The 205,678-nt window shown below is 49.6% G+C and overlaps 9 protein-coding genes, 2 long non-coding RNA genes and 1 other non-coding gene across 41 annotated transcripts; 4 read left to right on the top strand and 8 right to left on the bottom strand.

Moving 5' to 3' along the window:
• The first annotated feature begins 4,523 nt into the window (after positions 1-4,523).
• Trabd (TraB domain containing) lies at positions 4,524-15,408 on the top strand. Of its 3 annotated transcripts, none has more exons than XM_005067078.4 (10): positions 4,524-4,613; positions 9,705-9,769; positions 10,063-10,141; positions 10,625-10,791; positions 11,085-11,225; positions 13,104-13,214; positions 13,297-13,436; positions 13,591-13,763; positions 13,843-13,954; positions 14,076-15,408. In XM_005067078.4, the coding sequence occupies exons 2-10, from the start codon at positions 9,740-9,742 to the stop codon at positions 14,251-14,253; spliced, it is 1,131 nt and encodes a 376-aa protein (XP_005067135.1). In that variant the 5' UTR covers positions 4,524-4,613; positions 9,705-9,739; the 3' UTR covers positions 14,254-15,408. The 3 variants fall into 3 exon arrangements, with proteins under 3 accessions (XP_005067135.1, XP_040609928.1, XP_012966618.1); XM_040753994.1 differs by lacking the exon at positions 4,524-4,613 and adding an exon at positions 4,678-4,696; XM_013111164.3 differs by lacking the exon at positions 4,524-4,613 and adding an exon at positions 4,726-4,897.
• LOC106020881 lies at positions 14,919-17,045 on the bottom strand. The gene is made up of 3 exons (XR_005880062.1): positions 16,868-17,045; positions 16,283-16,328; positions 14,919-15,377 (listed from the first exon to the last, which is right to left on the bottom strand). It is a non-coding gene; the product is annotated as an uncharacterized LOC106020881 (long non-coding RNA).
• A 25-nt stretch (positions 17,046-17,070) lies between these two features.
• Selenoo (selenoprotein O) lies at positions 17,071-27,693 on the top strand. 2 transcript variants are annotated; one of them, XM_005067082.4, is made up of 9 exons: positions 17,073-17,671; positions 20,496-20,699; positions 21,814-22,000; positions 23,340-23,470; positions 24,145-24,425; positions 25,925-26,069; positions 26,624-26,809; positions 26,945-27,101; positions 27,196-27,693. In XM_005067082.4, exons 1-9 carry the CDS (start codon positions 17,088-17,090, stop codon positions 27,358-27,360), a joined length of 2,040 nt encoding a protein of 679 aa, XP_005067139.3. In that variant the 5' UTR covers positions 17,073-17,087; the 3' UTR covers positions 27,361-27,693. The 2 variants fall into 2 exon arrangements, with proteins under 2 accessions (XP_021081109.1, XP_005067139.3); XM_021225450.2 differs by lacking the exon at positions 26,945-27,101 and having other exon boundaries at positions 17,071-17,671; positions 27,196-27,335.
• On the bottom strand, positions 26,383-44,549 carry Tubgcp6 (tubulin gamma complex associated protein 6). Of its 3 annotated transcripts, XM_040753993.1 has the most exons (25): positions 43,492-44,549; positions 42,281-42,444; positions 38,967-39,177; positions 38,533-38,706; positions 37,464-37,585; positions 36,584-36,659; positions 36,343-36,452; positions 35,950-36,041; positions 35,717-35,856; positions 35,044-35,193; positions 34,125-34,206; positions 33,948-34,036; positions 33,753-33,868; positions 32,164-32,302; positions 31,850-31,921; positions 30,027-31,680; positions 29,790-29,845; positions 29,520-29,673; positions 29,261-29,429; positions 29,032-29,173; positions 28,703-28,897; positions 28,492-28,624; positions 28,210-28,423; positions 27,936-28,135; positions 26,383-27,855 (listed from the first exon to the last, which is right to left on the bottom strand). In XM_040753993.1, the coding sequence occupies exons 1-25, from the start codon at positions 44,230-44,232 to the stop codon at positions 27,764-27,766; spliced, it is 5,487 nt and encodes a 1,828-aa protein (XP_040609927.1). In that variant the 5' UTR covers positions 44,233-44,549; the 3' UTR covers positions 26,383-27,763. The 3 variants fall into 3 exon arrangements, 1 of the variants encoding a protein (XP_040609927.1); XR_005880060.1 differs by lacking the exons at positions 26,383-27,855; positions 27,936-28,135 and having other exon boundaries at positions 28,283-28,423; positions 28,710-28,897; XR_005880061.1 differs by lacking the exons at positions 26,383-27,855; positions 27,936-28,135; positions 28,210-28,423; positions 28,492-28,624; positions 28,703-28,897 and having other exon boundaries at positions 29,261-29,385.
• A 135-nt stretch (positions 44,550-44,684) lies between these two features.
• Positions 44,685-50,147, bottom strand: Hdac10 (histone deacetylase 10). Of its 4 annotated transcripts, none has more exons than XM_013111163.3 (20): positions 49,594-50,130; positions 49,388-49,522; positions 49,117-49,213; positions 48,812-48,909; positions 48,602-48,706; positions 48,383-48,451; positions 48,133-48,259; positions 47,917-47,982; positions 47,627-47,686; positions 47,458-47,547; positions 47,226-47,332; positions 47,090-47,154; positions 46,761-47,001; positions 46,576-46,663; positions 46,042-46,133; positions 45,871-45,927; positions 45,514-45,592; positions 45,170-45,352; positions 44,918-45,077; positions 44,685-44,835 (listed from the first exon to the last, which is right to left on the bottom strand). In XM_013111163.3, exons 1-20 carry the CDS (start codon positions 49,650-49,652, stop codon positions 44,801-44,803), a joined length of 2,013 nt encoding a protein of 670 aa, XP_012966617.1. In that variant the 5' UTR covers positions 49,653-50,130; the 3' UTR covers positions 44,685-44,800. The 4 variants fall into 4 exon arrangements, 3 of the variants coding, with proteins under 3 accessions (XP_012966617.1, XP_012966616.1, XP_012966615.1); XM_013111162.3 differs by having other exon boundaries at positions 46,761-47,013; positions 49,594-50,128; XM_013111161.3 differs by having other exon boundaries at positions 46,761-47,332; positions 49,594-50,133.
• A 1,482-nt stretch (positions 50,148-51,629) lies between these two features.
• Positions 51,630-62,929, bottom strand: Mapk12 (mitogen-activated protein kinase 12). Its single transcript, XM_040753992.1, has 12 exons — positions 62,561-62,929; positions 62,334-62,463; positions 59,448-59,506; positions 56,925-57,036; positions 56,782-56,811; positions 56,254-56,301; positions 55,419-55,533; positions 54,450-54,521; positions 54,272-54,351; positions 54,118-54,196; positions 53,864-54,037; positions 51,630-52,190 (listed from the first exon to the last, which is right to left on the bottom strand). Exons 1-12 carry the CDS (start codon positions 62,683-62,685, stop codon positions 52,111-52,113), a joined length of 1,104 nt encoding a protein of 367 aa, XP_040609926.1. The 5' UTR covers positions 62,686-62,929; the 3' UTR covers positions 51,630-52,110.
• Positions 62,930-64,630: 1,701 nt separating this feature from the next.
• Mapk11 (mitogen-activated protein kinase 11) lies at positions 64,631-71,920 on the bottom strand. Of its 3 annotated transcripts, XM_040753990.1 has the most exons (12): positions 71,693-71,920; positions 68,922-69,051; positions 68,689-68,747; positions 68,485-68,596; positions 68,361-68,390; positions 68,228-68,275; positions 68,023-68,137; positions 67,612-67,683; positions 67,378-67,457; positions 66,605-66,683; positions 66,357-66,530; positions 64,631-65,918 (listed from the first exon to the last, which is right to left on the bottom strand). In XM_040753990.1, exons 1-12 carry the CDS (start codon positions 71,806-71,808, stop codon positions 65,839-65,841), a joined length of 1,095 nt encoding a protein of 364 aa, XP_040609924.1. In that variant the 5' UTR covers positions 71,809-71,920; the 3' UTR covers positions 64,631-65,838. The 3 variants fall into 3 exon arrangements, with proteins under 3 accessions (XP_040609924.1, XP_040609923.1, XP_040609925.1); XM_040753989.1 differs by having other exon boundaries at positions 68,689-69,051; XM_040753991.1 differs by lacking the exon at positions 66,357-66,530 and having other exon boundaries at positions 68,689-69,051.
• Positions 71,921-76,959: 5,039 nt separating this feature from the next.
• On the bottom strand, positions 76,960-102,946 carry Plxnb2 (plexin B2). Its single transcript, XM_021225453.2, has 38 exons — positions 102,802-102,946; positions 92,936-92,985; positions 92,164-92,218; positions 88,217-89,303; positions 87,882-88,064; positions 87,669-87,797; positions 87,178-87,278; positions 86,796-86,922; positions 86,469-86,622; positions 85,633-85,747; positions 85,432-85,540; positions 85,246-85,347; positions 84,878-84,970; positions 84,521-84,602; positions 84,294-84,454; positions 84,057-84,205; positions 83,858-83,966; positions 83,616-83,752; positions 83,335-83,505; positions 82,979-83,108; positions 82,630-82,857; positions 82,365-82,541; positions 82,126-82,265; positions 81,932-82,032; positions 81,537-81,766; positions 81,258-81,439; positions 80,956-81,022; positions 80,673-80,819; positions 80,187-80,343; positions 79,986-80,086; positions 79,814-79,898; positions 79,497-79,651; positions 79,245-79,405; positions 79,022-79,169; positions 78,598-78,662; positions 78,395-78,470; positions 77,905-77,979; positions 76,960-77,797 (listed from the first exon to the last, which is right to left on the bottom strand). The coding sequence occupies exons 4-38, from the start codon at positions 89,288-89,290 to the stop codon at positions 77,693-77,695; spliced, it is 5,526 nt and encodes a 1,841-aa protein (XP_021081112.1). The 5' UTR covers positions 89,291-89,303; positions 92,164-92,218; positions 92,936-92,985; positions 102,802-102,946; the 3' UTR covers positions 76,960-77,692.
• A 3,035-nt stretch (positions 102,947-105,981) lies between these two features.
• Dennd6b (DENN domain containing 6B) lies at positions 105,982-116,542 on the bottom strand. Of its 12 annotated transcripts, none has more exons than XR_001196295.3 (20): positions 115,453-116,536; positions 113,045-113,083; positions 112,929-112,971; positions 112,187-112,299; positions 111,293-111,373; positions 110,609-110,714; positions 110,446-110,525; positions 110,294-110,356; positions 109,986-110,041; positions 109,254-109,376; positions 109,072-109,167; positions 108,897-108,991; positions 108,699-108,764; positions 108,324-108,388; positions 108,124-108,213; positions 107,949-108,002; positions 107,463-107,619; positions 107,281-107,383; positions 107,121-107,195; positions 105,982-107,045 (listed from the first exon to the last, which is right to left on the bottom strand). XR_001196295.3 is itself a non-coding variant. In XM_013111313.3 (20 exons), exons 1-20 carry the CDS (start codon positions 115,627-115,629, stop codon positions 106,923-106,925), a joined length of 1,797 nt encoding a protein of 598 aa, XP_012966767.1. In that variant the 5' UTR covers positions 115,630-116,536; the 3' UTR covers positions 105,982-106,922. The 12 variants fall into 12 exon arrangements, 7 of the variants coding, with proteins under 7 accessions (XP_012966767.1, XP_040609919.1, XP_005067144.1 ...); XR_005880057.1 differs by having other exon boundaries at positions 107,281-107,415; positions 107,510-107,619; positions 115,453-116,535; XM_013111313.3 differs by having other exon boundaries at positions 107,289-107,383.
• LOC110340407 lies at positions 115,354-117,636 on the top strand. The gene is made up of 2 exons (XR_002382217.2): positions 115,354-115,483; positions 117,368-117,636. It is a non-coding gene; the product is annotated as an uncharacterized LOC110340407 (long non-coding RNA).
• An 8,647-nt stretch (positions 117,637-126,283) lies between these two features.
• Ppp6r2 (protein phosphatase 6 regulatory subunit 2) lies at positions 126,284-204,896 on the top strand. Of its 9 annotated transcripts, XM_040753977.1 has the most exons (25): positions 126,286-126,498; positions 142,936-143,063; positions 147,053-147,135; positions 154,910-155,152; positions 160,331-160,517; positions 167,584-167,721; positions 170,943-171,008; positions 174,326-174,438; positions 174,764-174,877; positions 178,708-178,834; positions 180,072-180,224; positions 190,640-190,855; positions 192,582-192,646; positions 194,480-194,595; positions 196,498-196,583; positions 197,066-197,146; positions 197,516-197,613; positions 197,797-197,854; positions 198,165-198,289; positions 198,570-198,733; positions 199,684-199,840; positions 199,934-200,016; positions 200,675-200,870; positions 203,687-203,914; positions 204,003-204,896. In XM_040753977.1, the coding sequence occupies exons 4-25, from the start codon at positions 154,926-154,928 to the stop codon at positions 204,049-204,051; spliced, it is 2,847 nt and encodes a 948-aa protein (XP_040609911.1). In that variant the 5' UTR covers positions 126,286-126,498; positions 142,936-143,063; positions 147,053-147,135; positions 154,910-154,925; the 3' UTR covers positions 204,052-204,896. The 9 variants fall into 9 exon arrangements, with proteins under 9 accessions (XP_040609915.1, XP_040609911.1, XP_040609913.1 ...); XM_040753979.1 differs by lacking the exon at positions 147,053-147,135 and having other exon boundaries at positions 154,910-155,141; positions 160,377-160,517; XM_040753976.1 differs by lacking the exon at positions 147,053-147,135.
• On the bottom strand, positions 165,203-165,309 carry LOC121143029. Its single transcript, XR_005880166.1, has one exon. It is a non-coding gene; the product is annotated as a U6 spliceosomal RNA (small nuclear RNA).
• Positions 204,897-205,678: the final 782 nt, after the last annotated feature.

Here is a 205,678-nt window from a genome sequence, read left to right as displayed (position 1 = left end):
TTCTATTGCTGTGGAGAGGCGCCGTGACAAAGGTAACTTAAAGAAGAGCGCATTCAATCGGGGGGTTGATTATAGTTTCAGAGGGTTAGGCTGTAACATGGCGGGGAGCACAGCCGCAGTCGGCACGGCACAGGAGCAGTAGTAAGAGCTACATCCTCATCTGCAGGCAGGAAGCAGAGAGAGTGGGGTCTGTCTTTTGAAACCTCAAAGCCCACCCCAGTGACACACCTTCTCCAAAAAAGCCACGAGTCCAAATCCTTCCTCAACAATCCACCAGCTGGATATATGAGGGTACAGGGGCCACTCTTCTTCAGACCATCACATACAGCCTGAAGTATTACCAGGGACACAGCCAGCAGGATCCAGGAAGGGTTCTTGGTCGGTAGGTCCTGGCTGTGGTCAGGTGCACTTATCGTGTTCATCAGAAGCTCCACAAAAGGACTTCAACCTCAGGCCCAGGGTTCAGTGAGACAAAGCTGGTCCTATAGAGCCACATGCCCTGCAGGCCAGGGAAGGTGACCCCGTGGGTCTGAACAAGAGACTCCTTGAAGACAACAGGTGGCTGAGAAAGCTAGGCCAGCAATTCATGGACATTCAGGGGCATAGGCTGTATACCAAGACAGGGCCTCAGCCGAGATCAGAACAGCCACCTCTGCCTGGCTTGTGCCTCCTAAAAGCCCCTTAACTAGCCATGGGACAACCCTGAGGTGGGCAGAGCAAAGTGTTCCCATGTCACCTACTGCAGCAGCCGCTACCACAGCAAAGCCAAGCATGCTGACCATGCAGAGATCACATTGTGGGTTGTTTTTAAATGTTTTGTTAGTATCTACTTATGGCCAAAATAGATCACAGGACCCTGCCACTGGTTTAGTTGGGGGATGCTGGAGGCCAATCCCAGGGCTTGAATAGGCTAGGCAAGTGTTCTGTCGCTGAGTCACACCTCCAGCTCAGATACCTGCCATAGGAAAGGTGTTTCTTACTCACAGACAATAGAGGGGACATCCCACATCACACAGGGCCACACCAGGGAGCATCGGGATGAGGCACTGGCAGAGGGGGTGAGCGGGAAACAAGTCTATGGGCATCCATAGGAAGGAACAGGTCAGGCGAGAGAAAGACGAGAGCTCTGTGGCTGCTGGACGCACGGCTGTGCCTCACTCCTGCCTTGGAGTGACTGGGACAGGTGGACAGTGGCCCAGACTATGGGGAAGGGGTAGTGATGGGCATTGCACATGGTGTCACATGCCAGCTCTGGGGAGTGGCCTGCCTTAAAAGACAGGCACCTGTTCAGAGCCAGCAAAGCTCCCAGGTCAGCAGATCAGAATATGGAAGACAGCCAGGTGTGGCACCACAGCATACAACCCCAGCATTTGGGGCGCAGAGACAGGCATATCTCTCAGAGCTTGAGGCCAGCCAGGACTACAGAGTGTGACCCTGTCTCAAAGTCAAACCCAAACCACGAACAATACAACATAGGAAATGTACCCTGTCCTCAGAAAGCCCACCCTAAGCTGATGCTGGACACTCACTGTCCCTGGCATTCCAGAGCAGTACTCAGCATTCCCAGACATTCTAAGAAGGGGCTGCTGAGACCCAAAGGAACCCTGGGAGATCAGCTGGCTGCCTCCAGCCTGCTTGCTTCCCTGGAGAAGACAAGCCCTGATGCCATGGCCCACGTCTACAAATTGGCCCCTTCACAGTGTCCAGCAGGCATGGCCGCTAAAGCAACAAAAGAAAACTCGGGGTGCTGCTGGCCTCTTTCCTGCTCCCTGGTCCTCTCTGCTCACAATATCCATCCACTTCCTGCACGTGGTATGTCGTCCACCCTGCATGTATTAGTCCCACTCCCCACAACCTCAGCTCGGGGGCTTGGCTCGGAGCGGGAGATGCTCAGACTCTAGAAAGGCACTGGTCTGTGTGGTACCAAGTCCAGCCGCTATGCTTTCCTCGTAGGCCCTGTTCCCTGCTCATGAAGGCAGGTGCCACTGACATACACGGTCCGGACAGTGCTGGGCATGCTGTTCCGGAGCTCTTACAGGGTAGGGTAGACATGGGAGAGGCTGGGCCTATTGGAGCCTGTGGCTGGCTCTTTGGGAGAACCGAGATCAATAAAGCAGCCACTTCTCACCTCCACTCTTGGATTGAGCCTAGAGGGACCTCTCAGAACAGTCCCGTCTGGAAGGGGCTGGTGCCATGAGGAGACAAGGCTGTGTGGAGCTGACCCTCAAGGGGCTCAGATCAGTGTCTGAAGAAGCTGACGACATGGTGGGTAATGGGCATACTGTCACCCTCCTCCTCCAAAGTGTCCTCTGGCTCCATGTTCCCATTAGCTGTCCTACCTTCCCATGAGCAGATAGATGGCCAGGGACCTGAAGGAACAATAGTGATCCCTGGAGTCACACAAGGCTGAGCCCCTTGCCAACTCAGGGCTCCCTTCCTAACCTCTAGCCCCGCTCTCCTCCTGTGGGACCTGTCTGGTTCAGGTTGTGTATGCTGCTCTCAAACCTGACCTTTCCTTACCGCACCCCTCAAAGCTAACCGGGGACCAGGAAGGCCTTTCACTCTGTGTACTCACAGTGGCTTCAGAAAGCTGCCTATCTCTTCATAAGGGTTCTGGGCCCCTCTGGCCATGGCGAACCCTTTCACTGCAAGCCTTACCTGCATTGGCTCCCTTCATGGCTCACCTCACAAAGCCCCTCCCATGGCTGCTCTGCTGAACAAAGGGACCTTCCATTTGGCAAACTCTGTGATAAGTCACCCACTCACCTTGTGGCAGAACAGAGCCTGCTTGAACAAAAAGCATGCTTGGGAGCAGCTGTTGGAAGGCAGAACTCAAGCTAGTATGCTGTTCTTCTAAACAAAGCCTAAGATAATAGGAGAGACCTGGGCTCTACCAGCTGAGGATCTACTATAGTTTCCCTGCCAGTATGGCTGGACATGTCCCCCAGAAACCATTTCCTATTTCTGGTCCCTGCAGACACAAGCAGGTTAGAGGGCAACTCTGGTTTTCATCATCCTCACCCAACAGTCACTTAGCCAAAATAGAATTATGGCACTTCAGGGTCAGCAACTATTCAAATGTCACCCCAGTCTCTGCCTTCTTTGCTCTTTCCCCAGGAAGGGCAAACGGGAGGTGACACCATGGTCTGCCCATAGAAGAGGACAGCTGTCGCTCAGGGAGAACTATCCCAGTCAACCAGGACTGGAGTCCAGGCCCCTTTCTGACACTAGCCCAGCACTGACATTTTCAAACAAACAGTACAGGTACAGGGAGAGTAATCTCACTGAGCTTTGTGAGCAAGTGGAGAGGGGCTGGCAGTCTCGACTCTAAGTCCATCCCTGCCTTCTGTTGAGTCTTGGGAATGTGGCTGAGGAGGCCAGAAGAGGAGGAAACCACGGAGCTCAGGCATAAAAGATGTGAGCAACAGGGACAAGTCCGAGTCGCCCAGAACAGAGACGTGTGTCACAAAGGAGCAAGGAAGGCAGGGGCTACCTGGAAGCCAGGACCTTTAGGGGACCAAGAAGCTGTATAGAGGAGACGGTGACCAGTGGGGCAGCAAACAGCTGCCGGTTGTCACCATGTGGACCTCTTGGGTAATGCCTGCTGGCGGCAACCCTGCCTTGTGCAGAGTTTTAACTCCCCCACAATAGCCAGATTCCAAAAGGACCAGTATCAAAGGCAGGGTCTCCAAACCCAGGGCCAGGGCTGTATCCTCTCCGCGCTTGGCATCTGAAAGGGCTGAATGGGGCAGCTGAGAACTGGGCAGAGCTTGACCCACCTTTAGGGGGTCTGTGTCAGGGCCTGCTCCGGGTCGTCCCTTTCTGACCCCCATAGTAGCTTATCTTGTGGGACTCAAATGGAGAAATGTCCACTCTGGGCCCACCTGGCCCCTCCCATGCATTCACCAACCTTGGGCAAGAGGACCAGCAACCCTCTACAGCTTGGAGACCTGGCCTGAGTGGGCCAACTTTCCCCATCCCTGCCTTGTTCCAAGGTGCAGCTGGAGACTGGCTTCCCTGAGGCCTGGGTTACCATACTGGGCACTGGTGAGGCTATCACTGGAACCCCGCCCACCCAGGGACCCCACAGTTTCCAAACTCGGTCACATGCAGCAAACACTCAGACTTGCGAGGGCCTGAATGGCCTAGGTGGCTGACTAGGCCAGCTTCTTGATCCTTAGTCCTGCTCTTGAGCCTCTCCAGATGGCATGGGATCCTCCTAGGAAGCCATAAGGGCACGTCATACGATCCCTAGTTTCTGTCCCCTTCCAGTGCTGCTGACTGCTCCCTGGACGCTAGGCCATTGTGTGGACGCCTAAAGAACGCAGCCCCATTGCACACACTTGGCTGTGGGAGCAGCACCCCGCAGCGTGCTCCGGGTTGCTCTCTAGGACCTGGGGGCGTCGGGCCGGTAGGCGGAGCCCTGCGCTTAGACCCCGGCGAGGGCGGGGTCTCGCGCGCGCGCGGCCCTGGGAGGCGTTTCCCGGCATGCCGTGCGGCCCGCACCCTCGGCCCGTCCGGCCCGTCCGGCCGCCCCGCCCCGCCCCGCCCCACCCCGTCAGCCTGGCGACGCGCGCATGGAGGCCGGCTGAGGAGCGCCGCCGCCTCGCTCGGTACGCCGTGGCCTGGCCGGGCGGGCGGGCGGGCGGAGACTCCTCGCACCTCGACGGCGCGTGCGGGAGGGCGCGGGCTGCAGGTGGGGACTGCGGAGACACGCAGGGACACGCACCCTACCGGGGTCAAGCTGACCCGGGACGGTGTAGATTTTCTTGGGCTCGCGAGTCCCAGAAACAACCCGGACGCTCAGAGGCGCTCTGCTGGCTTTGGGACGTCAAGAGCCTCTTTAGAAGTGGAGTAGTCTCCAAGCGTTCGTGCTCCCCAAGCGGAGGGACTGCAGGTTCGCTAGACTTGTGAGATGCTGCTGTCCCTGGGCCTCCCTCTCTTGCCTCTGAGAAGGCTCGCCTTGCGGCAGCCGGGATGCTGTGGACAGGGTGCCAGCAGAGCGCTGGCAGAGGGTCGGCTACCAGGAGCCAGCAGGCCCTACAGGGCATTTCCAGGTGGATAGAAACTAGGTCCCGGGAGGACTGGCCAAGGCGTCTTCACCTCCGCTGTGGTTCCTCTTCCGGCCCTCAGCTCTGCCACGCTTGGGTAAAATATGTCTTGCTGGAGCAGGTTTTCTTGGGTCTGGCAGTGCCCAGGCTTCAGACACGGCCAAGCTCGGAGGCCAGGGCTTTTGCACACCCTGTTATTTCTTCCTTGGTTTTCTGAGTGGTCCGTGAAGGCTTGTCTAGATATTCCTTCCATCTGGTCGCGGTCAGCTTTTGACCAGTGGTAGGAAGCCAAGCTGCCATCTGAGAAGCAGTTTTTCAAGATTGAAGGTCTTGATGGGTGTGTCAGCCCGGGGCAGTAACAGGGTTTTGTGGCTTGAGAAATTTAGCAAACGTCTATTTCTCATACTTTAGAGGCCGGGAGTCCAAGGTCGCATGCTAGTCTTTTGGGTTGCTGATGAAGACTCTGCCTGTCTTGTAGAGGCCCCTTGTCATTGTGTTCTCATAGCTCCTCAGTGTCTCTTACAAGGACACCAGTCCCATCCTGGGATCTGCCTTACGGCCTCATCTGCATCCAGTCGCCTCTTAAAACCCCTGACAACTGATGTGTGATTGCTTTGAGGCTTAGATTTTCAGTCTGTGAATTTGGGTAGGACAAATTTAGTTCACATTAATAGACTCCAGAAGAGAGACAGCTGTGGGGCTGGGCAGGTGGGGAGCATGTCTGAAATGGCTCTGGATCCAACGCAAGAACCTCTCTGATTACTTTGACCTAGAATGCCAGGGCAATACCTCTCTGTGAGCCCTGCCTGACATGAATGGGCCTTTCCTGCCTTTCGAGCCAGCCTTTTCTCTCTTAAAGCCACAGACTGCTGGGGATTTTCAAAGGTCTGAGCCTAGTTCTCCTAGAAATTTAGCAGATGCTAAAAGTTCTGGTGTTTAGCATGTAGAAGCCTCTTGCCTGCTTGGTAGCAGACTTGGAAGGATGTCTCGCACAGGGAGAGCTGGTCGGAGGCCTATTTGACAGAAATCTCAGCTCTCTGACTTTACCCTGTAAAAGTTTACAGTGTGGTCTTGGCCAGGAACAGGTCTGGAAACTGTTTGCCAACGACTGGGGATTTATGAAGAGATTTGTTCCCTGTGGAGGCTGGGCAGTGTAAGGTCACTGCTTGTGGTTTGAATGTGTCTGAAGGGGACAGATGGCAAGTGTGGTGCAGGCATAGTGACTGGATGGAAGTGGGCATCTGTCTCACCCTGCCAGTAATAATGAGCAGGGTGAGGAGGTACTAGTAACCCAGTGCACTTGAGAAGCAGCAAACCAAAGGATGGAGAAATGCGTAGATTTATAGTGACGGACTCAGAATCACAGGGTTCTGACGGGCAGGGGTGGGGAGGGGGCTGTCAGTCGCCTTGCCTGACCTCCCCTCCCTACTGGAACTGCTCTTCGTGAGAGGCTGTGTCCCAGGCCTGGGAGCCACAAGGGTTCTGATGCTGTGTTTGGTGTCTGACCATCAAAGCTTGACTCCTGAGCAGCCTGTGGGCTCCTCCACCTACCACACGACTGGAGGTGAAGCCAGTCCTGCCGGGGACTCTCCACAGCTAGGCAAGCTTTGGTGGCCTCTGTACCCCTCAAAGACTCAGAGGCACCCTGGGCAAGCTTTGAAGGATAGATTTACCCAGCTAACAGCAAAGCTGCAGTCGCCCCACCTCTTAAAGGGCAGGGCAGGCAGAGATGATGTGGTCCTTTCCCATTTGCTGCAGCCTCTGGCTGGCCCGCCCACTTATACAGGATGTTTAAAGTTTTCATCTCATGCTTTGGCAGCCTGGTGCCACTGTTTGTACTACTGGTTTGCTTCCACGTGATTCTCTCCTTTTTCACTGTTGGTCACTGTTTGAGCTACACTCCCCACCCCTGACTGGGGTTCCATGGAGTCGGAAAGACAGTTCCTACACTGTCCTGAAAGGCAGGTTCTCCCGAGCTGTCCTGGCACATCTCCCTGTTACTGTTTCTTTGAAGCATTTGATTCTGTTAATGAAAGGAGACCCCTAGGGTTAAACTATAGCAGATGCCATGGGGTTTAGTGTAGACCTGGCTATGCACAGACCCTGAGCCAGCAATGGCATTTTCCTGATGTGCTGACCTTTATATAAAATGTCCAGGGTGCATTTTAGGACAGGTTCCAGACTAGGGAGAAGGGATATCCTAGGGCAGAGCAGTATGGTAAGCGCTGCTTGCCCCTATAAGAGCCAGAAGCTCCATAAGGCCAGGAGCACATGGTTTCAGGGGCTATCTCAGGGTCTCTGCTGCCCTCTAACCCTATAACCCTGCTGGCCCTGCTCTAGCTCTTCTTTCAGAAGGCTCCTGGTGCTTAGAATTGCCTGCCTCCATTTTAATATTGACCACAGCATTAGAAGTTTAATTGCACCCAGAGAAGTCCCTGGATCACATTTATACCATAGGACCAGAGGAGATGCGGGGCTGGGGGTGGGGGCTGAAAGTTCTGTGATGTGTACAGACAAAAGTGGTGGGTCAGAGTGGTGCCCCAGGGTCTGGGGGTACTGCTGCTGTCTTACCATACCCCCATTCTGACATAGCTCTTTCCAGGGCACATTTCCCTCTGTATACATTGCTGAGGTACTCAAACACATCAAAACAGAATCACCCTTTCTTGCTATAGCTGAAGGAAATGTTTTGACATTTCAAAACCCAGGGGTTAAGAATATGTACTACTATTTTATTTTCGAGACAGGGTTTCTCTGTGGAGCACTAGCTGTCCAGAACTCACTTTGTAGACCAGGCTGGTCTCAAAGCGAGAGTTCTGCCTGCCTTTGCCTCCTGAGTTCTGGGATTAAAGGCATGCACCACCACTCCCCCTAAGTACTGCTCTTAGGCGAACTGGTGTTTCATCTCTGGTAGCTTACATCCACATGTAACTCTGGTTTCTGGGTATGTCTCCCCTGTGGGTACTGTACTTGTGTGCACAAAACACACAGAGACACATAAATATATTTATTTGATAGTAATAAAAATTCTTAAAAACATTACTATGCCCAGGGGTCAGATTTTTCCAATAAACTTGTCGGGGTTTTTTTTGTGTGTGTTTTTTTTTTTTTTTTTTTTTTTTTTTTGGTTTTTACCAGACAGGGTTTCTCTGTATTGTTTCGGAGGCTATCGGTCCAGCCCGGCCTCGAACTCACAGAGATCCGCCTGCCTCTGCCTCCCGAGTGCTGGGATTAAAGGCGTGCGCCACCAAACTTGTCGTTTTTAAAGAGTCTTCTCCACCCAGGACCGTTGTGTCTGCTAAGCCTGGCTTGACTGCCTCAGCTCCTGTGGGCTGAGTGATGTTTACATATTTGGGTTCTCACACACACACACACACCTTGCTTTTTTTTTTTTTTTTTTTTTTTTTTTGGTTTTTATGAGACAGGGTTTCTCTGTATTGTTTTGGAGGCTGTCGGTTCAGCCCGGCCTCGAACTCACAGAGATCCGCCTGCCTCTGCCTCCCGAGTGCTGGAATTAAAGGCGTGCGCCACCACCGCCCGGCCACACATACCTTTCTTAAAGCAACATATATAAAACAAATATAACATTGTTTATAAGTAATCTGTACATTATGATTGATGATTTTATTTTGTTTGAGGAAATAACTTCTATAATTCGTGAAACCCACCAGCATGGAATTGAAATATCTTTACATGTTGGGGGACGGGGGTGGGCAGGCTGGAGAGATGGCTCAGCAGGTAAGAGTGCCATACTGCCCTTGCAGAGGACCTGAGTCCAGTTCCCAACACTTATATCAGGTGCCTCATAACTCCAGCTCCAGGGTAATCTGTCTCTTCTGGCCTCCACAGACACCCAAACACATGTGCACAAACAGGCAAACATATAAAGACCATATATGTGTGGCTGCCAGGTAGGAGGTTTCTGACCAGTGGCAGATACATAAAATCTGTTGACCTCGCTGGGCCATAGTTTGAAGCTGCCTTTGTCTCCCTTGGACAGTGTGTTACTCTTCCCTGTACCGTCTGGCACTCTGGGCCTCCAACCCTGGGGCTCCCAGTGACACAGTAAGGAAGCACAATGCCATGGACTGGCTACCAGGGTATTAGTTTCTTCTATGTTAGGCTTCTTTGTCTTTTAAACTAGAAAAATTGTCTTGGCTCCTCAGGATGCTGTCTTCTTGCTTAGTCTTCTTCCATCTGGCTGATAGCCAAACAGTTGTGGCCATCATTATAAAAAGAATGGAGGATTTCCTTGAGGTGGCTTTTTTCACAAACCTCTGGGGTTCCTACTGTAAGGTCAACAACCACAGCACTGTGTCCTACAATAACCCCAGACGAGTAGTACAACTCAGAGAGATGCAGGTTAGTTTCACTATGTTTGCAACTGTTGTGGGTCGAAGCCCCTGTGTTACTGAGATGGAGCCATCTAGATGTTGCTCAAGGAACCTGCTGGCCTCTAACCTGTCTTGCACATTCCAAAAGCAGCCTAGACCTCAGATAGCATGTTCCTAGCAGGAAGCAGCCAACAGTATAGACCAGGAAAGCCAAGGTCGTGTCCTGAGGGTCATTCAAGATTGACCCAGTCCTGTTGCCACAATGATCCCTGATCCTGTCTCTGGGGCCCTGGGGTAAGAACTGTATCTGTCTCCTCAGGCATCCTACATCAATCAGGAAGCTGCCGCCCAATCATGGAGGGAGAGGAGAAGCCAACTCAAGAGGTAAGGAAAGCTGTGGCTAATGGAACATCTTCCTAAGCAACCCTTTTCCCAACCCAGCAGCTTCTTTTTGCTGCTGTACACAGCTGGGTAAGGGTCCTGGTGTGGCTACCTTGGGTCCCTTTTTAGCTGCTTCTCTACAGACCTAACTTGATAACTAGGGTTTTTAGAATTCAACAAGAAGTATCTCCATGGAGAAGGCCTAAGACAAATGGTCGCTCTTGGGCTTGCTAAGGAGGTACAACAGTCTGGAGTGTACCTGACCTATGGGGTGGGGCCTAATTCTTCCTCTGCAGGCTGATATGGAACCCGTGGTAACATCAGGGGCCTCAGAAGCAGTGCCAAGGGTGCCTTCTGGAGATCCTCAAAACATCTGTATGTTTTCCTTCAGGACTTGGTATAGACCCAGTGCTGGGCCCTAGGGAGGGGGTGGGACAGTCAGGCCCTGCCCAGCTGTGGGGAGGGAGTAAAGGCAGCAGGAACCCCTCACTGCACTCAGGTGCCCTGTACTATCCTGAAATTAGCTGCCAGTGTATACCTGCACAGAGTCTCTGCTTCCCAAGTCAGCCATATCCATGACGGAGACACCTCCAGGACACCTGGTCACCCCTCTTCCCCATCCACAGTTTGGACCTAGTTGAGGGTGGGGAGAGAGTCATGCCCAGGCCCCTCAGATAGTGCTCTGCTCACAGATGTGGTCAGGTGGCTCGTCTAGTCATCTGGGTAAGCCAGTTGTGTGGGGTGCACTGCCTGCCAGAGACTGTGTCCAATGGGAGTCAGAAGAGTCTGCAACCACTGGTAGGCAGCTGTGCCCTGGCGTCAGGCCCCAGCCCACCACGGCTCTTGCTGTTGTTGCAGCTGATGTGGACGCCTTCAACTTGCTGCTGGAGATGAAACTGAAGCGACGGCGTGAGCGGCCCAACCTTCCACGTACTGTGACCCAGCTGGTGGCTGAGGATGGCAGCAGGGTGTATGTGGTGGGCACTGCTCACTTCAGCGATGACAGCAAGCGGGATGTAGTGAAGGTGAGCACTTTTGTTACTACCATCTGCCGGTCTGTACTCCAGGGACACAGGCCGGGGCAACCAGGCATTTCTAACTCTGGAGTCCCCCAGGAATGATGGTGGGGCTATTTATTAGAGCCATATGTGTAACCAATAAAGCTGTCCCATGGCTTTCTTTGGTTGCCTTTTCTCTAGAATTTGACACTGAAGCCACATAAGCTGTTAGCACTGACTACCCCCTGGGGTGGGGCTCCTTGTCCAGTGTAGAGCATCCAATAGGATGGGTCTATTGGAGTGTGGCCCTTGCTTTACAGACTATCCGAGAAGTGCAGCCCGATGTGGTCGTTGTGGAACTCTGTCAGTACCGCGTGTCCATGCTGAAGATGGACGAGAGAACACTGCTCCGAGAGGCCAAGGAGGTCAGCCTGGAGAAGCTGCAGCAGGCTGTCAAGCAGGTACACATATGAGTGACCCATGGGCTCTGGGTGCCCAGGTCCACATAGAGACCTAAAGCTGCTGCCCTGTAAAGAAGGGGCCAAGACTAAGAGCCCAGAGTCTCCTTTGAGCTAATGACAGGCAGGCTCCTCCCAGGGCCAACCTCTGGTTATTGCCATAGTATGCATCCTGGTTGCAAGCCCACTTTCTCACTCAGGAGAGGGTAGCGGCTGGAAGAGGAGGCGAGGACGGCTCCTCCTCCACAAGGCAGGAGCAGGACAGAACTGAAGCCTGGTTTGCTGAGCTGCAGTGGTGGCTCTGAGCATTGCTGTGTGACCCTTGTCTTCCACGTTGCCCAGGCCCTCAGGGCTAGGAGAAGCAGCTCTTAGTAGCGCCTCCTTGTCATCTTGGTTTTCAGAGGGCACCAGGCATGCCTGCCCCAGCTGCAGCGTATCTCCTCTTGTTTGAAGGAAATGAGTTAAAGTCTCATGTGAGTGTCCCCAGACATACTGAGCACTTTTCACCCTGGAATCTCCCACATAAGGGATATCACCATAAACCTTTTCTGGAAACTTTTAAAAGAAGTCGCCATTCAGTCAGGTGTCCCTAACCCCCATGCACCCTCCTCACAGCAGAGGGTTTATACTGCACTGGAAGAAGAGCCATGCAACTGACTGGGGCCTAGCTAAAGGGCAGGAAAGGGACACGGCTGGCTCCAGCCGCTCCTCATCCCCAAGGAGTCTCAGGCAGCACTTAGTCTTCCAGCTGCAGTGTGTGACAACATACACAGGTGCTGTCCGCCAGGAGGCTACTGTCCTGGTCAGCTTTTATTGTGGGTTGACTTTGTGGGCACAACTGACCATATCAGCTCTAGTTCCTCCAGTACTCAGTTGCTACTTCCTGACCCATGACCCCACAAGGTGAGCGTAGTAGCGCACAGCTTTAATCCCAGCACTTGGGAGGCAAATGGATTTAGATGGATTTCTGTGAGTTCAAGTATAGTCTGGTACACAAAGCAAGTTCCAAGCCAGCCAGGGCTACATTTTAAAAAACAGACCAAAAAAAAAAAAAAAACCCAAGACCCTCCAGCCCCATCTAAATCTCATGGTCAGCCTAGACTTTGCAGTCTGTCCCCTAGGTCAGATAAATAAGGACACTCCTATTGGATAAATTATGACCAGAACTCAGGGCTAGCTGTTGTGGTATACACCTTTAATCCTAGCACTTGGGAGGTGGGAGGCAGAGGCAGGTGGATCTATGTGAGCTCAAGGCCAGCCTGGTCTACAGAGCAAGTTCCAGGAAAGGCTCCAAAGCTACACAGCGAAACCCTGTCTCAGGAAAAAAAAAATTATCACCAGGTCTCACAGTGCATTCTCCTGAATCAAGGGCCATATCTTCCTGGGGACAGTACAAAATCTGTGCGGCAGCTCACAGGGTAACCTTTCCTAAGGAAGGGCCAGCTGTCTCAGCCATGCGGGGAGTGGAGGGGAGTCTCAGCATACTGACCCACCTCAGCCCAGCCAGCCTGGCCAGACCAGAGGCAGCCACTGGCCCCTGTGGATGCTAGGCATCCCTGTTAGGTGCCGGACTCCAGCCTGGGTCAGCCTGTGCCTCAGACACCTGGTCAGGTAGTTCCTGACAGTAGCCTCTTCTCAGCATCTTTGGTCATCCTATAAAGAAAACTTTTCCAGAAGAAACGCATTTGAATGATTCTTGAAGCGAAGGCGACCTGCTGTTGTCTGACCCTCCTCATGTACTAGGTTTGCCTGCCCCTGGCCACTGGAAAGGGCCTGAGAACAGTCATGGGTTGAGGCCTAGCTCAAGGGCATGCTGATGTCTTCACACTGCTTTGCCTTGCACATTCTGCAATGTAGCTGACATGGTTCCTCTTCCTGCAGAATGGGCTCATGTCCGGACTCATGCAGATGTTGCTACTGAAGGTGTCTGCCCACATCACTGAGCAGCTAGGCATGGCCCCTGGTGGTGAATTCAGGGAAGCCTTCAAGGAGGTGAGTGCTAGGCTAGGGGATATATGGACTGGTGGCAGCTACCCATGGCATCCCAAGTCCTAACATCCAGTCTCTACCTCAGGCCAGCAAGGTACCATTCTGCAAATTTCACCTGGGTGACCGGCCCATCCCGGTCACCTTTAAGAGGGCCATTGCTGCACTCTCCTTCTGGCAGAAGGTCAAGCTGGCCTGGGGCCTATGCTTCCTGTCAGACCCAATCAGGTAGGACAGCCTCCCTGACCTATTCGTGGCACATTCCATACCTGCTGTGGTCCCTACCCTGAGTCAGCAAGAGACTTCCCATGTGTCCATCACCACGGTCTGCCAGCAAATCCCTGTTCATCCCCTGAGCTAGCAGCTTGCCCTCTGCCCTCAGCAAAGATGATGTGGAGCGCTGCAAGCAGAAGGACCTGTTGGAGCAGATGATGGCAGAGATGATTGGGGAGTTTCCTGACTTGCACCGAACCATTGTCTCAGAACGTGATGTGTATTTGACCTATATGCTGCGTCAGGCTGCACGGCGCCTTGAGCTTCCCCGCGCCTCTGATGGTGATGGACAGGCCAGGGTGGGAACTCCCCAAGATACTAGTTCCTGTGCCTGTCACTGACTTTCGCCCTCCCCTGACAGCTGAGCCCAGGAAGTGCGTCCCATCTGTGGTTGTGGGTGTCGTTGGCATGGGTCATGTGCCTGGCATTGAGAAGAACTGGAGCACCGACCTCAACATCCAGGAGATCATGACGTGAGTGCCTTCCCCACCTCTCCCGGCAATCCCTGCACCTGCACATGGTGGTGACCCACACATGGGAAGACCTGGGGAGTGCATGTTCCAGCCAAGCCTACCACACCTGTCCTTCCTATAGAGTTCCCCCTCCGTCCATCTCGGGCAGAGTGTCCCGGGTGGCCGTGAAGGCTGCCTTCTTTGGCCTGCTGGGCTACAGTCTGTACTGGATGGGCCGTCGAACCGTGAACCTGGTCCTATCACTGCCTGCTGCACGGTTTTGCCTCCAGAGAGTAAGCGAGGCCAGGACAGGCCGGTAGGAGGACCATGGAAAGAAGAGACCACACCCAGGGGCTCTACTCCTCTGCATCGCATCTGGTGCTCCCGAGGAACTGGCACCACCTGTCCAGGGATGTCCCTGGGTGCAGATGCATCCAAGCCACCCCCTATGGGGGCCTAGGCTAGGCTTACCCTACCTTCCCTATGCCCAGCCCACCCAAATAAAGAATATTTAACTGTCTGAGCTCAGGCTTCCCAGCAGCCCCCCACACACACTGTAGGGGCCACCCTTGAGCATCAGAGCCGTCCACAGTGTCAGGACCCAGCAGCCTATTTCCAAAAGGGCCAGAGCTGAGGGGAGGCACTGAAGTGCCCCAGGCCTGCCCCAGGGTGGGCTGGCAAGCTGTTGCTCTACCTACCTCTCTGTGCCTTGTGCTCTGGCTGGCAGGAGCATCTGGCCCCGAGTGCATCTCACTGTGGGTTTGGAGCTGGCAACTTTGAGGAGCGGCTGTCCATGTAGCTCCTTCCTGCGGGTGTGTAGGGCCTGGACGTGCATGTGGCGTTGCCAGCTGCACCTCTGCCTGCAGAGAGTCTGTGGTTTGGTTTTTTTTTTTTTAATGTCAAAAAGTTTTTTACTCAGGTAATTTTGACGTCAAAGAAAAAACAAACTAAAGCAAATACCAGGAAATACAAGCCTTAACTCCAGTGAGGACAAAGAAGTCTTTTTATTTGTATTTGTGCGCCCCAAGTGGGCAGTGTATGTTAGAGTCAGCTTGCCGAAGGGTCCATGCCAACCCCTGCTAGACTCCACAACAGCTCAGTGTGGTGTGGGGCTGCGTCAGGTATCAGCCTGCTTCCCTGGCTGCCCTTGGCGCTGGGAGGGGCTTGACCTGATTCCTGTGGATTAGGTGGGATGCCCAAACTGCAGTGTGGACAGTAGTGGACCCACCATGGGCCACAGACCTAGGGCCATGGTTGTCTTGGGCATGCCCAGCCATTTGTGTGTACAGGCTGTGGTCCCTGGCGTATGATACAGCCTGGCAAGACCAAGACCACTCTGATTATCCTTATGTTGACTGCCAAATCAGGTGAAACACTGAACTGGCCAGGGGGTACGGGGCTGGTTGGGCTGTGTACTTCCGTCTCACACTCGTGGATTCATTCCCTAGAAAGAAAAATAAATTTTAATTTTGGAAGCTCCCGTTTTGTGAAGTGTATGGAAATGGGACTCAGGTGATGGGGACTGGCTTCCTCTTTTGTCGTCTGCCCCCAGGTCTGTAGAATGCTAGAGGTACTCCTGCATCCCAGGGTACATGCTATCCAACTCAGCAGAGTGTATAGGCTTTAGCCCCTAGTGCTCACTGTTATCTAGCAAGGTTATCTGTGTGCCGGCCATATAGTCAGCACCTGTATACCCTCTGGTTTGCACTTCACTGCCTGGCAAATGTGGGAGAGGGAGTATGTCATTTCCAGGCCAGAGCAAGACAGACCCTGAAGATAGTGAAGTTCCTATTAGTGACAGCAGTAAGAACACATGGTCTGGCCAAGGCTGAGGTGCTACAACCTACTGTTACAGAAAAAAAAAGGTGTACATATAAAACATCCCACCTCCAATGTAGGAGGTAGGGGGATTCTCTAGTGTAATCAGACAGCTCTAGGGGCAGAGCTAGGTACATTGCAATTTTAGAAGCCCACTGTGGCCCCAGGAAAATTTCCAGATGTGGATTCTTGAGGTGTAGAACTGAAGGCAGAGGCTGAAATGAAGAGACAGCCAGGAAGGAATGTGTGCATTTGCCCGTGCTCAAAGGACTAATAGGCTTCCCTGAGCACTGGATGCTGTCCACCTCCCCATCAAGGCTCATATCCACCTAGACTGCAAGTGACAGATACGAAATGGGGAGAAATGGAAATGTGATCACTTCGGAGAGAAATTCTGGATGTAGAACCAAGGTCCCAGGTAAGCTCAGAGCTCTGCCCTGACCCATTGTCCAATCTCTGCTTCCGCCTTGCCCTGGTACAATTGATAACCCGAATTACCCCTGTATTAAGTCTTAGGTGGCCAGCTCCTACCTGTCCCACAGATCCCAGGAACACTGACAAGACTTCTGGTCCATCTCTGATAAAACAGATGAGAAAAAAAATTGTCCTAATGGAAGGGCACTGCATATTCTACATTTTAAGAACATATTTGTACTTGGTTGTAGAAGGGAACCTACATACACACATTGATAGTGTGCTCTGAGTTAAGCATAGACATTATCCAAACAGCTGACTCAGGAAGAACGAAAGACTCGGCCCTTGTTTGCAAACCCTCCTGCTGCAGGGAGGGGATGATGGAGAGAAAAGGACCAACACCATAAATCTGAAACAAGATTAACCAGAGGGGCAACACTAAACTTTGGAATGGCTGACTGCCTTTGTTTACTGGCTGGCTGGCTAAAGATGAGATGAAAAATACATCTTTAGGATGTTAAACTACTGTCTTAAATTGTTGGGGCTATCCGAATAAAACAGTTAAAAGATTCAGTTTCTGGTTTTTTGGGTGTGATGGACAGAACCGGTCAAACCTAAAGCACCCAGTGGGGCTTGGCTCCCCATCAGTCGGGGGCGGCCCCTCGTGGTCTTTTAGGGACGTCACTCAGAATGTAAACCCACTTGGAGTAGTCCAGTCTGTCACATGTCACTCGGGTGGGAGCTTCGGAACTCTGCTGGCCCGGTGCACTTGTGCCAAAGTTTACAGAACGTCTCAAACCCACTCTAAAGTGCAACTACTCGAAGCCCGGAAGTGGAGAAACAAGACAGAGACCCAATCAGAGCTAAGCTTCTGGGCGTGCCCCCTACCAAGCCAAAATTGGGCCGGGAAGAACTTCCGGTCATGGCGAGCGAGCTTCCGGCGGTGAGGCGAATGGCCTCTCTCAGGGCCGCGTTCGGTGCTTCGCTGGTTGCCCGAACCCGACCGCAGTCCGTCGGCCTAGCGCTTCCGTCGCCCGCTCCCCGGTCCGCCTGGGCTGCTGCCATGGAGCCCACGCCGCGCTGGCTGGCGGGGCTGCGCTTCGACAACCGCGCCCTGCGCGCGCTGCCCGTAGAGACGCCGCCGCCCGGGCCAGACGACGTCCTGTCCACCCCGCGGCCGGTGCCCGGAGCCTGCTTCAGCCGTGCACGGCCCGCCCCACTGCAGCGGCCGCGCCTCGTGGCGCTGTCGATGCCCGCGCTGGCGCTGCTGGGGCTCGAGGCGAGCGAGGAGGCCGAGGTCGAGGCCGAAGCCGCGCTCTTCTTCAGCGGCAATGCCCTGCTGCCGGGCGCCGAGCCCGCCGCGCACTGCTACTGTGGACACCAGTTCGGCCAGTTCGCTGGGCAGCTGGGCGACGGCGCCGCCATGTACCTGGGCGAGGTGTGCACTGCGGCCGGCGAGCGCTGGGAGCTGCAGCTCAAGGGCGCCGGCCCCACGCCCTTCTCCAGGTGCGGAACCCGCGCGCGCGCTTGGGTGAAACGGGAAGGTGCTCGGTGGCGCTTTTCGCCCCGGGTGGACAGCTGTGCGCCCAGAAAAGCTCCGTGGAGGGGGTAGGAGGTAGAAGGTGGAGCGTCTTTGCAAAGGGTTTTGTGGAGGAAGGCAAAGAGGCCTGGCTGGGAGGTGCCGGGTGGCAAAACGGAGAACAGAAAGTTAGGGGCTGTGCCCCCTTCTGGCTGACACACTGTAGAAGTCTCTCGCCAGCTGCTTGTTCTGTCACGTGAAGTAGAAGGAACACGCCTCTAATGGCTGTCAGTTGTGTTGTCAGAAAGACACCCAGGACTTTGGAGCCAGTTCCAGGAATGATACTGTTTGCTGTATCTTGTCCAGAGACCAGTGAAAGTGCTGGCCTGGTGTCCAGGCACTTGTTTTCCCATGCTACTTAGCAATCTGCTTCCCCAACTTGCCCAGACTCTAGCAGGCCTCTTTGCACCGTCTGAGCACTGGAGGGACAGTCTTTTCTCATACCCACCCCCTCTGTCACCATTTCCCAAGCTCTACACACCAAAAGGTGGGTAGTTCTTGGATTCCTGTGGGGAGTACACGGGCAGTCCAAGGCAGGCCTGTCCAAATCCAGACAAGCCCAAAGAAGCTTCTAGCCAAGTCCTGCCACCCAGGTCCAGACAGCACTTGGGGCTCTGTCCCTGTTTGTCACTACATGATTGGTACGGATGCTTGTTAAGTGACTAAAAGATAGTAAGTTGGGATTTTGTGGTTTAGCACTCCTGCCTTTCTTCCTCCAGCCACTAACCTGCCAACCATCCCCCACCAAGCTGTGTCTGTCTCAGACTAGAAAGCCTTTTGATCTGTGCTCCATGCCTATGGTCTTACACTCTACTGCTGGCCTGGAACAACCTTCTCAGAGGTGTCTGCTCCTGGGAAGAAAGGCAGATGCCACATTCCAGAGCCCCGCTCATTCTGCGAGCAGCCTTAAACGTCTTCATTTTGATAATTTTTGTTCACCAGTTACCAAAAAAAGGAAAAAAATTAACCTTTTGTCAGGATAATTTGATGCTGAAAGGCTTTGCTATATCCCATCATGGTGCCAAGAACCAATCTCACGTTCTAGACTACTGCTGAGCCACATGTCCTGTCATGAAAGATGCTTTTTATACTTATTTTTAGTTGATGCTTCCACACCTGAGGCCAGCTAAAATCAGGGATCCCTGTGACCCTTGCTTAGGTCTCATACTTGTCTGTCAGGGTCCCTGACCTCAATGCTTTGCCAAGACCTCAGGCTGAGGGTGGAGACAGTTGTGAGATCACGGTTTCTGGAGTCCTGAGATGGAGGCCTGGCCTCCTTGCCCTGCCTCCCCACTACTTTGGATGTAGGGCTTCAAGACAAGCCCCTGTGGTAAGCTCAAGAACTCTACTCAAGAACTCAGTCCTGTGCAAAGCAGCCTACCTTCCTGCCCAGGATTAGGGTCACTACAGAGAAGCCAGAATTGCCACATGGTCACAGAGCAATGATGGGAGGGGGTAACTGCCAGAAGAGAGCTCACAGGACATCTGACTTGTTTCTAAGATCACATTTACTAGACTTCAACTGTGTTAGCATGGACTATGTTGTGGGGCTTCTTTGTTTTTGTTTTGTCTTTTGGGGTTTTTTTTTTAGACAGGGTCTCACTACATAGCCCTGGCTGTCCTCAAACTTGCTTCATAAACTACACTGTCCTTGAACTCCCAGAGATCCATTTACCTCTGTTTCTCAAGTCCTGGGATTAAAATAAAAGCATGTGCCTCCACACCAAGTTTGATCTTAAACTTCTGATTCTTCTGTCTTCCATGTCCTGAGATTGCAGGGCTGCACATAATATTGGTTTGATTGGTTCCGGGTAGCGCATCCAAGGCATCCCTCATTCAAGGAGGGGCTATGGATGTAACCTGTCCAGGTTGCTGGTGTGCTGGGCTCCCAATATTGTACTATGTTATGCTAAGAACAAAACGGGCCCAGGGTGTAGAGAGAGTTCAAGGTACACAACTACCCATAGAATGCAGTTTTCTTGTCCCATCTTATTCTTTAGATCCCTGTAGCCCCTGCTGAGTCATGTAGACTTGTAGCCATGCAGTTCTGTTTCCTTTAGGGGTGTGGCACATGCCACATGTCCAACAGTGGTTTGTTGCAGCACTACCTACTATGCTACAGTTGCAACAGTTTCTGCTTGCCCTTTGGGCTTGGAGCAGAGCCGGTGTCCTTCTCTGAGTGACAGCTTACTAGTGTGTGTTAGCATTTTTATTGCTGTGAAGAGACACCATAACCACGGCAACACTTGTAAAGTAAAACATTGAATTGAAGGGACTCGCTTATAGTTTCAGAGGCTCAGTCTGTTATGACGGGGAGCGCATTGGTGTGCAGGCAGATATGGTGCTGGAGCTGAGAGTGCCACATTTTGCAGGCAACAGGAAGTCAACTGACTGTCACACCAAGGGAAGCTTGAGCAAGAGAGACCTCAAAGCCCACTCTCACAATGACTCACTTCCTCCAACAAGACCACACCTCCTAATAGTGCCACTCCCTTTGGGAGCCGTTTTCTTTCAAACCACCACACAGTGATTTTCCATATTTTCATTGCTGCAGATAGTGCTGGTGTCTGTGTGTATACACTGATTATTGGAAGAGTTTTTTTTGTAAAATACTCCTGAAGACAAACTACAGATTTGAAGTGTATCTCTTCACCTAGCCTTAGTCATATGATTGCCACACCAAAGCTCTTGGGAAACATGGTCCGGAATAACCTTTGCCTGACTGACTCCCTGGCCTGTGTTTGATTTCAGACAGGCTGATGGTCGCAAAGTCCTGCGGTCAAGCATCCGTGAGTTCCTGTGCAGTGAAGCTATGTTTCACCTGGGGATCCCCACCACGAGGGCCGGGGCCTGCGTCACATCTCAGTCCACAGTGATTCGCGACGTGTTCTATGATGGTAATCCAAAATATGAAAAGTGCACGGTTGTGTTGCGTATAGCTCCCACTTTTATAAGGTAATGCCGGGGTCCATTAGGCCTGTCTACGCACACTTGCTCATAGCTCATAGAAGATCCATGCTTATGCAGCCAGAATCTTGAACCCAGCTCATGAACCAGCAACAGCACTTGGCTGTGGTCAGGATTTAGCCCCAGATGCCTCTTGATACCCCTTGACCAAGAACTATATAGAATTTTCACAAGGAAATGGCCTCATTTAGTGCCACCATAAGTGGGCTCCTGTAGCTTTTTTTCCTTACTCTTCCAGTGACTCATTAGCCTACACCCTCCTGGCAGACTCCTTTTTCCCCCGCTTTAGCTTGGCGTCCCCCACTTCAGGGGCTGTCTGAATGAGGGATTGCCAGGAGGTGGCTAATGTGTTCGCATGGCTCTCCATCCTGTCATGGCCAGGCTAGTTAGTCATCTGATACTCACCACACCCTCACACAAGGCACACTGTTGGTCTCTGGCTTTTTCTGACCTCTGGGAAGATGATAACTACTGCACCCTAGAGGCCCTTGTACAATGTTGACAGCACCACTGGTCTCTGCCCACCAGTTGCCAGTAGCAACACAGTTACAATAAAAAAAAGTCAGCTGGGCATGGTGGTGCACGCCTTTAAATCCCAGCACTCGGGAGGCAGAGGCAGCTGGATCTCTTGAATTCAAGGCCAGCCTGGTCTGCAGAGCGAGTTTGAGAACAGCCAGGGCTACACAGAGAAACCCTGTCTCCATACATGACTAATGATGTCCTTTGTGGGACAGTCACCCTGCTAAGACACTGCACTCGTACATTGTCTGTGGTAGAGTCAACCCTGCTTGTCCTCACAGTATGTGGGGTATACAGAAAACCCTGTGTGGAGTTAGATCTGGCAAAGTAGACAGCAATGGCAGTGTCTGGGCCTAATGGGCCTCCCAGGATATGGGAACCAGAGGTTAACTGGCTGGCCGTTGACTAAACTAAGTCATGTCTGTCACTCAGAGGTCTGGCTATGCTCTGGCTGGGTGTTGCTTTGTCTGTTCAGTGTGCTCTTCATTGTAGGGCTAAAAGGCCTTGTAACCATGCTGGAGTTTCTTTTCCTCATAAAGGGATGGGGTCTCTGACCTACTGAACACTGGGGTCTTTCCTGCAGATTTGGCTCCTTTGAAATTTTTAAGTCCCCTGATGAGCACACAGGGCGTGCAGGCCCTAGCATGGGACGAAATGATATCCGAGTGCAGATGCTCGACTACGTCATCAGCTCTTTCTACCCTGAAATCCAGGCTGCCCACACCTGCGACAGTGACAACATACAGAGGAACGCTGCCTTTTTCAGAGAGGTAGGCAGAAGGTTTCCCACTGGCCCTCCCCATTGGCCTTGGGTTGAGTACTTCTTGTTGCCAAATATGGTCATTGTGGCCAGAGACAGACTTTTATCTGGTATCCCTGTCCTTTTCTGTTCCTTGCTGCTGCCCTCAGGTCCCATCATCTCCCTCAACCTCATGAACCAGGGCTTTTGTTATTTTAAGACAGTTTTACTAAGTAGCACTGGCTAGGCTGGAATTTGCTACATGTAGACCAGGCTGACCTCAGACTCAAAGATCCACTTGCCTCTACTCCTGAGTGTTGGGATTAAAGGCTTGTGTCACCACACTGGGACATTTTGATGCTTTGGCATTAAGACACCTGGTGCTGAATACACCTACAAGAACCAGGAGGCTCAGCTAGTCTTGGGAGGAAGGACACATGGACAGAATCACCATTGAGTGCTGGACCTACTGCGTGGGTCTATGAGCCCAACCCAGTATCTCAACTTGGGGAGAAGAGACATGAACTCCCCCAGCAAGGGCCAAGTACAGTCCTGTTTCTGTGTGGCTTGGGCTAGGATACTACAAGTCATTGCTGCTGGTCAGCAGAATAATACTCCCAAGCATGAGTCCACAGGGCTTTGTCCCACACCAGATCACTCCTATTTCCCACCTCTGGCACAGTTGCTGGGGATGTGGTGTGACAGCCACAGAGCACCAGGAGGAGCTATGAGGCTCACCTTTATGCTCTCCCACAGAAACAGGTGGGTGATCTGGTCAGCTTACACTGTTGCTTTAAGTTTCTGTCCTTGTCGTGAAACTGGAAGGCCAGTACAACTGGTTCCCTCCCAGGATCTTCTGTGCTTCTTAACAAAGGCTTGCTTGGGCAGTGGGGCTGCGGTGCAGTCTTGCTCTTGAGCTCCTGTTCTCCCAGCCACCCTGGAACGTTATGTTCAGGGGCTGTCTCTGATTGGGTCACTAGGTGAGCAGTTGGTGGCATGGCCATATAGCACCCAGTATGAAGATAGGATAGCAACATCTAGGAAATAGCAACCCAGATTGGTCTACCTGACAGTATGGTATTTTCCTGGGACTCAGTGTGTGTTGCTGATTTTTGTGGTTTATCCTAAATGGGTAGCAGATAAAAGAATAGGTGGTGGAAACAGAACTTAGGCCCATATAAAGCAACTCACCCAAAACATACTTCTGAAACCCTGAGTGGTAAAGGGGCTGTAGAGGACCCTGGACTGAGAACCACTTAAAGAAGTCCACTGGCATCCAGGAGATGCACTGGGTGTTCTGGCACGAGTAAGGGCAGATGGGCTTGGAGGGGACCACACGGATGGAGCAACCAGAGCCTGTCCTACTCTAGGTGACACGACGAACAGCACGGATGGTGGCTGAATGGCAGTGTGTTGGCTTTTGCCATGGGGTGCTCAATACGGACAACATGAGCATCGTGGGGCTCACTATTGACTATGGACCCTTTGGCTTCCTGGACAGGTAATACTCCTAAGGTTGCAGGTGATAGACTTTCTGCCTGTTGGCCTGTAGGAACTGTCCCTCACAGGGAGGGATGGACACCAACAGCACAGGGACCATGGGTATGGGAGAGGAGCAGGGATCAGTGGGGCCTACGTGCTGCTCATGTGCCTTTTTTCAGTGTTTCATTCCCAGCAGTGTCTGGTCAGCCATTCCTACAAGCAGAAACCAAGGAGGTGTTTTGGAACTCACTATGTAATCCAGGCTGGCCTTGAACTTGTGATCCTCCTTTGTTAGGATCCTGAATGATAGGATTAGAGGAGTATGCCATCATACTTGGCCTCCCTGTAGTGTTTTGAACAAACAAGGATGACGTCTTAGCATGTTAGAACAAGTCACTCTACTGCCAGGCTGTAAGTGGATCAAAGGAGTAGGGGTATAGGGAGGGGTGGAGCAGGATGAGCTATACCTGGTGGCCTAAGTCTTTCCGAGCCTCAAGGAGCTTTCTCCGGGGCCTTGAGGCCAACTGGTTCTGTATAGGCAGAAGAAAGTACAGGCATTCTAGAGAGTTCTTGGCCTGGGCCCACAGGGCCTGACAGCAGCAAGAGTGGTGTCACCATAGGCGTGGTCATGAGTCTTCCTCGGGAGCCTGCCATTACGCATGTCCCCTCTGATGGCACTTTCTTGTGTGGCAGATATGACCCTGATCATGTGTGCAACGCCTCAGACAGCGCTGGCCGCTACACATACAGCAAGCAGCCCCAGGTGTGCAAGTGGAATCTGCAGAAGCTGGCGGAAGCGCTGGAGCCTGAGCTGCCACTGGCACTGGCGGAGACCATCCTAGCTGAGGAGTTTGACAGCGAATTCCAAAGACACTATCTGCAGAAGATGCGTAAGAAGCTGGGCCTTATTCGAGTGGAGCTGGAAGGGGATGTGACACTTGTGGCCAAGCTTCTGGAGACCATGCATCTGACTGGTGAGCCGCAGAGCCCTGCCATGTTCCCGTTTACATGACTCTTTCCCAAACTGACACTGTCTCTTTAAATATTCTCCATCTACCTACCCCAACAGCTCTATTCTTGAAACCTCAGTAGGATCTGTCTGGTTGGCTTATTCTACTACACAGAAGATCCCTAAGTTCTTCTGTGTTGTAGCATGTGACAGAATGTAACTCTGTTTTTAATGCAGAATATCCAGTGTCTGGGGCAATGATCCCCTTGGGTTTTCTTAGGAGCTGTTGCATATAGTGCTACTTTCAAAATGTATGCAGTTACTGGTTTGAATCCCTGCTTCAGTAGTTCGCCCAATTTTTCTGGATACAGCATACAGTATATAGTAGAAGTGACTATAGAGTAGGCATTTTTGGTTTGTTCCTGGTCTTTTTTGTTTGTTTGTTTGTTTGTTTGTTTGTTTTGTTTGTTTGGTTTTTTTTTGTTTTTGTTTTTGTTTTTCGAGACAGGGTTTCTCTGTGGTTTTGGAGGCTGTCCTGGAACTCGCTTGGTAGTCCAGGCTGGTCTCGAACTCACAGAGATCTGCCTGCCTCTGCCTCCCGAGTGCTGGGATTAAAGGCGTGCGCCACCAACGCCCGGCTTGTTCCTGGTCTTAGAACTGTAGACTTTTTGTCTGGAGACTCTAGCCTAGGCTGGCCTTGAACTTGTGCTCCTCCTACATCAGCCTCCTAAATGCTGGAATTACACGCCCAGCTTGTTTTTGCCTGTGTTAGTATGATCACTCCAGCCTCTTTTTATTTTGTGATAGGGTCTCTATATAGCTTTGGTTGTTTTAGAACAGAGTGCACTAGGCTGGACTTGAACACAGAGATCTGCCTGCTGCGGTATTAGAGGCATATGCTGCTACCTCAGCCTCTGTAGATCCTGTTTGCATGGATTGCTTTCATCATTTTCAACACTTTGAGTCTAAAGCAGGCATTATAGACAGGCTGAATCACATCTTTTCCTCCATCCTGTCAACCTGCCTCTCCATTGCAGGGATGGTTAACTGTGTAGCCCTGTAACTTGCTTTGTAGACCAAGCTAGCCTCATACTTGAGAGGCTACACAGGTCCCTGGAGTGCTAAGATGAAAGATGTGTGCCATCACAGTGCCTGGCCTTTTTAATTACTCTGTATGTGAGGTGAGTATGCGTATGGCCCCACAAGCACCACTGTCCGTGGAGCAATCTTACCAGCCCTCATTTTGCATTTATTTTTTATATGTTGCTCAGGAATTGCATAGTTCCTAGTGACAATGGTTGCCAGGTCAGGCTGACAGCTACAGTATATCAGGTGTGTCAAGATGCCTTAGGCAGGCACTGTGACTGGGGGTCCCATTCTAGCCTTAGTTCTTGTCAATGTCAATCCATTTTTCAGGTGGCCTACAAAGGATTTGTAACAGATGTCTGGCGGCTAAGGAAATGGGCTGGGAGGAATTAAGGAGTCAGCATCTGCCTCCCAGCACCTGAGCAGCTCGTTTTTCAGGTGCTGACTTCACAAACACCTTCTATCTGCTGAGCTCCTTCCCAGCTGAACCATCAGAGTCAGCAGAGTTCCTATCCAGGCTGATCTCCCAGTGTGCCTCTCTGGAAGAGCTGCGGCTTGCCTTCCGACCCCAGATGGATCCCCGGTGAGTACACCCTTGGAATTTGTTTTCAGAAAGGGAGCAGCAGGGAGGGTGGAGGCTGCCAATGAGAGTCCTTCACAGGTACACTGGGGGCATGGCAGCTGCCCCATCCCTGGGCATGAAACAGTAAGGTCACATTTCTATATCATCAAGGACCAGGGCACTAGCATGAAGAAGGCAGGACACAGATGGACTGGGATGGAGATGACAAGCAGACTATGCCTTTCCCATTCCATCTCCTACAGGGTGTGCCCGTGTCCAGAGACGTGGGAAATGATGGTAGTAGCATACAGGTTTCAAATAACAACCCAGAGGCTGGTCATGCAAAAGGAATTTAGTGGAGAATGGAGCAGTAGCCATTAAGAGGAAATGACACTTGAGATTTGGTGGAAACACCTGGGTTAGATGGTCCCTGACCATCCTCAGCTAACTGCAATTTGGAAGCTGGCTCAGTACCTGAGTCTTGTGGCTACCTACAAAGCAGCCAGCCTCACAGCAAGACAAAATCTGCTTACTGCCCCTAGCTGAGATACTTCCCATGCCACCCCTCCCTGCAGGCAGCTCTCTATGATGCTGATGCTTGCACAGTCGAACCCACAGCTCTTTGCACTCATTGGCACTCAAGCAAATGTCACAAAGGAGCTAGAGCGTGTAGAACAGCAGTCACGGCTGGAACAGCTGAGCCCCGCTGCACTGCAGAGCAGGAACACAGACCACTGGGAAACCTGGCTTCAGGAGTACAGGTAGGCAGCTTCTAGGGACACCTGTCCTGGCTCGTTGGCCAGTGGCACAAGGGAGTGGCTACAGATGGCGCTGAATTGGGGTTCACGGAGCAAGCTGTTCTTGTTGGAAAATCCCAGCTAGGGCTATGATTCCAGAGCTCGTCTGGACAAGGAGAAGGAGGGTGTCGGAGACACTGCTGCCTGGCAGGCAGAACGTGTGCGCATCATGCATGCCAACAACCCCAAGTACGTCCTAAGGAACTACATTGCACAGAATGCCATTGAAGCTGCTGAAAACGGAGACTTTGCTGAGGCAAGCACACACCTGTGCCAATTGTGTCCCTGGGAGAAAGAGCTGTCTGTCATTAAATATGCCGCTCACCCAATTCCTCTCATTTGTTCTCTAGGTGCGACGTGTCCTGAAGCTGCTGGAGTCTCCTTACTACAGTGAAGGAGCGGCAACTGAGGCCACAGGCCTGGAAGCAGCGGCAAGGACCACTGATGAGCAGTGTTCCTACAGCAGCAGGCCACCCCTCTGGGCAGCAGAACTCTGTGTAACCTGATCCTCATAAAGGCCTTGGTGTCCTCCTCACCTGGAGTCCGCTGAGGCATCCCCAGTGCTGCCGAGTTGCTGAGACCTCATGGTCTCTCCATGATGGCAGAGATCTCTAGTCAAAACCTGACCCGTCTCTGTCTGACTCCACCTTGGCAGTATTGCTCTGGCCTAGCACTCAACATACCCCCAGCCAGTGTTTCATGCCAGTATAGGATTGCAGTCTCATGCTTGTAAGTGATGCAAACGGCTAAATAAGCCTTGTAGCCTGTTGGTGCATCTTGCCCCAAAGGGCTGGGCCTGACACCTGCTAAATCTCTCAAGCCTCTAAATAAAGCAGCTTTTTCTGGTCTGTCTGTGCTTCCTGCCCAAGAGCCCCAGCCAGGTCAAAGGAGGATGCAGCACCATGATCCTGTCTGTCCTCAGGAGTCCTGGTAGTAGTTGTTGAAGTTGATGCGAAGCAGGAAGTCTTCCAGGTGAGGCTGGTAGCCACGATTCACAAGCTTGGTCACTACTGGAGAGGTATCCAAGTCTCAGGTTCCTGCCCACCCGGTGCCTTGCCACCCCAGCAGCCCGCCCAGCAGGAGGGCTCACCTTTGAAGAGGAAGTGGGAATAGTACTTGAAGGTGCTGTAGGACTGCTGCATGAGTGGGAAGTTGGGGTGCTCAGCACCACGGGGGCCAGTAGCTGGGCCCCAGGTCTGAGAGATGAGCTGGCTTCGGAACTTGAGCACCAGGCTGAAGATGCTATGGATGATGTTCATGACTGGTGCTGCCTTCTCTGTCAGTAGACCCCTAGAGGAGGGTAGAGCTGCTGGTGGTGTGCCCAGCATGACCTGGGCACACCCAAGTCCAGGTGCCTGTCTCACCTGAAAACAGCCCTGTGCAGATACTCGGCATGGGCCCGCTGGATCTCCTCCAGGTCACTCACTACAGCTAGGCGGGCTCTGAACTCGCACCAGCTGACATGCAGGATCTGATTAGCGATGTAACCCTGGATGACCTTCACAAAATGCTGCATCTCGTGCTTAAACAGCTGCAGCTGGCGGAACTGCACTGAGCCAGCTGTGTGGCTCACTAGGGCTGTTGGAGAACAGAGGGTGAGCATCAACTTGAAGACACACATGGAATGGACTTAGGCCAGGCCTCACCTGTGCGCTTGAGGTGGAAGCAGATGTCTTTGAGTGTCCACACCATGAGCTTCAACTGCAACAGGAAGGAGAAGATGCCACTGTACTTGTTCAGGCAGCTCTCGGTGATGACGATGTTGAGGGGCCAGTCAACCTGTTAGGAAGCTCTACTTAGCACCTGCAGCTGCAGGCCACACCTCCCCGTATCCACCCACAGCAGGACACTGCTGACCTTGTACCTGAGCTCCAGGCAGCTTAGCACATCCGGGGCATTAGGAGCAAACACCTCAGGCAGGTACTTGAGGGCAAAAGACAGATTGGTGGCGTGTGGGGTGTCCCCATGGAGGCTATACTGCAGTGCCTTGCTCAGGATGCTGTTAAGGACCAATGGGTTGAGCAGCTCCCCGGGTGTCTGTCCAGCCCCAAGCTAAGTAAAGAGACAATGTGTCAAGGAGTCCCAGGTTTGTGCCCTGTCCAGCAACCCAAGTTCTGCACAAGCAGCACTGTCACCATGGTGCTAGGGTCAGCAGCCACCCACATCCAGCCTGATTCTAGAGTTACCTTCTCAAAGAGCAAGTCACTAAGAGACTGAGCGAACTCTCCATCTTCCATCAGCAGGAAATGCCGCAGCGCTTCAAAATGTGTCTCCAGGTGCAGCTCCACAAAGAAATAGTCAACTGCAGCTTTGTTCACCAAGGAGACACTGGGGGGGGGGGGGGGAGAAGCTGGAAGTTAGGGTGGCAGGCAGGAAAGGGCAGGTGGCTACAGCTGGGCAGGTGGCAGCACTCACTGGGCAGCCAGAGGTGCTGTGAGGGAGCGCTTCATGAGCACAGGCAACGTCAGCAGCTCACTTAGCTGCACCGCAGTCTCGTCTACTGCTGACTGAACTTGAGGGTCCACAGGGAAAGCAAAGGCCTGGGGAAGCATGTGGTGTACCAGGTGAGCAACAGGAGGCTCTGCTGTGGGAAACAAAAGACTCACTGAAACTTAGGATACGCTAGCCTAGAGCACCCCAGCCTCTATCAGCCCACTGTAGCTGGCCCACTCACACATGGATTCGTAGCTGTCCGGGTACTGCTCCAGACGGTAGAGCTTTGTGAGGTCTGCCAAATAGGTTTGCTCCTTGCTCCAGCGTCTGGCCTCAGCCTCTATGTCTGATACCTCCTCACTAGAGCCTGGGCTGCTTGGGACAGCTGCGTCTTCCTAAAAAGAGGTCAAGCTCAAAGAACTGCATCCCGACCCAGGACACTAAGCCCTGTCCCCCGACTTCGCTTGTGCTGAAATGGGCATGTGGGACATTCCCTACATGCTCCCCTGACCTGTGAGCTTGGTGGCCACGGAGAGAGGTCTTGAGCATCCCTACTCCTCCCTGGACCTGAAAAGACACAAAATAGGCAGGAGGGCCATCAGTGCCCAGTACTTGTTGAGGGGACAGTGAGGCTAATCCGGAGAACGCCTCCAGAACCCCAACAGCAACAACTCAGTCCTGGCTGACGAACCACGATCACAGAAGACTCTGCCTTCCAGTGTGCCCTGACCACCACTGCCGCTCTCACCTGTCTCTTCAGGGATGCCATTTCCCAGTGTGCTAGGCTCAGCCACAGCAGGGGGCTTGGTCTCTAGGCTACCTTCCTCTGTGCTGCCACGGCTAGAGCAGATGGTAGGCTTTCTTTCTCCAGGAAGTTGTGCCCCACACTCCAGAGCAGGGCTCTGTGCTTCCGCACCAAGGCCTGACTGGAACACATGGGCAGGAGAACCCTGATGCGGCTTGAGTAGGTCGGGCTCAGCTTCTGGCAAGGGCTCCTCCAAAATCAAGGGAGGCTGAGTACATCCATCTGGTTGAAGAGCCTCATCTGACACACTCTCCCCAATCCTGATGCTGGCATCTGACACATGTCCATGGACGTTCCACCGTGGCCTAGAAGGAGCCACATCTGACACATTCTCCCCCACCTTGATGCTGGCATCTGACACATGTCCATGGACGTTCCACCGTGGCCTAGAAGGAGTCTCTTCTGACACACTCTCCCCAATCCTGATGCTGGCATCTGACACATGTCCATGGACATTCCACCGTGGCCTAGAAGGAGTCTCTTCTGACACATTCTCCCCAATCCTGATGCTGGCATCTGACACATGTCCATGGACGTTCCACCGTGGCCTAGAAGGAGCCACTTCCGACACATTCTCCCCCACCTTGATGCTGGCATCTGACACATGTCCATGGACGTTCCACCGTGGCCTAGAAGAAGCCACATCTGACACATTCTCCCCCACCTTGATGCTGGCATCTGACACATGTCCATGGACGTTCCACCGTGGCCTAGAAGAAGCCACATCTGACACATTCTCCCCTACCTTGATGCTGGCATCTGACACATGTCCATGGACGTTCCACCGTGGCCTAGAAGAAGCCACTTCTGACACATTCTCCCCAACTCCAATGCTGGCCTCTGACACATGTCCACGGATGCTCCACTGTGGCTGAGGAAGAGCCACGTCTGACATGTTGTCCCCCTGCTGGATGCTGGCATCTGACACACATCTGGAAATGCTCCTAAGTTGCTGGCAAGGAGCCATTCCAGAAGCAAGACTCTCTGTAGGGACAACAATCCCTGACATGTGTTCAATGAGCTCCCCTACAGGCTGGACGCTCCCCTCCTCAGGAGTGACATGCTTGAGTGGATGTGAGCCAGGCAAAGTCTCTTGCATGTCATGGACACATGCATTCAGTTTTGTGGGCATGTCCCCCAGTACATGCTTCTTTTCACTGTCCAAACCATTCTGGACATCTTGGAAAGATCCTGGTGAAGAGGAAGCAGCCAGAGCTGGCCTCAGGATGGTATTGAAATCATACTCTGACTGGGTAGGCTGGGGGCCAGCTGCTGTGAGTGCTGGCCCAGGAGTTATAGGGGGTAGGTCTGAGCAGATAGTCTGCAGTGCCGCCTCTAAGAAGGGAGCTCCAGTGTTGTCCATAGGCTGTTCAGTCCCAGGGCCCGTGGGCAGAAAGTCTGTGATGCTGAGACCACTAGAGAATGGCCCGACTTCCTCTGCCTGTGCAGCCCCAGAGTCATCAGCTCCCTCTGCTGCAGACTTGAGGGCCGACGGTGTTGATATGCCGGGTGGACTTAGACAATCCCACTGCAGTTCTGTGGACCCCAGATCACAGCTGCGACCTTCAGCTGCATGCTCAGGACATGGAGATGTGATCTGAAACACAGTACATACTGAGTCCCTCCAATTTAATCTCGCCTCCCCAAGGTGAGCTCAGCAACAGTGACCAACACCTACTAAGTGCTGAGGGATATAAGACAACCAAGCCAGAGCATCTACCTCACAGTCCCAGTAGGGCTCCCAAGATCCTGCTAGAGCCCATTACCTGAGAGCATGTGCTTGGGAACACTCTAGGTGGCTCCTGGGACTGGTGAGCCTCCATGTCTCTCAGCATCTCCTGAAAGTCAAGCCAACAGGAAAAGAGACAGCAGCTCTGAGTGACCAGCAAAGCTGGTACACACCACAGCCTTCACACAGTATCTTTCCCCATCAGAGATGCCATTGGCCCTGCTGCCCACTCACTGTCCCCGTTTGGCTGGAAGCCTGAGCCTCAGCCAGTACCATCTGCACCCTTACACAACAGGCTGACATAAGCACGTAACCGTGTGCAAGAGCTGGAAGCCAACCCCACTGCCATACCTGAATGCGCTTCTGGTCTTCTAGGAGAAACCGAAGCCTAGCGCTTTCTAGTCGATGCCTCTGGATTCTCCACAGAGCTTTCTGCTCTCGGCGAGCTGCCTCTGCAGACAACTTGCTGTAATGGTCAACCAGCGCCTGCCTGAAGCCACATACAGAGAGGACATGGTCACCACAGCCACTCAGCACCATCTGGTGGGCATACGCAGCATAAGATGATTCTCCATCCAGGCTCTCTCCCCAGACTCCTGCTCTCCATCTTCACCACCACAGACGGCTCTCGGAGGACCTTGCTGCCCACCACACTGAAAGGCTCCAATGGACAGAAGCCCCCATGGTACTTGGCAAATGCTGTTAAGACAAATTACCAGAAGGAAAATGTACATGGCCAGAGACAAGAGAATAACCAGGTGGCTGATGACCAGTCCAATGGAGCCTGGCCACATTTTCTTTACTACATAGTAGACATAGTAGATATCTGTAAGTTCAAACTCAAGAGAACTGGAAACTGTCAAAAAGAACAAAATGCAAACCCAAGGATTCCAAGCCTCCAACTACTAGGCATTGAAACACAATGCACCATCTCCAATTTGGCTGGCCAAGTCAGGAACACGGCCTCCATGCCTGGTTTCCCTGTTATGTGAACAGAGTATCTACTCACATGTATGCATGCACAAAGCACATGCAACAGGCAAACCCCTTATTTCCTCTATAAACAGTATCTAAGGCTGGACAGCACGGTTTCCAAGGGCACCATACAAGATGTAGCCAGTCCAGTCCCTTCTATAAAAGCCTTCCACTGAAACAATGAGCCAGTTTTCAGGACAAACTAATGACACAAAGGGAAACAGACTCAAGAACTAAGCTAGATTAATGGCCCATTGCTCTGTTCAGCCAGGAGCAGGTTTAAATAAAAAAAAAAAAAAAAAAAAATACACGCCTTTAATCCCAGCACTCGGGAGGCAGAGGCAGGTGAGTTCAAGGCCAGTCTGGTCTGCAAAGAGAGTTCCAGGACAGCCAGTGTTGTTACAGAGAAACCCTGTCTTGAAAAAACAAACAAACAAAAATGGATGTCATTTAAGATGAACAAACCAGGTGAAGTGGCATACACCTGTAACCACAGCACTAGGAAGGCTGAGACGGGAGGACTGCACATTAAAAGCAAGCTGGCCACACAGCAAGACCGTGGGGATTTGGTTCAATGGTAGTGCTTACGAATATGCACAAGGCCCAAGGTTGATTCCATAGCACTACAAAATAAATAGTATTAATAAAGAGTCAGGACACCAAATACACTGTGTGTACTGGGACTGCACTCCAGAGCATAACCTAAGGGCTCTAACTCCTTAGCCTACGACAGCATCCGGGTCCATCAACCTTTCTAGTCTTTTTGTTTTGACATAGATCGGTAATTTTTCACATTAAAAACTAAAATGACAAGTAAAGGATGTTGCTAACTGCTAGAGCACTTGCCTAGCAACATTGGAGCCTTAGAATTGATCCCTAGCATCAAGGAAAATGAGGCCAAGTAAAATAACCAGCACTAGTTGGGACTGAACCAGCACTGTGGGGCCTGCTGCCGTCAGTCCTACCTGGCCTTCCTCTCCAGCTCTTCCTCCAGGGCCTTTAGCCTCTTCTCCCGGTCACGGAGCTCACGGGCATAACTGAAGTCATCATCTATCTCCTCTTGTCTGGCCGCCAGTCGTCGCTACACAACACAGACAGCCTCATTTACTAAATCAGAGTCTAGGAGCCAGAACCACCCAGAACCCAGACCACCCACCCACCTCCTGATCTTTCACAAATTGTTCCTTCAGCCGCTGAAACTGCTCTCGCTTCCTGGTGTCCACAGCCATCTGTTCTGACATCTGCCGGTCTTCAAGAGAAGATGAGAGGCATATTCAATTGTGAAGCGCCTGCAGAGGTCCCAGCAGAGCGGAAGAAAGATCTGGAACTACACTCACCACTCAGCTCACTCAGGACCCTAGATGCTGCTTCCCGAGCATGGACAATCAGTTCTTGTTTTGCAATTTCCATACGCAATTCCTAAAAGACAACAGGCAAAACATCTTACTGCCCTGTCCCTTCTCCTAGGATAGTGTGGAGAGAAGTAGCTATCCACAACAACCGGCTGCTGTCACTGTTAACACATGCCCTTCCCAACCCATACAGAGTGTTAGCAGGTGATGCATCACCTAAGGCTGCGGAGATGGGGAGGCCTCCCTCCTCCTTGAGCAGTGACTAGGAGGTAACTGTGTACCCAGAGATAAAGGAAGGGCCTATGGAGCATTCCCGTTCCTGAGTCTGTCCTTGCGTGGTGTCTCCTGCTGCCCATTAGGCAGGAAACAGTTCTTGAGATCGGCACTGGCCAATCACTAATCTCTTGTCCTAGAGTACACTGGAGAATTATGGTGCTGTTGCCAGGAACACACCCATTATTTGTAAATACTCAAGTGGAGGAACTTTAGGCCCTGCTGCCTGGATTTTCCAAATGGAGCCACCCATGTTGGTAAAACTTGGAATGCAGGCAAGGCCACCCAGACTTGGGAACAAAAAAAAAAAAAAGGACAAAGTCCCTGCTCTGAATACCTGTCACCAGATTTATTACAATTTTCCTTGACACAGCCACGTACCTTGGTTGTCCCCACCTAAACACACTACCAGAACAGGGACAACAGAAACAGCCACTCTGCTTTATATGCCCCACACCCAGTACTTCTTACCCCTGAGTCTGCCTGGCTGCCCCTACTGACAATTAGGCGCCAGGTCAGAAGTTGTTGAGACTGACATTGGCCCACCACTGGGGTGTGGGAGCTCCATACATCCAGAACCTCAGGAAGTAAAGGGAAGTGCAGAGAAAGCCAAAACCCCACAGCCAAGTACCTTTTCCTCCTTGCTGATGGAGCTATGACGGGCAACTCTCTCCATCCGCCCAACATAGACAGCACAGTCCTTCTCAATTTCTTTCAACTCCTCAAGAGAGAAAATCACTGAGATCCGTGGGACAGGGACATCAGACCAACAAAGGTAGTGCTGCCAAAGAGGAAGGCCTTCTGTGAGTAAGTACATGGCCAAGACCAGGAAAAAGAACAAGCAGTGCCTTGCAACTGAGTTTTCAGTGATGTATGTGGATAGACATTTTTTCCTTGAAAAGTTTATTCTTTTTTTTTTTTTTTTTTTTTTTTTTTGGTTTTTCGAGACAGGGTTTCTCTGTGGCTTTGGAGGCTGTCCTGGAACTCGATCGGTAGACCAGGCTGGTCTTGAACTCACAGTGATCCGCCTGCCTCTGCCTCCCGAGTGCTGGGATTAAAGGCGTGCGCCACCAACGCCCGGCTGTGGAAAAGTTTATTCTTAAATCTGGGGGCAGCTGAAACCCTGGATGACTCCACTGAGCAAGTACCCCAACAATAGGGATACCATGTATGAGGCCTACAGCAGAAACTACACTACAGAGGACCTACACTAGCACCTACCAGTCAGACATAGTCCTTGGACAGACCTGGTCTCCCACCTACACACAAGGCCCCTGGGGACCCAGCTAGCAGTATCCTCTCACCCGGGGACAGCAGAGCTTCAGCAGGTTGATGGTCTTCCCACAGACATACACATCATGGGCAATGTGCTTCAAGAACACAGGAACACAGTCCTCCACCTCTTTGGAAATGAGCACGTAGCCATGGGTCCAGTAAAACTTGTCTGGACAGAACACAGACAGAACATGATGATCCGCAGTTACACTGGCCCTGACCCCAGGCAGAGGGCACAGCCTAGCAGCCAGTGGCTACTCACCTCTGAAGCTGAGGTACTCATGGTTAACTTGGATCATGAACTCCCCATAAACATCTCTGAAGACTCCACTGTACACCCAGTCATGGATGAACCTGCAGGATGATGGGACATGGCGGGAAGAGGAAGCTAGACAGGTGTGCACGGCGGGTGGGTGTGGCAGATAGGCAGGATCATCAACTGAGTGTGGCCAGTTCACAGAGGAAATGAGACACTGCCAGCTGTGGGTATGGTCTCCTACCTATCAGGTCCATTTATCCAGCATGCTCCCACATAGACCCCAGCACTCAGTAGATCTTGGACAATAGAAAACTCAAGACACACTTGAGTGTGTAGCCTTCCCCCATCCACTGTAGGGAGACCGGGCACGGCCAGTACAGGCCACCCACCACCCACCGTGTATAGGGCTCACAGCTGGTCTTCAGCAGGGACAGCAACACAGGGTAGTGCTCGTTACTACAGTTATCCAGGGCCTCCTGGTAGAGGTAGGACAGAAGCTTCACTCCCTACAAACAGTGAGGAGAAGCAGGATGCCTGTCTAGGCACTATGGCTAGCAGACCACACCACCAGACTTGACAAGAATGCACAACTCAAGGGAGGCATGCAAGCTCACACTGGAGAAAAGGAAGGACTCACAGTAGGGAACACAGCCTTGGGTTCTCCACTGGTCGCCAGGGATACAGTGCCGACACCACAAAGCTCAGCCAAGTACCTAGACACAGAAGCTGGATAAGATCAGGTGCCAGGAATGCAGGGTCCCAAGGAACAGCTCAGACTGAGTAAGCTAAATACTCATTTTCCCCTAAGCAACTGGTCTACACAGGCTTTAAAAGCTCCAGGTACCTTCAACAAACCAGATCCAAGCACCTGTCAGACCCCTCCTAGCATCGTTTCCATCCTCCCAGATGGGCTAACACATCCACACTGGGCCTCCCCACCTCATCCTTACCTTGACTCCTTAACTCCACACTTATGGTACCATCTGAAACCTCTGCCTGGTAAAGGTTACCACCTTGTCTGACTAGGATGAGTACCCATGCCCCTCATGAATGCTCACCCTCTCTACCCCACCGCAGTCTGTGAACCATATGACTCCACCCCACACACACTCGTACCATCCAGATCCCAGACTCTACCTTCCCAGCTCTTTGCTGCCTGGAACATGTCCTCCTCCCATATTATCTGCCACCCCCAATTTTCCTCAGTGGATGGCACCAGGAGACAGTATGCCTGGTTGCTCACTATTGGGCTCATGAGTGTCAGAGGCTGTCCACCACCCTCCCTCCCCTGCATCACTATTTAGGAAGGAATCCCTGGGCCCAGCAAGGCCACTGTTGTAGGCAGAGAGCAGACACATCATAACGCAAGTGGTAACCAGCTGTGCATGGACTGTTGAGACAACCAAGGACTATTCTTCTGGGTCCTCCTCACCGGGGAGCAGAGCTGGCTCTCCACTGCCCTGAAAGCCCCACATCTGCTCCTGAGGCCCATGCTAGGCCACTGTACTGAGGTTCACCTGAGCTGCCGGCCCAGTTTCTTGAAAAGAAAGCCAATGGTGAGGAGACTCAGGGTCGGTGGTGTGGAGAGAACGCAGGCCCGGTAATACTGCAAGTACCTTCTAAGGCCGCTGGTGAAGGCCTGCGGACAAGGGGTAGAAGAAAGGCAGCTGGGACACTGATACAGTCAGGGACTCAGGGCTGGGAAGGACACCCCGAGCTGCAAAACAGGGCTGTGCTTTCATGCCATAGTCTGCTATGGCATTATCCAAGCAGCGGGCATTTATGGCTTCCCAGCCAGGAGGAAAACATGGGTTAGGACTAGGATCTGCCATAGATGCAGCTTTGCCCCCTTGGATCACACTGAGACAAGGTCACCCTGGAACAAGTCCTGTCCATCTACTTTGGTCTGTCTTACCTACATGCCAGGAAACCAGGAACCACAGCCTCACCTCCCATGGATTCCTTTCCCAGACCAATTTTACAACACCTGCAACCTCTGGTCCTCTTAGGGATTCCATTCACTGCTTTTCTGCCTGGAGGGTCTTTCCCATGCAGCATCTAACACACCCCTGAGACCTCAGGTGAGTTAGTGCCCCATCCTCTGCCTGCTGACTTTACCTTACATCAGAGCTTGAAAGGCCAGTGTAGCCCAGCTCCTCCTAGGCTGCAACCTGCCCCCATCACTTCCTGCTCCCTGCCCATGTTTTCTGCACAACACTCTGCCAACCTGCCCTGGCTGCCAAGATCCTTGAAGAGTCCAGCAGCAAGTCTTTCAATAAGCAGAAAATCCTGGGTACCTCAAGAATCAACTCAATAGAACAGGAGATCCACCTTGCCACACAACATACAAAATACTGGAGCTATGCGGAGCAGGTGGCTTGTATCTGGCTTACCCACTTCTCATAGCCCTCAAACTCCCTCGATGGTCACACCTGCCTCCCTCTATGCCTCTGCCCAAATACAACTGACACAGCGCTCCAGTGGAATAACAGATGAAGAAAACATCGCAAGTCACCCAGCTTCTTAAGAGGTTTGCATCGAAGGTTCTTTGGGAAGGCAGCACGGTTCTTTCTCACAAAGACATACCTGGAACACTAGGCCCCTGCTGCACAAGGAGCCTATGACAGGTTGTAGAGAGAAATGGCTCAGGCGTGTGTAGTAGGTTCCGTACTCCGCCACCTCTGAAAGGATGCTGCTGATGCTCTCAGGAGATGCACCTGACACGTGAACGCCCAGCTCCACTACAAAGGCTTGAGTGGGCTACAGAGCAGAGAGAAGGAGTTACAGAGGCCACACATCAATACCCTATGTGGTACCATTTCTTTCGCCCATGTTCCCATCTGCCACATGCTCCAAAGTTCCCAAGTCCAAGACACACAAACACAAAGTTCTGAAAGCAAAATGGTAGCCAAGGGGCTGGAGAGATAGCTCAGCAGTAAAAGAACATTTATGTACTACTCTGCAAGAGTACATAGTAGCGATACAAGGTTGGTCCTATGATAGCCGTGAGCCCTTCTTACCTGACAAAGAGAAAATGTAGCAGAAACAACGCCTAGCAGAACGTTCAGTGAGTCTTTTACCAGCTCACTTTCTTCCACCAGCACAGGCTTGGGGCCCTGGAGTAAACCCCCACTGAGGGCCTGCAGCTCTCCATGACATAGCCTGCAGAACCTGTCAAAGGCATCCCTCCCTGCCTCGGTGAGGTAGGGCTCCTCTCGGTGACCAGGGAGGCTGTAAAGAAGACAGAAGAGAAGGGGATCAACAGATGGGACAGCATAGACCTTAAACGCCGAGTGTGCAATACAGAGAAACCCTGTCTCGTAAAACCAAAAAAAAAAAAAAAAAAAAAAAAGCCAAGTGTGCTTTCCCCAGGCTGCAATAGTTTCTTAGGCAGATGCCCTGAGGTCATGCACCCAGTCATGGAAGGACAAGGACAGGCACGCCTCATGCAGAGTGGATTATTCTTGTGTGCTGTGTATGTGTGGCATGTTTTGCTATTTTGTTTTGTATGCATGTATGGTATGCTGTGTATGTGTGGCATGTTTTGCTGTTTTTTTTGTTTTGGTTTGGTTTGGTTTGGTTTTTTGAGACAGGGTTTCTCTGTGTTGTTTTGGAGGCTGTCCTGGAACTCACTCTGTAGACCAGGCTGGCCTCGAACTCACAGAGATCCGCCTGCCTCTGCCTCCCAAGTGCTGGGATTAAAGGCGTGTGCCACCAACGCCCGGCTGCTGTTTTGTTTTGTATGCATCCATGGTGTGCTGTGAATGTGTGGCATGTTTTGCTGTTTTATTTTGTATGCATGTATGGTGTGTTGTGTATGTGTGGCATGTTTTGCTGTTTTGTTTTGTATGCATGTATGGTATGTTGTGTATGTGTGACATGTTTTGCTGTTTTATTTTGTATGCATGTATGGTGTGTTGTGTATGTGTGGCATGTTTTGCTGTTTTGTTTTGTATGCATGTATGGTGTGTTGTGTATGTGTGGCATGTTTTGCTGTTTTGTTTTGTATGCATGTATGGTGTGTTGTGTATGTGTGGCATGTTTTGCTGTTTTGTTTTGTATGCATGTATGGTATGTTGTGTATGTGTGGCATGTTTTGCTGTTTTGTTTTGTATGCATGTATGGTATGTTGTATATGTGTGGCATGTTTTGCTGTTTTGTTTTGTATGCATGTATGGTGTGTTGTGCATGTGTGGCATGTTTTGCTGTTTTGTTTTGTATGCATATATGGTGTGTTGTGTATGTGTGGCATGTTTTGCTGTTTTGTTTTGTATGCATGTATGGTGTGTTGTGTATGTGTGGCATGTTTTGCTGTTTTGTTTTGTATGCATGTATGGTGTGTTGTGTATGTGTGGCATGTTTTGCTGTTTTGTTTTGTATGCATGTATGGTGTGTTGTGTATGTGTGGCATGTTTTGCTGTTTTATTTTGTATGCATGTATGGTGTGTTGTGTATGTGTGGCATGTTTTGCTGTTTTGTTTTGTATGCATGTATGGTGTGTTGTGTATGTGTGGCATGTTTTGCTGTTTTGTTTTGTATGCATGTATGGTGTGTTGTGTATGTGTGGCATGTTTTGCTGTTTTGTTTTGTATGCATGTATGGTGTGTTGCTTTGCACTTCTGTCTACTACCACATGCACGCCTGATACATGCTGAGGCTACAGGAGGTGATCGGACTCTCCAGGAACTGGGATTACAGATGGTTGTGAGCCACCATGTGGGTGCTGGGAATCCAATCTGGGTCCCTTGGAAAAGCAGCCAGTACTCTTAACCACTGAGTCAACTCTCCAGCCCCATTTCTTGATTTCTATATGAATAACCTCTGGGTGTGCACATAAACCCAGAGCCTATGAATGATCAAATCTGTATTTCTATTCTCTCTCCCAGTTACTGGTAGTGCTCTTCATCTTAAGACCCTACATTAGCCGGGCGTTGGTGGCGCACGCCTTTAATCCCAGCCCTCGGGAGGCAGAGGCAGGCGGATCTCTGTGAGTTCGAAGCCAGCCTGGTCTGCAAAGTGAGTTCCAGGACAGCCTCCAAAGCTACAGAGAAATCCTGTCTCGAAAAACCAAAAAAAAAAAAAAAAAAAGACCCTACATTAAAGTCCCTTAGATGACAGGAACAGAGAAGTCTACAGTACCAGCTACCTGAAAGGCTGAGGTAGGAAGAATCCTTGCCTGAGCAACAGAGTAAGACACTGTCTCAAACAGCAGCATGGGAATATAGTCCTCCTTGCAGGAAACACTGCTGGAGTGCTACTTTGTGCTGGAGCTATGTGGCCAATCGTGTGCTTCAGAGAACCAAAAGGATGAAGTGTTCACTACGGTAACAAATGAGCTGCTAAGTGACCTCCCAAACAATGACCCAGAAAAGCTAAGAGATAAACAACACTAGTAAATATTTACAAAGCAGTAGGCTGTAAGATCAATTTCTCAATGTGTAAGGGGTTGGTAGAAAGGAGAACATTTGCTTCATACAAAAAAGACAGGACTGTAGCCCTAGCATGAAGTTACAGGACAGAAGAGCCCCTGAAAGACAAGACAACTACCAACACCATTTAAGATACACAGCACAGAGCTGCCCAGCCCGAGGGATCCAAACGGGCAACTATGATCACATGTAGGAAAGTTTCTCACATAGAAGTAGTGCCCTACACACAAAAGGCTTCACCACTCCCGCGATCATGTGCTCCTGTGGGGACTCAGAGGCTGCATCAGATGACACATGGCTCCTCCAGCCTTGACCTTTACTTCAGTACTCCCCAACTGGTTCCCAGACTGAGCAGTCAAAGGGGTGTGAGTAACTGTCTGTGAAGTACATGTCCTCAATTCTCATTCTGGCTGTTTCCAAAGGGTACCAACTCAGACCATGAAAGGAACTGAAGGCAGGGACCCCTGGACCCAGATATATGCAGAGTATGTGGCTCCAGGCTCAGCCAATACCAGGGAAAGGCTGTTATGGTTGATGCTTCTACCAGCAGAGGGCACCACACCTGTGGCTTCTACTCATGCAGTTTCTTGGAGCATCTCCCAGGCACAGACCACACCGCTTGCTAGTTGCCCTAGGACATCTGTCCGGCAGTCTTGGTGGAAAGACGGACCGTTTAAGTATGATCTGCAGAGTTAAGTTCACTGAGGTGGAGGGGTGGGGAGTGCTCCGTTCCCCTCTTCTCTCACCTCATAGGATTCAGACAATACTGCACTACACAGCTTACCTGAAGTCAGCCTCAATAGTGAAGTTTCTACAAACAACTACCTGGGGTTTCAAAGAAAACTTGATATGGGGCAAAGACGCCGAGGCACAGTGCATTTAAAGGCAAAGAAAGGGTTGCATACCATCCAATGCGCTCCCAGCACCTCCGCTTGCTGGCTTCATATGTGAGCACAGTTTCCCACAGGTCCAAGTCGGGGGTCATGCTTGGTTCAGACTGGGAGTCAGGAGTTAAATTGGAAGCTGATTGGAACCCTTCATCTTCCCACTGATCCACAATCTGTGGGACCTGGAGACCACAGGGAACAGTAATTATCTCTCCGTGTATGCATTCATCTAAGTGTGATATAACATTCCAGGAACTTTATCCACATCCATTTATTCCCAAGAGGGACAGACCTAGCAAAATAGTTTATTTTTTCTCAAGTTCCTATGTACTATACAATGCACCCCTCCACAATGAAATCACAGAAAGAATTAAAATCATCCACCATCAATTTCTAGTCAGGTATGGCAACTCCTGAGGCTGAAGCAGGATTATGAGTTTGGAACCAGATTGAGCTGCACAGAAAATTTTACCTAAAATACAAGGTGTTAAATTTTTAATTTTACATAATACATGACCTGATTTTAGGAAAAACAGCATAAAGTCATATGAAAATCCCAGCACTCTGTAGTTTGAGGCAAGAAGATCTCCATGAGTTTGAGGCCAGCCTGAGCTACACTGAAACCCTGTCTCTACCCACCCCACCCTCTCAGCACTCAGGAGAAAAGAAAACTATACTCTATACTAAACCTGGAAAAACATGTACACTGAGATTTTGCTGTAGCATCATTTCAACTTAGAAATAGCCTAAGTGTTTCATATAAAAAAATAACTGAGTAGTAATAGATCGTCCTCTTAATAGACTTTACAAAGTAATAAAATAAAAGACATTGACAATATACTCAGTGACTAGCAGCGAAACTCCATGTTACAAGTGGGAAAGTATACCAAAAAGCATGCACACCAGGCGCATCTGAAACCTGGCTTCTGCAACTGAAGAACAGAATGCATTTCATTTTCATTAATCTGAATTTAAATCACAGCCCTAGAGAAGTGACTTAACAAAACCTTGAGGTAAAAGATGAACAGCTGTGTGTTGTTTTTTTGATGCAAGTGAGTAGCAGGCCATTTTTGTGCAAGAGCATGCCAGCAAGTCCTCTCCAACTCCTACTCCCTAACGATCTGGTTACCTGATGCTCTGGACACGAGCTCTCCAGAATTACCATGGTAAAAAAATCAAAAAAGGCATTTTTCAAACCTCTAGGGATACTGAAGGGAAAGAAACACTACCTTAATGGCCAGTCCAGAAAAGTCTGCGCTGTCTGGCACAGGGGGCATATCCAGTCGCACATCCATGTCGTATGTGCGGCTGTGCACAAGGGCACCAAAGAGAGAGACCCGGGTGTCTCTCTCAAACCTGTCACCACAAGAGTCACCAATTGAGAAGAGCCCAACGGTGGGCAGGCCAGTTCCTGGGGCAGCCTCCATCACTTGAAGTGACTCCTGGACCATGTTATGACACAAATACTCCTCCCCAGAGATAAGTGACCGGACGTCCATTTCAGACACACTCAGGTCATAGCAATCGTAGCCGCTGTAGGGTACGTTTCTGCCCGCGTGCTTGTTGTTAAAGAAGTAATCCCGTTTCCTCCGCGGCACTTGAGGAGGGCCGCTCCCTGCCAGCTGAACCAAGAGGTCCAGCACGGACTCCACCTCCACAAAAGGACAGCCAGGGATTGCTTCCAGCTTCTCCACAAGCTCCTCCAAACGGTCGGCCTCTGGCCCCAGGCCGCCCACCCTCAAATCGAAGGACAGCATAAGGACCTTGTTTTTCACTGGCAGCTTCGAAGAGTCAGGCTGCCGCTGATGAGTCTCCTCTTGAAAAAGATTTGCAAAAAGGGCATTGTAGGCTACCCTCTTAAGGCTCAGCTTTGCCCTCTTCCTGTTGACGCTACGCTGGCCCGGACGAGCCTGGGCAGCAGGTAAGAGAGCCTCGCAGAGGTCATCGAACAGTTGGGTGATACTGGCCATATCCAGAGCAGCCCTGGACCCCCGAGTGGTAAACTTTGCAGCTGGGAGGCACTTCACGCTCTCAAAAACCAGAGCGACCGCGGGCGGGCCAGGGCCGACGGCTCGTCGCTTCACACCTGCGAACCAGGCTTCCACAACTCAGGTTTCGCGGTGCAAGAGGCCACACGCCGCGTCCTCCCAGGCTTCAGCCGCCGCCCGGAGCTCCTCCTCGGGTCTCACGGACCGTGACAAGTTTACCGACCAAACGCGCGCGTCCCATGGCTGGACCGTAAACCCAAATCGGCTGAACTGGGACTCCCGCCGCTATGACGTCACGCCCACGCGACCGCAGACACCGAGAGACGCGCCGGAATTACGTCATCAAGGGCGGTCTCGGGAGGGGTGGGGCCGCAGTCTTGGTTTCCGGAACTAGAGGCTTAACTCAGAACTCAGTGCGGGAAGTAGGGGTAGTCTCTGTTTAACCCATATTTATTGTTCTACAGATAGGGTGTCTGGGGCGCAGGTGGGACGTCGGCCTCCCGCCTGTGTGCGCTCTTCTCCAAATAGGAGTCGCCCGCCTTAATCGATGTCAAGCGACTGGAGAGCACGGTCCTGGTGGAGGAGCTAGAAAAGCACAATTGGCTCGCGTGGTGAAGCCGGCTCCACGCAGCTCTAAAGTAGGGCCGCACCTCCCCATGTGCCTCACCAGCCACCTGCAGCAACTTCCACCGAGGCTCCAGCTGAGCTTTGAGACACGTAAGGGCCTGGATCTCCTCTGGAGAGGCCATCAGGAAAGGGCCCAGACTGGGAGGTGCTTCTCCATGCAGTACCTGTGCCAGGGTCTTTGCAAGCTGGAGTACGGATTCCTGGCCCAGAGATAGTGGGGGGTGGAGGGCAGTGAAACAATGGTTTCTATCCACCGCCCACCCATACAGTTTACCCATCTTGCCCAGATTACCTCTTCCACTAGAGCTAGAATTCGGCCCCCTGCTGGGCCCCGAAGCACTGCAGCCAGGAGAGCAGCCTGGGCGTTCTGAAGGCCATAGGCAGGCCCCAGTGCCATCAACACCATGTCAGGCTGGAAGCCATAGGCCAGGGGCAGTACCAGACCCAAGATGCAGCTCAGAAATCCCCCAGTCGTCTGTGGGGACAGCAGCAGAGCCTCAGGCTCTCATCTAGGGAACACAGCTGCTGGCTCCTGTCACCACGCCCCAAATCTCAGAAACCCTAGATTGTGAGCAGAAACCCCCGGAAAGACCAGGGGACAGTGAGAACCTGGCCAGCCACAACACAGCCACTCACCTGTGGCAGTGGAGTGGAGATGTGGAACATGGACCCGACAGCTGCCTCCTTGCCCCTGATGTTCAGCCATAGAATTCTCCTTCCCAGGAGAGAGCACCATGGACATGTACATATGTGCATGAGACTCTTTCCTGAACTTGACAACTGAGGATAGAGGAGAGCTTGGGGCCCCAGCAGGGAGGGGGAACGTGTGGCTGCCAACCTGGTATGGCACCCACACTCAAACTGCACCTATGAAAGACCCCCATCTGTACTGCAATGTCCCCACCCAACAGTAACCCTGGGTTCCCAGTTAAATGCCTACCACCTGTTCATACGCGTGCACAACAGGGGAGATGTGTAAGCCAAGAATCATACCCATCATCAGCAAGGTCCAGGGGTCGATCCAGCTGTCCCAGGGCCACACAGAGTAGCCTAAGAAGTTGACCCAGAATAGCCTGTCCAGTGCCCATTCCAGGGGCCCTCCCCCATGCCATTAGGGGGCATTCCCAGGTCCTTGGAGTCTCAAGTCAACCAAGCAAACTTTACCTCTGAGCTCCGTGGGACAGACATCGGCGAATGACCACATCTAAAGTTGCTGCTGTGGCACAGGCTGCTGTGGCGGCTATGCCACTTCTTACCTACAGAATAAATAGGCAGGGGAGTCTAGAGGCTGACATACACACCCTCTATGGAGCTTTTTCAGGAGTCAGGGCTAACTCCCAAACCAGGTTAAACCCATTTGTGCCTTGTTTTGGTCCTGTCCAAATGGCTGCTATTGACTGACACTCCCTACATTGTAAAATCAAATCACTTCACTTCTAAAGATGCTTAAGCCAGGAGTTGGTGGCGCACACCTTTAATCCCAGCACTCGGGAAGCAGAGGCAGGCGATCTCTGAGTTTGAAGCCAGCCTGGTGTACAAAGTGAGTTGCAGGACAGCTAAGAAACGCTGTCTTGGGAAAACAAAACCTTCAAATTGTCTATTCTCTCTTTGTCAAAGAACATTTCCTGAACCCTGCACAGGGTAACATATCAGTCCCCTGTACATGCCACCACACGTACAGCTCCCCTGTCAACCTACCTGCCCATCCAGGATTCTACCTAAGAGACACAGAATCTTCCCCAATGCAGCAAGACCCTTCTCATCCTTGACCAGGGACTTGTGTGGCCTATGGTGGGCAGGCCAAAGAGACACATGAAAACCAAATGTGTATCAGTCATGCGGGTACAGGCATAGACCGCCCCATCCCCAGGTGCTCTCCTCACCTGGCCCAAGCTTCAGTTTCCTCCCTCAAGGCTGACCCTTCCTGGTGGAGCACCCTAGGAGGTAAGGCCAGAGCAGCATCTGGCACAGCCAAGGCAACAGCTGTGCAGACTGGGGGCGTAGGGTGGAGCCACAGTCCGCCCGGGAGGGGGCTTGGTGTATCTTCTGCTACTTCACAGGTGGAGCTCTCAGCCAGCAGAGACAGAGACCTCCCTTCAGGAAGGTGGGTGCTGGGACTCAGAACTGGTGCCACATCTAAACGGGTCACAGTCACATTCACTACAAAGAAGCCTAAGCTGGAGCCACCAGCCCAGGTCCAGGTCATACTGACTTTGTTGGAGGCTTGTCCAGTGAGGGGCCTGGGCTGTCTGGACACTCTGGATGGACTCCAGGGCACTATGGGAGGAAGTAGCATTGTAACCCTGACTGCTGCTTCAGCCCCCCGCCCCACTCTCCAGTCTTCAAACCTCTGACATGGCACCATGAGGCCAAGAAGGGGAGGTGTGGGGTCACCAAGCAGTGTCTGCACCATCATACACACTGACTGTGAGAGGGACTCCAGGTGGTATCCACCCTAGAGAGTGTTGAAACAGGACAGAACAGGGGTGTCACTATTGTGAGCGGCTACACCAGACAGAACACCTGACCTTGACCGATCCCACACTTGGCCCCATGCCCTCCCCACCACTCCACACTTACCTCTAACACAGCACAAATCCGGCCACCGGCCAGCACCTGCAGCAGCTGTATGAGGTGGGCGAAACACTCAGGTGTGGCCTGCATCTGCCCCTGAAGCACAGCGAATCATGTATGACAGGGGCCTGGGCCCAGGGCGCTAGGTTACTCCCCAGCCAGGCCATGCTCTCACCTCAGGGTCCCCTATGGCAGAGTCAAATCCTGCCGAGACCAGCACCAGCTCAGGGTCAAACTATAGGCAGAGTCCAGTGGAAAGGGGCAAAAGAGAGCCATAGTTCAGGTGAAGGGGAGTTCCCAATGCTGCCCATTCACGGAATATCAGACTTTCTGAGGCACCTCCCCGCTCCCCAGGGCTCATTCATACACTGGTGGGATGGCTTACAAATCTCCTCCTGCCTTCATAGTGGAACTCTGGGTTAGCCTAGGGTTGCCTACCCTGGGGGACATCCACCACACAGTCACCTCAAAGGCCAACGGGAGCAGCACATGCAGGAAGGCGGCCAAATAGTCAGCATTTCCCATCCCAACCTGCAGCAAGATCAGAGTGAGCATCAAAGGAGGCTTCGCCCCTGAGAACAGAGCTCTTTGGAGACTTGCAGGATGCCCCAGGTGACATTTGCAAACAGAGCTAGGGAGCAGGAGAGGTCAGCTGGATGGGGGGGGAGGGGGACTTGGTACCTGGTTCCAGGGCAAATTGACAGTGAAGCCTTGACCCTGCCCTTGCCCAACTGCACACGAATCAGACTCTTGAAGGAATGGCCAGAAGCGCCCATGCTCATAGCGGTGCCAGGAGAAGTAAAGGACACTGTAGACAATTGACTGGGTCAGCAGTTCCACAGCTCCTCAAATAACCCTGCCTCCTAGAACTTGAAGTTTATCCCCAAAGTAGTGCATTGCAGAGAAGGGCTATGTCCACAGCCCAGCTCACCTGGGGTCATCATCAAAGATATACTGGATCCCCTGGCCATGGTGGATATCCCAGTCGACAATAAGAATCCTAAATTCAGACAATGCTGGAGATCACCTTGCCACCTTTAGGCCAGGAGACCATCCGGGGTGAAGGGAGGAGATAAGATCTCTTGGCCACCAGCTCCCCTTCTGCCTATTTAGTTTGTGTCCCCAACACATGTAATACGCTTGGACACACCTCTGCAACCCATATTTCTGCTTGGCATGTTTGGCTGCGATAGCCACATTGTTGAACACACAGAATCCATTGGCAGCTGCCTTCTGACTGTGGTGTCCTGGAGGCCTGAGGTGCAAAAGTGGGGAGGGGGCACAGGGCCTGTCAGTCAGTCTGTCCCCTCACAGGGTCACACGGAGACAGCCAGCGGGGGGGGGGGGGGGCAGTTCTCACCTCACCAGGGCAAGCCCATTGTGCACAGCTCCTGTTAGCACAGCATCCACTAGCTGCAGCGCAGCCCCTACGGCCAGCCGGGCACAGTGGAAAGTGCTCTGTGGACCAGAGTGCAATTTAGCCCGCTGCCCCACCTGCTTGTCCCAGGTTGCAGGTCTCCCACTGCTGAGAGGGGCAGGGATGGGACAATGGCAGGCAAGACACGACAGGGAATGGTCATAAGCATGAGCAAGAATACGTTGCCAGGTGGGCAAACATGGGTATGGAGAGGGGACATAAATCTGGGTGTGTATACTGGCCCGCACCGGGTGGAAGTAGACAGCATCGAATTGCTTAGACAGTGCCTGGAGCTCCTCCTTATCCAGGGTCTGGGTCCTCTGCACCAGGGCTACGTATTCCGGGCTGCAGATCAGCAGGCAAGCCACCAGCAGGACAGGAAGGAAAGGAGCTGGGATTCCCGGTGGGAGCGCCCACCCAGTTCTCCCCTTATGCCTTTGAGCCCACACCACAGTGAAACAGAGGGGACGCTAGTAGGGCTATAACAGGTTCAGGCGCCCAGACCCCTCACAATCTGACCTGTGCACCAGTCCCAACTCTTCCTCTGATGCCTCACAAGCTGACAAACACAGGCACCTTTGTTGTAGGCCACGCTGCCGCAGGCCATCCAGGGCTGCAGTCAGGCGCTCCGGACACTCAATTTCGCACTCGGGGCTGGGGCAGACAAGAACGTCAGTGTTCGGGGGTTCCCTCCCGGCCCCCTACTTCTGTCAAAACACACTTACTCATCCCAGAGCAGCCGGGTGGCTGTCATGTCCTCGTGGTACACAAGTGCTGTACCCATGGCCACACCGTGGTCACTTTGATCCACTCTAGCGTAACACGCCCTCTGCTGGCAGATGACTGCACTGCCTAGTCCCACCTAACAGCAAGCACGTAAAACTGCCCCTCGCTGGGGACAGAACCGGGCAGCAGACACTGGACCTGGACAAGAGTGTAGCGCTCCAGGCCCAGACCCAGGCCCAAGCCCTGGTCCGGTCGGTAGTCAGAAACGAACCGCTGTAAAGCCAGCTAAGCGTGGCTCCCGGCACCTAACTTCCGGCTTCCTCCTTTGCAGACTCGGACCCGCCCTCAGGCGAGATTAGGGTGGAGTAGAGCAGATGGATGAGCTCCGTCAGCGTCTGTGGATCTGGTCTCTGGCTCTAGTGCTTCAGCTGTGTGCCGCCGTCAACAACGTGTGGCCCGGAACCTACGAGCAGTGCCGCCGCCATTGTCCCTCTTGAAATGGTTGGGAAGACCGGACTGCTGGTCCTCAGGCGATCACTGCAGCCACAACTATGCTCCCTTCTTCCCCCAGCGTTCTGGAGCCTAGCCTGCCAGCTAAGACCGCAGGGTCAGACATGTCAATTGTCCATCACATCCAGTTTGCCTGCTCCTCCAGGTGAAGGGTGGGAGCTGCCACTGACATCTACCATAGAGACACACACAACTACCAGGGGTAACCGAGGAGCCCATTGCACTCTGGAGATGGAGTGCAGGCTCGGGTTGTGGTTGGTCCCCAAGGCCTCTCCACTCTCTAAAGACCAAAGGCATCAGGCAGAGGCACTCCTCATTGACTCGCCCTGGGTTTTGTGTCTTGTGAGACAGGGCATGCAGTGAGCCACACCTCCATAATGGTGTGAAATATTTGAAGTCCTGCCCATGGTTATCTCAAGGGGGGTCAGGCAGAAGAAGGCACGGCCGTGGCATCTCCTCTGACCAGATGGACAAAGTGTGTTTGCCCAGAACTCCTTGCAAAATGAGAGGAATGCAAGGCCCCACCCTTATGTCCTGCCCTTAGGACACGGGGAAGAACACAGACCATCTAATTAGACAGCCAGGGTGTCTAATTGGAAAAGCTGCCAGGGTGATGCCAGTAGAGTTGTTGGTCAGAGAGTAGGAACCACCTCTCTGGGTCTCAGAGAACCTCCAAGACCAGAGGCAACCTCCCTCTCTAGAAGCTTTGGCAATAAGAAGACAAATGCTGTGATCTCAGAAAGAAGGGAGCATCTGTCTGGGTCCTAACATCATCTTCCCCATTATCTGCCCTTGCATCAGCCTCCATAGACACCCTGCTCAGACTCTAAGCCTTAATTAGAGTACAATCACTGAAGGGAGAGGGCCAAGCCCTAATGAGGACCACTGGCAAGGACTAGATGGCACCAATACTTTGACCTTGAGTTGGTGTGGCACCTCTACTAGCTGGGGTACAGATGTTAGTATTCAGGCATCTGTACTGGCCTGTCCTTGGTGTTCTGACAGGATATGCCTGCAGCTGCAGCCACTAAGAGCACCACCTGTGCACATTCACTATGCTCCCTTTTAAGAGAGCCCTGCCCCCACCCTCTCTCTCTCTCTCTCTCTCTCTCTCTCTCTCTCTCTCTCTCTCTCTCTCTCCCTTTCCTTCCCTCTCTTTCCCTCTCCCTCTCCCCTACCCCCCCTCTCTTTTTCTCCCCCTCTCTCTTCTCTCTCCTGTCCCTAGAGGCTGGGTCTCCCCTCTCCCCTCCCCCCTTTTCCCCATTCACTTTCCCCCAATTAAAAAAAACCCTTCAGCCGGGCATTGGTGGCGCACGACTTTAATCCCAGCACTCGGGAGACAGAGGCAGGCGGATCTCTGTGAGTTCGAGGCCAGCCTGGTCTACAACGTGAGTTCCAGGACAGCCTCCAAAGCTACAGAGAAACCCTGTCTCGAAAAACCAAAAAAAAAAAAAAAAACCCTTCATCCAAACAACTAACAGCTCAGAAATGATGGGAGCTCAGGCATTGGGCCACACAGTCAGAATGGGAGATCTACAAAATGGTTTATTTGCTCCCAGCCACTTCAGTGCACCAATGGCTGGTTTACATTCCAGGCTAAGGGTGTAAGAGAGTCCACCCCATCACAAGAGAGACGATGTCCCTGAGTTGGTACCCCCCAAACCTCTATGTCCTTCCTTCTCAGGAGTTGGCCTTGACACTGCCTTTCCATGCACACTGGTGAAGGGAACTCCAGAATTCACAGGCTAGTTCTGTGTTGGGTGGGGATCTTGGACAGAAAGCTTAGATGTTCTGCCAGGGTCATCTGGGGCACCCAAAAGCAGAGGAGCAGGTTTGGAGACAGAGGGTCTGTGACTTGAGGGTCTACTCAGTCTCTCCAGGTGGATACAAGTTCCAGGCACTGTCAGAGTGCTAACCAGGACTTCTCTTCCAGGGAAGGGGTTCCAGGGTACCTGTGAAGCTCCCAGCCAGGCTCCTTAGGATACCCCCAAACTACCCAGAGGTCTTTATAGAGCTGTCTCCTTTGGAACTCTGGCTCCTAGCTGCCTGGGAGGCTTGAAGCTGAGCACTTCTTTGTAAGTAACACCTGCAGAAAACAAGGAGAAGCAGATGATATAGTTAAGTCTACTTTCACCTATGGGGAGAAACCAGCACCCCATAGGCTTTTAATCCTAAATGGATCAACCCACTTAAAAACACTGTGCAGTGCACGCCTTCAGCACTCGGGAGGCAGAGGCAGGTGGATCTCTGTGAGTTCAAGACCAGCCTGGTCTAACCAGAGCTAGTTCCAGGACAGCCCTGTCTGAAAAAAACAAAAAGAAACAAGAAAGAGAGAGAGAGAGAGAGAGAGAGAGAGAGAGAGAGAGAGAGAGAGAGAGAGAGAGAGAGAGAGAGAGCTTGTGTTCCTGTCCATGGGCTCAGCTGTGTGTCCTCTGCGGTCTATGGTAAAAGCAAAAGCATCCGAGCACACTGTGTAGGTGGAGACCACAGATCAGATCTTGTGGCATGTGGTTAAGTGAGTTATTTTGTTTAGTAGCAGGCGGGTTTCATCACACAGAACCAAACTCATAAGCGCATGACAACACAGAAGGGAAGAATGCTGTTAGAAGTACAGAAGAACTTTGCAGGACCTGATTTGAGAACCTCACCCCATCCAGCCTTTCCAACATCAGAGTGCAAGAACATGGCCTGAAGCCAAATAGTGGTGGTACAAGTTTTCAATCCCAGCACTTTTGGATCTCTGTGAGTTCGAGGCCAGACTGGTCTACAAAGTGAGGCTGTTATACTGAGAAACCCTGTCTCAAAAAGCAAAAACAAACAAATAAAAAAGGGGGCCTAAAGCAGGCAGAACAAGGAATAACATGCCCCATGGACATGTCCTCAGAGGTCCCTACTCCCCAGACTGGACCTGCCAATCTGGAGTAGACAGCAGAGGCTAGTTCCAGCTCAGAGAACAGTGGGCAGCCTGAGGCCAGTTCAAGGGTTCTCAATATAAGAGCACAGTCCAGACCTTGGAGGTTCGACACATAGCCATGGATGGATCTGGGGCTGGAGATGTGAGGAAAAGGTTAGGCCCTTGGGGCTGCATGGGAACAGACTGCCCCCCATGGACAGAACATGAGAAAGATGTAGTTGTTTCAGGAGGGGTCCTGAAAAGGGGTAAGGATAAATTCAAAAGGTGTGAGAAGTAAATCATAAGTATAAGGGTGACTAACAAACAAACAAAAAAAAGCTGGGCGTTGATGGCGCATGCCTTTAATCCCAGCACTCAGGAGGCAGAGGCAGGCAGATCTCTGTAAATTGGAGGACAGCCTGGTCTACAGCTCGAGTTCCAGGACAGCCTCCAAAACAATACAGAGAAACCCTGTCTCGGAGAAAAAAAAAAAGGATAAGGGTGATAGAGAAGACTCCAGTGTGGTCCAGACACGAGGATGCTGGGCAACAGGGGCGGGGAAGAGGCTGGGGCACCAGTAGAGACCAAGGGCACCGCTGCCCTGAGCACACAGATGCTCTACAGTCCTCGGGACCCATCACGTGCCAGCCTTTGAAGGAGCTCCTACAAGGAATAGTCTTCCCTACTGCCTTCTGCTACAGCCAGAAGTCAACCTGGCCAAGTTGTACAGCCCCACAATACCCTTAACCTCCCAACCTTGTATCTCATCTGCAACAGTGTGTGTTGGGGGGAGGGGTCAGAGGCTCATCTATACAGGGCACATAGGGTCTAAAGCCAGACATTGTGTGGAATCCACCCACACTCACGCTTCCATTCCTCAAGGGTGCGGTCTATTTCATCAAAGGAGTCATCATATTTCTGGGCCTTGGGCTCATCCTCAGTGTCCTGCAAGGACTCGAAGTATGGATGGGCCAGGGCCTCAGCTGCTGTCACCCGCTGTTCTGCATCCAGCACCAGCATCTTTTCCAGAAGGTTCACAGCTGTGGAGTGAGCAAATCAGGCCAAGCCACAGAATAGGGCATACCCAGCAGCCTGAGACCTTTACCCTCCCCAGCCCTACCCTGAGGGCTTGCATTGGTCAGGACAGAGGCAAAATCCTTCTTCTCCAGCTCAGGGAGGCCTTCCATGTAGTTCTTGGCCTGTGAAGAGGAGGGCAAGAGTGACAGGCCAACTCCCAGACCCAAGTCCAGGCCACCACCCAGCTCCCCACTGACCTCAGCACTCTGTAACTTCTGTACAAACTCAGGAGGGGGTGTCCCTGTGACCTTCATGATCTCCTTCAGCTGGTCCAGGTCTGTTCCAAGGTCAGGAACGCAGTGCAAAGGCAGAAGGTGGCCCACCCAGAACCCACACCTTGGCCAAAGTCCCATGATGTTCTACACAGAAGGATACGGTCATTGCCTTTGAACAGAATCTTTCCCGTAATCATCTCCGCCATGATACAGCCAACAGACCAAATGTCCACTGAGATAGAAGTCCCATCAGTGCCCCCATAGACAAGGATAGCATTCATATTCATGAGCCAAGAGAAGGGGACATGCAAGAGACCACATAAGTATACATGGCCTGGAGGGGTGTGTACACAGGCATGAAGTACAGTCAGTCATGGAGAAGGGTAGCAGAGTTCCACTCCAGCTCATTAGCCTCCCAGGGTAGTGTCTACAAAAGGTTCTCTATCAAGATTGAAAAGGGGGCTGGAGAGAAGGCTAATCAGTTAACAGCACTGGCTGCTCTTTCAGAAGTCCTTGGTTTGGTTTCCAGCAACCCCATGGCAGCTTACAACTATCTGTGACTCCAGTTCTAGGAGATCCAACACCATCTTCTGGCCTCTGCATGTACCAACCACACACGTGATTGTATAGCCATACATGCAGATAAGTACTTACACACATGTGATTGTATAGCTATACATGCAGATAAGTACTTACACACATGTGATTGTATAGTTATACATGCAGATAAGTATTTATACACATAAACTAAATAAAATTTTTAAAAATGAAGAAGCTGGACATGGTGACACATGCCTTTAATTCCAGCACTTGAGAGGCAGAAGCAGGTGGATCTCTATGGATTCAAGGCCAGCCTGGTCTACGTTGTGAGCTCCAGGAATAGCCAGAGCTACATAGTGAGACCATGTCTCCAAAAACCAATAAAAAATAAATAAAAACCAAGCCAACGGTATAAAATAATGACACTAGGGAGGAAGGGCTGAGCTGAGGTGTGTCTCAATGACAGGGCACTTGCCTAGCATGAGGAAGACTCTGGGCTCCATCCCCCACACTACAAAAATAGTTGTAAAATAAAAATGAATGGGTGAGCATGGGTGGTGTGCACTGGAACCTTTGGATAGCCTCTTACCTGTTTGTGTGTAGCGCATCCAATTCAAGATGACCTCTGGTGCCCGGTACCACCTGGTGACCACATATCCTGTCATCTCACTGTCTGCCTGTCTGGCTAGGCCAAAGTCTAGGATCTGTAGACGTATCAGGGAGGTGAGACTAAGACACTGAGAACAGAAGACTCTAAGAACTTGGGCTTGCGCTCTCCACTCTGGGTCCCCCCCCCAGGCTTCTCCCTGAGGACAGAAGACTCTAAGAAGCTGGGCTTGTGCTCTCCACTCTGGGTCTCCCCCCCCAGGCTTCTTCCTGAGGACAGAAGACTCTAAGAAGCTGGGCTTGCGGTCTCCACTCTGGGTTTCCCCCACCCCCAGGCTTCTCCCTGTGGTCAGTTCTCCTGGCCCTACCCAACTCAGGGGCAAGTGCTAAGGATTTTCTTCTATTTTGCCATCTCCTCACCCCATCACCTTTAGAAACCTCCAAACTCGCCGGGCGTTGGTGGCGCATGCCTTTAATCCCAGCCCTCGGGAGGCAGAGGCAGGCAGATCTCTGTGAGTTCGAGGTCAGCCTGGTCTACAAAGTGAGTTCCAGGACAGCCTCCAAAGCCACAGAGAAACCCTGTCTCGAAAAACCAAAAAAAAAAAAAAAAAAAAAAAAAGAAACCTCCAAACTCCTGAGTGACTAGGGACGTTCACCCGCTCTTTACCTAAAGCAGGTACCTAACCCCATTAGCTAGCTGCTCAGCCTCAGATGCCTGAGGTGTGTCCCTTTTCCTGGGCCCACAGTCAAGCAGGCCAGTAGGGAGATAGACGGGTTCCCCACACCCTATCTTGGCCGCCTTCCCCACCCAGTGATACCTTCAGCTCACAGTCCTCATTCACAGCCAGGTTCCCAGGCTTCAAGTCCTGAGGGAAGAAAGGAGGCCACTGTGACCCACCTGCCAAAGCAAGACTCAGGCAGTACTTCACTAGGGCCACCAAAAATAGGCCTGACCCTTTTGAAGGAGGGCAGAGGGGCTGGGGTCCTCAGGGCAGGCTTTCAACTCGGGATTGATTATACGCATCCCCGCCATACTTTTTTTTTTTAAAGATTTGTTTGTTTATTATATATAGTGTACCAATGCAGGCTAGATGAGGGCACCAGATCTCATTAGAGATGGTTGTGAGCCACCATGTGGTTGCTGGGAATTGAACTCAGGACCTCTGGAGGACCAGCTAGTGTTCTTAACCACTGAGCCATCTCTCCAGTCCCATCCCAGCCACCCCCACCTCGATACTTCTATGTTGCCTTTTTATGGGTAAGCAATGAAAGCTGGGGTTGAACTCTTGTGTTTACATAGCTGGGGAGGGGCAGATGGGTAATCTCCCAGCCCTACCAGGACTCACTCTGTGGATGACGCCAGCAGCATGGATATACTGTGGGAGAGAAGATCAGTCATCAGCTCAGGGGACACACCAAGCCACAGAGTCCCACTCTGCCCAACCAGCAAGCTCTGCCCACCCTCCGTGGCCACCTCAGCAAAGCTCACCTTCAGCCCTTTCAGCATCTGATACACAAGAAACTGGATTCTGTCTTCACTCAGAGTCTCATGCTTCATCAGCTTGCCCAGATCAGTGCCCATGAACGGCATCACCAGGTAGCTGTGAAAGCAAGGGATGCAGCCAGTGGAGCAGGGCTGGTCCCTAGACCTAAGCTAACACACACTGGATCCACAGCCAATGGAGCAGGGCTGGTCCCTAGACCTAAGCTAACACCCACTCGATCCACAGCCAATGGAGCAGGGCTGGTCCCTAGACCCAAGCTAACACCCAGCAGGGGCCCCTAAAGTATTACTCTGTAGCACCCATTCCTCACTAGTTTTGGGGTCCTACCATCCTATGGTGCCTCTACCCCCACCATGCCCTGCTGACTCCATCCTAGAATCTGTCCACACCTATCCTTGGCAATTACACCACCTCCATGTATGCCCACACCCCCTCTTTCCAAAATGGCAGGCAGAGAGTGGGCTTCAGGTCAGGGTTGTTCTGTTTGGGTTGGGGGGTTGTTTGTTTCTTTTTTTAAGATTTTATTTATGTATATATTAAGTATACAGTATTCTTCCCACATGTCTGCGTACAGGCTAGAAGAGGATACCAGATCTCATTGTAGATGGTTGTGAGCCACCATATGGTTGTTGGGAATTGAACTCAGGACCTCTGGAAGAGCAGCCAGTGCTCTTAACCTCTGAGCCATCTCTCTAGCCCTCTTTCTTTCTTTCTTTTTTTTTTTTTTTTTTTGAGACAGGGTTTCTCTGTAGCTTTGGAGGCTGTCCTGTAGACTAGGCTGGTCTTGAACTCACAAAGATCTGCCTGCCTCTGCCTCCCGAGTGCTGGGATTAAAGGGGTGCACCACCACCGCCCAGCTCTTTCTTTCTTTTTAATAACTTATTTTTTATGTGCATTAGTGTTTTGCCTGCATATGTCCATGTGAGGGAGCCAGATGCCCTGGAACTGGTGTTACAGACAGTTGTGAGCCTCCATGTGGGTGCTGGGATTTGAACCTGGGGCCTCTGGAAGAACAGCCAGTGCTTTTAACCACTCATCCATCTCTCCAGGCCAGGTTTTGTTTGTTTTTGAGGAAAGGTTTCACTTTGCAGTCCTGTCTGGCTTAGAACTCACTGCGCAGAACAGGATGGCCTCAAACTCAGAGAACTCTGTCTCTGTCCTTGCCCCTGCTGCTGCCTCCAACAAGCTAGAATTAAAGGCCTGCATCACCATAACCTGTCTTGTTTTGTTTCCAGTTTTTTTTTTACATGTCTCCTTGTATTTCTGTGAACCACATGTATGCAGTGCCCATGGGAGGCCAAAAGAGGGCACCAACTCCTCTGGGACTCGAGTTACAGACAGTTGTGAGCTGCCATGTGGGTGCTGGGAATTAAACCCAGGTCCTCTGGAAGAACAGCCAGTGCCTTTAACCACTGAGCAATCTCTCCAGCCCCTGTTTTTTTTTTTTTTTGTTTTGTCTTGTTTGTTTCTTTGTTGTTTTGTTTTGTTTAAGATGGGGTCTCATACAGTCCAAAATGGCCTCCAACTCCTGATCCGCCTATGTCCATCTCCCACATGCTGGGATTGCAAGTGTGTGCCACCGCACTCTGCCTCAGGGTTTTAAAATCCCTGACTGAAGGGCATCATATGCCAGGTGAGCAGCTAGGGCTGCACCTGGGGCTGACACTTCAGATCATTTAGTTGTACCGAAACCTCAGGCACTGTGAGGGCCCAAACGCCAGGCTTAGAAGGAAAAGAAGGTCTGGTTCTACCAGAGCGTGTCATTATCCAGGGTATCAATAGTAGATGGGAGTGTGGTGAGGAGTGAGTGGGAGCAGGCATTTCAGCCTTCACTTGGGCCATGGGAAGACGGCCTCAAGTCCACTTAGAACCTGAAGCCAGTACCCAGAAGCTGCCCGGGTCCCTCCTGCCACACACAGGGTAACCAGGAATCTGTGGCAGGGATTGGGGCTGCAAAGTTGGATGTTCAGGTGGGCAGAAGGGATAGACAAAGGAGAATGGCATTATCACCCCTCCCAGGGGACAACGGGGCCATAGTATATCATGACCTCTGCCAGTCAGCAACAAAGAGCCTGCTACCTGCTCCAGTCCTTCCCAGGCCTCTGGTTGATAACAGTATGAGTACAGGGACGACCAACCACTGGACAGAACAGGCCCCATCTGACAGCAAAAGGCAGCAACAGTTCAGATTGGGGACTTGGGGACCGCATGTTGGATGTCAGGGTCTCAAACACAACCATAAAACTTGAGGCCATGTATGTGTCCAAGTATCAAGCTTGAAAGAACAAAGAGACACGGCTCTCCCAGGGCACGCCAGGGTTCATAGCACCAGGAGTGTGTCGGAGTGTGGACTAGACTCTGGTGAGAGAGGTGACTGGGCAGTGTGCACCCTCTCCTTCACTTGGGCTCTGGGAGAAGGCCCCCAACCTGACCCAGAATCTTAAGCTGACACCTAGAAGCTACCCAGGATCCCTCCACCCACTGGGCCAGAACAGGCCAGCACTTACAAGTCTGTGAAGTCATCCAGAGTCTCATCAGGCGTGAACACATCCAGTAGCCCAATCACCTGGGGAACAAGTGCCAGACAGGATGGAGAGCACATGAGAGAGGCATGGACTCAGTGCACGCCCAGGGTGGCACTGTACTCTAGGGAGAAAACCCTCCTATAACTATCCCTGTCTCCTCCACTGTGCCCACTGTCAGCTCGGCCCCCACCCTGGTACATTTGCCCACAGACACGGTCTATTTTTGGATGCTGACAGCCGGGATACTCTTGGGGGAGGGGCAGTCTCAAGTCTGGGTTCACTCCAGGCTTCTGAGCAATCCAACCCCTTAGTTCCCACCCACCCACCCCCACCCTTTTTTCCTCCTCAATGAAGCAGACCCAAGACCAAAGTGGGAACAGTCCCTTGGGAGGAACAAATACCTGGTAGGTTCTTCCTGGGGCTATCCCCTAGCTGTCTAGGCCAAGGAGAAGCCCCAATTCAAACACAGATTCTGGTTGAGGGAGTTGGACAACAGATGGACAATGTGACAATGGTTTCCCAGTACTTGGGTGGGGGACAGGAACTCTGGGGTCAAGGGAGGCCTCCCTGATATCCAACTATCAGGAGGAATGAGTAAAAGAGCAAAGGGTGCCTGATGGCCAAAGCAGCACAGAAAACACCTCAAGAGTAAGGAACAGGGAGGAAGTCCAAGTAGCTAAAGCCCAGGCCAATACGGACTCAAGGAGAAGGCAGAGGGAGCCAAAAGAAGGCCTCAGACTCACATCCCAGAGGAAGATTTGGCTTTGATCCACAGAGCTGCTGTGGAAGGATTTAAACAAAGATATAATTCTGAGGCTGGCCGGTGGTGACACACACCTGTAACCCCAGCACTCAGGAGGCAGAGGCAGGCAGATCTCTGTGCATTTGAGGCCAGCCTGGTCTACAAAGTGAGTTCCAAGACACCCAGAGCTGTTACACAGAGGAAACCTTGTCTCGAAAAACCAAAAAGTGAAAAGAAACAACAACAACCAAAAAATAGATAGATATAATGCTGAATTGTGTACTCTGAATTTCAATGAAAGGACAGATTCAATGAGGCAAGACTAGACATGAGGGCCAGGCATTGGTGGCACACACCTTTAATCCCAGCTCTTGGGAGTCAGAGGTAGGCGGAGCTTTGTGAGCTCAAGGCCAGCCTGGTCTACAGAGCAAGTGCCAGGACAGGCTCCAAAGCTACACAGAGAAACCCTGTCTCTAAAAATAAAATAAAATAAAATAAAAAATAGCCGGACAGGAGGTAGAGGGCAGCTGAGTAACCACTTTGGTCATGGCTAGAGTTGGGGGGGAAGAACATGGACAGGAAAGGCCTGGGGGCAGATAAACCACAGACGTGACCTGAGAGCTTAGCGTTCTGGGCAGAATAGATAGGGAACAGGTCAAGCTAAGTCCATCAAAGGAATAAGACTTCTGCACTGTTGTGGTGTAGATGTGACCCAGAGCCAAGGACCAGAGCTTGAGGAGAAGGGAATGAAGACTAGGGCTGGATCTGTGGCAACCCCACTTCTGGTAAGTGGGGCACACAGCCTGTCCAAACATCAGTTTCCATGTGAGAAGGGAGCTACAGTGGCAGCTTTCCAGAAGGTGTTGAGGAATCCTGAATGCCAGCGTACCCACGCAAGGGCAGGGCAGTAGCTTGGTGTAAGACCCTTGGCAAGGCAGGGTTGACCCACAGACTCACTCACAAGTGGGAACGAATGAAGAGGCCCAGAACCCTTGGCTGGAGTAGGGTGCGGGTAAGTGGGTGGCTAGGTGGGACCGGGGGCTCTGAGGATAGGGGAGGCTACCCCCATGAGAACAAAGCCTTTTACTGTTTTGTTTGTTTTAGTTTTTCAAGACAGGGTTTTCCTGTGTAGCCTTGGCTGTCCTGGAACTCACTCTGTAGACCAGGCTGGCCTTGAACTCACAGAGATCCGCCTGCCTCTGCCTCCCAAGTTGGTTTTTTTTTAACCGTTTACAGGTTTATGGGGAAGTGGAGAGGTAGACAAAGCAGGCATCCATCTTAGTCAGGCTTCATGAAGAAAAGAAACAAAGATCCAACACATCAACCAAGAATGGCAATGACGAAGCAATGGGGGTCAGTTTGCGGTTAGCTACAGGGAGTTCATTGTTCCATGGGCGGGGGCTACTGGCTCTGATGATCCAGCAGGTTAAAACATACTTCAGGACTAGCACAACTGTTCAGAACTCACAGCCTCAGAATGAACCACATGAAGACACAGCCCCGGCTGCCGGAAGCATTCTGATGGTCAACAAGGCTGTTATGAGAAGCACAGGGGCAAGCCATGTGCAGTGTCCTGCCATGGGTAGGTGGGATTGGAAATGCGATGCTTTCCCTGACAGAAGAAATACACACCCACAGTGGTGACTGTACCGCTCTGTTCCTTAAGCCCTGCTCTTCTCCTTAAACCCGTATCCATAGAGACTGGAGGCTTTGGGGTGATAGAGCCAAAGTGCATAACTCTAGGTGGGGAAGAGACGCCCCTTCCAGGAAAATCCTCTTCCCACCAGCCTGAATGGAGACAGGGTTTGAAGTGAGCCCCGAGGAGGCCTTACGCCTAGAACATACCCTGACCACTGCCTGGGCTGAGAAAGTAGAGGTGGGCAGAAGATGAAACCAAGTCACTGAAGCGGGCGGGGGCTGAACTTGCAGTGTCGCTCAGAAAGGGGTCTGGGATCTGTCTCCACTTCCCTCCTGGAAGCTGCTAATAGCTTACTCAAGCTGGAGGCTAACTAGGTAGGAGGTACCAGACTCAGGGAAGCAGAGGCAGCGGACAGGACTGCAGGGGAGGGCAGGATGAGAAGTGGCCAGTGCACAATGTCCGCGTCTGGGGCGGGCGTTGGACTCACGTTCTCGTGGCGCATATGTTTGAGGAGGCGCAGCTCTCTGTAGGCGCGCTTGGCAAACAGCTCCGACTGGAAGGGCCGGTACAACTTCTTGATGGCCACCTTGTTACCAGTGCGACTGTCTATTGCAGAGCTGCGGGGCGAACAGCTTGGCTAGAGAACCCACCCCGTAATCGCCAGCCGCCAGCCGCCGCCTGCCCTGCCTGCTGCCCCGCCCGGCGAACGCTCACCACACTGCACCATAGGCACCAGAGCCAACGGGCTGCAGGTCCTGGTACACGGCGCGCACTTCCCAGGCCGTTTTGGTCACCTCCTGGCGGTAAAAGCCCTTGCGGGCGGGTGGCGGGGAGCTCATCCCCGGCTGGAGCACCGTACCCCAGGACCCGACCTAGGATCAGGGGATCCGCCCGCGCGCCCCGGGTCACTGCGTGGCAGGGCAGGCTCCGCGCTGCCTGGCCGCCCGCCCGCCTCCGGGGCTTTCCCTTACGGGCTCTTCTCTTGGGGTCGTCACCCTAAACTCCCTGTAACCGCCAACTCCCACCCGACCCTTGTCTCTGGCCAGCGAAGTGGTCCCTCCCGGTCCACTGACCAACCGGGACCCCGAGCCCTTAACACGTGACACCCCCGTCTGCCCTCCGGCCCCTGCGGAAACCTGAGGAGGCCTCCGGGGTTGGGCGGAAGGCTTGGGAAGGGAGGGCGGGGGAGCGGGGAGCTGCCCCTTAGCTCACTCGGGACCTGGGGCGGAAGGTGGCGCTGAAACACCCTGGCCGGCCTCTATCCCTCTATCCTCACTAGACTTCTCCGCCCTGGGCTCTTAGCAGGTGCTTCTCTGGATTCCAACCTTTCCTGTCCTTCCAGAACGTCGGGGCCCATTCTAGGCAACTTGAGCTCACCAACTTACTCCAGCCCAGGTCAGGTCCACCTGCCATTTACTAATCACACCCCATCCCAATTGTTTTTCCGTTCCTTGTCAACTCTTCTTTCCCAAGGATGCCCCGCCCCTGGAGCTGATCCATTCATCTCCTTCTCTATGAAGGAGGTATTTGGTTCTGTCTCCCGGACATCTCAGGTTGCATCGCAAACCCACTGTGGCCACTAGCTCTTAGCTTCCTAATCTAGGAACCGGAGGACTTGCTCATATAGGCCCTTCTAGGGCCGGCTTGCACCTCTGTTCCCAGCCCTGGTCCCTACCTGGTATTTGGAGTGCCAGCTTCAAGCAATGACTAGGACTGGCCCCTCGATCTATTGCACCTGCTACCCAGTTTAGCCTTCGAAGCCTGGAATGAGCTAAAGGTGTGCCTGCCCCCGGGAAAAAGAGGGGCTTCTATGTGAGCTTTCTCTCAGGGGATCTGGCCCAGACCTGAACCAGATGCTCCCAGAAGGTAAAGCCACCATCCTTCCCACAGCCTAGCGACCAAAGTCCATTCCAGGATCCCACTGGGTTGATGAGTAGTAACAAGATCCCCCAGAAGGCTCTTCCCCTCCCTCCATGCCTGCCTGCTGCCTGCTGCCATGAATCAGCAGCTCAAGGCCAGCCAGGGCAGCTTTGCACCTGGGCTGCTGCTGGTGGTGTGGCACATTCACAAGCAGCCACAGTGAGCAGGGGAAGCCAGGCCACTCAAACCACATCTGCCTATATCCTGTGCCCGTCATGACCTTCACGCCTCTGGCTACCCACCAATATCCTCCAAAATCTCTCCAGCCCCCTCCCTCTATAGGGGACTAATTCAGACCAGGGTTTTGGAACTAGGGTCATGTATTTGATTCTACTCCCCCTCCTGATCCCCAACACTGGACTTGGCTCTGGAGGTCCAAGATTCAGGACATGGACATGATACATGAGTTGGCTGTACCCTGGGCTAAAGTAGCCTTTTTGCCTTAGCCAGGAAGGAAAGGAAAGCTATTTCCCATATCCTGTCCAATCCCTAAGGAAGAACTGGCCCTTACTCCAGAGACAATTCCACCTCATCACCCCACCTCAGAGCCAGCCTCATCACTGAGTAAGAGGGAGCCGAGCCTGCCTGCTGAATCCCAGTGCCCATAAAACACTAGGGACCAATGTGGGATGGCTATCACACCATTTTTCCCTCGTAACCTGTGGGTCTTATCCTGCACTGGCCTCCTGGGTTCTTGACCCCTCTACAGAGTGGGGATATGATGGTACCAGAAATGGCCACTGCTCTCACTGAGTCATCAAGGGGGACTAGCTGGAAGTGGACCACACACAGAGATCAAACAACCCATCCCCAGGCAGCAGGAGCAGCAGAAGCAATGGGGTCTGGAGTCTTCCACACAAGAGCAAGAGGAAAACCCCTTTATTGTGCACCCTTGGTGCAGGCACTTGACATTCTGAGCCCCCTGATCCCCGACAGCAAGAGATCACCGTATCTTCAGGGAGGAGCCACACCCCCAACATGTCTTCAAACAGGGTCCTACCTCAAAAGTTACTTGGTCAGCTCCTCTCTGGGGAAAAGGGAGATATGGGGTGACTCACTGACCACAGCACACCAGCTGTAGCAGCTATACAAGGGTAGGTGGAGGTAGAATATGGGCAGACATTTGTCAGCTTTGAACCAAGGTCCAGGGGCAAGAACGTCCAAGTTCACATCCATGGGTGCTGTCCACCTAGCATCCTTGAGATTAGACCCCCCCACTTCACCAGATTCCCAGCTGGCCTTGTGTCCTTGTGCCCAGGATCCTGCAGCAACCCTACACCCTAGCACAAAGTCCTGGTTTTCGATCAGACGAATGGATCTTGGCACCTCTCAGAGCAGTAGTCTAGTTCACAGCTGGGTCTCAAGACCCATTAGGCAACAGGAACTTGGGGGAGGGGAGGCAAGAGTGTCTCCATCTTAGGTGCCCTACCAGAAATGGCTGCTGACCCTTAGGTGCTCATACACACCAGCACATGCCTGCATGTGCTCTGATGTGCGTACCAGTAGTATGCATTCATGCCCATTTGCCCACATGTCACAGGCAAACAAAGCTGCAGCCGACTTTTCAGATTAGATATCTGGTGATGGTCTTTGCCTTGCCACCACCAGGGGAAACTCCACCCCACTGGATGGGGGCACTGGCCCTGCCTCAGCTCTCAGCCACACACTTCCAGGTTGAGCTGCTCCAACCACTGTGACTCCCACCCCCTGAGTCTCCAGGGGCCATGGCTCCATTTGCCTCCCTCCCAATCCAGATAGTTCTCAAGAGCTGAAGTGATCCAGACAGGGACACACTCAGATCCCACACACTGAGGTCCCAAGGAGAACCTGGGTGGACCAAGGTAGGCCCAGAAACACTACCGCCCAGGCTCCAACACATAATGGCAGGCATATGTACACATTCGTGTGTGTGTGTGTGTGTGTGTGTGTGTGTGTGTGTGTGTGTGTGTTGTAGAGTACTCTCAAGGCAAGGGGTCCCAGGTTAAGTGTCAGGGCTGCCTGAGAGGCACCTTTTGAGAAAAACTTGAGAGAGCCAGGAAAGAGGGTTCAAGCCTCCCCCCTCAGACAATGCCTCACTGTTCAATCTCATGGGTGCCAGGTAGTTGTGATGGCTCCAGGGGCTTGAAGCTAAGGACTTCCTGGTAAGTTAGCTCTAGGGAAATGAAAAGAAGGGGTAAGATTGTGCTGTTGCCCATCCCCCCCACAACCCAGTTCCCCATTTACATGTGTGGCATCTGCTCCCCAGCCCGCATCTACCACTGCCTAAGCCGAAAACCAGAGCCTGCCCCACACTGTCCTCCAAGCCTCTCCTCTCTCTCTCTCTCTCTCTCTCTCTCTCTCTCTCTCTCTCTCTCTCTCTCACACACACACACACACACACACACACACACACACACACACACACACACGCCTTTACATGTCTCACTCCGGAGTACAGGCATGTTGTTGTTTCCCCTCCCAGGCCACTTGGGGACAATTTCTGGGAAGTTTCTTGCATGAAACAGGTAAAATCTTGCTCTGAGAAAATGCAGCCCACAGACTTCTTGGGCTTGTCGCCCTCTCTCATGCCCCCTGCCCTGTGCTCGCTCACCCTTCCACTCCTCCAATGTGCGCTCCTTGGCCTCAACACTTTCATCATAGGGCTCAGCCTCTGGCTCATCATCAGGGTCATGGTACTGGCTGAAGTATGCATGGGCCAAGGCTTCAGTTGCACTGACCCTTTGGTCACTGTCTAGCACCAGCATCCTTCCAAGGAGGTCTACAGCTACAGGAGTGAGGGTTAGCACCACATCCAGTCTTGGATCTGAAGCCCAACCAAGACCCGGTATCAGTCCTCACCCAGAGGGTTGGCTCCGTGGAAGACACTGCTGAGGTCCTTCTGGGGCATGGGGGGCAGAGACTGGATGTATGTCCGGGCCTGGGGACACATAAGAAGGACTTGGAGGGCTAATTATCCTCTATTCCCATGGCCCCATACTGGAAAGAAGGCTTCAGGAGACAGCCCTGATGCATCCATTCCAACAGGCCTGGCAGGTGCCCCAGCAAGCCAGAGTCTTGCTCTTGAAGTCTGGGGGCTCCCTAGCTGGGTGGTGGTGGTGGTGCACACCTTTAATCCCAGTACTCAGAAGTCAGAGGCAGGTGGATCTCTGAGTTCAAGACCAGCTTTGGTCTACAGAGCAAGTTCCAGGACTCCTGTGACTACAGAGAGAAATCCTGTCTCCAAAAACAAAACAAAAACCACGAAAAGGTCTGGGGACTCCAGACCTCCACTTGGCTTCTGATGATGCCTGCAGAAGCCAAATGTCCAAAGCTTTTTCTCCCCTCACCTGACTCCGCTGTCTGTAGCCAAAAGAGTTTGTCAGTGTTGGTAGCTTTGTCTTCACTGTCTCTCCTACCTGGAAATGTCCTCCTGGTTCACCTACTTCCCCCTGAAGTGGTTGGCTTTCTAACACAAGCCCTATCACACTCTGTCCATGTCCCCCATGTGATGCCATTTATCTGCATTCCACCCTCTCCCCAGCATGACCGGTACTTGGTCAGCAGAACCAACAGATGGATGGATGGATGGATGGGTGGATGGATGGATGATGAATGGATGGCCACTAACTTACATGCTCTGATGATATCTTCGCCAGAACCTCAGGGCTGGGTGTGCCCACCACCTCCATGATTCGCTTCAGCTGGTCAATGTCTACTTAGCTTAGGAAACACCTGGTGCGGAGCTGTGTGGTTCAGGACAGGGAGCCCCACGTGGCATGACATAAGAATTAAGACTTCAAAAGAGGGCCGGAGACCACCCCTACCCTGTAGAATGGGACCCTGGCTTGACCCATCCCCAAGGATACAGTCGTTTCCAGGAAAGAGGGCCTTTCCTTGAATCAGCTCAGCCATGATGCAGCCCACAGACCAGATGTCCACTGTTGGGGGAGAATAAGGAGCTACTATCAGCCTGCCACTCCAAATCCTCCCCGTGATGCTGGGGCGGGGGGAATCCTGCCCAGTGACCCTCAGTCATATCCAGGACCAAGGAGACCAGTAGAGCCCTTACTCTATACCCCACCCTGAGAAGAGGTATGAGGATGCCCACCAAGCTAGAAGCCTTTCTAAAAGCTGGTCCCACCCAGAGCTCCACGCATGCTCTTCTCCCTTTTAGCCCCTCTCCCCACCCCCACGATTTGTCACCTTCCCTAAACATTGGTGTGAGCACTGCCTGCCCACCCTTATAGTACAAGGCCACTGTTGAGGGTCGATGGCACCTGTCTGGTTGTAGTGCATCCAGTTCAGCATGATCTCCGGCGCCCGGTACCAACGTGTGGCCACATATCCAGTCATCTCCTCATCCGCCTGGCGCGCTAGCCCAAAGTCCAGGATCTGGAGGATCGTAAGTGTTACGCAACTTCTTTGTGCGGCCTGCTTCTCTGTACATCCTCGCTGTTCATACACCCCCACCACCATCCTTACCCTAAGCTCACAGTCTTCATTCACCGCTACATTGCTGGGCTTCAGGTCCTGCAGGGTAGACAGGGTGTGAGGGAGGCAGCCATGAGCCCGGGCAGAGTGAATGACCCTCACCCTCGCCCACAGCTGCACCTACCCGGTGGATGATGCCTGCCGAGTGGATATACTGCAGGGGAGGGCACACCGGGTGAGTCCAGGCTCCACCCCGTTCTGCCCCAACCCAGCGCGGTCGAGGCAACCCCAGAGCCCATGCGCCCCACCTTCAGCCCACGTAGCAGCTGGTAGACGAGGAACTGAACATGTTCATCGCTCAGTGCCTGACACTTGACGATGTTATTCAGGTCAGCGCCCATCAGGGTGGTCACCAGGTACCTGTGCCAGGATCAGGAGTTAGGACAGTGTCTCACTACACCCTCCCCGACTAAGCTCCCCAGGCCATCGTCACGCATGCCCAGGCCGCTCACACTTCGCTGAAATCCTCGATGGATGTGGCCGGCGTGAAGACGTCCAGAAGCCCTATGATCTGGACAGGGAACCGAGGCGGGACCACAGCACAGCTGTAGGCAACGCCCCACTGATCTGGGCCCCGCCTATACGGAGGCGTACCCTCTAGAGGCCCCACCCCACCCACTTCGCTCCCGCCCCCACCGGGCGGGGTCCGTTGCTCAATCCCTACACCACTGGCCCGCCCTCTCACGTTCTCGTGCTTCAGGTGTTTGAGTAGGCGTAGCTCCCGGTAGGTCCTCCTTGCATGGATCAGAGATTGGAAAGGGCGAGACAGCTTCTTCACAGCCACCTTCTGGCGCAGACGCGCGTCGTAGGCTGAGCTGCAAGGTGGGCGAGTGAGGCGATGAGCGAGCGCCTGGCCCAGAGTCCACCCTGCACCGGAGAGCAGGAGCAAGCCTCCGCTGCGCACTCCAAGACCTAGGAGGCCTGTCCCTGCCTGTTCGCTCCGCGCAGTCTTCACGCCGCCCCTCTTGGACCTCCCTTAGGTGACCCCCTTGAGTAGACTGAGCGTTCTCTGTTAGAGGTTTTTTGTTTTGTTTTGTTGTTTTTATCTTTTCTTCTTGACAAACCTAACCCTCCACTCACAACGAGGCCGTTGCATGGACAAAACGCTACAACTATGCCCATAAGCACTCCCTCAGCTAGCAGTCCTCCTTCCTCACGGACTTGGAGAACAAGGGAGGCTTGCCTACAAAGCCACGGACGCCCCACTGCCACGCCCCCGCACCTCAGATTGCGGAAGGAAGAGGTGTTTATTGCATCCTAATTTATAACTGAAGCTGGACGTGGTGGTTCATGCCTGTAATCCCAGCTCTTGGGAGACTGAAGCAAGATTACTGAGATGACTTCAAGACTAGATGGTGAAACACTTTCAAAACCAAAACAAAAAACCCACACACAATTTATTACTGAGTAACTGGGTGGTAAGAGACGTTCATCCCGTGTGGGTTGGGGGGGTCTCTGGCCCACTACCACCACCCCCCTCTCGACACTGGAGGGCCCTCCACCTCTGTACCCTTTTTGTTTGGTTGGCTTTGGGTTTTGGAGACAGGGTTGTCTCTGTGTAGCCCTGGCCGTTCTGGCACTCACTCTGTAGACCAGGCTGACCTCGAACTCACAGAGATCCGTCTGCCTCTACCTCCTGAGTGCTGGGATTAAAGGCATGAGCCACCACCACCAGGCTCCTCTTCACCCTTCTATCCTTTCCTGGAGAGCCTCAAATGGGCAAATGAGAACATGCCCTCTATTGGGACCTAGCCCAGCGTGATCATGAGCTGTGGTCATAGGGCTTTTCTCCAAGTTCTGGCCCCACTGCCGTCAGGGCTGGGGCAGTTATGAATCCGCTGAAGGAGCCCAGCTGGCCACAGTCTCCCCCTCTTGAGTCTTCACCTCGGGGGTGCACCCTTCCCTGCAGTGAGTGGAGACAGGATACCACCCATCCCCAGGGAGAGGGAAGGCAAGGATGTTCATGAGACTAGAAAGTAATGAACTGAAGCCAGTTCCCTGTGCTAAGCAGAGTGTCTAAGCAGCGCCTGCTGTGAGGCGTGAGGGGAGTGGCCACTGGAGCAGCAGACCCTGTTGCTCCACTGCATCTGAACACTCAAGTTACAAGGAGTTGGCATCCAATCACCAGCCTCAGTAGCGCAATTGAACAAACCCAGGCTCACAGATCAGTGGAGACCGACCTAGGCCTCACTTGGGAAAGTTGGCTATCTCCCAGCAACTCCTAGATGGTCAGCCCTGAACAAATCCATTTTAGTCCATGTCCAAACCCCCTGCAAGGTATATGCCCCACCGTTCTCTCCACCCCATCTGCTCCCACCCCCTTCCCTCCCTCCTTCCCTCTAAGTTATTGTATTATTTTTTAAGGGGATTTTGTGTAACCTCAATCCTCCTCTACTTGTTGTGGGCATTTCAGGCACAGCCTGTTTTCCTCTCTCCTGTCCCTTGGGTATTGGGGGTATCCTGTCTCTACTCACTATTGATGGGGGCACACCCTAAGAGAAAGAGAAGCAAGAAGGAGATAAGGGACAAGTGTCAGGAGAACAAGCTCATCTATCTCAGAGTTCCAGATTACGGGCCACGGGCATGGGACACAGTCCCATGACCAAGCTAACTCTGGGCCCTGTAAAATCAGGACTGGTTTCCTCTATGTTGAGTCTACACATCAGAGCCCTGCTGTGAGAGATTTGACACAGGCTCCTGATGACAGGGCCAACGACAGCATAAGATCCAAGATTTGAGTCTCAGCCCCCATTCCCAGTGCTGGGGGTGTGAGGCACACCCTTGACCAGACTGACAACGTGGACTGCCTGCACCCATTCTCTAATTCGGGGTGCCTGGGAGTTAGCTGGCTTCAACCGCGCGGTACTCTACCCGGATCCTCAAGCCCTAGCAGTGGGGCTGTACCCTGAGATCCTTTGTTGGGTAAACTGGGTGTAGACAGGATAGGTGTCTGATTTTGCTCAAGCCACTGTCTGAGACTCCCAGGATACTGGGGGAGGAGGTAGGATCCATGGCAGAGCTTGATGCTTTCCGAAGAGGAGAGGTCTCCTCACCGCGCTGGGGGCCCCCTTTTCAAACACACAAGTCTGGGGGCAGGTTAGACCCTTCAAACTACTTAGACTCTGCCCCAAATAACCCGGATGGCTGTTCCAATTTAGGGGCCCCAGAGACTTGCTCTCCCGCCAGCCAGCGGTGACGCCGCGGGATTCGGCCTTACAGGGAGAGACAAGGGATCGGAGATGGGGGTATGTTAGAGGAGCCCTCCCTGGCAACCAGTGGAATCCAGTAGGAAAGTTTCCTCCGTGTCCCCTCCCCCCCCCATTCATTCTTCAGAAGCGCGCCGGCCGGGGGCGGAGGCAGGGCGAGGCCCCTCCCCACGCCGGGAACCCCACGTCGCGCTGGAGGGTCGCGCACACTTTCCCGCCCAGCTCCCACCGGATCCTTGCCGGCCCCTACCAGACCGAGCCGTAGGCGCCGGAGCCCACCGGGCGTAGGCCCTGCAGCCGCTGCGGCACCTCCCATACTGTTTTGTTCAGCTCCTGCCGGTAGAATCCCGCGCGCGGACCCGACATATCCGCAGCGGCAGCTGGAGCGAGCGCCCCGGAGCCCCGCTCAGCACCCGGCCCGCGCCCCACGCCCAGCAGGCGTGAGCACCGCTGAGCAAAGCCGGGTGGGGGTTGGGGGGCTGCGGCGCAGCAGGGCGGGGCGGCGGGGCGGGGCCGAGGCCGGGCGGATTTCCCCAGCCTGGCGACCGGGGGCCGGGAAGCGAGGGTGGGGTGGGGGAGCCCAGGGAGTGCAGGGGAGGGTGGATTTCCCGGAGACAGACGCGCAGCTTCCTGCCCCTCGGAGACGGCGACAAAGGAGAAAGCCGTCTTCCCTCCCGTGGGGGTGACGAGCGGACCTCTGGCTTGTATTTCTTACCTTCAACCTCTGCATGCCACGCTCTCCCCCCACCCCGCCCTTCCCCAGGTCCCAGCCCATGCTCCTTCCTCAAAAATGAGGGGGAAATTGTCAAAAGGGAGCTAGAGCACATGGTGAGAATGCTTTTAGAACAAAAAACACTAGCCTTGTAAAACTAAAGGCTCTAGGTTAAAAACCAGCGCCATGGCGCTAACCCAGTGCCCCACTCTGGGAGGCGCGTTGTGGCCTGGGCGGGGAGGACGCCTCCGTTTGACATTAGTGGTTCACTTCCTAGTAACTTTACCTTGGTGACAGAACCTCCAGGAGACATGTCTACCCCACATCTTGCCATAACCTGGGACTAGAAGCTCCTGGAAGAGGTGAGCTCCCGGCGGCCAGTCAGGACCAGGGACAGCAGCAGCACCATGGTTGGGGCCACAGGGTTTGGTCCCCAAATGGATCCTTTTTGATACTGAGTATTTTTCCTTCTTATGAAGCACTCACCTCGCTGACACCCGTGAAACGCACCCAGCCCTGACTTTCTCAGGCCACTAGCACAAGGCAGCCCAGCAGGTCTGCCACCAAGGCAGGCTCAGTTCATTTTGTCACCAAGTCTAGAAAGCTCCCTTTTCCTGGTGTCCAAGGTGGATACTCCCAAGTGCAGTAAGCCATCTCCAGTATGTGCCACTCTAGGACAGTGGTTCTCAACATGTGGGTCTCAACCCCTTAGGGGTCGCCTAAGACCATCAGAAAACACAGATACTTACATTACTATTCATAACAGTAGCAAATTACAGTTATGGAGTAGCAATGAAAATAATTTTATGGGTGGGGTCACTGTAATATGAGAAACTCTATTAAAGGGTTGCAGCCTTGGGAAGGTTGAGAAATGCTGCCCTAGACCCTACTTTTATTCACACTTAAAAGTGAACATGGAGCCAGGTGTCATGGTGCACACCTTTAATCCTAGTACTCAGGAGGCAGAGGCGGGTGGATCTCTGAGTTTAAGGCCAGCCTGGTCTACACTGTGAGTTCCAGAACAGTGAGAGCTATATGATAGAGACCTGCCGCGCGTGCGCGCGCGCCAGCCTTGCCCCCCAGTAAAGAAAGTGAACATGGACCTAGTGTGGCGCTTCCATCTCTAATTCAAATGCTCAGGAAGCTGATCTAGAGGACCACAGCAAGTTCAAGGCCTTTCTGAGCTACACAGAGAATTCAAAGCCACCTGAGGTACAAAATAAGACCCTCTCTCAAGGCAAAAGGAGAAAGAAAAGCCAAGTATGGTGGCACACGTTTTTAACCCCAACACTGGAAAGAGGTAGGTATATCTCTGTGAGTTCAAGGCCACCCTGATCTACAGAGCAAGTCCCTGGATAGCTAGGGCAACATAGAGAAACCCAGTCTTGAAAAACTAAAATAAATAAACAAATAAAAATAAAATAGCAATATAATGTAAAATATAAATTAAAAATTGTTAACCAAGCCGGGCGTTGGTGGCACACACCTTTAATCCCAGTACTTGGGAGGCAGAGGTAGGCGGATCTCTGTGAGTTCAAGGCCAGCCTGGTCTACTGAGCAAGTTCCAGGACAGCCTCCAAAATAATACAGAGAAACCCTGTCTCGAAAAACAAAAAACAAAACAAAACAAAAAAATTGTTAACCAAGCTGGGCAGTTGTGGTGCACGCCTTTAATCCCAGCACTCAGGAGGCAGAGGCAGGTGAACCTCTGTGAGCGGGAGGCCAGCCTGATCTACAGAGTGAGTTTCAGGACAGCCAGGACTACACAGAGAAACCCTGTAAAGAAACAAAGCAAAACAAAAATTGTCAACTAAATGAAAACAAGCCAATGAAGTACCAGGTTAATAGAGGTATCTACTGGGTCTACAGAGTGAGTTCCAGGACAGGTTCCAAAGCTACATAGAGAAACCCTGTCTTAAAAAATAAAAAGAAGCTAAACAAAGTATCTACCATGAATTCTGAAATGTATTGAGGCACACCAAGTGGCCAAGGAAATAGTTCCAAGCCTCAGTCTCTAGCCCCTCTCACAAGACTTTGCCCAAGCCCTAGGCCATCCTTGGCATCACTTTCCCCTCTGAGAGTCATTCTCAAGCCTGGAGCCTAGCCAGAGAACCTGAGGGTGGCCCCAGCCCCCACTGCTCAGGACAATAAACCTCAGAAAGCACCTTTCCCAGGGGTGGGTTGAGGTTTTGTGCAAAGCTAATGGAGCTTCAGCTAAAGGCAGAGGAGGGGGAACTGAGCCAGGGTGATGGTGGGGGGTTGGGAACCTTGCCTGCACAGTGGCCAGGGGGGAGGGTAGTGGCCTTTGTCTGTGCTGCTGCAGGGCAGGGCCAGGCAGTTACCAGGGTAACCTTCCTTGTTTCCTCCACATTCTCAAGGATGCTCAGTTTGGCTCAACTGGAAAAGTGGGGAAGGGGCAGGACAAAGACTTGGGAAGCTAGTAGCCGCCCTCCCAGGAGAGTCTCAGGTCAATTTTCCTGACTGCTTCCCCGCTAAGGTGGTCAGAGTGGACTGTTAGCCAGGGGTTAGGCCTAGCCAGGTTTAGCTCTGATAGTTGTGACCCTCTCATCCTCAGCAAACTGTTCTGGACACCCTCTCCACCTGTGTGCCCATCCACAGGCACCAGGTGCTTTCTGAGGATTGTGTGGGATCAAGCACAACAGGGAGTGGCCACCTGAGTTCAAGCTGGCAGTGAGGATAGCAGGTACAAGGGAGCATTGCAATAGAGGGTAGATGTGGGTGTGGGGGGGCAAGTGCAACAGAAAAAGTCCAGGACCCTGTCTCCATCCTCTTCTATGATTTAGTGCCACCCCCAAATTCACAGAGATCCACCTGCCTCTGCCTCCCAAGTGCTGGGAGGTATACAGTGATCTGCCCACATGCCAGAAGAGGGCACTAGATCTCATTACAGATGGTTGTGAGCCATCATGTGGTTGTTGGAATTGAACTCAAGACCTCTGAAAGACTAGCTAGTGTTCTTAACCACCGAGCCATCTCTCCAGCCCCCCTTTTTCCCATTAGACAGCTGTGACAGTTCCCCAGTGGTTTGCTTGTCCACTCAGATCCCACAGATTCTGCCAGTTGGGTCAGAATGCATTTTGTAAAAGATACATCTGGAAGGCACTGATTGAGGGGCAGGTACTAAATGTTGCCTAACCACAGCCCTTTCTCATCCTCCGCCTGTCTCTAGTACAATGGAAAGAAAATGAGGACATGTACAAAGATAGCTCATCCCTGGGTTTGTTGGTGATGCAGCAACAACTGGAAGCTGGTCTCATGCTCCTCTTATCCCTAAGCACTCCAACACAGAGGCCCAGGATTTAACCCTTGCTGGTCCCCAGTGCAGGACAAGTCCCGAATCTCCATACACTAGTCTACACTTGGAGAAATGTGAGGAATGAGGATGGACCTTCCACCTGGAATCTGTTGGGAATAACAACCACCCCCAAGCTCAGCAGCTTGTATGCTTCTGTCCAGTGAGAAGATGGCCTTAGGGGTCCATTCTGGAAACCAGGTCTCAAGGTTCCCAGTTATTTTATCCCAGCTCCGCATTCTAAAACGCGACCTCCTCACCCCTGCTTAGTTATACTTAGTTGGACTTCTGGGCCAGCCGTCTGTGCAGGGGAGCCTTGTGTTGGATCACAGAAGCATCTCTTCAGAGGGTTGTTGGGGGATGTTGGTTGTTGGCCTTGTAGTCCTTGGGAGTCCCCCATCAGAACTCCCCAGACATAGGAAGTGCCAGTGCATTCTGGGAATGGTTCAGAAGGATGGGTGGGATCTATGATTTCTGTTTAAGTTGCCTTGGTCATGGTCTCTCCTCACGGAAATGGTACAGGAACTAAGACACACACTAACAGACTATTTTTTCTTTATTTATTTATTGGTTTTTCAAGACAGGGTTTCAGTGTTTAGCTCTGGCTGTCCTGGAACTCACTTTGTAGACCAGGCTGGCCTTGAACTCACAGAAATCCACCTGTCTTCTGCCTCATGAGTGCTGGGACTAAAGGTGTGCACCACCACCACCCTGCTCACTAACAGATTCTTGGAACTCACAGCACCGCTGGCTCTCTGACCATGGGCTTATTTTAATGGTTCATTTATTTATTTAATATACTGTCTGCATATATGCCTGCACACCAGAAAAGGACATCAGATCCCATTATAGATGGTTGTGAGCCACCATGTGATTGTAGGGAATTGAACTCAGGACCTCTGGAAGAACAGCCAGTGCTCTTAACCACTGAGCCATCTCTCCAGCCCCCAGTCCATGGACTTTGTATCCTGTATTATCTTGCAGCATCTTGTGGCACTGAGCAGAAGCTGATCTCCAGGCCCCCTTGAAACTCAGTGCACACACGATCTTATACATATGTGCCTAGAAAGCATGTGCTGTATGTACGGTGCCACCACACCTTAGAAACAGGTATGGAGGACCAGCCAGATAGCTTGTCACCGAGCTGGATGAGCTGTGTTTGATCCCCAGAATCCACAAGGTGGAAAGAGGCAACTCCCGCAGAGACAAGTGTGGGGAATACAAGGTTAGGATAAGGCGCACAGTCCTCCCATTCCTGTCACGTGGAAAGAAGGTGAAGGAAAGTCAGAAGAGGGTGTGTAAGCTGAAGGCTGCTGAAGCTCAAGATGCTGGAGCGAGCCTAATCCCTGTGTCCACAGAGACCCCTTATTGGCTCTCATAGGGCCTTATTTTGGTGTCCAGAAAAAGGCTGAGAGCAGATCAGGCCCGAGGGATGGGGCAAGGTGAGTAGTGACAGATGGACAGACAGCTCAAGGAGAAACCCAGTCAACCAGAGAGTGAAAAAGACAACTGTATTGGATTTACAATCAGGATTTACAAAAAGGGGTGAGTGGTCCTGGTGGAGATGCTGTTCCAGCATCCCCAGATCCAGGCAGGGCCTCCAGGACAGCCTGTTTGACAGCTGAGACCAGGACCGCAGTTTTCTGGGTCCCTCTGGCCACCTGGGCCCCGACGTCTGACGTCCAGCTTGACCTTAGAGGTGGAGCCAGTGATGGCCCTCCAAGTCCTCCTGGAGTGCCTGCGCCCCATGGGGAGGCTCAGGTGAGGTCAGGAAGGCATTGTACCGCTTTTCTTCTCCTCCTTCCATCTGGCAGGCTGGCACAGTCCAGGAACCGGCCATGGGAGCTACAGACCAAACCCAGAGTATCTGAGGAGGCTGGGCTGCTGGTGCTTGGGGAGGGGAGGCCAAGGCTCCATTGCCCCCAGTGGCCCAGTGTGGCTTTGTAAGGCACATTTGCGAATTACTCAGGAGACAACACAGAGAACACCCGATGCTGGTGCCATTGGAAGGAGCTGGTGCTGACTCGGGCGCCCGGGCAGTATTGCTCAGGAGAAAGACGCTACAAGTCTACAGGAGGTGGGCCCACTATACCCACTCCAGACGCGTTGGGTGCATCCTCTACTGGAGAGAGAGAAGAACTCAGCTACAGCCAGTGCAACATCACGCCAGGAGGCTGCCCAATGCCATGGTACCACACACCTGCATCCTGAGGCAGCCCTGACGGTCAGAGGTCTGTAACCTTGTTCTCAAGCGCAGCGGCAATCTGCTGCAGGCGGAAGGCCAATTGCATCTTTTGGGCTGCAGGGTCTTCCTCCAAAGCATTGATGATCTGGCGGGGCGGGGGACGAGATGGACACAGAGGACACCCTGTCAGATCACAGGCTGGGGGCGGGTCACAGGCTGTCCTGAGTTTTACCACAGGGACCCAGGCCATACCTCATCATAGTACTTTTGTGTGTACTGGTAGAGCTGGTGCAGTGCCACAAGTGTGTTCAAGGAGTCTGTGTGTGCCTGGGGACGACAGTGTTACCCAGTATGAGAAGCGGCTATGGGAGCCCCAAGACCAGTCCCAGGCTGTAATGTGTTGGCTGTGTGGCAACCTCACAGATACACCAGTAAAAGGGCCACACCCTGGTAAGGCCACGGGCAAAGCCCATGCACATGGCAGCAGCTGCACAGCCGTAGCCAGCACAGCAGGTACACCAGGGCTCTGAGCCCACACACTGCCTACACATCAGCTTTGAGCACACACTTGTCCACCTCTTCCTAGGGCTCCGCCACACTCGCTGCAGCTTCTCTGACCAACACGCCCACTTGCTAACCTCTGCTTTTCTCATCACAGTAGAACTGCTCTGCAGTTCAGTCTCTGGCTCAACAGTGGGCAGCAGAGAGAGCCCTTGCTCCTATGGAACTCCACGACCCTTACCCGGGAAATCTCTGCCAAGTGTGTGTTCATGTCTTGGTCGCTGACCTGCACCATCTGTCGGATGCCCTTATAGTAGCTGCAGGAGAAGAGGAGTTATGGATGGAGGCCGGAGGTGAGTGTCAGGGAAAAGGGGGTGGGGTGCCAGACCCTGGGGTCTTTTAGCGATTCCCAGTTGTTCCCCAGCCCTCCTCCACGCCACTCACTCTTCCACCATCTTCTTGTAGGTAGAGATCTCCTTTGCATACAGCAGCTTGTTGCTGGGAGAGTCCTGTGGAAGACAAAAGCCTTGACACTGACCCGCTACTCAGTCCTCAAAGTAGTAACATGGCCTCTGCTCAGACTCTAGGAAAGCACTGGAGCCTGGGGTTGGGGAATGAGTAAGAAGGGACAGGAGTCCCAAGGGAGGTGAAGGAAGGGAGGTGATCATCTTCAAGGCAGCCCTGAAGCCTTGGTCACCTTCCACCTGCTTCTGTCCCAAACATACAAACCCACATTAAGACAAGCTCTTGGCATAACCCTAACTCACCCCACGTCAGTCACAGTTCCTCCCTATGGGCGCTGTCCAGACTAGCTCCTCCACCCCTCCCGGGCAGTTGACCCAACTTATGACCCACAAGCCCTACTCACACGGCTCAGCTTGTGCTCTGTGCGAGTACAGGCATCCATGAAGGTCTGTGCGATAACCGACAGGGAGGCATCCACCACTTCGTGGACATGAACATCAAAGATGAAATGAGGGTTCTTCAGGATGTTCACCCAGAACCGAAGCGGTAAACTGTAGCGGATGGGCAGGGAGTGAGGGGCTGTGCTGGGCTATGGTAGGGGGCAGAGACAGAGGACAGGGCCTCACCTATTGGTTTTCCAGATGTGGATGGTATCCTCATCCCGGATGTCATGCTTCTCGGCCTGCTCATCCAAGAAATCAAAGAAATACTTGACTGCGGGTGGCACTGCATTCCCGGGAGCCAGCACACTTTGGAAAAAGTTGTCCACAAACTGCTGCAGTGTGCCCTGTAGGGGAGAGCAGCTGGGTGTGACCCCCTGGGGTGCAGCCCCAGGCACCAGTGTGTGGGAATGTGTACCTGTGCATGAGTGTTATCACCTTGACCGAGAGCAGCCGTGTCAGGTAGATTTCTGTGATCGCCTTGGTTCGCTCTTTCTCTTTCATGCTGCCGCGCTTGGACTTGCCTTCATCTACCTCATCTGTTGGCCGCACCAAGTGCCACACACGGTTTTCCTCTTCCAGAAGGGCATGGCCTATGGGGAGCAGGGAGCTGAGGGACCGGGCTCCAATTCAAGGTAGGCATGGCCTGAAGCTTGGTAGGTAGGGTTCCTAGGGTCCACTAGGTGGCGGCAAAGGGAGGATATGGTCTTCACAGACCTTTAGGGACTAGGACAAGAAAGGCATTATAGACTCACGCTCCCCAGGAAGATCTGGTTGGCTGTCCTCTGGTTGCTGGGAGACTCCCACCTTAGACAAGATGAGGGTGGCTCCATCCCGGACCTGGGGAATAGAGTTATAAGGGAAGGCTATGTTTCTACTGTGGAATCCAGCACTAGGCCCCTACCTGGGGTACCTCTTGACACTCACGTTGTAGTGCATAAGGGTGTTGATTCGTTTCCACCGGCCTTCCCGCTGAGAGGTAAGGTCCAAGTCAGACAGAATCTGGGCCGTGGACCCAGGACGCCATTCTGAAGAAGGACATAGTTCAGTTTTGGGAACCCAGGGCTGCATGGCTGCCCATTCCCAGGAGAGCTGGGCACATGGCCCTCATGAACAGGTAGTACTCACCGAGGACCACACTGTCAGGCTTGGGCCAGCAAGAGCAGGGCTGTGTACGGTACACCTGATCGATGATCTTCTCTTTGACCTGAGATATGGTGTCGCAGTTGAGGACCTTGACTGGGATGGCCTCAACTCCTTCATCCTGAATGATCACGCTCACCGTCTGCCAGGGAACACAGGGTAAGAAGTACTGCCTGATGCTGGGAGTTGGTGGTACAATCCTTTAATCCCAGCACTCGGGAGGCAGAGGCAGGCAGATCTCTGTGAGTTTGAATCCAGCCTGGTCTACAGAGCTAGTTCCAGGACAGCCAGAACTGTTACAGAGAAACCTTGCCTCAAAAAACCAAGGAGGGGGGGAGAGGATAGGACTGGCTAAGGGAGGGAGGAGCCTTGTAACCACACCTCTACACCATAGACCCCACCCAGGACAAGTTGGCTTCATCCCGCTGAGTTCAGATATGGGGTCCAAGCTCCTGGCTCTGGGGGACTCACCAGAGGTGCATACTCGACATCATCCCCAAGCAGCCCTGTGTCATTCAGGGTGTACTTGGCCTTCTTCTGCACAGCGTCTACTGGTCCCTTTTCCACCTGGTGTTTGATGGCCTTGAAGAGCTTGTACAGGGGCTCACCTGCGCTATCCTGGAGCAAGGGGGCTGTATGAGTGGGAGGCTGCCATGCATGGTGGGGCTGGACCTCCCTCCAGACGCTCAGACAAGCAGGCGTTGGGAGGGATGGCACCAATTCATCCACCCCTGGCCCTAGGGTTGGAGCTTACCTTGAGGTACTGGTACAGACAGATGGACATCCAGTTGGACAGCATCCTCTCCACCACTGTCTCCGACCTGAGGGTACACAGAGGTCTCATATTCCCAAGGCCCAGCTGGCTCCAGGACCCCACCCACAGTACGCATGTGAGCAGAAAGGCAGTGTGGCCCCTGCAGAGGGTTATAACCATCCAGAATGGCCATGGAGCCGCTCAGACAAGGGCAGTACAGACTGGGATCTGGCTTCCTGTCCGTCCAAACAAGCCCCGCCCTGCCCCACCTGTCATTCCCATGGGGTCTGTCACCCACAAACCTTCGAAGCATCAGCTTTGGGTTCTTGGCCACCACATACTGCTCCATGAGTTCCAGGAAGAGGGTACGCATGATGTCCGTGTAGTACTCTAACTTCCCATGCAGGGCCACAGTCAGCAGTGACGCGAAGTAGACCTTGGCACGAGCTGAGAACTCGCGTTGATTCTCTAGGGTGTGGATGAACTGCGGGGCAGACGGGAAGAGGACACTTGAGCACCCATTCTACGGCTGCCCCCGCTCTGACTCTCCCAGCCCCGCCCCCGCCCCCACCCCCACTCACATTGATGAGGAAGGACTTGCTATTGAGCAGGTTGGAGAACTGATAGAGGGCCTGCTCCACAACGGGCCGCCGTGACTCTGGAATGTCTAGCTTTCCAGTGATCATGACATCCTTGTCACCATCCTTGGAGGGCAGGAAGAAGACGCGGTCAGTGTAGGTCTTATAGTCCAGCGTGGGGATGCCCGCCTCATGCACATCATTTGTCTGGTCTTCCATCTCGATCATCAGGTCTGAGAAAGCAATAGAAGCAAAGCTGGAGTGAGGCATCCCTGGCCACCTACTGCTATGCTTACCCATGCCCTCCTGCGGTCTCTAGCCCTAAGAGTGGCCTAAAAGACCCAGGGGTTTTAATAAGGGCAGCCTGCGGATCCACGTGCTGGAGGCGGCCCCCCTACCTGTGAATTCCTTCTTGCAGCGGTCTCGCACGCTCTCTTCCAGTCCTTCCAGCTGGGACTTAATCTTCTCATACTCACGCTCGGCCTGCTGGCTCTTCCTCCTGTAGAGCACAGAGCAGCCCTCAGTCAGCTGCTAGGGTCAGGAGGGCTGGGGCGGGAGGGCTGAGGAGACTGGTACCTGGGGCAGGACTCACCAGTAGCAGTAGATGGACACGGCAATGATAAACACCATGGGCACCATGACCAGAGGCAGGATGAGACTGAGCGGCACGTCACTCACACGTGTGTCATACTCCACCCGGCCTAGCACCCACTCTCGAGAGCCAAACTTCACCTGTGTGGAAGCTAGGGCTCAGCGCAGGCAGGCGGAGGCAGCGGCGGCTTCTCCTGAGAGGGTCCCCTGGCCCTCCACAGCCCTCCCGCTCTCACGCACAATGAACTCGGGCAGGTTGTGTGTTGTGTCTCGCTTCTGCCGCCGCTTGGGTGGGGGCTGCACCTCTGGGGGCTCACAGTATAGGTCAGTCTCGGTCAGCGTCTTCATAATGCAACGCTCAGCACCCACAAATGCCTCAGCCTCCTCCAGTGTCATGGCCTTGTTCAGATTGGTTCCCTAGAGGGGGTTGGGTGACAGAGGTGAGGATGATCAGCAAGACCCCTCCCTGCCCTATACGGGGTCCCCATGCTGCAGGTCTCCTTACCCGGGCATGGATGAGCTTGTTGACCTGCTTCTTGACACCACCTGTGAAGTTCTCAAAGGTGGGATCCGCCACATACTCAAAGGCACCAGCTTCAGTCCTAAGGAGTGCACGGTGACCGTCCATCTGTATCAGCACAGTGAGGTTGTAAGCCTCAGGTTCTTCAGGGACAGCAGGTGACAAGAAGACCACCTTGGTGTCATTGTAGAACACGTACTCAGTGCCCGTGACCTATGGAATGGGTCCAAAAACTTCAGGTCACTTGATGAAGACCTTGCCCCTACTGGTCCCCAGTTGCTCGCCTTCCCATTAGAACTGAACCTTCAGCCCATGGCAGGACCGCAGGACTGACCGTCATGGGCTCCAGGGATTCAGCCTCCCGCCGCCTCCGCCAGGACCTCAAGGGCTCAGCAATGACAACCATGGCAAACTTCTGGATGAGGCTGAAGCCCTGGCCTGTAACATTGATGCTCCGGCCACCACTGGGGGTTAGGGAGAAGCAGTGCTTGAGTGAGTTCAGCCCCCAGGTAGGAAGTGATACGGTAATAATGTAACTAGTCAGAGGCACGGGGAGTAGGGAGCAGTGGGGTTTTCCAGGAGATCCCTTCTCCGGCCCCGCCCAGCCCAGTTCTGCCACATTCCTCAGGTCAGCAGGCGGGGCCGGGCAGGGAAGACACACTAGACAGGAAGGAAGGGGAGAGGCCACACCTGACAAAGCTTCTCAGTGGCTCAAAGGCTCGTAACACTGGGTTCTCACAGTAGGTGAAGGAGACACCAGAGCTGGGCACTCGGGAGCCCCCATAGGAGATTTCTAGTACCATCTGGCCTGGAGCCACCTGTGGACCCGTGACGCACTGCAGCTGTGCTCCAAACTTTGTCCTAGGGCGGGAGGTGCTCATCAGTACACCGGGCCAGTTCCAAGCCTCCATGGCAGCCTTCCCACCCTTGCCCCCGGCCAGGCATGCTCAGCAGCCATGGGCAACACATACACTTCACAAGGGACGTCATTGAGTGTCACCCGAACATCCTCCTTGGAGCCTGTGTCCAGGTGAGTGCCATTGATGGTCAATGTGGTGCCACCTGCCTGTGGACCCTGTCGTGGCTCGACACTGAGAGGCTGGGGTTGCTGAGACAACACACGTAGTTAGTGCCAAGGACTCGGGGATCACTGGAAAGTGACTATTGTTAGAGGCCAACTGCGGTGGGGTCAGTAGCTTGGTCAGGTACTTACTTGATAAGTGAACTGGACATGTGGTGGTGAGTGGCCCAGCTTTCCATTAACATCCACCTCAATACCTCCCGTGAAAGGCATCTCCGCAGCCTCAATCGCACACACAATCCTGTCGACAGACAGGACCCAGTCAGCAACTTACTACCACTGCAGCATCTGCGAGGTTGCTAGGAGCTCAGGCTGACGGCAGCTCACTCACCGGGTAGAGACAGAGTACCATTTTGGTTCAAAGGCACAGTTTTGGCCAGCCACAGTGATCTTCTTGACATCGTCTGCTGTGACGCCCAAATTGGACCCATGGATAGTGACGCGGATGCCCCCACCCAGTGGGCCTGTCTCAGGCTGGATCTGAAATTGGCAGAGCCCGGGAAATGAGTGGCTTGGGAAGATGGAAGATGTGGGGATGGGGTACAGGTCAACCCGTGACAAAACTCACCCTGGTAATGACTGGTGGTGGGCATTCTGAAGTAACATTGCTGCACAGGGCCTCATAGACACACCTGTTCTGCCCACGGCACCACACACACCTGTAGGCAGGGTCGGCAGCCAGACACAGGCTACAGTCACTGCGGCCAAAGGAGCAGTTGTAGAGAGTCACTGTGGAGGAGAGTGTAGTTAGTGGTCGTTCTGGGCCCTACCCCACCTTCCCCAGATCCCACCTACCTTGTAGCTTGCTGTCAATTTTCTTGTCAAAGGACTTTACATAAAGGTGAAGAGGCAGCGTCTCATTTGCGTCATAGGATAGCTGCATGGGACACACAGGGACAAACTGTAGTGTCTGCCCCTCTGATATCCCAAAAGCCACAGGAATCCCTGTACTGCCAAAGGTCAGTGAAGTCTGCCAGGTAGACAGGAATTGGTGTGCATCATACAGACATACCCCGAGAATGAGAGTGTGTTCAATGACATAGGCAGAGATGCTTGGAGACCACAAGGCACAGGGCAGGAGGGACAAGACCCTGGCTAGGCTCCAGTCCCAGAGGTAACACCCACTCTCCAGCCCGAGACCAGTAGTAGTACCTTTGGGGTCTTAAAAGAGAAGGCCCCTGACTCCTGCATAGTCACAGTTGCCTTGAACTTCAACAGGTCACTGCCCACATAGAGGGAAGAGACCTAAAGAGAGTACAGTCAGCATCCTCTGCGCAAGCCGGCTAACTGTCCTGCCCCCCAGAGGCATAGGATCCGTGTCTCCAAATGCTCCCAAAGAATCACACCACCTAGTCTGTCCCATGTTCAGGTGCCTCTGAAGACCCTCTGCCTCCCTCCCCCTCTCTGATGTCTCCCGACTGCTCTCAGTGCTGAGTGGACATCCAGAGACCCCCAACTTTGGGAGGATGACTCTCAAGCAAGCCCGCCACCCGCTAGACTTTGCCCGAGGCCTTCTCTACCTTCCCAGTGTCCAAGTTCTTGCCCTGGAAGGTCACTTCTGTCTCATGGTTCATGGGGATGACGGAAGGGCTAGGGTCCAGGAACTGGGGGCAGTTGGCCTCCTGGGAGAGAGCACAGCTGGTGAGATGGAGTGCCTCCTGACACCTGTGGTCCTAACCACGGTCATACCGGAGTGGCTCGCTCACCATGTGAGCACGTATGATTCCGTCCTCCGGGTTGGGTGAGGCCTCCCGACACTCGTGATACAGCAGGTCCCACTGGCACATCCAGCGGTTGCTAGCGCAGGAGATGCACCTGGTGAGAGGGTCACGAAGGTGTGAGGGGCTTGGAGTACAAGGAACCTAGGGGCGGGGTTGGGGGGGCCTCAAAAGGCGGCCAGGACTCACGGCAGGTTCTCCACCAGGCTCATAGCCTCTCTGCAGTCATAGAAAGGGTACTGGTGGGAGGTGAGGAAGACACTGCCACGTTTGAAGAGGAGCTGGATGCTCACAGCCACGTGGTCTGCAGAATGCAGGGGGGAACGGGGTCAGGTGTAGCTAGAGAGGAAGGGTGGAGCTGGGCCTCCCCCAGTGCCCAGCTGAAAGCAGGTGTGTGCTGGGGCCATAGGCTACAACCCAGTCTGTAGGTTCAGCTGGCCCTGCATGTTCAGGTGGCCCTCTGCTGCTGTCAGATCTGGGCTCCGGTCTCAGCTCCCAGGGCTAGGCTCATCTTTCTCCCCTGGGCTTGGCTGCTTTCATGCCCTCTCTCTGTTCCTGCAAGTGCTGAGGACAGTGGCTCCTCAGAGTCTGGGTGGGAGGGCCTCCCAGGTCCCTGCCCATATCACTCTGTGGCCTCATGGCCCTGTCACCCCCAACATTCAAGGGATAGACAGATATAGCACCTGTCTCAGCCCAGATAGAGGCCTTCAGCCTCTGAAGACAGCACCAGCTGCTTCGGGCTGGGTACAGCAGTAAGGAGTGATGGGCATCTGTAAAAATAGCTTCTGGGGGAATCTTGATCTTGGTTTCCCCAGAACTGAACTCAGCCTTCAGGCAAAGAACAAAGTATTCTCAAAATTGGGACTTTTTCCCCCTCTCCTCAATAATAATAGCCTGCACCCAGGATTGGTTCACACTTGGTGCTTAATGAAGTAAAATGTGAGAGCAGATAAAGGTACAGGAAAAGCTGTGCGTAGGAAAAAGGAAGTTGTGTAGTCCAGGGACTAAAGGATATGAGCTCTCACCTTGGCCTGGTGGTGTGCTAGGGATGCTGCTTGGGGGGTCACAGATAATGGCGTCCCCCTCAATCTGGGCAGGGCGTGGCGGTGGTTCACCAAAGAGGCATAACAACTCATCCTCCTGAGTCAGGGTGGGTAGGGGGCTGACAGACAGCCGTACCTGCAGGAGGAGACATAATTCCTAGAACGTGCTTCTCTGTCTAAGATGTTCATGTGGTCCTGGGTCCAAGGCAACCTGTGGTTTCCTTGTTTCTCTGCTAGCTCCCAGCCAGCAGCTGTGTAAGGAGAGCCCCGCCTGGCCCTGTACACCACTACCTGCCACCTGTCACATACCTGTCCCGGAGCCCGCCGGCTCATGTTCTGTGGATTAGCATCAGTGATGGCCACACAGGATTTGTTCCGGCTCCACAGCCAGTGGCCAGTTTCCTCAGCCCGTGAGCACTCGGCCTTCCTGGTGCATCTGAAAGGACAGAGAAGCAGGGCATTGGCGGCGCACGCCTTTAATCCCAGCACTCAGGAGGCAGAGGCAGGCGGATCTCTGGGAGTTCGAGGCCAGCCTGGTCTACAGAGCTAGTTCCAGGACAGCCTCCAAAACAATACACTGTCTCGAAAAAAAAAAAAAACAAAACAAAACAAAAAAAAAAAAGACAGAGAATAATCTCAGTCCCAATGCTCTTTGGCCTCCAGGCCATCGGGACAAGGACAAACTGCTCACCGTCCCTCGACGACACACCAGCCACAGTAGGGATCTTGGGAGTCACGACACTGAGCACAGGTTAGGTAACTCAGACATTCCTGCACTGGGAGCCGGAACACCTAGAGATGAGATAGCAGGGCTATGGGGCAATGTGACTTAGAGACACAGGACCCTACCTCAGACATCAGACTTTCCTGGGACTACCAACAAGGAATCCCCTGGGCCAGCTTGATTCATTAGCACCTATAAGCTACGGCAAGATCAGAAAGGGAAAGCTTGTTGAGAAAGGGAACACTGGAGATAAAGCTCAGTAAAAAAGCACTTGCCTCGCATGTAGAAGACCTTAGTTCTAATTCCTGGTGCTCAAAATAAAACATCTGAAGGTAACAATGGTGCTATGAAGACTCAAGAGACATGAGCCCAGACTCTGTCCAACTGTCCAAGGCAAGGCCCAGCATATCCTCTAGGCTTGTTTCAAAACGGCCTTCTGAGGCCATCTTTAGGCTGACCTTATCGTGGGTCATAGCATATAGACTGGACAGGTTTCCAGACAGTGCCAGGTCCTGCTTGATTTTCTTATTGATGTCTACCAGGATAGAGCCATACTCTGCAGAAGTCCCATCTGGGGCAAGGTACACCTGCGAACACCAAGGCAGTCCATGAGAACAGGGGGCAGCATGCCTGACTGGCCGCTCTAGGAACCTCTCTGCTGGGGGCAGTACCTTAAGGATCCGGCCATCTGAGGTGCCCAGGAAGGCGACAACATGGCCATTCTCGGCAGCTACCGTCACCGCTGTCAGATTCAGGCCCCCACGGTACAGAAGGGCTGTGGTGATGAGTCCATCACGACTGCCCAGTGGATAGGGCAGATGCTCCGAGCCACATGGAAAACTCTCGCTGGCACCCTGTGGATCACAGCATCAGGACAGGGCCTTGTCTCCTAGGCTCTTCCCTACCAGGGCTCCAAGCTATAGGAGTTAGACCCTATCCTCCACAACACAAATATGCTCTAACACTCTAGGGGGAACATACACCTACGAACAGGCAAGACACGTACTAGCACATGGCCACCACACTGGATGTCTCCGTGGAAGGGCTTGTAGAAGGTTTCACGGCCTGCCTCTCGGGTACCTGTGTAGCAGTTTTTACGGTTGGTTTCCATCTTGGCATTGACTTCATCTAGTGGGAAAACACAGAGGCCTGCCCCAGGCCCCGCACTGCTCCGGCCATCTCTGCTGAAGACAGCATAGAGTGCCCTGCCAGCACCAGGAGTGGCTACAGAAGCCGCTAGGCAGGTGCCAAAGAAAGAGACTTGGGGGTCACTGGGATCCCGACACTGCAGGTCCATCTCTACATAGGAGTAGTAGGAGGGATCATCTTTGCACATTCGTGCCAGGAGTGTCCGGTTCCTGGCAGGGTGCTTGTCTTGCTGGTTGAAGATGAAAAAGACATAGAGGCCGTCCTCAAAGGCCGCAATGAACTGCTGAGTGTTAGTGGACAGGTAGCCAGCCTTGAAGGTGGTGTGGTCCGAGTAGGCCTCAAAGGCCTCCCGGCCCTCAGCCCTGTCCAGCAGGCGGGTGCTCACGATGATGCCGTTGTCATGTGGCCCATTGCCTTTGCCCACAAACAGCACGCGCTCACCATCGGGGCGCGTGGAGCTCACCAGCCCTACTGTGGCCACTCTCTCGTCATTGCTGGCTACAAAGGACTTCTCTCCACTGCCATCCTCATAGAAGAGGCGCACCGAGACATTGCTCAGGGCACGCAGGGCACAGATGCCCTTGAAAAGGCTGCCACACTCGACCAGGCGTTTCCCAGGTGGGTCGAGCAGCAGCAGCTGGTTGACGTTGTCAGTGAGCACTGCTTCGTGGCACTGGCTAGCCTCGATGGGTGGTGTGCACTTCTTGTTATCCATGAAGGGTCCTGTGACCACATGCTGCTGGAGATGCAGGTCAGCACTCAGCTGGTAGAGCGCGTTCACTGCCCCAACATATACCACACCCGAGGCCTCATCCACAACCAGGTGGTTCAGCTCTGTGTCACTGCGGAAACTCTCCGGCTTGCGGGACCGTAGGCTCAACCCTAGGCCCGCCAGACCCAGCAAGGTCAGGGCCCAGAGTGACAGAGCCATTGCCCCCAGAACTCTGTGGGGAGAGACAGCAAGGGTCAGGTAAGCCCAGGCCTCTCCTCATTCAGACCCTTCCCTGAATGTCCAGAATGCAGGCGATAGGAGGACATAATCCCTCGAAGGGACACCCAAGGGAAAGTTCTGGGAAGACTCCTATCTATTCATACACATTCCTCTCAAGAAGCTACAGGTGGTCTTGGGATACAAACTCTAGACTTGCGGACATGTACACCCATACTGCTTGAGACCAAGGCTGCAACTAAAGGCCATGCACATGACCCAGGCAAGCATGGTTGTCTATTTATGTCCAGTTCCAGAGCTCCTTGGATGAGGATGGCCCCAACTCCATTCATAGCTCTCCATTTGCTGCCTAATTCAATCCACCAGTTCAGAGAGCGGTGCGTGTATGTGTGTGTGTTTGAGTGTCTGTGTGTGTCTCTGTGTTTGTCTATGTGTGTGTGTGTGTGACTGTGTGTATCTGTATGGCGACTTGTGAGTGCATGCACTCTCTAGGATCCTGGGTCAAGAGTCCACTTGAAGGAAAATGTAGGGTCTCATAGGTAGACCCTATAGACAGACTCAGCTTTGTCTCCTACATGCCTGAAACAGTATGACTTCCCCTGGGGCACAATGGCAAGGGTGCCTCCAGATGATCTAATACCCCCTATTTAAGACCATTCTAGGGGTAGACTTAAGAGCACTGGTTGCTCTTCCTGAGGACAATTGACAGCTCTGATATGGCAGCTCATAACATCTGTATTTCTAGTCCTAGTGAATCTCACTGTTTTTTTGTTTGTTTCTTTCTTTGTTTTTCGAGACAGGGTTTCTCTGTGTATGTGTAACACTGGCTGTCCTGGAACTCGCTTTGTAGACCAGGCTGGCCTCGAACTCACTGAGATTCACCTGCCTCTGCCTCCCAAGTGCTGAGATTAAAGGCGTGCGCCACCACTGCCTGGCTTAACACCCTTTTTTTTTGGCCTCCACAGGTACCAGGCACACAGGTGGTACACAGACATACATGCCAACTAAACACCTATACACATAAATTAAATTCAAAAGAGTACCTTAAACATCACCTCTTACACATCTTATTCCCCATAAAAAATTAAACTTTAAACATAAAATGATTCTAGGTCACACTCCCCAGGCTCTGTAACTTTCCAGTTACAGATGAGGGAACAGCTACCGAGAGGAAGTAACTTGCCTAAAGGCAGCCTGGATGAGGTGGGCAGGGTCAGGAGACCGACCTACCTGCTGCCACTCTCTGAGAATCCCTAGTTGGTTACCTCTGTCCTCCAAGAGGACCCTGCTCTGCCTGCTGCCGTCTCTGAACTGTGGGTGAAACTGAGTGTACTGGAATGGGGTCATGGCTTTTCTCCCGAGCCCTGCAGCTCGGCCAGCTGTGCTCCGCTTCTATTCTGTACCCTCGTAAGCCTCCTCAGACCCAGAAGGTATGACCCGCTGAAGAAGCTGCCTGATACAAAGTGTGGGGCAAGAAGCAGGGAGCACAGGCAACCCCAGGCCTCACTAGGTTAGGGAGAAGTCAGTGGCTTCAGTCATAGACAGGAAAACTTCACACACCCTTCAAGACCTCCACTTAAGACCGTGCCCAGCCCAGTCTAAGATTCCAAGGCTTGGCTCAGAACCTGCAGCAGCATCCAGGCTCCAGCCCAATGGGGACAGTACTGTGGTTCACTAACCAATCTCCATTCCAGGTTTCCCCATGCCAGTCTGCTCCCCACAGGCCGCCACACCAAGGCCCGACTGCTAGGGCCTGCTCGTTTGGGATTATAGATGTAGCTCACCAGCTCTAACTCACCAAATTGCTGCAGCTTTGTCGGCTCCCAGGAGCAGAGAATGAATGGAATGTTCCCAGCCAGGAGGGGGTGGGAGGGGGTGAGGCGTGGGCGTGGGAGGAGCTACTTCTCAGCACAGCTGAAACCTGACCAACCACCCTCTTCTAAATGCGGTTGTGCTAGCCTCCGCCCCTGACCTCCACTGGTAAAGCTCAAGGCTTGAACCCGGAGCTAACTAGCTAGGAAACCCCCTCTGCTCTTACTCTGGACCCAGAATGGCACCTTCTCCAACTGCCCTCCATGGGCCTCCCTAGGAGACCTGCCAGGTGGGCTTCTCTCCATTAACCTCAGGCAGGCGACTGGCCATCTCCCTATGCTTGGAGTTTACACTCTGGGAAGCTCACACACAGGGTCATAGGGTAGGCGGAGGAAAACTGCTCCCAGACATCTGGACACCAGTAACTATACTGATCCCCAGGCCCACACACCTGAGGGAAAGCCTGATTATAAAACTGGACCAGAAGGCTGGGGTACAGCTCAGTGACTGAACACTTGCCTAGCATGTATAAAGTTTTGGCTTCCGTCTTCGGCACTCTTACACACCCAGGTATCAAGGTAGTGGGGTAAGGAAGCTCCAGTCCAGTGTCTTCTGGGTGATAAAAGGGACCTGGATTGTATTCTATAGGTGGCAGCTCCCTTCTACTTCCTGGACAAACAAGGCCTTCAGTGACCTGCCTGGCCAGGCCCAGGAGCAAAGAGCACCTGACCTCAACAGTGCTCTGGCAGGGCAAGCTGGAGGCGCCAGGCACGGCCCGCTAAAGCTTCCTGCCACTGATGTTCCTGGAATGGGAGGGCAAGTGCAGGAACTTCCTGTTTTGGATTAAATCCAGGACCCCTGTTTGCCTGGCTGCTGGGGATTTCCTCAGGGGTACCCGTTAGCTTCCCAACTCCTGAAGTTTGGAGGTACACTTCCAAGAAGCCCAAGAAGCCACATGTACAGAGGTACAGCCTCAGGACCCCACAATGGATGATCTTCAGCACGTTTGGGGTTAGTTCACTCGCTCGCTCGCTCTCACTCACTTGCTCACCAGTGCTTCAGTGCTTTCAGTCTCTGTTTCAGGCTGGCATCGGGACTCTGTAGGAGAGACAGATAGCAGTCACTCTGGGTGGCTCTCCTGACTCCACCTATCTCTAGCTTCTCACTCTCCGTAAGACCCTCCGTTAGACACTTCCAGGCATCTAGCCCAGCTTCTGAAGCAAGCACATCCGCCTGCTCTTTGCCAAGTCATGCTACTTACTCTCTCTTCTCAGAAGCAGGCAGCTTCTTTTCACTGTCAGTCTACGGCACTATCTGCACTTCAAAACTACCTACAAGCCGGGCAGTGGTGGTGCAGGCCATTAATCCCAGCACTCAGGAGGCAGAGGCAGGTGGATCTCTGTGAGTTCAAGACCAGCCTGGTCTACAAGAGCTAGTTCCAGGACAGCCTCCAAAGCCACAGAGAAAGCCTGTCTCGAAAAAACCAAAAAAAAAAAAAAACAAAAACAAAAAACAAAAAAAAACCAAAAAAAAAAAAAACCAAAACAAACAAAAACAAAAAAAAACTACACAACCAGCTGGTGGTGGCACACACTTTTAATCCCAGCACTCGGAGACTAAGGGCAGAGGCAGGTGGATCTCTGAGTTCGAGGCCAGCCTAGTCTACAAAAGTGAGTTCAAGGACAGCCACGGCTATACAGAGAAATCCTGTCTCAAACAAACAAACCAAAACCAAACAAACAAAAACCCAAAACACTATATGCATAACTGCGTTCTGAAAAACAGGCATACCCACAACAAGGCAATTCTACTTACTAGCTGGGTGACCTTGGGCAAGTTAACTTCTCTGTGCCTCATTTCCCCATCTGCAAAATGGACACAGTAATAGTAAATTAACCCAAGGCACGGTAAGGATTAAATGAATTCATTCTTGAAAAGCCTGCGAGTGTTAGTTACACTGTAGCACTCAGCAGCTCTCCGGACTGTATTCCTTCACCTAGAAGCAGTCCTTCTAAGCCCCAAGGGAAGTAAAGACCAAGGGCACTTCTTGGCAGGCTTGTTAGAGGGAACAACTTGGCAACTCATCCAGCTGTCAGTCAGAGGATACTCTAGGGAAAATGCATGGCAAAAGGTCTACCCCAATGTACCAAGATCCCACATCACCCAGTTCTACCAGCGTGCTAGCTCCTGGGTTCTCAAAGACCTCAACCCAACCTGAAAACTGAGGGGGAAATTAGGGTCAAGGAAGAAAGTACACCCGGCCATAGTTCAGACACTCCAAGCCTGTCCTTAGCCTTGCTGGCCCGACTGACTGCGCTTCTAGGTACTGTCCACCCATCCCCTCAGAGAGCTGGCCCAGGCCTGGACCTATGGTGAGTCCAAGTAGTCCATCACGCCCTACACTGACTGCAGTGTCCTCGGCCGCTGACCTGGTCAAGGGGTTCAATGGGGCAGAGGACATCATTTGCCCCTGCTACTCAACACAGTCTTTGTGACTTAAGCCAACAAGCCGCTCTTCTGACCCAGCAGCCAAACCACAGGACAGCATCAGCCCCATGAGAATTCTGGAACCCAGCAGGCAGCGGCCGCAGCTGGCAGAGGCTTTGTACCACTGCTGCGTGTGGACATGCCATCTGCAGCCTGTGCCTGGGGACAGCTCTAGCTTCCTCTGGCCTGTCCCTCAGCCTCCCCTAGCTCTGGAATTCTCACAGCAGACCATCTAGGTTCCAGTTCTCCACTGGGGGGGGGGTCGTGTGTCCTGAAGGCAAGGCCAAAGGAGGATGGCTTATTCTAAGCATCTCTGTCATACATACTTCAGAAGGGTCTGATGAGCCAGTCACTGACCAGTCAGGGCCCACCACTCAGACACCACTGAAGGCAGGCCAGCTACCTCCTCCTCTACCAGGATCCAAGCTAACATGTCTTAGATATAAAAATGCCATCACAGAAACAAACAAACAAAAACTAAAAAAGGGCTGGAGAGATGGCTCAGAGGTTAAGAGCACTGGCTGCTCTTCCAGAGGTCCTGAGTTCAATTCCCAGCAAGCACATGGTGGCTCACAGCCATCTGTAGTGACTGGATGCTCTCTTCTGGTGTGCAAGAGTACATGCAGATAGAGCACTTGCATGCATAAAATAAATAAATGTAAGCAAACAAACAAAAAATGCCATCACTACTACCCTCTAGGCCACCAAGCCCTGGGCTGATGCTCCCAACCAGTCACCTCTGTCTCCCAGGATTGGCCCCTCCCCAATAGCCCAGACAAAGAACTCTGCCTCAGCACTGTAGGGCTTCAAGAGCATTACTCTCGTTCAAATCTAGCGCTGCCTCTTTCTGGCAGATTTACATGCACTATTTACAAAGGCGCTCTGTGCAGTTTTCCCATATGTAGGTTGGGTATAATAATAATACCCCCTTCAGGGAGCTGGGCAACTATTTACCCTCCAGCTACCTGACGAGTCTCTCATCTTCTATGATCTTCATGAGGGAGCTCTCTGTGGGCCAGGGATGAGGCTTGGGGGTCGGGGTACACCGGTGGGAAAAGTGTTGAAGGGTGAGTGAGCAGGCAGCCACTGCCAGCTCCCCGGTTGGAACTTAACAGCCTCTCCCCAGCCACAATTCTCAGGGTGAGCACATCCTGGACTGTTTGGGAAGCAACAAAAGCCCCTCCTCAGCTGGATGCTGACACTTCCCTATTCGGGTTCCTCTTCTCCAGGCCTGTCTTGATGCCAGTTCCATGGCGCGAGGGGTGGGGGGTGGGGGCGACACGGCGGACACGACACGACCAGTTGAGTTCTCTTAACTCTATAGAACAGCCTCGCTGGGCAGGGCTGGATAGAGTCGGGGTTCGTTTTTTTTTTTAGTATTTTTAGTAGCTTTTAAGGCTCAAATCAAATCAACGTTGTGGAAGTGTGTCCCAACAGGAGAGCAGAGGAGATTGGATCTCTCCCAGAGGCCAAGACAGCAAACCAGAAACACCAGGGACTGGCAGGGAGATGGGAACGAGCCCTACTAAAAACCAGGGTTCTAACAAGTACGGTGGGAACTGCACCACCCCCAGAACAGGACAGGAGAGCCTAAACAGCGGACCACACTCCAGGGGCGCAGGGCCACAAGAGAAACCGAAGCTGCCCCTCCCCCGCCGCAGCTGGCAGCCATGAGGCGGGGCGTCCGCTCTCCGAAAGCGACGAAAAATCTGCAATTAGCAGCGAGCGTTAAACAAATCAGGAGAGACAAAACAGGCCGCGGCGCCCGCAAATCCAAGCCTCCGCTGTTTTCAAAACAAGCCTGAGGGAGGGGCTGCGACAGGGGTCTGTGCGGAGCTCGACGCCTCTCGGGGCACCACCGCAGCCACAGACGCGGGTGTCGCACCCGGAACCGACAACTGGATCGCGTAGAAGACCCCGAGGGGGGCGCGGCCTGGGCCCGAGTACCCGGCTCCACCCACCTGACTACCTGGTCAGAGTACAGTCCGGGAGGCTGGGTCGATTCCCGCACCCCGAGCCAGCTCTGGCCTCGCTCCTCATAGACAGGCCCAGGTGGCAGGGCCCCTCCCCCAGCGCCGTTTCCGCCAGACTCCTCCGGGATCACAAGACGGTTACCTGGGAACTGCACTGGAGGCGGACCCCAGACGTGGGCGAGGACCGGCGGCCGGAGCTCCCGCAGGGACACGGCCACGCCCACGTTCCTAAAACCCAGGGCTCAAGCCCTCCCGCTCCAGTCAGGACCCGCTTCCACATTTTGGCCCCGCACCCCAGCGCACACCTAGAGGGAACACGTGGACTGCGCTTTTGGCGCGAGGCTCCCCAGGTCCGGGAAACTCACCACAAGGCGATGGGCAGGTGCGAGCCCAACCTCGGGTGACAATGGCAGCGGAGGTAACCGTCAAAAGCCAAGAGCCATATCCTTGCGGTGCTAACCTGGTGTCAGAAACAGCCCGAAAGCAGAACCGGCCATTACCTACCTAAGTCCTCTCCCAGCCTTGGAAGGAAAGCAAGGCGCGGCTCCGCCCACTGCCTGTAGCTCCACCCCTGCCCAGGGTCAGTTCCAGGGCTCGGCCCCCTAACCAGGGGTCAGCTAACCAAGTAGGACCTTGCCTTCCAGCAGCTTCAGGCCAGACTATGGGGATATCCGCCCGGGCTCCTCACGGGAAAAGCCAGCCCTAAAGGAAACTGTGCCACCTGACCTGGAGCAGGGGTGGGGCTCCAGGGAAAGGCAGATATGCTAACCTAGTCAGGGCTCGGATCCTCTCCCAGGGCTCAGAGTAAGGACGCCTCCCAAGCAGAGGGTATCTTCGGCCTTTCCCCAAAATTCCGAGCCCCTGGATTAGGTTCCATCTTTAGGTTCACCTATGCCCCCACCATTACAGGCTCAAGCCCAGTCCAGTCAGATCGCCCACTCACTTCCTCTCTCCCCCCTGAGCGCATCCAAGCAAGCCATTTCTCTGTCTGAGGCTTAATCTCCCAGGATCTCCACTATTGGCTCTGACCCTCAGGTGCCTCATGAGCTAACCTGTCAAAGCCCAAGGGCTTCCTCAGGTCTCCTCTTCCCTCCCTTCAGAGCCAGCTGCAGCCTCAGTATATTGTGGGAAACTTAGGCCGGGTTCCCCACACTGCCAACCATTGAGCTGGCTGGCTCCCCAGGACCAACACGCCCCCATCCCTCGGTTTAAAGTCCCAGTCACCACACTGTCTTGTCTGGGCATGGGAGATCCACTCGAGGATCTCCTGGTTTCAGCATTCCACTCCTTACATTCTACAGCCAGACTCCAGGTTCTGCAGCGAGTTACCCTTTGTGGACCTCCTGTGCTCCTGGAGGACTCTTCAAACTCACAAACTGAGGGAGGTCACAGTGGTTCCCATTACCACCACCACCACCACCACCACCACCACCACCACCACCACCACCACCACCACCACCACCACCACCTGCTCACCGGGACTGGGGATGTTCAGACAGACGCCAGTCATAGGAAGGCTCCTATGGGGACTTGAGGACCCTGCGCTGCTGGTTACGATGTTTATGCCTCCCTATTCCGATTTTCTCCACTCCAGCCCCACCTACACCTCTTCTCCCCTTTCCCAGCTCACCCAAAAGCTGGCTAGATGCTGCTAGCCAGGGCAGCCTGAAGCTCACTCATGAAGGCTGCAGTTTGCTTAAAACCAGTTCCTCAGAGTCCCTCCCAGGATTCAGCAGGGGTGGGGGTTGGGGGTGCCATTCAGTGGCATGGGGGCGGATGGGTGAGGGCCTGAGTGAGAAGCGGACAAGGCCTGTAATCTCCCTGTCAGCCTGTCAGTGTCTCATCGGTCACCCCAGCCCCTCCTCCCCCATCACTGTTGAACCCTACAATTAGCTTAGGGCACCTTGCCAAACCTGGGTGCCAGCCACCACTCACACATGTACAGGCACACACAGGTCCATGATTTTGCCAGCAGGAAGATCTTGCCCCAACACCTAGAACCAATTCCCAGGCATGACCTGAGGGGGCTTCGAGAACGTGGGATATACATAGGTCCCCACACTGGGTCATCCCAGGATGCCCTAAGAGACTTGTTGGAGCTGGAAGGGCAGGGGTTAGCCTTGAGGAAGGAAGCTGCTCATTGGTGATGCTCCCATCCACATTAAGCCAGGGGCCTGGCTGGCACATGGCACTTTAAGGAGTGCTGGAAAGAGTCTGAAGGGCTCCATGTCCAAGTGACACAATGGGGCAAGCACTCAAGGCTTAGGAGGGGCAAGGACCTGGGATTTTCCAATGAGGAAATGCCCTGCTTGGAGTAGGAGGTGATACTGGTATGTACATATTGGGAATTTGGAGCCCCTAACCCAGTTCTTTTCTCTGTTTGGTGAGAAGCATGGCACACCAGGCCCCTCTGGAGTCTTCTTTAAGTCTACATGGTATACATGGAAGAGGTGAAGACATGCGTTCCAGGGAGCACTCCTGGTCAAGGGAGGGGCTTGCCTAGATCCCTCCTCCTCCTCCTCCTGACATAGGCTTTGTGGCAGAGGCATCCCAGGATAAGATTCCAAATCAGGCCTGCTGTGAAGGTGGAGGTAAGGAAGCCGAACCTTCTGCTCCTGAGGCCAGTCTAGGGAACTATTTCTGAGGTCATCCCTGGCAGCTTTCCTTTGTGCCCGGCAGGGAAGAAGTACCCCAGTATCAAGTGCATGGTGGTGGGGCAGAGTGTGATCCACAGCAGGGCTCTTCTGTGTCCCAGGTTATCTGCTGTCTTCCACAAAGAGAGCAGAAAGCCCTCAACTGAACACACAAATGCCACCTGGCTCTTCTCAAGACAGACCCACACTCGTGTGCTGGAGCTGAGCTAAGACTTGCCTAGCTTTAAAAAAAGGGTTAGGACTCTTGAGGATGGAGTGACAGTCAGAGGGCCATGTGTCAATCACAGAACACCTTTTTTTTTTTTTTTTTTTGGTTTTACGAGACAGGGTTTCTCTGTATTGTTTTGGAGGCTGTCGGTCCAACACAGCCTCGAACTCACTGAGATCCGCCTGCCTCTGCCTCCCGAGTGCTGGGATTAAAGGTGTACGCCACCAACACCCGGCCACAGAACACCTTCTTAACCACAGTCACCTATGCTGCCTACAGCATAGCCCACCATTGATTAAGGGGCACCAAGACTTCCACACATGATGTGGGACCAAAGGAAATAGTGTTCTTCCTCTGAAAAGGCTTTAATACATTCCCGCAGGTATATCCCTACATTTGGCATGAACCCATCACCAATTCTACAGGTGGACCAATGCAGGACGCAGGTGGTATGCTATTTCAGAGGCTACAGATCAGAGCAGCCCCAAGGAAAGAGAGCTCTAACCCTGTGCACAGCGGACCCTATTACACAGTCTCTGAAGTGCTCCCCAAAGCTGTCTTGACCAGGTAACCATCTGAAAGACCATTAATGCTTTTCTCTCTCTTTTACACTCTACCCCCACCATGGGAACTACTAAACAGCTGAGCCAGAGGGACCCCTGCCTCCAAGTGCCTGGTCCCTACGTCCAGACAGGACATGCCCCAGGCCAGGCTGCTGGGCTGGTGGCAAAGCTGGAGTCAGAACTAAAGGGGGAACTACCCCTCCCCCCTTCTTCTTCTTAAGGCCTGGAGCCAGGATCTAGCTGACACCAGAATGGGGAACTTCTGGGTTTCAGAAGTCCAGGGACCTCAGGGAGCAGAAGAAGAAAGAGGGTGTGGGCACCGAGCCGAGCCCTGCCCCTAGGCACAGTGTCCCAATCCGGTTGAGCCCCTTCTGTGTGTAGTCCACTGGGACCCCAGGCAGCTCAGGTGTGAACTCAGCAGTCCATGGGGACACCCCAGGGAAGGCTGCCAGCCATGAGGGAGGCAAAGAGCCAGGCTGGGGGAGGGGACACTGGGCTGCAGAGGCGGGATCAGAGAGTGACAAAAGACAGGAAATAATGCTACCAGCTCCAAGTCAGGACCAGCTTGGGATCTTCCTGGTGGCAAGATTGTCACTGTGAGGTGGTTCAGATCGGCTCCAAGGATAACTGGCCATCCTTGACTACCTGGGAGTTGAATCCAGTCACGGTCACAGGTTGGTGAATTTCAGAGTAAGGAGGGTCCCTCTAGAGTTGGAACACAGGAAGGAGAGCAGAGGCCTTTCCTATCCTTTCAGATGCTCTAATTGGGTAGAAGGGTCAGAGGCAGCACCTGTAGTCAGAGAGTTCAGGACAGGGCAGAGTCCTTGCTATGTCAACAGAGGAAAGCAGGAGGCTCACACAGCTGGGGGTAGGGAGCAGAAGCTGCCTGGGGATGTGAAACCAAGGAGAGCATGAAAGAGTCACGTGAGGTCTGGAAAGAGAAGAACTGGGGCAGCTGCCCCTGATACCCTATTCCGAACCCCACCCCCCCCACAACATATACACACACACACACACACACACACTTCAGCCCTTCCCAGACTATAATTAGTCAGAACCCAGCTCCACCCCACCCACAACCCCACCCTAAACACAAACAGCCATTAGCCCTAGGGGAGGGGCTCTACCCAGCCCCTACCCCTATCTAATCACCCAATGGCTTGGCACAGAAGGGCAGTAAGGCTAATAGAGGCAGCCTCAGCCTCATCCACAGGTTCTCCAGAGCCCTGACTACCAGGCCTTACTTGAAGTTCTAACCAACTTACCTTCTTTCCCTCACCATGCCAGTTCTTTTACAAGAGGCCCTCAACAGAGACAAAAAGCTTACTCCCTGAATATCAAGAGCAAGGCAGGGAACAGGAAATAGCAAGAGGGATAGGAGAGGACATAAGCAAGGAGTGCCTGGCTGCAGGGTGACAGCCCTCTGTGGCAGAGAGGTATGCAGGAGATAGCCGATAAGCGAGGGGCAGTGCTAGAACATTCTTCCACCAGTGACCCTTGCCTATGTCCAACATCCCTGAGGAACCATTAGCACTAACCATCAGGAGAGGGACCAGGCAGTAGACAGGACATGGGATGTATGTTCTAGAATAGCTAGGGATCTGGTAGGGGGGACATGTGCCATATGGACGCCTCCGTAGGCTGTCAGCCCAGCTCAACCCAATCCCTTCCAATTCAATCTCTTCTGCTCCACTAGCAGGGGCCAGGGCCAAGTCCCTGGGCTTCCTGCCCTTGGGCATCAGCTGCTGGCTCTACTTCCCAGTGCGGTCTCCACGCAGGCTCCTGGGCAGTCACAAGCCCCAGGAGCCAACTCAGGAACATCCCAATGGCTTCTTGTAGGGACCTTTATCTGCTCACTTGTGGGATATCCTGACCACTGTCACACATCCCGATGAGGGGCGGAGGGAGGAGGCAGCCCCTCAGTGAACAGCTGGTCAGTGAGAAGACAGGAAGGTAGCCTGAGATTTAGTTCCAGGAAGACCCTGGGATATGCTTCCTGATCTAAGTCACTGCCAGGAGTGGGACCCATCCAAGGTGTCCTTAAACATGGTTTTAGGGAGTGAACCCGGTCTTCCACATGGGTCTGAAGTACTTCCTGCCCTTTGGGCTCTCTCAGAGGAGCCTGGGCATATTCCAGGCTGGGCAGGGCCTACAAAGGAGCCGACCTTGAGGACCTTCTCCAACCCAAGGTGACACATGCCCTCCTACCCCGCCCTTGACTGGCCTGAGCAGCCACGGGAAGGAGGTGGTAGAGCTGCCTGGACTTGCCAGCCCCGCCCTCCTGGGGTTCTCGACCCACGGCCCGGAAGTGGGTCCCTTCAGCCTCCCCTTCGGCTTCAACCTCCTCTTTGGGTAGCTGGAATCGCTGGACTCGGCTGGATAATCCAAAATAATTCCTCCTTGGCAGGCAGCCCGTGGGGGAAGGGGGACTCACATTCCAAACTCTTGTTTTTCTAAGTAACTTCCCTGAGTTCCTGGGGCTAGGAACCACGGGCCGGTCCTCAGGCCTCCCCAACTCCACGGAAGGGTGTGAGACTAGGTACCCAAGGCTCTGTAGTCTACCTGCTTATTTCTGTCTTCTCTAGCAATTCCGATACAACACAATAAGGTTCGGCACATTCCACAAAACACCTCACATGCTCGCCCGACTTTCGTAGGAACTTCACCTCCTGACGGAGGAGCGAGAACTCTTCCCACTGGCAGTCCAACTTTCTAATGGCATTCCCTATGTACCAGGGTATCATCCGGGTGTGGGATCAGGCTGACAGCTCCCACCTTCAAGGTGTGCGTGGGCAGCCTGAGTTCAGCTTTAAAGCCATCAATACAGACCGAAGATAAACATTAGAGGGGGCACTCCCCAAGGCAAATGGGGGCCCTGAGAGCCTCCATTCCTCAGAACATTACACTGACTTTGGGCCTGGCTTCAGCGTCAGTTCTGACCATCACCACCACCATGGTGGTCACTAGCCCACCTCTCTTCCTGCCTTCACCAAGGAGCTAGAAAAAGGAGTTAAGTGACGTGGCCAGAAACTCTAGGATTCTTAAACTCGGAAACCCCCAGATGGGGAGGCACTACCCATCCACACACAAATGTGCCGCACAGCCTGACCAGAGGAACAGTATGGGCACATGCAAGAGAGCTCCCTGAAGAAGGTATATGGAAGGAAAGGGCTAGCCTGTGAAAGCACCCTCCAAGTTCTAAGCATTCTGTCCTAGGTGTCCCTCCCAACACCACGCCAACGTACTACACTAGAAGCTGCGGTGACCTCACCAGGTACTACCGGGTGTTGGTTCTCTCTGTCCCTTGTCCCCTGTCCCAGAAGGTGTGGGGACTGCTGTGGTTTTGCACCCCTGGAAAAAAAGCCCCAGCAAAGCCCGGCTCTGCGCAGGCTTAGCTTGAGAACTGGGGCCTGGAGGTCCGGCACAACAGGGATGACTCTCTCTGGTCCATCGATTCGGCGGCTATGAGGTAGGGGCGCCGGCCGTGAGGGAGGGTTTCAAACTACACGGGGTAGAGTGCAGCCCCACTGGATGGCTGGGACCCGGCCAGACAGGCCAGTCTCCCAATATCCCGGCGCGGAGGGCCTCGTCGCCAACCGGTGGGGCAGGAGCAGCCAGGCCCAGCCGGTTGGACAGACAGACACAGTGCAAAGACGCAGGCCCGCGACGCCCACAGCGCAGCGGCACTGCCCTAGCACCCCCGCGTCCGGGTGCGCAAGCCGAGGCCGAGCGGCGTGGACGGCGAAGCCTGGGCCTGCGCGACGCCCCCCGCAGTTCCCGTCCCCAAGTGCGGTACCTGCTCCTCCGCAGCCGTCGCTCGATGGCGCCGGGGCCGCGCTCTGCGTTGCGCTCTGGCCCGCGCGGCTGCCATGGAGACGGGCCTTTGTGTGGCCGAGGAGGGGCCGGAGCGCGCGGGAGCTGCCGGCCCCGCCCCCGCCAGGGGAGAAGGAGGGCGGAGGACAGGGGCGGGAGAGAGGGAGGGACGAGACTAAGGGATAGAGGATAGCCCACGGAGGGTAGGAGGGGCTGCTGGCTTCCCAAGCATACCCCTCGTTTCCCCCGATTCAGAGCCACTTAAGCACACTGCTTTGCTTGGAGGTTCGCGCCCTGTAGCAATCCGCGCGCCCTGCATGCTTGCAGTCCTGTCCTCCCCCCACCCCACCCCCGCCCCGTCATCATAGTAGTTCGCTGAGCCTGGGCACCACCCCGGGAGTGCCTCAGGCCGAACTGAATGGCGCACGCGGCCGGGCACTGGTGGGTGGCTTCGGTTGGGCCAGACTGAGGCCTTTAAGTGTTCCTCTTTGAGATGGGCGGGGCGCATGGAACCTCACCACCAGACTGGCAACAGGGAGGACCATACTAGTGTGGTTCCCGAGAGTGATTCCAGCCGCTCAGTCTCCTGCAGAATAGCTGTACTCTGCTCTCACTGCCCTCCTTCCTGGTCTCTCCCCCCCCAGCCCAACATATCTGGGCCTTATGGACCCCTAAGTCTTCATCTATAGGGTAGGAAAGAACCACTCCCTAGAGTTCCTACTTCTTTCTGATCTCCAAGTAGTCACCCATGCTGTGGTCCCAAGAATTTGTAACATGGCAATGATCTCACTGTCGCAGAACAGGGTTTGGGACTAGTCTGCTTATCTCAGCTCGTTTCCACCCTGGGGTATCTATCGCCTCCACCCAAATTTGCCCTCCTTGAAGACTGCCTACTTCCTCTTATTTCCTTAGGCATCTCCTCCCCAACTTTGGGGCTACACCCCAATTCTTAAGCCTTCCCCAGCCAAAAGACTTTACAAACCTGAGGCTTTCGGCGGTCATCTAAGCAAGACTGACTTGCCCCATTGCCAAGCAGCCAGGCTTTGTTCATATTACCTTCTTCCCTCCACCAACAACCCCCCTACACACATACCAAAATATCCAGTGATTTGCAGGGCTGCAAACTTTGTATCAAAATAATTAAGTATTGTACCACAAAAAGATATTTTAATACCAAAGTTGTGGGAAGCCAGTATTCCAAACTGAGTAGAGCTCAAAATAGAAGGCAGGAAGCTGGAGGGTAAAAGATCCCTCCTGTCCTTCCGGTCTTGTCCCTGGGGCTGGCTGCCTTATGACCTCCACTCAGCCCTCCTAGGTCCCCTGAATGCTGGCTCACAGCTCTCTCCAACATGCCACACAAGGGAGCCCTGGGGATCACAGCATCTTGGATTGGTTTTTCACTATCCAGGCAGCTTAACCATGAGGGACCTTGGGCTTGAGGGGGAAGGGAGCACCTCCTTGAAGCCATCTATCTTCTCTCCAGGCCCTGCCTTGGACATGGACTTGAAGTCTTGAACCCACTCTGGACAAAGGCCCCACTAACTCAGAGCTGATCCCATCCTGGTAGAGCAAGAGTAGAAAAGGATGTATCTGGTAGGCTGTAAACTCCCCAGTAGCCAGGACAAGCCTCTAAAAGGAGATGGTACTTTCCTCATTCCAATGTGTGTCAGCCTTGGATCTGTGCCCTAGACAATACTTTTGTAAACACACACACACACACACACACACCCTACACACCCCTAAATCTTTTCCTGAGTTCCATGTCCAATGTTCTGAGAATGATTGATTGCTAGGACAGAGGCTAATTACGTCCCAGGTGGATGATAGTGGAGATCCATGGGGGCCACTATGAAGCTTACTGTGTGACAGCCCTCAGAAAGTAAAAACACAACACATTGCAGTGGCATTTGAGATGTGCTCTTCACAGTGGGATCACTAAGACCTGGGTGCTTTAGAGCTGACCACTGTATATTTGGATATGAGGCTGGGCACACCAAAGGCAGTTTCATAGACTCTGAATGGCTAGCTCTGTGCTGTCCCCATAGCCTGGGAGCTCCATCTGTCACAGTGGAAGATGCCATATTTCTGAAGATCCCTTAGAGACCAGGCTTTTGGTGGGGAGGCTGGCATCTCTGTTCCTGGAGGTGCCAGGGCCACTCTTCCTAATGCCAAGGACTCAACTTCCACCTGCTCTGCTCAGTTTTCTAACTGGACACCGAGAATGATCTAGTCACTGTACACCTTCATCACATCTATCTTGTCTATTTCCTTGCCTGTAAAATGGATACAATGTGACACGCTGTTATAGGCTGAGGTTACGGAAGTAAAGAGAAACACTTACAAAGATCTAGGAACAGGGCTGGCATCTGTGTACAATGGACAGCCTTTGCTATGTCTGGACTTAGCCAGGATCACTGGGGAAGTACATACTTGAGGGTTTGATCAAAGAGTCCAAAGAACCCAGAGGGTTACAGTCATGCTACAGGGGAGCTCTAGAGGAAAGCAAAAACTCATCATGCATTACAGTGTGTACAACCTGTTCTTTCTCTTTTTGGTTTTTTGAGGCAAGGTTTCTCTGTGGCCTTGAAGGCTGTCCTGGAACTAGTAGTTGTAGACCAGGCTGATCTCAAACTCTGCTTGTCTCTGCCTCTCGAGTGCTGGGATTAAAGATGTGCACCACCACCTTGGTTTTTTGAGGCAGGGTTTCTCTGTGTAGCCCTAGCTGTCCTGGAACTAGCGCTGTAGACCAGGCTGGTCTCGAACTCACAGAGATCCACCTGCCCCCTTCCTGAGTTGAGTGCTGGGATTAAAGGCACACACCACCACTGGCCAGCCAGCCCACCATTTCTAATTAATGCCCCTCTTACCCTGCTGCTGCCCAACACTGCCCAGTGAGTCACCTACATAGCCTGGTCTCTCAGATTTAGAGTCTAAGTGGTCAGGACACCCATCTACAGGTTTCTGATACTCAGCTAGGTTTTGGCTGCAGCTCTGGATCCATGCTTTAGTCTGTACCATCATCCCAAGGGCCCTGACATTGTGCTGGGTAACATTGTAACTCATTGTACCCAGGCGGGGTGGGGGTGGGGGGGTCAGTGCACAACAGTATCCAATCCAGGAAGGGGTGAGACAGGGCCAGCAGAGACTCCTCCAACATCCAGGCTGTGGTTCCAAATGCCATTTTTACTGCTGGGACAAAGGTGGTTCTGGGAGGAGGGCCGAAGCCAGGACAGAACCTTGAAGGGAAAGGAAGGCTTGGCAGACTTAGCCCCTGGGATCACACAGGTTAACCCTTTCCTTGGAAGAGCACAGAACAGTACCTTCAAGAGATACCTTGGCCTGAGAGATCAACTGTACCCTCGACAGCAGAGAATGCAACATTAGGCTACAGCCCACGGCTTTCAAGCTTTAAGGGGAGGGGCAGAAACAAGAGGAAAAGCTGGAGCAGGTTTGGGGGGGCGTGGTCCCAAGAAAGGGAACAAGGACTATGGTGAGGACCTCAATGAACAGCCCGAGCTTGCTTTCCAAGTGGGGTGCCAGGTCCCATAACCATCCCTCACTCTCTCATTCTTACCAGTCAGAGCAGGAAGGAGATTTAGGTCCTCACAGAACAAAGAGTTTCTGCGCTCTCAAGTAGCTGCCTCGGCAAAGTACCCATCGCGCCCAGAAGAGGGAATGAGAGGAGTGTAAAGAGGCCCTGGCCCTGGCAGCTGCCTCCCTGTTCTGAGCTGGGAAGCCTGCTGGGCTAAAGGACCCACAACACAAAGCATCCTGAAGTGTGGGCAGATGGGAGCCAGGAGGGGGCAGGTGGTAGAGGAACCTACAGCAGTGAAATCTACCGGCCGCTCCCACCTGCAGCTTCAGAGGACAGGTGGGGCCCAGGAAGGAGTGAGGCAGTGCCAGCAGAGAACCCCCCCATAGTCAGGGACCAGACTGTCATTCCAAATGTCATTTTTACTGCTGGGACAGAGGTGGTTCCGGGAGTGAGGCTGAAGCCGAGGTAGGAGCCCAAGGCTGGGAGCTCCAGCTTGGTGGAAGCCTGCCTTCACTGGAGAGAGAACTTGGCAGACTTAGGCCCCCAGGACCACACAAGTTGGCTCTGTCCTAGGGAGGGCACAGGACTGCTTGTAGGTCCTTGGGCAGGGAGCCAATGGCTGTATCGATGTACAGCTGAGCTCGCTGCAGTGTCACCTCCTTCACAGGGAGCTGATGGCCCTGTGCCCGCACCTGGAGGGGCAATGGTAGTGAGGGGTGGCCACACATCTGGCCTGGCATGCGGAGGCAGTAAAGAAGGCTTCTCACCAGCTTTTCCCGAAGTTTCAGGACGAGGTCCACCACTTCCACCTCCGACTTGTCCTTCATCCAGGCCTCGATGTTCTGCGAGGGACAGTTCAGGTTCTTCCCACCAAGCCTCCCACCTACCCTGGGCCTGCACCTATCCCCTCCCTTTGCCTTCCCTCACCGCCTCACAAATAGCTTCCAGGTGCAGAGCTTCCAGCTTCTGGGCCATCTCTTTGTGTCGCTGCCGATACCAACCATCGAAATGGGGAGACTTGAAAAAGCGCCTGCGATGGCAAGAGGCAGCTGAGGAGCTGACCTGTATATGTGGGGCACCCACAGCAGCCTGTGCTCAATGGTTCCCACCTGTATATGTGGGGCACCCACAGCAGCCTGTGCCCAATGGTTCCCACCTGTAGAGGCCCAGCCAGTCGCCCTTGAGAATGCAGGTGAGCTGGGGGCCCGCATGTTCCAGGCTACGCAGGAAATCATCCTGGCGGAAGGGGCAGATCTGGGGGGGGCTCTGAGACAAAGGTAATGTGAGCTGTGTGCTAACGAGCACAGACAGACATACAGGTCCTCCCTTTCAGCGGGATTGAACCCCCCCTCCAGGATCTAGCTAAAGATCGTCACTCCACCCTGTTTGGGACAGATCCCTGGACAGTCCCTCAGGAGTTCTGTCAGCGCTTCTCTGCCCTGTGCGGGATGCCTGGCAGACACAGGGTCAACTTCTTGTCCTGGTGGCTCCTGCCTCACAGCTACCCTCTCTGTTCCATATGGACTCCTGCCTCTGGCCTTTCCCTCTTGGTGTGGGGATTGAATTGACCCTCCCCAGAACTCCCGGGACTCCACCTTCCAGGGTGTGATGCTCTTCTGTAGTGGCATGAGGCTGGCCATGTAGTGCTCCTGGGGGGTAAGGGACAAGGAATGCATGTGAGCCACAACCCCCGTTGTCCTAGCTGCTGCTTTCAGCACCCCCTACTACTTCTCCCCCACACCCATCGCTGGCACACCCTGCCCGTCTCACCAGAGGAATGATGAAACTCTGTGTGAGCTCTAGGAGGTGCTGCCTCAGCAGGGCACTTAGCACATCCCATGGCCTCTTCTTCTGTACACCCTGCAACAGGAAGTAGGGGACTTCCTGTCGAGGCTCAGCATTGGCTGGTTCCCTGCATCCCTCACACCACACCAAGTACCCACATCCAGGCTCCACCCAGTAGCCTATACCTTGAGCAGTCGTTTAAGCAGTGCTTTGTCCCGGTGGAGGTGGGCAGTGTATGAGGTGTAGAGGCCTGACGGGAGGTCAGAGTTGTGGCTGTCCATTCAGCCTCCCTTCACTCCCACAGCTCTACTGACGATGAAGATGGCTGCCTGATCTGCCTACAGCCCCATTCCCTGACAGGACCTGCACATCCCTCACCCCGTCAGTCCCGAGACTTAAGAGACCTGCTAGAGAAGACAGTGCCCCCGGCCTGCCACCATGGGGCCTGAGTAGAGAGAAACAGAGTCAGAAGCCTGGCCATCACCACTGTGGGACTCTACCAAGTGCAGGACAGGCCTTACCAGAGTAGATGGGGCTGCAGCCAGGGGGGAAGCACAGACCTGGCTTGGTGTCGAGGGTCTTGAGCCGTGAGGGCTTTTTAAGCTTGACTTGCTTAGGAAGGTCCCCTGTGAAATACACCCAGTAGCTAAGGCTCAGCACCCACAGCTCTGCCTGTGCCTATGGCTCCAGGGGTATTGGGTACACAGCCCCACCTTAGGTCCCAAGCCAGTGAGGCATACAGCCCCTGGTCTTCTCACCTGACATCTTGGGCTCCCCAATTCGGAGGACATGAGGCCAGTGCTGGAGTGTTTTGATAAAGAAAGGGTTTGTGACTCCCAGGACCACGTTTGGTCTAGAGAGAGAGAGAGAAGAGGCAGAGAGAGGCCTAGGGAAGGGAGTGTGTGAGAGCAGGAAGGGAGGACATGTACTTACGGAGCCTGTGTTCGTGTTGTGAGCTCCTTGAACTCGCTGTCGTGAATGGTGAAGTAGGGGCGGAAGTCACAGCAGAACTTCAGGGGCTGGAGGCAACTGTGGGGTTAGAGCAGCAAGGAACACGTAAGGCTGGGGAAACCAAGCATAGCCGTGACAGTCTAGTGGTACGGTTTAGTTTGTACCTGGTCAGGGCTAGCACCAGCTCTGAAGACACATCAGGTGAGGGTGCCAGGACCACTAGGGGCTCCCCGAGGAGCATGAGCTCCCACAGGGTCTGCACATGGGTCAGCACTGGCCGGAAGCACCTGGTGCAGGAGAGCAATCAGGGCAGCCAGGCAGCAGGGGGCTGTGGCGAGCACAGAGCACTGCCTCTCTCAAAGACAGGAGTAAAGATGGTTAGAGTGCAAGGGTATCTCAGGTCTCCACAGTCACCCCATGTTCTGACAGACCACCTAAGCTAATGCTGGCTGGCCTAGGGGACCTGATCTAGACCCTGCCTGTGAAGGGCTGCAGATCCAAAGTCCCCCCAGAGTGGGGAATGGTCTACCAGCCAAGTGGCCTGCTACTCCTACTGTCTCTTATGCCTCCAGACTAAAGTCATGGCTCCTGTTGGGCCCAGAATGGAACAAAATAATCTCAAAGTCCAGGATCCCTTGAAGACACCAAGACAGGCACAAAGGGGCAGCCTCAGAGAACAAATGTCTTCCTTACAAGTTCTGTGAGCACAGAACCTTCCTGCCCACTGTGCCCATTTTTCCTAAGTCAGGCTCCTGGGTGCACATCTCCTCTTCTAAGGGTCACTCGGATGAGCAGCTTCTCATGGCAAGTTGTGCACTGCCTGACATTCACACTTGTGTGTGTATGACTGTGGGTAGGCTCCCTCAGAGTAGCCTGTGATACCCTACAGAGCTCACCTAAATAGATCCAGTTCGTGGACACTAGTGAGGACGACTGGGGCTGGCAGCAGGTTCTGAGAAGTGAAGGGAATGTAGGTCAGGCCAAGGTGAACGCTCTATCTGATGACAACTCTGCAGGCCCTGCCCCATGCCATCCCCCCCCCCCCTCCCCGGCACAGGCTCCACACTGAAAATGCTGGCCACCACTGTGGTTTTGCCTAGGTTTGGCCACCCACAAAGTAGGCTGCTGAGTCAGAGGCGATAACCACCCAAGCCCAGGGACCAGGCTCGGGCTAAGGCCCAGCTCCTTCTACCCCATCCCCCACCTCTTGGTCACACTGCTTTGGAGGATTGGATTCCAGCTTGTCCACCCTGGATGGGATGCGCACCTAGGGAGGAAGGAAGCAGCTGCCAGAAAGGGTATAGAGTGTCTCCACCCACCAACACCAGCATTGCTTACTCTCCAGCTGGCCCTCACCTGAAAGACGATTCCCATGACAGGTAGGCTCAGGGTCTGCCCAGGCACAGGAGCTGGCCATTGGTCAATCTCATTACAGACTGTGGACACAGGTAGCCAATGTCAGGAGCCCTCCCAAAGGGCTGAGATAAGACAACGTTGGCCATGTCTGATGGCCACTCACCTGCTTCCAGGCAGGGTGCCAGCTTCTCGAAGTATTCAGGGGCGATCAGGCTTAGGAGTGACTGAAATAGCCGGACAAATGGCAGGCGGGACACCAGCACTAAAGACTGTGATGATGCAGGGCCAATCAGAGGGCATTCAGCTACAGACATCAGTCCCATAATTCAGGAGCCCTTGGCAACCCTGAAGCCGTGCTTACTCAGAGCTGGTCAGGGTAGCACATCCCCGCCACCCCATGGGACAGCTGCCACAGAAAAGCCTGACTCATGTATCAGAACTGGGCAAGAGAAAGCCATCATGATGTCTATACCCTGAGCTAATGTAGATAACCACAGGGTAGATAACTCCAGGTGACAAGCAGGGCTAGGACTGGGCCTGGGACCTTCAGAGGGAAACGTGAACTGGCTGAATCGTCCTTATCCTGGCAGTATGATGACATCAACAAGACTCAAGGAGCTGGGGTATTCTGGGTCCAAGGACAGAAAGGCCTCAAGTGCCATCCTAGGCAAAGAAAGGCTGCAGGAAGAACTGAGCCCAGTGGTGGCTCCTCCTTGGCCATGTTATCCAGGGGGGTTGCAGATAGGTAGGCACCCTTAGGGGCTCAGGATTCCTCACTAGCTGTCCTCCAGCTGTCCAGCATTTATTACCTCTCCACAGCACTATCTCACAGCGGCAGGCACCTCACCTTCTGGAAGTAGCCCCTCTTCACAGAGCTGTCCTTCACCTGTCTGAAGTACACATAGCCCAGGTAGTGTGCTGGCTCTCTCTGTAAGGAGTGCAGTGTTAGCCATGCCCTACAATGACCATTAGCTAGATCCAGGGTGACATAAGTAGGGGCTGCTAAGGAGAAAACCTAAGACCAGGCATGGTGGTGCATGCCTTTAGTCCTGGCACTCAGGGTTAGGGCTGGAAGGCAGAGGCAGGTGGATCTCTATGAGTTCAAGGCCAGCCTGGTCTATATAGTGAATTCCAGGACAGCTACGTAGAGGCTACCTAGAGAGAACCTATCTTAAAAAAAATGTTGCCAGGCGTTGGCGGCCCATGCCTTTAATCCCAGCACTTGGGAGGCAGAGGCAGGCGGATCTCTGTGAGTTCCAGGTCAGTCTGGTCTACACAGCTAATTCTAGGGCAACTACATAAAGAAACCCTGTCTTGAAAAACAAACAAAAAGAAAAACTAACCTAAGAATTCAGGAGATCTAGGAAGCAGTTGCCCAAGACTAGGGCTTACCCTCTGCCTACCACAGCGGGACATAGAATTCCCTAGTTCAGAAGGTGGGCTAAACCAGTATAGGGGATATTGGCTGACACGGAAAGGACTTAGCCAACATGAGAGTGCCTCAAGATCCCTGGAAGGTTCTGCAGTCTTCTCATTGACTGGTGACCAGCAAGGGAGACCAACTTTAGTGGTGCCGGTGAACCCACAAGAGTGGGCCCAGGCGGAGACCCCCAGTGTAGGATCAGCAGGCTTACAGTTACTGACCTTCCAGGATGGGCCTGGCCAGCACTTGTACCACACAAGCCCAAGGGCTTTAAAGCATATATTCACATCCACGAACCAGATCCATCCCAGTACTCACCTGTAGGGCCAAGGGGGCCTTGCTGTTATAAGGCCTGTCGTCACCATGCCAGAGGCTCCTCTGTCCTCCACACTGACGCATACGGAAACTGAACTGAGTGTCTCCAAGACATCCTGAAAAGAAGCACCCCGCCACGCATGTCCTCCCAGGGTGTGAAGACTCTGGTACACTCAAGGGAAAACTGACTGGAGGACCTGTCTCCCAACAGACTCCTATCCTGATCCTACACAGCACATAAGGGTCTTGGGCTGAATCAACACAGAAAACCCTTAAGTTTCCCTGCAGGAACCTGACTCAATCAACTTGGAAAAGGAGAATACACTAAACAATGCTCAACTTGGTGGCTGCTGTAACTGAGTGAAGGAGACCGGACTGTCCAGATAGATGGATATTTATGTTTTTTAAATTATTTTTGTTTTATATGCATTGGTATTTTGCCTGCATGTACATCTGTGTGAGGGTGTCAGATTTTAGGATTAGATAGTTGTGATTTGCCATGTGGGTGCTGGGGATTAAACCCGGGTCCTTTGGAAGACCAGTCAGTGCTCTTAACCACTGAGCCATTTCTCCAGCCCCCTATTTATGGGTTTTAGAGAACCTGGACATCTTGCTGCAGCTGGGGCTCTGGTAAGGGTCCTCGTATACTGCTGGCAGCCCACCTACCACTGGCCCCATCCACTTTTGGCCCATTGCCTGCCAGCACAGAACCAGTGTCCAGCTGAGGGAGTGTGGGATTACCTACCTGAATGGGAGTCTGGAAAGGACAGGTAGCAGATGCTGCTTTTCTGAAACAAACAGGGCCCGGTGAGGGCTGGCTCACTCCTGGGCACATCCATTCCCAAGAAGTCCAGAACCTACCTCCTTGTCTGTGAGCTGGAAGTCACTCGGGTAGACTAGCTGCAGGGGAACACAGAGGATTTGGTGACCCTGTATCTGCTGGACGAGACACCATTCACTAAGACAGCTCAGCGGGGCCATAAGCATGAGTTTGCTAGGGCGGGCTATCCTTCTGGCCCGCTTCCCAGCCTCCCAGTGACCTCCTCCCTCCCTACATGTTATCTTGCATCAGAACCTCCTCCTCCTCAAATCAGATTCCTCCTGTCCATGGCCTGCAGCCCTAGTGTATACCGGGTGTGCTTGCTGGTTTTCCGTCAACTTGACAAGAGCTAGCTAGCATCATTTGGGAAGAGTGACTCTCAATTAGAAAATTCCTCCCTAAGGCTAGCCTGTAGTATACTTTCTTTTTTCTTTTTTTTTTTTTTTTTTTTTTTTGGTTTTTACGAGACAGGGTTTCTTTGTTTTGTTTCGGAGGCTATCGGTCCAGCCTGGCCTCGAACACACAAAGATCCGCCTGCCTCTGCCTCCCGAGTGCTGGGATTAAAGGCGTGCGCCACCACCGCCCGGCTTGTAGTATACTTTCTTAATTAGCATATGAGGTGGTAAGGCCCAGCCTGTTATGGGTGCTGCCACCCCCTCGACTGGTGGTCCTGGGTGATACAAGATACTAAGCTGAGGGCCAGGCATGGTGGTGCACGCCTTTGATCCCAGCACTCAGAGGCAGAGACACTGATTGAGACTGAAGAAGGTCTGTTTCACGGGACGCCTCCCTCAAAAAGCCAATGTATGTGAAGGCAAAGCCAACATGGGCTACATAGTGAGTTTTAGGACAGCCTGACTACAGAGACCCTCAAAAAACAAACAAGCAAAAAGTATGTGGCCCACGCCTTTAATCCCAGCACTCAGGAGGCAGAGGCAGGCGGATCTCTGTGAGTGTACAACTAACCTGGTCTACAGAATAAATTCCAGGACATCCAGAGATACACAGAGGAAACCCTGTCTTGAAACACACACTCTTCCCCCAACAAAAAAAGAATCATACTTTTCTGTTTAGACCTCTAGCCTGTCAGATCATCTGGGTCATAGCATTTCTCTAATCACAAAAGTCTCAAGGGTCACTTTTCAGCCTTACCTCAGCTACATTCACAGCCTCTCAGGCTCCCACAGGTCCCTCTGAGACATTGTCATCTACAGTGGACCTCCTGTGATGGTCAGTTCCCTGGTTTGTGTCAGGGCCGTTTAGAACAGACATCTTGACTGGACCTGCCAAAAGCCTCACTGAGTCTAACACATTTTCTTCCTCCTCCTCTTCATCTTTCTGGCTGTTTTTGCTTGTTTTCTTTTTCTTTTCTTTTTTCTTTTTTTTTTTTTTTTTGTTATTGTTGAGACAAAGTCTCATTGTGTAGCCTTGGTTGCCCTGGAACTCATTCAGTTGACCAAATTGGCCTTGAACTCACAGATATCAGCCTGCTTCCACTTCCAGTACAGCGAAGCCGGTTTTTTTTTCTTCATACAACATCTGATTCTGAAGCTCGGGCTACTCTGGAACTCACTGTATAATCCATGCTAGCTTCCAGTTCATGATCCTGCCTCAGTCTCCCAAATGCTAGGGTTTGCATGCACCATTATGCCTGGCTGATATTTTCATCTTATCAAGAAGGGAAGCTGCCTTTTATGCGTAGGTGGGATGGAGGCCTTCATGCCACAGAAAGACCACATCAAAAGCTCAAGGCCCCGCCCAGCTAGCTGCACACAGCTGGTGACCAGATGCCAAAGGATGAGAAGAGCTCAAAACGGAGGGGCCAAGCAGGGAGGGCCTCACAGGGTCTGGATCTGATTCTAAGTGAAAGAGGCAGGATTCTCAGCAGGAAAATCAGAAACAAACTATGGGTGACATTGGAGACTGTAGCAGACCCAAAGTGAAATCTGGAGGGGCACGGACCCTAAGACTCCGGCTTGAGCAATTTAGGGCAGGAGATATTTTTGCCTCCACGGAAGACGTTGTGGAAGATACATTGGAGGCCTTGGAGACTGTCCCTTCCTTGGCCCCGGGTGTCAGGCAATAGGAAAGAGGGTTAGGAAAGAGGAGGTCGCTAAATTAGTCATTAGTCCAAGGAAGTGGGGAAAAGGTGAGCCTGAAGTTACAAAGTATTCAGAGAGGCGCCTAAGAGGACCCTAGACCAAGCAGGAAGGCTACAGGCCAGGAGGCCACGCGACCTGCTTCCTGGAGGGTGGGCGCGCAGCGTAGAGACTTGGCTGGGAGGAAAGGAGCCGCAGGGGTGCAGGCGAGGGAAGGGAGGAGCGTGGGGGGAGGTGGGGCACCGGGGAGAGGAGGGACGTCCGGAGAGGAGGGGCGTCTGGAGAGGTTCAGGCCGTGGAAGGCGAGGCACGCCGACAGTTTTGGAGGGTCGGCCAGCGGGACAGCTTACCTCCAGCGCCTGGCCCAGCTCCAGATCGAAGGTGACCACGCACACGCACTCCAGCCAGGCAGAGAAGCGCGCCCAGGGTATCGCCGAGGCCCGCGCTGCACGGCCGGAGGACGTGGACCTAGTCGTGCCTAGTCCTCCGCCAGCTTGACGAGGCCCGGTGCCCAGCGGCACCTCCATGGTGGTAGCTCAAAGCGATACCCGCACGTTGCGGGGGGGAAACGCAGGGGTTCACCTGGCCCGCCTCGGAGCAGTCGAGCTGCTGCCGCAGGCCAGAAGGTCCCCTGAGCAGCCGCGCGCCCCCTGGCGCCAGAGGAGCGTCCGCCCTGGGGCGTCGGCGAATGTACCAGCGAGAAAGGCCCCAGAGGGTTAGAGGGGTCCGGAGCTGGTGGCACTCCCCGATAGTGGAGGATGCGTGACCTGGGTCCGCCCGTGTGGGGGGATCGGGGCTGGTGCGGCTCTGAATGGTTCTGATATCCCTGGTCCGCGTCTGGGCGTGTCGTGGCGCCTCCCAGGGGTGGCTGACGTTTTTGCTTCTCTGAACCACATAGAGAAATTCTATTGGGCTACCTAGGGGGTATCCATCCCAGCCGAGGGTGAGCTTAATGTTCATTTTGCGTGTCATCCTCACTGGACCTTGTCATCTACAGCGTTCACACTGGGCAGATCGCCCAAGCTAATTACAAACCTCAAAAGCTCAATCCTTTAAAAGTGTGAAAACCACTTCCGGGAGGTGGTGGCGCTCGCCTTTAATCCCAGCACTCAGGCGGTAAAGGCAGACAGATAGCTGTCTGAGTTCGGGCTACCGAGCGAGTTTCAGGACAGCCAGGGCCACGCAGAGAAACCTGTCTCTGAAAAACAAAACAAGCAAAAATGTTCGGGGCTGGGAAGATGGTTCAGCGAAAAAGAACACCGGCTGCATCCACACATGACTGCTCACAACTGTAACTTCACTTCCTGCAGATTCGATGCCCTCTTCTGACCACCATGGGCACCATGCACAGGCAAACACTAGAAAATAAATCTTTTGTTTGTTTGATTTTTTTTTTCCGAGACAGGGTTTCTCTGTAGCTTTGGAACCTGTCCTGGAACTCGCTCTGTAGAGGAGGCTGGCCTCAAACTCACAGAGATCTGCCTGCCTCTGCCTCCCGAGTGCTGGGAATTAAAGGTGTGCGTCACCACCGTCCGGCAGAAAATAAATCTTTAAACACCAAAATGTTTGTGTCTGAATGTATAACTTCGTGTCCGAATGTATAACTCTCCTGTACTTCATTGGGGCTCCCTGTACAGGGTTGGACACCATCGATAACCCACATCTCCACCCACTTTTTATTGACGGCCATTCTATCCGAGTTGGCATATCTGCCCCTGACCCACTCCCACTCCAGGCTGGTGGGCCCAGTTTGTCTAACAATGAGGCAGCCTGGCCAATTAATGCTGCTGCCTCTAGGAGTTTGCAGGCTAACTCGAGAGGCCGGGTTTATAGAAGGGTGAATTTAGAACAAAGAGACAATGAGGCAGGCTAGAAATTCAGAAATACCGGGGGTGGGGGAACAGACAAGGGGAATGGAGAGCCTTCCTCCCCACCCCCAGCCTCTTACCAGAAGAGAAGCAAGAAATCTAGCATAATTAACAACTGCTTAAGATCTTGCTTTTCTCTGTTATAAATCTGCTGTTTTCCAGAAATCCCATCAGAAACTTCGTTTACAAGGAAGGGACATAAACAAAATCTCTTATGCAACCCTAATAATTTCTGGTTTTACCTTACCAGATTGCCATCCAAGGCATTCCCAGAGCTTCCTCACCCATCCTACTTATGGGGAGGGCACATTAGTAATCTTTGGAGATACAACCTGAGAGCCATCCAGATGGGATATGTGTGATCCATGCTGAATAATTGTTAAACTGTCTTTTACAGAGCCCGTACCTGTGGATTTGTCTTACTGGCTCCTCGAGAAGCCTACGCCTATACTCTTGGATGTCTTACTTTCTTCTGAGTTCCATGCCCCCCAGCACACATCCTCTCTATGTAGTTTTGGCTGGGGTAGAACTTGATATGTAGACCAAATTCATCTTCAACTCAAAGAACTCTGCCTGCCTCTGCTGTGATTAAAGGTGGCAATCACCATATTTGTATTGCCTCTCTTAACTCCTGTGCTTAAGTCTATATAAAATATTTTTTATTAAGTCCCAGCTCTTATTCTATTAGAAATTGGAGCAAAGTGCTGATGGAGATAATGAGGGTGAAAAGTATTTAGCCCATGGGTTGCAGTTTTACTTTTTGATGCGGGATGTCCTTCAGCATGCTGTGAATATGTGTTGCTTTTATTGGTTGATGGATAAAGCTGATTTGGCCAATGGCCAGGCAGAATACAGCCAGGTTGAAAATCCAAACAGTTACAGAGTGAAAGAAGGACAGAATCAGGGGTTATCATGCAGCCACTGGAGAAGCATGATGTGAGATAAGAGCCACAAGCCTATGGAAAATATAAACTCACAGAAAGGGGTTAATTTGCCAGGTGGTGGTGGCGCACGTCTTTAATCCCAGCAATCGGGAGGCAGAGACAGTGGATCTCTGTGAGTTCGAGACCAGCCTGGTCTACAGAGCAAGTTCCAGGACAGGCTCCAAAGCAATACAGAGAAACCCTGTCTTGAAAAAACAAAACAAAACAAAATGAAAATAGGTTAATTTAACTGTGAGAGTGAGTGAGTAATAAGCCTGAGCCATTGACCAAACAGTTTTAACTAATACTAAGCCTCTTGAGTGTTTATTTGGGAACTGATGGGCAGGAGAAAAACCTTCATTCAGAACTTTTCATTGTCTTAGAGCCACCTTTTTTTTTTTTTTTTTTTTTTTTTTTTTTGGTTTTTCGAGACAGGGTTTCTCTGTGGCTTTGGAGGCTGTCCTGGAACTAGCTCTGTAGACCAGGCTGGCCTCGAACTAACAGAGATCCGCCTGCCTCTGCCTCCCGAGTGCTGGGATCAAAGGCGTGCGCCACCAACGCCCGGCTAGAGCCACCTTTTTGTCATGAGAGTGCCTATCATACTCCTAAACTATCAATAAAGATGATGTTTTCATTAAAAATGAATAAATAAATTCAAATTTGGGTTCATAAAATGGCTAGTCTTGAAATGTCATTCTTTTCTATGTCAAAGCCACAAATCCAAATCTGGTTTTAGCTGAGCTCCTTAAATGTCTAGAAATCAGGCTACTAAGGAAGGCAGTATAGCAACACTATCTAGCATACTATGTATTTTAGGTGATTTTACTTTTTAAGCCCTTAAGCCCTTCTTCCAAAATTCATGACTTAGACCAAGCTTCAGCATCAATCTCAATTTCTTTGTTTTTTTTGGGGGGGGAGGGGTGTTAGAGACAAGGTTTCCCTGTATCAGCCCTGGCTGTCTTGAACTCACTTTGTAGACCACCTGTCTCTGCCTCCTGAGTGCTCCTGGTATTAAAAATGTCCCAGCTTCAAACTCCAAGTCTTTTTTTTTTAATAATTTATTTTTATTTTATACACTGGTGTTTGGCCTGCATGATTGTCTGTATGAGGGTGTCAGATCTCTTGGAACAGGAGTTAGAGACAGTTATGAGCTGCCATGTGGGTGCTGGGAATTCAACCAGGGTCCTTTAGAACAGCAGTCAGTGCTCTTAACCGCTGAGCCATCTCTCCAAGTCTTAAATGGTTTTTCCATCCATGTGAACTTATAGGAAGGTCAAGTGGACCTCTGGAACATATGTCATCAAAGCAGAAAAGAATGCAAAGGTCCCCACACACACAATAATAACCTTTTTGTTATTATTGTTGTTCATTGATTTTTTTTTTGCTCATTGACTTTTAATTGCCTAGAAATTATTCGCTTGCAGTCCATCTGCCAAGAGTAGTTATGAAGTTCCAAGCAGGGATGTGAGCTTATGGTTATTTATGAGCCACAAAATCATTATCTTTTTTAATTACCACATTTTGTTAAGTTTAAGATAATTATTTTATAAATAAGGAAACTGCTACCAACTGCAGTGGTAAGTGAAGCAAGCCCCTTTTCCCCACCTGCAGCATGCCAATGGTGGCAAGACTAGTTTTGCAAGTGGAGATGAGAGAGTCAGTCTCAACTGTTTTCCCCGGGATAGTTTGACAGGTCTCTCCATTGGTTGAAATTATGAAAAACTGTTTTCGAGACAGGGTTTCTCTGTCTCCAACCTGTCCTGGAACTCACTCTGTAGACCAGGCTGTACTCAAACTCACAGACATCCACCTGCCTTTGCTTCCCGAGTGCTGGGATTAAAGGAGTGTGCCTCCAATGCCAGGCTCTTCACAGCGTGTTTTTTTTTTTTTTTTTTATTACAACGCTGAGCCATCACTCCAACCCCTCCAACTAATTTTTTGTTTTGTTTTGTTTTTGAGACAGAGAATCTCTGTGTGTATTCTTTTTTTTTTTTTTTTTTTTTTTTTTGGTTTTTCGAGACAGGGTTTCTCTGTGGGTTTGGAGGCTGTCCTGGAACTCACTCGGTAGACCAGGCTGGTCTCGAACTCACAGTGATCCTCCTGCCTCCCGATTGCTGGGATTAAAGGCGTGGGCCACCGACCCCCGGCTCTCTGTGTGTATTCTTGACTGTCCTGTAACTCACTCTGAAGACCAGGCTGGCCTGGAACTCATAGAGACCTGCTTGTCTCTGCTTCCCCAGTTCTGGGATTAAACGCTCTTGGGCCACCACCACCTGGCATGAATATATATTAAAATGCATGAAACTTCAATGAATTTTGACAAATGAACCAAATCAACAAATTTGTATAACCCAAACACTAGTAAGATATAAAAAGTTGACGGGTGGGAGCCGGGCGTTGGTGGCGCACGCCTTTAATCCCAGCACTGGGGAGGCAGAGGCAGGCGGATCACTGTGAGTTCGAGACCAGCCTGGTCTACTGAGTGAGTTCCAGGACAGCCTCCAAAGCCACAGAGAAACCCTGTTTCGAAAAACCAAAAAAAAAAAGTTGACGGGTGGTTCGAGGCCAGCCTGGTCCACAGAGTGAGTTACAGGACAGTCAAGATTGTTATACCAAGAAACCCTGTCTCATAAAACAAACAAACAACAAACAAAAACAGCCTTATGAATTTTTTATGCTAGACAAATGATGGGGTCAGCCCCACTATTCTTGCTACAAAATCCTTTTTACATGTTACTGAATTTTACTCTGCAACACTTCATTAGTTTCTATGGGGTTAGATGACCTCCAGTTTATGTACTGCTTTAACTCTGCTATAATGCAGGTTTTTATTAACATGTACTAATCGTACAAAGTAATGATTTTTGCCTTGATTCAGGCAGTCACATAGCCAGGGATGGCCTTTATTTTTCTCACTTATGCAGCTGAGAATTACCTTGAACTCCTGATCCTCCTGCCTGTACATACCAACTGTTGAGATTTGTACACCATTTCACTATTGCCTGCCAAATTAGTGGTTTCACCATGATATTTTCATATATTTCTATGTCCTGTTTAGCTCACACTTAACTCTTCTCCATCTGTACTCCCCCTGGCATCCTTCCCAGTCTCTAACAGTCTCTCTACTACATTAGGGTCATCATTTTTAAAATTTCTGCTTATGAAAGAATGCATATAGCCCGACACACACCTTTAATGTCGATATGCATTAAATAGACAACAATAGGTAGATCTCATTGAGTTCTGGGTCAGTCTGGTCTGCAAAGTGAGTTTCAAGACTACACAAAGGCAGGAGACAGAGGCAGGCGAATCTCTGTGAGTTCGAGACCAGCCTGGTCTACCAAGCAAGTTCCAGGACAGACTCCAAAACAATACAGAGAAACCCTGTCTCAAAAAAACCAAAAAAAAAAAAAAAGACTACACAGTGACTAAAAAAAATGCAGATGACACTTGTCTTTCAGTGTTCAACTAAGTCGTAATGATGTTTTGTAGTTCATCTTTTCTTTATCATGGCTAATGGTCCATTGTGTATGTTTATCATATTTTTATTTGATTATTTTTTGTTTGTTTTTCAAGACAGGGTTTCTCTGTGGCTTAGGAGGCTGTTGTTTCTTTTTTTTAAAAAAGATTTATTTGTGTGTATGTATGTATCTGTGTGAGTATATGTCACATGTATGTAGGTGTGGTTGGAAGCCAGAAGAGGGTGCTGAGTCCTTGGAACTGGAGTTGCAGGTGATTGGGAGCTGCCATGTGGGTGCTGGGAATCAAATCCAGGTCCTCTGGAAGAGCAGCCAGTGGTGTTAATTACTGATTTATTTCTCCAGTCCCCTGGCCTGACCTTTTATGTGAGTTTTGGGGTTCAAACCCAGGACCTCATGCTTGCAAAGTAATCACTTAACTGACTGAACCATCTCCCCGACTTTCAGTTTTTGAAGGATAGCTTTGTTGGTCATAGAGCTTGCTCACTGACGGGTTTTATGTTTCCTTCACACTCTGAATGTTATTTTATCACTTCCTTGATCTTTTATGAGTCTTCAGCTATAAACTTTATTGTTGTTCCCTTAATGTTGGTGAGTCATTTTTTTTCTTTCTGCTTTCATGGTTTTTCTGTCTTTGACTCCCAGCTATTTGATTATGGTGTGTACAAGTGTGGTTCTGCCTGTTTTAGAGATTCTGATTTCCGGGTCTTTCTTGGCGTAGAAACTCGGGGGCTGGTGAGGGAAGGACAGTGCAGGCCACCACAAAGCTGATGGTGCTGAGGCAGCACTCCTTTCTTAGCATAGCTTTGCTTTCTCCATTTCATTGGTGAACAACTTTTTTATTTGGCGCTCTTAGTGATAGTATTCACTCTATTTGGTCCTTTTGTGTCAGAAATACTTGCCTTTGTCCTAGGTTATTTGTGTACATCACAAATGGTTAAAGATATTATGTGCCAATTATGTGCTGCACCAATTACAGAAATAAGGAATGTAGTAACTTAGCCTATGTTTTCATTACTTGTTCTATATTTGTACAGACTTTTCCCTCTTAAAAAATACAATCTTTGCCGGGCGTTGGTGGCGCACGCCTTTAATCCCAGCACTCGGGAGGCAGAGGCAGGCAGAGATAGAGGCCGGGCTGGTCTACAAGAGCTAGTTCCAGGACAGCCTCCAAAACAATACAGAGAAGCCCTGCCTCAAATCCCCCCCCCAAAAAAAGAAAAAAAAACAAGCTTTTAGATGGTAATATCACTATTTAGTGTTAGCATAAGAAACTTTTCAGTGGGATAGCAACTGTACTTGAAGAGTAATCAAAATAGCCAGTGACAGGTATAACGACTGCTGGAGGTGGACATGATCTCATTTGGGGGTAAGAGTGGGGATTACACTACAGAAAAAAGTTTCAAAGTTACATTTATGTGCTATTTGTGTGTGTGCCTGTTACTGAGTTCATGTGGAGGTCAGAGGACAACTGTGGCAGATAGTTCTCTTTTTCTACCCGTGGGCTCCAGGGATCCCGTTCACATGGTCAGTTTGAGTTCACATGGTCAGTTTGAGTCCACATGGTCAGTTTGGGAATGAGCTTGCCCACTGGGCCATCTTGCCAACCCCAAGAGCAATATTGTTAGCTGGAAATGTAGTTTTTTGGGGGGTTTTGGGTTTTTTGTTTGTTTTGTTTTCTGAAACAGGGTTTCTTTCTGTAGCTTTGGAGGCTGTCCTGGCACTCACTCTGTAGACCAGGCTGGCTTAGAACTCACAGAGATTCTCTTGCTTCTGCCTCCCGAGTGCTGGGGTTAATGGTGTGCATCACCACCGCCTGGCAAATGTAGTTGTTTTGTGGTTTTGTAGAAGGGTGTCCACAGATTAACTGCCCAGTTTTCTACTTATCACATCTACTCTGGTTCCTCTTTCACCCAGTACATCACCTTTCCACAGGAGACGCCTCTGCTTTCCACCTGCATGCTCTACGTTGCTTCTTTTGGGAGGCTACCAGGGGGGTGGGAAGGACATGTGTTCTCATCCTCATCAAGTATTGGTACTTCCCTTTGACTGCTGTCCCTATGGGTTAGTTTTCATCCTTGCTTGCTCTTTGGAGGATGTATGTCTTTCTTTCTTTTCTCCTTGTTTCTTTTTTACTTTTTTTGGAGACAGGGTTTCTCTGTAAAACAGCCCTGGCTGAACTGGAACTTACTCTGTAGACCAGGCTGGCCTCGAACTCACAGAGTTTCACCTGCTCTGCCTCCCTAATGCTGGGATTAAAAGTGTACACCACCACCGCCCCACCAAAAGATGTATTTCTTTATAAGCTCTGTTCTCTAGTGCATGGCAACTCCACCCAGAAAGCTCAGGATAGTCCAGGGAATGTTTCATTCTTCAACGGGGATGCTACCAAACTTCTCTAAGAAAGAATGAACTCCCATTGGGAGAATAAACAGTCTTCTAAGATTTTCCTTTCTTGAATATAGTTTAATTTCCTCATAATAATCCTGTAACTGGCAATTTTTGTAATCATTGTGTGGTTTCAGTTCTCCTTATTGGATTGTGACTAGTGAGTAATACCAGTGGGAAGGAGGAAAGCCCAAAGGGGAGAGGAGGCTGTGAAGTTAGTATCTTAGAAGTAGAGGTTTTAAATAGAACAGTCAGGGAGGCCCTCACCGAGGAGGAGGTAAGTCAGCATAGTCCCAACAAGGGGAAATGCCTGAAAAGATACAGAGACAGGGTGAGCAATTGACCTGGGGCAGGAGGTTATCGTGACTGAAGTGAAATAAAATGAGTCGATAAACTGAGATCACATCACAAACAGTGTTGTGGGCAGCAGCGAGGATTCTTTCATCTTGGGTGAGACAGCAAGCCCTCAGGTCAGAGATCTGATCTGACTCAATTTAAGAGGATCCCTTTGAACCCTACGTTGAATGGCCTACAGCAAGTCCTCCAGGATAAAAGTAGGGGGCCTACCTAGACTTTTGAGTCAGATGAGAGAAACGGGTCTTACAGGTTAGACACTGAGAGGAACAGTACAGAGGGTTTGCTGATGAATTCAGTGTGTGGAAGGAGCAGGGGAAAGCCCAGGTTCAAGGCCAGCCTGTACAATTTATCAAAATCTTGCCGGGCGTTGGTGGCGCACGCCTTTAATCCCAGCACTCTGGAGGCAGAGGCAGGCGGATCTCTGTGAGTTCCGAGACCAGCCTGGTCTAGAAGAACAAGTTCCAGGACAGCTCCAAAGCCACAGAGAAACCCTGTCTCGAAAAACAAAACAAAACCTTATTCCCCCAAAACAAATAAACAAACTAAAGGTATTTAAAGACAAGGTCTCATGTAATCCAGGCTGCCCTGGAACTCAGTATGTGGCCCAAACCGATCTCTAACTGCTGCCTCAATCTCCCAAACATTGGGACTAAGTGCCCAGCTCAAAAAAAAAAAAAAAAAAAAAAAAAAAAAAAGGAGGGGGGGTCGGTGTTGGTGCACACCTTTAATCCCAGCACTTGGGAGGCAGAGGCAGGTGGATCTCTGTGGATTTGAGGCCATTCCGGTCTACCGAGTGAGTTCCAGGACAGCTAGGCCTGTTATATATAGAAACCCTATCTAGAAACCTCCCCCCCAAAAAGGGGTCGGGGGGGCTGGGGATGCAGCTCAGCAGTAATGTGCTTGCTTAGTACTGCAAAAATGGTGTGTGCGTGCGTGCTTGCGTGTGCGTGCGTGTGTGTAGGGTGCATGGAGCTGTTGCTGACTCACGAACTCTGTCTGGTCTGGGCACAAAAATAGTGTAAAGGTCAGGGACAGGGTTACACCTGCTCACTGCTGCGTTTTTAGAACTATGGGTCATCTCCTGTATTTGGTCTCCCAGTACAAGTCCCGATTCTCCAGCACCTTCAGCTTTTGTGTTCAGAGTAAATCTTACAAAGTGACTTTCAGTCAGGGTGGCCTGGGGAAAGCTGTACTGCGGACCACCGCAAGAGATCTTGGCTGGAACCCAGGTGCCTCCACTTTTGCTTTTCCAGACCAGGGAAGGAAAATGCGTTCCTTTCTCCCAAGCAGTGTCTCTTTGGCGCCCTCTGCTGAAGAAGCACAGAAGTACCATCTCAAAGCAAAACACTAGAAGGGCCCAGAAGCTCTCCCCTACCCCCAACTCCCTCCAGACATTTTTCACTATGTAGTCTTTCTTGTCTGACCTGGCACTCGCTGAGTAGACAAGGCGGGCCTCGAACTGACAGAGAGCCCCTTGCCTCTGGAGTGTTGGGATTAAAGACGTGCGCTCCGCTACGCCGGGAGAGACAATGTTTTGCTTGCCCTCCTGCTTTGGCCTTCCAAAGCGCCGCCCACGCCGGGTTGTATTTTCTGCACAGCACTGATGAACTTGCAGCAGAAAGGCAGTGAGTTCATAACTAGCATGTGTTGACACATTCCTTACATGTTTCATCTCTGCTTTTAACATTTTCCCACGGCGTACACAGCCACCGGAAACCAGTCTCATTTTAGAGATTAATTTAATCTGAACTAATTCCAAGCCATGTTCCACGGACACGTACGTAACGTGCAGAAACACTGTACAACATACACTGGGCACTCAAGAAAAAAGAAATGTAGGGGGCTGTTCGCTGCCCATTTCAGAAACAGGACCGAGGATTCACCGACTGCATATCCACCTGGGCAGGCCACAGCGCGCCGTTGCTCCAGGGTGGCTGAAGACGCCACGAGAATTTAGCACAGCCAGCTCGGTCTCGGAGACGCCTTGGGACAGAAAGCCCCAGAGGCCGCGAGGTTCCGGGGCCACTCGGCGGGCCGCCTAGACCCCAGACTGCAGCAGCGAAGCCGCGCCTCCTCCCGTGGCCCCGCCCCCGGAGCGCGCGCCCCCCGCCCGGGCCCCGTCCGCGAGCGCGGCCCTGCGCGGAAGCCGCGCGCGCTCCCGCCGCCGCCATTTTGGAGCGATCTCGCCCGCGGCCCCGAGCTGGTCCCGAGCGGGTCCCGAGCCTCCCGGCGGCTGCGCCCGAGTGCGAAGGCGCCGCTCCGCGGGGCCGGGCCCATGTGCGTGCGGCCTTCTCCGGGCCGTCCGCACGTCACCTCTGCGAGCGTCCTGGCCTCTCTCGGGGTCTCGGAGGAGCCGCCGCGACCCCCAGCCTGCGGGGCAGGTGAGTGCGGCCGCGCGCCTGCTGCTGCGTCCTCCGGCCCAGGGAGAGGAGGGACCCCCCCTCCCCGTCAGTCAGCGTCCCGCTGTCACTCAGCCCCCAGGGAGTGGATCAGAGCCTTTGTCACCCCGCGCTTCGACAGGGGGTCAGCCCCGCCGCCGCCAGTGTGCTCGCCTGTCAGCCAGCACCCTCCACTCCCGTCATTCATTCATTCATTCATTCATTCCTCCCCATCCCCTCAGCTAACCCTTCTCCTCGTCAGTCAGCCCCCCCTGCTAGCTAATGGACCCGCTCCCGCCTGTCCGTGGTCGGCCAGTCTCAGCCTGTCGGGGGCCTCGTCGTCCACCTCCGTCCCCGCCACGGCCCCTCCCCACTGTTACTGTCTGTGAAGGTGTGGCGGACCTTGGATGCAGGGTGGGGGCGGTTGTGAGCGCTCCTTCTCCCGTCTTCATCTTTTTTTCATACTCCTCCTCGTCAGTGGCCTGCTGCTGGTGGTGGCCTTTCTACACGCCAGTGCCCGCTGCCAAGCAGGGACTTTGTCTCCGTCCTTTATTTCCGTTTCCTCTTCCAGTCACCCCCCCCCGAGTCGTCGTAGTCACCCACTGCCGTCCCTAGCTTATCTCCACCTCCCCCCATCACCCCTTCCTTCTCCCGTACCCTTATCCCAGCTCCCTCCATTATGGACCTCTTCACCGGATACTTTGGACCCTTGCAGCCCACAACTCACTAGTTAAGCGCCGGTTCTAATTTATTACCGATCTCCTGCCATTCCCCACCAGCTCTGTCACTTTTTCCGGTTCTTGCCTTGCTCTGTAGCCCCTCCTCTCAGTCGGTCGTCATTCTCACCCGTCTTGTCCCTAGGCCTTCCTGATGCCAGGCGATTAGAGTTTCACTCATACCTTCATCTATGCCCTACTTGACAGTGCTGCTGGCTTCTTGGCATTTCATCACACCCTCCCACTTTTTTTTTTTTTTTTTTTTGAGACAAGGTTTTCTCTGTGTAGCCTTGGCTGTCCTAGAACTTGATCTGTAGACCAGGCTGGCCTCGAACTCACAGAGATCCTCCTGCCTCTGTCTCCCAAGTGCTGGGATTAAAGGCATGGGCTACTACTACTGGCCTCATTCCTCCTTTTGTTTTTTGAGACAGGGTTTCTCTGTGGCTTTGGAGGCTGGCCCGGAACTAGCTCTTCTAGACCCGGCTGGTCTAGAACTCACAGATATCCACTTGCCTGTGCTTCTCGAGTGCTGGGAGTAAAGGTGCGCCACCAACGCCCAGCTCATTCCTCATTCTTATCTGCTCATGTTGTTTCCTTCCTCTTTTCTGTTTTTTTTTTTTCTTCTTTTTTTAGAGAGAAGGTTTTGCTATAGGCCCTTGGCTATGTAGATCAAGTCACAGAGATTTGCCTGCCTCTTCCTGGGATTAAAAATTTTCTCCTTCTGGAGCATTCTGGAGCAGTGGTGGCATACACCTTTAATCCCAGCCCTTGGGAGGCAGAGGCAGGTGGATCTCTTGTGAGTTCAAGGCCATCCTGGTCTACAAAGCTACAGAGAGAAACTTTGTCTCAAAAAAAAACAAAAACAAAAAAAGTTTTCTCCTCCAAGTCTGTTCATCTCTTGGTGTCTCTTCCCTTCCTTTGGACATCTCTAATTCTCATGTAAACTGAGCTCTTGAAAACGGGATGGAGAGATTGTTCAGGGGTTAAGAACATTGGCTGCTCTTCCAGAGGACCTGGGTTCAATTCCTAGCATCTACATGACATCTCACAACTGTCTCTAACTCCAGTTCCAGGGGATCCAATAGTCTCACACACACACACATGCAAACAGAACACCAGTCAATGCTCATTAAAAAGAAAAAAAAAACTAGCTATAATGAGGAGGTGGGGGTGGGAGATCCCAGATGCCGAGGAGATGGGCAAGGCCCAGATCTCTTGCAGGAACTAGATAATACTGGTGTGTCTAGGTTAAGGGGGCGCGTGGTTTAGAAAGTTGGTGTTCTAGTCACCCTTACAAACATTGGTGAAAAGCTGGATCTTGCGTTTTTCTCTAAATTGTGGCACATGTCTAGGAAGGGAGTATTGTGTTTTAACCTCAGCAGCTGACTTAGGGCAGTATTTTGGAAACAGAGCTGTTGGAACTTCTTAGAGAAGTATGTAACAGTTGAAGTTTGAGGGAATGAGAGGGCTCAGAGTGATTTCCAGGCTTCTTGATGGAACAAATTGGTTGGGCAGTGGCACTGTTCAATTAAATGGGGAAGCTAGGCTGAGGTAGTGGTAGATGTTTGGGAATTATTACATGTTAGAGAGGGAAATCAAGGCTTTCTTTTGCCTGAAACTAGTGGGAGACATCTAAGAAATCCAGGGAGAACATATCTTACAGAAAAATCTGGAGCCCAGAGGAGAGATAAGGCTGAATGTACAGTTTTGAGCAGGGAGATAGTGTTTAAAGCTTTATAAATAACTTTCTACTTAGAGAACACAGCGTAATGTTTGGGTGTTTATACTGTGCCATTGCATTTCTTTTCTTTCTTTCTTTCTTTCTTTCTTTTTTTTTTTTTTTTTTTTTTGAGACAAGGTCTCTCTGTGTAGCCTCAGCTGTTCTGGAACATGCACCACCATGCCCAGCTCAATATTTAATTCATATGGGAATTTTTCATCTAGTCCTCAGGGTAACCATAGACTATAGGGGCTATAATTTCCCTGTTTCAGAGATAAAGAGACTTGAGGCAAGAGGATTGAACTGCAGGCAGTTTGGCTCTGCACCCCTCCCTCAAGAAAGGGTCATGTTTAAAATATTTAAACTAATAACAGTGATGACTGATTACAGTTATCTTCTACCATGCTTGGCAGACCCAGCTACTCTTTAAAGTATGTAGTATGTTATCCATATCTTCTCATCTAATCTTTTTTTTTTTTTTTTTTTTTGGTTTTTTGAGATAGGGTTTCTCTGTGGCTTTGGAGGCTGTCCTGGAACTAGTAGTTGTAGACCAGGCTGGTCTTGAACTCACAGAGATCCGCCTGCGTTTGCCTCCCGAGTGTTGGGACTAAAGGCAGTGCGCCACCACTGCCCCGCTCGGTGGCTCATACTTTTAATCCCATCATTCAGGATTCAGAAACAGACAGGTCTGCCTGAGTTCAAGGTCAGCCCAAAATATATAATGATTTCCAGATCAGCCAGGTCTACATAGTGACATCCTGTCTCAAAAACAAACAAAAATTTAGTGTGGACATCTCTCACATCAATTATAGAACATTTCTATCACCCGGGAATTTTTCTTGTGTTCCTTTCCAATCATTATACCTGTCCTTTCAATCTTCAAGTAGTTGATGTTTTTATTTTTGTCACTACAAATTAATTTTGTAGGTTCTCAGACTTTAAATGGAATTGTAAAATATGTGCTCCTTGCAGGGAATGATACACACATGTAATTTCAGCAGTTTGGGGTCTGAGATAGGAGCATCATGAATGAGGCCACCCTGTATAAAAAAATTAAAAAGCCAAAAAAAAAAACCCCTTTCTATCCTTGCTTATATTGCTAGTTTTAGGATACGCTCTCAAAATTATGTTGTTATTTTTGCTGTGAGTTTGGTTAGTGTTATATATAATTAATAGATCAAATTCAGAATTGAATTCAGTTTTTTATCTATGTATTTAATTTAAAAAAATGATTTATTTATTTTCATGTGCGTTGGTATTTTGCATGCATGCATGCCTGTGTGAGGGTGTCAGATCCCCTTGAACTGGAGTTACAGACAGTTGGGAGCTACCATGTGGGTACTGGGAATTGAATTCAGGTCCTCAGGAAGAACAGCCAGTGTTCTTAACTGCCAAGCCATGTCTCCAGCCCCCTATGTATTTAATTTTATTTCTCCATTTATTTAGATTTTTTTCTTAGCAATATTTTGTTTCCACTGTAAAGGCACATTTTTCATTTGAATTATTCTGAACTGTTTTGTCTTTTGATGGTATTGTAAATATTTTTATAATGTTTTCAATTATTTGTTGTTGTACAAAGATACATTTTGGGTTATGTATAATGGTAACATTCTTCAACATTGTGTAGCTTACTAGTTCTCATAATATATCTCTTTGGATTTTCTTCTTACACAATTATATCTGCAGATAAAGATAGTTTATTTTTCTTTCACAGTCGATATTTCCTTTGTTTTACTTTTTTTTATTACATTGAATAGAAGCCCCCAAACAGTGTTAAATAAAAGTGATAATAATTAGCCGGGCGTTGGTGGCGCACACCTTTAATCCCAGCACTCGGGAGGCAGAGGCAGGCGGATCACTGTGAGTTCGAGACCAGCCTGGTCTACCGAGCGAGTTCTAGGACAGCCTCCAAAGCCACAGAGAAACCCTGTCTCGAAAAACCAAAAAAAAAAAAAAGTGATAATAATTGAGAAAGTTGCCTTTATTTCAATGTTGTGGAATTACAAAATGACCACTTATTAGTATTTTGTGTGTATGTGTGCCATTGTGTTCATGTGGGAGTCAAGGACAACTTGTGAAGTCAGCTCTCTCCTTCCACCTCTAAGTGGGCTCCTGAGATTGAGGTCACCTGGCTTGTGCAGCAAGTCATTTACCTGCTAAGTGATCTCACTAGCACCTGGAATGCATGCTTTCATAAGGAAAGAATGTTGGATTTGGTGAAATGCTCTCTCTGCATCAATTTAGATGGTTATTTGACTTTCATTGATTTGTGGTATGCTATATTGACTGATTTTCAGATGTTAAAAATAGTTGCATTCTTGGGATAAATTCTACTTGGCGTGATGTCCATTCTTTTTGTGTGTATGATTTGGTTTGCTAGTGTTTTGTTGAGGATCTTTGCAAGTTTATGAAGAGATATTTATAAACGCCCAGTGTTTCTTCTGTTTTCTTTTCTCTCTTCCCTCTCTTTTCTCCCTCTTCTGTTTTCTTCCTTTCTTATGTATGCTTGGCAGTTCTGTCTTGTGTTTTTTGTTTTTTCCAAGACAGAGTTTTTCTGTGTAGCCCTGGCTGTCTTGGAACTCACTCAGTAGATCAGGCTGGCCTTGAACTCAGAGATTTGTCTTCCTCTGCTGGGATCAAAGGTGTACACCACCACCTCCCCAGTTGTTTTGTTTTTCTGAGACAGGGTGTGTCCCTATGTAGTTTAGGCTGGCCTTAGTGATCCTCTTGTCTCAGCCTTCCAAGTACTGGGACTAAAAGATTTGAGCCACTACTCTAAGCAAAATCCCATGTAAATATCTATGTAATTGTTTTTTTTGGCAGTATTGGAAATTGAACCTAGGGCCTTTTGTATGCTAGGCAGGTGCTCTGCCATTGAGCTGTATTCTCAGCCAGTCTTTCGTTGTTTTGTTTCTGGAGACAGAGTCTCATTCTGTAGTCCTGGCTGGCCTGAAATCACAAGGAGGCTTCTGAACCTCTGGAATGCAGAGTGTGAGCCAGAGGTATGAGCCACGGTGCCAAGCTCCTGACTTACTTTTGAGATGAGGGTTTGCTCAGGCTGGTTTTAGGACCCTCATGCCTCAGCCTCGTGAATGCTGGGATTTATTCATTTAATGACAGGGTCTCATTAAGTCCAGGCTGACCTCAAACTCTTGGCTGTCTAGCGGAGAGTGACCTTGAATTTCCGAATTCCCATCCTTCTGCTATTACCTTCTGTGTGCTGGGTTTACAGCACGCCTAAGGTTTCATCTATGCTGGGTAACCATTCTTTCAACTGATAAATATCTTTAGACCCTGCCCTTCTTCTTTGAAAGATTTGTTGCTGAATGTAGAATTACTGTTTGACAACTTTTGTGTTTCAGCACGTCAGAGAACTTTATTGTTTTTATCCCCTACTCATGATGTCAGTTATTATTGTTTATCTAATTTTTTTTTTCTGTGCTTAAGGTATTTTCTCCCCCTTTAGTTTAACTGCACTTTAGGTATATTTATCCTTCTTGTACTGTTAGGTTGATATATTTAAAAACTGTAAAATGGCTGGGTATAGTGGTATACACTTATAGTCCTAGTTGAAACTAAGACAAGAGAATCTGAAGTTTGAGGCTATACTTTGCTAAATGAGACCCTGTCTTTAAAAAACGAAACAAAACAAGATGAAAAACAGGGCTGAAGAGATGGCTCAGAGGTTATGAACACTGACAGCTCTTCCAGAGGTCCTAAATCCAATTCCCAGCAACCACATGGTGACTGACAACAATCTGTAATGATATCTGGTGCCCTCTTCTGGCCTGCAGGCACACATGCAGACAAGACACTATACATAATAAATGAATGTATTTATTTATTTATTTATTTATTTATTTATTTATTTATTTACGAGACAGGGTTTCTCTGTATTGTTTTGCAGGCTGTCAGTCCAGCCTGGCCTCGAACTCACAGAGATCCGCCTGCCTCTGCCTCCCGAGTGCTGGGATTAAAGGCGTGCGCCACCAATGCCCGGCATGAATAAATCTTTAAACAAACAAAAAACAGAACAAAAGTTGTATGTAGTGTCACAGACTTAATCCCAGCATTCAGGAGTTCAAGGCTACCCTGTCCTACATAGAGAGTTACAGGCCAGGCAGAGCTACATTGTGAGATCTGTTTTAGACAAAAAACAATAACAAAAGATATTCCTTGTTGTGCTTTTGGGGGCTGCAGAGATGACTTAGCTGTTAAGAGCTCTGACTGCTTTTGCAGACAACTCAGGTTTGTCTCTCAGCACCCACATGGCAGCTAACAACCATCTATGTATGACTCCTATTCTAGGGGATCTGATGCTCTCTTCTGGCTTCTGTGGGCACTAGGCAGGCATCTGATGTGCCAACAAACCTCTCTCTCTCTCTCTCTCTCTCTCTCTCTCTCTCTCTCTCTCTCTCACACACACACACACACACACATACACACACACACACACAAAGAAACAACAACACAACAAAAAAAAAACAAACCAAAAATAAGAACAAAACAAAAGCCCTTGGAAACATTTTTTTTTCTTTTGAGACAGAGTTTCACTGGGTGTTGGTGGCGCATGCCTTTAATCCCAGCCCTGGGGAGGCAGAGGCAGGCAGATCTTTGTGAGTTCAAGGCCAGCCTGGTCTACAGAGGGAGTTTCTCTGTAGCTCTAGCTGTCCTAGAACTCGCTCTGCAGACCAGGCTGTCCTGGAACTCACAGAGCAGCCTGTATCTATCTCTTGAGTGCTGGAATTAAAGGCAGGTACTACTATCATCTGACTGGAAACATTTTTACTGTTGCCATTGAGTAACTTTTGGGGCCTCAATTTTTTTCTTCTCCTTTGGGACTCCAGGGGTGTGTGTGTGTGTGTGTGTGTGTGTGTGTGTGTGTGTGTGTGTTTTAAATTTTTTTTATAGTTGTATGTTTTCTATTTATCTTCAAATTTTGCTGCTTTTTTCTATGTCTGTTCTATTATTAAGCATGTCCAGTAACATTCTATTTCAGATACTGCTTTTCCAGTTCTAGAGTTTCCTTTTTTATATGTTTAAATTTTTATTTTATGGGTGATTTGCTGGCATATATGTCTCTATACCATTTCCTGTCTGGTGCCAATGGAGGCTAGAAGTGTGTTTGATCCCTTGGAACTGGAGTTACAGACGGTTGTGGGCCACCATGTGTGTGCTGTGAATCAAACCCCAGTTCTCTGGAAGAGCAGTCTCTATTCATAATGTCTGAGCCATCTCTCCAGACTCTTTTTTGCTTGTTTGTTTGTTTGTTTGTTTTTGGAAGCTCTCTGTATAACCAGGCTGGCCCAAAATTCTGATTGTACAACCCCCCAACCTCCCATGTGCTGGGGGTATATATATTTTTATGTATTTTCCTTACCTTTACCTTCTAAAATCCTATGAACAGATTTATTAACAATGTTTTGAAGTTTTTACCTGGCAATTTCGGTGCATGGTCTTTTGTTAAGTCTCATTGTTCACTTTTCCTCTTGGTTGTCACATTTCCTTCTTCACATCTCAGGTAATTTTCAGTTGTATAATTGACATTATGGATATTACCTTTTAGAGACTGGTTTATGCTATTTTTCCTTAAAGTTTTTTCAGTCTTGTGAGATATGGTTGGTGCATACTACTCCGAGGATCTCAAAAACCTAGGTATTTGAGATCAGCCTGGGCAACAGAGTAACATTTGCTCTTAACACACACACATAATAAAACATACAAACATATACTTAAAAAACACAACCAAAACAACAAGCAACATTAATAGCAACCCCACTGAGATTTTTTTTAAACATTCAAAATGGACTTACTTTAAAATGTTGTAATAACTACTTCCAGGCTTAGTTAAAATTAAGTACTTTTTCCCCCAGTGAAAACTGAGAATTTTTTCTCGTGACTGGGTGGGTTTCATGTAGTCAAGGCTGACTGACCTTAAACTTACATTGTGTTTGAGGTTGAACTGGCCTGCTTCCTTGTTTAGATCTACCTCCCAAGTGCTAGATTACTAGTGTGTTTCACAAGGCCAGACCAGGTCTTTCTGTTCTTGTACAGTAGCATTGTGCTTGGTAGACAGTTGGCAACAAAATATTCTGTACAGTTTTTTTAAACTGATTGAACCAAGTGCCTTGTGTAGTGTAAACATGTACTGTAGACTGAGTTACATTCCCAAAAAGAATGTTGAGTAGGGGTGGGAGGTGGGGTTGTGGTTTAGTAAGGCTATTAAATTATGGGGACTGCACCTTAATACCATTGAGACTTAATAGTGGACTTTGCTAGTGTGGTTCTTTTTGGTTTTGATGTAAGTTTTAGGTTATAGCCATTAGTTCTAGAACATGGTTCTTAACTTCTAAATTGTGACCCTTCTGGATTACAATGGAAAAGCCTTCTAATTTGGCAGAATTTGGATTTACCTTGTTACAGCTGCTCTTGAAGTCATGTGTCTTATACATAGTCCACTGATGGCATACCCACGACAGCAGCAACCACTTTCTTTTTTTTTTTTTTTCTTTTTAATTTTATTTTCCAGTTTAAATTGAGGTAAGAAACAAGGTTGCTTCACAAGTCAGTTCCAGGTCCCTCTCCCATTCCCTCCCTTCCTCCCGTGCCCTCCCCCCAACCCCCCCTGTTATCCCCTCATTTCCCCAGGGAGGGTGAGGCCCTCCATGGGGGTGTGAATAGTCTGTCATTTCATATAGGGCAGGGCCTAGACCCTTCCCCAAGAGTTCAGGGTGAGAGTGCACCTCACATTGTTCTATGGGAGTCCAAAGTCCGTGTGTATACTTGGGATGGGTACTGATCTGCTGCCCAAGGCTCAATAGATTCCCTAGGCCTCTTCACTGACACCCAGATTCAGGGGGTCTTGATCAGTCCCATGTTGGATTCCCAGGCTGATGCCTGGAATTCAAGAGTTAACCTTTGTCTGGTTAGCTGTTTCTGGGGGTTAAACCAGCCCAGTCTTAATCCCTTTGATCATCAGTCCTCCCTCTCTGTTACTGGCTTTCTTGAGTTCAGCTCAGTACTTAACCAAGGGAGTCTGCCTCTTCTTCGATCAGCCACTAAATAAAGTTTCTGTTTCCCAGACTCTCTGGCCATAGGATTGTAGGCTGGCACTCCCCAGATCTATGTCTAAAATCCATATATGAGAGAGTACATGCCATGTTTCTCTTTTTGTGACTGGGTTACCTCACTCAGGATGGTTTCTTCTAGTGTCATCCATTTGCCTGCGAATCTCATGATTCCATTATTTTTTTCTGCTGAGTAATACTCCATTGTGTAAATGTACCACATTTTCTCTATCCACTCTTCGGTTGAGGGACATCTAGGTTGCTTCCAAGTTCTGGCAATTACAAATAAAGAGCAGCAACCACTTTCTACTTGGTCCCTTGTAGCTTCATCTGCTGTCCCATCTGGGAATTGGGAGAGAAATTTAATACAAATTTGGGATTTCTTTACTTGTTGAAACTTCTTTTTGTTTACTCTGAACTTTGAACTTTTCTTTCTTCCTTTCTTTCTTTTAGGGGGGGTATATTCATGCATACATGAGTAGAGGTATCTGCAGAGGCCAGAAGCCAAATCCCCAGGAGCTCAGATACCTTTTTTTTTTTAATATTTTGTTCAGAATTTATAATTATTATCTGCAGGAAAGGTGCCCTGTCTGATATAGAGCTGTCCCACCCTTTCTGAGCCAGTCTTAGATTTGTGTGTGTGTAATAAATATACTTTTGAGACAGGGTTTCACTCACTGTGTAATAATTCTGCCTGGCCTCTAAGTATGAGGCTGGCCTCGAATTTACAGAATTCTGGCGTTAAAGGTATGTGCAACTGGGGCTTGAGTGATAGCTCAGTAGTTAAGAGCATTGGCTGCTCTTCCCGAGGACCTGGGCTCAATTCCCAGCACCCACATGGCAGCTAACAACTACAACTCCAAGATCTGACATCTTCACACAGACTTACATGTGGGCCAAACACCAATTTTAAAATATAAAAACTAAAAAGGTATGTGCCACTGTGATGGCTAATCTTGGTTTCAACTTGACTACATCTTGAATCAATTAGAACCCAAGCATGTGGGTACATCTGTGAAGGAGTCTCTGAGATCATTTGTGGCAGGAGGATCCACCTCAAATCTGGATTATTAGAGATCTGAAGACCCATCCTATGTCTAGACCACGTCTTCTGGTGTGGCCTGCATACAAGGGCATGGAAGAAGGAAGCACTGGCTACTTGTCTGTCTGCTCTCACTCTTGATATCAGGTTCATCTGTTCCTCTGGAATGTTACTTCATTGATAATAGAAGCCAAGACATCCAGTCTCAGGGACTGAACAACTACTGGATTCTTGGCCAACCACTGATGGACTAGCTAGACTATAGCTAGTAAGCCATTCTACTACATCTCCCTTTAATACATACATACATACATACATACATACATACATACATACATACATATTCATTCTTTGATTCTGTTCCTCTAGAAAACCCTAATACAGTTACCACACCCAACTGTTTGCTTTAAAAGAGATAGACCCCCCCCCATGTTGTCAGGCTGGCCCAGCTCTGTGGCTGGAGGAGGATGTGATGTCAAAGAATGTAGGTGAGGCCATCACTCCACAAAGGAAGGGTTGATTCATTGTACTGAAATGTTGAGGTGAGAAATGGGAAGCAATCTTTAGCAGTCATTGACTTTCTTTACAGAAACAGTTTGTTGGAATGGCAGGAAGAGAGGGGTTGGGGACAGTAAGGGGAGGTAGTTCCTTTAGGAAATATTGCCATCACCCTTGGATTGGAGAGAGGACATGTATGCACCTGTGCATGTGTGTGTGTGTATGTATGTATGCATGCAGGTATGTGCATGTATGCATTAGAGAAGAGAGACTAGAGCTATTGGTGGGAGAGGTTCAGATGGAACAGTTTGGGAGACATATGGTGGAGTCTGGATTGCAGTTGGAGGGGCTGGCCTTTGATGGTTCTTTATTTGTGACAGGAGGAAAGGCTGGGGATATGATGGATTTGATAAAGCTGTTGGAGGGGCGTGGTGGTATTAACATTTGAGTGAGACCTTTTGTTTTTTTTTCTATGAATTAAGGAATAAGGATATGCGGGGTGTTGGTGGTGCAGGCCTTTAATCCCAGCACTCAGGAGGCAGAGGCAGGCGGATCTCTGTGAGTTCCAGGACAGCCTCTAAAGCAATACAGAGAAACCCTGTCTCGAAAAACCAAAATAAAGAAAATTTACTCACCCCTCCCTCAGCCGCTTGGCAACTAACTGCTCTTTAACATCCTGTCTTTGAAGCTGGCTTAATTTCCTCATATAAATGATATATGTTTTTTGTTTGTTTGGTTAGTTTTTTTGAGACAAAGTTACTCTGTGGAGCCCTGGCTTTCTTTCTTTCTTTTTTTTTTCTTTTGGTTTTTCGAGACAGGGTTTCTCTTGTAGACCAGGCTGGTCTCGAACTCACAGAGATCCTCCTGCCTCTGCCTCCCGAGTGCTGGGATTAAAGGCGTGCACCACCAACGCCCGGCGCCCTGACTTTCCTGGAACACTCTGTAGACCACTCAGAGATCCTTCCTCTGAATTTCCTTTTTGATATTGAGTAATATTCCATTGTTTATACCCATGGTCTTTGGTATTGGGGATTGAGCACAATGCCATGTTTGTTAAGCACACTCATTACCACTGAGGTACACCTCTCAGCTGCCTGCATTTTAGTTTGTTTATTCATTCATCCGTTGACCGAACACTTGGGTTGTTTTTACTTTTTGTCTTCCAGGTTCTGTTCTGTTCTGTTCTGTTCTTTCCTTCCTTCCTTTCTTTCTCCTCCACTTTGTAGTATTAGTTTTTCAACACACAAAGCAATGGATTTCATTATGATGGTCTCGTGTATACATATCATTGTATCTTTTTATATTCATTCTCCATCACCTTCCCGTGTCCTTTCTCCTACTGACTCTCTTCTTCCTCCCACAGAGCCCCTCCTCCCTCCTTTTTGGTTTCACATCTTTATGTATATATATGTATACACTAAATATTTAAATATCTAGATTCTATATGAAGAAACGTGCAGTTTTGTCTTTTTCCTTTCCCTACTCTTATACTTTTGTATCCTGTATATATTTATATAAATTATACAATAAGGAAAATCTTGAATTTTGCAAGAAAAAAGGAAAATAACTTTACCTTCTATGGAAATATTTTATTTCTATCTTGTATTCAATCCAAGAATATTGGTTTCCTTTTTTCTTTTTCTTTTTTTTTTCCCTTGAGACAGGGTCTCCTGTACAGCTCTAGCTGGCCCAGAACTCAGTATGTAGACTAGACTGGCCTTGAACTTTTACAGATCTGCCTGCTGAGTGATGGGATTACAGGTGTGTGACAATTTGCCGAACTGCTTGTATTTTATTACTATACGTGCAATTTATACATATTTTTGCGTCAGTCCTTAGAGTTAGTCATTTCTCTGAGGAATGTCTGTTTTTAATATTTGAAAATGGTTAAAGAGCACAATTTATAGTGCTTTCCTTCTAGAAGTTGAGAGGGATTATCAGCTAGCTCGTGATCAGGTGTCTTAGTGTTCTATTGCTGTGAGGAGACTCCATGAACAAGGGAGCTCTTATGAAAGAAAACATTTGATTGGGGGGCTCGCAGTTTCAGAGGTTAGTCCATTATCATCATGGCGGGGAGCATGACAGCACTCAGGCAGGAACGGCCCTGGAGAAGTAGCTGAGAGCTTTACATTCTGATCTGCAGGCTTCAGGCAAAGAGACAGGGACACTGGGCCTGGTATGGGCTGTTGAAAGTTCACAGTCTAGAGCTGGGTGTAATGTCATATCGCTCAAAGCCCACCTCCAGTGACACACCTGCTAAGGCCACACCTGCTAATCCTTCCAAATCGTTCACTAACTGGAGACTAGGCATGCAAATATATGAGCCTATGGGAACCATTCTCATTCAGACCACACCAGGAGTATGCATTTGAATAAAAAGCCTCCTGTGTCCTTAGGTTCGTTTTATTTTTTAAGTTATACAGGGTTACCAAAAGCTATTTTCATACAAGTATATAATATTCTTTGAGAACATTCTCTCTATTCCCCTACTGTTGTCTTACTCCTATTTGTTCCTCCAGACAAATTTGCTTCTACTCTCAGATTATCAGTATGTATATAACATTATGTATCTATAAGTCTGGGGGCCATAAATGAAAGAAAACATGCAACATTTGCCTTTCTTAGACTGACTCAATTCACTTAATATGAGTGTCTCCAGATACAAAGGAAACAAAATATTGTTTTGTTGTATTGCCCAGGCTGGCCTTGAACTCCTGGCCTCAAGAGATCCTCTTTTTTTTTTTTTTTTTTTTGGTTTTTACGAGACAGGGTTTCTCTGTATTGTTTTGGAGGCTTTCGGTCCAGCCTGGCCTTGAACTCACAGAGATCCACCTCTCTGCCTCCCGAGTGCTGGGATTAAAGGCGTGCACCACCACCGCCCGGCTGAGATCCTCTTTTCTTAGTTTCCTGAGTAGGTGGCACTATAATCGTGTTCACAGCACCCATTGTCCTTGGATTGTTTGGTGTGTCATTTTAACAATTGAGGCAGTTAGTCAAATATAGAATGAATTTATATTACTAGTATTTTCTTTTATAGAGTAAGCAACAAGAGGTTTTTAGTTCCTTAATTATGAAATGCTCTGATGATTTGGATATCAACTAAAGATCAGTTTTATGTCATTGTTACCAGATAACTGAGCAGAATAAGGGTGGAAAGATAATTTTGGCTCACAGTTTGAGTTTTCAGTCTATCATGTCAGGGGCAGGGGTATGGTGGAACAAAGTAGCTTACATTATGCTGGCAAGAAAGCAGGAGAAAATGCCTGTATAAACTGGCTTCTTCCATTTTCTCCTTTTTTTTTTTTTGGTTTTTCGAAACAGGGTTTCTCTGTATTGTTTTGGAGGCTGTCCTGGAACTAGCTCTTGTAGACCAGGCTGGCCTTGAACTCACAGAGATCCGCCTGCCTCTCCCTCCCGAGTGCTGGGATTAAAGGCGTGCGCCACCAACGCCCGGCCCATTTTCTCCTTTTACTCCATTTGGATTCCTAGCTCAAGAATTGATGCTGCTTGCCGGGTGGTGGGGGTAGGGACGGTGGGGGTGGTGGTGGTGGTGCACACCTTTAATTCCAGCACTCGGGAGGGAGAGGCAGGCGGATCTCTGTGAGTTCAAGGTCAGCCTGGTCTACTGAGCAGAGTTCCACGACAACCTCCAAAGCTACAGAAAAACCCTGTCCTGAAAAATGGGGAGGAAAAAATTGGTACTGCCAACTTCAGGGCAGGTCTTTTCCTCTCTCTCTCTCTCTCTCTCTCTCTCTCTCTCTCTCTCTCTCTCTCTCTCTCTCTCTCTCTCTCTCTTTCTCTCTCTCTTTCTTTTTCTTTCTTTCTTTCTTTTTTTTTTTTGAGATAGGGTTTCTCTGTAGAATCCTGGCTGTCCTGGAACTCATTCTATAGACCAGATTGGCTTTAAACTCATGGAGATCTGCCTGCTTCTGTGTGCACCACCACTCTCCAGTCAGGGCGGGTCTTAGTAACCCTTAGTTAATCTTCTCTAAAAACAACAATTATAAAAAACCTGGAGAGAGGGGGAACTGGGTTGGTATATAAAATGAAAAATAATTTTTTTTAAAATAAAAAATACAAGGCATCAAAAAACCCATGTTGTTAGTCATGCAGTGCCTATCTCTGTACCCCATTTCATTATTTAAATGAGTATTTTGCTTGCATGTTATATGTCTGTATACCATGTGCATGTTGGGTGACTGTGGAGGCCAGAAAAGGGTGTCAAATTCCCAGTAACTGGAGCTATGGTTGTTGCACCATCATGTGGGTGCTGAGAGTTGAACCTAGATCCTCTGGAAGAGCATCTGGTGCTCATGACAGCTGAGCCATAGTTCTAGCCCCTCCTGGCACCAATTTTTAGTGTTGATTTACATTTCTGTGACAAAATACCGTATACATGACTTACAAGAGGAGAGATTTACTTAGTCTCCTGGTTTTGTGGTGTTACTGTTATAGTGGTGGTCTCTCATTGTCTGTATATCATGGGAGCCAGGGAGGACTAAAAGAATGAGGGCAAGGAAGGAGAGAAAAAGACAAGGAAAGCATGACTGCTTCGCCAGCTTCTCCGTTGTTTTGTTTTATTCTGTCCAGGCCCTCAGCCTATGAGATGGTGCCAACTACATATCCAAGGCAGTTCTTCCCGCCTTAATTAATCGTCTCTCTAAATGTAGCTGCATCTCAATCCAATCAAGATGAGTTTTCCTTGTATTTTGCCTGACTTTTTTTTTTTTGGGAGGGGAAGCTGTCCTGGAACTTACACTATAGATCAGCAGTCTGGCCTTGAACTCACAGAGATCCACCTGCCTCCTGAGTGCTGAGATTAAAGGAAGGTGTGTGCCATCACTAACTTTCGATATTTTTTGTTAGTATGATGTTGTCAACTTGGGAAATGGACTTCTGGTGCGTGTCTGCAGGAGATTATCTTGAGGCAGTGATTGGGATGGGAAGATCTGCCCACTGTGGGTGGCACCATTCTGTGGGCAGTGATCCTAGACAGTGTGGGAGGAGACCGCGGGCTGAGTTCAGGTACTTGTTGCTCTTCTCTTTGACTATGATGTAATGTGACTAAATGCTTCAAGTTCCTGCTGCATTGACTTCTCTACCATGATTCATGGTCCTTGAACTGTGAGCTAAAATAAGCCTTACGTGGCTTTTATAAAGTATTTTATTTATTTATTTATTTTTGGTTTTTTGAGACAGGGTTTCTCTGTATTGCTTTGGAGGTTGTCCTGGAACTCGCTCTGTAGACCAGGCTGGCCTTGAACTCACAGAGATCCGCCTGCCTCTGCCTCCCGAGTGCTGGGATTAAAGGCATGTGCCACCAACACCCAGCTAAAGTATTTTATTACAGCAACAGGAAAAGAACTAAGAAAATTAAATATTTCTCTTATTTTTCAGGCAAACCAGCCAAAACTCTCCCCTGAAGAAAATCATCTTTTTTAAAGTTGCATATATACAAAAGAAAAAACACAAATGCTTTTTATTTTGCCTCAACACAAGATTTAAACAAGGTACTGCCATAAAAGGTAAGCTGATCTTTCTTTTTAATTAAATTCTATCCTATTGTACGGTTTACTCAATTACATTGTATAGATGGACATTCACAGGTTGGATGACAATGAAACCTTTTGTTTCTGTTGTTTTTTGAGGTGGTGTCTCACTGGCCCATTGAAAGCTTTTCTATTATAATCCTAACTTGATGTTGGAACACTCTCTCTCTCTCATATGGGATCTCATTATGTCATCAAAAACCATTCTTAAACTTATGATTCTTCTCCCTCATGTCCTGCATGCTGGGATTATGGGTGGCCATTGCAACACCTGGTTCATGTAATTTCTTGCCAGTATTTTGTTGTACTAGAAATTAAGATAGCACTCAAATGCAGAAGAGAAGACAGGACACTGAGTGTTATGACAACTCTGTTTTGCTTTGTACTGAAAAAAGCATTAATGCTCTGCAGAGTAAAGCATGCTCTTCAGGAGGCAGAGACAGGTGGACCTTTGTGATCTACATGCCAGCTTGGCCTACATAGTGAGTTCTGAGATAGCCAGGGCTACATAGTGAGACACTGACTAAAATTAAATTACTAAAAAAATAAAGTAATAAATCTGCATAAAAGAATAAAGTCTGATTAGTGTATTGTTTCTTTCTGTTGAGTGATAAAGATGCACTTTTCAAAAACGAATGAGACATGTCTCTTTATGAAGCATGTTGTATCCCATACTAATGTGAACTAAAGAGAGAAAATGGGCTGGCAAATGGCTCGGTGGGTAAAAGTTCTTATTGAACAAATCTGATGACCTACCTGAGTTTGATCCCTGGAACAGATGGTGGAAGGAGAGAATTGACCCCTAAAAGTTGTCTTCTGATCTTTAGACGTGTGTAGTAGTACATATGCTTCTGCACTAACTCACATCACACACACACAATAATGATAAATAATGCCTAATTGTTTATCTTATTTTTATTTTTGGGATAGTCTCTATGTAGCCCTGGCTGTCCTAGAACTTGCTATATTGGCCAGGCTGCCCTCAAACACATAGAAACATCTGTCTCTGCCTCCCAAGTACTGGGCCACCATACCATGATAAAATTTCAACAGTTAAGATAGGAAAAACAAGAGCTGAATTGTGGCTGGACAGATAATAAGTTGTAGTTTAGATTCTAGTTCTCTCTTGGCAACAGTCTCTACCACAGAATGTTCTATTGGACTCTTATCATGGAACTGTAGGATCATAGGGCAACCCTTGCATTTGAATCCTACCCCTGTCTTCCGATTGTGTCACCCGGGAAAAATAAAGAAGCTCCTTTCATTTATTCAGTGCTGGGTAAGCATGTAGGAGATGTTGGCCACATCATGTTGTTCTTGACAGCCCTTGAATCTTAAGGACAGTTGTCAGAATGGGAAGAGCATTCTGCTGTGTAGATACACTAAGTCCAAAGCTGGTTTATGAACAAGTATGCTCTCAGTGGTACCCTGCAGGTCATCTATAAAGGGAAGAATATGGCCTTCCCCATAGTTAAGCATCTCTGAGGAAGACATGGTATAGAGACCAGGCATGGTGGTTCACACCTGTAATCCCAGGACTTGAGAGGCTGAGGTATGATGATTATAAGTTCAAGACCAACCTGTGTTACCCTTGCTTCAATTAAAACAAAAAGCAAAAGTTTGAAAAGGAAACACTCAAGAATTGGGCCTTCAAGACTGCTAAAGGTACTTGTGAATTTAAACAGATTAACCATATATGAAGATAGAATTAGTGAACTTTAACATGTATCTCAAAAATATTCAGAGTATTGAACTGAGAGATGGGAAATAGAAAATGAGATTAAGCAAAAATAGGGGTTTCTATAAAAATGATATAAATAGATAGATGGAATTCCACTTAAAATAGGGGAAATAGATGTACAGCATTATTGAAAGTATTGATAACTTTAAACTTTAAAAAACTGCCAGTTGTTGGTGGTGCACACCTTTAATCCCAGCACTCGGGAGGCAGAGGCAGGCGGATCTCTGTGAGTTCGAGGCCAGCCTGGTCTACAAGAGTTAGCTAGTTCCAGGACAGCCTCCAAAACAATACAGAGAAACCCTGTCTCGAAAAACCAAAAAAAAAAAAAAAAAAAAAAACCCAAAAAACCCCAAAAAAACACACAAACAAAAAAACCAAAAAACAAACAAATAAAACAAAAAAACAACTTTTTTTTTTTTTTTTTTTGGTTTTTCGAGACAGGGTTTCTCTGTAGCTTTGGAGGCTGTCCTGGAACTCACTTTGTAGACCAGGCTGGCCTCGAACTCACAGAGATCCGCCTGCCTCTGCCTCCCAAGTGCTGGGATTAAAGGCGTGTGCCACCAACGCCCAGCTTCCTGTCACTTTTATAACCATATTTGCTTCCGTTTTGCTCCCCTCCTAATTCTCAACCACTGGAAACCAAGAATCTGTCTTTTCCTGTTGCTGTGATGGTATATCCTAATAGAAGCAATTTAAGGTGGAATAGTTTATTTTGATCCACAGGTTACGGATATAGTCCATCGTGATAGAGCAGCTAAGACTGCAAGCACTTGGAACAGTCTTTGTTATGTTGCATTCACAGTTAAGAAGAGGAGAGCAATGAATGAATGCTTGTGTTGAGCTAGCTTCCTCCTTTTTATGGGTCTAGAACCCAAGCCTAGGGAATTGTAATGCCCACTCTTTGAGTGTGTCTTCCCATTTCAGTTAACCTAATCAAGAGACTCCCTCACAGGTGTGCCCAGAGGCTTGTCTCCTAGGTGGTACTAGATCCTGTTAGTTAATATTAACCACTATACTGTCCTACCATTTCTGATATTTTTTAAAGTTTTATTCATTTAGTGTGTGTGAGTGCATTGCCTACATATGTCTGTACTAGGGGCTGGAGAGATGGCTCAGAGGTTAAGAGCACTGGCTGCTCTTCCAGAGGTCCTGAGTTCAATTCCCAGCAACCACATGGTGGCTCACAACCATCTGTAATGAGATCTGGTGCCCTCTGCTGGTGTGTAGACGTACATGGGGGCAGGGTGTTGTGTTTGTGATAAATAAATAAATCTTTCAAAAAAAAAACAAAAAAAAAAAAACAAAACATATGTCTGTACTACATGCATGTCTGGTGCCTTCAGGTGTCAGAAGAGAACAAGGGCATCAGACTCCCCAGAACTGGAGTTACATATGGTTGTGAACCATCATGTGGGTGCTGGGACTCAAATTCTGGCCTCTCCAAGAACAACTAGTGTTCTCTTAACCACTGAGCCATCTCTTCAACCTCTGGTTCTAGGTTTTGTTTTTTGTTTTTTAGTTTTTTTTTTTTTTTTTTTGAGGCAGGGTCTCTCTAAGTAGCTCTAACTGTCCTGGAACTTGCTTGCTGTATAGACCAAGCAGGTCTTGAACTCACAGAGATCCACCTGCTCTGCCTTCCAAATGCTGTGATTAAAAGTTTGTACCACCATGTCATTTCATTAAAATTGTTATATTGGAGTATGGTTATTTCCTTGTTAACTGTTTCTACAGCATATGCATAGCAAGAAAATAAGAGTGATGAATTTTCCTAACTTCCTTCTGTGGTGGCCATGTTAACTTTCCCAGTGTCGTTCTGGTTTTAGTATATGAGCTGTCAGAGCACAAATGCTGCCTTTTTATTGTCCTATTTTCCTTACTATGTTGGCATGACATACTAGGTTATAGTTTGCATTTTGAAGGCTGTCCAAGTGGATTTCAACTCCCCCTTTTGGTTAGCATACAAAGAAATGAATTTTGTTATATGACTCTAGCTTTTTGTTTTGTTTTAGTTTGATACAGGGTCTCACTATGTAGCTCAGGTGGTCTTTGAACTCATGTATAGACCAGGCTAGTCTCAAACTCAGAGATTTGCCTGCCTCTGTTTCCTAAGTGCTGGGATTAAAGGCGTATATGCTGTTATTCTAGCTTTTGACTGTTACAAACAAAGCTGCTGTCAACATTCCTGTGAAGTTTTTTGTGTGAATTTAAGTTTTTGCTTCCCTAGGATCAATGTCCAGGACCAGGGCAGTTTTATTTGTATGGATTTCTGTTCACTGCTTCATTGTAGAGGTTGCAGAATCTCTTAAGGTTTGTATGTTTATTGTGCTTGGATCTTTTCTTCTTACCTGTGTATAACATCGCTTCTTACTTTATTAAAATTGTATCTCAGCTTTTGGTTCATGCTTGCCCAGTGTAGTTTTCAGTTATCATGTTTCTGCTTTTTTGTTTTGTTTTGTTTTTTTGAGACAGGGTTTCTCTGTGGCTTTGGAGGCTGTCCTGGAACCAGCTCTTCTAGACCAGGCTGGTCTCGGAACTCACAGAGATCCACCTACCTCTGCTTCCTGAGTGCTGGGATTAAAGGTGTGGGCCACCACCACCCGGCATGTTTCTGTTTCTTTCAGTTTTTTTTTTAAGTGTTTGTTTGTTTGTTTGAGACAGGCTTTCTCTATGTATCCCTGGCTGTCCTGGAACTCTGTTTCAACTAGACGGGCCTCAAACTCTAAGAGATCTGCCTGCCTCTTTGTCTTCCAAGTGTTGAGGCCAAAGGTGTGTGCCATTATGCCCAGCTAAAGTATATTGTTTATAGTAAACATTGTTAAGTTTTTATAGCAGTCTGAGAGACGTTTTTGTTGATGACATTAGTGGTAGTTTTTCTACTTACTAATACTTTTGCTTTTATTTCTTCTTTCCCGTTTTCCATAGGCTAGATTATGGTAGATGCTTCCTTTTGGGTTTTACTTTTGTTTGCTTTGTTGCTATTTTCTTAGTTGTGTATTCCTTTTGTTGTGGATATTATGACCTTTATTCTACTTACGGAGTTTTTAAGCTTAAAAATATCCCTTTCGTTTTTTCAATAACACAACTCCTTTTCCATGCCATATCAATAGGTAGAGAAATGTCTACTGAACATAATTCTGGCCATGTAAATGGATGTCCAAAGGAATGAATCTTTAGTTGATAGAATACTAGAATGCCGGCTTTGTGTGCTACCACATGCTTGTAATCCTAGACTTTTGTGGAGGCTGAGCAGAAACATTCTGAATTTGAGGCCAACTCTAGCTATGTTGTATAAGCCAGTCTGAAAAAAATGATGGAGAACAAAACCAAACAAAATATAGATTGCCTGAAATAAGCATAATGAGTCAGGTGTTTTTCTGTTTTTAAGACATACAGATTTTGTTGTTTTGTCCCTCCCTCCCTCCCTCCCTCCCTCCCTCCCTCCCTCCCTCCCTCCCTCCTTCTCTTCCTCCCTCTGTCCCTTCCCTCCCCATCTGTCTGTCTCTGTCTCTTTCTTTCCTCCTGTTTTTTTATTTTTTTGAAACTGGCTCTCTGTATGTAACCTTGACTGGGAGTGAGCTCCCATTCGTGTACTAGGGATAAATACTGATCCACTACCAAAAGCACCATCGATTACCCAGCACCCTGATATCCACGTTCAGGGTGTTTGGAACAGGCCTATGCTGGTTTCCCAGCTATTAGTCTGGGGTCCAAACAGGTCAGCTGTGTCTGTGGGTTTCTCCAGCATGGTCTTGACCCTTTGCTCATCACTCCTCCCTCTCTGCAACTGGATTCCAGAGTTCAGCTCAGTGTTTATCTGTGGGTGTCTGCTTCTGTTTCCATCTTCCTGCTCTCTCATGTCTTCTCCCCTCCTCTTCTCCCCTTCTCTTTCTCCTAACTCCCTCTCCCCTCCCCCCATGCTCCCAATTAGCTCAGGAGTCTTGTCCCTTCCCCCTTCTCTGGGGGACCATGTATGTCTCTCTTAGGGCCCTCCTTGTTTCCTAGCTTCTCTGGTGGTATGGATTGTAGGCCTAGCCTATTTTTATTCTTTGTAATTTATATATAGGTGTATATGTCTGCAAGTGGGTATGTACGTAAGCATGCAGTGCTTGTGGAGACCAGAGACATTGCATTTACTTGGAGCTGGAGTTAGAAAAGCTTGTGAGAACTCAGCTTCTCTGGGTGAACAGAAAGTGCTTTTAACTACTGAGCTGTCTTGCCAGCTAGCATTATACAGATACTAAATTGCAGATTATTTTATAAGAAGCACTTCTACTCTTTGAATTCATTCTAAATATATAATATATATATATATATAATTTCATAGGTATTTTATTAACAGGTCTTTATTCTTTTATTCTGCTTTTTGAGACAGGGTTTCTCCGTGTTGCCTTGGCTGTCCTGAAACTCACTCTGTAGACCAGGCCGGCCTTAAACTCAGATATCCAACTGTCTCTGTCTCCCGAGTGCTGGGATCAAAGGTGTGCACCACCACCAGACTATTCTTAATAATTCTTTACTGGCTTATGTTGTATACCATATAGGTGTTATTTATATTAGTAAACAGACCCATTTTAAGTTTTCAGTTTATAATGGTTAGTTTTATGTCAACTTGACACTGCTAGAGTCATTTCTCTAGCTTGCCATAAGCTAGAGAAAATTCCTCTCCTAGATTGGCCTATTTCTTGACTGATAATTGATGTGGGAGAGCACAGCTCACTATGGACTGGTAGTCATGGATGCTATAAGAAAACAGGCTGAGTAAGCCATGAGAAGCAAGCCAACTAAAGAATTCCAATAAAGCCTCTGCTTTAGTTTCTGCCTTGGGTTCTTGTCCTGACTTCCTTCAGTGATGGACTGTGATGTGGAAGTGTGATTGAAATAAACCATTTCCTCTCTAAGTTGCTTATGGTCAAGGTGTTTTATCACAGGAACCCTAACTAAGATCCATTGGTACCGAGCCATGGGGTATTGCAGTCCTGACCATGTGTTTCTGGGAGGATTGTGGTAGCATTTGAATTTTGGGTTGAAAAGCTCCATAGACTGTTCTGTAGGAACGTAGAAGATAATAGTAAAAGCCTGGCTTGTGAAGTTTCAGAGGGAAGCAGAGGCTTGGGACCATTTATGTGATATTTTGAATTAAGAATCTGTGGTTTTGGTCAGTTGAGGCTGAAGAATTGGCTGTAATTAACAAGAGAACAGAACCTCTGAAGTGAAATCTTTGTTTTGATGGGATAATTGATGCTGGTTAGCTGGAGCTGAGAAATTAGTGGTGATTAAGAAGAGATCAGTAGTGTTGAGAATTCTATATCTGGGAGTTTTTCCCTGAATGTCAGCACACAGAAACTCTGGTATAGAGGGAGCTGAAGCTGTACCTGGGACATATAAGAAAACAAAACTAAGCAAGCCAGAACAGAATGAGCCAGTAAGTAGTGTTTCTCTGTGACCTCTGCATCATTATTTCTCTGAGTTCTTGCCATGACTTCCTTTGAATGACTGAGATGGAGAAGTGTAATAAAAAACCCTTTCCTTCCAAAATTGCTTATGATCATGATTTTATCACAGCAGTAGAAGCCCTAATTAAGACACAGTTCTATATTAGCCCCAAATTCCCTCTTATCACAATGTAGTTTTCTATGCTGTATCCCTGACCCTGAACAACCCAGGTATATTTTACATTTTTCTGAACTCCCATTAAATGGAACCATCGAGTGTTGGCCTTCATACACTGTCACTCACCTGTGTTGTGCTTGCTCTGTGTAGTGAGTTAAGGCTCCATTGTTTGTCTGGGGAGACCATTCACCTGTTAACAGGCATCTGTCAACCTTCACTTGGTCTTTGTATAGACATAGGATTTAATCTTTCCTATGTTGGACCTGAGAATAGAATTGGTAGTTCACATGGTAAAAATATGCCCAACTCTATAAAAAGCCGTTAAACGCCTTTCAGAGTTGTGCCACATTGGAGCTCCCTTCTTGTAAGTGGATGGGAGTCGGTTGTTCAGTGTCTGGATGCTAGTTATGCTGGTAGGAACGAGGTGAGCCTCACTGCAGATGTCTGGGCTCTGTGACACAGATCCTATTATAATGCACTCTTGTTTGCTTTTGAGACAGGAGCTTGCTCTGTTGCCAAGGGTGGCTTCAAATTCATGGTCCTCTTGCCTCAGCATCCCAAATTCTGGGATAAAAGGTATAAACTAGCATGTATATTTTTATATCTTTTAAAATAAAGTACCTCCAGTTTTTAAAATTAATGTTTTGTCTTATAGATTAGTTGTAATTTTTTTTTTAAGACAGGGTTTCTCTGTGACTTTGGAGCCTGTCCTGGAACTCGCTTTGTTGAACAGGTTGACCTCAAACTAACAGAGATCCACCTGTCTCTCCCTCCTGAATGCTGGGATTAAAGGAGTGTGTCACCACTGCCTGACTTGTAAAAATTTTTTATGATGTGAATATGAGTAACTTTTCAGATGTATGTCAAAATAAATATTGATTTATAGCTGAAATATATATATTGAAAAATATTTGTCCTACTTTGTGACCTATATTTTTATTTTACTAATAATAAAAAGGAATTTAATTTTTTCATTTATTTATTTATTCCATGTATGTGTGTATTTGTGGAGATCAGAGGACAAGTTTTCAGAGAAGAAGTTCTCTTCTACTATATGGGTCCTGGGGATTATACCCAGGTCATCAGGCTTGGCAGCAAGCCTCTATCTACTGAATCATCTTACTGGTCCCAGGAATTTCCCACACCTTTCTTTTTTTTTTTTTGTTATAGATGTTCTCAGTGTGTGATAATCTGACCTTGCCTCCTAAGTGGTGGTTGATGTGGTTCTGTCTCTGTCTCTCTCTATTTGTCTCAATTTCTTAACATTTATTTGCTTATTTATTCATTTAGTGAGGGGGCATGGCATGTGTTACACAAGTGTGGGGGTCAGAGGACAACTTAAAGCAGGTGGTTTGCTCTTTCTGGGTTTCTGTGATTCAACTCATATCGTCAAGCTTGGCTACAAGATCTCTTACCCACTAAGTCATATTGCCAGCTCCAGAAGATTATAATTTTGTGGAGGTCTGATGCATTACTTATTCTTTCATAAATGTTTTCTTAAATCTCATGAACCCCAACGTTTAGTTGCATTTATTGTTTGTATGTGTGTGCATGTGTGTGCTTGCGTGCATGTGTGCGCGTGCGCACCTGTGTGTGCTGTGCAAGTAGCACACATAAAAGAAGTCAGAGGAAAAGTGACACTCAGCTCTTTCCTAGCATTTGTGTCCCAGGATTGAACTCAAGTTGTTAGACTTGGAGGCAATTGCCCTTAACCACTGAGTCATCTTGTTGGCTCTTATAAATTCACAATTTTGTTGGGAGGGGACCTTACTTATTACCTCTTCTTTTATAAGTTATATGTGCGTATGTTCTTGCTTTGATTTGTTGCTAACAGAGGACAACTTATGGGGATGGTTCTCTCCTTTTACCTTGTGGGTCTCACTGAAGTCATCTTTCTGACCCTCCCTTTGTACCCACCCTGTGCCTCTAGTGCTGGGAAACAAACCTATGACCTTGTATATGCTAGGCAATGGCTCTGCCACTGAGCTGCATTCCCAGTCTCCAAAACATTGTCTGCTAGAATTTCTAATTGTAGATTTTGTGATTAAACCTGTGATCTATATCATGTTAATTTGGGGTTTGGTGTGAAGGGTTGAATATAAGCTTATTTATGCATATTTAGTTTTCTGGAATAATTTGGTGAAAAAGACCACACACACACACACACACACACACACGCTGCATGCATATGCATGCATACGTGTGCACACACAACACACTTTTTTCCATTTAATTGATTTTATACATTTATTGAAAAGTAATTAAATACATATGTCAGAAGCTACTGTGTCAGGGTTCCACAGCTACCTCAGATTTACAAACAGGCAAACACATTTAAGAACTACAGCCCACCTGGCGTTGGTGGCGCACGCCTTTAATCCCAGTACTGGGGAGGCAGAGGCAGGTGGATCTCTGTAAGTTCGAGACCAGCCTGGACTACCAAGTGAGTTCTAGGACAGCCTCCAAAGCCACAGAGAAACCCTGTCTCGAAAAAAACAAACACAAAAAAAGAACTACAGCCCATCTTTTATTTTTTTTATTTGAAGTTTATTTTAGTGTCAGGTGTTGTGGCCCACATCCTTAATTTCAGCATTTTGGAGGAAGAGGCAAGTGTACCTCTGAGTTTGAGTTGTACCTGGTCTATGTAATGGGTTCCAGGCCAGCCAGAGCTACACAGTAAGATTCTGTCTCAAAACATTATTTTATGTGTATGGATGTTTTACTTGCATGCACGTGTGTGTATAATAGGTGTACAGTGCCCACAGAGGTGAGGAGATAGTGTTATATCTATCACCTGAGACCAGAGTTACAGCCCATTGGGAATAGTGGTTTCGATACTAGAAATGATCTGGCTCTGCAGTCAGTACTCTTAACCACTGAACCATCTCTTCAGCCCCAGTCTTTTTTTTTAAAGATTTTATTTATTAGCCGGGCGTTGGTGGCACACACCTTTAATCCCAGCACTCGGGAGGCAGAGGCAGGCGGATCTCTGTGAGTTCGAGGCCAGCCTGGTCTACAGAGCGAGTTCCAGGACAGCCTCCAAAACAATACAAAGAAACCCTGTCTCGAAAAACAAACAAACAAACAAACAAAAAAGATTTTATTTATTATGTATACAGCACTTCATGTATGCCTGCAGGCCAGAAGAGGGCACCAGATCTCATTACAGATGGTTGTGAGCCACCATGTGGTTGCTGGGAATTGAACTCAGGACCTCTGGAAGAGCAGCCAGTGCTCTTAACCTCTGAGCCATCTCTCCAGCCCCAACCCCAGTCTTTTAGATTTTTTTAAAGTAAAAGTATCACGTAAAGCTGAGTGTTGGTGGTGCATGCCTTTAATCCCAGCACTTGGGAGGTAGAGGCAGACGGATCTCTGTGAGTTGGAGTCCAGCCTGGTCTATAGAACGAGTTCTAGAACACCCTCAGAGCCACAGAGGAACCCTGTCTTGAAAAAAACAAAGTATCAAGTAAGATAAGCCCCCCTCAGATCTTATTATAGTTTTGTAAATAACCTCATATGACTATAAAAAGATCTATCATTTGGACCAGTGAGAAGGTCAGGACTGATTATCTGAGTTCAGTCCCTGAGACCTACATGATAGTGAGAACTGACTCCCACAGCTTTCCCTCTGACCACCACACATGTGTGCTGCTTTCCTGGTTGGATGGTGTACTTGTGCGCGTGCACACATGAATTTTAAAAGATAATTTGAAGACAAGCTTTTAGCTTTGTTGAAGATAAAGCTTCATGTTTTCTTTTTGTTATCAGAGCAGTAAAAGCTGTTGGCTAACTCACTCTGGCCTGCACACTAACAGTGAGCCCCATGGGGACGGACAGCCTTGTGTAGGCATGACAGCAAAAGCTGGAAGAAGGGCTGGGGAGGCAGAGGAAGGGCCGAGTTAGTGACGATCTTGAGGTTGCTGTGGCAAGACTTTGTGCATGGTTTGTGCGCATGTGAAGGAGATGGTTGTCTCATGGGTTACCTTGGTGTTACATCAACTGAGGAGCTAGGTGACACATGACTGCAAAAAATGGCAGCGTCAAGCAAATCAGGCTGTCTTTAGTTTGGCTTGTTGAGTATAGGCTTTGAGAGTGTTCTGGGAACACATGTCCAGTGTTCGCTCAGGAGGGTTTAAATACTGGGAGGGTATTTAATCCTGGTTTGAGTTAGCTTTTTCAGGATGGAGGGGTATTCCTGGTGTTGATACTTGGGAGACAGATGTGTGGGTCCCTTAGAACCATGATTGAAATAAACACTGTGGGTAGGGGAGAGTTAGGTCGGATTAAGGGATGCTGTGACTGGGGAGGAGGTCGGTTAATGAGAGGAACCTAAGAGACTTATAGATAAGAGCAATCACTTGGGCCCCAGGATTGCCTGTATGTATGTTGGGGATGAACTTCTTGTACTTTGAATAGTATAGTTGAGGGTGGATTGTGGAGGAGTGAGCTCTTCTTTTGTCCTTGCTTGTAGCTCTGTGGCCACCATCATGTTCTGGAAATTTGACTTGAATACCACGTCCCACGTTGACAAGCTGCTCGACAAGGAACATGTGACACTGCAAGAGTTAATGGATGAAGATGACATCCTGCAAGAGTGTAAGGCTCAGAACCAGAAGTTGCTGGACTTCCTGTGCAGGCAGCAGTGTATGGAGGAGCTGGTGAACCTCATCACACAGGACCCACCCCTGGACATGGAAGAGAAGGTCCGATTCAAGTATGTACTGAGGCTGTTTCCCAGGCCAGCTTGGCAGTGCTTAGGGAGGCTGTGGGTAGTGTCTAAGGCCAGCTAGAGCCGGGGCATCACCACATGAGAAGTGAGGAGGTGGCTGGGCAGTTTGTGAGGCTTAAGAAGTTTCAGATCTCTTGTGTATGTGCTTTCTCACTGTGAGTTATAAGACACACGTTAGAACAGTTTGGTGAAAGAAAGACCCAGTGATAAGTAGGTGTCTGAGACTGCAGAGTTGGGCCCCGTCATCATTAGAGCTGACAGATAGGTTAGAGGTGTGATGCCTGACTTCTGAGCCCCAGGAAATGCTTTGCTTTGGGGTATTTAATTCAGATGAAGTATGTCATTATCATTAGTGACACTAACCCTTTAGAAATTTTTCTAAAATATATTAAGTTTGACAGGATGTTGGGAGCTGACAAAAGGGAAGGGACAGTGTCATCACAGGATGGTTGGAGCTTTGAGTAAGAGCAGAGTCTGGAGTGGGAAGAGGCTTTGGGTAGGAGTCAGGCTTAGAAAGTTTGGCTCCATGAATAGGACACATGGTTGGTAGTGTTTCTGGGGAGAGATGGGGACAAGTAACCCAACAGGCACAGATCTAGGTGCTTAGGAGGAAGCATACTGTGCACATATGAATGATGATGTGCTGTTTGTCCTCCCTCCCTCCCTCCCTCCCTCCCTCCCTCCCTCCCTCCCTCCCTCCCATCCTCTTGACACAGACACTTACTCTGTGGCACATACTAGTCTAGCTTTCAGTCCTCCTGCCAAGCCTTCCGAATGCTAGGATCTCAGATATACTCGACCCCTGGCAGCTTTTACATTTGTAAATGTTTGAAAAAAGTTAAAGAGCACTTTCTTACACATGTTGATGACTTTTTTGGTGTCATTGGATATGTCACACTAATCCACATACAATCAGAGTCTAGTTGCAAAAGAGACTAACAAAAAATATTTCTAACCTGGCCCTTCACAACAGATCTTTGCTGACCTTTGTCCTTTGGAAGGAAACAGGGCAGGCCTGAGTGATGAGGCAGCCTGTGGTGGGCTGTGAATTCTTCCTCTGGGCAGTCCGTCTGTCTGACAAGGTCCCATGACGGGAAACAGAGTTCTAGGAAGAGCAGAGGCCTGCTGTCAGAGGAGCCATGGCTGTATGGATAGAGTGACCACAGCTGGAGGCTGTTGTGGTCTCAGTGTCACCACACAGCCCACCTGCCGTCTTCTCTACAAGTGTCTCCCAGTTTGAGTGACAGGGAGGGGAGGGGTGTAGTTAAGGGGCTTTGGGGTCTAGACAGGGATTCTCAGAATAGCACTAATGACTGGAGATTTGCAGAGTCAGACTCTGAGAGAGATTAGTAATGCATGAGTGCTAAGCTAAGCAGAGAAAGCAGTGAGAAAAAAATGGCTCTCGGGAGCCTGAAACATGCAAGTGAGCCGATGGAACAGAGCGGATGCATCAGTGCTGTTGTGGGCTGCACACACATAAACACCAGATTGTTGTTGTTGTTTATTTGAGACAGGTTTTCTCTGAGTAGCCTTGGCTGTCCTGGAACTCGCTCTGTAGACCAGGTTGGCCTCAAATTCACAGAGATCCGCCTGCCTCTGCCTCCCAAGTGCTGGGATTAAAGGCATGTGCCACCCCTGCCTGGCCCCAGATGTTTTTTTTTTTGTTTGTTTTTTGTTTTTTTTTTAGCAAATATGGGTGTTTTGCCTGCATGTATGTCTGTGTACCAAGTGGGTGCAGTACCCATGGAGATCAGAAGAGGCCTTGGTCCTCTGGGATTATCTTGTGGGTACTGGTAACTGAGTGAGCCTGGATCCTCTGCATGAGCTTTTAACCACTGAGTCATCTCCAGCCCACGGGGCTGTTTTCCTTTTTGTGTTTTTGTTTTTCTATTGTGTTAAGGACTTCATGGACCTGTTCAATTGGAATTGAATAGACCTTAGTGTAGTGAAATTTTTTTGCATTATTTCTTCTCCCCTCTAGTTTTTCCTGTTCTCTTTCTGGGCAGGTAATTGAGCATTATATTTTGAAGATGTGGAGTCATTTCTCCATCCACCCTTAGACGGAGCTCAGGTTGACGGGCTTACACAGCAAACACCCCTCGCTGCTGAGCCACCCTGCTGGCCTCCTTTCTCTTGGTCTTACTCTTGCTACTTTATCTGTGCCTTTGCTATCCCAGCATTCCTTTTAGAAAAGAACCCTAGTTCTTACTGTGGGATGTAGACCCGTAAGCATACTGGGAACTTGTCTCCTACTTCTATCTAGTTAGTGTCTCATCATCTCTCCATTCCATCTAGGATCCCTCAGTTAGCAGAGGGCTGTCCACTTTTCCTGAGAACAAACTAACTCAAGCTTAAGATGTTTCCACATCACCCTGCCCTCTCCAACCAGGACACTGATTACACCTCTCTGGAGCTTGAACACTACCCTCACTTCTCTCTGTGAGCACCTGAGTGTCTGCTTTTCCTGGACATTGTCTAAGCCAGTACCATTTCCTCTTCTCTTTCATTTTCCCCCATCCCATGCCTGGTATGTGCTACTGGGGATTAATTTCACAGCCTCCTACATGCCAAATACTAGGCAGACTCTCCACTACAGTGTTTCTGTAACCACGTGCTCGCTCTTCTTGCCTTTCTAATTCTGTATTACTGGAATAGGAGCTTAGGAGGGAATATCTACAAGGTTGTAGCGCCCGGGCTACAAAACTCCTCAAGGATTTGGGCGAGGGCCTGAGGATTGAAATGAAGACAAAAGACAGTGGGTCATTCTTGCAAAGAGAATGCCTCTTATTGCAACTACCAAGTTCAGAAGTACACGTTCCCAGGGCCCTCCGGCAATAATGATGGGCAGATAACAGGAACCTGCATTTAGGCAATACTGGAAGGAGGGGAATAAGAAATATTTGCTAGAAGTTCCTAGTCACAAGCTGGTCAGCAGATCCCTATGGGGGAAGGGTCCAATACAAGGTTGCATGAGCCATTTGTCATATTTAAGCAAAATTCTTTTTTTTTTTTTTTTTTTTTGGTTTTTCAAGACAGGGTTTCTCTGTATTATTTTGGAGGCTGTCCTGGAACTTGCTCTGTAGACCAGGCTGGACTGGAACTCACAGAGATCTACCTGCCTCTGCCTCCCGAGTGCCACCAACACCTGACCTTAAGTAAAATTCTTACTCTTTTTGTAAGTTTTTTGTTTGTTTTGATTACTCTATATAGCCTTGTCCTTGCTGGAACTAGTTGTGTAAACCAGGCTGGCCTCTAACTCACAGATATCCTCCTGCCTCTGCCCTCCCGAGTTCTGGGATCAAAGTTATACGCCACCACTGCCCAGTTTTTTGCTTTGTTTTGTTTTTTTGTAAGTTTTTTTTAACTACTAGAACAGTGCCTATTTGTCAATAAGTAATTATAAAATATGTATAAAGAAAAAAAAAAAGCATAGTCCTACCTAGATGGGGAATTGGTATCTTTTGGATAGAAGTGGTGGCTCACACTCCAGAGGCAGAGGCAGGAGGATTTCTGTGAGTTTGAGGCTACACAGTGAGTTCCAGTACAGCTAGGGCTGTGTAGAAAGACCCTGACTCAAAAAGAAAAGAAGAGTTGGTATCTTTTAGCTCCACCTTGTGTGTGGACAAGTTGATTACTTCCAGCTGTGAAAATGTCTCCGAGTGCAATCTTTCCTTTGCTCCCTCACCCCCTAGGATTTGGCTGTTTGCCCTGCCCTAGCAAGTCAGGTCTTATTTGATCTGGTAGAGCATCACTGTGACCTTCATTACTGCTGACATGACCCTTTCCCCTGCTCTCTCTGGTCTCCCTGCCCTCACTGGTCATGTATGATCCTCTACACCAAACACTTGTGCAGGGTTACAGCCATCCCAAGGAGGTGGGACTTTGGCTACCCCACTTCACAGACAAGGACATCAAGGCCGAGAGGTTAGCCAGGAAGGAACAATCCCAGAACTAATTTTACCCTTAGGCCTCTCTCACACCCAGCCTGTGGGTCCCTGAACACTTCCCACACTATTCTCCTATCCAAAGGCCTACTTGTCCTGTATGTCCTGCTGGGTCTGTATGACTAATAGCGCCTTCGTGGTTCTGAAGGCTGTTCCTTCCTGTTGGACTGAGAAGGAGCACCCACATCCCACAGCCAGTGGAGAACTGTTTTCAGGGCATTGGTTGTCTTCTGTCTTGTGTGGACCAGCTGCTGGAGAAGACACAGTGATAATATGGAATCACACATAATGGGCTAAAGGTTATCTTGTCTATGGTCATTTTCATTAAGTGAAAAGTATATTTGCACATACTAGCATTTCTTAATAGTAAGATACTTGCATGATGTCTCACAACTGATACTATTTCCTAGCTGCAGACATGATATTTCTTACTGTAGAACAGTTTTGGTCTGTGCTTACTGACTTGAAGGCATAGGAAGTGGGGAGAAGAAGAAAGGCAATTTCCCAAGGAGAAACATGAGCATAACTGGGACTCAGCCTCACCAACAGTCAACAGGGAGAGACCTGGCACATGAGGATGAAGGCCTACAGAGAGAATCCAGGAGCAAAAGAAAGATTGTCTAAGTCTGGTCTGCTGGTGCACACCTGTAATCAGTGCTTGGGAGGGAAAGGCAGGAGGATAAGGCCATCTTCATCTACATAGTGAATTAGAGGCCAGTCCAGGCTACATAAAATCCTGTTTTGTTTTGTTGTTGTTGTTTGTTTGTTTTTAATTAAAGTTATTTACAGAATGGAAGTAGAGTCAGAAAAATTTAGACTATTTAGAGTACAGGGTATATAGAGCCCATAAAAGATATGTGTAGCACTTTGAAATTCCAATAGTCAGAAATTGCAGTTGTTAGAAAGTCTCCATTCTGTTCTGAGGTCTGTTCTGGGTCTGCTTCCTTTTTAAAAAAATGTGTTTATTTTAAATTGCGTGTATGTGTGTATATGAGAGAGTGCCATGTTGAGAGGCTAGAGGTGTTGGATTACCTGGAACTGTAGTTACAGTCGGCTCCACCACCAGACATGGGCACTGGGAGTTGATCTCAGGTCCTCTGGAGGAGCAATACATACTCTTAACCACTGGGCTCTCTCTCCAGTCCTGACATGTGTCTGCTTCCTAAGAGTTAGAGAAGTTTAATTTCACCTCCAGTGCTTGGACTGTGTGCCCTTTTAGATACCCAAACACAGCCTGTGAGCTTCTGACTTGTGATGTGCCACAGATCAGCGACAGATTAGGCGAGGATGAGAGTCTGCTGAACCTTCTGTATGACTTCCTGGACCAGGAGCCACCACTCAACCCTCTGCTTGCCAGTTTTTTCAGCAAGACCATTGGCAATCTTATTGCAAGGAAAACTGAACAGGTAATGATACATGACGCCAAATGTATTGGACAGTCACTGATGACACTGTGAAACTGTCACCAGGCTCTTGGGACAGCATTTTGTTTGCTTAACAGAACATAAACGAACAGTGTGGGTGCTGATATGGGAACTGTAGTTTAAGTAAAGTGGCTTTCCAAAGATGTTCTCTGAGCCAGCTCTGGAATAAGTACTTCTTGTCCTCTATGGGTGCTTTGCAAGTCCCTGATCAGGCATAAACATGGGGTTCTATAACATGCCCTCACTCTGGAGGAACCAGGAACATCTACATTTTGGGGTCTTTGTGAGTGGCATGTCTGTGTGGCCAGAATGGTGATTGCTTTAAAGCAAAAAAAAAAAAAAGATAACGCTTTTGTGGGAAAATGTGGATGTGAAGCTGAGCAGTGGTGGTGCTGGCCTTTAATCCCAGCACTCAGGGGCCAAGGCAGGCAGATTTCTGAGTTTGAGGCCAGCCTGGTCTACAGAGTGAGTTCCAGGACAGGTGGGGCTACACAGAGAAACCCTGTCTCCAAAAAACCAAAATAATTAATTAAATGAAGTGGGGATGTGAATAGGGGAAGTGTAATGGCAGCTGTGCCTCCTGCTGTGTTCAGTATCTATCTCATCAACTCCTGCTGTGTTCAGCATCTATCTCATCAACTCCTGCTGAGTTTGTTCAGCATCTATCTCATCTACCCATTCTCATGGATAATTTAAACACACATCTCAGATGTCAGTGTCTTTTGTAAATAGTCCAGTATGTGTAAATTATAAAGACTTCTTTCTTTTTAATATTGCTAAGTATTATTATACTCCTAAAATATTAGCTGTAATAGTTTAATTCCATCAAATATCCACTTAGCAGACAAATGCACATTTTGTCTGTGTCTTTAGCCCTGGGACTCCAGAGGACAGTCTTTTTTTTTGGTTTTTCGAGACAGGGTTTCTCTGTGGCTTTGGAGGCTGTCCTGGAACTAGCTCTTATAGACCAAGCTGGTCTCAGAACTCACAAAGATCCGCCTGCCTCTGCCTCCCGAGTGCTGGGATTAAAGGCGTGCGCCACCAACGCCCGGCGAGAGGACAGTCTTATCTCATATTTGTTTTAAAGAGCAGAAATGAAGAGTGGCAATATCATATGTGTATGTATTTGTATGTGTGTGTGCCTTCATATCCCCTTCCCACGTGTGTGTGCAGTGGGGTGGCAGTACTGTAGGGAAGGAATGTAAGCAGATATCCTAGGAGAAGAATGGTGCTGTGTGGGGTGTCCACTGTGAGTTTCAGAGAGTCTTGTGTCTAGACTTGCAGCCCAATGACTAGATTTGTGAACCCCATAATTACTGTAGCCTAATCATATTCTTTTGCCACTTTCAGGCTTTCTTTACAATTTTACTCCTCATATATTTCCCTTTTCTCCCTTTATCTCGTGCCTACTGCATTAGAGTAATATGAAATGAATTTGTTAAAATTTTGTATTGTGCTGACAAATCTAACATGTTTATGTGGAATTCAAGTAAAGACGGAAATATGTAGGTTCTGTACCCTTGCAATAGCTACTTTTTCAGTAGTTAACATATGGTTGTTAATTTTTACATAATAGTGTCATACTGGATAACTACAAATTGCTTTTTTCACTTATACATAAATCATGTGTTTTTTTTTTCCTATAGAAATACCTGTTTCATTTTGACAGTTCCTTGTATTGCTCTACCAAAATTTGTCGTCAATTACCTAGGAGTTGGCCTGTTCCTAGGGTTGGCTATGGCAGGCAGGGTGAGCTTTCCTGAAAGTGTAGAATGACCAGAAACAGGACTGTTAGGGAAAGGACTGTCAATTCTTTCAAATCTCTGTAAATTATATAAACTAGTTTTTAAGCCCTAGTGTCTCCATAGTTGGGCTTCCACATTATCTGTTACAACCAATATTTTGTCTGAAGCTTCTTTTTTCTCCTTCCTCCCTCCCTTCCTCTCTTCCTCTCTTCCTCCCTCTCTCCCTCCCTCCCTTCCTTCTTCCCTCCCTCCCTTCCTTCCTTCCTCCCTTCCTTTCCTTTTTTTGAGATAGGGTTTCTGTGTGTTGCCCTAACTGTCCTGGAACTCGTTATGTGCACCAGACTGGCCTCAAACTAACTGGGATTAAAGGCGTGCATCACCAACACCTGGCTTGAACCTCCTTATTTTTAACCTCATCAGATTATTTTGAAGAAAATTATAGATATGAGATGAGATATACAGATAAACAGATAAAAGATGAGATGTATTTTATAGTTATAACCACAATACCATTATCATACATAAAACATGAACAATAATGCCTTAATATTATTAAATGTTCTTGCAGTGTACAGGTTGCCTTTGATATCTCAAAATGATGTGTTTCTCAATTCAGGTGAGTTCAGTTATCTAGTGCTGGGACAAACACCATGACCAAAAGCAACTGGGAGGATGGATTTGTTTTACTTTAAAGTTTCTCATCACAGCTTATCATCAAATGAAGTCAGGGTAGGAACTCAAGGCACAATCCTTGTAGCAGGAGCCATGGAAGAACACTGCTTGCTAGTTTGCTCCCTCCTGGCTTGCTCAGTTTGTTTCCTTATATACTGAGGACCACCTGCCCAGAGGTGGCACTACCCACAGTGCACTGGGCCTTGATTCATCAAATAAGAAAATGCCCTGTAGGTTTGTCTATAGGCTGACCTTATGGAGGCATTTTCTCAGTTGAGGTTCTCACCTCTCCGTTGACTCTAGCTTGTGTCGAGTTGAAAAAAAACTAACCAGCACAATTGACCCTTTGTCAACCTGACGCGTAAACACATTACTATCAAACTTTAACCTTTTCTTTCTTGTTCATCCCCAAGATTTCATATTAATATTAATACTACAACATAAAACATTCCAACTTGCCGGGCGTTGGTGGCGCACACCTTTAATCCCAGCACTCGGGAGGCAGAGGCAGGCGGATCTCTGTGAGTTCGAGGCCAGCCTGGTCTACAAAGTGAGTTCCAGGACAGCCTCCAAAGTTACAGAGAAACCCTGTCTTGAAAAAGCAAAACAAACAAACAAACAAACAAAAACATTCCAACTTTTTTGTTTGCTTTTTGAGACAGGGTTTCCTCTGTGTAACAGCCCTGGCTATCTTGGAACTCATTTTGTAGATCAGGCTGACCTCAAACTCACAAGAGATCTGCTTGCCTCTGCCTCCTGAGTGCTGGGATTAAAGGTGGGCACCACCATGCCTGGCTATAACATTCCAACTTTTAGAAGTCCCAGTCTTTAAAAAGTCAAACACTTTAAGATTTAGTCTCTTTAAAGCATCTGAAGTTTCTTTCAAAGTTCAAAGCCTCTTTAAAATACTCAAAGCCACTATAATTTCAAAGTCTCTTAACTCTGGGCTTCTATAAATAAAAAGGTTACATCTTTTCCCATTTCAAAAAGGAAGAGCCAGAGCAGTTACAGTCAGATCAAACCAGAGTCCACCAACCAAAGTGTGAAGTTCAGTGTCAGATCTTCTGGGCTCCAAAGGACTTGCCACGGTACATGTAATACCATTCACAGCCTCAGGCTGGCTCCACACCTGTTGCTGTCCTTGGTGGCCGTCTTATGGTACTGGCATCTTCAAAATGTTGGGATCTCTACTGCAACTGACTACACCTTCATCAGGAGCCTCCTTTGGGCTCTCTTCGGGGATTGTGACCCTGTCACATGTTGCTAAGCCTTGATATCTCTCTGTGACTTCTTCATGCCTTTAAAAACAGTACCAGAGGCTAGAGAGATGGCTCAGAAGTTATGAGCACTGACTGCTCTTCCAGAGGACCTGGGTTTGATTCCTAGCACTTACTTGGAGGCCCACAACCACCTGTGACTGCAGTTGTCTGACACCCTTGTCTGGTCTCTGTGGACATTGCACTCATGCGGTGCACAGACATACACACCACCTGCAGGCAAAATATCCAAATGCACTAAACCCCCCCCCAAAGAAAAAAAAAACCAGTACCACCTGGAAAAAAATCTTATATATTACCAAGTTCTTTTTTGAGGGGCCGGAGGTTGAGACAGGGTTTCTCTGAATTGCTTTGGAGGTTGTCCTGGAACTCGCTCTGTAGACCAGGCTGGCCTCAAACTCACAGAGATCTGCCTGTGTGTATGCCTGCAGGACAGAAGAGGGCACCAGATTTATTGCAGATGATTGTGAGCCACCATGTAGTTGCTGGGAATTGAACTCAGGATCTCTGGAAGAGCATCCAGTGTTTGTAACCTCTGAGCCATCTCTCCAGCTTGTGTGTTTTTTTTTTTGTTTGTTTGTTTGTTTGTTTTTTTGGTTTTACAAGACAGGGTTTCTCTGTATTGTTTCGGAGGCTGTCGGTCCAGCCCGGCCTCGAACTCACAGAGATCCGCCTGCCTCTGCCTCCCGAGTGCTGGGATTAAAGGCGTGCGCCACCACCGCCCGGCTCTTGTTTTGTTTTTTAATAATATTTTTATTGATTATCTGGTAGTTTCACATCATGAACCCTGATCACACTCACTTCCAGTTCTCCCAAGTCCACCCACATCCTTGTGCCTTCCCCCAAAAAAGGAGGAGAAAAAGGTCCAATTTGTGTTTCTCAAACTCCCAGTGGCCAGCCCCTTAAAGAAAACTAAGTCCTTCCCCACCCCCACCAGAAACCATCAGTGTGGAGAGTTAACTCTTCAGCATCTAAATATATGGGATGCTTCACGAATTTTCCTGTCATGCTTGCAAAGGGGCCATTCTAATCTTCTCTGTATTGGTTCAATTTTAATATATGTGCTGCCAAAGCGAGCACCCCTGTTGAGTCTCTAGGGACTCTCAGAGTTCCCTCTGAGGGGCTAGAGAGATGGCTTGGAGGTTAAGAGCATTGGCTGCTCTTCCAGAGGTCCTGAGTTCAATTCCCAGCAACCACATGGTGGCCCACAACCATCTATCATGAGATCTGGTGCCCTTTTCTGGCATATAGGCAGACATGGAGACAGAACACTGTATATGTAATAAAAATAAGTAAATAAAAAAATCCTTTAAAAGCAGTTCCCTCTGAAACTTCACAAGGCAGGCCTCTATTATCTGCACTGTTCTCTCTTCTAAGGTCCCACAAAACAGCTCATCAAGCTTCCCACACTCCATGGCTTCTCTAGCTCAAAGTTTCAAAGTCCTTCCTTCCAAAAACACTGTCAGGTCTGTCAGCCATGTCTCACAAACCGGATACCAATTTCTGTCTTAGGGTTTCTGTTGCTGTGATAAAACACCAAGAGCAGCTTGCGTTTGTTTATTTCAGTTTGCAGGTCTGCATCACAATCCATCACAAAGGAAATCAGGGCAGGAACCAAAGGCAGAAGCTCTTCCAAAGGACCCGAGTTCAATTCCCAGCAAACACATGGTAGTTCACAACCATCCATAATGAGATCTGGTGCCCTCTTCTGGTGTGCATGCATACATGCAGACAGAATACATAATAAATAAATCTTATAAAAAATAAATCAAGCCTAAGGGGTCAGAGAGATGGCTTAGTGGGTGAAGCCAGGTAACCTAAATTTAATCCCTGGGACCTATATGACTGCCACATGTACTGTGGTACCCTCATGTTCTGCTATATACAATAAATAAATGTAATATTTTTTATTTAAGGGTTAAGAGCACTGGTTGTTCTTCCAGAGGATCCAGGTTCTAATCCCACATGATGACTCAAAACTGTAACTCTAGTCCTAAGAGATCCAGCACCCTCTTCTGGTCTCCACGGGCACTACACAAACCTGGTACACAGACATTCATGCAGGCAAAACACCCATACATAGAAGTAAAAATAAAGATTTAAAATTTGTTGCTTTTGTATTTATGTGTATGATGTTGTGGGAGGGGTACACAATGTGCTGTGGTACATATGGAGGCCAGAAGACAACTCTGGAGTCACCTGTCCTTTTCTACCTTTATATGGATTCTAGAGCTCAAACTTAGGTTATCAGGCTTGGCGGCAAGTGCCTTTGTCCACTGACCCTGGAGTCTTCCTCTTTTTAACAGTGTTCCTTATTTGTTTATTTTAAGGAAGAGTGTTGTGCAGCCCAGGCTGGGTTTGAGCTTTCGATATAGCTGAAGATGATTTTGAACTCTGATCTTCCTGCCTCTGCCTTCCATGGGCTGGGACTACTGGCATGTACCCTGGTTGATTTGATTTGTTTGTTTGTTGCTTCCCCCCACCTTTTTTTTCCGATAGAGTCTCAGTCTCTCTCTCTCTCTCTCTCTCTCTCTCTCTCTCTCTCTCTCTCTCTCTCTCTCTCTCTCTCTCTCTCTCTCTCTCTCTTTTTGGTTTTTTGAGACAGAGTTTCTCTGTATTGTTTCAGCGGCTGTCCTGGAACTCTCTCTGTAAACCAGGCTGTCCTCGAACTCACAGAGATCCACCTGCCTCTGCCTCCCAAGTGCTGGGATTCACAGAGTCTCTCTTTTATGTAGCCCTGGCTGTCCTGGAAATGACTATGTAGACCAGGGTGGCCTTGAACTCATAGTGATCCACCAGTCTCTGCCTTCTAAGTGTTGGTATTAAAGTCATGGGCCACCACTGGTTAATTGGAGTTTTTGAAAATTATTTTTTTAAGATGCATACAGATTGGTATAAAGCTGTTTATATTAACTTCTCATGATAGTTTTACAAATTTGTTTGTTTATTTATTATTGTATGTATGTGTATGGTGTAAGACAGTGCATACCACAGCGTGAAGAGGTAGGAGACAAGGTTTTTCAGGCAGGGTCCCTCTGTGTAGTTCTGAAACAACAACTCTCATCTCCCAGCTGGTTCTCTCTATGCCGTTTGTTTCTGCCGGGCACCTTGAGCTAGCACATGCTCAGTGATGACTGCGCATGTAACTTGCAATGTTCTCCAGACGTGCTGTCCAGCTAGTGGGACTGCCACTCTGCATTGTGTCACTGTCCTCTAGGACTCTGCCTGTCTTAGGAGGGAATTTTTTCATTTCCTCCCAGTATAACTGAAAGTTAATTATCTTTCTCGTGAGAGCTCTTAAGGTGTTCCTTCCTGTCAGAAGCCTGTTTTCTTACTGGGTGTGTCTAACCTCAGGTGATCACGTTTTTGAAGAAGAAGGAGAAGTTCATCAGCCTGATGCTGAAGCACATAGGCACCTCAGCTCTCATGGACCTGCTGCTGCGCCTGGTCAGCTGTGTGGAGCCAGTTGGTCTCCGGCAAGAGGTCCTATATGTGAGTGCCAGGAGTGTGTGTGGACGTGTGGGGATACCATCTCTTCTCCATGGGAGGGTCTAAGGTCAGGCCACCTGGTTCAGGAAGCACCAGCTGCCCAGCCCCAAGCTCTTCACTTAGTCCCTCAGCACCGCCTGTTTCTGTCTATACTTTTGTCCTGCTCCAGCCCAGTCAGCAGCAAAGTGCGGAGGTTCCGTCTGCCCCCAGCACATGGCCCCTTGTTCTCTCCCGCCCTTTCCCTCACCCAGGCACCCACACAGACCCGAGAGCCCATGCTCAGCAAGGTGTGGGCTCCAAACCCAAGTGGTACTGTGAGGAAACTACAAGTTGAGGCAGGGGTGCATCTCTCAATGTGGAGTGTGGACACCACGCTCTGCTGGGAAAGACCCTGCAGTCGTCCCTGGGAAGAGCAGCATGTCCAGCCTAGAGGGCAAGCGTCTGCCTGCTGTGGGTGAGGCTTTGTTTGTTCCCCATTTTGAAGTCTAACAAAGTAAGCAATTGGACCTTTGTCCATTTTCTCATTCTCAGAATCAGGTGTCATTTAGCTGGCCATTCTCATTGAGCATAGTGTTACAAGCCAGTAATCCTTGCAATTGGGAGGCAGAGGTAGACTCGTGAGTTCCAGGCTACTAAGAACTACGTAGTGTCTCATAATATATAGGTTACCTACTCTGTCTCAAAAAATAAATAAAAGATGTGATAGTTTTTCTTTTTTCTTATTATAATTATATTTTATGTTGTTATGTTTTATTGTTATCTCTTGGAAGCCTGTCATTTTCTATTTTCTTTTAATTTTTATTCCTCTCTCATGCATTATATCCTGACTGCAGTTTCCTCTCCCTCCATTCTTCCCAGTTCCCCCCCACTTCCCCACCCCCCAGATCAACTCCTCCTCTGTTTCCAAAAAAAAAGGAGCAGGCCTCCCAGGTATATCCACTGAACATGGCCTACCAAGATACAATAAGACTAGGTACTAACCCTATATCACAGCTGAATGTGGCAGCCCAGTAGGAGGAAAAGAGTCTCAAGTACAGGCAAGAGAGTCAGAGATACCCCCACTGTGAAGTGTTCCCACAAGAACACCAAGCTATACAACCATAATGTATATACAGAGGACTTAGCTTAGACCCATACAGGGTCCATGTTTGGCACTTTGGTTACAATCCTTCCTGCCCCTCTTCTGCAGGGTTCCTCTGGCTCCACCTAGTCTTTGGCTGTGGGTCTTGGTAGATCCAGATTTTTGGAAGGAGGGGCAGTAAGGGATGAACTGGGAGGAATAGAGGAGAAACTGTACTCAGGATACATTGTATAAGAAAAAAATCTATTTTCAATAAATTAAAAGGGAGAAATAAAAGAATAAAGTGCTGGTTATTCTCATTCAGGTTCATAACTCGTTTCCTTATGGCATTTTATACAGTGAATGCAATATGCACATTGGCTGTTGTATTTGTGGGGAGCTTATTTAGTTACTTTCTGTTGCTCATTTAAAACACTGTATTAGTCAGGGTTCTCTAGTGTAGCAGAACTTATAGAATGAATCTCTTTATATATATATGTGATTTATTAGAATGGATGACTGTGAATGGAAAGTACAAGAATCCAGTAGCTGTTCAGTCCATGAGGCCAGATGGGTCAGCCGGTCTTCAGTATATGCTGGAATCCTGAAGAAGTAGGTTCTAATGCCAGTGAAGGAATGTACTTGGTAGTGAGTTTAGAACAAGCAGGCAGAGAGAGAGCTTCCTTCTTCTGTGTCCTTTTATGTAGGCTGCCAGCAATGGGTGTGGTCTTCCCAGCTCAGATGCAGACTAGAAGTGGATCTTTCACTTCAAGCTAAGCAAAATGTCTTCACAGGTGTGTCCCATTTTTGGGTTTTAGTTAATTCCAGATGTCAAGTTGACAACAAGAATAACCATCACATGCCGGGCGTTGGTGGCGCACGCCTTTAATCCCAGCACTCGGGAGGCAGAGGCAGGCGGACCTCTGTGAGTTCGAGGCCGGGCTGGACTGACAGCCTCCGAAACAATACAGAGAAACCCTGTCTCGTAAAAACCAAAAAAAAAAAAAAAAAAAAAAAGAATAACCATCACAAACACAATGACCAAGGCAATTTCTTTCTTCCTTCCTTTTCTCCTCCTCCTCCTTCTCTCTCTCTGTCTCTCTCTCTTTGCTTATTTGTTTTTGTTTTTCAAATGTTTGTCTATGTGTAGTCCTGGGCAGCCTAGAACTTACTCTATAGACCAGTCAGGGATCTACCCGTCTCTGACTCCTGAGTGCTAGGATTAAGGGTTTGCTCTACCACACCTAGCCTAACCAAGACAATTTAAAAGAAAGCATTTAATTTGACTTCTGGTTCTAGAGGGTTAGAATCCATGATGGTGGGACAAAGACACGGTGGCAGAAACAGTTCAGAACTCACATTTTGAACCATTAGTAGAAGGCAATGAGAAAGCACTGGGAACTGCAAGAGTCTTTTGAAACCTCAAGCCCACTCCCAGTAACACTCCTCCAACAAGGCCACACCTCCTAATCCTTTCCAAACAGTTCCACCAGCAGAGACCAAGGATTCAAACGTAAGCTCCTATGGATGCCATTCTCTTTGAAGCCACCACCGAAGACTACCTAGCCTTTCGCCTTTCATCTTTCACTTGTGCTCCTCATTCACATGGGAAAGCATCCCCGTGGGGCATTTCACCGGGGCATGAGGAGGCTGAGGTGCAGAGTTCAAAGGGCACTAGTGGAGCCAGTCTGCCAGCTCCACTGTGGCCTGACATCACTTCACTGGGTCTCCAGTGCCCTGGACCTTGGAAAGCTTGAGCTTCGGCCCTTACAGTGCTCCTGCCACCACAACCCAGTCCTCTGGCCTTCCAGATCCAAGGAAGGCCCTGATGCCACAGGGAGCTGAGATGTGTCTTGTTCTCACATCTGGCTGGCCTCTGGACTCCATTCTGCTCATTGTGCACTTTAGGTTCTGAAATGGCGTGTCCCAAAAGTGGAGAGAGTATGTAGTGTTAAGAAACATGGACAGTGGCCCACCCATTAAACTCTTTGAGTCATTCTCTGGGTTTATTGCATCATTTTGGTTCTTCCTGGGTCTAGACAGGCACGTCAGAGTCTATCCAGGACACTGGGGCATATAAGTCTCTGCTGTATCACAGGACTGTCTTCATTTGGTTAGCTATGAGCAGGTACTGAACTGGACTTTTCTCTCTCTCTCTTTTTAGTGGCTTAATGAGGAGAAAATCATCCAGAGACTTGTGGAACTGATCCATCCCCATCAGGATGAAGATGTGAGTGTGATGCTCACAAAACCACCTTCTTACAGAAAAACCCCTCACTAGGTTGTGGGATCACATGCTGCTGTGTGAATGGGGCAAGCACTTCTTTCCTTTGAAGAGGACCATTAGATACTTTTTCTCTAATGTCTAGGCAATTTTGTTTTTACTAAAAATAAATATAGGCCAGGCATGGTGGTATATGCTTTTAATCCCAGCTTTTGGAAGGCAGAGGTAGTTGGAACTCTATGAGTTCAAGGCTATGCTGTCTACATAGTGAGTTCCAGGACAGTCTGGGCTGCATAGTGAGAACTTGCCTCTAAAATAGTTAAAAAAGATATATATCATATACATGTATAAATGGATATGTGTATGTATGTGTCTACACACTTTTTTTTTTTTTTTTTTTTTTTTTTTTTTTGGTTTTTCGAGACAGGGTTTCCCTGTGGCTTTGGAGGCTGTCCTGGAACTTGCTCGGTAGACCAGGCTGGTCTCAAACTTACAGTGATCCGCCTGCCTCTGCCTCCCGAGTGCTGGGATTAAAGGCGTGCGCCACCAACGCCCGGCTTGTATCTACACGCTTATATATGCACATATTACTTCATATACGTGTATAATGAAACAGTTGGAACAGGGTTCCATGGCTGAATGACAAGGCAGCTGTAGCTGAGTTGTCTGTGACAAGCACCTTTTAACTCTTTGTCGGTATCACTTGCCCTGGTCCGGGATCTGGCCATGGTCTGTTGGCTCCTCTTCTCAGGGTCTCTCACAAGATTACAATCATTTCAGGACACAAATGAAATAAGATCCACTTTCCTAGTCACAAGTAGCTTAGCTGCATTCAGTTCCTCAGAGGCTGCTAATCCAGGTAACCCCTCAGCTCTGTTCGAGGTGGGCTTCTGAATGGATAGCAGGGCTCACACTAAGGTAGCTGGCTTTGAGGAGTAAGCTGGACTTACACCAGACTTCTATAAATTCAGCTCAGAAATGATGGCATTCCCTCTAATGCAGGGGTTCCTAGCCTTCCTAATGCTATGACCCTTTAATATAGTTCCTCATGTTTCGATGACCCCTGATGATAAAATTATTTTGTTGCTACTTCAAAACTGTAATTTTGCTATGGTTATGAATCGTAATGTGATTATGATATGCAGAATGTGACCCCTAAGGGGTCACGACCCACAGTTTGAGAACCACTGCTCTAATGTACTCTGCACTTTAGACTTGAATATCCAGGTCTAGCCTACATTCAAGGACAGATTTGCAAGGGCATGGATACCTGAAGGATTAATTAGGGCCCTTTGTGAGGCTTTCCTAGAGGCACATAATGTAATCATAGAAAGAAAAGCCAACTCCCACTCAATATCTCTTACTAAACTCTCATTATACAAGACTTTCTGATGCAAATGAGGAGTAAGGCCAAGCAGTCAGTTCTCAGAAAACACCAGCCAGACACTGTAATAATTCACCTCTGACACTTGTTATATAGTAACAGATGGCACAGGTCTGAGGGCTTAGTCACCAAGACTACCCCACCTGCTGCCACCCTATATCTGTGCTTCTGACTGGCCAGCTGGACATTGAACTATATTCTTCCTTAGGTACAAATAATTTGTAGCTTTTATTGGTTTATTATGATATGAAGAGTTACCTAATGTAATGTGTGGAAGAGTGGGTGTAGGGCTTCCTGTCTTTTCCAGGTGTACTGCCTGAAGGAACACATTTTGCTGTTCAGAAACTCCTCAAACCCAGTCTAAGGTTTTTTTTGTTTGTTTGTGTTTTTTTGGTGGGAGGGTTGTTGTTGAGACTTAACTGCGTAGATTTGGTGAGGAAAACCCAGCAAGGCCTGTCTGTCCAGGTTCTTCTTGGACTCTGTGAAGCATTACCTACTCCAGGTCATGGAGCAGGAGCCCGCTGGGATGAGGAGGATATTATAACCTACTAACAGAGTAGACTATGAGCCAGGAACTATGGACAAAGAGCAAAAAATGGATGTCAATGTTACCACAGGTGTTTTGAGCCATCTTAATCCTGCCTACAGTAATCACTGTTGAGAGCTTGAGTCATATCCTAGTAAGCTTTGCTATGTGTTGTAAATATTTGTCCACACAGTCAGGCAGTGGTGGTGTGCTCCTTTAATCCCAACACTTGGGAGGCAGAGACAGGTGGATCTCAGTGAGTTCAAGGCCAGCCTGGTTTACAAAGTAAGTTCCAGGACAGCCAACACTGTTAGACAGAGAAACCCTGTCTCAAAAAAACAAAAAGAAAAATGAGAAATTGTGCACACACACATTATCCTCAATCAATGTTTGACATGTATCCAAAGTCTTCACTACTGCCTGGCCATTCTGTTTTGGCCCCTGTCTGGCCACTGAGCCTACCAAACAGCTGGGAGATTTTTCTATGTTAGTAGAAGCCTACCAGTGGTGTGAATGTTGTAGGGTGACTGGCCTGTCCCTGGTCCTAAAGGTAAGCTTAAGGTCACAGAGCCAACCTGGTTGCTTTAATTTTTTTCCTGAAAGCCTTGCAAATGGCTTTTTTTTTTTTTTTTGAGACAGGGTTTCTCTATTGTTTTGGAGGCTGTCCTGGAACTAGCTCTTGTAGACCAGGCTGGTCTTGAACTCACAGAGATCCGCCTGCCTCTGTCTCCCAAGTGCTGTGAATAAAGGCGTGCGCCACCAACGCCCGGCGCAAATGGCTTTTTAAAATCTCAGTTTTTTCATATTTCCCTAGGAATGTTGAATTCTCCACTTTTTTCTTCAGCAGCTTATCCTGCTCCTGAGTTATGGGACTAACTGTAAATAACAGTACTGCTAAATATTAAATTTAAAATACAGAATAACATGGTTACATATTTAATACATGTTAGAATGTGAATCAAAGATATAGAGTGATCACAAAGGCATATATCATACTTAGCTATGTTGGGCCCCATTTTTAATTCCTGGGAATGGGATGAGTATATCTTTTTAAAAGATATACTTGATGATGGAAAAAGCAGACACATGCTACTTCCTTATATTTTTGTTTTGTCTTTTGATTTTGTTTTGTTTTTCAAGACAGGGTTTCTGTGTGGCTTTGGAGGCTGTCCTGGAAATCACCCTGTAGACCAGGTTGGCCTTAAGCTCACAGAGATCTACCTGCCTCTGTCTCCAAAGTGCTGGGATTAAAGGCGTTCACCACTATTGCCTGGCCACATGCCACTTTTAAATGAACCATTTCAGGAATCTTAATAGAAAACTGGTTCATAAAAATTCCAAATATATTATCAGGGTTCACTTGCCTAGTGGGTGTCTTTTGCTGAGGAGGACCTGTTTCCCTTGTCTTTTCAGAGGCAGTCAAATGCTTCTCAGGCACTCTGTGACATCATCAGGCTGGGCAGAGACCAGGGTAGTCAACTGCAGGAGGCTGTGGAGCCAGACCCCCTCCTCATAACACTGGAGTCGTGAGTGATAGTGGGCCGTGGTATGGTGGGCCCCACTGAATCATGGGCATGTCTCGGAACCTGTTTTGAACACAGGAGATGACACTGGCGTCGCTAATTCAGAGTCCAGAAAGGGATATCACTGGAAGCCCTGGTGGTGCAGGCAATTGGGACCAGTGGGATTATATGTTATATAAGCTTTGCATACCTGGCTTTGATCCTGAACAAAGCTAGAATGAGTCCCCACCTGGCTTACGGTGCTGTGGTGTCCTCTGGGGAAGAATGTCCTTGCATTATGTCTGTGTGTCTGTTCTGCCAGACAGTAACCTCTACATATGTCCAACAGGCAGGATTGTGTGGAGCAGCTTCTGAAGAACATGTTTGATGGGGATCAGATGGAGAGCTGCCTGGTCAGTGGGATGCAGGTGCTGCTTGCCTTGCTGGAGCCAAGGCGTGTTGGGTGAGCCTTTCCCTTGAAAAGCAGCATACATTGTCCCTATGCCACAGGATATAGGTATCTAGGAGGAGCCAGGAAATGCTCTATTTTTAATTAATTTTGGTTATACAAATTGTAATGTGGATAGACACTCTGGTTGAAAGGTCTCCTTTGCAGCTGTAGCTAGATCCTCTTTGACCCTCACTAGTAGGCATAGTTTCACCTGGCCTGCTGGCACTCTGTTACTGGTTGCAGTATGTTTATAGAAGCATATGGGATACATGTGGTTTTCTCTAGGGCTGCTCTGGTCACTATCTACAGTGCATGAGTGTCTCCTGCAGGGAGGGCTCTTCTACTTCAGCATGTGTCTGCTGCTTACATGTCTGTCTCCATGCTAGGGAAGGACACATGCTGTGTTCATCTGTCACCCACAGGCGATAATTTCTCTGCCAAGTGTTCAATAAGACACTTTGTTTTGGGGCTGGGGCTGTCCTTCCCTTTTTTCTTTCTTTTCTTTTCTTTCTTTTCTTTCTTTTTTTGATGTATTTATTTTTTTGTGTATGAGTGTTTGCCTGAATGAATGAATGTATGTGCACCATATGGTTGCACCTGTGGAGGCCAGAAGAGGGCAACAGGGTCTCTGGAACCTGAGTTACAGGTGGTTGTGAGCTGCTAGATAGGTGTTGGAAATCAAACCCAGGTTTTCTGCAAGAGCAGTAAGTGCTCTTAACCATTGAGCCATTTCTCCAGCCCTTGTCTTTCATTTCTTTTCCATATTTCAGGTGCTATTTAAAAACCCAGCATGGAGTCCTAAGAGACAGAGACAGCCAAAATGTGGCCCTTTTTCTCCAGTGTTCCTCTCTGTCCCAGGAGATCATTATGGGGACAGGTGATTCAGTGTAGAAAACATGTGACCCCTAAGTCTGTGTCTGCCTGGAAGACAGACATACTGGTCAGGGAAGTGTTTTCTGAGAGGCCCCATTTAGCCAAAGAGGATTCCATGATGAGCAAAAGCATAGTGCTAAAATATAGATAAGGAGGTATGAAGCTTGAAGGTCACCATACTGGTTATTCTCAGTATTGCTATTGGCAGCCTTCTGAGGCAAAGTACCACTTCCTAACTAAGATAGGAGGAAGCAGGAGACATGAGTTGGTGTGAAAGGTTGAATTTGTTTGGGAATGTAGGTGATTGAGAACTTTCTAGGACCCCAAATATAAATTCTAGAAAGTGAACTGATCCCAGGCTGGCCCAGAGATCCTAGCAGGCTATATGTAGCCACAGCCACTTAAAACATGATCTGATCTTACCTTGTGAGCCACAGATAAGACAACAGATTGTGGGGAGTCAGTAGCAGAGGAGTCCCCTGGAAGGCATGTCACAAAAGGAGATAGTGAAGGAGGATCTTGACATTGCTAAGCACTGAGACCTCCCCCCACCCCAGCCTTTTCAACGGACATTCAAGCTCCATCATTGGATTAAGGTTCTCTGCAGCCACCAAACAAACTCTAAGATGTTTCTGAACTGTTCTGTTGTCACATGTTGGGGGTAATATTCCAACTGTCCCTCAAGGCAATTGCTGTATTTCCTCATGTGGGGGTGAACTGCATTCTTTCCTGGTATTACTAATACACACACACACACACACACACACACACACACACACACACACACACAGGACAAGAACAAGAAATTGGGTAAATCTCTTCCCAAAACTACCTCAGTACATCAATATTAGTGTATTGCCTAAAAAATAAGTAATCATTTTCTCTACTTTACAACTAGAATATTAATTTCTTTAACAAATCCAGAAAGTATAGACCACTTTTTTAAAATTATTTTTTTAAAGATTTATTTATTTATTATGTATATATACACTGTTCTGGCTGCATGTATCCCTGCAGGCCAGAAGAGAGTACCAGATCTCATTTCAGATGGTTGTGAGCCACCGTGTGATTGCTGGGAATTGAACTCAGGACCTCTGGAAGAACAGCCAGTGCTCTTAGCCACTAAGCCATCTCCCCAGCCCCAATATTTTTTTATTTTATTTTACGTGCACATTTGTTTGTGTGAGGATGTCAGATCCCCTGGAACTGGAGTAACTGACAGTTGCTGCCATGTGGATGCTGGGAATTGAACCTGGGTCCTCTGGAAGAGCAGCCAGTGCTCTTAAATGTTGAGTCATCGCTCCAGCCTCATAGACCACTTCTGAAAGGCAAACTCAGCCCTGCATGTGATGGAAGAACAACATAAAATTTAAAAAAACAGAAAGAGAACCAGGCACGGTGGCCTATGCCTTCAATCACAGTACTAGTGAGGCAGAGACAGGCAGGTTTCAGGCTAGCCAAGGGCTACATAGAGCTTTTTCTTTTTCTTTTCTTTCTCTCTCTTTTTTTTTCAAGTCAGGGTATTGTTTTGGAGGCTGTCCTGGAACTCACTCGGTAGACCAGGCTAGCCTCGAACTCACAGAGATCCACCTGCCTCTGCCTCCCGAGTGCTGGGATTAAAGGTGTGCGCCATCAACGCCCAGCCTCACTTTTTTTTTTTTTTTTAAGAGAAGAAAGAAACTCACAGAATCAACTAACTTGGGCTCATAGGGCCTCATAGAGACTGAACTGACAACCAGGGAGCCTGTATAGGTCTGACCTAGGTCCTCTGCATACATGTTACAGTTGTATAGCTTGGTCTTCTTGTGGGACTCCTAAAAGTGGGAGCAGGGGCTGTCTCTGGCTCTGTTGCTGGCTTTTGGAACCCTATTCCTCATACTGGGCTGCCTCATCCAGCCTTCACCTTGATATGCCATGTTTGGTTGACATTCATGGGAGGCCTGACTTCCTCAGAACAGAAATGGAGGAGGAGTGATTGGGGAGGTAGAGGGGAGGTGTGGGGAGAGCATCTGGAAAGAGAGGAAGGAGGGAAATAGCAGTCAGGTTGTAAAATAAATAAACAAATAAATAAATAAAGTTTTTAGTAGTTAAAAAAGGCAAAATAGAAGTATTTTTATTCTTTCATATATCACACCCTGCCCACACTCCACTCCTCCAAGTACCCCCCCACTTTCCCTCTCCCCCAGATCTACTCCTATCTGTTTCCCTTCAAAAACAAAAACAAACAAACAAAAAACCCAGCAGGCCTCCCTGGGATATCAGCCAAACGTAGCATGACAAGTTACAGCTGTTAAATAAATTTTATACGCTAACCATTGTTTCCCTTCTTCCTCTCCTCCCAGTCCTCCTCTCTTCTATTCCTGTCCCCGTCCACTCCCACTCCTCCATTTCTGTTCAGAGGAGGGCAGACCTCCCGTGGGTATCAACCAAACACGGCATATCAAGTTGAAGGCTGGACACATGAGGATAAGGGTCCCAAAAGTCAGCAAAAGAGCAGAGACAGCCCCTGTTCCTTTGATTCTTTATTTAGGTTTTTTTCTGTATTGATCTCATATTACTTTTATTAATTGGGAAATATATTTACATACATATATATCAGAGGAATTGTCTTGAAAAAGCAAAGAAACTATGTGGCTTGGTTCTTTGTCTCCTGGTTCTCACTTGAAGACTGGGGACCCCTTCTAGGGATTAAGGGAACAGCAGGGCAGCAAGTCCTGTGTCACTCTTTTGCCTTGTGCTTTTGGATTTCAGCCATAAGTGTTTTGCTAAGGGGCCGAAAGCCTTTCTCTTCCCAGTACACTGGTCACCAGAAAATGTGTAATGTCCTGAGTAATGTTCCTTTTCAGATTTGTCTTTGGAAAACCCAACAAGAACTTTTGGGAGACACTGGGCAGAATGTTGACAAGGTGAATGGGGAGTGCTAGGACATGGTACAAATGCCAAGGCTCTGCTGCTGTCTTTATCCACAGAACAGAAGGCTTGGTGGACTCCTTTTCTCAGGGACTGGAAAGGTCATACTCCGTCAACAGCAGCATCCTGCATGGCATCGAGCCACGGCTGAAGAACTTCCATCAGCTCCTGCTCCACCCGCCAAAGGTAAATGGCTGAGAGATTGTTAGGGACATTGAGAGACATTCGGTGGCGTAATGTACAGGCTAAGACAGAATGTAGAGTTACTTTGATGCTTTGATGCTGCCATTCGAGATGCTAACTGGAGTACCAACCACTGGGCAAATGTTAAAATCTGCTGTTAGCGAGGAATACCCATGTTGTCTCTACTAGGAGAGGCCTGGGAGTAGGACATTTGCATACTCCCCAGGTAACTAAGCATGACCAGCCTCTGGGTTGGGGCACACCTAGCCAAGGGTGACTCAGTTCCTGGGGCCCCAGATCCTAGGGGAGCTCAAGGTAGTTGTTGGGTTAGGCTGGGGAGGGTGAGGTTTACAAAGGTCTCCACTGCCTCCTGCCCACCAGGTCTTCTCCAGCAGCCGCCTCCCATTGCTGTCCTTTCCCACACACAGTTCCCACACTTTTCCTAGTACACCCACCTTACTGACTGCCTTGTCCGTCTTGTTCCCCCAAACACACTAATAAGGAAGGATTCATGGAGGCAAGAACTCTGTTTTGTCAGCCTCAAACATTCAGTTTATGGAAAAGGGGACAGAGATGGATCAGAGAATTCCTGAATCCAATCTAATGAAGCAAGCTTGGGGCCAGTGAGATGGTTAATGGGTAAATGCTTTCTGTATGAGCCTCAGGACCTGAGTTTGATTCCTCGGAATCGTATAAAGGTGAAAGGAAAGAATCAACTCCACAAAGTAGCCCTCTGACCTCCACACATGTAGCATACAAGGGCCAGGAGCATGCACACACACACATACACATAGTGCACACATAAGTACGTACATAATATACACACATGAACACTTTTTAAAACTGGGAAAAAAGCTATGCTGCTAATGAGGTAAGCTCTTAGCTCAGAATCCCCCAAAGAATTCTATGAGATACACAGCCAAGCATCATGTTCATGTTTGCTTCAGATTGGGACTGCTAGCTTTATCATGAACACATTTCATATGCTATAGTAGTGGTCCTTTGGCCTAGTAGACCCAGGAAAAAGAGTCCCTTGGCTTCTTAAGGCCTTTGATCCCCTTATCCATTCTTTTTGACCGAGAGGGGAGAAGAGAGTCCTTCATCCTGTGGATTTCTTCACTTCTTCTTGCAGGAAGCCCTGTCTTGACCACACCCTACTCTCTCCAGGCCAGGCATATCATAGGTGAGTGACATTGTTTGTTATAAGACTCCAACTGGGTGGTGCCTCCTGTGTTTGCAGAAAAAAGCAATCCTGACCACTATTGGCGTGCTCGAAGAGCCCCTGGGGAATGCTCGTCTTCATGGTGCACGCCTCATGGCTGCACTGCTGCACACAAACACGCCCAGCATCAACCAGGAGCTCTGCCGGCTCAACACCATGGACTTACTGCTGGTGAGTCAGCACCATAGCTAGCTCTGCTTGCCTGTATGTGCCATGCACAGTCTGCAGTTGAGCATGGAGATGGGTCAGAAACACTGGGCAGGGTTCAGCAGGGCAGGCACTTCAGCATCTGGGCAAGGAGAGTTGCTGATATGGAGGACTTGATCATGGGTCTCTGATGGCGCACACTGAGCACACAGGTATGTGATTCAGTCTTAGGTTCACAGTAGCCTGAATCATAGGAATGTCCCTGATGACAGAGACAGGTCAAAGTGTCCTGAGAGGTGGATCTCTGAGTTTAAGGCTAGTCTCGTCTACATAGTAAATTCCATTACACCCAGAACTACATAGTAAGACCTTGTCTTAAAAAAAAACACACACACAGTCGGGCGTTGGTGGCACACGCCTTTAATCCCAGCACTCGGGAGGTAGAGGCAGGTGGATCTCTGTGAGTTCGAGGCCAGCCTGGTCTACAAAGTGAGTTCCAGGACAGCCTCCAAAGCAATACAGAGAAACTCTGTCTTGAAAAAAACAAAAAAACAAACAAAAGCACACACAAAACAATAAAAAAATAACAAAGTAAAAGGGTCCTGAGAGAGAAGGTCATTGTCTTTTAGAGTAGATCCTTGTGGCTCTTGCCACATTCAGTAGAAAATGTTCCTCTGTTAGTAGAAGCTACCCAGTGGCCTGCGAGTTACTTTTTGGGTATTTGTTTATTTGGTTTTGGTTTTTGAGACAAGATATCTCTGTGTAGCCTTGACTGACCTGGGACTTGCTATGTAGATCAGGCTGGCCTCCCAGGAGTTTAGGATTAAAGGCATGTATCACCATGTCTGGCCAGAATGCTGTAGATTTCTGATGAGAGAGATGTACTAACAGTAGTAACCTGCCTGTTCTGGCTCTGGACAGCAGGTGCTACTACAGAGAGCTTGTGGCTGTTTCCTTGAGCAGGAAGATATGACAGGGAAGAGTCATTGCCCTGTGTGAGTACTGTAGACATGCACAGTCCCTTCTGGCGTGCCCTGCAGCCTCTCTTCTCAGAAAGCAGGAAGCTCCCTCAAATATGGCACTGCTAGGTGTGGTGTTGAATACACTCTGGAGATAGTGGGCTACAAGAGACCCCCACACACATATGCCACCAAAAGTTACTTGGCACTGCTACAGCAGATTTCAGATTATATTGGGGTATGTTCATAAAAGGCTCATTTTCCTTTTCTTTCAAGAACAATTCTATCTGAATTTTTAAAGGTATATGCCACCACCGCCACCACCTGGCCCTGCTTACTTATTTCTCTTTTTTTTTTTTTTTTTTTTTTTTTTTTTTGGTTTTTTCGAGACAGGGTTTCTCTGTAGCTTTGGAGGCTGTCCCGGAACTCGCTTGGTAGTCCAGGCTGGTCTCGAACTCACAGAGATCCACCTGCCTCTGCCTCCCGAGTGCTGGGATTAAAGGTGTGCGCCATCAACGCCCGGCTTACTTATTTCTTAAGACAGGGTCTCACTATGTTTCTCTGGATGACCTGGAACTTAAGTACATCAGGGTGGCCTTGGACTCAGCAATTCTTCTGCCTCTGCCTTCCAAGTGCTGGGATCACAGGTGCGTGCTACCACACCTGGATCTACCTTACTTTTTGAGAGAGGGTCTCTTACTGAATGTGAAACTTGCTGATTCAGCTAGTGGTTGGCCAGCAAGCAGGGACTCTCATCTTCATCTCCCTAGTGCTGAGATTACAGGTGTGTACTGCTGAGCATGACTTGTACATAGACACTGGAGATTGAACTCAGGTCTCTGATGCTTGTATGGCAAGTACTTAGCCATTTTCCTGGCCCTTGCTTACTTTCTTTTGTGTCTCTGGTCCTTGGACTAGATCCCAAGTAAGTACTCCATTATTGAGATACCCTATAGATCTTGTATATTCATTCATTTATGTATTTATTCATTCATTCAACTACTCAGCAATTCTAGGAACTGAATCCAGGCGCTTGCATATGACGGACAAGCACTCTACCACTAAAATATATGCCCAACTATAGTTGCTTTTTTTTTATGGGGGCTGTCCTCTGCCTCTTGAGTGCTAGGATTAAAAACATGTGCCATATGCCTCACTTTCTTTCCTTCACATTCATTTTGTATTTATTGTGGGGGAGTGGGGCATGTGTGTGTATATGTGCTTGCATGTACACTCACAAATGCCAAAGCATGCACGTGGAAGTCAGACAATTTACAAGAATAAGCTTCTCTTCTGCCATGTGAGTCCTAGGAATGAAACTGTGGTTTGTAAGTTGTGGCAATAAGCAGTTTTACCCACTGGACATCTACTTGCCCCCACCTTAAGGAAACCATTATGCAGAGAAACTGGAAAGCTTGTATATTGCACACTCTTGGTGGGACCGCAAAACAGTATAGCTGCTTTGGAAAAGTTTGGTGGTTCCTCAAAATGTAACTGTAGAACTGCCATGAGATCTTGTATATCCACTCTTAGGCAAGCATCTGAAGACCTTAGCCAGATAGCTCTGTACACTCAAGATCACAGCAGCACTACTCACCACAGTAAAAAGCGTAAGCAGTCCTAGCACCTGCTGATAGATGAATGATTAAACTAAATATATACATATGGTTATAAATACTTCAGCTTTAAAAAGAAAGGATGTCTTGACACATGCTGCAATAGAGATGAACCTTGAGGCTGCTGTGCTTGGTGACATATGCCAGTCACAAAAAAAGCAATCTATGATTCTACCTAGACACATAATGTCCTGGAGTAGTCAAATTCAAAGACAGAAAGAATGGAAGTTGCCAGGGGCTAGGCAGGAGACAGAATAGAAACTTAATGTTTAGAAGGTATAGTTCTGTTTGGGAAGCGGAACAAGTTTGGAGATAGATAGCTGCAAAGTGTGTAATGCCACTAAATTGTACATGTAAAAACAATTAAAATCAGAACTAGCTACGGTGTGCATGCCTATCATCCCAGTACTTGGGAGGTAATGGGCAGCACAGACAGAGCAGTGTCCATAATTTTGCCCATTATGAGCAAAGTGATCTTTATGATGATGTGACTCATGTTGGTGCATGGTGTTTCCAGGCACAAAACAGATAAAAAATGTACTGCCGTTTTGTTTGATCTGTATAAAATCTATATGAAATAAGAAAAATGCTTAACCAAGTGAAAGAAAGTCTCCATGTATAGTGGCAAAAGGGAATCTCAACCTGTGAACTAATTTCTAGACTTGAACCAGTTTGCAGACCCAGAACTCCTTGAATGAAGGAACAACCAGGTTCTCCTGAGGAAGGGCCTTGATAAAATACCTTTTTACTGTTAGCCTGTCTCTTTTTCCAGAAGCATCTGCAGCTTTTCATAAGGGTAACTGTACACTGTGGGGCAGGAAACAAGCATACTTTCCTGGGCCTATTAGATACTGAATCTACACTGATGTTGATTCTAGGAGATTCCAAGAAACATTGTGGCCCTCTAGTTAAAGTAGGAGCTTAGAGAGATGAGGTCATTTATAGAGTTTTGGCTGATATTAGTATATCCAGTGGGTCCTAGAACTCATGTAGTTAATTTCTCTAGTTCCAGAATGCATAATTGGGATAGATATACTTAGAGGTTGGCAGAATTCTCACGTTGGTTCCCTGACCTGTGTGGTAAAGGCTACTTGGTTGTAAAGGCTAAATGGAAACCTTCAGAGTTGCCTCTGCCAAAGAAAACAGTGAATAAAAAACAGTATCACATCCCTGGAGGACTTGCAGAAATTAGTGCTGCCATCAGTGACTTGAAAGATGCAGAGTAGTAGTTCCCACCACATCTCCCTTTACCTCTCCTATCTGGCCAGATTAACACATCTCCTGGTACATGGTATGCAGCTATTGACTTAGCACGTGCCTTTTTTTTTCTAGTATCTATCTATAAGAACCACCAGAAACAATTTGTTTTCAGTTAGCAAGGCCAGCAGTATACCTTTACAGTTTCATCTCAAGGTTATAATAATTCTTTAGCCCTGTGTTACAGCTTAGTTTAAGGAATCTATCTCTTACACAAAATATCACATTGGTTCACTGTATTGACAATATGTAGATTAGTTTGAGAGAGCAGGACCACTTTGGACTTGTTGATAACACATATGAGTATCAGACAATGAGAAATAAATCCGGTCAAAATTCAAGGGCCTTCTACCTCAGTAAAATCCTTTGGAGTCTAGTGGTGTGGGACATACAGAGATATTCCTTCTAAGGTAAAGAAAGGATAAGTTATTGCACCTGGCCCCTCCTGCCACCAGAAAAGAAGCACAATGCTTAGTGGATCCATTTGGATTCTGGAGACAGCACATTCACCACTCGGGTGTGTTATTCCAGCCTATATACCAAGTGACGCAGAAATGGATGCTGTTTGGAGCCTTTGGCAGGCCTCTATAGGTGAATCCCTTGGGATTTTGGAGCAAGGCTCTACCATCATATGCAGATAACTATTCTCCCTTTGAGAGGAGAGACAGCTCTTTGCCTGCTATTGGGCCATAGTGGAAACTGAATGTTTGACAATGGGCCACCAAGTTACCATGTGACCTGAACTGCCCATCATGAGCTGGATGTTATCAGACCCACAAAGTCATAAAGTAGGCCATGCACAGCATCAGTTTATTGTCAAATGGAAATAGTATATATGCTATCAGGCCCAAGCATGTCCTGAAGGCACAAGCAAGTTACATGAAGAAGTTGTCCAAATGCTTATGGTTTATACTCCTATTACAATGCTGTCTGCTTTCAAGCATGTACCTGTAACCTCACAGAGTGCGCCCTATGATTGGTTGACTGAGGAAGAAAAGACTATGGTCTGGTTTACTGATGGTTCTGTACATTATGCAGCCACTGTCCAGAAGTGGACAGCTACAGCATTACACCTCTCTGGAACAACCCCGAAAGACTAGTGAAGGAAAATCTTCACAATGGGCAAAACTTCAGGCAGCACACGTGGTCATACATATTGTTTGGAAGGAGAAATAACCAGATGTTCAATTGGTCACTGATTCATGGGCTGTAGCCAGTGGATTGGCTAGATGGTCAGGAACTTGGAAAGAGTGTGATTACAAAATTGGTGAGAAAGACATTGGGGAAGAAGTATGTGTATAGATCTCTCCAAATGGGCAAAGGATGTAAATACTTGTTGACTTTAGCTGAGGAGGAGTACAGTAATCAAGTAGATGGGATGACCTGTTCTGTGGACAGTCAGTCCTTTACCCCAGCCATCACTGCCCAGAGGACTGAACAAAAGTGGTCATGGTAGCCGCGATGGGCTTGACAAAATGGGCTGTCACTCCCCAAGGCTAACCTTGCTACAGCTACTGCTGAGCGCCAAATCTGCCAATAGTAGAGACAAACACTGAGCCCCAAATGGGGCAACATTCTCTGGAATATCCAGCCAGTGACCTTGTAGCAGGTTGGCTACACTGGACCACTTCCTCTGGAAAAGACAGCACTTTGTCCTTACTGAAGTAGATACTCATTCTGCTAATGCATTTACCTTTCCTACATGTAAAACTTCTGCCAAAACCACCATTCATGGACTTAGAGAATGTCTTATCTGCCATCATGGAACTCCACGTAGTATTGCTTCTGACCAAGGAACTCACTTCACAGCCAGATAAATGTGACACTAGGCCCATGATCATGGAATCTACTGGTTTTACCATGTTCCCACTGCCCTGAAGCAACTGGCCTGGTAAAAAGATGGAACAGTCATTTGAAGACCAAGTTCCAGCACCAATTAGATGGCAGCAGCCTGGAGGGCTGTGGCAGGATTCCCTAGAAGACAGTATATACTTGGAATCAGTGTCCAAAATATAGTATGTTTTTCCTTACTATAACAAGGATCCATGGGTCCAGAAATTAAGGGGTGGATAAAGGAATGGTTCCACTCACTATCAGTCACCCCCCCAGTGATCCATCAGGAAATTTTTGGCATTCTGTTTCTGCAGCCTTGAATTCTTCTGGGCTAAAACTTTTGGTTCCAGAGTTGGGAGTGCTCCTGCCAGGAGCCACAACAAACATTCCATTAAACTGGATGTTCAGACTTCCCCCTGATCACTTTGGCATCTAATGTCCTTAAGCCAACAGGCTAAGGAAGGAATAACAGTGTTATGAGGGGTGGTTGATCCAGATTCCCATGTGGAAATTGGTTGCTTCTACTCAGTGGAGGTGAGAAGGATTGTGTCTGGAGTGCAGGAGGTCCCTTAGGGCATCTCTTGGTGCTGCTGTGTCCTGTGATTAAAGTCAATGGGAAACTACAACAACCTGATCCCAGGCAGGATGACAGAGAGCACAGGAGTAAAGGTATGGGTTACTCCTCCAGGAAAAGAGCCAAGACCTGCTGGGGTTCCTGCTGACGGCAGAGGAAATGCAGAGTAGGTAGTAGAGGAAAACACCAGCTAAGGCCACGTGACCAGTTATAGAAGCAATTATAATTGACACGAGTGTTTCTGTTTTGCTAAGAATGTACTTGTATAGATACTTGTGTTTTATTTTCTTTATTTATCATGTAATGTAACATTAATTAAGAGAATATTGATGTTTTTTTCATTTGTTTAAATAGGTTTTCTTTAGGACTAGGGATAGATAGCGTGGTGGCAGAGCACTTCATAACATACAAACCCTGTTCACATTAGAGATGTGGCTTGCTGTTCTTCCAGAGGACTCAAGTTCAGTTCTCAGCCCCCATATGGCAGCTCACAGCCATTTATAACTCCAGGCCCAGGAAATCTGCTGCCCTCTTCCGGCTTCCAAGGACATACATCTAAATGAAACACCTATATACATTTTTTAAAAAGTAAAATAAAATGAAACAACAAAAACCTATGAAGCCCTGTGTTCTGCTCCTAGTGATGTAAATGATAAATATATAAATCTGATCTTCTTTGAGTTCTTTTAGCATGTTTTGCATTATGTTTATTTATTTCTATGTGTGTGGTCCCAGGTGCCACCATGTGCATGTGTCAGTCAGAGTACAGCTTGTGGAAGTCAGTTCTCTCTGTCTATCATGTAGATCCTGGGAATTTAACTCTCAGATCCTCAGTGTTGGATTTCTGCTTCTTCCTTTGTTTTTTCCAGACAGTGTTTCTCTGTGTAGCTCTGGAGGCTGGACTCAAACTCAGAGAGATCCACCTGCCTCTGCCTTTAGAGTGCTAGGACTAAAGGTGTGTGCCACCACTACCTGGCCTGTTTTGTAGTTTTGGGTGCACTGTTTTTTTTGCCTCTTTTTTACTCTCAAGAATTTTATTCTTTTTTTTGGCGGAGAGGATCGAGACAGGGTTTCTCTGTGACTTTAGAGGCTGTCCTGGAACTAACTCTCGTAGAACAGGCTAGTCTCAACTAGATCTACCTGTCTCTGCCTCCTGAGTGCTGAGATTAAAGGTGTGTCACCACCGCCTAGCTTAAGGATTTTATTCTTATAAAAGTATAGTGTTGGTTTCCTTTATTGATACTGTGTAGAAACGAAATTTGCCTGTGTTGACTTTCTGTCCTACAATACTAGTGAGTTTGTTTCTTACCTCTAATAGTTTATATGAAGTCTTTAGTTTTTTTTTTTTACAAGATCATGTCATTTTGCAATGGGGATAATTGTACTTACTCTATTCTGATTTGGAGACCTGTGATTTTCGTTCTTGCCTAATTGCTCTGGTGAGGACCTCAGCACTACACTGAGTAGAAGGTGCCCATATCTTGGTCCTGGAGGAGTTTTCAGTTTTGTGCCATTGAATATGATATTAGGTATAAACATTTTGTAGATACCTTGAAGAAGTTTCCTTCTATTTTTAGGTTTTTTTAGGCTTTTTCCCCCATAAGATTTGACTTTTATCAAATAGTTTTTCTCTGAAAGAGATACTTTTGATTTTTATCTTTCACTCTATTTTGATTTATTTCCTGTGTTGAACTACCCCTGCTCTCTTTATCCAGGAATAGTCCCATTTAATTATGGTGAGTGGTTCTTTTAATGGGAAGCTGGATTCATCTTGCTAGTATTTGCATCAATATGTATAAGGCATACTAAAGGTTTCTTGTCACATCCTTGACTTGTTTTAGTATCAGATCAATGCTAGCCTCATGGGACAAGCCACACAGTGCTCCTGCCTCTTCCACTTTGGAGGAGTTTGAGAAGGATATGTGTTCAGTAGAGAGGCTGAAAGACAGCTCAGCAGTTAATACTTGCTGCTCTTGCAGAGGACTCAAGTTTGGTTCCTAACACCCACATGGCAGCCTGTAACTATCTATAACTCCAGTTCTAGGGGATCTGGCACCTTCTCCCAGCCTTCACAGGCATCAGGCACACACATGGTACACAGACATACATGCAGTCAAAATATCCAGGCACATAAAATTTTTTTTAAGAGTCTGGAGAGCCGGGCGTTGGTGGCGCACGCCTTTAATCCCAGCACTCGGGAGGCAGAGGCAGGCGGATCTCTGTAAGTTGGAGACCAGCCTGGACTACCAAGCAAGTTCCAGGACAGCCTCCAAAGCCACAGAGAAACCCTGTCTGGAAAAAACCAAAAAAAAAAAAAAAAAAAAAAAAGAGTCTGGAGAAATGGCTCAACAGTTAAGAGCAGTGGCTGCTCTTCCAGAGGAACTGGGTTCAATTTCTAGCACCCACATGGCAGCTCATAACTGCCTGTTGCTCCAGGTGCAAAATCTAACACTTTTACATAGTCAGACATGCAGGTAAAACGTAAGTGTATAATAGTAAATGGAGTTCTTAATTGGTCTAAGTAATATAAACCCAGAGTCAGATAGAGAAGGAGCAAGCCGTGGCACACCTTACCTCCTTAGCATCTCAGCAGACAAGAGAGTGAGTTCCTGTTTCTCCCTGCTTATATCCTGTTACTGACCAGCTACCCCACTCCCTGTCTGTCTGTACAGACCTTCAGATCTCTATGGTTAGCAAGTGGAAGCTCCATTCTCTGACCTTCTTCAGATGGGCTTTATTTGAACAAGCAAGCCATCACCACACAAATGCATGTGAAATAAAAATAAATAAATTTTTTAATTAAATGTTTGGTAGCATTCACCATTTAGTTCATATGTTCTCATTTTTCTTTGTTGAAAGGTGATCTAGATAGCACAGCCTGCTACTTTTTTTGTAGTGTTTTTCTCTTTAGTAAAGATTTATTGACTTATCATGTATACAGTGTTCTGCCTGCATGCATCCCTGGTACCAGAAAGGGCACCAGATTTCACTATAGGTGGCTGTGAGTCACCATGTGGTTGCTGGGAATTGAACTCAGGACCTCTGGAAGAGCAGCCAGTACTCTTAACCTCTGAGCCATCTCTCCAGCCCCAGTCTGCTGCTTCTAAGGTAGCTTAAGGTCATATAGCCAGTAAAAGTAAAGTTAAGGTCTGGAATTGCTTCTTTCTTTTCTTTTTTGTCTTTGGGATGGGGGTCTCACTATGTAGCCTTAGATGGCCTGGAATTCACTATGTAGACTAGGCTGGCCTTGAACTCACAGAGATCTACCTACCTCTGCCTCCCAAGTGCTAGGAATAAAGGTGTGCACTACACACTCAAAAAGGGATTGTGTGTCTTTTGGAGAAGTATGTCAAATGGATGACTTCTCTGCTTGATGTAATCTTTGTTATAAAGGAGGGGCCTAAACTTATACCCACCTCTCTACCTAGCACACACCTGTGTATGCAGCTGGGTCTGGGGTTGTGGCCTGCTATAACCCTGGCCTGTGTGGGATGGCAGTAGTGGACATGGTCCAGAGTGAAGGACTAAGCCTTTCCTCCTCTCCTTACCCTGGTCTGGAAATGGCTCTGTGGGAGACAGGATCTCTTTAGTCCGCTGTGGTTCCTTGTCTAGGCTTTGCCGATGGTGCTCCATCTCCATCTCTCTCACAGATGCCTGGCACACGTCAGTCTCATGTTCATGTGGAGAAGATGCATGTTGTCACTCATCCCACTGGAGTCCCAAGTTTAGCGTACTTCTGTTTACTCACTGGTCAGAGACAAAATAGTGAAAGAATTTTAAATTCTTAGAGTTGAAATAGGTTTCAAGTAATATAACATAAAATATATAAAGTGTAAGGTAGACTTTATAGTAAAATGCATAGCCCTTTAAAGACACCGTAAAAGAAAAAAGTACTCAAAATTAGCTAAGTTTCTAATTTAAGGGACGAAGAATCCACAGAAAGTAGAGGACAGTTATATGGGTGATATCCGAGGTCACTGAGATGTATGCTAAGTAACTAGCAAGAGGGCAGTGGTCAGGGCACATCTTCACAGAACTTCCTAAGTGAGAAACTGGCCTCAGGAAGGCATCCCAGCACACCAGCAGCTGCACACTTGGAATTAGCAGATGCGGTTCTGAGATTGATTCCCCTTCACCATATAGTTCAGCTGTTTGGAGAAGACCCATCTAAAGACTTTTTTCTGTCCTCTGTTTACTCAGGACTTGTTTTTTAAGTACACCTGGAATAACTTTTTGCACTTCCAAGTGGAACTATGCATAGCCGCTATTCTCTCCCATGCTGCCCGGGAGGAACCAGCAGAAGCCAGTGGATCGAATGGCAAGGTGGAGCCTCTGCAGGGGAGTGGCGATGGGGCTGGGAAGCCGGAGACCCCGCAGTCCATCACCAGCCTTCCTGAGAACACGATGGTGACCCATGTAAGTCAGTGCCCTTGTTCATCACTGCCAGTTGAGCCAGACCCAGGCGGCGTGGAGCTGTGCCACCTGAAGCCAGCGCTTCCTGGGCTCTGGTTGGTTATCCCCTAACCCTCACATGCGTCACAAGAAACATTCAGATTTGACAGGGTAAGAGTTGGGGACAGAGAAGGCAAGCCAGCATTTGCAAAGATGATCTTGTGGTTGTGGGTAGTCGGTAGGCAGATACCTGGATACCACTCCCCCTGCATGTCTGTGTTCACAAGCAGCCCCTTGCTCTGTTCAGTCCACCTTTATAACTAAACACAAAGGAGAATACAAGTGTCAAATTCTCATGGGAGCCAGGCATTGGTGGCACACGCCTTAAATCCCAGCACTCGGGAGGCAGAGGCAGGTGGATCTCTGTGAGTTCAAGGCCAGCCTGGTCTACAGAGCGAGTTCCAGAACAACCTTCAAAGCTACACAGAGAAACCCTGTGTTGAGAAAAAAAAAAAATTTTCTCACGGGAAAGCTTTTCAGAACTTTCCTAGAAGCCAGGTATACCAGCTTTCTCTGTGACTTCCTTTATTCTCCGTAGGATGACCGTATTGTTGTCACCCTACCCCTTCACCTAGGTTGATCACCTTAGCATTAAGAGTCTGCAACTCAATACAGAGAAACCCTGTTTCGTAAAACCAAAAAAAAAAAAAAAAAAAAGTCTGCAACTCAGTCTCTCCAACATCAGCATTTAATATTGTCCCTGGTAGAGAGCAGCCTATTGAATGTCTGCCAAGGAAGAAAGGGAGAAAACAGCTTGGGATCATAAGCTAAGCTGACACTCACCATGACTGCTGCCCAGTTTTATTGTGGTAAAGGACATTCTGGACCATGTTACAGGGCTGCCAGGAGGACAGAAGTTTGGGAAAGGGTTCCTGGGTCTCTGTTCATAAGCCTCATAGATTGGCAGTGCTTGATTCTGTTTAAAAGGTCTCAGTGCTGCTTGCTTAGGGTAGGTATCCTGGCAACCTGTGTGCAGACAAATCTAGTAGGAGCTAATACTGGATAAGATGCATTCCATCTGTTCCACGGTTTATGACCCAGTGACTAAACAGCCATTAGACAGGTGATTGCAATGGCATGAGCTACATGGGGACAGGGAGTACTTACTATTTATGGAGGGCCATATAGACCAATAGGGCCCCCCAGATAGTGACAGTGAAGGTGTGAGTTGGGATCTGAAACAGACATCCTATATACAAGAAAACAGCCTGGGCCGGGCGATGGTGGCGCACGCCTTTAATCCCAGCACTCGGGAGGCAGAGGCAGGTGGATCTCTGTGAGTTGGAGACCAAGCCTGGTCTACCAAGCGAGTTCCAGGACAGGCTCCAAAACAATACAGAGAAGCCCTGTCTTGAAAAACCAAAAAATAAAAAAAAAAAAAAGAAAACAGCCTGGAGCTAAGGATCCCAGAGAATTGATGGGACAGTGGCCAGCAGTATAGGAGGAGGCCCACAGGAGGGAGGAAGGAGATATTCTAGCATGTTGGCGAAGCATAGACTGTCCTTTACTATATTCACTGGTCTTCATTCTCAGGGCATTCAATAGCATGAGACTTGGAGCCCTTGAGCATCAGTGATGTCATGGCCACAGGGTCTTCAGTGCTGATTTGCCAGCTCACTACCTGCAGCACCTAGGAGGCAGTGTGAACCTTGGGCTCCCACTCACACTGCTTGCCGCTCTGCTCTCACAGCTGTTCCAGAAGTGCTGCCTGGTGCAGAGGATCCTGGAAGCCTGGGAAGCCAATGACCACACACAGTAAGGACCCTGAGGAACCCCCTTGGCCAGTTAGGGATGCAGAGATGCATCTCATCAGGATGTTGGACACTGCAAGACTCCAGGCTCCATGTCAGGCATCAGCAGTGTGTAACATAGATATGTGCCTGGGACTGTTCTAGAAGGGGTCTTGCTACTGAGTAAACAGCAATAAGGGCTGCTCAGGAAGGAGTATGCAGGGAGGCATGGAGAGTGACATGTTGAGTGATGGATGACTGGGCCACACAGTGTAGGTAGGTGACCCTTCCCAACCTATCTTGCTTGGACTTTGTTTTGTTTTGTTTTTTTGAGACAGGGTTTCTCTATGTAGCTCTGTCTATCCTGGAACTCACTTTGTAGACCAGGCTGGCCTTGAACTCATGGAGATCTACTTACCTCTGCCTCTCGAGTGCTGGGATTAAAGGTGTGGACCATCACCACCAGGCCATGATTAGATTTTGTGCACTTGTGATCTCATTCTTTTTTTTAAAGATCTTTTTCTTTAATGTTTTTCCCAGTGTCAGGGTTTCATTACATAGCCTTGGCTGTCTTGGAACTCACCATATAACCAGACTAGCCTAAAACTCAGAGATCCATCTGCTATTGCCTCCCAAATGCTGGGATTAAAGGCATGTACCACCACAACTAGCCACTGTTTTGGTCTTTAGAAACAGGGTATTGCTATAGCCCCAGCTGGCCTGGAACTTCTGATACCACTACCTTAGCTTCCTATGTGCTGGCTGCAGCCATTCTTTTCCCTTTTATTTTAAAATTATTATTTTATGTGTGAGAGTTTGCCTCATTTTTGTATGTGCACCATGTGTGTATGTATGGTACCCTCAGAGGCCAGATGATGGCATTGGATCCCCTGAAACTAGAGTTACTGGTGATTGGGAGCTGCCCTACGTGGGAATCAAACCCAGGTCCTCTGGATGAGTAGCTGGTGCTCTTAACAGCTAAATCATCTCTCTAACTACTCTGGATCTTTTTGTTTGTTTTTCGTTCTCTGGGTTTTTGTTTGTTTTTCAAGACAGGGTTTCTCTGTGTAACAGTCCTGGCTGTCCTGGAACTCACTGAGATCTGCTTTCCTCTACCTCCCAAGTGCTGGGATTAAAGGCAACCACACTGGATCTTACTAAACTGGGAGCACACTTTGCTCAAGGATGCATTTTAGCTTTTCTGCAGCTTCTGTGTGAGCCTTCCTGCCACTCAGAGACAGTGCTCTATGTTTTTCAGCACTTGGTGGCCACCCTCATTCATTTATTGTCTTGCTGAGAACAGGTGGGCTCTAGGCAGTGTTGGGCAGGGCTCATGGGAGCACAGAGGGATCTGAGTACAGATGTCACCCAGGAGCTGTCTGGTGCACTACTTGAGGCTAGACCAGCTTACTTAGTATGGAGGCCCCACCCAGCTCCAACGGTGGGCAGTGTCCTAGAAGCAGTGTGCCCAGCACAAGCTGTACTGCCATCAGTCCTGACTCAGCTCCTCCTTCACTGCTAACCCTGGTGGAACTTGGGCCAACACTTGATCTCTGTGCCTCCATTTTCATGGCCATAAATGGGCCTTGAAATAAGCAGTCTCGTTAGTGTTTCTTGGTGGGGTGGGGTAGGTGGGGTTGAACTTAATGCACACCAGATGCTCAATAATCAGCAGTATCCTAGAGGTGAGGCTGTCAGTCAGGTACTGACTGGTCAGGTTGTTACCCATGCCGTTAAGCTGGAGTGACAACCTCAAAGTAGCCAAAAGCTTAGGCTATAGGTGACAGTGGAGATGAGCTTCAGAAAGCCTGTTACTTGGCCCTCCCAGCAAGAAACTGATAGTTCATTTCACTTTCAGGGCAGCAGGTGGTATGAGACGTGGGAATATGGGTCACCTCACACGGATCGCCAATGCAGTTGTACAGAACCTGGAGCAGGGCCCAGTGCAGACCCACATCAGTGAAGTCATCCAAGGTAAGCCGATTACTTTCCTCTCCTCTGCCCTCTGTCTTTAGCTGTTGTAACTACACTGATAGGGGACAAGCCATGCAGCCTTCTTAGTGTAAGCTGGGTGTTCTCTTCATGAGCAGACATCTGTAGAGTATGGGAGATTCAATCTACCAAGTTCATGGTTGAATGCTGGGCTTAGAAGCCAAGAACCAATCACCAGGCTCTCTGTGCTCATGGGTTGCCCAGAGCCGTGCCTTCCCTAGAGGTCCTGCTTCACCTTCCTGCTTTGTTTTCAACTCAGGCAGTTTGGAGGGCTTTCCGACTATCTGTATCCAGAGACCAGCAGAAGCAGACCCTAAAAGCAGGTTGTAGTCACCAAGACTGGAACCCTGAGCCCTACAGGGTGGGCAATACCATTCTGGGCCCCGAGCAGAACATCAGAGCCCCTGCCCTCAGCCATGGTGTCCACGCTCTGTGCCCCCTCATGCATAGCCCTAAAGCAGGGCACTCCTCCTTAACTCTTTCATGTCCTGAGCGCAGTGTAGCTGCGTGACGCCATTCTCATCCTTATGCCACACTCTGTCATGTGGCCTGAGTGCACGAGTGAGGGGAGAACTGGGTGAGGGAAGGAGAGATTGCCAGCAAGCCTGAGTAGGGTATACCGGATCCTCTGTAGCCCGGTGAGGATTGACAGGCAGGTGGCCTCAGAGATGTCTGGGAACTAGTTTGTACATAAATTTGAGATGATTCTTGCTCAGCACCCTGAAAAGGTAGTTTTGCTGCACTAGGGATAACTGTGGGTTCCGTGCACAACACTTGTGGCTGAGGATGGGCAAGCTCTATGTTTGGCCCCATTATCCTTTGTGCAGTACCTCCCCGGCAGGTATGGGGTGAGGAAGCTCTAGGTGGTGCTCCCCATGGCCCAGGCCCAGAGGAATTTCTTTCTCTGTGGCATCTCAGGTTACCTGCCTGTCCCCTTCCTTCCTGGTTCTACTTCAGTAGTCTCTGGTGAAGTTGAATTTGCTGCTTCATGATCACATCTGATGAGGAAAGAACAGGGCAGAAGAGTGAGCAAGCTACAGGGCTCCCTTGTAGCTAGAAAGGAAAAACAAATGGGTGTGGAGCCCAAGACAGGACAGTTTAGGGCGTGAGGGATGAGCTGAAAGCTCTCGGTCCAGATGCGGCCCAGGTGCAGTAGGAAGGGGGCTGCTCCAGATCCTTAGGGTGGACTCAGAGTTCTCATGCCACCAGGCATGACAGCATATGCTCTGATCCCAGTACTCAGGAGGTAGAGACACACATCACAAGGAGTTTGAGGTCTTCCTGACGTACATATCGAGTTCCAGGACAGCCAGAGTTACATGGTGAAACCCTGTTTCCCTATAGCCTAACCCTCTCTGAGGATGGGGGTGGGGGGGAAGAAGGTCGGGGGAGTGTGATGGGAGGGAGAGAGTTGAAACTGGGATTGGTATATAAAATAAGGGAGGCAGAGACAGGCAGATCTCTGAGTTCTAGGGCAGCCTAGTCTACAGATCAAGTTCTGGGACAGGACTACCCAGAGGGGGGGCGAAAAACTGTCTTGAAAATCCAACTAACCAAGCGAACAAACAAAAAGAAAATATATTGTCAATATATTAAATTTATTTTTATGAATTGCAAGTAAATAAATAAATCAACAAAACTCTCATGCCCCTGAGATGTCTGTAAAACCAAGGTGAGCTCTGTTCAGGGTTGCTATAGTCTCAGGCCCTGCAGGACATCTCCCTCCCTTTTGCTGTATGGGCTTATCAGCAGCCCCGGTTTGCCTCAAGACCATAGAAGCATACTTGTCCCTCTCTGAACCAGCGTTTGCCTGCCAGCACTCCTGAGTGCCCTGCCCCGTGCACACAGATCCCAAGGACTTACGAGGTAGCACTTACCTTGCAGGGCTCCCTGCAGATTGCCGTGGGCGCTGGGAGAGCTTTGTGGAAGAGACACTGATGGAGACCAACCGCAGGAACACTGTGGACCTGGTGAGGAGGCTGGGGCTCCTTCCCTGGCACAGCTGCATCTAAGACCACTGCCAGTCCCATACGCCCGCCCGCCCGCCCGGCAGCACTTCACCTGGGCATGCAGTGCAGCCTTTGACCCCAGTCTGTACACACCCTTGCAGTGTCACACCAGAGCTGGCTCCCTGAGGAGCTCTTTGCAAAGCTGGTGTTGTCGCTTCATCTCCTCCCTCCCGCAGCTCTAGCTTTTTTGTGAAGGACTCTGTGCTTGGGATCCAGGGTATTACCTGGGCCAGGAAGGCTGGGCTTCCTTTCAGGAGGCCTTGGCCTCACTTGGCATCTCCTTGCAGTAAGCTACACAGGCCCACAAGTGCCAGAAGGTCGGTGTGTAGGAGGGTGCTGGGGGGAGACCCAGGCTGGGCTGGGTGGGGCCTGGGACTCTGGCTGGACTGACTGGGTGGGGTCTGGCCAGCTCACATGCCCACCCCATCTGGCCTGTGTTTTAGGTGAGCACTCACCACCTTCACTCCTCAAGTGAGGACGAGGACATTGAGGGTACTTTCCCTAACGAGCTGTCCCTTCAGCAGGTGAGGGCATGGCCGGCACTCTGCACCCTGCCGGGCCCTTCCGGAGCCTGTGTCCTTGGTAGTGCTTAGTTCCCATGACATTGCATAGCAAAAAGAAAAAGTCACTCATCCCCAAGCATATCTGGGGGAGAGGGAGGCCTGGGGGGACACCCCCAAAGTCACATCACTTTGGTGAGACTCTGGGGACACTGAGCTTGAAAGTTGGGTAAGGAGTGTTCTTCTTCTGTACACAACTGCTCAGCGACTCTGGATATTCGGCGGGAACAGTCACTACCTACTTTGCCAGAGCCCCTGAGCATGAGAGCTCTGGCTTCCAAGGAGCAGCCTCCAGGCTACAGCTTGTGCCATAACAACTTCCTCTCCTCCCAGGCCTTCTCTGAGTACCAGATCCAGCAGATGACAGCCAACTTTGTGGATCAGTTTGGCTTCAATGATGAGGAATTTGCAGACCAGGATGACAACATCAAGTGAGTGCAGACACTCTGGAGGCTCGGACTCCAGGTTAACGAGCCCTTTTCCCTAAACTCCAAGTGATCTTGCTGGGAGTGAGGTCCACTGTTCCTGAGGAGATAGCGAATGTCTCACCTACTGTCTGAGGGCAGCCAGGCCCACCGGACCAGAGGAGGTACTGAGGGCCCTTGTTCTTACAGTGCCCCATTTGACCGGATTGCAGAGATCAACTTCAACATTGAAGCCGATGAGGACAGCGTGAGTGATGGGGGCTGCTGCAGCCTACAGGGCATACATCATTGTATTCCCTTTGCTCAGATAGCTCAGGCTACACCCACAAATTGGTCCTCGTCACAGGTGGATGGGACCATGGGGGGCCCTGGCCAGTATATTTGTGTGTCAGGACTGGGAGGCACCCCTTCATGGGAGTTGAGAGCAGAGCTTCCCACCTTGCCTTCTCCCATACTGTCTGTCAGCCTTGTCCTGTGAGCTAAGCCCCTCTGGGGGCTATCTGAGACCAAGGCTTCCTCAGGTTCTCCAGACCCCAGCTCCTTATTCGGTCTTACAGCCTAGTGCAGCTCTGTTTGAAGCCTGCTGCAGTGATCGAATCCAGCCCTTCGATGATGAGGAGGAAGAAGACATCTGGGAGGATGAGGAGACTCGATGCACTGCCCGGGTGATGGCCAGAGCCAGGTATGGGGTTCACTCATTCTCCCAAAGCCTCCTCCAGTGAGGAGCAGGCACAAGACTAAGCACTGGATATCCAGATGCTGAAAGTTCTCAGACACCCCGAGAGGCAGTGACTCTTCTTGTAGAGACCAGACAGAGCAGAAGCTGGTGGGAGCCAAGCAGTGCTTATCTGGATACCCTGTGCCCAACCTTTCCTGGCCCCAATTCCTGAGCTATCATGGGCTCCAGCATTGAGCATCTAACCAAGGCTCACCAGGCATCTACTACCTTTGTGTCTGCCCAGGTTTGGAGCCCCTCATGTCTCAGAAAATTACTCAAAGAATTCCCTGGAGCATGGCGTCCAGGACAGGAAGACTGGCTTAGCAGCAGCTAGGAATATGCCTGGACTGACCACTCCTTCGTCCCCTACCCAGAAAGAAGGTCCTCGTCCAGAGAGTGATTCAGAAGGTAATACCTGAAGATTCAGCAAGGGACATGGGTATTGGTGATCTGACTTGTATGTCTTAGGAGCTCCCCTTGGAGCCATGTGTTTTCAGCTGTCAATGACTTACACATGGATTCATGAAATGTTCTGGGAGGTCTGACCATCATGGGTGGGATTCTGCTCTCCACTGAATCAAGAATATGGTGTTCTTACTCCCTTCTGTTGTGGTACCTGCATTCTGCATCTGCATCTGCACAGCTGACATCATTGTTAGGGAAGGCATACCCCCATATAATCTGTATGCTGTTGCTTGCCACCCCTCAGGTGTACTCAGTAGCATAACCCACCACATATACTACCTCTTAAGGAGACCCCTTTTATTGCTTCTGCTTTGGGGGTGCTGAGACACTCAGGACATGGGCAAGGAGCCAGCTTTCTGTTAGGAGTTGCCAGCACCTTAGCTGGGGCTGACAAGACAAGAAGCTGCAAGGCCAAGGGCAAGAACACCTACAGTAGGGGCTCCCATGCCAAGGTCAAGGAGAGAGCAGAGTGCCTGCGATCTAGGTTAGGACAGGTGGGATAGTACCTACTTCGTGCCATCTGCCTTCCTGGAGGCCGGAGGGGGCCTCACAGGTACCTTGTGTAGCACCACGTTAGCAAGCAGTGACACCCATACATGTGCTCTATTGCAGTGGATAATTTATCAGGACCCTCGAGGCCCTTGCACTCAAGTGTTACTGGGTCTGAGGTCATACTGCCCTCTGCAAAGGGCCGGTAGGCACCACTTGGGGAGTCCTGCCAGTTCTGATACTTCAGACAGAGAGGACTCCTCTGGCGTTTCTTAGCTGGGAGCATCTTGTATTCCCGCTGAGCACTGTTGATCCCTCTACCCATCTCCGTGTGATGCCGCTTCTCCCTTGCCTGTCACATACTGGGCCTACCTGTTCTTGACTGCTGTATCTCCCCCTGGCAGGTACTACATGGACAGCAGTTTTTGATGAGCCAGTGAACCCGATGTCTGCAGCCCCAGGAGCTGCGAGGGATGTGGGTTCTAGTGTATGGGCAGCTGGTCCCTCAGCTCCAGAGGAGAAAGGCTGGGCCAAGTTCACCGACTTCCAGCCTTTCTGCTGGTAACAAACACATCAGCATGTAGAGCTGGGCATGTTGGGTACTGGGACCAATGTTGCCCCATGGGCTCAGTTTGTCCTCATCTTTTTTTGTAGCTCGGAGTCAGGGCCCCGGTGCAGCTCACCTGTGGACCACAGCCATGCTGAGGGTGGACAGAGTCCAGGCCCAGAAAAAGCCTGTGAGTAGCAGCAGCTCAGACACCTGCCTTGACTAGTTCCCAGGCCTAATGCAGGGAAATGGTCAGGATCCCAGGAGTGACTATGCCTTAGTGGTATTGGGGTCCATATATAGTTGTGTGATCGAGTTATCATGTATGGATGGAGGTCTTCCAGCATTAGGGATACAGGGGAGAGCATCATGGCCATTAGGCTGCCCTCAGAGCCCAGGGGTACAGCCCAGGTCTGTACCCATCTGCATCCTTGAGTCACACGGTTATGTAGATGAGTCACTGATGGAAAACCAACATGGAACCCATTCAAAACCTTGGTCTCCAAGATCTCCTTCCTAAGCAACTAAGCCAGGTCAGAAAGTAAGGAGTGTGACAGTTGTCTCACAAAGTGCCTTTCCAGGGTGTTAGGCTTGAAGAATCTTACTCCTCTGAGAAGAGCACCCATGTATCCTATTTTGTGGAGTGGGGGGGTGGGGCAGTCCACATGGGGGGTTCATAGCAGTCCTTGTGGTTGCCGTGAACATGCATATGCACACGTGTAACACTCATGAGGCCAATGGGAGCTGTTTCTGCCTCTCGAGTTACACCTGGGGATCCCTCGGGCCATGGTCCTGTGCTCTCTGGCCCCTCTGCCCTCACAAATATCGCAGGGCTCCTTCTTTTGCAGTTGGTCCTACCTCGCCTTGTGCCTGGAATGTGTGTGTCACTAGGAAGGCCCCACTGGTAGCCTCTGACAGCAGCTCCTCTGGGGGATCTGACAGTGAAGACGATGAGAAGGCGGCTGGTGCTGTGGAAGCTGTGTGCACAGGTCATGGTGGGAAGGCCTCCACACTGCCCAGGACAGAGGAGGCTGCTGCCAGCAGGTGTGAAGAAATGGCAGCTTTGTGTGGGGGGGGGGGGGGGCTTATGCAAGTCTCTGGTGCTATAGCCGCTAAAAGCCAGGCCCAGTTGCCAGATCTCAGCTCTCTGAGAATAAGTGGCTGCTGGGCTGGAATCCCTTGCTGCTGCCCCAGTGGCTAATGACCCTGTGAAGCCGTCTCTAGAAAACACAGTGCCTATGGGGAAGGCTGGACTGAGGGCACGGGACTTCTTTAACAATAGTGCATGTTTTCTGTTTTAAGTGATTCAGAACAGAACTCCTCAGAAACTTGAGAGGGAAGCTTCCACTACTGAGGCCAGTTACAGAGAATACCTGGTTTCCAGGCTCTGGGACTGGCTAACCTCCTTGGAGTTCAGGGTTGTTCCAGACAGTGGAGAAAAGGCCTGCAGCCCTTAACTTTCTATAGGGCAAGCTCATGACTCTGGGGCTGGCCAGCCCTCCTTTGCTGCCCTCTTTCTAGTAAGGTGCCCTGTATGCCCACACAGTAGGATAAAGCATTTCTTAGGATTGGGTCTGTAGTCTGAGCCCTGACTGGAAGCTAAAAGCAACTCACAGGTGGACAAGCAAAAGTTCCCATGAAGTGACTAAAGAAAATAAGACTGTCATATCCTCCCTGCAAAGAGGCCAGCCCTTCCCGCAAAGCCAGTCCATGGTTGCTGGTTTTTCTTCCCCTACTTTGAGTGGTTAAGATGAGAAGATAGGACCAAGGTGTTGTAGGAGTTACCCAGTGACTCCCAGCACTCCCCAGAAGTAAGTCCCTGGGGTCCAGCAGTGAGCTGATGTACCTCCTGGCATTCAGGTGTTGAGGCACAGGAGCATAAGAAGTTGCCTGTTGACCAAGATCTTGGACATGGCTTGCATCTGTACAAAGGCCCTGAGGCAGAACCTCCACCTAAGTTCAGGGTGCAGTAGAGGAAGTCCCAGGCTGAATCCTACCAGGAGACAAGATACTAATCTCACAAAGCTCTTGACCTTAGCCCCATGTGTGAAAGGATTTACATCTGCTCTGAATGAGTATCACCGTGGGCTTCCCAATCTTGTTCCTGCCTACACTTCCAAGGTTGGCTTGTACCTGACAGTTGGGCACAAGCCAGTCTGTACAAGGTCCACCATCAGACCCTAGATTCCACCAGCCCATACCTCCTCCACAAGTAAAGTATGCCCTGCCCAACACCCTATGTGGTTCTAGAAGGTGTTCTGTGATATTGGAGCTTAAGTGTTTCCTTCAGATAAACCGGGAGCTCATCCAGCTGGAATCCATTGGTTGGTGTAACACAGTGGTTCTCAACCTTCCTATTGCTGTGACCCTTTAATACAGTTCTTCATGTTGCAGTGACCCCAACCATAGTTATTTTTTTAGTCATTCATTTTTATGTGCATTGGTGTTTTCCTGAATCTATGTCTGTGAGAGAGTGTCAGATCCCCTGGAACTGGAGTTACAGACAGTTGGGAGCTGCCACATGGGAGCTGGGAGTTGAACCTGGAACCTCTGGAAGAGCAGCCAGTGCTCTTAACCAACCGCTGAACCATCTCTCCAGTCTCAAAGTTATTTTCATAACTGCAATTTTGTTACTGTTATGAAGTATAATTCTAAAGGAATCATGACCTACAGGTTGAGAACCAGTGTCCAAGTTGGGCTCATGAGAGCATATTCTGTGCCCATAGTCCCTGGCTGTGGATGTCCAAAGGTCACCAAGCCCCTGACCATGTATTCTCAAAACCACAGGCAGGACACAGTCCTAAAGCCAACACTATACTCTAACAGATTTGCAGAAAAGTAGAGCCAAGACCCAGAGAGGGGCTCCCGTGGTCATTGATGTGGACGTGATGCAGTTAACCAAAGCCTAGTCTAGAGCTCCATAGGTTGAGAGTACACACAGGCTCACTTGTGAATCTTGCTGTGCTGCCTAGGATGGCCTCACCCACCAATCCACAGCCCTCCTTCCTCTACCTCTGTAGTGCAGATTATAGAAGTATACCACTATGTCCATCTAATAGCCTGACTTAAAGTTTTAGGATTACTGAGATTTGCAAAACCATAGCCCTCTTTTCCTAAGTCCTTCCTAGGGGATCACTTTAGCCCTGCTGAAAAAGTCAGTCTGCAAAGTGAGCCCTTTCCAAGGCCATTCTCAAAACTTGCTGGATAGCTGCATCCCTGTCAGGTCTTACTCAGCCATTAGAATTCCCTCCCCCTCTTGCCCTGTATCTCATCTGAGCACCCCTGCCTGGGACAGTTTTGTTGTTGTTGTTCTGCAGGCCAGTGGACCCATCTGCTATTTGTGGCTAGGCTAGCCTTGGGTATGAAGACCCTCAGTGCCCAGATAGTCCTTCCCCTACCCCACCGCCACTTTCTAAAAAATTCTTGCTTCATAGTCCTGGCTGGCCAGGTACTCTCTATGTAGCCCAGGCTGACCTCAAACTCAGTGACCTGCTTACCTGTGCCTCCTAAGTGCAGGGTTAAAGTTAAAGGCATGTACCACCATGCCTAGCCCTCTGGGACTCCTTTGATAGGGTAAGGATTGAGTTCAGTAAATGAAGCGCCACAATTGTCAGTGTTTGAGTGCTGCTTGTAGGATGAGGTCACAGTAGTCGTGTGGATTGTCCCACCGTTGGGGACTCAGGGCTGCAGAGCCACCTGGCTGTAGCTCCTGAGTCATCCCACAGACGACAGGAGCAGAAAGGGGCTATGTGCGCTGTGCCCATGCCCTTTGCTGGATCAAGCCACTTGACTGGTGTTGGGTATGACATAGGCAGCAGTGAGGTTGGGGCACCGACAACTGAAGCCTATCTGCCACACAGGGCGGAATGTACGGAGAGCACTGTGTTAGCCCCTGTCTGCCCTGCATCTCCGGAAGTGATCATCAGCCCTGCTGTGGCCACCACAGTACCAAGCGAGGCAGGCCCCCGCCCAGCCTCCATAGTCGTCTCTTCCTCGGTGGCTGCTGCAGTTCCCCCAGGGCCAGTCATGGCAGTAACCACAGCGGCCCCTGCCACAGTTGCCACCTTGGAAACGATGACAAAGGACAGGTGAGTGGTTTGGCCAAAGAGGGTAGGGTGGGATTGGATGACCCCAGGAGCCCACATGCTCCAACTCTGCCCCTTCCCATTCATGCAGGAAGACAGATGCCCTTCCAGAAGGAGCTGCCTTAAATGGTCCTGTGTAACTGCTGCCACCCAGCTGTGGCCCACCCTGGTCAGGCTGCTTCCTTTATCAAGAAAACTACCTGGTGATGCAAATTTTTTTTAATTTAACTTTAAAATAAATGCTGCATTTGGTAAAGCTGGCAGTTGGAACCAGTTGGATGACCCAGCTCACATCTCTCCTGCCTGCCCTTGGTCCCATTGAAAGACAGGGTGCACCTGGCCGCCCCCAGGTCCAGGCCTTGGTATGGCAACGAAGCCCCCAACATGCAGCGTCCACCTACAGGAGTTGGGCAGGGAACAAGATCCTGAGGTGCCAGCACCATCAGATGGGCAGGAAGGGTGTGATCTCCAGGCTCTGGTTTCACCTGTATTTTTTAACGCATGGAGGAAAAGCCGTTTTTTGCACTTTGTCCCCAGCTACAGCACAGGGTCTCCCTTGCTCAGGGCAGATTCAAAGGCCTGAGTTGGAGAGACTGGATTCCCACAAATACATGGGGGTCTAGTACTAGTTTGGCCACATGAGGTCAAACCCCAGTTCTAGCTACCCAGGGAGGTTCTGGGAGCTGGCATTGAATCAGGCTGCAAATTTTGACTGCCTTAAAAACAAAAGACCCTCTGGACCAGATGGGGTTGTCTCTGACCAGCAGGGCAGACTGGCTGGCATGCTTGAGTGAGTGGTTAGAAGTGCCTGGTAGTAGCCAACATCAGACAGAAAAGAGTGGACACAGAGAGCACTGGGAGGCTCAGAGACAGGGCAGGCCCATAACGTCCAGGAAGAGTCTAAAAGTCTATGGCTTTTTTGTTTTTTAAATGTTCTGACTTCCTGACAGGGCATCCAACCCCCAATAAAAAGTATTCTTACTGACAAAGTGTGTATTGTTAAGCTGCAGGTGCTGAGCCCAGCCTATGTGGACGTCTTTGCTATCCCCAAGTTCATTCACAGTAGTTGGGTCTCATGTTGAAACAGAAATGGAAAGCTCTACCTGAACAGTCAGACGAGTGACACCCATTTTGGGAAAGCTTGCCCAGCCCGGGAAGTGCCTCTGACTAAGGGTTGGTCACATTCCTCCCTCCCAGCAGCATCTTTGCTTCCATCTTCATTGGGTCCCTGTCGCTCTGCCCCTGGCCTCTGCCAGCATTCTCCTGCTCAGGTAGTAGTGCCTCAGCTGCTCCCCCAGCTCTGACTCGAGAGCAGGGCTTTTCCTCCCCAGAATGTTCTTCTGATGGATTTCCTGGATTGTGGTCTAATGCAGTCCAGGAAAGATCTCAGACCATCCCATGCCCATCTGTGGGGAACAGTAGTGTAGTGACAACCCAGCACCAGAGCTGATGGGGCTCAACTCCCCACCACGGAAGGCTCACACCTGGCATCTTCATCAGGCCTTTCCTTTTGCATGGCCCAGATCATTAGTGGCTAGCCCTCAACACCAACAGCCATCCTGGGACATTTTTCCAATCTCTGCAGCACCCATCCCTCTCTGCCTGCCTTCTGCTGCCCCAGCCCTGGCTGCGGGTACACAGCTAATGCTGTCTAGTCTTGGTGAGACTCACAGGCAAGTAGGAAAGGAGAGCAGTAACAAAAACCACCACTATGTCCTGAGATGGGATGATCAGGGACCTCCATGGTAACCTGGGGAGGAAGAGGAA

This window comes from Mesocricetus auratus, unplaced genomic scaffold (assembly GCF_017639785.1).
Source record: "Mesocricetus auratus isolate SY011 unplaced genomic scaffold, BCM_Maur_2.0 Super-Scaffold_100010, whole genome shotgun sequence".
Taxonomy (NCBI): domain Eukaryota; kingdom Metazoa; phylum Chordata; class Mammalia; order Rodentia; family Cricetidae; genus Mesocricetus; species Mesocricetus auratus.
Note: the sequence above shows the minus strand (reverse complement) of the source record. Positions and strands in the feature narration are given on the sequence as shown.

Coding starts and splice junctions, on each gene's coding strand:
- Mapk12 (XM_040753992.1), bottom strand. CDS start 62,685: ATGAGCTCCCCGCCACCCGCCCGCAAGGGCTTTTACCGCCAGGAGGTG. Junction 56,812..56,924: donor AGATGCTGAAAGGGCTGAAG/GTGAGCTTTGCT, acceptor TCTCTCCCACAG/TATATCCATGCTGCTGGCGT. Junction 52,191..53,863: donor CACCCTTGAGGAATGGAAGC/GTGAGTGTGGGT, acceptor TGTTTTCTGCAG/GTGTTACTTACAAAGAAGTG.
- Ppp6r2 (XM_040753976.1), top strand. CDS start 154,926: ATGTTCTGGAAATTTGACTTGAATACCACGTCCCACGTTGACAAGCTG. Junction 190,856..192,581: donor AGAACACGATGGTGACCCAT/GTAAGTCAGTGC, acceptor CTGCTCTCACAG/CTGTTCCAGAAGTGCTGCCT. Junction 200,017..200,674: donor TCCAGGCCCAGAAAAAGCCT/GTGAGTAGCAGC, acceptor CTTCTTTTGCAG/TTGGTCCTACCTCGCCTTGT.
- Selenoo (XM_021225450.2), top strand. CDS start 17,088: ATGGCGAGCGAGCTTCCGGCGGTGAGGCGAATGGCCTCTCTCAGGGCC. Junction 20,700..21,813: donor ATAGCTCCCACTTTTATAAG/GTAATGCCGGGG, acceptor TCTTTCCTGCAG/ATTTGGCTCCTTTGAAATTT. Junction 23,471..24,144: donor CCCTTTGGCTTCCTGGACAG/GTAATACTCCTA, acceptor CTTGTGTGGCAG/ATATGACCCTGATCATGTGT.
- Hdac10 (XM_013111161.3), bottom strand. CDS start 49,652: ATGGGTACAGCACTTGTGTACCACGAGGACATGACAGCCACCCGGCTG. Junction 48,452..48,601: donor CAGAAATATGGGTTGCAGAG/GTGTGTCCAAGC, acceptor GTCTGAATTTAG/GATTCTTATTGTCGACTGGG. Junction 44,836..44,917: donor GAAGTTGCTGCAGGTGGCTG/GTGAGGCACATG, acceptor GTGCTTTTCTAG/CTCCTCCACCAGGACCGTGC.
- Plxnb2 (XM_021225453.2), bottom strand. CDS start 89,290: ATGGCTCTGTCACTCTGGGCCCTGACCTTGCTGGGTCTGGCGGGCCTA. Junction 81,767..81,931: donor CTGCAAGAAGGAATTCACAG/GTAGGGGGGCCG, acceptor TTGCTTTCTCAG/ACCTGATGATCGAGATGGAA. Junction 81,440..81,536: donor GCAAGTCCTTCCTCATCAAT/GTGAGTGGGGGT, acceptor TCTGCCCCGCAG/TTCATCCACACCCTAGAGAA.
- Trabd (XM_005067078.4), top strand. CDS start 9,740: ATGGAGGGAGAGGAGAAGCCAACTCAAGAG. Junction 9,770..10,062: donor AGGAGAAGCCAACTCAAGAG/GTAAGGAAAGCT, acceptor CTTCCTCTGCAG/GCTGATATGGAACCCGTGGT. Junction 11,226..13,103: donor TGCAGCAGGCTGTCAAGCAG/GTACACATATGA, acceptor CTCTTCCTGCAG/AATGGGCTCATGTCCGGACT.
- Tubgcp6 (XM_040753993.1), bottom strand. CDS start 44,232: ATGGCCAGTATCACCCAACTGTTCGATGACCTCTGCGAGGCTCTCTTA. Junction 31,922..32,163: donor AAGACCAGAAGCGCATTCAG/GTATGGCAGTGG, acceptor CTTGACTTTCAG/GAGATGCTGAGAGACATGGA. Junction 28,625..28,702: donor GCCTGGAGCTCAGGTACAAG/GTCAGCAGTGTC, acceptor GCTTCCTAACAG/GTTGACTGGCCCCTCAACAT.
- Dennd6b (XM_013111313.3), bottom strand. CDS start 115,629: ATGGAGGTGCCGCTGGGCACCGGGCCTCGTCAAGCTGGCGGAGGACTA. Junction 107,620..107,948: donor AGAGCATCACACCCTGGAAG/GTGGAGTCCCGG, acceptor CCTTTGTCTCAG/AGCCCCCCCCAGATCTGCCC. Junction 107,196..107,288: donor TCTGCACCTGGAAGCTATTT/GTGAGGCGGTGA, acceptor TGTCCCTCGCAG/AACATCGAGGCCTGGATGAA.
- Mapk11 (XM_040753989.1), bottom strand. CDS start 71,808: ATGTCGGGTCCGCGCGCGGGATTCTACCGGCAGGAGCTGAACAAAACA. Junction 69,052..71,692: donor GGCGCCTACGGCTCGGTCTG/GTAGGGGCCGGC, acceptor CCCACCTTGCAG/CTCAGCCTACGACGCGCGTC. Junction 68,597..68,688: donor ATCGAGGATTTCAGCGAAGT/GTGAGCGGCCTG, acceptor ATCCTGGCACAG/GTACCTGGTGACCACCCTGA.